The sequence below is a fragment of the Natator depressus genome, chromosome 9, assembly GCF_965152275.1.
Source record: "Natator depressus isolate rNatDep1 chromosome 9, rNatDep2.hap1, whole genome shotgun sequence".
NCBI classification, from domain to species: domain Eukaryota; kingdom Metazoa; phylum Chordata; order Testudines; family Cheloniidae; genus Natator; species Natator depressus.
The window spans coordinates 96,324,186-96,602,464 of NC_134242.1; the positions used below are offsets into that span (position 1 = coordinate 96,324,186).

The 278,279-nt window shown below is 43.1% G+C and overlaps 6 protein-coding genes and 1 long non-coding RNA gene across 10 annotated transcripts; 2 read left to right on the plus strand and 5 right to left on the minus strand.

The window, feature by feature from the left end:
• Positions 1-8,298: 8,298 nt before the first annotated feature.
• CD40LG (CD40 ligand) lies at positions 8,299-60,763 on the minus strand. The gene is given in 8 exon segments (XM_074962704.1): positions 8,299-10,660; positions 16,190-16,255; positions 18,213-18,258; positions 21,859-21,996; positions 51,406-51,639; positions 56,391-56,543; positions 56,545-56,717; positions 59,817-60,763. Coding segments are annotated over 8 exon segments (1,563 nt in total). The 5' UTR covers positions 60,199-60,763; the 3' UTR covers positions 8,299-10,289.
• LOC141993254 (uncharacterized) lies at positions 16,214-19,219 on the plus strand. Its single transcript, XR_012640806.1, has 3 exons — positions 16,214-16,270; positions 17,852-17,970; positions 19,039-19,219. It is a non-coding gene; the product is annotated as an uncharacterized LOC141993254 (long non-coding RNA).
• A 25,658-nt stretch (positions 60,764-86,421) lies between the features above and the next one.
• VGLL1 (vestigial like family member 1) lies at positions 86,422-97,378 on the minus strand. The gene is made up of 5 exons (XM_074962709.1): positions 96,910-97,378; positions 92,698-92,927; positions 91,525-91,941; positions 87,748-87,807; positions 86,422-86,646 (listed from the first exon to the last, which is right to left on the minus strand). Exons 2-5 carry the CDS (start codon positions 92,906-92,908, stop codon positions 86,606-86,608), a joined length of 729 nt encoding a protein of 242 aa, XP_074818810.1. The 5' UTR covers positions 92,909-92,927; positions 96,910-97,378; the 3' UTR covers positions 86,422-86,605.
• Positions 97,379-97,898: 520 nt separating this feature from the next.
• HTATSF1 (HIV-1 Tat specific factor 1) lies at positions 97,899-120,335 on the minus strand. The gene is made up of 9 exons (XM_074962708.1): positions 120,068-120,335; positions 116,534-116,732; positions 116,141-116,188; positions 114,333-114,487; positions 112,954-113,117; positions 111,085-111,184; positions 104,234-104,323; positions 103,469-103,606; positions 97,899-102,971 (listed from the first exon to the last, which is right to left on the minus strand). The coding sequence occupies exons 1-9, from the start codon at positions 120,236-120,238 to the stop codon at positions 102,690-102,692; spliced, it is 1,347 nt and encodes a 448-aa protein (XP_074818809.1). The 5' UTR covers positions 120,239-120,335; the 3' UTR covers positions 97,899-102,689.
• Positions 120,336-120,436: 101 nt separating this feature from the next.
• LOC141993257 (uncharacterized) lies at positions 120,437-141,140 on the plus strand. 4 transcript variants are annotated; one of them, XM_074962711.1, is made up of 5 exons: positions 120,437-120,482; positions 121,551-121,732; positions 139,422-139,603; positions 139,692-139,751; positions 140,735-141,140. In XM_074962711.1, the coding sequence occupies exons 2-5, from the start codon at positions 121,721-121,723 to the stop codon at positions 141,117-141,119; spliced, it is 639 nt and encodes a 212-aa protein (XP_074818812.1). In that variant the 5' UTR covers positions 120,437-120,482; positions 121,551-121,720; the 3' UTR covers positions 141,120-141,140. The 4 variants fall into 4 exon arrangements, 3 of the variants coding, with proteins under 3 accessions (XP_074818812.1, XP_074818811.1, XP_074818813.1); XR_012640807.1 differs by lacking the exon at positions 120,437-120,482 and having other exon boundaries at positions 121,258-121,732; positions 139,692-139,907; XM_074962710.1 differs by lacking the exon at positions 120,437-120,482 and having other exon boundaries at positions 121,258-121,732.
• BRS3 (bombesin receptor subtype 3) lies at positions 131,101-137,240 on the minus strand. Its single transcript, XM_074963201.1, has 3 exons — positions 136,600-137,240; positions 133,385-133,736; positions 131,101-132,724 (listed from the first exon to the last, which is right to left on the minus strand). Exons 1-3 carry the CDS (start codon positions 137,031-137,033, stop codon positions 132,329-132,331), a joined length of 1,182 nt encoding a protein of 393 aa, XP_074819302.1. The 5' UTR covers positions 137,034-137,240; the 3' UTR covers positions 131,101-132,328.
• Positions 141,141-147,239: 6,099 nt separating the features above from the next.
• On the minus strand, positions 147,240-218,370 carry ADGRG4 (adhesion G protein-coupled receptor G4). Its single transcript, XM_074963203.1, has 10 exons — positions 217,806-218,370; positions 202,452-202,523; positions 200,959-201,549; positions 196,518-196,612; positions 195,625-195,689; positions 194,012-194,057; positions 192,510-192,535; positions 189,964-190,112; positions 163,909-164,010; positions 147,240-147,561 (listed from the first exon to the last, which is right to left on the minus strand). The coding sequence occupies exons 1-10, from the start codon at positions 218,020-218,022 to the stop codon at positions 147,500-147,502; spliced, it is 1,425 nt and encodes a 474-aa protein (XP_074819304.1). The 5' UTR covers positions 218,023-218,370; the 3' UTR covers positions 147,240-147,499.
• Between the last annotated feature and the right edge of the window lie 59,909 nt (positions 218,371-278,279).

The following is a 278,279-nucleotide window of genomic DNA, read 5'->3' on the forward strand; positions in this document are numbered from 1 at the left end:
ACACTGCAGCTATACTAGGTATCCATCCGCTTCCGCAGGTAGCACATGGTCTGCTGGGTTCCAGCCTCTCCCTCCCCCCCATCCCCAAGGTCCACCTCTCGCGCTGGTATTTCTGCAAAGTTATGCTTGCAGTGGATTTGAGGGCACAGCTTCTTGATATTCACACAGTTTCCTGCCTGGGTGTGGTGCTTACTCTTCCTTTTTCCTCTGAAGGGACAATCTGCCTAATTCCTGTCAAATTCCTACTAGGAAGCCCTGCAACTAGACACAGGGGGCCTGAGTCTCCATTGCTGGTCACCCTAATCATAAACCACAGAGTAAGGGGCATCTTTCCCCCTCTTCAACATCCAGACTCCCCCCAGCAGTTGTGCCATGCCCATCTGGGTCACTCAGGCAAGTAAAGGGTTCTGTCACCCTGAAGGCATGATACCAGCTCTCTTACGCGCCTGAGTCTTCTTTACTCCCAATGGAGTCCTGGCCCACAGCAGTTTCTGGGCCACAGCATCTTTGAGCTGTGCCTGTTTCCTTCACTTAGACCGGTAAAGGTTTCCGTCACCCCCTTAAGGTGTGAAACCAGATCTCTTTCCACGCGGAGTCTGCCCTGTTCCCAGCAGAGTCCAGAGCTTTACTAGCTGTACCAGTGACTCACTGACCCCAGCACACCACTGAGAGCAGGGAAGACCACTGGGAGTGGTGAGACTCTGGCACAGCTGGGAAAGCTGTGAGCCAGCACGCCACTGAGAGCAGGGAAACTGAGGCATAGCTGGATGGGGCTGTGGGCCAAAACTGCTGCGTCAGCACTCATTGCATTTCTGAGCAGTAGGTCCCAGATTGTGTGGCTTGGTGACACTGGACAAGTAACTAGGTGAGAAAATTGCTTTAGACAAAGCTTTGAAGCATGTCATATTTTTGATTTATTTGTAACCATTTTCTGTTTCTATCATCTCTGCTTGGTATCACGTAAATCTCTGTTCTTTATTACTAAACTTATTCTTGTTTTATTGTAAATTAATCTCAGTGCTGTGATATTCCAGTGAGGTGCCCATCCTCAGCTGAGCCAGCAGGCTGCTGCTGTGTGTTCTGTTTCTTTGGAGACTTGGTTATTTCGGAGAGTGGCCAGTGAGAGGGGCTGGATGGAGGAATGCTCTTCCAGCGGGTTTGGGAGCTGGGGGAACCCAGGGTTACCTACAAGGCAAAGTTTGGACTGGCAGAGTCCCGAGGAGTTGGTTTGGCTGGCCAGCAGTCTGGGAGCTATCACATAGTGTAGCAAATCACTCTCTTGATGAGGCAGAAAAGTGACAATGTGACTTACACCTCAGGACTCCCTGAGAAAGTGTCTCACACAATAACAGCAGGAAGGGACACGCATTTATTCTTTGATAATGCACGTGGAGTTTGATCTGACGTCAGCAGAAAGACTCCCATTGACTTCAACAGCCTTTGGGTCAGACCCATGAAATGGAGCTGTACTGAACAATGTTAGGGGGCTGTAAACCACTCTTTCCTTCAGTGACTAGAGTTATACTAGTATAATGCCGACAGACCCCGGTCAGCAGCAGGCGGGATCGAACCAGGGACCTCTGGAGCTTAGAGCATGAGCCTCTACAGCATGAGCTAAAAGCCAACTGTCTGTTAGCTAAGGCTGTAGAGCAGACTCATTTTCTCTCTCTCTCTCTAAGTGGTCTCGGTGCCACTAGATGGGACAGAACGCCACACCCAGAAGGTGTGTGGGTTACACTAGCACGAGCGTTTGTTTTAAGGCGAGGAGAAACACATCAGCCTAGTTGGGGAGGCAAATATTTGAGGCTTGGCTGTGAGGTGCATTGGAAGGGATACTTGGTGCTTAGGCTGGACTGTGTTCAGAACTGCGCCGTGTGAACACAGCTGAGCGCAGGGCAACACTGGTGTTTCCCGGCAACTTTTGAGGTTTTGATATTTGTTTTCGTTCTGCTTTGTAACAAACACGCCCTTTCGAAAGCCTGCGTGAAAATGGGCCTGTGTCAAAATGGTCATTTTCAGCTGGAAACCTGAGCATTTTGGGAGGCAAAGGGGGCCACCATTCCCTCCATTCAAGTTCAAGTCTCTGCACTCCCTGATTCAGAGCTGAGTATTTTGTCCCCAGATCACTACAGAGTATGAGGGAGAGTGTCTGTCTGTCTCTCTTCCCACTCTTCCCTAAGCAGCTTGGATCATAAGGCTAGATGTCTGGGACCCAACTGTCCCCTCAGCTGCATATGCACAAATCTCAGGAAGTTACTAGGAGAATCTAACCCTTCTAAATGCCTGGTCTTTTGAGACCATCTCCTGTCTGATGCCTCACAATGGTTTAATGTGGTTGTCAAGTCTGACTGAAATGTTATCATCTTGTTCCCAAGGCAGGGGAAGAAGTGTGACCACAAAAAACCAAACTGCAGCAGGATGGGAATTCCCTTCCCCTCCCCCAGGTCATGCTCACTGAGCCTGGTTGCTTGTTGCCCTGAATCTTGTGCTGCCACTGACACCAGAGCAAAATGGGTGTAAAGCTACCATTCTTTCCCTGCACTCAGCACTGACAAGGCCTCAGCTGGAGGACTATGGGCAGTGCACTTCAGGGAAGATGTGGACAAATTGGGGAAAGTCGAGAAGAGATCAGCAAAAATGATTGAAGGTTTAGAAAACATGATCTATGAGGAGAGAGAGAAAAAACTGGGTTTGTTAGTTTGGAGAAGAGAAGACTGAGGGGAGACATAGTCTTCAAGTATGAAAAGGTTGTTATAAAGAGGAGGGTGATAAATTATTCAACTTAACCATCGAGGACAGGACATACTGGGCTTAGGGAAGCAAGGAAGATTTAGATGAGATATTTAGGAAAAACTTCCTGTCAGAGCGGTTAAGCACTGTAATAAATTGCCGAGGGAGGTTGTGGAATCTCCGTCAGTGGAGATTTTAATGAGCAGATTAGACAAACACCCGTTAGGAATGGTCTAGATAATACTCAGTCCTGCCATGAGTGCAAGGGACTAGACTAGATAACCTCTCGAGGTCCCTTCCAGTCCTACATTTCCTTGATTCTGCTTTGGTAGAGTTTTACACCTACTTTGCACTGCTGTCAATGACTGCACAAGATGTACGACAATGGAAACTCAGGCCCCCTGTGTCTGGTTGCAGGGCTTCCTAGTAGGAATTTGACAGGAATTAGGCAGATTGTCCTTTCAGAGGAAAAAGGAAGAGTAAGCACCACACCCAGGCAGGAAACCATGTGAATATCAAGAAACTGTGCCCTCAAAACCACTGCAACTATAACCTTGCAGAAATACCAGCCCGAGAGGTAGACCTTGGGGTAGAAGGAGGGAGAGGCTGGAACCGAGCAGACCATGTGCTACTTGCGGGAGCGGATGGATACCTAGTACAGCTGCAGTGTTTTTCTGAGAATGGATATTGCATCATGTGCATACAAGCTGCCACAGTTCCCTAGGATACAAAGAACCTGTCGAAAGAGCAAGGCACTGAAGAAGAGTCCATAGTCCAAGGCAGGAGACTGGCACCATGAAGAATCCTAGAGGCAGAGTGTAGGGAAAGGGGTAGAAAGATCCAGTGCAAAGAGAGCAGAGACCCATTTGGAGTCCCCCACCCCAAATGCACAAAGCTGCCACGGTCTGAGCAAAGTGGCCCTGGAGCCATGTTCATATGGCTGTCTCAGACATGGACAAAATTGAAGAGAGTCTGAGGAGCAAAGAATCTCTTACAATCCATGTAGCCCATCTTCCTGAAGTCACTGCTGTCTAAGTCTGCATTAACTTCAGGGGCATTTGCCTGGTCAGTGGAGCTGGTTGGAAAAGTGTTCGTCAAAACCTTTTTTGCAACCAAAACAGCTTTCTGATTAAACAGACATTTTCACAAGAAAACATCTATTTTTATCTGTGTTTTAGGTGGTTACAAAAACAAAAAATTTTTGGTCTTCAGCAACCAAAGACCAAGTTTTTCAACAAAATAAAATAAAAATGAAAAAATCAGTGAAAAATACATTTTCCAACCAGTGCTACTATTTCCCTTCTTTCCCACGGGTCCTTGCATGCTGTCCACAGGTTTGGCTGCATGACTGTCTTCCATCTGTGCTCACCATTCCCTGGCCACCCAGAACAGACCATGGAACATAAAACCGTTCCATACCCAATTCACAAATATTAAGGAGACATCACAGTGGTACACTTCACTACTCCTGATGCAATTATCTGGCTTAGTCTTCTGAATGTAAAATTATAGTTTACATCAGCCTTATGAAGAAGTCAGAACTCTGCTCCTTATTCAAGGCCTGTTTACAATATGGAGATCCTGCACACAGGTCGTTGCCATTAGCAGTAAGGGACGTGGCAGGCAGACCAACTTATAGGACAGATCTTTGCTGAGCATACACAGAGGCCAGAGTTACATGCTAAGGGGCCTGTGCTAGCCAGCAGCCTGGCCCAGATCATGTTGCTGAGTCTTATGAAGGAAAAAAAAGTGGCACTGCCTTTCAAAACGAGTCCACCCCATTTCAGAGGAAGGGGAGTGGGGATGTGGGGGGAGGGATACAAATTCCATATTTTTAGTAGTTCTAGTTTTGCTGCATACAACATTGTTACACATTAAAAATATTAAAATAATACATTTGTGTGTACTTACGTTATTTAAAAAGGACATCCTTGCTCTCTCCATCCTCCACGGTCTCTGTTGCCTCAGTGTGGTATATGCCTGTGTTGAACCGTTGAAGCATATCCCGGTTTGGGACAAAAAAATGGAACATAGGCTGTGTCAAGTGGACAGTCCAGAAAGTTCACAAACTTGGGTGTGTTTTCTTAAATGAATGGGAGTGGGGATAGGAGGATTCTAAAATTCAAATGAAGTGCATATACCTTGATGCCAGTCAATCACTGAAACCACTGCTAGAACCGTTCTCAAACTACAACTCTGTGTGGACGTCACCTGTTACAAAAAAGCCCCAAATAAGGAGCGATTTGGTGTCACTTTGCACCAAATCGCTCCTGAAGCCAGACCCTCCCTCTCCAGTTCCACGCCTCATACTACAGCTCTGTCACTACAGCCATGGTGCATTGTGGGTGGGCATCCCAGAGTCCTCCACCTCCTTCCCAAACCCACCCTCATCCCCGGCTGACGGGAGTGGCGCAGTGTGGGATTGCAGCGGGAGGGCTGCCGGCATGGGGGTCAGCGTGCCCCTGCCCGACCCCCGCCACCTTCTCAGCCACAGGGCCTTGGCCTGGGCATGAGCCATTCTGGCCATGAAGGGAGGCGCTCTGGCCTTTTGGGGAATTTGAGCCCTCTGATTGGATGCCCAGCCTGCTTGCCCGCCTCTTGGGGCAGAATAGCCAATCAGAGCTGCTGCAGGCTGAGCTCGCTGCTGCGCTCTCTCTCTCTCCTCAGCAACCTCAGCCTCTCTCAGGAGGGGGCGGGGGTGCAAAGAGCCCAGCCACTTAGGGTGGCCCCCACCCCATCCTGTGGGCAGTGGGGACAGGATGGTTCCTCTGCCCCCCCCACCCCCCCAGCATCGCCTGGGAAGGGGCACTGGGGGGGTGACAGCCCATGGAGCCCCCCTCCCCCCCTTCTAGACTGGAAGGGGGAGGGGACCCCACTGCAACCCCTAGGCCTGGGAGAGGGGTGTGAAGAACCCAGGAGGAGCAGAGGTGAAGCTGGGGGGCTGAACTTGGGGATGGGGACAGAACTAAGGGGGGGCTGAACTGCGGGATGGCTAAGGTGGCTGAACTGAAGCAGATTAAGGGGGCTGAACTGAGGGGGGGGTCTGAACAGACAGGGCTGAGGAGTCTGAACTGAGGGGAGTTGTGGGGGGGGCTGACCTGAGCGATGCAGGGGGATGAACTGAGGGGTGCAGGGGGCTGGACTGAGTGGGAGGCTGAACTGGGGGTTTGAGGCAGCTGACCTGAGGGACGCCGGGGTTCTGAATTGAGCAGGGAGCTGATCAGATGGGGTTGAGGGGGCTGAATGGAGGTGCTGGGCACTGAGGGTGGCTGAACTGTGGGGGGCTAAGGTGGCCGAATTGAGGGGGTGCTGAACTGAGGGGGGGCAAAGGGCGCTGACCGGAGGGGCACGGGGAGCTGAACTGAGTGGGGATTGAATAGAGGGGGCTGAACTGAGGTGCTGGGAACTGAGGGTGGCTGAATGGATATGGGTAGGAGGACTGGAGGGCTGAACTGAAGGTTTGAGGGGTGGGGGCTGAACTATTGGGGTGGGAGCCAGGTGGCAGAATTATTTGGTAGGCAGGGGACAGGAAGATGTGGGGGTAAGAGCTTCTGCAGTAGGGACCAGAATCACCTTACCCAATAAATTTGGGAGCGTGGACAATACTGATTGTCAGCCACACACGCACACTGGGGATGGGCCAGGGGAGATCAAAAATCAAAAGACAGACCAAAAAAGCACAGTATAATCGTATTTTAAAAAGAAAAACTCATGATTTTTTTTATCTGTGGAGGTTGGCAATACAGTACTGATGCCTGTGTGTCCACGTTGCTGCTGTGCCGATATAGCTCCGCCATTAGGGATTTGCACAACTCTGAATAGGGGAATAACTACACTGAAAAACTTGAAGGATATTTTGGTGGTAGTCAGACATGAGTTTGGATGCATGTGTGCCACCACCGAAAAAGGATGAATTCTACTGGTGCAATTCTTGTGTCTATTGTATTCTACTCTATATAGCCTCTTCTACCACACTTATCTCCATGGTATCTGAGCACCTTCAGTAGTGCATAAGCACAGTGACTAACATCTGTCACGTGTTATGTGTTCTCTCATCCTCTCCCCAGGGGCGAATTGTGTGTGCAGTGGAATGTTTTGTTTTGGTAGGGTTGTTTGTTTGGTTTTTAATACACATTACTCTGTCAAAGAAATGCATCTTAAATTTGGAGCAAAAGGTAGTGAGATTTGTAATGGTCCTTCGTTCCTGTGTGTTACAATAGCTAGCTGCTTAATGGGGCCGTTGTGGTATGATGAGTATGATTATGTATAGGGTAACGGCTAGGAATGTAGAGAACTCTACTTTCAGTAAGTGCTTGAGGAGAGAGTGCATTGTATGTGGAGGAAGGATTAAAGCCTGAATGATGCTCTCTCTGTTTTTATGCTTGAACACAGAACATTGGGGGAGTTTGTTCCATAGTCTCCGACCAGCCCCCAGGAAAGCTCTGTGTCCCACACAGAAGAGCCTTACCCTTATTGCAGAGAGTTCCATCGTGTCTGAGCAGTGCAAGTGTCGACCACTGTCTTCATCCCAGGTCTTTAGGCTCTTTTAGATGTCTTGGGGCCAGGCCAGGGAGTTCCTTGATCACAGTGCTTTCACCTCTCGTAGGTGAGATGGCAGTATCTCATGGTCACGGCATTGACTGCTGCAGAGACCTGGTGAAAGCCCCTGCTTCAGGGACAGAAGCCTTGATAAGTTCACTGTTTCCCAGCTGTAGCTGATCTTCTGCCCTGAGATATCTGCTGTCCATTCCCTCTGACTCCATTAGCAGGGTTTGATTTCTATGTCAATGTGAAATGATTTTAAAAACTCCATAAGTTTCTATTATGCTAAATATCCCATATTGTTTCTTATTTTAATATTGGTTGTTGAAAATGCGACATCTGTATGTATTACATGCTGCAGCCACCTCTTCCCCCCATCACAGGATTCACCACTGCTGCATTGCAGGAATGGAAATGCAAAGAGTTGCATTTACAGAACAATCTGTGAGAAATAACTATCAAATGGTTCTACCGATCCTTGTTCTTTAACTGGCTGATAATGGCTGGCAACCAACTAGGGTACATATATTTGCATACTATGTAGTTATTGCACAGAGTCAGTATGCAAATAAGATTCCCTAAATCAGTCAGTGTGAAGAGAATTGTATGTAACTGCACTCTGATTGGCTGAGATAATTTCACTTTTCCACTTCCATCTGATGAAGAGTAACTTTTGCAGGAGGAGGAAGTTACACAAAAAAAAAAAAAAGAGGTGGGAGGAAACTCATACAGATACACAGGAAATACGTGCATGAAACAAGCACTGGAATATTGTGTATGGCAACAGAGAAAAAGTCAAAATCCCTGTCAAACTGCAAGAGTATATATAATGTTGAGTGTCATGACTTCAGTTAGGAAAGCATATATAGTATCCGTGCTCAGATGATACAGTGCTGGGCAACAGTATAGAACTCCACACTAGACCCCAAATCAGAGTGGCAAACTCTGGCATTATATTTTTTAAAAATGCAATCACATTAAAAACTGTATAAAATGAAATTTTATTTGTTAATTTATAAAGGGTATGTTATTTGTAACACTACAGTATGCAGAATTCTACACAACTGTTGTAGCAAGACTGCAAATTAGCTCAGCGCTGTGATGTATAAGCAACACAGCACTTCCGGTTTAGCACTTCAGAACTCAACATTCAATACTGCGGATCCAACATTACTGCACAAACATAACAACAGTCATGTTTATTCCTTGCACACTTTCTATTTTTCAATGCAACTTCGAGTTGTTCCCTCCCTTTGTCCATGAATATAATACAGCTTTAATTAAATAAATAATTTTTACACAATGCATCAAACAAAAACATTTCACTGACTCCATTCTCTAATAAAGTTATGCCACCAACACTACATATTAAATTATAATAAAATTAGACTGGCAGTTTCTGAGCATGCCTCCCATTGACATCCGTGGGTGCAGCATCAGACCTTAAATCCACAGTCACTGGTGTTGGTGTGTTCTGTGTGTAAAGATTACTGCTTTCCATCCCAGAGGTGGCTGCATATTGAAGATGGGGCAAGTGACCATGGTATGCTATATGGGCCAATCTTGCAATCTTTAGTCAGGCAAAAATCCTATGTCCCAATCCTGCAACCCTTACACAAGCAATCTTATTTACTTCAACAGAGCTACTCCCATGAGTGAGCACCACTTGAGTGAGTAAGAGTTCCAGGATCAGGACCCTGAAAAGTCTCTTGGTATTTGGGATCTTTGGGTGCAAGGTGCTATGTAACTGTCTTAATTTATTATGGCCCGGATCACCCTCTCAAACAGTCCATGGGAGGAATGTCTGGGGAGAAAAATCTCAGCAAGGACATCCCCATACTACCCATTGATCCCACATGGAAAAGGCTCTGGGGCCTATCCATAGAGGTCCAGTCCCTCTGCACCAGCTATGGCCCCAGTGACCGCAGTGGAGCCACTCTACCAGGAGCTACCCTGGCTGTGGTAGCCCCAAGGTGCCCAGGGGAGGCTCTACACAATAGATAATACAGCTTGGAGGTATATCATGGGACTGGACAGGGGATCCTGCCTGGTCCAGTCTTCTGCCTTCCCATTCCTTCCCATAGTGTGCAATAAGGGCCCATGGAGGAGGGGTGTCCGGGGGGCCTGGACAGAAGGGGTAGTGGTACGGGGAGGGTGGCTGAGGCTCCCTTCCACGTGGGTGTGGGTTGTTCCATGAGCAGTGTCCCCTTCATTCACAAATCTATACAGGACAGTCTAGGCCTGTGCATGAAATTCACCCTGGGGCAGAGGACTATTTACGGCTCACTGAAGCCCTGTTCTGAGGACATGAGTGGCTCATGGACCTTGTGCAGGCCCTTCTTCTCTGGAGTGAATTTCACCTAGTGTGAACAAGCCTCAGCAAATATCACATGATTATAAAAGGTACAAGGCTCTGCTGATTGTATATTGTACATATACAGAGATGAAAAGAAGGGAGACTTCAGGTGAAATATAGAATTTAAATGGTAAATATGTATCATTGGCAGTTACTGCTTAAGGATGGCAATTTGCTGATTGCTTTTTTCCTAGAGAAGATGTTTCTAAACCCTTAAAGTTTTTCCACTGTTACTTTATAAGCAGATTGAAAAAGAGGTACATATAATCTATCTGACTGGAGTCCCCTGAGAGATAGGTAATGTTGTTTGGAAAGAAACACTCATATTATGTTCTACTAAATAAGCATATCCACCCGGTCAGACAAGTGATAGCACACAGGGCATGGAAGGCTTAAATACATATGATACAGATGTGTGTACAGACATTCTGCAATGAGAAAAGGTGAGAACAAAGTGCACACAGTAACAGCTCCAAACTTTGTTCTGTTTCTGTTCTAAGGGCTCATTCCACCCCTGTTAATAAATAACACAATATACAGAACTAGATACAAGAAAACTAAAGATGCAGAGGAACATAAATATTGGAAACCAGAAGTCACTTTGTTCAACAAAGTTGGGATTGGGCCTCCTGCAGCTCTCTTCTTCAAGGCAGGTCACTTCTCAATAGAGTTTAAACATACCAAAGTATGTGTTTCCATGATCATAGTTCACTTGAGTCGAATCTGTCACGTTAACAAACACCACGTCACCTTTCCGGAGTTCAAACACTCCTCCCAGGTGAGTGGATTGGAGGGCACAGTAAACACTGGATGAGCTGTGTGTATCCTGTCCCTTTAATAAGAGCCGATCAAATTCCGATGGTAGGTTCAAATAAATAAACACCGTAAATGGCGCCCCAGGAGTTTGCTTGGTGCAGAAGCTGACCTGGGAGTAGATGTAGTACAGCCCTTCTTTTTCCACCTTCAATTTCCCTCCTTTGTAGGATATCAGGTTGCTCATAGGGGCATACCCCGTTTTCTGCCACTGTAAAACTGTGGAGGGAAAAACATCGCTTTTGAGTTGAATGAGTCAGAAATCACATTAGGAGAAAAAAAATACCAGTAGAACGTTTCATGTGAATGACAGGTTTCAGAGTAGCAGCCGTGTTAGTCTGTATTCGCCAAAAGAAAAGGAGTACTTGTGGCACCTTAGAGATTAACCAATTTATTTGAGCATAAGCTTTCGTGAGCTACAGCTCACTTCATCGAGCTGCAGCTCACGAAAGCTTATGCTCAAATAAATTGGTTAGTCTCTAAGGTGCCACTAGTACGCCTTTTCTTCATGTGAATGGAATCAGTCTGACCCCGAGTCTCTCTTGTCTCTTTAGACTGTAAGCTCATTGTGGTAAAAACTGTCTCTCTCGAAGTGTATCTATACCATGTAGCAAGATAACTGCTCCCCAGCACAGCTTCCCAGTCTCCATCCTGCTCCTGCCCAGATGCTCCTCCTCTGGGGCTGTGAGCACTGCCCACAGCACAGCACAGCCTCCCTCTTGCTGGGCTCCCTCTCCCTGCTCTGGGAGAAAGGGGCTCTTTGTTCTTCATGGCAAGTAGTTGTATCGGTTGACATCATGTACAAGTTGACCAACGCTGATGGGAATTATTAGAGCTGGATTGGGAGCTCAAGGTGGATATTCTATCCCTCCCCTCTGTACTCTGATGGGATCCCAGCACTAGAGTGGCCACAGATTTGCCCTGCTGTCTTATTTATACACAGGAAGGAAGTTGGGTTTTTTTGGTTCTTAACCCACACTGTCTCCTCTGATTGACCTGGTGTGTGGCTTAGCATTTGGCCTTCTTTATGCAGCAGAGAAGTAGTCATGGTTATAATACATTTTGCTACAAATAATAGACACAAAGAGCCAGATTCTCAGCTGGTGTAAATGGTCATAGCTCCATTGAATTCAATGCAGCCTTCAGATGCTCGGGCATTGCCTTTGAGAGGAGCTGACTCATAGCCATGAAGAGTCCCTCTGAAATGTATGATGGTTTTTGTATTATCAGGTGTGTTCAACACCCAGGTGCTGACATTCGTTTCTGACCTGTACACTGTCCTTAGGTTCCTCCTTCCATCGCCCTCTTCCAGCTACTGAAGAGGGTGGGAATCAGGTGAGAAAGTATAAAAATAACCTTGCTACAGGTTTCATTCTACAGTTGTAGCAGGCGCCTCCAAGCCTAGCAACTTACATACCATAAACTTTCTCGTGGCAAAACACAAATCTCCCCCAACAGCATCGGCAGCACTGTCTGCTGCATGCCAGGATGGGCTCTTGTTTGTGCACCGGCTGCCACAGTTGGTGGGGGTGAGTGGAGATGTCAAGGACATTTGCGGAGTACGTCCTTACTCAGGTAAAATGCCCGTTAGAGTCAAAGAGAGCTGGGTCAAAGAGCACAGGAGGGGCCTTTTCTTGGCTGACGTGTACATCCACCTTGAGCACTGTCAAATAGCGAAACTAAAATAACTAAAAACCCTCTCTAATGTAGAACATGAAATATGCCAGGCAATTAGAGTCCGCCTACACCGCCTGCAGCAGCAAGTCTCAGGGCCCCAGGCTACAGACTTGATCTCGCGCTACAGCGCTCAAAACAGCTGCGTAGATGTTGTGGCTTAAGCTCTGAAGCCCACCCTTCTCCCTGGGCTGCCAAGCCCGAGCTCCAGCTTGAACCCTTTGGATACGTCTGCCCAGCAGCTAGACACTTGTGGCTGGCCCGTGCCAGCCAAGAGGCTTGCAGGGCTTGGGCTGCAGGGCTGTTTCATTGCTGTGAAGATTTCTGGGCTCGGGCTGGAGCCCGGGCTCTGGGACCCTGTAAGGTAGGAGGATCCTAGGGATCAGGCTCCAGCCCAAGCCCGGAAGTCTACACAGCAATGAAACAGCCCAAGCCCCACGAGCCCAAGTCGGCTGGCACAGGCCACAGTCTAGCTGCTGTGTAGACATACCTTTAGAGGGCTTTTTTTCTCTGTGGGCCTGATCCTGTGCCCATTGAAGTCAATTACCAAGTTCCCATTGACTTCTCTAATGCAAAATCAAGTCCTATTGAAGTTTACTGAGCAAATATTCATTTTCAACCTTACATTAAAAAAAAAAGTCTTGATTTTTTTTTCCTAATAGGAAAAAAAGAGTGAGAATCAGGTAAGGAAGTACAAAATAAATAACTAAGGTTTTTGGAAGTTTGCTAGACCTGATGGAGTTCTGAGAGTGGCACTACAGCACAGAGCAGAATTTAAACACCCACAGGCTAATCTGGATTTAGGACACAAAGATAATCCCATTGAAGGTTCTGTCTGTTCCAGAGCAAGCTATGTGTTGAGTGACCTACTGTAGTCCAGTAAAGAGAAGAGAATGAACTCCAGCCTCGGATATTAATATGAAAATAATATCCAGTATCAGTGTTTCTAATTACCTCACAAAGAACCCAACCCTGGAGAAACTGAAATACCATTCACTGCAATGGGAGCAGGATGGGTATCTTGACCTTTAATAGGACGTTCTCTTAGTGAAGGAATAATCCAGCATGAGGTCTATACATGTGCACGTTACTGTCTTGTTTTCTTTTTCCCCAATGGCTGAGTCTAGGCACTGAGTTCCAGCCAAACTAGTTCATTTCTGAGTGTTTGTTAGTTTGCATTATAATATCAATAGGATTGCAGGGAATTTTTTTGTGATTTTTATTTAGTACATAGGTTTCCCCAAGGTTATGCGTTGAGCTATAAAGTGGAATAAAGTCTGTGTGAGTTGTAGCGTCAGAGATGGAAAGAGCTATTGCTGTTTACTGGTAGTTACTCCGGAGTCAATTGAAATGTGCTTAGGTTTAGAGATTCTGACCAGATTATAGGTCTGATCTTGCAGACTCTTACTCATACACCTTTGCTCTTGCAGGCTGTCTCCTGGGCCAGGACTACTCTAGAAAATTTACCTAGTGCTGACAATTAGTGCAGCCGAGCCAGTGATGAAAATGGTATAACTGCAAGTGTAGACAGGCCCACAACCTATTCAGCACAGTTTCAGGAAACTGTTCTAGATAAATGTAATTGAGATGGTATAGAACATGGCTCCGTGGTGTCTATACGTTCATTATAGTGACTAAGGGTATGTCTACGCTGCAATTACACACCCATGGCTGTCCTGTGCCAGCTCTCTCACGCTCCTCGGGCTCTGGCTAAGGGGCTGTTTAATTGCAATAGAGAGGTTTGGGCTCAGGCTACAGCCCGAATTCTGGGACCCTCCCACCTTGCAGGGTCCTAGAGCCTGGCTCCAGCCTGAGCCCAAACGCCTACAGTGCAATTAAACAGCCGCATAGCCTGAGCCCCATGAGCCTGAGTCCGCTAGCACAGGCCAGTCATGAGTTTTTAATTGCAATGTAGAGATACCCTTTAAAGCCAGTGACCATCAGCGCCTTATCTAATGAGTGCTCTCCCTGTTGATATCAAAGGTGGGAAATTTTAGGGGAAATGTGGAGACAGCCTTGAGAAGAGTGAGATGCTTTGCATGCGTAAAGACAACACTCATGACTAAGGGTTTGCAGTACTAGGCCTTATTTTGCTCTTACAGTTTAGCATGGGCTATTTCAGATTCTGCATATGATGAACATTACTCTTCACTTAATCTAGCCCTAACCTTCTCCACTCACAGCTGAGCCTGACAGTCCCTGGTATGATGGGATTTCTTCATTTAGCAGTTTTTCTTGTAAAAATGACCACCAGAAATAACGTTCTGAAAAGCACACACATACACTACACCCACATAGACCACACAAACACTCTCTCTGCTAAAGGCACGCAATTCCCCAGTCCTTCAAAGTGCATGACATGCCTACAAAATCAAATGTATTTTAGCCAGGTTTCAGCAGGAGGGTGGTCCATTTGAAAACAATGACATTATTTCCTTTTCTTAAAGACCATCTATTATTTATTTCTAGGAAACCTGATATTAAAAAAACAGAAAACAACCAATAATGAAGCAAAAGGAAACATATTCATTGCGAGGTTTAGTTTATGTTGTCACCAAACTCCTATGCTGGAATTATTGTCTTCTAACTCACTGTAGCCTTTCAGTTACACTTCACATAAGACCAAACTGAGCCCACCTTATTCAAGTGCATTGTCACAGTGGAGTCCAGTGGGCAGATGCACACGAGTAAGGCAAGCAGGAGTTAGCCTACATGAAATATCATCAGACTCAAGAATAATACTCTACATAGTTACCGCTGAGTTTGATTCCCTGAAGTGTAAAACCCCATATAGGAAAATGTGTGCCCAGTGGTTAGAGCAGAGGACTGGGACTTAAGAGATCTGAGCACTATTCCTGGCTCTGCCACTGGCCTGCTGGGTGACTTTGAGCAAGTCACATCACCTCTCTGTGCCTCAGTTTCTCCATCTGTAAAATGCGGATATGCTACTCCCCTCCTTTATGAAGTGCTTTGAGCTCTATAGAAAAAGCATTACAGAAACGCTAGATATTATCATAGAATGATAGAAATGGAGGGCTGGAAGGGACCTCAAGAAGTCTTCTAGTCTAGTCCCCTGTGCTGAGGCACACTAAGTAAACCTAGACCATCCCTGACAGGTGTTTGTCCAACCTGACAGGGATTCCACAACATTCCTTGGAAGCCTATTCTGGAATTTAACTAGCTTTATAATTAGAAAGTTTTTCCTAGTGTCTGACCGAACTCTCCCTTGCTGCAGATTAAGTCCATTACTTATTATCCTACTGTCAGTGGACACGGCAGAACAATCGATCACAGTCCTCTTTAGAACAGCCCTTAACATATTGGAAGACTGTTCTCAGGTCCCCCTCAGTCTTCTTTTCTAAAGGCTAAACATGCCCCGTCTTTTTAACCTTTCCTCCTAGGTTAAGCTACCTAAACCTTTTATCATTTTTGTTTCTCTCCTCTGGACTCTCTGCAGTTTATCCACATCTTTCCAAAAGCATGGCACTCAAAAATTGGACACAGTATTTCAACTGAATAGAATGGGACAATTACCTGCCACATCTTACACACAACACTCCTGTTAATACACCCAGAATATTAGCCTTTTTCACAACTGCATCACATTGTTGACTCATATTCAAGTTGTGACCCACAGTAACTCCCAGATCCTGTTCAGGATTTGGGTACTACAACTGCCCGGCCAGTTATTCCCCATTTTGTAGTTGTGCATTTAATTTGTCCTTCCTAAGAGAAGTACTTGCACTTGTCTTTATTGAATTTCATCTTGTTGATTTCAGACCAATTCTCTAATTTGTCAAGATTATTTTGAATTCTAATCCTGTCCTCCAAAGTGCTTGCAACTCTGTCATTGAAAATTTTATATGCATACCCTCCACTCCATTATTCAAGTCATTAATGAAAATATTGAATAGTACCAGACCCAGGACTGACTCCTGGGGGACTCCACTAGATATGCCCTCCTAATTATTATAATAATTATTATGATTATTTCACCACTTATAAATCCCACTTTCCTCTCCTTCTCCATCCCTCCAATTTGTGAATAGGGTCTGGCAAAGCTGAGTTCCTTACCTGATACTTTCTTGGTGCTGTTCTTGAACCCCGTTAGGTGAGCTGAAATTGGTTGCTGCCTGTCATCTGCAATCAAACAAGGTCAGTGATTTATTCATGTGTTTATCCTTATTCATTATCTTAGGCAGTACAGCGACTGCCCTGGACGCACCTCCGCGCTGTGTAATAATATTAAAGTACACAAGAGCCAGAATCATCAGGACTGATTTTAAAAAGCCTCACCCCTCACAGAAAACTTCCCTGTCTAATAGAGATAATGGCCCCGATCTTGCAATGAGGCCTATGGAAGCAGCCCCCCGTGCCCATGCTGAGACCAGTAGGACCAGGGCCTACAGTAATATTCAGTCAAAAGTCTGATCGAACATAACGTGTACAAATTCCCATGTGTATGAATGCGAATTCGAGCTCTGATGGGCACAGCAAAGTGGGGACTTCCAGCTCAGAGTGCCCTGCTGCTGACCTTGAAAGGGTGTGTTCCAGGCACTGACAGCAGAGACATCTCAGGTTCAAATGAGGTGACAGACAGAGCTTTAAATAACCAACTCCCAGACCCTGGAGGGCTGGCTGGCACGCTGAATTACCGATAGGTTGCTGGTGGGGCACACAGTGTAAAGGTGTTATGCACTCACAGAAACCAACCTCACCCAGACGGTGGGATGCTGTGAACTGCAGCGACTAACCACTTCAATAAGCCTTACCCTAACACTCTCTGCTTGGGGTGAGCAGGGAATGTCTTCACTGCAGAGTTAGCCCAGGCTCTGATGCACACAAAAACCCTTTCACCCAAGTTTGATGGTGCTTTCATCCCGGATTAGCTGGGCTGGCTGGAGGTGATAGTTAGAGCCTGGGTTCCACTTTCACTCGGGCTGGTAGTCTGTCCACTTTCCAGAGAGGACACAGGCTAAATCACTGAATGCTGATAGTCCACCATTGCCTTGCCCTAATTCCCCATGTGCCTAGAAGGACAGACAAATCCTCCCACAATTTACTGGGAAAGAATTATAGAGTGGCTCAATTTACTGCAGTGCCAAGCATTATGGGATGTGTCTCCAGAAGTCCTAGTGACACACATGGGTGAGTGTAGCATCAGTGAGGATGCAGTAATACAGGCATAGGTTTGCCATGTGGCCGCTCACATGTGAGCTAGCCTAACTTGTATGCTCAGACTCAGGTGCTAATCACCTGGGCTAACTCTGCAGTGAAGACATTCCCTTACAGGAGCCCAGTCAAGATATGACAGATGCACCAACGGGAGTGCATCAGGCAAGACTATAAAATGCACACCACCAATAAGTATTTACATGCATGCCACCTTGACACGCCTTCTGAATACGTTGTGTTTCAATCCTCCCTTTGGTTGCGGGTATAGAGCCCCACTGACTTCAAAAGGGCTTTAACTCGCTGGCTCTAATTAGCAGCAGGAACTCATTAATTTGTCTGGTACAAACACTGGCCTCACAGAGATGATGGACATACAATACATAGTAAATAGTTGGTAAAATATTTTCTGCCTATGTAAACTAAAGGATTAGCAGCATTGGGGCGCTGGCAGAACAGTGCTTTGTTACTGGTTTAGCAGATTTAGCAATTTAGCACTTTTTGGTAGCTTTCCTGGCAAGCACTTTCTATTCTTCTGACATCTTATCCTTCTCACATTCCTAGAGATGTTCTTCTGCCTCATGCTATCATGATATAATAGCACTGAAAGACCCAGATGCTGAGCAAAGGACGCCTCAAATCTTGTTCCAAAATGACACCGTAAAGCTCAAGGATTGCCATAGGTATTAAGATACTGACTCTAGACCTTCTGAAACATCATAAGGAACCAAACCTGCTGCATGGGAGTGTTGCCATTGACTTCACTGGGAGCAAAATCAGGCTCCAAGCACAGTGCAGGCCATCCCCAGATTTTTTATGTTATCGATGGTGTTTTCAATGATGCAAAGAACATTGTCTCTTGACAGACCTACTTTCCACTTTATTTCATTTAGTAAAAGTTTTCCCAGAATATCAAGAAATGTACCTTTTTGCATTTCAAATTTTGCACCATCCTTGCTGAGTTCTGCATCCTAAAACCAGAGCATTATAAAAGGTTATTCAGAGATTTGAAATCACATTTAATTAGTGTTCCAAACACAGCACATCTCATCCTACAATGTATGTGTGATAACCAAAGGTATCAGTATAGTACCCTTGGAGTTATCTGTGACCATATAATGATATTCACAGTAAAAGCGCACCAGCATAACTGAGAACAGAGTTTGACCCATAATATTTTAGATTTACATGAAACTTATCATCCTAAAGGATTGCAGGGCCATACGAAAGGAAATGCAGCCAATTCGGGGAGCTAGAGGGTAGGACAGCTACCAATGGGTGTAGAGCACACTGAAAAATAGTGGCAGGGTTGGGGAACCACACCTTTACTCGTATGTAAATATCCATACAGAGCAAAACAGTTTGACCCTAAAGGTTCACCTGTATTAAACTGCATGATATTCCTTTTGTCTGACAGGAGGATCAAGGGCTGCTTGCATTTCAAATCAGATGCTTAGAACACTAAGGCATCCCCCACCTACCAGCCTCATTATACAGTAAAAATTCCATGACTGGAAAAAGATTGGAGAATAGATCACCCAGTTTTTGTTCTTCTGGCAAACCACCCTGACTTTGCATTAGCAGAATCAATGCTAGTACATAAACAAAGCGTAGCACTTGGGGGGACAATACAGTGCCCCTCCTACACAGATACTCTACAAGTGACATTGGTTATTACTGTTTGGCAAGGTTTGAATAAAATAAATTGACAGCTCATCATCATTGAGCATAGTCTTCTCTGTTCTCTCTAGTGCCTGAACTACCTGATCAGTATTTCTGATGTGTGGAGAGAAAATAAATATTTGAGAAAGCAGAAAGGAAAAGGCCAGTAAGTTCCCATATTTATCACCTGTGTTGTGAGATCTTTTCTTCCCTGCAGTGCAGCCCATTGGAATTCATTTTTATGGTAAGCAATATTTTTCATTGCTTTGGTGCAGCAGATATTTAAGACCTACTACAGACCTAATTTATTTCTGTTCCCCAGCACTGGATTCAAAAGGTGTTAGTGAGGTTACAATTTGGCCCTGAGAGCTCTATTGACTCTCGATTCTGGGATATCTATCACCAGAACTTGTGAAAACAGCTCTGCTGGGGTCACGTGCAGCAGAGTTTTTACTTTCCATTTGTAGCTCACGGTTTAAAGGGCCTTTTATTTTAGGTTTTATTATCATGAAAATGCTGTGACAGGAAAGGTGTATTTGAAAACACTTAGAAGAATGACTGTACAGGGCAATTCAAAAAGTGTGAGGCTTTCCTACAAGGCTATAGCACAGCGCTGCAATGCTGGACTCCTCCAGCTCAGACACACTACAGGGTATTCAGAACTGATGAGGCTGGTCAGTTTCAGGCATGATTTGCTTTATCAACTAGAGCCTGATCGAAAACGTTCGGAAGGACTCCCATTTGACTTTGATGGGCTTTAGTTTAGGCCCCTGATGTGCATGCCACCAGAATCCACTTAACACAGGTAGGAAATTATTATATCTACTGAACAGAATAAACACTGCTAATTAATTATTTCAAGAGCTAGGCAGATTGAGGGCACCATCCCCTAATCTGACACCAATTCAGAGTTCATTAGCTGGTTCCCTTCACCTATTCCATTCACTAGGATATGCCAGAAGGAACTTACTGACTATACCAAATGGTTCCTAGTTAGTGCCTCGTGAATGAGCTCATAGTTAAGTACCTGAATTTAAAAAAAACCGTGATGATAATATGTCCCTGTAGCTGACATCAAATATCTGGAGCACTGTGCTAGCTTAGATGTATGCGTGGAATTCTCATTAACATTAATGGCACTGCACTTCCATGTGCAAACCAAGGACTGTGTAACATCAAGCGTCTATGCCGGAGCAGAATTAAGCCTCAGATATGCTATGCACACTGTTCTCATACATCTCGAATAACCTGCTGTTTTGCTTCTTCATGAATAGCAGACTTTTTTCTAGCTGCCAAACTGTATGTGCTGCACCTCAGCCCCAGTAATGAAAATGAGCACAGTGTCTGGGCTCAGTTCTCAAGCGCTTTGCAAATTGTGTAGTCATTGACACCTTTGCAATGTGGGTGTAAAAACACAACCAAATCTCACACTGGTGGCAGCATTTTACACCCACCTTCCAAAGGTGTTAATAAGGTGCAAGACAGTTGAGAATCAGGCCTTCTGTGTACTGTTTAGCGCACAGGGTCAGATCCTACCAGCAGCCCACAAATGGAGCTCCCTGTCCAGTTCTGCATGAAAGCTGGCATCAGAGCAATGTTAATAAATCATAGAATCATAGGACTGGAATGGACCTCGAGAGATCATCTAGTCCAGTCCCTGCACTCATGGCAGGACTAAATATTATCTAGACCATTCCTAACAGGTGTTTGTTTAACTTGCTCTTAAAAACCTCCAATGAGGGAGATTCCACAAACTCCCTAGGCAATCTATTCCAGTGCTTAACACCCTGACAGTTAAGAAGTTTTTCCTAATGTCCAACCTAAACCGCCCTTGCTGCAATTTAAGCCCATTGCTTCTTGTCCAATCCTCAGAAGTTAAGGAGAACAATTTTTCTCAGATACAATCTGAGATCAACTTGTAGGGCGTCAGCTCCATCACTCCCACTAAGCCGATGAGAGTTAGGGTGTCAAAGTCCTGAGTGTTGTACTGCGAACACAACCTCTTTTGTACACTTTTGTAGCTACTGTCTTGTTTGTTAAATAATGGGTGCAATTGTTGTTACATAATGTAACTCATTTTAATGTAAAAAAGAGCAAATATTGTGAAGGGCTTAGAGTGACCCAGTATTTTGTCATCTATATTTTTGCCGTCTATATTTGTCATGCTTGGTGCATTGTAAATATTGTTATGTATAATGTTACTCCTGTGTAATAATTATGATGTGTTAAGTGCCACTGGTATACCATGCACCAGGGGTGCTGGAACTAGGAGTGCAGGGAGTGCGGCACCACGCCCTGGCTTGAAGTGCTTTCCATCATAGATAGGGTTTACAGTTTTGTTCAATGGCTTTCAGCTTCCCCTCTATAAACATTGTTCCAGCGGCACGGCCATGCACTATATTTAACATGGAGGAGACATGATCCGAGCCCTCTGGAGCTCACACTCTAAACAGACGCAGTAACTGAACTCCAATATAAATGAGCCTTTCCTATACCTTTGTCTTCAGTACATGATAAATAATTAAATATCATTTTATCCCATGACTGTTAAAAGTTTCATTCAATGCAAATGATCCTCAAACTTTCTAAGACAAACATTCCATTGTCAACTGGGGCAGATTGTGTGAGTAAAATTACCTACAGGTGTTTGTGTTTGTACAATCAGGCTCTATAATATTTGTTTTAGTGGGCCAGATTCTGATCACACTTACGTTATAATAATTCCATTTACTTCAATGGAGTTATTCTGAATTTAACTCCAGTTAAAATGGGATTAGAATCTGGCCCAATATGTGGAAGTGTACAAATATTGCTTTTTAAATACAGTTTTGCAATATTGCCTGTGTGTGCATACATATGTGGCATTGCAAATCTTTATCAGCATCTTTATTTATTTAACAGCATCTTACCTTGACGAGCAGATCCTGGAATCTGTTTATGATCTCCTTACAGTCCAATAACGATGAGCCCGCACCTTCTGGTTTCCGACATTTTTGTATTCTTCTGAGGAACAAATAATCTTCATGTAAGCTCAACTCCTGTTCCAACTGTCAGTGAGATAATAGAGAGGGTAAACAGAATGCTAGAGGCCACGTGACAAAAGAACATAAGCTCACTGTGTTCTGAAACAATGTCTCATGAAACAGTAGATCCCTACACCATACCATACCTCAAGGGCCCAATCCTGAAGTCCATACTCAAGCAAAGTTCCCACTAACTTCAATGGGAATTTTGTCCAAGTAACGGCTGTAGGATTGGGCCCCACATCAGATTTCGGCATAAAATAAATAACAGCAATTGAAACTTGCTCTCAGATCTTTTGTATTAATTTTAGGGCTGTCAATTAATCGCAGTTAACTCACGCAATTAACTCAAAAAAATTAATCACAATTAAAAAAATGAATCACGATTAATTGCACTTATAACAATAGAATACCAATTGAAATTTATTAAATATTTTTGGATGTTCTTCTACATTTTCAATATTGATTTCAATTACAACACAGAATACAAAGTGCACAGTGCTCACTTTATATTATTATTTTTTATTACAAATATATGCACTATAAAAACGATAAACAAAAGAAATAGTATTTTTCAGTTCACCTCATACAAGTACTGAAGTGCGATCTCTTTGCCGTGAAAGTGTAACTTACAAATGCAGATTTTTTTTTTTTTTGGTTACATAACTGCATGCAAAAACAAAATAGTGTAAAACTTTAGAGTCTACAAGTCCACTCAGTCCTACTTCTTATTCTGCCAATTGCTAAGACAAATAAGTTTGTTTACATTTGTAGGAGATACTGCTGCCTGCTTCTTATTTACAATGTCACCTGAAAGTGAGAAGAGGCGTTCGCATGGCACTTTTGTAGCCGGCGTTGCAAGGTATTTACATGCCAGATATGCTAAACATTCGTATGCCCTTTCATACTTTGGCCACCATTCCAGAGGACATGCTTCCATGATGATGATGCTTGTTAAAAAAAATGTGTTAATTAAATTTGTGACTGAACTCCTTGGGGGGAGAATTGTATGCCTCCTGCTCTGTTTTACCCAGATTCTACATATATTTCATATAGCAGTCTCAGATGATGACCCAGCACATGTTCATTTTAAGAACACTTTCATTGCAGATTTGACAAAATGCAAAGAAGGTACCGATGTGAGATTTCTAAAAATAGCTACAGCACTCAACCCAAGGCTTAAGAATCTGAAGTGCAGTCCAAAATCTGAGAGGGATGAGGTGTGGAGCATGCTTTTAGAAGTCTTAAAAGAGCAACTCTCTCATGCAGAAACTACAGAACCCAAACCACCAATAAAGAAAATCAACCTTCTGCTGGTGGCATCTGCCTAAGATGATGAAAATGAACATGTGTCAGTCCTCACTGCTTTGGATCATTACATTAAGCAGAACCCATCATCAGCACGGAAGCATGTCCTCTGGAATGGTGGTTGAAGCATGAAGGGACATATGACTCTTTAGTGCATCTGGCGCTTAAATATCTTGCAATGCCAGCTCCCACAGTGCCATGCAAATGCCTGTTCTCACTTTCAGGTGACATTGTAAACAAGAAGCAAACAGCATTATCTCCTGCAAATTGTAACCAATCTTGTTTGTCTGAGTGATTGACTGACCAAGAAGTAGGACTGAGTGGACTTGTAGACTCTAAAGTTTTACATTGTTTTATTTTTGAATGCAGTTTTTTTTACATAATTCTACGTTTGTAAGTTCAACTTTCATGATAAAGAGATTGCACTACAGTACTTATATGAGGTGAATTGAAAAATAATTTTTTTTTGTTTTTTACAGTGCAAATATTTGTAATAAAATATAAACATAAAGTGAGCACTGTACACTTTGTATTCTGCGTTGTAATTGAAATTAATATATTTGAAAATGTAGTAAACATCCACAAATATTTAAAATAAATGGTATTCTATTGTTGTTTAACAGCGCAATTAATCACGATTAATTTTTTTAATCGCTTGACGTCCCTAATTAATTTACATGTTTCCCCTTTTCAAAAGGCAGAAGGTGAGACTTCATCAGTTGCTATAGGTATCTATGTGTGAATCTTGATGAAGAGCTTGATTCTGCCGCCCTTATTCCTGTGGAGTAGAACCTTGAATTGGTAAGAAGTCCCACTGAAATCATTGAGGCTGTATTGGGATGGAAGAACACAGACTCCGTGCCGATACACATTCCAGTGATTGGAACAGACTTCTGCATGGTCTGTGCTAGTGGATCCAAATGCAGGGTCAGACTCTCAGGACCTACTCATCGTGAGGAAAGGTGACGGATTCAGACTGTTTCTATGGTGTACAACTGCATTTCATCTTCTCTTAGACCAAAACAGTCCATTTCATAACTCGGAGAAGAAGTATTTTGTTGCAATAATTAGTAATTACATTGATTCAGACAAACGTAAGATAAGCATAGCATGGTCTAGCGGCAGTTTGAATAAGAGCAAACTTGAAAACAGTTTTGAAATTTTGAATTCTTTAAAAAATATTGTTAGAAGCATGAAGCAGAATAATTTGGATTATGCTTATTTTAAAAAACTCCACTCTCCTTAAGTGCAACTTACTATAAAATTATCACAGGCAAATATTTAAAAAGCTTCTGAAACCTCTTCCTTAGCTAGGTATCACTGTAAAGCTCAATACTGCTGAATCTAAAATAGTATCACAAAATAAAAGATTTCACCTTACTCCCAACAAAGAGCATAGAATAATTGTGAAACTGTTCAAACCAACCAAACAATATTTTCATTCTACTGTCACTGTATTTAATCTGATAAAATAAGCAGCTTGATTTGATATAATCTACACTGCCCTTTGCTACACTATTATCATTTTGTTAATTAAAGGGGAAAACTCTTTATGACAATGTATCTTTTATTAAGTGGAAAATTAAGGCATAAACAAGAATGTTTACACGATAAATGCTGCTTCTATGTAAGTACAACTATTTGCATTATTCTGCCTCATTTTTCACTGTTGTTAATCAATTTTCTTCGTGCTAAATGTAAATCATTGTTAGAACCAGTCCATTTAACATGATCATATTTCTAACCTTACCTTATCCAGCTTCATGTGAAGATATAAGCAAAAAAGTACAGTCCCAATAGTCTGTGCTATAATAAATACAATAAGAAAACACATAAAAATTTTCATGGTGTTAGGTGAGCTGGTACTGATAGGTCGAGGCGTAGTTGGGCTATAAGGTTCGTTCATTCTGTGTTCAAGTGGCTGTGGCCTCCCCTTCAAAAGCACGGTGCAGAAGCAGCATGAGAACTGCCTCGCTAGCACACTTCTCAAGATAGTTAAAGGACAGGTAGTTGTGACAGCCCACACTTCCTGGAAAAAACCCTTCGTAGTGGGTAGGTTTGTTCATTACCATCTCCCACAACAAAAAGTGACTTGAACTTTCTTCTTTCATTCACTTCCATACTTTTTCCTATTGTTCTATCAGAAGTCAGTTGAATGTTCTTATTCCATGTATTCATACTTGCCTCGCAACGCTCCAGAAAATAACTGTATTTTTTTCCTACTGAGGACAAACATTTCATGGCTGATGGCTTCAAAGAAATGAGGAAAACAAATCCACAAGCAAAGCTGCTGAATTTCAATGTGGAGAGTAAAAGATTGGGAAATAGTCAAAACCAACACACACAAAAAGTCTTACTTTAATTTTTGTTTGTCTCAGTGAGGAAGGATGGTTTTGTAATGAAGGACCTAGACAGGACTCAGGAGATGTGAGTTCAGTTCCTGGCTTTATCACAGTCTCCCCTTTGTGACCATGGACAAGTTGCCTAATCTCTCTATGCCTGACCTCACCATATGTGAAAAGGGGGGGTAATAATACTTCTTGTGTCTGTTTTGATGGTCTCTTACCATGTGTTTGTACGGCACCTGGCACAATGGACTGCCAGTCTTGGTTGGGGCCTTTATGCACTATCATAGCCATAGTCTTGGGTACTACATTTTCTAGTATCTATTTGCTTTTATAGCCAAGTTTTCAATGAATCTTCTGACTTTATGGGATGGCAGAGCTGGCCTTAGGGAAAATGGCATCCTGGACGAACTTGTATTTTGGTGCCCCAACCCCCCTCTGGCTGCCTGTGCTCCTCACCCATCCCCCCATTGCCCCTAGCATCCCCACACCTCCCATCGCTCCAGGGCCCAGCTGCCTCCCCTCCCCATTGCCCCAAGCTCACTTCTGCTGCCTCAAACCCCATGCCTACCCTGCTGCTTGCCTCTTGACTATGGCACCTTCCTGACCACAGCACCCTGGGCGGTCGCCCACATCACCCACCCATAACGTCTGCCCTACGTGACAGAATGTCCACCTCACTTGGCCTGAGGGGGGTAAATTAGGCCATTTAAGCCATAGGCTGCACCTGGAGTAAAGCCAGGGTGTATTAAGGCCTAATTGCTGATGACGTCCAGCTGGTGGAGGACCTGGGCCGGGTTTATAAAGACAGGAAGTTGGCAGCAGGAAGGAGCTGTGGGGGGAAGTAGTCTGTAGTCACTCCCTGGGAGAAGGGAGGTGTGTTTGGGGGCTATGGTGCCAACTGGCCTGTGGTTACTCCCTGGGAGGAGGGAGTTTGGGCCGATAAACCTAGAGCAGAGGGGAGCCAGAAGGTACAGCTGGGAAGTAGGAAGGCATCCAGGGGAAGAGCAACATGGTCTGGGAGTGTGTAGGCCACCTTTGCTAGAGAATGGGTCCCTGGACTGGAACCCAGAGTACAGGGTGGGCCTGGGTTCCCCTACCAGCCACTGGAGGAGTGGCACAGTCAGGGCAGTGAAGGGAAGACTGCCATTTTTATAGGGAGGGACTTTGATACCCAGAAGGGATGGACTATAGTGACCTGGTTGGAGGGCTGAGTCACAAAGGAGTACCCTGAGTTCCACAGAAAGAGAGACCATGGGGCGAGGAACTCACAGAAGTGGGCATCAGATCTGGAACTAGCTAATCCCCAGAGCAATCAGTAGGAGGTGCTCCAGTGGTGAGTGGACCCCATGACACTTGCACAATTAGGTGACAATCCTGCTCACATTGAAGTCAGTGGAAGTTTAATAACTGAATTCAATAAGACCAGGTCTTTAAAGAGAGACAGTACATTGGAAATCTGGTCCCAAATATTCAGTAATCCGAGGGCCAAATCCTGGAGTCCTTGCGCAGGCAAAACTCTCCAGGCTTTTCACTGGGAACGCCAAGAAAGTTGGGGGAAGAGGGGTAGTCCCCCCACCTAGATATGGAGAAGCTATCCACAAGCATCACCTTTTTACTCCAACTGTCTTGGGATCAAAGCAACCAAAGCTCATGAGCGCTAACAGTTGCGGGAGTGGGATCAGCACTAATCGTAAATAACAAGCCCCTCTATTCATAGAGAGGAAAGTTGGTCTCATGGTTAATGCACTGGCCTGGAATGGAGGAAATCTGCATTCATTTCTTGGCTCTGTCACAGACTCCTTGTGTGACGCTGGACACGTAGTTCCAAATGTCACTTCATTTCTCTGGGCCTCACTTCCCCAGCTGTAACAAGGAGATGGTATCTCTTCATTTGTCTGTCTCGTCTGTTTAGACTGGAAGCTCTTCAAGGCAGAGACTGACTCCTAGTATGTGTTTGTACAGTGTACAACTCCAGAAGGTTTTGGGCTGAGTTGGACCCTCTCAGCACTGCTGTAACAAAATCATGGTAATCTGTGGGCTCCTAAACCATTAGCAATTAGTGGGAGGGAGTGCTTGGATTTGTGTGGAGCTGAAAGTGGATCACACCATCGCAGAGAGCCAGATCTGCAGTTCCTGTAATGTGGGATTAGCTGTTTGCAATGTAAATCAGAGGGTTAGGTCTCTTGTTCAGACAGTGATCAAACCATCATATAAAGTTGCTAAATGTAACAATCTTATCTGATGTGCACATGGTAATTAAAGAGCCAGATCCTGCGGGAGTTTGAGTGCCAGCTGTGAAGTGCTGAGTGCTGCTCCACTCGCATTGACTGCATTTGGAGTTGAGGATGCTCAGTGCCTTGCACGGGTGCTCAGCACCTTGCAGAATTGAGCTTGCAGCTTGCTGCAGCTATACACCCACTCTCCAGCATCCTGTCCTGTGTGGTTGGGGAGCTGTTTGCTGCAACTGCAAATGCAAATGCTGATAAGCACAAGCACCAGTGCCACCAACTCAGTTTGACCTTGGGCAGGTCACTGAACCTCTCTGTGCCTAAATTTAGGATCAGTAAAATGGATGCCCTAATACTGCCTCAGATTTATCTAATATGAATGTAATAGAATAGTAGAGGAAGGCTCGCCAGCCTTATGGTTAAGACACTAGCTCTGGACTTGGGAGGTCTGCATTCAGTTCCTAGCTCCTCCACAGATTCCCTGCATGACCTCAGGCAAGTTCCTTATCTCGGGGTTCCCCGTTGGTAAAATGAGGATTATTATCCTTCTCTATTTAGATCGTAAGATCTTCAGGGCCGGGACTGTCTCTTACTATACATACACATACAGCTCCGGGCAAAACAGTGCTCTGATCTTAGCTTGGGCCTCTCAGCACCACCATAATACAAAGAACAAAAACCCTTGCTGCAGTGAACTGTTCCAGGTCAAGTTTCTTCTGCACACCTGGAATCTGATTTAAACATCGCCTTTGCTTTTCTATATGACAAAAGTTCCCCAAACCAGTTAGCCAAACCACAACCCCTTCTTCATTCAAAAGCCTCTTGAATCACCCCATCCTCTGCCAAGGCCAAAGGAAGTGAGCTTATAATTTAAAAGAAGCAAACAAAGAGAGCACCCTCCTTCCCAAGTTACCCCACCTCTGGGTTTCCCAGTATATCTTGTCTTTGGGCTGTCTTTCTTTTGGACAGCCAGTTCTTCGGGGATGGGACTATTACTATTTTTGCATATTATACATGGCTAAGCCCACTGTATGAACCAAACATTAAAACAGTATTATTATTTATTATTATTATTATATGTATTATGGTAGCAACAGAGAGCCTGACACTTAGCCATTGAAGTCAGTGGAAAGATTCCCATTGCCTTCAGTGCGTTTTGGCTCATAGGTCCCAACTGAGTTCAAGGCCCCATTTTGCTAGCCATTGTACACACACATTGAGAGTGGCTGGAGACTACCATTTTGTTCCTGTTAAACTCAAGTTGACTAAGACCTTTGCAAATGCTAAACTAGACACTCAGCAAAGATTTGTGCTAGGACACAAATGTTTGTGCCTATGCTAGACACGTGCTGAGAGACAGTTGCTGCCCCAAAGAGTTTACAATCTAAACAGACAACACAGGCAGAAAGCAGGTGCAGTGGGGCTATCTCCATTTTACAGATGGGGAATTGGGCTCACAGAGATTAAGTGACTTGCTCACACAGAGACTCGGTGGCAGAGCCTGGAATCAAATGCAAGTCCCTGAGTCCCAGCCCAGTGTCTTTACTACAAGGGCATCCTTCCTCTTTAAGCACATGTGATAATAACTCAATTTTCCTGACTTCTTCAAAGTTTCTTCTGAATTTAAGACTAGTTTTCAAAGGAACTGTTTAAATGAGGGAAAAAAGTGCTACATTAAGTCATTACCTAATACTTTCCCCGAATCCTTCAGTGTCAATAATGTGTGAAACCACAGCGAAACATTTTATAAAGAACAGCAGCTGAGGTTTTGCACAGATATTCCTAAACCCTGGCTATCACCTGCAGATGAAACTCATTCAAATAATCTTTTGGATAAGTACCAGCAGCTATTTCACCGAAATGAGCACAGCCTTTGAATAACACCGGAAACTCTTAAAGCCCTTTACATGCACCCTGCAGGGAGGAGATGGTACTTTCTAGAACTTAGCTCAAAAGGCCCAGGTTTTCAAAAGTGGGTTAGGGTGGCCTCCATTTTTGGGTGCCCATCATGAAACCCTTAAAGGAGCCTGACTTACAAAGGTGGGTACTCAGCACTTTCTGAAACCAGGCCCCTTTCTGTTGTTGCAAGTTGAGTACCCAAAATCACAGTCACTTTTGAAAGTCTTGGCATAAAGTCACTTGAACAATGAATCTACGGGAGAATAGTACATCTGGGGTTCTGGCAGCAATTATCAATGCCCCTCTTGAGAGAGGGAAGATTGACAACTTCTCTTAAGGAAGTCTGTCCTCTGCTTACTTGAAATTGGCAGTCTGGCCAATCACCATCCTGTATCTCATCTGAAAATCTGGTGGCAAAGCAACTCTCAGTGTCTGGCAGCCTCAGGTCTCTAACTGTTGTGGGGGTGAGTACCAACCGGGGTGTGGCACTGAGACTGCTCTGGCTGAGTGAGTAGGTGATGCTAGCAGTAGATCTGCTGGCTGTCTTTGACACCCTTGACCATGAGATGGCGGTGACTCTTTTGTGGACTTCGGTGGGGCTGGGCAAAGCTGCTCTTGGGAGGCTCCATCCTTTTCTGACTGAGCATTCTCAATAGGTGGTTTGCTCCTCCAACCTGAGGGAGCTCTCCTGGGAGTCTCCAGAAGGCTCCATCTTGTCACTCCTCTTGATCAATGTGCGTATATGGGGATGCTGGGAAGGCTAGGGAGGAGAAGGAGGTTGCAGTGGTTTTAGTATGCTGTTAGCACCCGGTCTTCTAGTTCCATCCCACGGGGCCCTGCCAAAGTGTTCAGTTGCCCAGCCCAACGTTTGATGAGATCAGGGCAGTGGAGGGTATGAGGAGGTACACCCTGTCCCCACAGGGCCCTCAAGGAGGCAGAAGCCCATGCTGCACGCCTCCCCACCATGCTTGGGGGAAGCAGTCATCCAGCAGTATGGAAGACTGGGTGGATGTAACAGAAGGGCCCTGTGGCCCTGTGGGTGGCTTAACTGTCTGAGGGCAGTTGGGAGCCCAAAAAGGCCCCAGTGGAGGATGCCAAGGGCAGGGGAGTGTTTAGTTGTGTAGGATTCCCCATGGGAACTGAAATCTGTCAAGCTTGAACCCATCAATGTAGACCTGCAGGGCTTGGGATGGTTTCATGCCCAAGCCCTTTGAACAGAATCCCAGGCCCCAGCTCACAAACCCCCTCCTGAACCAAACCAGGCTGGGTTCTCTCACAGCCAGATCACCGCCCGCTGTGTGACAGGATGGGAAAATGTGATCCATCGCTTGGATGCCGAGTGACCTACTTAGGGTATTTCCACTGATCAGCAAATTATCACAGCTATGGTTAGAGCATTCAGCTTTGTTTACTAAGAAAATATCCGGTAGCCTCCCCTGATGTTCTGACACATACCGTAGTGTTGCTGCAACGCACCATTGAGTATGCTGATGAAAGGTGTGATTTTGCATTCTCACTAGTAGTTTGCGTCTGGCTAGCTGATATATATCACTTGCCCCCCTGTTGCTTTACAGTGTCCTGCACTTAATGAACATGCCACAGTGCAACATGCTAATAGCAATACAGTGAAAGGGAGGATTTTATTTTGCGTCTCAAAGGCAATTTGGTGCAATGCTGTGGGAGATACAAGGAGTAGAATCTTTAAGAGGATGTAAATTCAGGTATGTCGCACAGGGGTAAGGAGGGCACTAATATTTTAGCTTCCCAGTTGTAACTTTTTTATAGCACATCTCTCTTATTGACACATGAATTTGAAGGCTCTAGGTTTAATATATATTTAGAAAACCAGCTATCAGCCCCAAGTTTCAAGATGGTCTTTGCAAACAGGGAAAAATATAGCCAGAAAACAGCAAAATGCTGTCAGCCTAAAGAGAAATGCTATGTTTGACTCTCTCTAAGTTTCGAAATAGAAAGTTATATCTAGTCCACATGAGCACAGAAAGGACACGCAGGAGTGATTGTGAAAAGGTCTGAAGCTCACAGCCCTGTATTTAAAAAAAAAAGTATAATTATCATGATCCCGTACAAACCAAGTACTGCACTTGCAAATTGTCATTTGAACATGGAAATACATAATTTGTGCATGTAGATATAAGAATGTGTAACAACCTTCAGCACGTTTGAAAGCTGTGCCTTCAGTGCTGCAGCAGAGACCTCCACCACTTGACCTAAAGAAGTAACTCTGCTAGCTCGCAGCAGTGAAAGGTTTTTCTCCTCTAGGGAACGAAGCACACACTCTGCCAGTATGGTGCATATGCAGCCCAGTCTGCGGTGCTATATTTTGGTCCCGGTGCTGGCTCCACATTTTAAAGCAGCCAGGCTGAGTTCTGGAGAAACACTCCATCAGTCATCAAATGGAGTTGCAGAGAGCACCTACAAAGAACCACACAGTGATATGCTGACACAGCAGCATCAGAACACTGTGCCCCAATCGCTCTGAGGCTTTTTGCAACTACATTTCCCATAATCTTGTCTTCTTCCCTGCCCCTCTTCTCCTCTTCTGACTGCTGCGAGGAGGAAGGTGTCTCTGTTCCTCTTTTCTTTCAACCCTTCTTACTCTGCACCCCGTCTGTCTGTAGGGATAGCGACTGCAGTCTGTTTATTCAGTGCTGCTTCCAGGGGCTCAAGTCACAGGGAGCGTGAGGAAGGCCCCCAGATGGTGGCTTGTTCTCTAACCAAGGCCAGGCACAGAAAAGTGGCTTAGGCCACACACTTGGTTTTGATGAGAGCAGAAGGCGGGCCTCCAAAGGCTCAGCACGTGCCTTTGGTGCTGCTGGCTGAGCTTCTTGATTATAAGACTAAACCCACCATCTCTTCACCAGGAGGGCACCTTTGACTTTCACCAGCTCAAAAGTGATGCTGCATCCCACTGCATCTGCTGTGACACAAATAGCATCAGAAACTGCTCACTGAGGCAGCTGTGCCTACCACTCCCTGCTTCCTAAAAATAGACCCTGGAAAAGCTCCACGCTGTGGCATTAGCCTTGCCAAAGCCTTGCTGTCTGAGTCACAGGGGAAGAACCCGTCAGGCAGAGGCGCCCCACGAGCTCCCCAAGCAGTGCGTGGCCAGGCTTAGCACATGCCGAAAGCAGCTTTCACCAATACAATTTTCAGAGGCTTGCGCGCATCAAAGCTGAACTGAAATGTGCAAGTGGGGCTCTGCCCTTTTATCTTGTGACAGAAAAGAGTAGGTGTGTGGAAGAGCAAAAGCTGCGGGAGGCCCCCAGCCCTTCTAAGTGCCAACACCATCTTCCTACAGGGTGGGTGGGGAGGGTCCCAGCATTACGCTGGCACTCCTACTCCTAGGCCTTTCCTGAAATAGATACGTGACAGGGTTCTTTATCTCTGCCGTGTTAACCAGCAAAACAAAAACACACGGAGGACTGAAGGAAGACACAAGCTGAGCAAGCAACTGCAACAACCTGCCAGAGACTAGGTTTGCCCCTTCTCCAGAGTTAGCGGGTCATTCACAATGTACTTAGAGCTGTTTTATGTTGTGACCCCATCACCTGTACCTGGGATTGTCCACACACTGGAAATAACATTCAAAATGCAGGGGCTGCTTAACCCCTGCCTTGTGCCCTGTGTAGTGATTTACACCTGCTGCAAAGTAGGTGTAAAATGCTACCAGGTCAGAATTTTCCACTTATTGACATGGTGGGAGCATTTTACACCCACTTTGCACTGGGTTTTCACAAGTGTAAGTGATAACACAAGGTGCAGGGCAGTGCAGGATCAGGCCCAAAGAATTTTGGAAAGGCTCCTTTGCTTACACGGTGGGTGAGACACAAAACCAATAAGGGCCCCATCTTGCAAGGTGCTGAGCATCCCCCAACTTCTACTGCCTTCAAATGTCAAGACCAAAAACAGGAGCACTCAGTGTGATTGCAACTCCTGCAGATTCAATGGGAATCTGTGCAGACGTCTGAACTGGGACCAGTCCTATTCAACATATTCATAAACGATCTGGACAAAGGGGTACACAATGAGGTGGCAAAATTTTCAGATGATACAAAACTACTCAAGATAGTTAAGTCCCAAGCAGACTGGGAAGAGCTACAAAAGGATCTCACAGAACTGGGTGACTGGGCAACAAAATGGCAGATGAAATTGCATTTATCAACATTAAAAGTAGTGCACATTGGAAAACATAGTCCTAACTATATATCTACAATAATGGGGTCTAAATTAGCTGTTGCCACTCAAGAAAGAGATCTTGGAGTCATTGTGGATAGTTCTCTGAAAACATCCACTCAGTGTGTAGCGGCAGTCAAAAAAGTGAACAGAATGTTGGGAATCATTAAGAAAGGGATAGCTAATAAGACAGAAAATATCATATTGCCTCTATATAAATCCATGGTACGCCCACATCTTGAATACTGCCTGCAGATGTGGTTGTCCCATCTCAAAAAGGATATATTGAAATTGGAAGAGGTTCAGAAAAGGGCAACAAAAATGATTAGGGGTATGGAACAGCTTCCGTCTGAGGAGAGATTAATAAGACTGGGACTTTTCAACTTGGAAGAGAGACAACTAAGTGGAGGATATGATAGAGGTCTATAAAATCATGACTGGTGTGGAGAAAGTAAATAAGGAAGTGTTATTTACTCCTTCTCATAACACAAGAACTAGGGGTCACCAAATGAAATCAATAGGCAGTAGGTTTAAAACAAACAAAAGGAAGTATTTTTTCACACAATGCACAGTCAACCTGTGAAACTCCTTGCCAGAGGATGTTGTGAAGGCCAAGACTATAACAGGGTTCAAAAAAGAACTATATAAGTTCATGGAGGATAGGTCCGTCAATGGCTATTAGCCAGGATGGGCAGGGATGGTGTCCCTAGCCTCTGTTTGTCAGAAGCTGGGAATTGGGTGACAGGGGATGGATCACTTGATGATTACCTGTTCTGTTCATTCCCTCTGAAGCACTTGGCATTGGCCACTGTTGGAAGACAGGATACTGGGCTAGATGGACCTTTGGTCTGACCCCGTATAGCCGTTCTTATGTTCTTAAATTTGACATGTTGAGTACTCCCCATTAAGCTCAACATGTGCTTAAATGCTTTGCTGGAATAGGTCTCAGCGTTTGATCCATTTCCGGCCACCCCCACTAAATATCCCCCACTAGGTTAATAAATGCTAGCTTTGCTCTGGAAACCATTGCAGAAATATTAATAATTAATTTTCTTCTTTTTAACATGAGGACAAACCCTAGGGTGGGTCAGCGAGAGCATGAGATTAAAGCCTGAGATTCTGCTGCTTGAGCTCAAGTACTCACCTGTGTTAGCCAAGGCCATAATATGCTCATCAACCCCTATGGGTGGCCCAACCATGACTAACTGGGGACAGAGCCACACTGGGTGGGTGTGGGTTACATAAACAGCTGGCACATGTTAAGGAGGAAGGCTGACTTTGGGGTTAAGACATGACACTAACACTCAGGAGTTTTAGGGTCAGTTCCCTGTGCTGGCCCAGACTCCCTGTGTTCTCCTCCATCTGTAATATGGGGATAATATTTCCTTTGTGTAGCTCATCAATTTAGAGTGTGAACTCTTCACAGCAGGGACTGTCCCTTATTGTGTGCAAGTACCTCACCTAATATCACAGGTGAGGTAGGTACTGCTGTAATATTAAATAATGGTAGGGGAGGAAGGATGGTGCAGTGCTTAAGATGGCAGCCTTGAACTCAGAAGACCTGCATTTAATTCCCTGCTCCACCGTAGACAGAGACCTCTACAGTAAGCAAGTCACACAGGCCCTGATCCTCAGTGATATTTAGATGCCATAGATTTCAAGTGGAAGTGAGGCACCTAAATGCCTTTTGAGGATCTGGGTCTTAGTCTCTCATTGCCTCTGTTCCCCATCTGTACAATGGGGCTGATAGCACTTCCATGCCACAGAGGGGGTTGTGAGGATGAATACATTAAAGATTGGGAGGTTCTCAGATACTTGGGGGTTGGAGGCCAGGTAAGCACATACAGCAGATAGAGTAATAAGAACTGGGAAGGGCAATAAAAAGGTCTGTGCAGTGATTTGTTTGCCAGTGGAAAGGCTGCCACAGAGGGCAGGACTGCACCCCTGAACAGGACCAGCACAGCACTCAGTCTGAGAGAACTGGTTAACTATGGAGTCTGGAACGGGAGGGGGACTGCACAGAGCAAGGACACACAGGAATCCGAGTCCATGCAACAGGCTGCTCCTAGAAAGCTGTTTCCATCTGAAGGCTATTCTGGCATCTCTGTGATATGAGTTGGCAGTTTCACTCCACTTTCTAGTGGACAGATTTCCATATAATGAAAATTACCCCCACCATTAGCCACGCTTCAGCAGAGTGGCTAAGGACCAGATGGGCCCTTCATACCAGAACATCCCTCGGATGCTAGATGGCTCATCCAGGTCTGGGTCCAGGTGTGCCGGCTGAGGAGGGGATGTTGTTTTGTGACGAGAGAACTCCACGCAATGATCGCTCCAGCACCTTTTCACTTATTATTACTAATATTTAAAATGTGCATGATTGTAGCATCTAGAGGCCCCAGCGGAGATCAAGACCCCCTTCCAGGCACTGGGCGTTCACACAAAAGAGGCAGTCTCTGCTTCCAATCTAAACAGACAAGGTAAAAAAAAGCATGGCAATGCTATTGTCCCCATTGTACTGAGGGGAGCTGAGGCACAGAGATTGTGTCTTCCACAGGAGTCTGTAGCTGAGTCAGGAACAGGTCTCCTGTGTCCCATCGCACACCTAAGGGTACGTCTACTACACTGTGATAAAAAAACCAGCTGCACCAAGTCTCAGAGCCTGAGTCAGCTGGCTCAGGCTTGCAGGCCTCAGGCTGCGGGGCTATAACATTGCAGTGTAGCTGTTCAGCCTCGAGCTGGAACCCGGGCTCTGAGTCTGTCCCCCCCACACGGGGTCTCAGATCCCAGCCCGAGTCCCAGTGTCAACACTGCCGTTTTATAGCCCTGCAGCCCGATACCCATGAACCCAAGTCAGCTGACCTGGGCCAGCCATGGCCGGGCCGTAGGTCTTTGATTGCAGTGTAGCCATGCCCTTTGTCACAAGGCCACCATTCATCTACTTTCCCAGGCTTTTTAATCATTTCAAAACTCCTTGTGAAGAGGTTGGGTGACTTTGCATTGAGGGCTGCTCAGGCAAGGGGTGGTGCATGGGCAGCCTTTCTTCCTGGATCTTGGCCTCTGCTCACATTCACATACAATAATATTTCCATGAACATGAGATATTCCTGAGCTAAAAAACGGAGCTCGGCCCACTAGAAAAGGCAGGCAATCAAGGGTCAGTGCAACGCAGCCCCACAGGCTGAATCTAATAGACCCTGGTCATAAAGATGACGGAAAACCTTCCTGCCCAAATTAGCTTCTCCATAAAAGCCTCACCACCTGTCTGTGACTTAACATGAGGATTAGTACGGGGCAGATGGGATCATTGCACTAAAATGGCAATTTGCATGCTGCTGAAATCCCCAGAGTGCTCCATTTAGTACCTCAAGCCAAACAGAGAACACAGCCCAAGCATGATCAGAGCCAGAGCTAATGCTCTGGTATCACAGGACCACTTGCAAGACAAGGCTGGGGCACAACAAATACGACTGATACCATAATAATAGCCCACAACACTGCAGTGTTAGTACTGTAAGCTGTAGTGTTGTGGCCACTAGTGTAAGCGTTCCTTTATAAGGAGCTGAAGCTCTGAACGCTGCTGGCACTTCTATTGCCAGAACGTAATGCCTGCATGCTCTTCCCAGCTCAGCTGGTTTGCCACAGGCTCTCCTGCAGTTCCAACCTTCATCCCCTCCCACCACCAGCCCTTGGAATGGCAGCCTTCTCAGCCAAAGCCAGACACTAGCCTGAGATTGCAGTAGCCCTTCATTATCCTTTGCCTCCAGAAAGTGACTCTGCTAGCAGAGATCCCTTGTAAAGATGCTGGACTGCAAATGTTAAATTGCAAGCAGCATGTCAGATGCCAGCTCAGCTCTGCCACCTACTGACTCATCATGCACCCATCCATCCGTCTCACACTTAGCCACACACTGCTTGGTCAGGAAAGTGGTTGGTGAAAAGAAATTAACAGTGCAGCAAATGTGATGCACCAAGTGATGCTGGGCAAAAACTCTAAAGTGGGACGCACAAGCAAACTCATTTTCCAAAGGCTGTGTAAAGATGACACTTGGAAGTACACTAGAAAAAGAGTGCTGGCCTCAAGCTAGTTTTAAAACTGCAAAACAAGGTTTCAGAGTAGCAGCCGTGTTAGTCTGCAAAGCAAGGGGCTCTGTTAAGAGGCGAATAAAATACAGCTGCATTAACATGCATGCTGCTGCAGGCAAAATCAGTTTCTACCACTCAGTCTCGAGGTTAAGTGATGCTTCAAGCAGATCTCAAAGTCTGGGCCTGCACCTGCCCTCACTGACGTCCATGAGAGTTTCCAGTGCTCTGTACTTATGAGGATTTGCCCTTTGGAGCTGTGTGAGGCCCAGTCCTGTGAGGGTAAATATAATGGGAGTTGAGGATTGCTTAGCATACCACAAGATGAGGCACAATGCACATGTCCCTGGGATGTTGTGGTGGTCTCCCAAGAAAAACATTTTCAAGATCATTCTTTTTGAGACAGGGTTTGCAGGGATTCCACCATTTCCCCTGTTTAACTTCCCCTCTGCCATCTTCACAGGCCTCTTGAGGCAACCACTGGCCTCTCATATTAGTATATAGAGCCCTTCGGCCCCTGACTGTGCCATTCCAAAGGCTGGTGGTGGGAGGGGATAAAGGTTGGAAAGGGAACTGCAGAAGAGCAGCACCGGGCACTCCCCTCCCCAGAAGGAGCTAAGAGGCCTGTGATCCCTCCTCGCACCAACAAGTGAGAACCTTGGCTGCCTCCCATAAGCCTGCTGATTTATCTGGACAGACTGCAGCACTGTCCCTTGGGGAAGGAAACTCAGCCAGGTTCAATATCTGTCAACCACATTCTAGCTAGGTTGACTAAAGTATTCTTCCGTCAACCTAGCTGCATCTACACTGGGGGTTAGGTCAGCATAGTTACAGTGCTCAGGGGTGTGAATCTAATGTAGATCTGAATTTATGTAGATCTAAATTTTAAGTTTAGACCAGGCCTCAGTCTGCAGAGGGCCTGGAACAATAGCTTTGAGTGGTGTGAACTGCTCCAGTCAGCTCAGCGAAGGGTTAACTCAGGGGCCCCAGGAGAATAATTTAAATGCAGCTTATTAGCTATTTAATTGCTCTTGGAGGAAAGAAGCTGGAGGGTCACAGATCTGCACAATTGTCTGCTGTGAGTGTCATCTCCCTGGGAGCAAGCTGGGCAAGACTGTGTCCAGCCCATACATGGGTGTAAATGCAGCAAGGCAGAGAGTGCAGGGGGGAGCTCTCCTCTCCGCACAACAGTGTGGGACTTGGTCACAATGGCAGTCCTGGGCGCCAAAGAATTCAGAAGGCTACTTCCCTTGTCCGAAGGAGACAGGGAGAGGGCAGGGCTATGCCTCTGCTCTACACTGACTAGTGGAACTGGACATGGGCTTGATCCAAAGCTCTTGAAATCATTGGGCTATTGACTTCATGGGGTTATGTATCAGGCTTCGTGTTCAGGGTGGAGCTGACACAGCATCCTCTCCAAGGATGGTACAGCAACCACATACCCCCACAGTTCTCTTTGCTTAAGAACCGGTGTGGCCCCAACAGCACCTGCTTGCAGGATAAATAATGTTGCAAAGCAAATGAACACCTTGCCCCAGTGGCAGCATGCTCTTTAGCTGGTGAGAAGGCCTTCAACCATGTGGAGCTGGGGAAGTATCTATTCTACACTTTGGAGGCAGCCCTGCCTCCTCTGAAGCCAATGGGAGTAGTGAGCAGTGTATTGGCTCAGACCTGGCCCAGAGTTTATTAAATAGATTTCAATGGGATTATCATTTAACACATTGGCAAGAGTTTTAGCGGATGGGATTTTGTCACACCCCTCTGGTTTACACAGAGGAATTGGCAAAGACAGGCCCTTGAATCCACATCCTTTTACACTGGCACTAAAACCTTTATTAGGCATATTCAGAGGTGACACAAACCCCAGCTCCCACAGATTCCAGTGTGCCACCACTCCTCCCATGTACAGTTACTGTGAGGGGAGCTCTACAGCATAGAAAACCAATGGCAGTGGCTGAAGTTCTCCCTATCATGTGAAGCAAATATAAGTCTTAGTCTATAAATAATAAAATACAAAGGAGAAGATAAGGTTACAACTGGATTTACTTTTATTAATATTAAAAAATCAACCAGCATTTGCAGCATTGGAAATAAAAGAGAGAGAAAAAAGCTCTCAGTCCTTGTGCTATAAAAACCAGCCTGCCACTGCAGGGAGGACGACGTCTCCAGAATTAAGTATCCATCACTAGATCCATTCCACACCTCCAACATTCAAAAGCAAAAGGGCATACGTGTCGAAGAAAGGAACAGGCTGGAGACATTTGGAATTACATGAAGTTGTTATAATGACTTTGATACTACAAATATGAGAAAAATATGTGTTTCCTAACTCAAAACATGTTTGATGAACTCTGTGTAATAAACATACTATATACATCCACACTCAGTTATATACACAGGGATTCCTTTTCCCAGTTCTTTTTTCCCCCTCTTCTTCTTTACGTGTGCACACTGTAAAAATCCAAGAGTTTCTAAACTTAGGGGTGGTTTTTTATTCTGGTCTTTCTTTGACACACTACATTAATGAGGTGGTAAATGTCATAGCTGGCTCCTCCAAATTCCAACCCTGAATGTAGCAAAGGATTTGGTGAGGACTTCTAGAGAAGAGAACTGCATGTCCACATGCTGCCACCAGAATAACCCTTATTCCATTTAAATCCTCAGAGCAAGGGTTTGCCTCTCTGATTTCTCTACAGATGTAACTGATAGGTACTAGGGCAGTCATGTTACTGGTTCAGTATCTCAGCATGCTGCTGTTTATATATCTATCAACACTAGTCAGCAGGTGAGGGGCTTTAAGAGACACATCTATTCCTTATTCTAACCAAGAACTGGCCAAAGAGATGGGTTTATGGATCCAGATGAGAGTGAGAAGAGGGTCCAAACTCAAGGCCTAAAATGTATACGGTGGTTGGGATCTGACTTGGAAGCAAAGCAATGCAGGATCAGGCTCTCAGGACCTCATGCTTAATTCCTTGCTCCTGCACAATTCTCAGTAGAATTTTGCCAGAAGAAGGAAGTCAAGTTTGGTCTAACCTATTTCCCCTCTTATTTCCAGCCATCTCTACCAGCTGGCACATTACTGGAGGGCTGGGGAGGGGATGGGGAATATCATCTGCCAGTGGGTGAATTTCAGCCCTATTATATGAAGCAAATATATAAGGCTTAAACAAAGACTCCACCCCTTCCCCATCTATTTGCTGCCAGGGAATGGATGAAAAAGCCAAAACACAAGCACTGAGTTCCTCAGGGTACCCAGATCTGCTGTGCAAGCAGCCTCCTAACAACCAGGCATGGGGATGAAGATGTCGTTCTCTCCCATGCAGCTGGATTAGGTCAACCTCTAGTCCTTGGATTCTTTCTGAGGAGATGAGCATGTCACCTACATTCTCACATTTTGTGCTGATCTAAAATATGACTGACTTACTGTAGTCAATGGGAATTTTGCCTGAGTCAGGACTGCAGGATCAGACCCTACACTAACATCTGGTGGGAGTTCCTTTACCGCCAGTAACAAGGGAAGATTCTGCTAACAGACAGGAAGTATATTTACTGATCTAATGGGTGCTGAAACAGTACAGTTTAAAAGCAGAGGACACGACAAGGAGGCTAAAGACATGGTAGCAGCCCTATCTGCACTAGTCTCTTTATGCATAGGCTGTACCACAAATGCAGTATTTTATTAAGGTCTGAAACCTCCTTAACAACACCCAGCTCCACCTGGGTCAAAATTACAAAGGTGAAAGGAATGACCCTTTGAATATATCTATCTATCAGTAATTTTCTTCTTTTTTTTCCTGACTGGCCTAAAATTTCTGGGAGGGGTAGAGAAGAGTGTGTTGCCAGGAAAGAGGTCTGACCCACAGCATTTAGAGTTTTGAGTCCATTAATTTAAAATGAGTGTTAAAAAAGCATCAAAAGATGCCCAGAAGGCCCAGAGCACAATGCTAAACTATTTACATAACACATCCACACCACGATGCATGTTTCGTATGTGGAATTTAGTATTGGATGCAATGGGACACTGCCATCAGGAATAAGATTGCCATACTCTTTTCTCAGAACCTGTCTGTGGAGAGCAGCAACAAGACTGCATTTTCTTTGAGTGCTTTCAGTCCCAAAGCTAACCTGACAGCCCTCCATGGGCCAAGAATTTCTTGTTTCATTAGTACTAAATCATGAGAGATATGGCACAAGCGTTAATTGCAGCAGCTGGCTCAGGGAAAAGCCATGAGCATCCTGCTTTTAGCAACTGCAGTGCCTATGCACTGTCCTGAGGGGTAAGACATCATATCCCTCGCAGGGCTTGGTGTGCTAGGGTCAGTCTGGGTTATAGCAGGGTTAGGAGCCACACTGGGAATAGGAATAGGACAATGCTGGCTGTGTGTTTGTTACAAGGCAAGATAGCTCAGGCAGACAAAGTGGTGGGGCACCCACTGCTGTGTCTTGATGTACAGTCTAGCTGGCTGGAGGCGTGACTGCCCATCCTTGGTGCTGGGGACAGATGGCTGGTGTTCTGGGGTACCAGGCTTGACCCCTGTTCTATAGGGAGGGAAAGTAGAGTGGGATGGGTGGAGAGGACCATAGGTGCTAACAGAGGGCAGGAGGTGAGCAGTCCAGCTGGATGAACTCTCCTTCATCTAGGCAAGATTGCACCTTATTCACAAACAGGAATGGGGGAGACAGAAGGACAATGTTACACTTGGAGTGGGGAAATCTTTTACTGGAATAGTGAGCGTCTGGGACTTTATATAGCCTTTGCAGTTCTAACAGCAGCCTTGATATCAACTGGAACAGACCCTCTACAGTAGCTCACACACACAACTGGAGGGGGAACAATAGTGGGACAGTCATTTATTTAGCACTTCTCCCAAACAAAACTAAATGGGAAGGAAACAATGGCAATTTTAAGCTTATGTGGAATAAAGAGTGAAACTTTTCTGCTGATGTTCACCCTACTCCTGAGTTGGAACATCCTTTACTGCACCCACCTCCAAAAACATACAGGACCAGGTTTGACTGGAGGGCAGTGCAAGCAGCCTTGGCATTTAGCGAGTGTCTACATTGGCAAGCCTTTGCTCATATTTCCCCACCACAGTGACTGCCGGTTCAGCTCCAGCCATTGCAGCCCTAATACAGACTCCAGGTGGCCACAGATCTACAGGACACAATGCTTTAAATGCCAGAAGCTGCACTGTCTTCTCCAGCACTCTCACAGTTGCTACCACCTGTGGAATTGTGCAGCTGGGAGCAATGGAAGGAAATGCTAGCAGAAAACTCTAGCCTAGAGAGCCAGAGATGGTTAGCTCCTTAGGCCAGGTACTGTCCTGTATGTTCAGGGGCCAAGCACACCATTGGCATTTTGACAATTAAGCTGTGCAAAATAATGCCAGACAAACCATTCTTTACTGTTTCCTAGATTCTAAGACCAGAAGAGATCAGAGTAGCTTATCATAACACAGGCAATATCAGGCAGACTTCAGATCAGCATATTTCTTGACTGGCAAAGGAGGATAAAAATATTAAACCAACAAAACAGCATCTGATAGCTTTTGAAGCTCGATGGTTCAATTAAGCAACTGGTGTAGTGGAGTCACAGTCATTTTGCTTAAAAACAATTTGCATTTCTGCATTGACACTAAGAATTGTGACTTAAGGGGCTGATAAGTCAGTGCTCATGCAGCTCCCCATGTTAGGATTTCAAGCCTTGGGGTCTAGCATTTTTGTACGTGTTCGTGAACAAAATGCTGCTAGGTGAACAGAGACCAAAACACTAAGAAATAAAGACAGAAAGGGAGGTTAGGAGCCTGTTTCTCGCTCTGTCACTAGGTAGCGTAGATAACACAGGTATTTCTCTCAGTTCACCATGCTGCAGTGTTACTGGCCCAGAAGAGGTATTTCCAGGAAAGATGATTTCAGTGCTAGTGAATCAGCACTTCTGATGGCAATAAGAGGTCATCTACCATTCCAGAAATGATATAGAAGAAACCATTACAGAGCAACCATTACTTCAGAATTAAGAGGGTCACAAACTTTTGTTGACGTTTCTAGGTAAAAATGTTTCTTTGCCAGTAATGTTTGTATTACTGGCAAAGCTGAAATCTATTCCAGTAGCTTGCATACATGTGGTATTCTTAAATGTGTAAGATTTAGGGCATACATGCTGAAGTGTGAAAGGCTGCTAGCCGACAATCTCCAAGCGTGATCTGTATTGCATCTTATTCTTCTTGGCAGACATAAACCTAATATCGTTGTGTAGTGAGAGTCCTATGGGCCTTGGTGATGTCTTCTATGTTCGTCCTACTGTTCATTTCTATTGGGAATTGGGACATTCTTTCATTGCTGGGCCAACACAGAGGTTGAATGGAAGGCTGTAAAAGCAGCTTTTTGATCTAGACTTTGTAATGAACCACAAGAGTCTTTTGGTTTTTTGAAGAGCGTTGAGTGTTATTTTTGCTTTGCCTTTCATCCACCGGCGTTTGAGACAGGGGAATCTCTGTTACCCGGCCAGCTGTCTCAAAGTTTTGGCTCTCTTTTGAATTTAGAATGTTTTTAGTACACTGAGGGAACAGTCCACATTTTACTAAAGTGATTAAACACCTGTAGAACTAAAGAAGAAAAAAAACTGAAAAACTGAAATTTAGGAGAGTGTACACTAAAAACATAGTCTCGAGCAGCCCCTTAAGGATCACATCACACAAACTTGAGAGAGGAAGAATAAACTTTATATTATTACTAGCTCCCTGCACTTCATCCTGTGCATAATAAACTTTATATTATTACTAGCTCCCTGCACTTCATCCTGTGCATAATAAATCTGAGGAACTGGCCAAGAAGCCTGTTAATGTAACCCACTTGTCAGTGTGTGTTACAGGTCCCACTCCATGCACTACTGTGACACAACTGTGTTACAGCCCCCACTTACATAACCTATCTTTTTAACTCAAGATGTAGAGCCCCATGATTTTAGCTCTGGGAATCCCCAGTTTAATCCCTACTGTCAGCCAATATGAGGGCCATCCCCTTTTTAAACACAGCTTTGCTACCCAAATGAGCTGACAAAATGTGGACTGTTTCAAAAGCAACACCCTCCAGGGTTCAGGAAGTGGTGGGGTAATGAAGCTTAGCTGGCTATAAAAGGGAAGGAAGAGTCTCTGTGCAGGAGCAATACGCCACTACACACAATGGAAAACCAAATGCAGACCCCAACACAATCCCTACCTCCCTGCTAGAATTTTTCAACTTTGCTCATAGATATACAGCTTTAAGGATGGATTTCCCTTTATTTTGATTGATCTTCTGTTCAAACTTCACTATCAAGCTATAGCTCAGTTCCACATGAAGTACAAGGAGAGAATATAGGTTGCTTGTTTTTAGGATCTACTCCCTTCAAGAGGAACTCTTCATAAACATAGGACTGAACAGATCCTAATGCATCCCATTCACTAGGCTTCTGACTCTGATGCAAGGGTTGAAGATCCCCTTTCAAAAGAACCTCACCCCTCTTTTAACAGCAATCTCCATGGTCTAGGAAATGCGGCGGGCTTTGGTTGAAGTATTACGTATTTGACACAGATAGAGATGACAGCAACAAGAACGGACCATTTGCTAAAGAAAAAGAAACCCACATACAAAACCACCCAAACCGAACTAAAACCAAAGAGGCCAGTTTACATTAGTATTTAACAAGTGGGGGGATAGTCACTCTGGGAGAGGAAAGAGCTTAAACTGGATATGATCATTGTGCTGACCTGCAAAAATCCTCCACAAAGCAGCTGATTGTCCTCAACATGATGACAGTGGAAGTCAGGAGTAAATGGAACGAATGCATTGTAGTAAATGGAACGAAATAGTGTACGCAAGAGGAGAATCAGCCCAAACCACGTTCAGTTTTGCCCTCTTACTCCCAGCTTCCTTCTCCCCGCCACGTTGCAATAGGTGATGAATTGAACTGTGACAAGTCTCAGTTTATTTCTGGTTACTCTGATGTAGCGGGTGGCAGCTGACAGCCGGATGCCAGGTACAGAACTCTAAAGCAGTAGGGCAAGCAAGACTGCCATGCAGACAGACAGCACCTGTCATCACCAAATGAGCCTCTGTCCATTCTGTTCTGAACCTCCCTTGGTTATTAGCACTGAGAGGAAAGAAAGGGACTGGATTTTGGCAGGTGGCAAGTAAAGCAGCGTAGTCTAATTTGTGACCCTTATTATGAGGTATAATAATGTGTTGGGAATAAAGCTACACTTAGCCGGGTTGGCAAACACTCCGCACACAGATGCACTTTCCTGGGGCGCTAGCAGGTATCGGGGTACAGATGGGATTTTTCCAATATTTCCTAGAAATGGTTTTAAAAATATTTTAAAGCACTAAGACCCAAAGGAAACATCCCTGCTAGTGCCTTGGAGAACCATACAGAAGAACAGTAGTGGCTCTAAACCAACCCTCAGGGCCAGATCTGAACATTGGGGTGTTCAATATCCAAACCTTCATCAATCATTCCTGGGTTCAATCCTGGTTGGGGGAGGGGAGGAGTAAGGAAAGGTAGCTCCAAGCCACCTTTAAGCCTCCGCAGATTCTCGGTCCAGTTTAACTTGCGAGCAGTCTGAGGATTATGTTTAAAGATTCTTAGAGCTGTCAATAGATGGCAATGTAACTTGCTAAATGCATCCTGAAAGCACTCCCATGTATGTGCTACTCAAACAAGGAGAGAGATGAGAGCTTTCAGGGCATTTAAAGGCCCGTCCCTGTTGACTATAGGCTAGATTATGACTTGAGGCACCACCCTAGGAGTAGCACTTCCAGGAATTGTGATCTGTGCGGGCCAGACTCCCCTGCTCCTTGACTAACTTCACTGCTAGGCAACCAACGAACCCAGCTGCCCTGCCTTGGAACTGACAGAGTAGTGACAGCACCTGATTGATTGCTGGTTTAGCAGCCCTGATATCAGCCTGGCTCCCACAACAGCTCAATTGCTGCTCAAGGTGTTTGGTGCTTGTAGCTGTGCTTGCCCTGCTTCCTGTCCTCGCTCCTGCTGTGTTCCAGCCCTGCTCCAGCCTGCTACCTGTGCCTGCTCTTGCTTTGCTCCCCTCTGGCTGACTTTGATCCTTGGCTCTGCCTCTAGCCTATGACTCAGGCTTGCCCTCTGGCATTTGGCTTGTCACTGTGGTACTGTCCATCAGCTTGTTCCTGAACTTTGACCACCCTGGGCCCAGCTGTCGCTGGTAGGCTGAGCTCTCATTTCAGCCACTATGTCTAACCACCAATGGCCTGGTTGGCTATCGTCTCAATTCTTCTTTGCTCCCAGGAGGTAGCAACTGACTCTTGGCTTCTACCAACAGGAAATTCCTGCCCCTGTGGACTCGCTCAGCTGATTGGAGAGGGCAGAGACAAATCTTTGCCTGTGTCTACCCCTTCCTGCCATTGTCTCTGGGAAGGGGAGCTAGCAAGAGTGCAGCCCCACTTCCTCCTGTGCATTGGACCCAGTGTCTGGGCAGCGAGTGTGGGGATAAAGGGGCGTACGTACTCTCTCCCACTCCAGTGCATGGTCACAGTCTAGCCTTATAAGTTCAAACAGAGCACATCACATTGATCAACAAGAGACTGTAATCCTGACCCACTGCAGTCAATGGGGGATGTCTGTGTTCAGGATACTAGTCGGGAAGTAAGAGTAAATACACCTGTGTTAGCCCTCTTATGTCTGGGACTCCCATACAAGTACCTTTGAATCTGCAGTTATCGACTAATTTACAGGCAGAGTTCAGTTTTTTGGCTGAATCACTGCAGTGCCTAGAGCAGAAACAAGGTCCAAATCATTAACAAACAGGAGTGGGAGCCAGGACATTTGCGGGGTCTCTTACTGTCTGTGACACAGTCTTCTCACATCACCTTGGGTAAGTTACTTGACCTCAACTTCCTAATCTGTAACACAGGGATAATTCTGCTGTTCACTGAAGCAGATAACTATGCATTGCACTACTGAGTCTCAGTGCTTTGACACAGGATCTCCCAGTAGCGTAGGGACTCAGACTGATTTTCTGCAGTGCTCAAATCTCCCTAACTAAAACAAGATATGAAATGTGTGTGGTCATGTGGAATGGAACGATTCCTAGATGGCAGCCATGGGTAAGTGTGGAAGGACTTTGTGGGATTCCTAAACCACCAGGGTCCTTCTCCTTCACCAGCCAGGACGTGGGAATTGACAGAATGCTAGCATGGATGGGGGAGAGGTTTGAAGGTTTGGGCCTGGACCGTGTGTGTGTGTGTTTTTTTTCTAAACATAGCAGGGAGAAATCATCAATAGAACTTAAAATGCATTCACAACACAGCACTCTCCCATTGAAAATTATTATGAATCATAAAGGCAGCCAATTACATGCTCCTCTTCATCTAGTGCCAAGCAAGTTTATTCTTCTGAGCACCTGTTTCTGCTGGAAACAAAAATGCTGCTGTTAGAAAAGTTTTTAATTATAAAAACATTGGCCTAGATTTTGTTTCGGGCAAGAGCCGCCAGTGAGTTCACCCTTATGGGTAAACATTTACTGTACTGGCCAAATGTTAAACCACAGTCCTTAATAATAATGCAGGAATTGTGACCCACAGCTTCTTTTTAGATTGTGAGAAACTATCTGTTCCCAAACTCCTGGCTGTTGAAATGTTTCAGGTCAAACAGAGCAGCTCCTTTTTCACCGTTCCCCACAATATTCAAACTGAAAACATATATGCTTCTCTTCATCACCACAGCAAAGACGGGCAGGTCACAAGTGGGGAGTAAAATTCTGAGGTCTTCTCCACAAGCAGAGTGACCTGAGAACCCTTAGGCCCTGTCTAGACTAATATGAGACCCTGGGAGCCACCTCCAGCTGCCCAGGACCAGCTAACACTCTTCAAAATCTATCATCCCTGTCCACACAAGCATTCAAACCATGGTCTTTTTAAGTGCAGCTCATTTCTCCAGTGTAGGCAGGGCCTTGCTATTCAGCCAAGGGAAATAGAACCTCATCACTAACACTGAATTTAGGCTACAAGTCGGGATGCCAGCTCAGAATTTGGTTGACCCTTGATCAGAACATTGTTAATGTAATCAAAGAAGGTGCCTAAAGAAAGCCCTGTATGAAAGAGAACATGCATGTAAGGACAAGAAGAGCTAGGGCTGGAAACGTCACCATTACAGAGAAGCACAAGTTACAACTCTATCACCGCCAACTTTTATCACTTTCAGTGTAACTGAACATTTGGCGAAAAACTCATGGCTTTCAATATTCTCATGGAATCGCTCCCTTCTACCTCTCCCTCTTGGTATTCCCCTATAGCACATTACATTCATCCCCATTTAGCCACCCCTCTATTCCCTTCTCTGTGATTCTTCCATTCTTTTCTTTCCTCAGATCACTGAGACACTTCCTCTCATGAAACTAGACTTGAATCTTCCTGTTGGTTTTAGCCTCTAATTTACTCTGGACAATACTCAATAGAGTGCATTCTTCCATCCCTACTCACTATAACTAGGCTGTCAATATATATCCAGGTAGGAACACTGGGAGCTCAAGGGAAAATAATGCAAATTACCTTTCCTTAGCTGCTAAGCTCTTCAGGCATGGACTGGCCTTTCCTAAAAGTTTTGACAGCGCCTAGCACATTGTGGGCACTGCTGCAATAAATAGTAAAATTGCTGTGCACTGCTGGAAGCGTTACTGTGTGTGCACGCTAGCATGTTCTATGTCTGTGAGACTAACTTGCCAGTAAATGAAATGATACCAAAAGGAGCTTCTGGACATTTCCTCCTGTCTAGTTTCCAAGACTAATGTTGCCTTTGTGTGTAAAAAGAAAAGGAGTACTTGTGGCACCTTAGAGACTAACCAATTTATTTGAGCATGAGCTTTCTATTTAAGTAAAGCTGTGGTGCTGATCAGAAGAGTGGAGTCAGCTTATCATTCCCCCACTCAGTTACGTGCTGTGTTATCACTTTTAAGTTCCGGTGTTTTAAGTCTTTCTTCTGCTTGCTGTTTGTGCAACATTTTCCTTTTTCTGCTCATCTGAGTCACTCCATCCAGCTCCATAGACAATCAGCTCTATTTATATCTTTGCAACACCAATTTTTAGCATGATGGAGGCTATATGCAATTCATCATCACTCCTCAGGATCATGCCATTGCTGGGAAGGATTTGTCTGGACAAAGAAAGAGCCTGAGAATGATGCTGCAAGCAATGACAACCTCTCAGCATTCACCGTGCACTGCTTATCTCTGCAGCCCTTTGCCCTGCTTTAATTTGTGCATAGTCTATTCAGAATGAATGTAGGACCATATCCTGTAGTACATTTAGGCAGGTTTTTACTGATCTGCCAGAAACTACTTGCCCTGAAAGTGGCTCAGATGACCACCAGAGGTCTGCCCCAACAAAGGGATTATCTTTGAACTGAGTAGAGAGCCACTGTAGCAGGTCCTACAACATTCCCCTTCCCTGGCTGGGTCTCCCCACATGTCCTTGTAATCCCCAGATGGCATACTGGCCTCTTGGGGTCATTGGCAGTCAATGTATGTTCAGCCAGCTTTCAGGCTGCTCTCGCTTGTGCCTGAACACTAGCCAACTGCTGAGAAGCCAAAGGATCAGGAAACCAGAAATGTGGTTTATCGCCTCCGTTGCAATTCACAACTTCTAACTTGCGGGGTAACTGTGAATCAGGATTAGGGAGCTATAGATAAAGGGGAAATGGGAGGGACCATTCTATGGATCCTCTCCAAAAAAAACTTAAAATGAGGCCAGAAAGCTACTCCCCATCTGTAGTGGGAGAGCAAGTCAGCAACACAAGGACATTAGTAGACTTCTCTTGGGTTACTTTTATTGACAAAAACTATTTTTTTTAACACCAGAGTGCAGTTCAATAAGAAAATACATTTGCTGTGTGTGATGCAGGACAAAGCATATTAATTACAGATTGTTAATGCGTAACTGCGCTGCATGCATCACCAGAGAAGGGTGATGTCACAAATAGGGGACAAAGGGACTCCAGAACAAGTCAAGACCTCAATTATGTCTTATGAAATAGAGCACGCATAGAATGGGCAGTGGCAGTGCAAGCTACCTCATAGTGACCCCACTACTGTGCCCTACTTCCTAATGATCACCTCCAGAGGAATGAAAAGACAGACTACATGCCAACTCGGCTAAACCTTTGTCATTTTACCTGAAACTCGTTGTGAGGCTGGGTGTTCCAACAGTCCATTAGAAAGGGACTGAGACACCCCAGCTCATTTCAGACAGGTCTCCATACAAAATTGTTACATATATTTTAACAATAGCACTTACTGATCACAAATCTAATATGAAGGAGCAATTGTGTTTTAGAGTAAATACAAACAAAGTGAAATTCTTACCTGTTTGTTCAAGAGCACACAGAGAACAGGATTAACAAATGTGCTAGTTTTTGCCAAAATGGATGGGATAATGCTTACTGTTGGAGTGATTATTCCTGGCTTGCCAAATGTTGCAATCAAAGATACTATCCCATATGGCATCCAACAGAGGAAGTAGCAGGTAACCATGGATACCACCATAAAAAGTATGTGGCGTTCCCTCTTCTGAACTGTTGTCATATTACACCTAGAAACCTGCTAAAATAAAGTACTGTTTTACGAAACTCAGGAGTGGGGGTTATTTCCGTCCTAAATTCAACAAGTTGATAGAAGATGAAGGATTATGTGACACATGCCAAGGGTTTTGTCACGTAACTATCCTGATGTATGCAATGGCACAGCTATTCTTTCACTAATATTCCTACTCATATGGGCAACATGCAATCTTTTATATAAAAGAAGTCCGTTTATCTGTGCCATTTTTCCTTATCGCAGGGTGTAACAAGCTGCGAACACACACATCCAAACTTAGCACAGAACACATGTAAACAGTGACCTCTACTGGAATAGGATGAGCCTGTTTTGATGAAACAATTTTGCTCTAAATACCTGAACTATCTCTTTGGCTAAATTGATAGGGAACCTGCTTTGGCAGTACAGGTTATAAGTGCAAATCCTATTAGGGTTATATATGGATGGATAAGGGCCAAATTTAGATATCATTTATTACAGGTGTATTTCCACATCTCTCTAGGCCCTATCCTGAAAAAACATACTCATTGAATTAGTCCCTTTGGCTTCAAAGGAACTGTTCACATCAGCATGGGTTTGCAAGACTGGGTCCATTGACTTCAATAGAGCTACATGATTTATACCAGCTGAAGATCTGCCCATTGTGTTTGTTTAGTGTTTCCTTTTAATTCCAACTCTGTATGAGATCAATAATGGCAGGACCCTTCCATCCAAATGGGATGTTGTGCGACCATCAAGGCCCTGACTTACAAAACAGCACGGGTGGGAGCTGGAAATGTTTCTATGTTAATGCCTAATGGGAGCTTTTCCACACGCAGCAGCCAGAGCCTCTTTGTGAAGTAGACAGTACGCCAAAATGTGTTGGAGCTAAAAGCTTATTCCATTTTCCCCCTTCAGGTAGGCTTATTAAGATGCTAGTTTTGAAAGGGACTAATCAGATCTGAAGGATTATTAAAGCATAGATTTAGCTTAGTGGATCTGGCTTGGATAGCTGCCCACTGCCCTTGTGTAATTGTCAAATGCACAGTTTTCCTCTTTTTCTACACTTAGGTCAACCTTCCACTTTGCTTAAACAATGTAGATCTGCTGATTCCAGCTTGCAGATGGACAGAGCAGCTGTCAACTAGATTATGGTATCGGTTTGGAAATGTATTGCTAACTAGGCAGCTAGGTACACCATTTTATTGCACATTAATATATAAACCAATAGCTCACACTTACATAGTGCTTTACATTTCCAAAGCAGTGGGCAAATATCATTTAATCCCCACACATCCTTATGATGTGGGCAAGAAAGTACAATAGGGTGAGGAGGTCAAAGGCACAAGTGGCACTTAGGCAACTAGTTCTCACTGAAAGTCAGTGGAACGCAGACACCCCAGTACTATTTGTGACTTGAAATGTCTACCCCATTATCCCCACTCGAGAGATGGGTGAACACAGAATGGTTAAGATTTGACCAAGGTACATTTCAGAGCTGGGATTAGGCCTTGGCAGCTCTTGGAGCCTCCTCCTGAACTCAAACAGACTGCACTGCCTCCCTGATGCCATCATGTGAATTATAGAAAACTGAGTTGTGATTGGCTGAGCCAGTCCAATGAGAGTAGTTAATGAACATCACTAGAGTACAGTTTAGAACTGTTAAATAGGTGACCTCATCACACGGATGAACAAAAATATAGTTTATTATGCCCAGCACATTCAAAAACAAATAAAAAGAAATATCACAAATAAGCATTCTTATAGCCCATTTTTTGTCCTTAGCATCACATACACCATCAATTTTTAGACAGCACTTCCCAGTGGAGTCTCCCACCCCACTGCTGTTCCTCCACATCAGCCTATATATACACTTCATCTTCAGTGAATTAAACGTGAATAAAATAAAAGGCAGGTTAGCCTAGAGGATTTCTGTGAATTTGTGTTCTCTTTTTGAGTGTTCTGCTAGGAATGTGTGAACTAGAACTAATCTCTAGTTCTTTGCACATTTTAAAAGCCGGGGGGAATGATTTCTTACATAACTGTCTGCCACTAGAACTCAAAGCAATACCACAATTCAAGATGCTAAAAATACCTCCCTGATTCATTCATAAAATGACACCAGAGGTAAGTGTCTTCAAGAAAGAGACCAGGATTCTATATATGTAGCGAGACACTTTGTCCAGGTTGCATAATCCTTTAGGGTGTATTTTCCAATATTACTGAAGAGTTCTTGTGTTTCTCACAAGCCAGTTTAACACCTTGATAAATGTAGTAATAACAAATCCCTGAAGCATTAATAAAGTCAGCCTAGCAGCTCTTGGTCATGACTAAAACAGAGGAACCAAAATACATATATTTGTGAATAGACTGATTATCTAACATCATTTCTAAACTGCTGTGTATCTGACTTGTCCTATGTTAGGTCCTAGTCCAATTCACCTGGAAGTCAATGCAGACACATGTCCCGCACTGAGGATATGTCTTTACAGAGTCAGCTTTGGTTTAAATGCCAGGAGGAGCTACATGAGGCAGCGTGTCATATGCAAGTGACAACTTTTGAAATAAGAGGTTGACAGACACATCTGATTTTAAAAAATGCATTCTTCTTATTGTAGCACTCTGGCAACATGTTTTATACCGAGCTCTTCAGTGTAGCCCTGATTGTAGCCCTTGCCCAGATCCTCTTTTTAGCAAACAAAAAATGTTGGTCCAGGGAAGTAAATACTGTCAGTCAAACCAGCAACTGGATGTAGATCCAAAGCTAAGGCTGTCAGTCTATGCATGTAGGTGCTACACTACATGGCAAATAGTTATAATACTCCTGTTACAATGGTATCTGTGCACCGACGATGTTATGCATAGTACAATAACTAGCAACACTAGGGCCTGATCCAAAAGAAACTTGTCCCATGGACTTCAGTGAGTTTTAAATCAGGCTTCATATGAGATAAACATAGTTTATCATCCTGAACTCTGTATCATCTGGCATTTGTTGGCCTATGTTATAAACATAGATTTGTGTGTGTACATTTCCTTCCTTAAAGGAAGTTTAAATAAATTGCTGTGTCAAAGTGTTTGGGAGTTGCCATGTTAGACAGACTTGTTAATTACAGATGATGTAATCTACACTAGGATTAGGGGCCCAGGTCTGTGTTGTCTTACACCCTATGCAACTCTATTCAAATCAGTGAAGAATTTAGCTCATTGACTTTTTAAAGATGCAGATAACTGAGTACGCTCTTTTGGAGCCATTACATCATAGAAATATAGGGCTGGAAAAGACATCAAGAGGCCATCAAGTCCAGCCCCCTATGCTGTGGCAGGATCAAGTATTGTGTAAGTTCTTAGAGACAAAAAGACATTAAAGTCCCTTATTGACATATGTGCTTGTATGTACATACAGCACTAACAAAATATTAACTATGCAAACACGTAACAGCACTTGGCTTTTACACAGTGCTCTCATCTGTAGATCTCAAAGAACTTTACCAAGGATCAGTATTGCCAATCCCAAGCCTTCAAAAATCATAAATCAGGCTTCCCAAAAATCATGAGATTGTTAAAAATATAATATTTGGGATTCTTTTTATTTGTCTTCTGGTTTTTGAGCCATTATGGTTCAAGTTTTCAAGATATTCTCTGAAACCATGAGAGGTAGAAACCTACTTTTAAAAAAATGAAAGCTGAGATTCTCATGTAATAACATGACTCCATGAGCTGAGGCTTTAAGCAAGCCACCAAATATTGCAAGATTGCAGTTTTATCATGAGAGTTGGCAACACTGAATTCCCATTTTAAAGATGGGGGAAACAAAAGAGTCAAATGCAGTAAAATACAGCTGGATATAACAATATCGGTCCCAAGCTGCTCCTGGAGGCACCACTTTCTCCTGATCACTTTTTGCTGTGCACTCTTCAAGGCAGGGACCGTGTCTCTCCACTAACTTTGGAAAGCCCCTAGTACATATAGCTTGCACTAGTGAACACAGTCATTCAAAGCTTTGTGAAAATAAAATCCCTACTTTCTACACTGCACATCTGCTCACCCAATTACAGCTACTTATGACCAGAACCTTGAATTGTCCAAAGCATGTCATAGTAGATTGTTGCACACGAAGTAACACTGCTTGATGTGCAGCAATGCAGTGCACTAGGTCCTGTGAACAGCAAAGTACCAGAGCCGCCCAGAGAATACAGGAGCACCTGGATACTGCAGCAAGAAATGCGTTGACTAATAATAATAATAGTCATTATCCTCACTTTCCATAATCTGGTAGATATTTGTTTCATTCTATACAGTCTTTATTGCTAGCTCTCCAACCTCTGCTCCAGAGATATCCCCGGCCAGTTAAGCTGGATTTACAGCTGTGTTGAGTCTAGGAGCAGATAGAGAATCTAGACCAATAGCTGCAAACCACAACTAAAGTAGATTGAAACTGACTCAGACCATGAGCTCTTTGGCGCAGGGATCACCTTTCTATTACATTTATTTACATAAAGGGGCATGCCATTCTCTGATGGAGCCTCCCACAACTACCACAATAAGTTCAGCATTTGGCATCAGTCAGTGTCAAAACACCCATTGACTTCAGTGGGAGCAGGATCATAGCTCCCCACATATTGCTTTATGGCAGATTTCATTCCTGATAGGCAGACATGGATATCAAGTGTCCTGCAACAGGAAGAACTCTAAGAATATCCCCATTCAGTAAAGAGAAAAGAAGAATGCAGTTACAACCACCCTATGTTAGAGAAGCTAGAAAAGACACTTACCGTTTTGATTGCTCTCATTATTTTCCCGTAACAATAGATCATTGTCAGAAGAGGCAATATAAGGCAGAAGATAAAGAGGCATATGATGTAAGAGATATTGTTAGGAGACCTGGAGTGCCATGCTACTGAGCAGGTGGTGCCTGGGCCTTCGGGGACCGTAGCTGCTCCAACCAAACAAAGGAGGCAAAGTCCAAAACAAGGAGTAGAACCAAGAGCCTGCAATAAAGAGACAGGATTTCTGGTAGCTGGACACGTTCACTTTCATGCACCTCCTGAGCACTGTGCGTTCGTACGAGAGGGTGGAAAGGGAAATCAGAGAGACAATTCCTGCAAGGAAAGAGATGGGCATGGTGTTAGTGAGTCAGAAAGATGAAGGGGGTTATTCCCATGGAGCCAAGTCCTGCAGTCCTTACTCAGTCATGACTCCCACTGCAGGCACATGTCAACTCTTGCTGACTCTGGCCCTGCAGGATTCACCCCATGAGTCCGTCAGAGCTGCTGCTCAGTATAGGCACAGTTGGCTTTGCCGAATTCTCCCACTGGGAGAGAAACAAGCACGCAGGGTAGGGATAGATGGAAAGTGCAAAGTCTCTGAACATGCAGCCAGTTGAACCCCTTGGGCCCGATCCTAATGCCCTTCCTCTCATGAGTACTCCCTTCTTACTGAAGGGAACAGCTACAGGATCAGGCATTTGAAATGATCCTGCAATAAATGTGAGATTTTTAATTTCAAACAAATATCCTGCTGCAACTGCAAAAAAAAAAAATCCCCATCAGGATGGCAGCATTAAAATACATCTGGATATAACAATATCGGTCCCAAGCTGCTCCTGGCAGCACCACTTTCTTCTGATCACTTGTTTATTTCTGTTGACAGACCAAGGGGCTGATCCTGCCTCCACAGAGGTCAGTGTGAAACTCCCACTGACTATAGACCAGTGGTTCTCAAACTGCGGGTTGGGACCCCAAAGTGGGTCACTGGCTTAGACTCGCTGGGGTCCGGAGCCAGAGTCAAAGCCAAAGCCCAAGCCCAAGCCCGAGGGCTTCAGCCCTGGGCGGCAGAGCTAAGGTTTCAGGCCCCCTGCCTGGAGCTGAAGCCCTTGGGCTTTGGCCCCCCAGCCTGGGGCAGTGGGGCTTTGGCTTTGCCCTGTCCACACCCAGCGTGGTGGGGCATGGACGGGCCCAAGCTTCAGTCCCCGCTCCTGGGGTCCTGTAGTAATTTTCGTTGTCAGAAGGAGGTCATGGTGCAATGAAGTTTGAGAACCCCTGCTGTAGACCATCATCCCATGCTCACTAGGCTTGTTCTCTGCATTGTTCCCATGTGTTTGTTTTAGCTATAAAATCCCAAATCTGCATAATTCATAGCTACATTAGTGGTCACAGTTATTATATTTTATCTATATGAGGAAATTGACCCAAATAGCTATTGCAGATAGCTCCCCATGTGGATACTCTATTCCACAATAGTCATTTTATTCCAGAATAACTGCTTTGCTTTGGAAGCATGCTAATTTTTCTGAAATAAAGTGATTTATTCCATAATATAGTATCCCCCTGGGGAGCTACCACAAAACAGCCATTCTGGTCTATCTCCTCATGTAAACAAACCCTAAGTAAAGGGGGAAACCCTGCTAGTTTTGTTACCACTAGGTGGTAGCTGTTAGCAAATGCTGCCACTTTAAATGCAGACCTCAGTAATAGAGCTGGGTGGAGAAAAGCAATTCAGTTTCACAGAGGATTTTGATATTTGGTAGGTGTCAGAGAAGCACTCTTCCAGCAGCTGGAGTGAATGTGAAGTACCAGGGAATTAGGTCAAAGGTGTTTGAGTCTGGGTGAAGCGAGAAGGGTAAATGCGTGATTGCCTGGAGGAAGGGGGGCTGGGGTGCACAGGAGTGTGAGAGCTATGTGCTGGTCTCCCCTGTACGCACTGATGCAATACAAATAAATATCAATAATAGTAAGTGTGATTGGCCTGTGAGCCAGTGATAACAGTAAATTACAGGCAGGAGAATCTGGTGCCTGCTTAGCCCTTCAGTTGTGCCCATAATCCATACTGACATCAACTGACAGGCTGAATAGGCTCCGGTTGTACACATTTAGTCAAGGCGGCCCTAAAACTCCATGGTCACCTAAAACTCAGAACGTCTATAGATGATGTGTCTAGCAAAGCGTTGCCAGGATAAGGGGGGGATACATGGTAGAATTTTTTGTTAAAGCAAAGAGCATTCTTCCTGCTTGTTTTAAGTTCAAAAGACGCAGGTCTTCAGAGTTCCCAGAAACAACTCATCTTTGAGCAAGACCAGGCATATGCAGTTTCATCCCATAAGGAACTCTACTGGGCAAATATCAGAAGGATAGCCGTGTTAGTCTGCATCCACACAAACAACGAGGAGTCCGGTGGCACCTTAAAGACTAACAAATTTATTTGGACATAAACTTTCGTGGGTAAAAAACCTGAAGAAGTGGCTTTTTTACCCACAAAAGATTATGCTCAAATAAATCTGTTAGTCTTTAAGGTGCCACCAGACTCCTCGTTGTTTCTACTGGACAAGTGACAAATGAGAAGAAAGAGGGAGAGGGTTAGGATGATGGAGGTAGGGTTTGACACCTCTGCCACTGAACAATGCTCCCTTTGTGGAGAAGTGCACAGAACTATGGTCCAACATGCAAGGATTTAAAAGGAACCATTTAGACAATGATGGCTTACTAAAATCCATAGCAACCAGACTCTCCTTTGGAAACCAACACACAGGGCACACTCAGCAACACCTGCCTTTGACTTCACCTTCTCCATCCCCAAACCACAGACAACCAAGGCAGTTTGTTCTCTGTTATTAATAAGACACTCCACCAAACACTAGAGCCAACACTTCCACAGTTAGGTGCCTACAGTTAGTCCCCTATACTCATATTTAAAAGAGGCTTGATTTGTAGAGATGCTGAGCACCTACAGACTGTCCTGAAATTCACAGGAGTTGTGCATGCTGGGCATCTCTGAACGATCAGCCCCAACTTTTATATAGGTGCCTAGTTATGGATTTAGGAGCCCAAATGTAGACACTCCTGTTTGAAAATCTTGGCCTAGAAGACAGAATAAACCAGCAGGAGGGCCTAATTGTCTTGTCCTAACAGGTCTTTGGGGCCAGGTTTTCCCGTGGGTGGAGGCACGCACCGCTTTCTCTGCCAGTCTGTATCCTTCTGCTTCCACTCGGGAGGTGGCTGCATGCACGGTGGGGATCCTTACCCCAAGGAACCCGGGGCCTCTGTCCCTGTCAGCACCACACGGCCAGCGCCCTAGAAGAGGAACTAGAAGAGGCCTAGCGACTCGGCCCCGGGAACTGCCGTGCGGCGCCCCTTGCCCCTGGGGGCTGCGGCGGGGCTGTTTCCTCCCCTAGGTGCCAGCGGGAGCTGGGCAGCCGCACCTACCGAAGAGGGCGTTGGCGAAGCCGTACCACTTGCAGCCGGCACAGGCGAGGAGCCGGCGGCCCCGCACGCTGGCGGCCAGGCGGAAGGGGGTCCCGGAGATGCAGACCAGCAGCTCGCTGAGGCTGATGTTCAGCAGGATCAGGTGAATGGGGGTCCGGAGGGACTCGAAGATCAGCAGGACCAGCAGGACCAGCAGGTGGTTCAGGCAGCCCCGCACCAGGATGATGCCCAGAGACACGGCCACCGCGCTGTGCCCCGTGCGCCTCAGGCCCCCAGCCGCCCAGGCCCGCAGCGGCCCCTCCTTCCAGCTCAGGTTGCCGGAACCCCCAGCCCAGCTGTGGTTAGTGCGGTTGAAGCTCCGCTCCGCCAGGACCAGGCTCATGCCCGTGGCGCTGCCTGCTCCCCCCTGCGCCCTCCTCCCTTGCGCGGGGGTCTGCTACAGCTGCGCCCTTCGTCGCTGCGCCAAGGAAGACTGCAGCCCGCCACCCTGCCCCCTCTAGCCTGCAAGGCAGTCTGGTACTGCTGCAGCCTGCGCGCTTCTGCCCAGCGCTGGGCATCTGACACCGCTGCGCCCTTCTCCCTTAGCAGACGACGCGCTTCGCCAGGCCCTTTTCTGCCCTAGGCCCCCGAAAGGTTCTCCCGGCCACGCGCCTCCTCCAGCTCCTGGTCGGGGGACTGGACTTCTGCACCTTGCGCTCCTCTCCGCTATCGCCTGCAGGGCCGAGATAGCTGAGCCCTTCCTTCTGCTCCCAACCCCCGGGAACGGGGAGGTGGGTGTCCAAAACCTCTGCGCACTTCTCCCCTGCGCCCAAGGGAAGAAGGGGCTGCCCGGCTGCGCCCTGCGCGCTTCTGCCTAGCACCCGGCTGAGATAGCAGGAGACTCAGCCCGGAGCTCGCGGGGCTGCCCGGCGGCGGCTGGAAGCGGTGGCTGGAGCTGTCTCGGAGAGTCCTAGGCGCTGGCTGCTTTATATCTTAGCGGGTGCCCTCTGCTGCCAAGATGCACCATGGAAGCAGGCGGAGAAACTCCTCGGCGCGGGAAGGGAGCCCCCGCCCCCGGCCAGGGGAAGGCGCAGAGCCCCGGCCCCCTGGGCACCCTGCCCTCGGAGAACTCCCCTGTCTCGCGGCAGGGACCTGCCTGGCTGCCCTGGCGTAGCAGCGGATCTGGAGGGATTTCTCCCACCTCCCTGCGCGCAAGCGTCCATCACTTCGGACCCTGAGCTCAGGTGGCCCTCGGTCTCCGCTCTTCCCGGGCTCAAACGTCGGCAACGCAGAAGAGCGATGAAAGGAGCCGCAAACACCGGAGCAATCCTGCCTCCTCCGACACATGCGGGCACCAGGCTGCGCGGCCAGGTCCTGGTATGAAGCGAGTGGAGCTTGGCGGATTTGGGGTTCTTTGGAATCTCTCCCCCGAGCAGGCAGGCAGGCGATCCGTGGGGCTTGAGGCCCTAGGAAGAAGTTTCCCTGCCAGAGGGAAAGAGCTTAGTAACTTTACACACACTGAGCCCAGGGCGCTACTCGTGTGTGCAAGGTTATTACATTGTTTGCACGATCGGGGTCTTAACTAGTAACTTGAGCAGATCGGAGCACGAAATAAACCAGCGCATTTTTGGTGAAATGTAAATTGTAATATATTCTGGGGTTTCCCTTAGCCTAGGGGTCAGGAAAGTGAACTCAGGGGAAGGTGCCACGTGGGAGTTCTTTGCCCTTCACATGTTGGGTTTACATTGGGGTCAGCACTGCCTGGCCAGAAAGGTACTTCTCTCTATCCTGCAGGATATTGTATCTGAGGCCATCAGAGCGGTGAGGGAGTAGAGAAAAGGGAAACTGGGTCTGTCTGATTCTCCTCTCCATTACTCTGGTGTAAATCAGGGGTGATGCCATCCCAGCCAACGAAGTTATCCCAGGGTAAAACCAGTTTGAGAGCAGAATCAAGGCCAGTATTTTTGCATTTGCTTGATTCAGAATTAGGAGCCAAACTTTGCTACACTGGGTTAGCTCTCGTGAAGTCAAGCAGAGTTATGCTGTATTTTTACTGGCTTTATTGAGAGCAAAACTTCATTGTAGACTGGGAAAGAAAGACAGCATTAGAGATCAACCGGGGGCTGAGGTCAGCAGAGTGCTGCTGGGGGAGACAAAGAGAATACGTTTTTTTGAACTGTGACTTTCAAAAGTTCTTGCCCATTTTTTCCTATACTGGAACTGGGCATAATATAGACTAGGACACAATATGATTTAGGATTGCAAGTGAGGGTGTGCGGAATGATTTTTTGTGAGGAATGACAGATTCTTCTTTTTGGGCAGACAATGAATAGTGAAAAGGGATTTAAAGTTTTCAAGTTTAATAATCGTCTGAAAGTTCTGGCTAACTTGAATACATCAGCCCTTAGATGTATTATGAGTAAATCAATGGGATTTTTTCCTGTTGATTTTCTAATAGGAGTTGGATCAGGTTCTTCGTAAGGTGCATGCTAGTAAGGGAAAGGCAAACAGACTGTCTACTGGCACAAAGACTGTATCTGATGCTAAATTCCTTTTGCACCCAAAACTCCCATTAATGTGAGAACTTTTGAGTGTACAAGGAATGCAGGATCAAACTCTGTGTTTGCAGCCCAAACACTGAGGTATGATGGTACTGTACGAAAATCTAGTATCTGATTATGCAGTCAGTTAAGTTGACTAGAAAGTGAAAAAACAGTGAAAATGACTAATCTATTTTCCGTGTCCTAGCTGAGAGCAAAAAATAAACAATGAACAGTGAAAAGGGATTTAAAGTTTTCAAGTTTAATAATCATCTGAAAGGTGTGATTTGGAACATAATACATGTTAAACTTGACTGTGTCACTTTAACTATCTGCAGTGATGAAATAAGTTCAGATGTTTCAAGCTACAGCTTGGGCAGTGATCCTGCTCGAGCCCTGGGCATGTCATTGTCTGCACCTGTGAGGAATTCTGTGCAGGACTGGCATCTAAAAATGTACTAACATTCATACAGCTGATGATAGGAACCCTAAAAATACCCTAATGTTCTAGAGTCTTTGATCCTGAAGCCCCTACTAACACTGAAATGAATATACCTTGGTGATACCTGTAGTGTTTTACAATGTGTAATTGTCTCATTGGACGTGTGCTTGTAATTGATATTGTTGTTCACTCCAGTGAATCAGTCCCACAGGTGTAAAGTTGCAGGATTGGGTCCAGTAAGGTGATTCTACATCTCCATCTCTCCCTCAGTTCCCTCATTTGTAAAGGGGGAGTACTAATGCCCCTCATAGAGGTGTTGCAAAGTTTAATTAGCTCACTGTAAAGCACTGCGAAAATAAGTGCTTGCTATTATTACCACCTGCCACGAGTTTTAATTGTATTACCACTAAACAGAATGTGCCTCTATTAGCTATTTCACTGGTGTGGTCCACTGCCTGCCTGATGATCTGGGAAAACTAAGAGCCACTGGAAGAGAAGAAAACACACACATACACCACAGATCCCTAAAATAAATAAGCTGTCTTGATTTTCTGAAAGAGCATCCCTTCCAAAAGATAGGTCATGTTCCTAAGGCAGCAGCTGGAGCTAGTCCTGTGTCTCTCAAGAGTGACAAGAGCCAGACTGGTTTTATGATGATTAAATGAAGCCAGATTGATTTTATGAGGTTGCATGTCAGGGCTCATGTCAGTTTCTTAGAATGATCACACACTGAATTCAGTTCTTGGAAAGTCTGCCTGCTTTAAGGTTGTAAGCACTTATAAACATGCCCCCACTCACATAGAGCCAGGCCACTGTTTCACTTCAGCCCGGGGAGTGGCGCATTGCCACTTTGAGCATAAGCTTTTGTGAGCTACAACTCACTTCATTGGATGCATGCTGTGGAAAATACAGAAGATGTTGTTATACACACAGACCGTTGAAAAATGGGTGTTTATCACTAAAAGGTTTTCTCTCCCCCCACCCCACTCTCCTGCTGGTAATAGCTTATCTAAAGTGATCACTCTCCTTACAATGTGTATGATGGAAATGGCCCACCTTGATTATCACTACAAAAGGTTCTCTCTCCCGCCCCGCCCTGCCTCGCTGGTAATACCTCACCTTTCTTGATCACTCTTGTTACAGTCTGTATGGTAACACCCATTGTTTCATGTTCTCTGTGTATATGAAATCTCCCCACTATATTTTCCACTGTATGCATCCAATGAAGTGAGCTGTAGCTCACGAAAGCTTATGCTCAGATAAATTGGTTAGTCTCTAAGGTGCCACAAGTCCTCCTTTTCTTTTTGAGAAGGCTATGCTTTCCCTCATCATTAAAATGATGATCACTGTCTGGGAGCTGACCTCTGGGCGATGTCTGATGGGTATACTTTTGAAAGCAGTGTTTGATCATTTAGCGATTCTTACTGTAACCCAATTGTACCTGCTACTTCAAAAGCAAAGAAGATCTTCACCTGCTGCTTGGTACTTTTCTCTGGAGAACATCTTGCTGTGTTACACCTGTGCAGATCTTGGCTGCAGGTGCTTTAATTACAAAACGTAATGATATAAAAAACAGATGAGAAGAGTAGGAGGAAAAAAGAATGAGATACATGTGTTTAGACAGAGCTGATTTAGATACTAATCACTTCAATAGAGCTATTACCAATTTGGCAGGGGAGAAAGGACAAAAAAAGCTCATGAGTGATGGTGGAGAAAGGCTGGCCTTGTGCATAAGGTATGTGGCTGGGAGTGAAGAGATTTCCTTCCTGGTTCTGTTACAGACTTTCTGGGTTACTTGCAAGTCACTTCATTGCTGTAGCCCAACATTGTCAGGACAGGACGGTCTGGGAGAGAAACTGCAAGTATAGCGTTGTGGAGATTCCCTTACATTGCTCTGTCAGAGAGGGAGAAGGTGACCTTCTGCAAGAAAGTCACTCCCAAACCTGGCCAATCCCCACCATCTACAAAACACCAATGTCAGCTCTTGTTCTTATTCCATGGGACCTAGTGCAGTCTTCCTGCTCTCAACTAGGCCAGTAATCTGCCCCTGTTCAGAGACCTGGCATTCAATTTTGATGTTGCTGTCCGTGTTTTGTTTTCCACCCTGGTGTTCAGGTTAGTAAATTTAGCAGAGAGTTTTTTTTTTGGTGTTTGTCACTTTCTGCTGTGGAAACCATTCCATCTGTATCTTCTTTGGAGTTACTTGGCTCCTGTGATGCTTGGACAGAGAACTCCTCCAGCTGAGGGTTGGTAGGTGCAGCTGCCTTGTGGTGTCCCTCAGTTTGAAGAAGATCCAATGATGTGAGTGTAAACACCACATTCCACATCTTTGGGGGTTCTGATGGTCTATTTGCTTTCTATTGTTCAGGGTAAAACCTTACGTTGCAGAAGCAGGAGCTCCTGATTCACTCTTGCACTCAGCTCCCTGCTCCAGCCCTGTCCCTGCACTTCAAATTTGAACTGACTTTGTAATCAGTCATTGGTGGCAATGATTGTAAACATAGTTTGTGTCTACGCGCAACCCCATATGTTTAAAAACCATGAGATTGGCTTAAACATTACATGATTTTAAATAATACATCTTAGGTTAGGATGATTTGCCTTCTGGTTTTTATACCTTCTAGAGTTCACCTGTTCAAGCTTTTCTCCCTATCTATGAAGGAGAATAAAGCTTTTTTTAAAATAAAAGCAGAGATTTTTTTCCCCCCCATAATAACTTACGCTCTTAAGGGCAGGGATTTTTTTTTTTTTTTTTTTTGTTCTGTGTTTGGGCAGTGCCTAGCACAATGGGGTCCTGGCCAATGACCAGGGCTCCTTGGTGTTACTGCAATACAAATAATTAATAATAATCTAATTCCAAGAGCTGGGGCTTTGAGGAAAAACTATCATATATCTGGAGCCCTTTGATCAAATCAGGAAAGTGGTGATCTAGGTGTTGATCCTGCCATGAACTGTGCTCACATGGCATCAAGCGGTCAGCTGCAGGTTCAAGGCTTTATTAATAACCATAGCCTCAAATCACAGGTCACCCCCTCACATGGCTAGGTGGCTCAGGGGCAGGTGGAGACATTTAAACTACTTCTAACTTTGTTTTCAAAACTGGCTAGAGTTCAAGCTGATGGTGGTGTCTATTTAGCCTCAGCTTTTGGGTTACTTTATTTTGGACTGCAGTTATGGAGATCTAACAGCAGAGGCCCCACAACCTGTTGTTAGGGACAGGGGGATATGAATGGGGTGGAGAAGACTGTATCTGTGATATTTTGCTTAGATGTTACCTGTCTGTTGGTCTGTCTTTGAGACTATACGCAAGGGCTGTGCAGTGTGGTGCAAAGCCCACACTGGTACTGAGAGAGTTAACAGGTGCCTGAGTGCTCAGTCAACCCACCTGCTGGCACTTTGGCACTAAGCAAGTTGGTTAGCAGGTCCACCTGGAAAGCTCAATTAGCGGAGACCCAGGAAAGCTCAGTGTGCGTGCGCTGTGGCTGGGGTGGTAGAAGTCAGGAGACTTAGGAAAAGCCTGAGACAGCAGAATGCGCTCTTATAGGGCATGACTCTAGGGAGGCAATCCTGGAGTGCTGGTGTTCGGGTGAGGAGTAGAATACTGGGGAGGACTAGCATTCAAGACTGGGAGGGATGGAAGTAGTTTGTAGTTATGCTGTTGGTTTGGGGTTTGTTGGAGAACTCTAGGAAGGAATCCTGTGACCCACAGCCCTGAAGGAAAGGTGAAACCTGAGGCTTCAAGGAGCCTGAGATAAACCCTCGTACTCTGTGATCCCGGGGAGGGGCTGTGTGAAAGACCTACAGACAGGCTGAGGTAAGAAGAGGATGCAGGGGGCCTGAATAGCCAGACCTTGCATGTTTATTACAGGGGTGCTGGGCTGAAACCCAGAGAAGACAGAGGGCCTGGGTTCCACTACTAGCCACTGGAAAAGGTGATGTGAAGACCCTGGACAGCCTGAGACCTGGTTGGAGGGCTGAGTCATGAGAGGAAGCAGACCACTGCTGGGCTGGAGTGACTGCCAGCAGGGGGAGCTAGATGAAGATGTTATGTTATGCCCAGCTATGAGGGGGTGAATCAGCGGTGAGTCCACTCCTTTACAGGCTGATTCTGTGTTTGGAAGGTGTCTATCCTATGCATTGTATTGTGGGTGTTACTGCAGTTCAGATCATCAGCTCTTGAGTGACAAATGGAAAACACATTTTTGTTCAAGAAAATAGCTTTTTCACTAAACCAAATTAATCTCTGGAGTAACTGCACTGGCTTCAAACTAGCATTACATTATTGTGTTAAGGAATTAGTCACACTTTGTCTGTGATTTCTGCTCTGCCTTCACAAGCAATAGGAAGAAGGCCCTTTCTTAGAAAGGGAGAACATGCTGTACTTAGGCTAAGAAGCTGAAGTGCGTTCTTTATATCTAATCTGGGTAAGCGGAGCCATTAAACTTAACCTTAGATTATAGTTAAGTCTTAAAACTCAAATGAGTCTGACTCCTGGGTGCTGTACCAAACAAAAAACTTGCTGGCTACTTTGTGCTTTTCCTACAAACAATTTCTTTTCAATATGCATAGGAATCCTGCATAGATGGTACATGTGTTGCATTTTTTACCCTTAAAATCCATAAGCTAGTGTCCAGTTTTGTATTTTGGGCTACCAAATGCTCATTTTATTGCGGGAAACAGAACAAATTCTGTATAATGTGCATGTAATCTTGATCCTGATTGATCCCTTATTTGGGCAAACCCAAACAGAAAGAGAACAAACGCATGGTAGAGGTTAGTCACCTTACTTAAAGCACTACTTGGAAAGTGTTCCAATTCTTCAGTGAAGAGAGTGGTATAAGAACCTGCGTAGACCAAAATCGATTTCAACTGATTGCAAAGACTGGCCCTATATGTCATTTACTCAGAAATAAATTGCTTTATATTAATACAGTGCTGATATCAAATGAGGCTCAAAATACTAAAAACCTATGGGGGGAAAAAATGCAATCCTCTACTGAATTGTTGTTTTAAAATACCTTTCATAGTTCAGAAGTGAAGTTGGGACATACAGCCCTCTGCATAATTACAATCAGCAATAATTGTTGAGACCTTAGGGAGGAATAAGACTCTTTTGATGCTAATGCTTTTTGAAAACATGGCAGTAATCCAGTGTCAATAAAACAGTGCCTGGTAAGTGGAACTACTACAATGTCATGATACATCTGAAATATCATGGGATTTTTTTTTTGGTAGTAGCACTAAAGCCAAGAGACCTTAATTAAAATCTCTTTACGCATTTAAAAAAAAAGTTGAAAGGTCCAGAGAGGGACTAACTCTAATTGTCTACAGTAATTGTTTTTAATTTGCATTTATATTTTTCAATGAAGCAATTTGAATATGTATACAGCTGGACCGGCGAAGTATCGGCACAGTGTGCTTTACTTTGGATAGGTTGTATTTGTGAGAAGAGACCAATGTGTTGTTGATCCCTCCGTTATTCAGAGTTAAACCTACCCCATCTTACTATTCTGTCCTTGGTATGCAGCTGAGGTTTGTCTCTCATTTGAGCTATTATAGTTAGGCAGGTCTAGAATATCCATATCCTGCCCTCCCCACTTGACAACAATCAAACAGTAAGTTGGCTTGACTAGTTTACTATGTGTTTGATAAAACATTTATGCACTACTTGACAAAAACAGGCCCCCAGATACCAATGCCGCAGTCAGATCCAGGCAGGTTTGGGGGTCTGGTCACATGGCACTAGTTGTAGAATGAAGGCCCTAGGTAAGGCCCTACCAATTTCACAGATGTAAAAATCACATCATGGACAGTGAAATAAGCCCTTCCCTGTGAAATCTGATCTCCCACTGCTACCAGGGGGCTCCTAGCTCCACTGGGCTGGGGAGGGACAGGACTTGTCCATCTCCTGCACAGCTGCTCTTGGGGGGAGGAGCTCAGACCCACCTCCGGGAACCTCCTGTGGCTGCAGGAAGCTTCATGGTTGCTGTCTTCAGAGTCCAGCAACACCCCCGCCTCCACAGTCCTGTGTTTCATGGGGTCTCCCACAGTTACACCACCATAAAATTTCAGATTTAAACATCTGAAAGCATGAAATTTACTTTTTTTTTCCAAATCCTACGGTTGTGAAATTGACCATAATGAACTGTGAATTTGGTAGGGCCCTAGCCATAGGGCTTTAGAGCAGGATAGAGGTACCCTCTCATTATATCAAGGGGCAATCCAGTTCAAAGGCCTCTGCAAATATTTGGCAAAACTACCTGTCATCTGGCCAGATACTAGTGACAGGTGGTCATATAGGTACCCGGTTACACAGATGGAAACTATGATGTACTGAAAATGCAGATAGGCTTGAGTAGCTTGGCTTAGTCTGATCCCAATATCCCCTTAACTCAGAAATAACCATTCATAAGATTTTTCTCTCATGCACTCACCTTTCTTAGCTGTGAGTTTTCAAACACAACTCCCCATTGCAGCACTTTAGACATTTAGTACATCCAGCTTCCCTCCAACAATTCAATTTTTCCATTTGGCAGTGTGGCTTACTGCTATTTTGAGCTCAGTGTATGTAGTTTACAATATATAACCTGCATTAAGATTTCCAGTGTGGAATGATCATGCCCGTGGGGGAAAGGAGGGATTAAGTGGTGATATGTCCCCAGTGCCACCCACTTCTAACAAAATGAGACTGGATTTAAGGCACAAGTGCTAGAGTGGCACAGCTGGAGTGTAGACTCTGCTAAACTGTATTTACTGTTCAACCACTAGGTGGTGCCATATATTACCTATTCAACTTAATCTAACAACTGCCATTCCTGGAGACACACAGTGGAGGAACTATTGCTTATTGGGCCAACTTCTCTTGGTGAGAAGCTTTTGAGTCACCCAGAGCTCTTCTTAAGCTCTCCCCCCACAGAAGTTGGTCCCATAACCACTATTACCTCTCCCACCTTGTCTTTCTAATGTCCTGGGACCGACATGGCTGCAGCAACACTGCATACACCAGCCATTCCAAGCAGTACGTTAAAGGATCTCCTGGCAGACACGGCTCCGGTGTATCTGTCTGACACAGAGGCTCTGTTGGCAGTCCATATCTGGTACAAGAGCTTGACCTGCAATCTACTGTGTATAAGGTGTACATGGCTCTTAGTACAGTGACAGAATTAGCTTTTCCATAGTTGTTGTAAATCCACCTGCTTGAGAGTTGGTAGCTAATCAATAGATTTCTTCCCTCAAGCAGCTGTATCTACAGTGGTGTTTGGCTCAACCTATATCGCACAGGATGTGAAATTTTTCATAGCCCTGAGCTATGTAATTAGGTTGACCTAAGTTTAGGTATAGACCCATCCCGGGGAATGAAATAGTTAACAATGCTAACATTTCAAATTACCCCCTACTCAATGAGGGTGTGTCTGCACTAAGGTCTACGGGACCTAGGATTGTGGATGTGATGTTTCCAAGCCCTCACTTGAGCATCCACACGGCAATGTAAACCTGGGTCTCTCAGCCATGCTAGTGCATCCATGCTGCACTACACAGACCTGACTCAAGTCTGCTGCTTGACCTGTGTCCCTGCTGCAAAATGACAGGGCTGGGACCTGAGTCACAGAGGGATGTGAGCTCTGACCCTTCCCTTAGCAGTGTCCTAGGACCCATGTCCTGAGCATTTGCTGATGTGAGTCAGCCTGATTTGTGTGTGGACAGAAGGGAGATTTTGGCTCAAACCTGAGTCAGAGCCCAGGCTTATGCAATGTAGGCATCTGGTAGGCCCTCAGTGAAATGAACAGGGCCATTTACACCTTTCAGAGTGATTTTTTTTTTTTTTTTCCTCTCTGCAGACTCTGAGATGTCCCTGCATCCGTTTATACTCGGGTCACACATTTGAGGTTTTCTTCACAACTATGAGAGCTAGACACTTATCTGATTCTCCATTAAAAACCTCTTTATAGAAGTGGTGGTATGTGGTACTGGTTATTTCCAAGGCCTGATCGTCTTCCTCAGTGGGACTTCCTGCAAAGTAAAGTACTACCTCACTCTGAAGGATAGTAGAATCTGCAGATTGCATGTATCCAATAGCTGGCTTTGTAAAGAGCCTGGGCCATTGTAAATTTCTACTTAAAATAGCTGTGTGGATGAGTTGTCATTTACAGATGGATATAAAGGATATTCAAATTACTGGTGCATAAAAATGGGATATTTATAAAAATGGGGCTGTTCCTTTTTAAAACATTTAATTTTGTTAAACAGAGGAGCATTATAGGAATAACTTCACTTGTTTCCTAGCTGATTTTTTTTTAGTTAGGCCAAGCCTACTGCCTGGCTTAAACAATCCCTCTTTACAAAGTATTTCCTTTTTTAGCTAAAAGTTGTCTGTTCTTCGTGGGTTGCATGTTCAACCCTGACAACTAATCGGAGTTGTCAAGGTTTCTTCCCCACTCTGAACGCTAGGGTACAGATGTGGGGACCCGCATGAAAACCCCCTAAGCTTATTTTTACCAGCTTAGGTTAAAACTTCCCCAAGGTACAAACTATTTTACCTTTTGCCCTTGGACTTTCACTGCCACCACCAAACGTCTAACAGGGATATATTGGGAAAGAGCCCGTTTGGAAATGTCTTCCCCCCCCAAAATCCTCCCAAATCTTACACCCCTTTCCTGGGGAAGGTTTGATAAAAATCCTCACCAATTTGCATAGGTGAACACAGACGCAAACCCTTGGATCTTAAGAACAATGAAAAAAGCAATCAGATTCTTAAATTTTAATAGAAGTAAAAGTAAAAAGAATCACCTCTGTAAAATCAGGATGGTAAATACCTTACAGGGTAATCAGATTCAAAACCTAGAGAATCCCTCTAGGCAAAACCTTAAGTTACAAAAAGACACAAACAGGAGTCTACATTCCATTCAGCACAGCTTAATTTTCTCAGCCATTTAAAGGAATCGGAATCTAACGCATATCTAGCTAGATTACTTACTAAGTTCTAAGACTCCATTCCTGTTCTGTCCCTGGCAAAAGCATCACCCAGACAGAGAGGCTTTGTTTTTGCCTCCCCCCGGCTTTTGAAAGTACCTTGTCTCATCATTGGTCATCTTGGTCAGGTGCCAGCGAGGTTATCCTAGCTTCTTAACCCTTTACAGGTGAAAGGGTTTTTCCTCTGGCCAGGAGGGATTTTAAAGGTGTTTACCCTTCCCTTTATGTTTATGACAGGAGTAGTAATCAGCATTTTAAATCTGATTCCCATTAACCTTTCCCTTATTTGAGTGTGGGGTATGTGCCTCTTTAACAGGTTACATAAAGTTATTTAAAATCTATGGTAAATCCACAGCTTCCTTTTTAGTTAACTTTCTTTAATTAAAAAAAAAAAGCAGGCATTCTTGGGGGGGGGAGGGGTTAATCTTAGAAATAATAATACTCAGCAATAATATACCACTTATTCTCAAAGCACTGTGCAGTCATTTATGGCATTGATTATGGGTTTGCACTGGTGGTGTAGCTATGTTGAGCCTAGAATATTCAAGACAAGGTGGGTGAGATCTTTTATAGGACCAAATTCTATTGGTGCTTTAAAAGCTTCTCTCTTTCACCAACAGAAGTTAGTACAATAAAATAAATGACCTCACCCACCATGTGTCATTTATTATGGATAACTTTGACCGTTATACTCTGAAAAGTGACTAAACTTTTAGTCAGGAGTGTCCATCTTTATTGACTCTGATGCTAAAGCAGATTTGAGCTGTCTATGCTACACAGCCTCTGTTGGTATAGGTAAATCACCATAATGCCCTGGCATAGATGCAGTCTACACTGACAGAAGGAGATTTTCTACCAGTGAAGAAATACCACCACCAGAATGATGTTGTTCATGCCGACAAAAGCACTTCTCTGTCAGCATGGCTGCAAGGACTCTGGGGCTGTTGTCAGCATAGTGGTGTTAGTCAGGACTGTTAAAACCACACTCCTGACTGAGATAACTATGCCAATATAAGCTTTAAGTGTAGACCAAGCCTTGAGTGGCTTGTGTAAATGATGAATTTCTAAACAGCCAGCCTCATAAGCTCAGCCTAGGGTCCTATAGCTAAGGTGATGAGCTAATAAAAAAAAAAATCTCATACCTATAAATAGGGTGCAATCTAAGGTGTACATCTCAAGATAAAGTTTGTGCTCTTGGAGCCTAGCTAACAATTCCATTGGTAATGGATGGGCAGGACTAGGATCCAGCTGGGTCTTACCCTCACCCGTAGCTGAGTCAACTCCTCAATCTCAATAGGAGAGAAAAGCAGTAACGCCTATCTGTTACTAGGCGCTAACTTGTCCCTGACCTGCATAGGGGTGTAAGAGGGAACAAACCTTACTCCAAGCCGTATCACATGCCATGTATGTTAGAGCAGCACAGTGAAATAAGAGGTGCTGGGAACTAATGCAGGCAAAACTGTTTGGTAAATGAGTGCAACTTGACTTCGCTGGAACCACCTGCTGGGCACTCAGGCTAAGGCCTTGTCTGCACAGGGAAGCTATTGAGAAATAAGGGTGTGAGAGTTTTTAAGGAGTAGCAGCTGTCCTGCACTAACTCCCCGTGTGGACATTTCTTTTCACACTGTGCTTTACTGTAATCCACTCTGGAAGTGGATTAAGCCAAACTGGATGAAGGCAGGCAGTGTACAATGAATGTCCATGTGGGGAGTTTGTGTGCAATAGCTAATCTGGACTATCAAACCCTTAGTGTTTCCAAAGTACCAAATGACTTTGGGTGCCCAGCTTGAGATACTTTATCAAAGGGGCCTGGTTCTAGACTTTCTTTGGTCCAGTGGTTAGAACACTAGTCTTTGACTTGGGAGATGGGGGGCTGGGGAGGGGTCCATTCACCATCCGCAAAAGCAGAATGATAGGACTCCTGTACCTCACAGGGGGTTAAGCTAAAGATTGAGGCACTCAGATGCCATGATAGGGTGAGAAACATAAGTACTTGGATGGATGGACCTAGAATTCGCAAAAAGAAAAGGAGTACTTGTGGTACCTTAGAGACTAACAAATTTATTTGAGCATAAGCTTTCGTGAGCTACAGCTCACTTCATCGGATGCATTTGTGAATTTGTGGCAAAGTACACTGTATCTGAACTCACAAGCACCCTGTTTGTTCCTCTTAAAATTGCATTATTTTTGTTGGCTTCAGCGCAATAGGAACATGTCAACAAAGCAGATGCATATTGGTTTTAGCAAAACTGTGATCAAAAGCGCTCACTCTCTCTTTGCTAGGTTTCTGTGCCATCTAGTGGTGCCTCTAGACATCACTGATCTGAAAGTTATTTGTTGCTCCTGCTGCTTCTGATCTGTTTGCCTCCGTTTTACACTGCTGTTCCTCCATTGCTTTCAGTGGAACTACTCCTGATTTACACTGGTGGAAGAGCAGAATTAGGCCGTGTCTTACTGCGTGAGTGAATTAGCAGTATAACAGGCTATAATTCTGTGAGCACTCACTTTGTCAAGTGTGTTCCACAGCATAAGAGGCTTTGAGCCAAAATTAAAACAAATGCTAGTCTATACGAAAGAAACGATTGAAACGTAAATTTCAGCATGGGACTAACTGTGCCCTAACTTTAAAAAATAGGCAGTATGTGGTAATAAGAGGCAATAAATTTGCCAGTACAGCCCACTGTCAAAGTTGGTTGCTCTTTGCTGTAATGGGACACATTTACCCAATAGCATATTCCCCTCCCCCTTAAGCTTTCAGCTTGTTTTGCTAGTAATGAGAATCTCTATCTGCAACTACTGCAGGAGACTATTTTTAACACTGTTAACAAGTGATTAGAAGACAGGGTGGAGTATCAAATGAGTTTCCAGCCACCCATGAAAATTATCACATCACAACAGCAGAGGTTGGAACATAGTCATCTCACCCATGAAGGAGTCAGAAGTCTGCCTGCCTGTCTACAAATATAAACAAGCAAAAGAGAATTTCAGACTTTTTGGTAATATAGTCTTTTAATTTGATCATTTGGCAAGAGTGCATTGTAGCTTCTTATAAGCAATCACCAGGATTACATATGAAACAAGTGTGATTAATTAACATAACTCTTCAACTTGATGCCTTCTAATAGAGCTGGCAGAGCAGATAGCTTTGCCACAGTGTGTAAGGACTTGTCTGGAATACTTTGTCATGAGCCTTTGGACTTGTTATAAATTCTTGCATTTATAAATATGGAGAGCTTTCATCTGATCTTCACTGATCCTCATCATGTAGAGTTTGTAAATTGATAAACACAAATACTCAGCAAACTGGTATTTTAGATCCCTACGCTCAGTCTTTGGGGAAAGAAGGGAACTTGTAGTGATTTCCTTTCTGGGATAGTTTACAGGAGCCTGAAAACCTAACAATGTGGATTGCAGTGTAATTGTATCTGTATTGGTCCCAGGATATTAGAAAGACAAGGTGGCTGAGGTAATATCTCTCATTGGACTAACTTCTGTGGTGAGAGAGACAAGCTTTTGAGCCACACAAAGTTCTTCAGCTCTGGGAAAGGTACTTGGTCTCATAGCTAAATGCAAGGTGAAACAGAATGTTAACCACCAGGAGTTAACATCTGATGAAGTGAGCTGTAGCTCACAAAAGCTTATGCTCAAATAAATGTGTTTGTATGCGCAAAAAGAAAAGGAGTACTTGTGGCACCTTAGAGACCAACACAGCTGCTACTCTGACACCAGGAGTTAACACATGTTGCAATGCAAGAGACCATTCAAGATAAAGTAGGCAGCTAACATCTCTGCAGTCATAAGACAAAGGCAGGTTACAAATTGTTGTAATGAGCCATTGATCCAGTGTCATTACTAAGTCAATGATTTTTAGTGTCTATCAAAGTTATGAATTAAGCTCCTAGGATCACCTTTGGAAGGTTTCTTTGAGGACAAGGTCAGATATGGAGTGATTTCTCTTGTAAAAAGTGTTTGCCCATGGGTGATATGGTAATTTTGTCTTATCACTTTTCTGTGAGTGGTTCATGCGGGAGCATAATGATTCTCATTTCTTCTACATAGTTTTGGGGCATTTGGTGCACTGGATGAGGTACATCACATATGATAGGCATGTGTAGGACCCATGGATCTTGAAAGGTGTGTTGCAGGGTAGAAAGGTGTATTGATCATCATAGCCATGGAGATATGTCTGCAGGTTTTGCATCTGTTATGGCAAGGTCTAGTGCAGTGGTCACCAACTGGTCGATCCTAGAGGATCTCCCAGTCGATCGCGATCTCCAGTGGTGCAGTGTGGCTGCTGCTAAGGCAGACTCCCTGCCTATCCCAGCTCCACATCACTCCCAGAAGCAGCCAGCATGGCCCTGGAGATGGGGGGGGGGGTGTCCGGCTGCAGGTGTCTCCCTCTGCATGCTGCTCCTGCCTGCAAGCACCACCCCCACAGCTCCCATTACCCAGGAGAGCTGCAGGATTGGTGCTTCCAGAGAAGGGCAGTGTGCAGAGCCACGTGCTCCCCACCCAGGGCCTGCAGGAGCATGTTGTCCCCTCCTGCACCCCAAACTCCCTCCTGCACCCCCAGCCCTGATCTCCTCCCAGAGTCAGCACCCTCTGTCCCCTCCTGCACCCCAAACTCCCTCCTGCACCCCCAGCCCTGATCTCCTCCCAGAGTCAGCACCCTCTACCCCCTCCTGCACCCCAACACTGTGCCCAGTCTGGAGCCCCCTCCTGCACCCAAACTCCCTCCTAGATGTTGCACCCCTCACCCCAACCCCCTGCTCCAGGCTCAGCCCAGAGCCCCCTCTACACTGCAAAGCCCTTGGCCCCAGCCCAGAGTCCACACTCCCTCCCAAACCCCAACCCCCTGCCCCAGCCTGGTGAAAATGAGTGAGGGTGGGGGAGAGCAAGCAATGGGGGGGGGGGATTGAGTGAGTGAGGCGGGGATTTGGGGAAGGAGCAGGGCTTTGGGGAAGGGGTGGGGTAGATCCTGGGTTGCCCTTGGATTCAAAAAGTGATCTGGGGCTAAAAAGGTTGGAGACCACTGGTCTCGTGCCTCTTTGAATTGGTGGGCCCTGGTCTGTGGGGAGCTTGTTTCTGATGGTGCTTGGAGAGGTTGGGAGTTGTTTGAAGGCCAAAAGTGGAGATTCATGAAAGAAATCTTTCAGGATATGATCCCCATTGATTATGAATTGTAATTATAAAGGGCAGGTCTTGACTACAAAATTATGTCGACGTTATGTCAACGTATTGTCACAGCATCGGTTTTACATGACCACACTATGCTCCTTCTGTTGGCAGTGCACATCCTCCCCCTCTCCCAGGAGAACTTTCACTGATTTATCTGTCAGTGTGGGGGGTGGACCGACAGCCAGAGCCCCACTGCGAGGGGCTGACAGTCTGATGTAAGCAACACAGTGTCCACCTAACTACATTGACCTAAGCGCTATGCCTCTCATGGTGGTGGAGTTAAGACGGTGTAATGGGCAACTTACATTAGCAGGAGCAACATTGTAGTGTAGATGCTTACAAACTCTGTAGTGTAGACCAGACTTTAATGATACCTCATGTGGAGTGGTATGTGACAACCACCTTGTCTTTCTAACAATATGGCATGTCTTCCATAATGCTTTGCTGACTGGGTCAGTGTTTTTGTGCATATTCTGACTTGGAAAAGTCACTTCCCCAGTAAATGGGAGGTTGCTACTGAGATTGTGCTGATCAAGATGTTACCTGTGACTTTAATGCCTGAGAGCATTTCCATTTCTGACCCTTCTTCCCCTTCTCACTCCCACCGAACAGTTTCTGCAGAGGAAATAGAGAGGTTGCACTAGTATTTAAGAAAATCAGAAGTCATTGATTGATGTCCATTATTAGATAGGAGTGGACATGTCTCAGTACTCATCACCATAGTGATTAATCATTTGGAGCTGAAACTTCACAGAAATGTGAGATGCACCAGATGGTAGTTACAGAATGTAATATAATATTTTGCCAAGTTTTTGTTAGGAAGAGAATATGTAGTGCATGGGAATGAAGACATCCTCTCCAGAGGGAATAGTACTTCAGCATAATCAGAAATACAATTGTGGCTGGAAAGTCCAAAGCAGCAGCAAAAAATGCGCTCAACCACCGAGATTGTTGGAATGCAGAGATGTTGTAGCCATGTGGGTCCCAGGATATTAGAGAGGCAAGGTGTGGGAGGTAATATCCTTTATTGGACCAACTTCTGTCGGTTTGTCAGACTACAAGGGTGTTCAATGGGCCACTTCACTTTGAATGGTTCCCATACTCTGTGGTAACTACTTATGCTAAGCCATCTGTTTAACCTTGTATTTAGCTGACACTGAGTACCTTTCCCAGACCTGGGGAAGTGCTCTGTGTAACTCAAAAGCTTCTTTCACAAACAGAAGATGGTCCAATAAACAATAGTGTCTCACCCATCTTGTGCCTCTAACATTGTTTAGAGGAAAAGTAAAACTAGCCATGCTACCCCCAGCTAACATGGGGGCAAATCTGGAGGAGTATTGACCACTCCCTGCTGGCCAAAGGAAGAAATTCCTCCTCCTAGAGCAATGGTCACTTACTGGTAGATCACTGAGACTGAGATCCACTCTCACAGGCTCCGTGATCGGCCAGTCAATCATGATACGGTTGCTAACCCTTTTGCAGCCAAACGGGGAGTGGCATGGGGACAGGGCACACAAGGAAGCCTGCCTTAGCCCCGCTGTGCCGCTGCCACCTCAGGTAAGCGGCGCCCAGCTGGAGCCTGCACCCCTACCTGCACCGAAACCCCCTCCCAGAACCCATACCCTGCACCCCAACCCACTGCCTGAGCCCCCTCCTGGAGCCAGCACCCCATCCTACACCCCAACCTCCTGCTCCAGCCCTGAGCTCGCTCCCAGAGACTGCACCCTGGGCCCCCTCCTACACATCTGCCCCAGGCTCAGCCTGGAGCCCCTCCCACACTCCAAACCCTCAGCCCTAGTCCAGACCCCACACCCCAACACCCTGTCTCAGCCCAGTGAAAGTGAGTGAGGGTGAGGGAAAGCGAGCAATGGAGGGAGGGGGGGTGGAGTGAGTGGTGTGGGGCTTCAGAGAAGGGGCGGGCCAAGGTTGTGGCCCTGGGGGAAGGGGTGGGCAGGGCAAGAGGGTTTGTGTGATTACTGTTTCTACATTTTCTTTGAGGTAGATCCTGGGTTGCACTTAAATTCAAAAGGTGATCTTGTGCTTAAAAAGGTTGGAGATCACTGTCCTAGAGGAACCAGTCCTGACCCATTACTGATATAAATACAGGTGCTCAGAGTTCTTGTACATACAAGTAAAGATAAAATCCCAGTTTCCTGGAAATTTGCTTTCTGCTTAAATCCCTCTGTGTTTTCACATAGCTATTGGTACTCTCTTCACTTCCCTTTCTAAATCCATCTAATGTAGCTGTGCACTGCTCAGTAGTATGTTTAAAATATCCTTACTGAGTGGAATGTTGAGGGTATATAATATGGGGGGTGTGCGTGTGTGTGTGTGTATAATAGAGGGGGTGTATGCCTCATGTCATCCCAGTAAAAGGTATACACCTTAAAAGTCATTTTGGTGACAAATAAAAAGCTGGACAGTGGCAAAATAACCCTTTTTATATTTCTACAATTTTCAATCTTGACATTCAATTTTATAATCTCATATCTTCAGTGTTTTAAAGGAAAATCATTTCAACTATTCCTTTCAAAAAAGGATGATATTACACTTGCAATTTCAAAGCTGTAACTTCATCTAAGTTACTACCAGAAGCTATCCAGTTTGATGCAGGAATTACTGGATAGAATTTCATGGCCTGTTAGACAGGAAGTCAGAGTAGCTTATTATAGCCTTAAAACATGCCATGAGTCTTTTCATTCAATGTGAGCTGGAATGGCCAGAGTAGCAATATCAAAGAAGAAACTTACTGGAAAGCTATGCCTAATGCTGGATCAGGAGAAGAAAAACCGTTCTGACTAAATATGAAGTGTTAATTTTCAGTGTTTTGTCTTTGCACAGCAGTGGCACTGGTATAGCAAATCAGGTAAGCTGGTGTAGCTTTTGTGTATAGATTCTTATAGGTTTAAAACTGGTCGCTGATCTTTAGCTCAGACCTGTAAACTTATCAGTGCAAGCTAATCAGCTGCAACCCAGGACTAAACAGTGAACAAGTGTGTGTGTTACACTCAACTAAATCAATATATAATAACACTTTTAGCCTTGGTCTACACTAGGACTTTAGGTCGAATTTAGCAGCATTAAATCAATTTAACCCTGCACCCGTCCACACGACACAGCCCTTTTTTTCGACTTAAAGGGCTCTTAAAATCGATTTCCTTTCTCCACCCCGGACAAGGGGATTAGCGCTGAAATCGGCCTTGCCGGGTCAAATTTGGGGTACTGTGGACACAATTAGATGGTATTGGCCTCTGGGAGCTATCCCAGAGTGCTCCATTGTGACCGCTCTGGACAGCACTCTCAACCCAGATGCACTGGCCAGGTAGACAGGAAAAGGGCTGCGAACTTTTGAATTTCAATTTCCTGTTTGGCCAGCGTGGCAAGCTGCAAGTGAGTGCAGAGCTCATCAGCAGAGGTGACCATGATGGAGTCCCAGAATCTCAAAAGAGCTCCAGCACGGACCGAACAAGAGGTACGGGATCTGATCGCTGTATGGGGAGAGGAATCCGTGCTATCAGAACTCTGTTGCTGTTTTCGAAATGCCAAAACATTTGTCAAAATCTCCCAGGGCATGAAGGACAGAGGCCATAACAGGGACCCGAAGTAGTGCTGCATGAAACTTAAGGAGCTGAGGCAAGCCTACCAGAAAACCAGAGAGGCAAACGGCCGCTCCGGGTCAGAGCCCAAAACATGCCGCTTCTATGATGAGCTGCATGCCATTTTAGGGGATTCATCCACCACTTCCCCAGCCATGTTTGACTCCTTCAATGGAGAGGGAGGCAACACAGAAGCAGGTTTTGGGGACAAGGAAGATGATGATAGCTCACAGCAAGCAAGCAGAGAAACCAGTTTTCCCGACAGCCAGGAACTGTTTCTCACCCTGGACCTGGAGCCAGTACCCCCCGAACGCACCCAAGGCTGCCTCCCAGACCTGCCAGGTGGAGAAGGGACCTCTGGTGAGTGTACCTTTTAAAATACTATACATGGTTTAAAAGCAAGCATGTTTAATGATTAATTTGCCCTGGCATTCATGGCTCTTCTGGATGTACTCCCAAAGCCTTTGCAAAAGGTTTCTGGGGAGGGCAGCCTTATTCCATCCACCACGGTAGAACACTTTACCACTCCAGGCCAGTAGCACATACTCAGGAATCATTATAGAATAAAGCATTGCAGTGTATGTTTGCTGGCGTTCAAACAACATCCGTTCTTTATCTCTCTGTGTTATCCTCAAGAGAGCGATATCATTCATGGTCACCTGGTTGAAATAGGGTGCTTTTCTGAAGGGGACACTCAGAGGTGCCCATTCCTGCTGGGCTGTTTGCCTGTAGTTGAACAGAAATGTTCCCCCCTGTTAGCCACGCGCTGGGGGGAGGCAAAATGTGACTTTGGAACGAAAGCACATGTGCTGTGTATGTAATGTTAACAGCAAGGTTTACCCTGAAAGAGTGTACTCATTGTTCTATAAAATGTCTTTTTAAATACCACTGTCCTTTTTTTTTCCTCCACCAGCTGCATGTGTTTCAAGGATCACAGGATCTTCTCCTTCCCAGAGGCTAGCGAAGATTAGAAGACGAAAAAAGCACACTCGTGATGAAATGTTCTCTGAGCTCATGCTGTCCTCCCACACTGTCAGAGCACAGACAAATGCGTGGAGGCAGACAATGTCAGAGTGCAGGAAAGTGCAAAATGACCGGGAGGAGAGGTGGAGGGCTGAAGAGAGGGCTGAAGCTGAAAGGTGGCGGCAGCATGATGAGAGGAGGCAGGATTCAATGCTGAGGCTGCTGGAGGATCAAACTAATATGCTCCAGCATATGGTTGAGCTGCAGGAAAGGCAGTTGGAGCACAGACCGCTGCTACAGCCCCTGTGTAACCAACCGCCCTCCTCCCCAAGTTCCATAGCCTCCTCACCCAGATGCCCAAGAACATGGTGGGGGGGGGGCATCCAGCCACTCCACCCCAGAGGATTGCCCAAGCAACAGAAATCTGGCTTTCAATAAGTTTTAAAGTGCTGTGTGGCCTTGTCCTTCCTTCCTCCACCACCCCTACTGGTGCTTCTGTCCTCCACCACCCCTCCTGGGATACCTTGGTAGTTATCCCCCTATTTGTGTGATGAATAAATAAAGAATGCATGAATGTGAAGCAACAATGACTTTATTGCCTCTGCAAGCGGTGATCGAAGGGAGGAGGGGAGGGTGGTTAGCTTACAGGGAAGTAGAGTGAACCTGGGGGAGGGGGGGGGGTTCATCAAGGAGAAACAAACAGAACTTTCACACCATAGCCTGGCCAGTCATGAAACTGGCTTTCTAAGCTTCTCTGATGAGCACCGCACCCTCCTGTGCTCTTCTAACCACCCTGGTGTCTGGCTGTGCGTAACCAGCGGCCAGGCGATTTGCCTCAACCTCCCACCCCGCTATAAAAGTCTCCCCCTTACTCTCACAGATATTGTGGAGCACACAGCAAGCAGTAATAACAGTGGGAATATTGGTTTTGCTGAGGTCTAACCGAGTCAGTAAACTGCACCAGCATGCTTTTAAACGTCCAAATGCACATTCTACCACCATTCTGCACTTGCTCAGCCTGTAGTTGAGCAGCTCCTGACAACTGTCCAGGCTGCCTGTGTACGGCTTCATGAGCCATGGCATTAAGGGGTAGGCTGGGTCCCCAAGGATAACTATAGGCATTTCAACATCCCCAACAGTTTTCTGATCTGGAAAGTAAGTCCGTTGCTGCAGCTGTTGAAACAGACCAGAGTTCCTGAAGATGCAAGGGTCATGTACCTTTCCTGGCCATCCCACGTTGATGTTGTGATCCACCAGTGCTTGCAGCACCACTGAAAAGTACCCCTTTCAGTTTATGTACTCGCCGGCTTGGTGCTCCGGTGCCAAGAGGGATATGGGTTCCGTCTATGGCCCCACCACAGTTAGGGAATCCTATTGCAGCAAAGCCATCCACTAGGACCTGCGCATTTCCCAGACTCACTACCCTTGATATTAGCAGCTCAGTGATAGCATTGGCTACTTGCATCACAGCAGCCCCCACAGTCGATTTGCCCGCTCCAAACTGATTCCCGACTGACCAGTAGCTGTCTGGCGTTGCAAGCTTCCACAGGGCTATTGCCACTCGCTTCTCAACTGTGAGGGCTGCTCTCCTCTTGGTATTCTTGCGCTTCAGGGCAGGGGAAAGCAAGTCACAAAGTTCCATGAAAGTGCCCTTACGCATGTGAAAGTTTTGCAGCCACTGGGAATCATCCCAGACCCGCAACACTATGCGGTCCCACCATTCTGTGCTTGTTTCCTGGGCCCGGAATCGGTGTTCCACGCCATGAACCTGCCCAACTGACACCATGATGTGCACATTGCAGGGGCCCGTACTTTGTGAGAAGTCTGTGTCCATGTCCTCATCACTCTCGTCACCATACTGATGTCACCTACTCACCTGGTTTTGCTTTGCCAGGTTCTGGTGCCGCATATACTGCTGGATAATGCGTGTGGTGTTTAATGTGCTCCTAATTGCCAAAGTGATCTGAGCGGGCTCCGTGCTTGCCATGGTATGGTGTCTGCACAGAAAAAAGGTGCGGAATGATTGTCTGCCGTTGCTCTGACGGAGGGAGGAGCAACTGATGACATGGCTTACAGGGTTGGCTTACAGGGAATTAAAATCAATAAAGGGGGTGGCTTTGTGAGAAACAGAATGGCCCCCTCAAGGATAGAACTCGAAACATCAAGGATAGAACTCAAAACTGGGTTTAGCAGGCTGTTGATTTCACAGAGGGAGAGAGGAGAAAATGAATACAAAACAAATCTGGTCCATTTCTTGTTTTGATCCACTTCATCTATCTTTATACATCTTGCTGGCAGCAGACTGTGCAGTATGACCGCTAGCCATCGTCATCTCCTGGGTGCTGGGCAGAAGACAGTGCAGTATGACTGCTGGCCATCATCTTCTCCTGGCTGCAGATTAAAAGACAGCGCACTGCCGGTAGGACTGAATCACCATGAGACAAAACTTAAAAGGGAAATGACTTGGCTAAATCACTCCCATGTTTGCCCAGGTGCCCCGACCTCAGCAAGGTCGGTTAAAAGAGCACCCTGGACTACGTCGACGACGGCTACCAGTCATACTGCACTGTCTGCTGTCAAAAGGCAATAAACTGTTGCTGTGTAGCAATGCAGTACCACGTCTGCCAGCACCCAGGAGACATACGGTGAGCTGAGCGGGCTCCATGCTTGCCGTGGTATGGCGTCTGCACAGGTAACTCAAGAAAAAAGGCATAAAACAATTGTCTGCCATTGCTTTCACAGAGGGAGGGAGGGAGGGAGGGAAGGGGGGGGCCTGACGATATGTACCCAGAACCACCCGCACCAATGTTTTAGCCCCATCAGGCACTGGGATTTCTACCCAGAATTCAAATGGGTGGCAGAGACTGCAGGAACTGTGGGATAGCTACCCACAGTGCAACGCTCTGGAAGTCGATGGTTGCCTCGGTACTGTGGACACACTCCGCTGACTACGTGCACTTAGAGCATTTGTGTGGGGACACACACAATTGACTGTATAAAAATGCTTTCTACAAAACAGACTTCTATAAATTTGACCTAATTTCATAGTGTAGACATACCCTTAGTTAAATAGGTATGACTGTGTGTAGACCAGGCCTTAAAGACCTTGGCCCAGATTGTCATAGAGTGTAAATGGAGTTAGGCATATTTATACTAGCTGAGGATCTGACCTATCAGTTGCAAACTCTAGATTTCCAAGTGTAAAACTTCCTTATAGGTTATGTAGACATGGCACATGAAAGAAGTATCCCTCTGGTGTATTAAATGGGTTATCTTTCAATGCAGAGAATAGATGTGGGAGAAGGGGTGGGGGGAAATGCCCAAAATTTATAAGCTAAGAAGCCCCTCAGTCTCAGTTAAGCTGCTGAATGGTAAATCATTAACTATAGTGGGCCAGAGCAAAGGACCTCCCTATTCCTGCTACTGAGTAGTTGCTCACAAATAGCCCCATTGAAGCAAATAGGAATTATTGATGAGGAGAACCACTCACCAATGGGAGTGTTCAAGGAGCCTTGTGTATTGGGTCATGTCTCTTTGCCAACCTAACTTTTGAATCCTTTAATCCCTTGTCCTCTGATCTTATTCAGCTCAAGATAGTTACCTTTTGAATGAGAGAAATTAGTGGTGTGACTCTAATTAGGAAAATACACACATTAGAAGATACTCAGGATCTTTACTTTCTGAATACTTTCAGAGGACAGTAGAAAGCACTACCCGTTGCCCTACATTAGTGAGGGTAGAAAGAGCTCCTGCACAGTATTTCTGCCATAAGATACTGCAGTAGTTACACATATGAACTTGAACACTGCTCCAGTGAGATTTTTCCATGCAGTAATTGCAGCAGATGTGTATGTCTTCGGGGCAGGCAGCACAGGAGAGTGGGAGGGGGAGAATTAATGGACAGGACATGCTTGTGAAAAGAGTCAGAGGATTTCCATGTGCTGCCACCTGCCCAGCAATAATTAATTACTTAAGTTGCTTTAAAATTAAACCACATAAAGTGCTGGAGGATACAAGTCAATATCAACAAGAAGACTAGGCCAATGACTTAATAGGCCCTCCCCAGCTCTAACTTCTACTGCTGTGGAACACTTTCATCTTGCCCAATAAAGACCCAAATTTCCTACCAGATCCGCTAATGCTACTTCACTGAAGCCCAAAGGAGCTGCACATGTTTTTAAGGTTGAAGTTTTTAAGGTCAGGCTTGACAAAGCCCTGGCTGGGATGATTTAATCGGGGATCAGTCCTGCTTTGAGCAGGGGGTTGGACTAGATGACCTCCTGAGGTCCCTTCCAACCCTGATATTCTATGATTCTATGTATATCCAAGGAGCGAATTGGTCCCTAAGGGACATATATAGTCTCAGAAATGACCCATCCTTGCTGATGGGGGGGAGGGAGGTACAGTGAGGGCAGCTGGCTTCAGCAGTGTTGCTGAGCATGCTCAGTAACAACTAAGCAGTAAATCTGGGGGGGGAGGGGCATGTGACCCTACATAACCCACTGACCCTGCATTGCCTTGAGTCTCCAATGGATGCCAATGGGAATTGAAAGTATGAATCCAAGTATTGGATCCCTAATTTTTCCAAATCTCTGAAGACAAAGGGGGGAATGGGAAGAAATGAACTTAGTTATGTTGACTTGTTTCTTATTTTCAGTCCCCTTGTAAGCAGACTCACTTCAGCTATTTTAAACAAGTTCAAATCCAGCTGCCAAGTCAGGGAACTTGCCAGTATGAGGACATGAAAGCTTGTGGCATTGAATGCATCCCTCCATAATGGCAATAGATGGTTATTCTTTCCAAATGATGGTAAACAAATGGGTGTAGGGGGATTTTAAAGTGCTAGGAGTCCTTAGAAGGCCCAAGGGGAACTCTTCTCTAGTCAAATATATTTCATTTATACAAGGCAAAATACTATGGTAGAATCACATAGGCTGGAAGTTATTTACTTAGATGTAAATCACTCTCATTTACAAAATAGCATATTAGCATGTTTAGACATGCAACTGGCTGGTGAAAAAACACAGAAGAGCTGTGGTCTATTTCCTCCTGATTCACAGCTGCAAATTATAAAAGTTCATGGAAAGAACTCTCCAGGCATAAAGCAGAAACGTCCATTGGCTAAAAGTATAAGTCTCGTCTTCTATCGTGAGACTGGACACCTGAAAAATACAGCAATATAAAAGCAGTCAGTGTCTAGTACAGCATGAACATACATGAATCCTTAAAATGTTTTAAAGAAATTTTATTTTTTGGCACCTGGCGGTCATTTCATTGGGACTCTTTTAGTTCCGAGATAAATCACATCACTGAAAGTATAAAGAAGCCACGTGACCAGAACAACCTCCCAAATGTGGGACAAAGAGCTAAGGTGAGACACAGGCAATAATAATGGAAGCCTGAAGGATCTGGGGATTATTGCTCTGCTAGCACTGTCATTGTCTGTCATCGCTGCTGTAGGGTGGGTGTTTCTAATACCTCTGCTAAAAACATGAGCTAGCACTAGAGTTGTGTAGGATGAAAGTAAATCTGCCCAAGAGGTAGACAGTTGAGAAACACAGATATGAGGTGTCCCGACTAGCATAGCAAACCACCATCTCCGCAAAGAAACATGACTATTCTTAGAAGCATGTAACACCTAGAACTATACCTTGTTGAAGATTACAGGAGCTCATTCTAAGTTCATTTACAGTGGTGTAACTCCATTGACTTCGGTGGAATTGCACTTGATTTCAGGGGTGCTGGAACAATTTGTATAGTGGGGGGTGCTGAGAGCCCTTGAAACAAACTGTAAACCCTGGATATGATAGAAACTTCTTCAAGCCAGGGGGTGTGGTAGCACCCCTAGTTCTAGCACCTATGCTCAACTTATACCAGGGTAAGAGAGATCAGAATCAGGCCCAGTGTCTCATCTTTTGTATCTTTCTGAGAGTATGAAATGTGGTCAACACACTAGATGAACACTTACAGGTAATTAGCAGGGAACACTATTATAGAAACTCGGTTGGAGGGGAGGGGAGACTTGCCAATAAACAGAGATGTAAAAGGCCCCATCATTTACATGTTCTCCCCATGCCTTCTCCTCCCCGCCCCCATGAATGTAACTGTAGCAGAGCATTGTGTATTCATTTAAAAAAAAATAATTCTAAAACAAAGTCCAAAACCAAGAAAGGAAATGAAGCTTTAACTTTGTGAGAAGTCAAGACAAATATATTTTTGAGTCAAGATTTATTCATGCAAGAACTGCTGGTTCCATTACCTACCTGAACTGGCAAGGCTGATGCTGGGGTTTCCTGGGCTTTGATAGGAGCTGGCTTTCCTTTCTTAATTTTAAGGGGAAAAAATGTCATAAGCTGGAGTGGCACAACACAACACACAGGCAGTAGTGCTTACATGAAACATTGTGCTTTTGCAACCCAGCTTTTGCACAGGTGTTGCAGGACCATTGCATGGCATTATGTGCTTTTATAAATGTAAACATTAGCAGTTCTAGAAAAACATCCCTAGTGCATTGAGAAGTATCCTCTCTCAGTTAGAGCCAAGAACTAGAAGTAAGAATTCTTGTGGTCTGATTATAGACTGCCAGGGGAGGAGCTGCACACATCCCAGAGCTGTAATGACTCACTGTGTGAACTTGAGCAAGTAACTTCATTTTTCTGTGCTGTAGATTGCCCATCTGCACAGTGGTGTACTTCACAGGGCTGTTAGAAGCTTTTCAAACATATTAAAGCCTTGTGAGATCGTCAAAGGGAAGACAGTAGTTGGAAAATGGCAACCTTTTCCCCCCGCCCCAACAGTTTTTCCCTGACCTTTTGATTTTTAAAGTTTCAACCAGCTCTGGTGTTAGCAGTATTGCTTCTCTGTCCTGGTCCTATGCTTTCTCACCCAGACTTCATGAAATGCTTCCTGTTAGCGCAAGAGTGAGTTCCATAGGTTTTAATACCCAGACCCACACTGCCAGGCCTTAATTAGAATCCTGTAGGTCCAGAGCACATCTTTAATGTAGTAAGAACATCACTTTGTATTTGCAAATATTAACAATGGCAAACATTACACCCTGCAAGGAGAAATCTGGGAAAGACACGTGCAATGTAAACACAAAGCTAAATCCATCTATTAATGGACCTAAAGCAAAAAATCTCAGTTGCAAAAACCCACACTGCGTGTTCCATCTGCGGTCTGAGGACAAAGACTCTCCGCAGTCTGACTTGAGAATCTCATTTCTCCTTTCCAGCTCCACTAACGTTAGCAATGCTGGAACCCTTAGCAGAGCTGGGATGGCAGCCTGTCCAGGCAAATGGGAGGCGGAGTGGTCACCTGTTTATATTCATGGCTGGGTATTTTTAAAAACACCTTCTACTCTAAATTGCTATGTTGATGTATCATTGCCCCTTCCAGCTATGGACATTCAGCTGTCCGGCCCATACTAGATGTGCTACATGTTCCACAGTGTCTCTTTTAAGGAGTTTTAAAAACCATTTTCTTGTGAAATTAATGGGGAGAAAGGGCCAGGTTGACAGCCCTGGCTAGAGGAGTCCTGTATTAACCCAGAGAACAGGGATGGCATAGGTAGCAGCAGTGCCAGCATCCCCATCAGTGTGTCCAACCTAGCCTGGAGGGACATTAAGGGGAGAACTTTAGTGTCCATGTCTGTTCAGTCCTAGGTGGGACAGACTAATAATGGTGCCAATTAGTCCCAACTGCAGTGGCTGATTTTGCGACGTGGGCGCCAGGGAAATGGACTAAACTCATCTCTCATGGGTCCCTGAATGGTGTAAATTTTAGTCACTAAGCTCCTTAGGGCAGGGATCATCTTTTTGTTCAGTGACTGGTGCCTATCTGAATGTGATCACCTATGGTTGCAACCATGTTACAAATAACTATCTACCAGATTTCTCTGTTGGCTGAGTTTGTCTGAAGCTGTTCTGTCATACGTCTCTGGCCCCCATCACCATAGCATTGGAGTGCCTCAGTGTCTTTCATGTATTTATCCTCATGTCCGCTCTGGGAGCGTAGCAGTGCTATCAACCCCATTTTACAGATAGGGACAGAGAGACTAAGTGACTTGTCCAAGGTGTCACAGGAAGGCTGTGGCAGAGCAGGGACTTGAACCCAGGTCTTCTAAATCCTAGTCTTAACCCCTGGACTACCTTAACCCCTTTCAGAAAGGAACGGTTATAGCCATAGTGTGAATTACACCCTGTCTATAGAGTGTACTGAACATCATGTTAAATATTTATTCAGTAGTGTTTGAAGTGAATATTAGTGCCATTTCCTGGGTCTGGCTGGGAGACAAGCATGGCTCAAGAACCAGCCTTTTACCCCAACTGTTGTTGTAACAAGCAGAAACTGGGGAAGGGAAAAAAGTTAGGCACATGGACATTTTTTTAATGGGTGCTGTATAAGCATTAATTATACCCCATATACAGTAACTGAAATCACAAGTGTCAGATTGCTCAAATAATATCTAAACATTCCACTCCATTTATAGCCAGACTCTGAGCACCCAGCACACACCCAGCTGTTTGTTACCCACTTTGAGGTCTACTGGTGAAAAGTGGTATGTAAGAGGTAGGGGCGCACAATCATTTGTGTGTGTTCTGAATATATTATAGCTTACTTATATATTTGGTATCTCCTCAACATAACAGAGGGGAAAGAGCTGTGCAAGAAACTTTCGAGGAAACAATTATGGTGCTACACTATGCAGCCAATACACAATTCCCAAGTACTACAGTACATATAATTGATGCTCCGTTAAAAATACTTCCAGCCACGGGCTTTGAATTGTTAACTTATGACCTTGTCTCTTGTATCATTTTAGCTTGCTATAAAAGGGACATTATTGGGGTGTGATATTGATTAATGTGTATTGCTTATTGTGCTAAACACATGTGGTTTCTATGTAAAGGGTCAACTGAATACGTATCTCTCTCTTGCAAATCAAGTCAGTCCTGTAATAAGAGAGAAATTTTGTGAGAGAAACTTCTGTATAGCCCGCTTTTTTGAAAGAAGCTGTGAAAATCAATAAGTAAGTATGTGATTATTAATAGACAAATGTGAAAGGTTTATAGTTTCGTTATTTGATCAGGCTACAGAATGAACTGGATTAAAAAGAAGCTAGACCAGGGGTGGGCAAACGACCGCCCATGGGCTGGATCCGGCCTCTCAGGGCTTTGGATCTGGCCTGTGGGACTGCCCCCTGTGGTGCCACAGGCCCCGCACCAGCACCACATCCCTGGGACCCCGGGTGGAGGGGGGCAGAGGGCTCCGTGCATTGCCCTTGCCTCCAGGTACTGGGATAGCTCAGTGGTTTGGGCATTGGCCTGCTAAACCCAGGGTTGTGACTTCAATCCTTGAGGGGGCCATTTAGGGATCTGGGGAGTTGGGGAATGGTCCTGCTTTGAGCAGGGGGTTGGACTAGATGACCTCCTGAGGTCCCTTCCAACCCTGATATTCTATAATTCTACTGCCCCCCGCAGCTCCCATTGGCCGCGGTTCCCCGTTCCCAGCCAACGGGAGCTTCGGGGGTGGTACCTGCAGGCATGGCAAGGGCAGTGCATGGAGCCCTGTGCCCCCTCTCCCCCAGGGGCCGCACAGGGACGTGGTGCCAGCTGCTTCCTGGAGCAGCACAGCTTGGGGCCAAGGCAGGCATGCAGGGAGCCTGCCCTGGTCCTGGTGTGAGCCGCTTTAGGTAAGTGGCGCCAGGCCGCAGCCAAACCCCTCCTGCATCCCGCCCCCCAACTCCCTGCCCTGAGCCCCCTGCCGCATCCTGCACCCCTTCTGAGCCCCCTCATACACCCCACAGCCCTCCTCTGCCCCAATCCCTTGCCCTGAGCCCGTTCCTGCACACCACACCCCAACCCCCTGCCCCGGCCCTGCATACAATTTCCCCACCCAGACGTGGCCCTTGGCCCAAAAAGTTTGCCCACCCCTGAGCTAGACTGAATGAGTCTGCTTTTACCACCTTCAGGTACAGATTTTTATTTTTCATTTACAAGGGCAAATCACAGTAAAAGGAATAGTAAATATTTTCTTACCTCCCCCGGGAGTTAAACTTTGACTCATATTTTGTAACCTAGCTGATCCAGTAATACAGGCTGAGCTAGAGCTTTGCTTCACGGTAGATTCCTGGCTAGATGCTGGGCACCTTTCCTGTTGCAGAAAATCAAGAAGAGAACCATATTTCCCGTCAGACATTGGTCCCTGCACCATAGGAGGGTCAGGCAAGGAGCGAGGATATCCTGAATCAGTAAGACTTGGATTAGCTATCGAAGGGAAGTGCCACAAATCTGCAGGCTGAATAGGAGGATTCCGCAGAACTGATGCCTGATGGTGATCTGTAGCAGCAGCCAACAAATTCAGATCAGAATTTGATAGGTTTGTAGCAGGAGATGATTGATATGACTTGGTCCAATGAGAAGAGAAATTCCACTGATGGGGAGACATGTGGCTATCTAGTTTTAAAGAAAAGTGTTTGAAGCGTTATTGAAGTCTTTATTTACTTTTCCAAGACAAATTCCAACGGACTTTTATGGGAATTCTACCTAAGTAAGGGCTGCAAAATTTCATCCAGATTACATAAAAGGAAACTTACAATAATTGGCTTATTTACTACAATATTAGTTTTAAAAAACAAATCTACACTAGAATAGACTAACATAGAAAGTCACGACCACCTCTAACTGTGAATATGAAACATCTCAGGCATTTTTCCTGAGGGGTGGGTGGCATCGGGTTCCTCAATGTCTGAAATTTGTCGTCTTAAATCCTGCAGCAGCCCTGATTAACTACCTTCCCTAACTGCCCACCTTCTGGGGAAGAATAGCCAATCAGAGGAGGTTTCCCTGCAGACAGGGCTGAAATTTGGGTGGAGGGCTGGAGCTTCTTGTGTCATGGCAAGACAAACGCTCTCCAGTTTAATTTAAAAAATATAAAATGATGTAATACATTGGAGACTTTCTTCATAAGGTAGGGCCCTGATCCTGCACTTGGGCCCATGCAGAGATTTACTGGGGATCCACACAGGTGGGCCCAATGGCTTACCCGTGAAATCCTAGGTACAAGATCAGGGCTTTGAAAGAATGATTTCACTCTTGATCAGAATTAAATGTGATAATTTGGTCCTCTGTGTCTAAATGTCCCAGCATAGCTCTCTAGTGAGTTAAACAGCAGCATTGCACTGAAAAACACACTCATAGAAAACTGCTTACCATTCTTCAGGATAACATCCTCACTCTTGTGCTTTGTGCTCAGATCTTGTGGGTTCTTGGCATTGCTTAATGCTCTAGAAAAGTGTTCATCTATCACACTGTTAAGGTCCCCTTGAAAGTAAGTAAATACAACACTCTGAGACCCCCATTCTGTTTTCACAGGCTGTTTGCTTTTACTCAGTGTTGGAGAGTTTTTCCTTTCTGCTTCCATCTTCAGTAACTAGCCGTGCCTATGAACAAAAACAAGGACTTCTGAACCAGGATTGTATTGCCAATGTTGGGTTTGATTGTCTTCCCGCTGAAGCTAGTAGGACTTGAAGGACCGCTTTCAGTAGAAGCAGGGTCAGATCCTGTATCTGGGCTCCTGTTTGCTACACTCACCCTTTTCCCACCAATTTGCACAAGGACCTACAAACCCTGTGTGTATAGTTGCTAGCTCAGATTTGATGGGTGCACATGGATATCTGTACAGGGATTAAAAGAGCTTAATGATGCCAACTGGCCAGGTTGGTCCTTGCAGTAAGTTTTTTTATAATCCATAGGTGCAAAGGCTGGTATGGGGATGGATAAATTTATCTCTGCTACATAGTTTCTATGCATGTGATCAATGGCTGGAGCTCCCAAATAAGGCAGAAAGAAAGGGTGAGGTGGGAGGGAACCAGTGACATGAGCCATTCACTCACTCAGCAGTCCTCTTTTGGAAGGCACTGTGCCTAGACTCCATGTGTCCTGCACAGTATTATCCAAGTCACAAAAAGGGAGCCTGATGGTCCATTGGCATCAGCTCTAGGAAGGAATGGTGTCCATCTAGCCAAGCTGGCAAAAATAGTATTAAGATGGTCTTAGCCAGCAACCACTGTGCCTGTCTCTCAGGCACTCTATGCTGTCTCACAGTGGTGCCACAGAACCATTACAGAAGCTACTTGACTGTTACCCTTAATGTTGTTAAATTAATATTTATCCTGAGGATCAAAGAGTGCACTTGAGGGATCCTCAACACACTCCAATGTTTGTTTAAAATAGCACTTTCAAGCTTATGTAGTAAAAATATTGCTGGCACACAAGCAAATAGATGGATACAAGGTAATAGCTATGCCATACTAGCATCAGAAGTATTTGCAGAAGCCCTAGATTTATGACCACGTGTGTCTATATTCTCTGAACAGCTGCAAGTTAAATTTGTTTGCTTGGCACACTCTACTCATTTTCTATCATTTAAAATCAGTGCTGGCAAGTGCCTGCTTGGCATCAGTTATTGTTCCCCAGTACCTCTGGACAGACTGTCGTACAGGAGCTATTCTTTGTCACCTCTGCAGGAGATGGCATGGTCTAGTGTTTAGCATGGGAACCTGGAAATTAGAACTATGGGGGTCCCCTTATTGTCTCTTGCAGGCACACAATTCCCACAGAAGTCAATGGAAGTGGCATGGATGCAATAAGTGAGCTCAAAAGTTCTGTGCTATCTGGAACTTCAGCCCTGACTATGCCAAATTCAGAAATGTCAGACTTTAAAAAAACAAACCCCACCAACCTCATACAATTTGGTGGCCAAATTGTGAGACTTCATTTTTTTTGTCTTAATTCCTGTACCAGTCCTGACTGGCTACTCTTGCCCAGAAGGTGGGCAGGTATGGAAGGCAACTAATCGGAAGAGGTTTTCCCTCCAGGCAGGGCTGAAGCTTCTCATAGTCACGGCAAGACAATTTCTATTCCCAGCTGAAATCACAAGGGTTGGCAATACTGACTTACTGTGTGACCTTCAAGCAAGTCGCTTCACTTATTCCATTAATAAAATGGGAGATCACCTTCTCCTAGCTCACAGAGAAGGTCAGAAAATGGAATTTCTGTTCCCCAGGAAATTCAGACATGCTGAAATTTATTTTCCTCCAAAATCAGGACAAAGCCAAATCTTGAAATATTCCACAAAAATTCTAAAATGACCTTGTCAAAACACTTTAGCCAACAAGGTTGAAACTTTTTAAACTTCATTTTATAAAGTTAATTTTTTAAAGTCAAAATGAAATGTCTAAATTAAATACTCCACTTTGAATTTTTCCCTCAAATGTTGTCAAAGTTAACACATTCTCACAAAACACCTTGAGTCTGATGAACAGCATTGTGCAATGGAAGTGGTGTTGAATTTTTTGACCAACTCTGCTCTGAGGTATTACAGTTGATTCACTAATGTCTGGGAAATGCTTTGAGATCCTTTAAGGAACAGATCTCAAAGAATGGCTCTGGCTCCATTGTCTTGCTACCATCAACATAAGAATGTTATCTCAGAGAGGGAAAGGAAAACCCTACACTATGTTCTCTTATGACACTTACTTCAGTGGAGCTTAGAAACGTAGTTCCTTACACGTTCATATTAGACTATCAAGTGACAAACCAAACACAAACTGATGATGCTATATTTATTTCATTTGGGGGAGGAAACAAGCCTTGGCCCAGCTCAGATATTCCAAATCAGGGAATTCCCAAAGACTTTCAAATCCTGACTCAGGATTAAATTACATCTTGCCACGCACAAATGAATGCCCCTATCTATATAAGCTTTTCCCTATTAGAGGAAGGCTATTTTAACTATTTATAAATTGCCATATGAGAAATCCTTTGATTACCATATAGTGGAAATTCCAAGGCACTGATAGGAGTATATTTATTCATACTAGGCAAACTGAGACCAGCATTTCCCTCATTTTAAAAAAAATCTTTTGCTGGATAGGTGTAAGCACTGATTAAATTTGTCATCGGTTTCAGTGTGTATCATTAGCAAAGGGACTGTATTTTGGAAAGTGATACTGAAGAGACTTGGAGGCTGGTGGATAACCAACTCAACTTGAGCTCCCAGTATGGTGCTGCAGTTAAGAAAGCTAAGATCTAGGGATGCATAACCAGAGGAATATCAAGTGGCAGTAGAGAGATGGTATTACCTCTCTATACAGCATAGGTGCAATCTTTGATGGAATAGGTTTCAGAGTAACAGCCGTGTTAGTCTGTATTCGCAAAAAGAAAAGGAGGACTTGTGGCACCTTAGAGACTAACCAATTTATTTGAGCATAAGCTTTCGTGAGCTACAGCTCACTTCATCGGATGCATACTGTGGAAACTGCAGAAGACATTATATACACAGAGACCTTGAAACAATACCTCCTCCCACCCCACTCTCCTGCTGGTAATAGCTTATCTAAAGTGATCACTCTCCTTACAATGTGTATGATAATCAAGTTGGGAAATGGCTTTTTCATACCATGCTCATACCCATGGTATCTGAGCACCTAAAACCATGACTTTTTTTGAAGCCAACTTATGGCAACAGAATCATGGCCGATATCATTTCTATCTCTATCTACCCATCCCCTAGAACGAACTGTTTGGACAAGATTTGGGTGATAGGGAGCTTGACAGTACAAGATTTGGGAGCACTGTACAGTATGTTAACCACCCCAACCTTAACTTCCCACTCCTCCATCTCTGGCAGGAAGACTGCAAAGAGGTAGCATACATTGCTTTCAGGGCAAATGATCACAGAGCTGGAAGCCACTAGTTTGCTTACCTACCACAAACAACTGTCAAAATGTGTTTAAGAGGAATGTATTGGTTCAGTGTGGAAGAGTACAAACGGTAGGATTTAAGATTTTTTTTTTTTTTAAAAAAAACACTCTTATTGAAATACAAGAACAGACTTATTGCCTTAAAATGGGTCCTCAAAGAGAGTCTCCCCCAACTATGGTGAGACTTGGTGCAGGTAAGAACATAAAAAATTCCATACTGGGGTCAGACCAAAGGTCCATCTAGCCCAGTATCCTGTCTTCTGACAGTGGCCAGTGGAGGTGCCCCAGAGGGAATGAACAGGTAATCATGAAGTGATCCATCCCGTCATCCATTCCCACCTTCTGGTTGTATAAAGTTCATTTACTCTAGGAGAGCAAAGGTGTGTAGCTAGCAAGTCCCTATGAACCCGAATGGTCAGAGTTGCTGCAGATGACAAAGTTCTGCGCTGGTTCTCAAACAGACAGCGTCTCACAGAGCAACTTTGTCCTCTGTTCCCTGCTGCCCAGAGATTCAGAACTGCCTGGAAAAAAATTCTCCTTTTTCTCACTGTTTTTCCAAGCAGCATGCAAACAGTTCAGTGAAAAAGCCTCACCCTTTACCAAATAAATGTGGAGAAGATAATGTAAGAGGACTGATACCATGACAGGATTCTCTTACCTTATTTTACTGCCTTCAATTGATCCACACTGGGAGACTATCAACACTCTGAACAGTCATGCTGTGGCATTCAGTGAAGTCTGTGATCCTTTCCCAGCATGGACATGTGCACTTTGCAGCAGAATGCAGGGAGTGTGCATGAACTCCCTCGCTGTGACTGAACTAGGCGTTTCCTTCAACCTTGTTACTAAGAATGCATGAAATGCACTCCAACAAGTCAACCGGGTTAGGAGGTTTCAGGAATGAGGAAAATAGGCTTTTAAAAATAGGATTTTGTTCACAATGTGTACACAATCAAGGAGACAATATCTGCATTGAAGAACAGTTCCTAGTAAAAAGAAACGTGGCAAAGAACCACTGGGTACATGACCAGGGTCAAAAATGTTACCTTCCTACAAAAGGTCAGACATACTTGAAGTCATTTACATAGATTGTATTCAACACTGAAGAGGAAAGGTTGCTTAGGTGCCACCCCCAGATGCCCTATTTTCCATTTTCCCTTTCTCCTACCCGACCTTACATCCCTCTGTTTTCTGGTCCTACTGAAGTGATGGCTATAGCCATGTATGTGGGGACAACAAAAAGCATCTGTTCAACAGAATACAATAGTTAAGTTGCTTGCTTAACTTTCTCTGTCCTAAACACTTTCTACCCTGTCATCTTGATGCGAGTTATCCAGCAGAAACTGCAATATGACAGGGTGGAATGAAGTTTGGCTTCAGTCTGGCCATCCATCTTCAGAATCTTTTATAGTACTGAGAGAAAAAATACATAGTATTGTAAAGTAACCTTACCAGAGATACAAAGTCTGGCTCTAAAATATCAGTATATATGTACACATGCATTAAAATTACTGTGCAACCACAAGTTATAAATATTCATTCATGCTGTCTTATCAACAAAATCTTACATAACAAATTGAATTAGAAATTAGCCTAAATATATTCTTTCAAACACTGATCAGAGAAGCAAAGACTGGCTTGTTTATAAGTTTGTTTATTAAAAAGGTAGTATAAAACACAACCCCTTTAAGAAACAAAAAAAAATTCAAGACAAATCAAGAGCTTCTTCGATTCTGTCACAGGGCTAGAAATTATAAGTATGAAGGAATATTTAAAAAATTTACGTTTCAGAGTGAGAGAATTTTAAATGGCAAATTCAATTTAGCTTTAAGGGAAAGCCAATTAGAACAACTCAGTTAATTTATTGAAAGACAATCTTACAATATTACTACAGTAGTATTACATTGTGGGTCAGTGCAAAAAATGTAACACTAGCCATGAAAGCCATTTTGTATTTCTATAACTACATTTGATAGCACTTTCAGAATACCTTAATACCAAAAACTTCAAGCCCTGCACAATCCAGCACACTCACACATCAATTTAACATGACTTCCTTAATATACAAAATTTAATTTATTTGTCATACTACAGCATATTTTCTCAATTTCAGAAAAAAATAAAACTGATGTTGAGTCTAATGAAAAATCTAAAGCAGCGTGATGTCTTAGAAGGAATTTAGTCTGGTTGTAATATAGAGTTTAAGATGTGGATACTCATTCACTGTAGAATTCAAATGTCAGTGTAGTTTTATGAAGCACCTAATACCTGTACACTTTAGTGAATTGGGATTAAATATTCAAAAAAATTAAATAGTTTAGCCTTGTGAATGAAATCTGGGACAAGTTTTTAGGTCAAAATGCACTGCATTTAATACATTAATGATTTTAAGCAAATTGCAATCCCTGAACAAAATAAAACGTATATTAAGGATTGAAATTCAGTTAAGAGTTGAGTATATCCAGCTGTATTTTAAAAGTGAAAGTCAGCGGGAGCAACAAACATTTTGATGCAAAATGAAACTAAACTATCCCTACACCTCCTCTCTTCAGACATGTACATGCAAATGTGAAAAACACTTAAATCTGCTCCTTTGGGGCTTCCCCCCCCCTTTCCAGTCTAATCTTTGCATTGTACTTACCGGTAATTGGTTTAGTACAGTATTACCACCTCTTATGCACATAAGCATCTATGAATCATTATACTATTATTCAATTATTAAATGACAGATCAGTATAATTTGGCCCTTCAATACAAAATAAGGAATAGGTTAGAACTTGGCAATATTATCTACACTTTATATAAGTGAAAACTATTTAATATTTCACCCCTTTGTATTTAAATTATTTTAAATACACTCAGTGCTTTACCACTATCTAAATCTACGAGCAGGATCTTCAGAAAGCAGCTCTTTGAATTAGAGCTACATTGATTACTGGCAAATCATTTCAATTTGCTGCTAGACCAGAAACAGTTGGCCTTTTCATAAGACACTATAATATTTTTTAAAAAAAGGGGGGATAACTTCTTGAAATGTTCACTTCTGACAAGACCTGTTTTCTCCGCTAACTGTAACAACTTCATAAAGGTATTCAGGCAGAAACAGCACAAATCAGATTAGGAAAACAGCTTTCAAAAGCTAAGGTTTAAGGCAGGGTCTGAAAGAAAGCAGTATATTGACAGCACTTTGGAATGAAACATAAGGAAAACTAGAAACCCATATTGAATCCTGATCTTGCCATCTTTACTGAATTGAGGGGGATCATGGACTCAATCCTATAAAACTGTACTCACAAGTGTAGTCTTCTTCAGTGGGACTGGTTATGTGAGAGTTTTGTGAGTCTCAGGCCATGTGACAAGACTCAGGTTTTCTGCTACTTTTGGATTGTAACCATGTAACAAACTATTTTGGGGGTAGATATTGTATTTTAGAAGTTTATTACTACATACTCACTTGGCATAAAAACATTTACTAGAGGTCAAAAAAAATCATTGAACAATAATACATTTACAGGTTCTGCTTGTCTGCAGATCAGAGTTAAGAATTCGACAGTATCCACTAACTTATTGTACTAAAATATTAGATTCATGATCATGTGGTTCAAATTCATTTTTGTGATCACATGATTCTCTATAATCATATGGCAAACTATAATTTCCCGTATAAGCTAATGAATTATGAAAACTTTCATAATTACTGTATATAATAAAAAGGAAAAGTACTCTAACTTAAAACCACTATTTACATAAACACCCCACTGGAAACGGTCATGTGTCTCACTATTTGTTTTCTATACATTATCACCATTCTTGTATAGTTCATGAATAAGCTGCTAGCTTTAAAAAAATATTTTCCCTACTTTCCTGTCCAAGTATAAAAGGTAGGTGAAGAGAGGTATACCAACTTCAATATAATGTCTCAATTTAGACTGTTTGGCTAGAAGCGGAAACAAATGGTTCAGAATTTCAGGCAGTCATGAAAACAATTTATATTCTTAGAAATTATTTCAAAACGCCAGTAAAGTTGTTTTGTTTTTTAGTTTTTGTTGGTGCTGTTTCCAGTCTGAAATAAGGAGAATTTAAAAAACTTACCCCCTCATTAAATAAATTTCAGTAGCTGGGCAGGACAATCAAATTTTAAATCAACTGAGGGGGAAGTTAATGTACATACACCAATTCCTTAGTTTTACATGGGTTTTTAAGCATACTGTTAAATAGTCAATGCCAAATTATCTGATTTGACAGTAACTGATAAGGCATAGTACTGTAAAACATTCATTTCTCAAGCGTTCTCTACAGCAATTTCGATTCCCTTTTTAATTGCTACGTTGAATTGCCCAGAATATTTTTTATAATTAATTAGGCCCTCTAGAAAGCTAACAGCATGCTAGCTTGACAGATCCAAAGCCTAGAGTTTGGGAGCTAGAACAGAGAAGCACTGAAAACAATGCCCATGGTATTAAGCTGCATGTTACACACAGAAGCTTTAAGCATTCACATGTTTGTGGTCATGACAATGGTTAAGTACATACTGTACCAGCGGAAACATTTTAGGTTTAGAACTATATGGGCTAGAAGTAATTTGAATTTGACACTATGCATAATTATATGCTAACCAATATAGAATCCCTAAACAAATCAGAAGCACTTATTTTGCTAAGGTTTATAATTCATGATGTGCTCAAAGATGGGAAAAGAATCTACTGGGATAGTGAGAATTAAATGGTTTCCTCTCAATGGCATAATCAACTTTTAAAAATCCGCAAAGGGTATTTTATTTAAAAATTAAAAAATTGTCACACTAGTTTATAATAAATTAAAGTATCCATCAATTTAATACAATCAGGGGTTACAAGTCTGATAATAACTACTATTCTCTTATCTAGGTTGCTCATAAGGAAATAAGATGTAACCACAACGGCAAGTATTAATTTATACAAACTTATTGCCATAACCTACATAAACACACTGATTATCAAAAAAAACTTTACTACAGTGTAATTGTCCAGACAAATTCAAAAAATCAAAGATAAGTACAGTATAAATTAAAGACAACCAAGGTCTTCTATCAAAATTGAGTGCTTCAAATGGGAAACATGAGCACTAACACCCATAATCTCTCACAACCCACTCTACTTTTTTCAAATAATCCAGAGCCAGTTCCAAATATTAACAGATATGCTCAGGATCTAGGGCCAACATTTTAAACAGGGTGCCTAAAGTAACGTTCAAAAGTGCTCAGCATCCAAGCTGATCCATTGAAATCACTTTTGAACTTCAGACCACTTTACACATCTAATTAAGGCGGCTAACTTCAGGCATTGTTTTGAAATTCTTTGCCTAATTGAACAAAAATGTTTGTCAATTTAATGGCTAGGAAAACAGGAAAACAAGAAAATATAAAAGGGCAACTAATTTTTGAAAAACATGTTCCCTGATATTCATACACTGTGTGACAACCTTGGGATTAAAGGTTAAAATCTTTTAAATTTTATGAAGTCTTTGGGGGAAGAGGCCCCTCAGGCTGTGAACTAAACCAAAAGCATCTATCTCAAAAAGAATATGGTACATATTGACTCCACACCCTACCAAAGACTGAAAAAGCACTTCTTAGATTTAAGGCAAAAGAACCCCCAAAGCCACATGTTCAATGTATAATCTTTACATGCTTTCAGCACATGGAAATACTCATTCTACCATCCGAATTTAAACTGAAGATTAGGTCAGTTTTATTTACATAGTGTTCCAGTGTTGAAGTGCTTACAGGTCTAATCTCCTCAAAATACTCACAACTGGTTTACATCAATGGAAGATTCAAGAAGGAGACGACACCCCTCTATACTGAACATTCTGATTTTAAAATATCTTCTCACGTATCTGTGGCTCAGTGTAGGCTATGGCAAGAATTTTCAGTTTTGTAGACTGAACGACAATTTCATGCTCCATGATCTGCTATTTAAAATGCCTAATATGGCAACGCATGTACAGGGTGAATGTATTGGGCCTTACTGCAACAACTGTTCTGTAAAACTGTCAAAAGGAAGATACCAAGTTCCAAAAGTGTAAGGAACTAAAGCAAACATTAATATTGATTTTAATATCTTTGTATATTACTAAAATGTTTTAGATTCTGTGTAATTGTTCAAACTCTGGAGTTCACATACACTTCACATTTATATAATTTAAACACTGACAAGCAAATATATGACATAAGAAGCCTGGTCAGTTCTGCTGTGCTCTTGAACAGCAGCCAATTAATATGAACTTTTTTTAGATCTTCATTAACTACTGCTTTTAATGAAAATTTCAAAGCACAAGCTGATGACATCAAATATGCATATAAACACATGAACACTGTCTGTAGTCACCCTGAAGCACAGGATAAGAGAAATCCAAACATCACCCTAAAAAGCATGCTTTCATAAAATATTAGAGATGTTATGTATCTGTTTCATCATCACTGCCTGCAAGGCTGCTGTCTGTTGATGGAGTGCCATCTTCATTAATGCCTTCACCATTATTCTCTCTCTTATGAGCTTCGTCATTCACATCACCTTTAGATGTGCCATTATCTTTTGAAGGCTGATCTTCAGGCAGTTTCACACCACTAGCTGCAGAATTTGAAGCAGCTGCAATTTTCTGCTTTTCTGCATCAGACTCTCCTAAAAATGACCCCCACAGCTTGAGCCTTTCCTCTCTTTCTCTTGAGGTCTCCTCCACCTGTGTATAAATAAACCTTAATTAGGCTGGAATTCTTGAAGCAATTTTTTCACTTGGTATAAAAAAAAATTAGTAGTTTACACTTGGTAAAACTATGCCACAGCTACTTTATTATAATCAACATTGACTGCATTAACACCATGAGGTTTCACTTGGGTCAGGGCCCATTGTGCTAATTGTTAACGATCTGTTTGTACAGCAAGGAATAACTGAACAGTTTACCTTCAGTGTACAATTAAGATAATTGGGGCCTTTGAAAATTGGATTAATACAATTTTTAATAGAACAAAAAATAGGCCTGGTAGGACCCCAAATAATTGGCATCTGTGGGTAAGCCAGGCTTAATATTTGTCCTTTTGAAAAGAACATTTAAATTCCTGATTTTACTTAAATTTTAAATTTTGTTTCCTCTATTTTTAAAATTAAATAGATTAACAGTTAAAGAATTTTTAGAAATTACAATTTGGTAAAAAAACCACCCCAAAATTAAGGATTACCTGATAATCTGTTGTACCATCCCATGTTTCAGCACTTAGCTGACGACCACCAAACCACCTTCCATTGAGAGCTTGTATGCACAGATCAGCTTCCTCTGGCTCTTTAAATGAAACAGAGGCCACACCATCTGGGTGTCGCTGTAAGAAAAAGACAAAACCCTATCATTTAAATCTCTAAAACAGGAATTAAATTTTGTTCCAAAGATCTTTACTCTGCCCTTGTAAGAGATCAGGTACAGTTTTGTATGCAGACATATGCACAAGCCCGTTCATGTGCATATACCTTTGAAATACATATCCTTCCATTCTTTTCAGATTTTGAAGCAGCATGATCTTTAGTACTTCACAATTAGGGTTTTCAGCTTTAGGTTTTAAACAAAGCTACTTCAAATCTTTTTGTATAAAGTCCAGTGTTAAAAAAAAAAAGCTGAATTTAGCTACTTGCAATTTCGTGGGTGCATGCTTTTCAACTTCTAATGCATATGTCCCCAAATCTGTTTGAGAAGCTGAATATTGCATCTAGACATAGGGGGAGCTAGAATATGCAGATGTGCAGTTTTTAACTTCACCTTTGTTAAAATGGAAAAAAATTCTGAATTAAGTTCTAGCACTGAAAATTTGAAAAATGAAATTAAGATTGCATGAAAAACAAATTTCAGAGAACCAGAAATCTTATTCATAATTTAAGGAGCATGAACATCATGTATATTTGATTTGAAAAGGTTACAGTAATTATGACCATGCAACATAATAGAAAATACCTACATCAAATAAGAGAACCTTCTTTACTTCTCCAAACTTTTCACATTCTGTCCGTAGGTCTTCCCTGATCTCATTCAGTACTAAAGGATCTTCCTGTATAGAAATACATAAATATATGGATTTGTTTAAAAAAAAAACAACAACTGAAAATTCCCATAAATGTGTGTAAACTGCAAACTGGAATTCACACGCTAAGGTCCTACAGTTTACAGGATAATAGTAGCCATGTATTATACAGGAAAACCACTAGTACTTTCCCTTATATAGTATGTTGCAAAATAATGACAATCCAAAATATTAAGAAATAAGCATGAAGCTTTGTTCCAAACAAATAGGAAAACAGTTTAAGTACTAGCAGAAGTCTACCTCTAGGAATCAAATACTGCATTCTTTTCCAGACACCACCTCCCCAGAAAGCTTTATGAAATAGAGGAAGTTCAGAGAACAAAAGTGACCAGGGAGGAGCTGAAGGTTTAATGTGACCAGACATATTGATTTTTGAGATTATTTTGGTTTTGAAGAGCCAGTCTACAAGTCTCTGGTTTTATTGAAATTGGGATGACATCTCAATCAAAAGGATTTCTGACTGTCCTTTTCCATTCCCAGTGTACTACGGTATGTGCTTTAAAAATGTCAGGTCCTGCCTCTCAGTTACTGCTCAGCTGAGACTAAATGTGTGGTGGAAGCATAAATCTACAGGCACTTAGAAGAAACCCTCTGAGGAATGAACAAGATTTAGTATTGTGAAATGGGATAATAGCTTGGAATAAAGGCAAATTTAGTATTGGTATCAGGGAAACTTCTTGATTGAAATAGGACACAATAAAAGCCTCACTGATTGGAACATCTAAAGCTACTTAAAAATACATTTCTAGAAATTTTCTAGAAAATAGTGAAGTTATTCAATAAACTACTCATCAGGCAGCCTCCTATTCTTAAGAGACCATGTCAAACTATCCCCAAAGGCAGAGTACACATCCTATTGTGGCCACACTCCAGCAATATGAAGAATACGTATTACCTTCCTAACGCATAGTGCAATGTCTCTGCATATGCCCAAAACTATCAGAAAGACAAGGTGGGTGAGGTAATATCTTCTATTGGATCAACTTCTACTGGCAAGAGAGACAAGCTTGTGAGCTTACACAGACCTACAGCCTGGGGCCAATACAGCTACAACACCAGCGCAAACAAAGCTACACCAGCCACTATGAACTATACTGCTAAACAGATCACATGGCAAACTCAGACCTAATTTGTGCACTTGCAGCATTCCTTTCATATTATTTCTCAAATTTTGGACTGCTTTTCTCCAAATTAAATTGCACTTTCTAATTTTCTGTTCTTTCCTACACTCAGGGTTTTCTACTAGTATTTGCAACATCTCCTACTTTAGTATCATTTTTGAGTTTCACTAATATTGTTCACTCCCTCTTCCAAATCAAGATGTTTAATTAGATTACATTTGCCACCAATCCCTTTGGCATTCCATTAGATCTTTCCATCAAGATGCACTGCTGTTTGGTCTTTCAGGCCTTGTCTTCACAGCTAAGAAGCTGAGATTTTTACCACAGGTAACTTGCAAATGTTAGTTCTCAGCGATGCCCATGCACTTTAGTTTTACTGCAAGGTAAACTAGGGGAGGTCAACATGAAGCAGTGGTGGAGTACTGACCTTACCTAGTTTACCACAAATGTTAGTTACTGAGAGGCTAAAAAAAAGCACCACTTAACAGTGAAGACAGGGCCTCAGCCAGTTCTGAACCCACATGATGGTTTTTCAACCAAGCCATTTTGAATTAAGAGTATAAGAATCTACCAAAGTTTACTAAAATGCAAACATTAAATCTCCCTATTTCCCTTATCCACTGAATCAAGTAAAATTATGTTTTAGAACTTAATATCCTCAGTATTTTAAGGGATTCATGCTAGCTGCCAAATCAACGTTATTGGTGTGTGTTCTTTTGGGCAACTTATTTTTTGCAGGTGTAATTTTCTTTATTTTACTGGGGAAAAGGGAAAACCCACTTTCCTTCTGCCTCCCATTCAATTGCCAATGGCAACCAAAAAAACTGCATGCTGTTAAGATTACACCAACTGAGAGTTAAGACTGCTTTCAGTCCAATGCCACAGTTTAGTTTTAATTATTTTTTTATCTCAAACTACTAGAGGAAATGTAATACCACTACAGTATTTATGGAATGGGTTCTCCATGGTACACAGAGATAGTTTTGGAATTTGGTATGTAAACAAATTTAATTTTGAATCCTAAACTAAAATTAGTCTAGTTCTGTGAGATTTTTAAAATACAGGTCTCAAATACAGGTCCTAAATACATCCTCATTAAAGGGATATAAAGTACTGTAGTAGTGGACAAAATGTATTTTGAAAGCTGGAGCACATACCTCTAGCTTTTCAGAATTCACTGAAAAAATAGCCAAATTTTTTATTTGGCATTTCAGGAGACAATTTCTGAATTAAAATATTCTCACCTTTCTCCAGTGTTCCTACAGCATTTGTTTTAGCAGAGCAATTACTACTATTAGACTAATCCTGCCTAAGCCTGAAGGTTGAGAGAATTTATCAGAGGGTATAAATTTGTGTGTTTTCATACCACAAATTCACAGATAGCATAGCTTGTGGAAAAGAAATAAAGTGAAGAAAATGGACAAAAGTTATTTCTCATGAATGTGGGGTTGAACTTTTCTACATGCTAGTTGTCAGCAAAAGGCAGCTTTTGTCAAGAAAACAGTGGAGGGGTACACGCTACAATGCTCCTCCTGCTGACAAAACTCTCCTGCTTTGCCAACAAAACCAAACCACCTCAAGAAGAGGCGCAGGGCTTTTTGCAGCAAAGTTAGATTGACAAAACATCAGTGCAGACACTGCGTTCATTATGTTGCCTCTAGGATGTATCCCACCGTGCCCACTGTGACTGCTCTGCTTGCTGTTTTGAACTCTGGTGCCCTGCATCCAGCTGCACAGGCATGTGCCCTTCCCCTTTCAAAACTCCAGAAAGTTCTGAAACTGCTCAGCGTGGAGAGCTCACACAGCTACTGCTCAGCTAAGCAGGCCAGCTCCTGGCAGCAAACACACTGTCTGGACTACAGGGGAGGGAATGGATCTCCTCGGTCTGTGGGAAGAGGAGACTGTGGGAGTACTCTGAGGGAATCACAGAATCAAAACATTCATGTGGAATCCTGCTCGCCCCAGCACTAGGACCACAGCAGCAGGCAGGCAGGGCAAGCTGCTGCTTGGGGCGGGACACACTGCTGTGCAGGGCCAGGGAGGGAGGCAGGGGCTGATGTCGGGGAGTCCCATGTCCCCTGCTGGTGTACAGGTCTTCAGTGAGCTGGGGTGAGGGGAACACCAGCTGACTGTACACCAGCTTCTGCCTCAGGACTGGTTGCTTCCATCTGTTGTCTGAACTTAAAGAAATGGTGCAGACACACTCATGTCTCCCCCTTCCCCCCCCCCAGTTCACCAGCTGAAAAGCAGCTGGCAATCTAGTAGGATGCCGATTGAGAAACCATCATGTAACACTGTGCCTGCCCCATGAGGCATTGCAAACCCTCCCCAAAGCACCCTGCGGCCAGTTGCACAGTGGGATAGTTACCCACACTGCACTGCTGTGTGTCAATGCAAGAGCTGCAAGTGTGGATGCACTCCACCGACACAAGGAGCATAGTGTGGACATACTATGGCGGTGGCGGTACCTCAGCGTAACTTGAGTCGACAAAACTCTAGCGTAGACAAGGCCTAAGTTATTTGTGGTCAGTTTGATCCCGCAAGATGCTGAGCATTCTGGCCCAGTCCATCTAAGAACTTAATGACATACTCAACTTTAAGCATATGAGTAGGATCATTGACTCTAATGGACCACTCATGCTTAAATTTAAGCATGTGCTTAAGTGTTTTGATGGATCAGGTCACAATGCACCACATGTTGCAGGACTGAACTTTTAGCAACGTCAGCAACTCACTGTCCAGATTTTTTTTTTTTTTTAATACAAAGAATGGACCTGAAGTTATTTTTAAATATATTTGTCCCAGTTTATAGAGCAAGAGCACTTTAGTGAAACTTTGCAATTTATATAAATGAATATTTGAGATGAGACTGCCACATAGCTTAGCGATACAAAATAACTTAAGATAGTTAAGACCCAGGCAGACTGGGAAGAGCTACAAAAGGATCTCTCAAAACTGGGTGACTGGGCAACAAAATGGCAGATGAAATTGCATTTACCAACATTAAAAGTAATGCACATTGGAAAGCATAATCCCAACTATACATATAAAATGATGGGGTCTAAATTAGTTGTTACCACTCAAGAAAGCGAACTTGGAGTCATTGTGGATAATTCTCTGAAAACATCCACTCAAAGTGCAGCGGCAGTCAAAAAAGTGAAAAGAATGCTGGGAATAATTAAGAAAGGGATAGATAATAGGACAGAAAATATCATATTGCCTCTATATAAATCCATGGTACGCCCGCATCTTGAATACTGGGACTTTTCAGCTTGGAAAAGTGTCAGCTAAGGGGAGATATGATTGAGGTCTATAAAATCATGACTGGTGTAGAGAATGCAGATAAGGAAGTGTTGTTTACTACTTCTCATAACACAAGAACTAGGGGTCACCAAATGAAATTAATAGGCAGCAGGTTTAAAAAAACAAACAGCAAGTATTTCTTCACACAACACACAGTCAACCTGTGGAACTCCTTGCCAGAGGATGTTGTGAAGGCCAAGACCATAACAGGGTTTAAAAAAAGAACTAGATAAATTCATGGAGGATCGGTCCAATCGATGACTATTAGCCAAAATGGGCAGGAATGGTGTCCCTAGCCTCTGTTTGCCAGAAGCTGGGAATGAGTAACAGGGAATGGATCACTTGATGATTACCTATTCTGTTCATTCCCTCTGTGGCACCTGGCACTGGCCACTGTCAGAAGACCGGATACTGGGCTAGATGGATCTCTGGTCTGACACAGTAGGGCCATTCTTATGTATGTTGTTATGAACCCCATATAATCAATTAAAACACAATCAACTTCAGCTATGTCTGCAGGTTGAGGTAATAGCTTTGAGCATGCCCATACATACTTCATGTTTTTAAACAGAATGCTACATTTATAAATTCAGTTTAATTAGAAGATTTAAATTATGATCTTTAGAGAGCTGAGTTGGAAGTTCTATGAAAAGTGACACGGTCAACTGAAATGTGGCTTTTTTGGGAATGTAGCTGTGTACTTTAAAATAGAGTTCTGATTTTTCTCCATCCCCTACATTTCCCTTTTCCTAGCACCTGACATTCACTATTCTTTCCTCTACCTTCTCCATGAGATGCAGATTTTTGAGAACTCACGACTGCATAGAATAGGTTAGCGATGAAATTCAAATTTTTAAAGTTTAAACTTCAACATTTTAAGATTAAACAATTTTTGCTATTTCGCAGAAAAATACAATTTGCGCTTCTTCAACGAAGGAGTCCCAACAAATGGAGAACTACAGACCTGGGATTTCTTAAACATGATAGGTTGTCATGGTATTCACAATGAAGTGTAATGATACTAGGTTAAGCTGACAGTGAGAAACAGGTTGTACTCTACTGACTCCTTGCTGACTTTTTCAAATCTTTTGTCCAAGATATGTATCAGAATTTTAAAGCTTGCAAGTCTTCATTGTTAGTTTTAATAAACCCCCAGCACAGGGGCCACCACTATAGAATACAGCAGCTGGGCCACTGTGAAGTGCAGAAGTAGGTGGTGATTAACAGTGAATTTCCTCCCTTTTGTAGGTTTAATTTTGACTTATTTTACACAAATCAAAGTAAACAAAATGGCAACAGGCAAAAACAATTAACTAAACTGTTTTTGAGTAATATAATTTGCTCTGAAAATGTACATTGACACTGACCTCCTTTGTAAAGTGCTTTAAGATTTATTGATAAAAAGCACTGTAAGAGCAAGATATTATTCCAGTTACAATAAACGTCATGATTCCATTATAATGAGCTAATCAAAAATCCCTTAACTGTTGGGGAGGAGGAATAAACTACGGGAGCTCAGCTAGTGTGTCAGTGCTTAGTGAAAATAAGCAGAGTCATCCATATTCTCCACGGTCATTAAAATAAATAAGTTCCATAGGAATAGTATTTTCAGATAGTCTCAGCTGAAGTATGAAAAGTCAGATAAAGCTGAAGCACCATTTCAATCCTGGCAACTGTATGATTCTGTTCTCCTCTCCCACTGCATTCCAATATGGCTGCTTCCTAAATTTCCCCCTAGCTGCCTGGGAGCCCAACACAGAACAGTCTCTGTTCTCATTTGCTGGTGACACAACCACCTCCAGCAACCAGGGGCAACAATTGCAGGGCAAGAGCAGCCCTGGGATGGAGCATGCTCAGCGCAAATGGTAGCTTCAGAGTATCTGCTACCAAAATAACAAGTTTCTATTGAGCATGTGCAAAGTATAATTTTTCAGATTTTAACTTGGCCATATTTGGGTCAATTTCCATAGGGATGGCAAATGGCATCTATGACAGCAGTGTGACACACACACACAGCCAAATTTTAAGCCCCTGCTCCAAACCATGGAGGCATTAGAGCTTCTCAAGGAAGAAGTTTTGTTTTTTTGTTTTTTGTTTTTTTTTAAAAACATGGGCAAGGCAATATTTTTCCCTAGCTTTGTTCTTGGAAGTAGATGAACCACGTTAGCTGAAGATTTTTGCCTGAACAGTTAACATCTGTCAATGTTATAAGCAACTGAAAACAGGGTCTTATAATGGTAAATGATGGGCAATGTTGACTATTGCCAGCACTACCAGCTTCACCTAGTATTTAGTTCTTCCTACCTCAAAATCCTTTGGGTGGAACATGTTCCTGATGATAACAACACGCTCATGTCGCTTTCGAGCTGTGGCATCTTTCTTCTCAGGCCTCCAATCCAATTGTCTAATGAAATCAAGCAATAGTAAGAAGACATTGTTGCACCTTTCTTCAGTTTCTACAAGTATTTGTTGAAAAAAAATCATTAATTTGACATACAGATTTCAGTAGTGATAGCTATTTTGGTTCTAAAGAATTATTTAAATCTTCTACAAAGTGGAATGGAAAGGTGATCAGTAAGTTAATCACTGTTCCTCTTACAAAGCAGCTTCAAATACCATAAACATGCACAAGAATGTTATGTAGACAAGCCAAATTTAACTTCAGGGGTCAGTGTAGTCTACTGAACATCCAGCTTTAAAGTACAACAAACATCTAAAGATTCCCAAAAAGGTCTCTGAAAATTGTTCTGACATGATTTTATTTGTATTCTCTTATAAGCTCACATGGTCTTACAGTAAACATTTACTGCTTGCATTTCAAGGTCTTCATGTTCTTTATAGTACATTATCTCATAAAAATATAGTGCCATAATGCACACCCTTTGCCACACCCTGAATTTTGTTGCTAATTTATCTGTTCTGTGAATTCTCATTTTGACTATGGTTGGGGCTTGTAGGAATTGTACCTACTGTACTATTCTTTAGCTGAAACTGGGCTTGATTCCATTAACATTTATGATCTCAATCTTAGAGAAAAGTCTGATTTAGTAAAATTGCTTATTCCTGCTGCTTCTGGTGAAGCATTCTCTGATTTCTATGAAGGTCACTCTGCAAGTTGATTAAGGAACACAAGCCATTTAAAAGTCAGCGTATGAAAGTATTAACTTTTTTTTTTTTTTAAAGTAATACCTAAGATCAGAGGTGAAAATACATTGTTTTCTTTGTGCACTTGACAGAACCTCCTTCATAGTTTCACTATTTCCCATACCTAGTCAGTTTCTCCTAGGGACAGAGAAACATTGTAAAAATAATAAATGGGCATGGAACCCCAGAGGCAGGTATAATAATTGAAATCTAGTCAACTTTTAAAAAACAATGTTAAGTAGTTTCAAGTTAACCTCTTCCTTTTAATTATAATAAAATTAGCATCACTATTTATTCCTTGAAGAAAAACAGCAGTCCAGGGAATTTTAAAATGCTTTGCATTGGAATGTGCAGTATTTCAAAATCAAATTTTATATGGAATTTTCTTGCTTCCAACAGTAAGAATTTGCTTGATTCTTTAAGATCACATGTAATTCACCTCTACATAAGAAAAATTTTAAATAAAAACATTTGAATGCTAAAGGCAGATGTCTGTGTACAAACAGGCAAAAATAGAAAGCAGTGTACTTGTTCATATACTAATTGGAACTTCATGCTAACTGCTCTAGAATTTTTGTAAGTGTAATGCAATTATTAAATTTAACTAACTGTAACATGCAGAAAGCTAAACAGTGCTGTCTCCTTATAGGAGCAATGTTAATCACAAGAGATAAAAGTGACTCTGCAGGGTTCTGCAGATTCACTAACTTAGGAAGAGAAACTTCCATCACATTTAAAAAAAAAAACCAAAAAAACATACCAACAATTCCCGCCTCTCAGCTGTAACATTCCATTCAGAAGAAAGTAATGGAAGTCTTTGGATCTCTATGGACTCCAACCAAACATGACAATCCAAGGGACTTTCAAGATGTCAGCATTTAACTCATATTCCTCACCCCACCCCAATGAAATAACTCTAAACCTAATCTTTGATCTTTAATTATTGGTATAACATTGAATAAATGAATACAAAAAACTGTTTTAGCTAAGACATTTAGAAAAAACATTTTACTGAAAAAAGTTACAAACTTTTGTTGTTGAGACAGCCTCTTCTTGTAGTCTTTGCATTTCTTCTTCTTTTTGCTTGCATCATACTCCCCCTTTAGTTGAAACTTTGCTACTTCAACATGCAATTTGTAGCCTCTAATCTCATCCTCATCCAGAAGTCTTAATGCAAGCTCAACTGATTCTCGCTATTTGAAGATAAATCAAATTATAGTAAGCCTTAAAACAAGCATAATCAATGAGAAGGTTTTGATTAAAAAAATTAAAAATGAGTTCCTCTACGCCCAAACAAAGCTTGAACCTGTTTACAAAAATTAATGTTAAAAAGGGGCTACTTTTAGTATTGCTCGACTCTGGCCCAAAAACACATTTTCACCAGTGTACTTAACAGACTCACTCACCCACCCCCAACTGCACTTCACCAAGCCACCACTTCTCTTCATTCCAATCATTTCTAAAAAAAGAACTATGACAGTTCTAGTAAGCTACTATAATTATAGGGAAGAATTAAAAAAGATTAAGATAAAATTTTCAAAAGGACCTAAGTCCCACTTTCAAAAGTGACAGACTCAGGAGCTTAAGCCTTCTTGAAAGTCAATTGGAAAGATCCTCATAGTTTTTCTGAATCTTATTAACTATTTGTATTTTCAGAATGCAGGCTGCAAAATACTGACTGAGGTATTTAACTATCATGACAATACTATGGCCATAATGTTGTGATGCAGCTTTTCTGAATTCTGCCCCTGTATTAATTATTTAATATTTGTAGCATGTAGGGTCCCACTGTGGAAGACACTGTACAAACGTAACAAAAGATGGTCTCTAACCCAAAGAGCTCCCAGAAGCTTGCAATTAAGTAAAGTGAGTGAAAACAGGTGCATACAATGGACTGTGGGAGCACAAGGTAAAGATTGTGAATACCACTATAATCAGTTTTCAGAGTAACAGCCGTGTTAGTCTGTATTCGTAAAAAGAAAAAAGAAAAGGAGTACTTGTGGCACCTTAGAGACTAACCAGTTTATTTGAGCATGAGCTTTCGTGAGCTACAGCTCACTTCATCGGATGCATAATCAGTGGTCATCGTAAGGCATCAGAATGCCCATTCAGAGCGCCCTATCAGCAACATCTAATAAAAACCAACAGTGGTTGGTAAGCGTCAGGAAAAGTTGCATGCAGTGTTGTAGCCATGCTGGTCCCAGGATATTAGAGAGACAAGATGAGTGAGGTAATATCTTTTATTGGACCAACTTCTGTTGGTGAAAGACGACAAGCTTTTGAGCTACAGAGAGCTCTCCTCGTCAGAGAAAAGTTGCAGCCTTTCATATTTGACAATAAAGAACTACTTTGTCATGAAGCAGAGCCAACAAAAAAAAAAGTAATATTACACTGAGTACACCACTGACCTTGAGATAACAACAGAGGCCATCTCCTTTAAGATTTCCTTGCTTGTCTTTATAAAGTTTAATTTTATGTTCTTCTGTCTGAGGATCTCGCATAATGATACCACACTTTGACATAACCTGTATAAACTCATCCTTTGTAATGTCTGGAGGCAAACCTGCAAAGTAAATTCAACCATATAAATCTAGAATGTATTTATATAGTGAATTCCAAATCCAGTTTTTTCAGCACCACTAAGCCCATTTTAAAAAGGAAACAAGAATGAATCAGTTATTAAATGAAAAATGTGTCAGTGCAATGTTATGGGTGAGATTTTACATGCATAAAAATTTATTTTTGTTAACTAATTTAGTTTTGAGCATGTTTTATTTCCCGTTAATTGAATGTCTGATAATCTTTCTGCTTTTTAAGCAAGTGAATTGTGGAAATGTGATGGTTTCTATGGTAACCATTAACTTCTGAGTTTTCTGATCTGTGGATGTAAAGTCTGTGTTGCATTAAGTGTTTTTGGACTTAAGTTTCCTTCATATCCCAAAACAATGACATAGCAAACACATTAACCTATGTGCAAATAAATATATTAACCAATGCACAGTTTTTCATGGTGCACACGTTTAGGTATCTTCCCTTTAACTGGGACAGAAAGTTAAGACACTGCAGAGCCAGTACAATTGTCATTCTTACCATTTTTTCCTAATTTAGTACAACATGCCTTCATTTAAGACTTTGCACATACTGAAGTTTAAAATTTTTAAACAAATGAGTTATTTGAGCAGAAGAAAAACAGCATTTGAAATATTTTTAAATTATGAAGAATTCCTGAGTTAGCCAAGCCTAGAGAAAGGAGAGTTCTTAAGATATGCTGCTTCAGGTGCATGTTTTTCTTGTGCTCATGTAACTCAAAAAACAGCCAGTTGTATTACCTTTTCAAACAAATTCATCTTTGGGCTAAGAACAAACATGAGAAGGCGCAAAAGATTTAACATTCGTGAAGCTACATTATACTGCTGTAAAATTGTCTTCCCTTCCCCTATTTATTCTGTTTTTTGCCTCCATTTACTATATCTTGACCTAGTCTAGACGGGGGGGGGGGGGGGGGGGGGCGGGGTTCCCAACCTTTTTCTTTCTGAAGCCCCCGCCCCCCCAATAATGCTATAAAAACTCCACAGCCCAGCTGTGCCACAATAACTTTTTCTGTACATAAAAGCCAGGGCCAGTGTTAGGGGTCAGCAAGCAGGGCAACTGCCTGGGGCCCCTTGCCACAGGAGCCCTCGCGAAGCCACACTGCTCAGGCTTTGGCTTCAGCCCCAGGTGGCAGGGCCAGGGCCCCAGGCTTTAGCCCCATGCAGTGGGACTTCGGCTTTCTGCTGAGGACCCCAGTGAGTCTAATGCTAACCCTAACTGGCAGGCCCCCTGGTCTAGACCAATGATTCATGAGTTGTGTTAATGTACCACTGCAATCTATGGAGCACTTGCTGGTGGCTCTTGGAGTACTTGCTGGCCACACTGGGCTCTCTCCCCCTGTTTCAGCCAGCTAAATTGTATTTAAACAGGTAGATTTATTCAACACTTTCCTAGTACTACTTTTCCATCTCAGCAACTGCTGTAGTTGTCACAGGGATGTTATACAATCACAAATGTGAGCGTAAGTAGGCTGTGCAATTATGAAGGTGTGAAGAGGGAGCCAATCAATGAGACAATGTCCTAAAATGTGATCCACACTATTAAGTGCTCTGGAGCAGATTATTTATATAAATTGCCTAACACACCTTTGGCACTATATTAAAAAAAAAAAAAAGTGATGACTTACCCGTCACATACACATTTGTGTTTTTGTCTTCTTCAACATGAAACCATCCTAAGAACAGAATCATAATTGTATAAGTTGTGCTAAACCCCTAGAAATAGAACAGGATTTTAACATTAAGCTCTCATTTATCTGTTTCACTAACTAAATTTCCAAGAAGCTTCCACTTCACCCTAGGGAACTCAGAACACTATTAGTAGCTTGATTATATTTCACATTAGAAATATAGGTTTTTATAACCTAATAAGTGCTATGCAATTTCAGAAGTGTTTCAAGAATTTTCAGAACAGATGCCTGAGCATCTCTACTGTGCATAATACTAATGCACAATTACATTTGCTCATTTTTTCTTAAATATTGTATATTTTCCAGTTTATGCAAAATGAAGACCCTTACCTGCATCGAGTTTTCTTTTTTCTCCTTTTTGTTTAGAATCTGTTTGTTGGGGTGCTTTTTTATTTGCCGACTGCTGTGCTCCTGCTGTCCTAGAATCCACAGCTGGCTTACTTTCAGTCTTTGAAGCAGAGGAACTGTCTAAACTATCTGTAGGGAAGCCATAGTTAGCATGATATGTTGCCAGGAAGTCTTCAGTCACCTAGAAAAGAAATGTTAAATATTAATCTATAATAGAGTTCAAAGATAAACCCCAGTAAATTACAAGTTTACTGGTGGTGAATTTCTGAAGATAACTACTAAAACAGTAATCCAGATGTCTTCACTTACAGAGGAAAATATAAACGCTCAAATGGACACTGCAGTTGAAAACTTAGAAATGCCAGGTATTAGTAAAGCCATACTGAGAAGTCGGCACACACTACTCAGGAACTTTTTTTCTATATTGCAGACAAACAAACAATTCATTAGTGCCCCCCTTTCCAAGGTAAAACTTTTAATACTTTCGCTTACTGAGTTAGATTTGTCTGAGGCAGAAAGAAACCCAAAATGGAATACTAAGAACAGAACTCAATTGCTCTCAAACATGAGCAAGGAGAAGAAGTGACATTGACAGGCAGCCAAAAACCAAAACACTGATTATTAAATTGACTGCAACTTGTGGGCCTGTCTTCTTGAAAAAAGGTTTGCAGAGAAGATTGACTGGTGTTAATATAGTGTAAATCTTAGTATAGGCAATACACACTAATACATGATTAAGTCAAAGATCATATATCTTTGGCTCAGAGTATTACCTGAACATGTTAGCTGTTTCCCTCCCAACCAAACCTCCCTGTGGAGGGAGAGTGTATGAGCAGTGTCTAAATCGGTCTTTCACCCCAAAAATATACTATATTAGATTAGATGCAAAATTTACAATACCTTATTTGTTGTTAGATACGTTTTACTACTAAGGTTTTTACAAACTATTTGCAGTACTGTATAGTTGTAACAGGACAAGAAAATATACTAGTTGAAGTTTAGTTTGACATTTTAGTATCACAAAATGGTTACAACCTCTTATTGTTTAAACCAACTTTTCCACTGCCAATATGGTCAAGTTTTCAGACAACCTTTTCAAAGATGAAAACTCAGCGTTGTAAGAAAAGGTTAGGTTTTCCTGAACTAACTCATATACTAAGGGTTTAATCTGTGTTCAAAAATTCCAGAGTGAGATAGTAGGGATTCTGAATAACTCCATGCTTGCATGATAACTGGTAACTAATTAAATCACTACAGCCTCCTTGAACTTTTATATAGATTATTTGGGTCTCAACATAAATGTTTTGTTTGGAAACTCATACCTTAACAAGTACATACCCATGGCAAAGAAAGAGATGCAGAATTGTCAATGACAGTCATCTCTCTCCAACACAGAATTAAACTTAATATAAAGCTTTTGGAGTTTAGTGATTTGCCAAATTATTGCAGAACCATATAACACTAAATTCCAGTGTTTATAAATCCCTAGTATATCGCGATGTAAGTGTAAGAGTTTGGTTACGCAATAGAAAGTCTGTCCATCTCAAAAGGCCCAGGCCTAATTTAGGAGGGATGCATTGACCTTTGAAGAATCTTACATTATGAACGACGAGTCCGGTGGCACCTTAAAGACTAACAGATTTAATTGGGCATAAGATTTCATGGGTAAAAATCCCACTTCTACCCCCTTACACTATAATAATCCGCACTATATTTGGCTCCAGCCAATCCAAACAGCTCATTACTTTCACGGGAGCTGAATTTTATTTTAAAGGGTTTTTTAAAATTGTTTTGAATTTTTTCAGTGAATAGTTAATAGTTTTGTTTATCAAATAACTTAATAAATCAGTGAATCAATACATCTAACTAGTTGTCCTGCAGCAGCATTATTTTTAGATTTGAGTGGGAAGAAAAATGTTCCAACAAAATGAATTTAAAATTACTTCCGACTACATTTCCAACTTTGTTTTATTTCTTGAAACTAGACTGGTTGCTAGTGCAAAACAATTTTTGTTAAAGGGGTTATTAATAAAAATCCCTCAATGGAATATTAATATATTGGTATTCCATTTACCCAAGGCCAGCTGAGACCTATTATTCCAAACCAGGAAGATAAAGGGAAAACAACTGTTGCTGGGACTGATCTTCTGGAATATTAAGCAGACAACTTTATTATAATACCAGCCATGAACATAATAGCAGCTACTGTACTTTTTAAAAATGAATTTTTATAACTGTGAACGGTTTTTAATGCTTTGATTGGAACCTAAGCCCTCTCTCCCCTGCACAGGAGAGTGTAAACTCTCTCACAATTGCTGACCAATGGCCCTCAATCCTGTTCTGTAAAAAGAAAAGGAATACTTGTGGCACCTTAGAGACTAACAAATTTATTAGAGCATAATGCATAATGCTCTAATAAATCTGTTAGTCTCTAAGGTGCCACAAGTACTCCTTTTCTTTTTACGGATACAGACTAAGACGGCTGCTACTCTGAATCCTGTTCTGGTGGAACAAACTTTAAGAGATCATTATTTCAATGCACATTTAGTCATCAGGTTCATTTAAGGGGAAGCACAAACCATGAGCAAAAGAAACTGGAAGAAATACTTATGGCTTAAGAAATCAAAAAACTTAAAATGATTAGGTATGATCCACACACACACAAAATGGGAAAGCATACAGACTCCAGACATGGACCTACAGTTACATCATGGCTAAGGAGAAAGCCCCATATGCAGTGCTCTATAAAAGGGTGTGAACTGGCTTGCAAATTACTGACCCACCATACAATTCTCTTTCCCTAATGTCTGCATCTGTACAGCAGCAGAAATTCTGATGGAGTGTGAACTGAGCCAGTCACCTGAGCCACTATCATAACTGGGTTGCCCAGGGATTAACAACTCCTGCATTTAATTAGCTCTTAATGCTATCTTCCTACCCCTCTTTGGGAAGACTTATCCCACAGTATGTAATAAAAATGTATTCCTCCAGGAATTTCTGAAGCTTGTAAAAACACTGCTGCAGATGCCAAGACAAAAATCTTCTGCAAAGGCAGACTTGAAGGAAGCCCTGAGAACTATCAGAGCCTTCCCCCCGCCCCCCCTTTTAGTTATCACCCAGAGACCAAAGCACCCTGTGTGTTATACAAGAAAGTACCGCGAGAAAGAGAAACCCGGGACACAGTACTGCGGGGACACCTAGAGGCGAGGGAAGACCGTAAATTACACATGAGTTTGCAATAAGATGCAGCAGCTACAGAAGGCCAAGGCTCTCTTGTGCTGCAAAGGCATCAGCCCCCTCCGCCGTGACACGCCAGCCTCTCTGGGGCTCTGGCGCGCCTGCCGCTGGACTCGGTGTCGCGCTCGGCCCCGAGCCCCGCACCAGCCAACGGGAAAGGCTCCAACAAACCGAGGGGAACCTGAAGCGGCCGCGGCCCTCACGCCCCCAGCCCGGGCGCCCCGCCCCCGGGGAGGCCCTGGCCAGTGCGAGCCGCCGCCGCCCCCCGGCCCGCCTCACCTTAGGGAACCAGGCCTTCTTGTCTCGGTCCCACTCGTAAGCCGTCCCATCCGCCGGGTCCACGTAGGTGAAGGGGTCGGGCTCGCCCTCTCCGCTGCGGCGGGCCTCGTACAGCTGCTGGAGCCGCAGCTGCTGGTAGAACTCCTCGTTCCCATCCGAGCCGCCGCTCATCGTACACGGCGGGCGCGGCGCCGCCTCAGCGGGCCCGGGGAACGCGCCTCCCCCCGCAGCTCCGGCGCCTCGCGAGCAACGCGCCCCTGCCTCCCCTCAGGGAGGCAGCCGCTACCCCCCGAGTCCTGTTTATTTGCCGCCCGGCCCGGGTCTCAGTGCGCAAGAGCGGAAGTGACTTCTCTGCCGCCCGCCGGCCCCACCCCGGAAGGGAAGGGAGGGGAGAAACCATTCTGAGCGAGTGTAGGTGGGCATGGGTGGAAGGAATGGTCGTGCTCAACGGAGCCAACGGGCAAGGGCTGGGCCAGCACGTGGTCAGCTGCGGGCCAATGGGAGGCACGGAGAGAGCGATAGGCCCCTTCCTGGGAGCAGGCAGCCCGTGGCTTCTTTTCCCGCCTGGGGCGTGGCCTAGTGCAGTACTTCCTGAAGGGCGGGGCCTGGGAAGGTTCTAGATGGGTCCCAGACCAGTTCAGGGCGGGATTAACTGGTTCCTAGCCTAGGCAAACATACGTTTCCTGGGGGGGGAGAGCTCACCTCACAGCAGTGCCCCGTTCCCCACCACCCCCCTAGGCCTGACCCAGTGCAGGACGTTGTGGTGCTGCTTGGGTCATGAGGGGGTGCGGCCAGGCCGAACCCCAGCAGCAGGGTGACCTGCACTGGACAGCGAGGCAGGGAGCCGGGCCCAGCCCTGCGGGACAGGCTGCCGCTGCGGGGCGAATGTGGGGGGAAAGAGCTCTCCAGCCCCCTCGCTTCCCAGGGCTTCGCTGTCGGGCGGGAGCAGGGCAGAGAAGTGCAAATGTGTAATGGTGGGGCGTGAAAGAAGGCAAAGTGCAGCTGGTGGGTTGCCTTAGTAAAAGATGGGGGAACCACTGACCTGGTGTCCTGCTCCATTCAGCTTTGGGAAAGGGACCCTGGTACCTGCTCAGGGCAGGCAAGCCCTTCCTCTCCCCCTCGCCACAGTCTGTCCTGGTCCTCTTTGTTCTGCGTGGGGTCTACTCACTAGAGTCTGCCCTGCCACAGGGTCTTTCAGCACAGGCCATCTCCTTTGCCACTCTCGGGCCCCATTGCTGCAGTTTATGTCCTAATTCCTTGTGGGCCATCATTTTAGCCTGGCTCTGCTGTCACATATGGCCCCCTCAGGCATGCCAAGTGGTGATATCCTGGTGTTCTTGAGATGCCATCATGCTGCTACCATTGCTCTTGTGCCATGATGCTAACTGTTTATCTTGTCCGCTGTGCACTTTGGCAGCATGACTTGCAAAGTTTTTCTGAATGATAGCAGCAGCACACTGCCATGTTAGTGATTCCTCCGCAGGAATCTCTCCACTCATGCAGTAGAAGCACATGCTGATGGGCAGTAGACTTGTGCAGCTGGTTTAGCTCAAAGGATGCCCAGTAGTCCCATCAAAATCAAGACTGGCCTTCACATGTCTCTCATTCACACCTGCCTGATGTTCATTTCAAAGGATAGTGGAGGCCATCTCAATGCTCACTAAGGTAAGAAATACAGTTTCATATTTTATCTTATCAGTCTACATTTATACTCTCAATATGGAAATGTGTTTTGTGTATGCTGTCACATTTATGCAGAAAATGTCAATGCATCCTGATTAGTTCATCAGTATATATGGTAGGCAGCATCAGCAAAAGATTAAAAACTTATTCAGGAACACAATGAACATTGGCAGTGGAAGTTGAATTTAAGTTCCTACAACTTGGTACAAGAAGATGCTTCCTATTTGCTTTATAGTGTGCCTAAGTTGTGGATCTTGTGCCTAGTGTTGATTTCTCTCAGATATTTCAAGTTCCATTTCATTTACTTTCATTGGAATTGAGCAGCTCACGTTCCAGACACGCCTTTATAAATTTGCTCTTTAGTGTTTCAGTGTATCATTAAGAACATAAGAATGGCCATACTTGGTCAGACCAGTGGTTCATCTTGCCCAGTATCCTGCCTTCCGACAATGACCAGTGCCAGGTGCTTCAGAAGGAATGAACAGAACAGGGCAATTATTGATTGATCCATCCCTGGTTGTCCAGTCCCAGCTTCTGGCACTCAGAGGTTTAGGGATACCCAGAGCATGGAGTTGCGTTTCTGACCATTTTGGCTAATAGCCACTGATGGATGTAATAGCCATTGATCATTCATTCAAGAATATCAAAATAAACTAGAATTGAACAATAATTCCTACTTCTGCTGTTGCACTGTTTTTCTGCGAGCAGGCAGCCATCTTCCATTGGATAGAAAGCCCATTTTCATAATGTTTTTATTGGCAGGACTAAACAAAAAAAGATAAGACTATACACTGGTATTGCTTCAAAATGTTGTGTTGCCTCAGATGTTGGCGCAGAGGACATGACCAAATGTCCCCTCTTCCAGAAGTGTCCCCTGCTGAAACTTCTAAAATACTTTTACTGTCTCCCAAATATCTGCTTTTTAGAAATCAAAGAATAGTATAAGTTATTCGTATTTACAACTTCTAGAGAATGTATTTTGGCTTACTATTCAAAAAGCTATACTGGTGCTGTGCAAATTACTAAATTTGTACTCTGAATTTTAAATTGTTTTTTAATGGGTGAAGATTGCTTTCTTAATGACAGTACCAGAGACTGACTCAAGTGGGAAATTAGTTAATTCTTCATCTGTGTCTATTGTATTTTAATTCCATTTGTCATGTTCTCAGTGCATTTGTGGAGAAGATGGGGATGCTGTATCAGTATTATTATAATTATTGTTGTAAAGTAATAGTCATCTACTTAGTTGGTTAATAAAGCACAACATTTAATGATAAAGTTCTTAATGCACCACAGACATACTATGCATGAGTGTGCTTGTTATGAAGTAAAGCTGTTATGAACTTATAGCCACCAAAAAAACCCATCCTTTGTGGGGTTTGAAGAACTGACTGCTACCACACACTCTTCTGGAGTTGTTGATTTTTGGTAAGCTTATTAGCATGTGGGTACATTCTTTTGTTGTTTTTAATGTGTTTTTTTTTTCTGTAATGCTTTCAACCTTGAAAATAAATGTGCTTACTTAGAAAAAGCTGTGTGGTAACTTCTAATTGAGGGCAATTATGCTGTTTATTGCCTCTGAAGAGAGAGCAAAGCACAGACGCTAGTGTGTTTAGGCAGTCTGACTTGCTGGCAATAACACAGGGAAGTGTGCAGCCCTCGATCAGAAGGGAAAGAGACATAGGTCTCCACCCAAGAGAGATGACGGCTGGGAGCCAGAAGTCTAAAAATGGGTGTCGTTGCTGGACCATGGAGGGGGAATGCAGGTGCAGTTGCCCTAAACTGTGACCAAATCATCTAGTGATTTTTCAGAAGGTGATCGGGAGACTCTTTGTGTTGCAAGTATGTTTATTTGCAAAAGAATATGACTAGAAAACATTGTTTTTATGTGCATTATAAAGAAAGCATATTCTGTTGACTTTTGTTACATTAATTTTGGCTTAGGACTACAAAATTGAAGTATTTATATAACTTATTTTAACTCTTCTTCTAAATAAAAACATAGTTGAACAAATCCTTACGGCTTGGCAACTGTTGATTGCTGCAGTTGCAAAACAAACTTTTTACCCTATAATGGGAAGGGTATGCAGTCTAGAAGCTTTTTGGAAATCAATATTCTAGGAGCAAATATATCTTTACTGTCATATACACTGGAATGGTAGTAAAATCAGAGTAAAGCTCTGAGGAGAGACAGAGATCAGTTAATTTGCCAGTCAACAGACTGTCATATAAGATTGCTACAGCTATAAATATAGACTTTCAGTAATCCCTGGCTGGTATACAAAGAACATCCAATGTGTAGTTAGTGACATCTTTCAAGAATTTTCTTTTGGCAGAGCTATGATGATAGTGGTCCAAAGACTGTTTTACAATCAGTTACAAACTGACAGCTAGAGAGGCATTTGAGTTACTTTTGTTTCAAAGCTCGCAAAATTAACATCAATTTTTTCATTAACCTAAATTTTATTTTCATATCTTTCAATAAAAGCATCAGCACACATGCCAGGAAAAGCTGTTTCCATGAAGTGTTGTTTTAATCCAGGAAGCTCAGCACAGCCTAAATTAGAGTGTTGAAGGAAGAACTACAATGATCCAGTTAAGGGAATTTGACATCTGCTGATCCAGATTCTGACTTCAGTTAAAATGGTGAAAATGAAGAGTAACTGAGATCAGATTATTGTAAGCATTTACAAAAACTGATTCTGATCTTTGTTTGGAGGCAGAGGGGAAACAACATCAATACAAAGTAATGTCTCTGAATGGTGTGAAGAGAATACAGCTTACATTTTATACTGCTTTGGTTGTTTTGTCAGATCTGTGTGTAACAGAGTTTCCCATATCAGTACCTTTGGCAAATACAGTAAGTATTTAACTCATATTTATGGAGGACTGGATGACTTGGGAAGTGGTAATGGGTTAATAGAGCTTTCCACCTCAGGGCAGAGTAGGAGACCATCCCAAATCATTAAGAGTCTGATTCTCAGAAGTGCTGAGCAATATACATTGCCGGTGCTCAGCATTTCTTAAAGTCAGGCAGTACATGTCCAAAAGTTACCATCATGTGCCTGTTGGATGGCCTGTTCAGTAGTGTCAGTTCAGTTTCCAGTCGATAAATGTCCACATCAGAGTACCACCCCACATCTTACATTAATTAGCACCACTGTTGTCAATTTCAGTATAGAGACCAAGCATTAAATAAGTGTGGAAAATAAACTATCCTCTCACACATAAACATGATTCCTCCAGGTTGAGGCTTAGGCCTGCTGGCAGGGCAGTGTGAGGAATGCTTGCCCTGCTCTCTCTGATGTAATCGGTCAATGAATAATTAAAGGACTTCAGTCTCTAGACCTAACAGTACATTTTTTATGAGCATTAAATGTGAAATTTTAAATTCCTCTTCATTTATGACTGGGAACAAACTTCTATTCATTTATTTTATTAGTTTATCTTGCACTCCTTCTGGCTGGCCAGCACAGGCTTCCTAGCTGTTTTTAATTGGACAAAACAAAGAGCATATTTTCTGCTGAAATTGCAACCTGCCAACATACAGGAGGTATACGTAAGAAACATATACATGTTTGTCCCCATTTTTAATCATATATGACTATTCTGTTTTAAAAAATTAAATACAGCCTAGCATTGACCACCTGACTGATATGTATTACAGTATTTTGCTGTTAGGATTACAACATTGTATGATGTGTAGCATGCTTTTCAAGGAAATGAAAGCCAAAACACAACTGGTTTTTCAGCTGTCACATGCTGCGTCAGAAAATTGTGATGTTCCTTTTTGTATTTCGTCTGATTAATTTCCATGCAGTTGTCTGTTCTCAGATATATTCTAAAAGAGTTGAATAAAATGAAACAATTTGTAATTTATTAGTAATTACTTATTGAATGCAGGACATTATCTGTATCATATATGTTACAGCTGTAAAACATCCACTGGCTTACCATATGTGGTAATAATGTCCAGTGATGATAAACTGCAGAACCATGTGATAAATTGGCTGACAGTGTAAGCAGCCCAATCTGTCTCAACTGAGATTACTACTACCATCTCCAACCGCACAGCAAATTCAAAGAGATACCACTTAAAAATGTTTTTTTCTTTCCCCAAATATGGATTTCCCCTGTCCTGGCCTAAGATACAGAACACACAGTATTAAGTTTTAGAGCAATGATGGGATTAAAATCCAATATCTTGAATCATCAAGGATAGTTTACAATGGAACACAGTACTTTTGCTAGCTCATGAGATAGCAGATTGCAAATTGCTACATTATTACATATAGAAAAGCTATTTTAGAGGTTTCAGAAATCTGTTATAAATACATTTTCCTTCTCATAGACTGCTGTTGGATTTATTATACTAATGGTGTTTCATTTTACAAGCAGAAACATATTAGAATAGTATCAATAAATTGTTTTTAAAACTCTCTAAAATAATTTCTCTTTAAAATCTGTGCTATTAAACAATATGCATGAGAATATATTGTGATATAAGGTTTGATTTTTGGATGACCTATACAATTGATTCGTAAGTACTTCAGCCATCCCAGACTCATTCAGATAAAACTTTTACAAAACACCACACATACACATTCAAGTATACATACACATACGTGTGTTAAATGTGAAATATATAGTATAATACATTGATTAGTTTATTTACCTAAAGCTCCCCAGAAGAGATCAGATGTCTTTGTGTGCTAACTTTTGCATTTCAATCTCCTGGTTAGCTGGCAGCAGCCAAAGGTGCAGTGAAGAGAGAGGAGATTTTTATGTTTTGTTGAAGGGAGTTTCAGAGAGTCACATATCTTACAACGTTTGCATCAATGCTTTGCATCAATGTGTGATGAGGTGTGTCATCTCAAACCAGCATCATGAGGCAAATACTACAAAACAATGTTAAGATGTTGCACCATGATTATTTGGTGGCTGGCTGTGACTCCATTCATTGATAAAAGGGGGTTCCCAGCTCTTCAGAGTTGAATATTAGTGCTCTGAATGTGACAGTTAGTAAAAATACAGTGTGAAATTCTGGCTCCAGTGAAGTGAATGGGAATTTTGTCATTTACTTCAATGGGGCCACAGGATTTCACCCTTTAGTAATCAGACAGAGAATTCAGAATATATTTTAAAGGAAAATGCCTTTGGGCAAATCTAAATGGCCATTCTTGAGTTTGCAGAGAGGTTACGCTTGGTTGTGCCTTACACTAGGGCTGATCTTGTAGTCCTTATGCACATAAGATTCCAATTACATTCAATGGCAGTCTAAGTTGCATAAAAATGACAGGATCAGCCCAGTATGTTAAAAATTCAGGCCAATACTGTCCATATTCACAAAGAAAATGACTTCCATGAAATAGTTTACCTTTTTGCTGAATAGAACATCTGCTGCAGAGCCAAAAATCATCCATTGCATCGAGCCTGTATTCTTTTGAATAAGTACCACTGATTGAAATGTACAAACACTTTAGCTGTGTGCAACTTTAGTTTATTCTTTAGTTGTAATATGCTTAGCAGAAATACATTACTGTCAGCAGGCAGCCCATGTTAAACTACTTACAGTAAAATAAGACTCTTTTCTGAGAAGCGTAAAAGAAAAAGAATTAAAAATTGGTGATTTTTATGAAATAACTTTACCATTTCTATTTGCCAGAGATTCAGCTTCTTACAATATATGCATGCTTTGATATGATTTGGTTTGCTTTTCTGATTGAAAGGTGATTTCAGTCCTAAGCCAGTATCTTACATTATGATAAGCACAAATTGAAATACTGATAATATTCATGTTAGCAACAATTCTTTTAACAATGTCTACACTTTTACTCATTCAAGCTGGTAATTTTTACAACACCTAAAAAGCAGTAATATTGTAATGACTGTCATTTTAAAAAACTTTTTGGTTTAAACATATAAATATATTTTTAAAATATTATGTCAAAATTACTAAATAATGCAAATGCAACAAGCAAGTTCCACAAAACTGAAAGTCAGGATTTGGAGCCAAGGGTCATTTAACTAAGGAACCCCTTGATAAGTGAAGAGACACTGGAATTATTTTACTGGAGGATAGAATGTTTTAAGTTCAGCTGAATAATACTTTTCAGCCTGAAGAAATCCTTTGGCCCTGATTTAGCAAAGCATCTAAGCACTTTCTTAAATCCTAATAAGTCCTATGCTGAATTGGGGCCTTTATAGTTAACGAGGCTATTAAATGTGCACAAAATGTGCCCAAGCAAAATAAAACATCATTAGATTAAATTATATGTTACATACATGCAAAAGAAAGCAACCTGGGGATATATCTCATTCATAAAATAATATATGGTGCCATCCTGCAAGCCTTCATGTTACATTAGTAGCACTTACTCAAGTAAGGCTTTGCAAGATTGAGCCCCTAGCTTTCAATTATTTTTTGTTTTTACATATTTTGCATATTCTCTATCTCAATATGAATTTGCATTATAAATCCAGACTCCATCATGTTACAGTTCTTTTCTAAATCACATTCAGTGCTGGTGTAAGTGGGCATCACAACCTTAATTTGAGTAGATTTAGATCCGCATTACCCAGGGCTGAATTTCACTCATAATCTGTTTTCTAGAAAGAAACATTAAGAAAAGATTGCCAAGGAAGCCTTAACCCCTTTTCCCTATGTCTAATGTTGGTAGCCTAGAGAGATATTATTATGGATTGTTAGGTGGATAGACCGAATAGTAACATCAGATTGTTCAGATAAAGTAAATGTTAACCAATACATTGTATCAGAGTGATGTATCATGAGAGTGCAAATATAACTATTGTTGAAAAAAGGTAGAATGATAAAACCATATAGTGTGTTACATGATGGTGTCAAGAATCTGGGCCTGCAGCAGAGCCAGTCTCTGGGCAACCTAATGAGTGCAGCTGGCCTGTAGTAGACTGCCTGATTATTGGGAAGAGTCCACAGACCAGCTCTTAAGCCCAGCGATTTGGCGGCTGCTCAGAGCATTTGCCCATCGCTATGATAGCACGTGCCTCAGACCCAGTCCTGCTCCTGCCTTGCCTCCAGGTAACCTGGTTCTGACATTTGGCACCAATTTCTGACTTTGGCTTTGACCTTTGGCTCTGGCATCTGGCCTCAGCCTATGGTTCTTACCCTGGCTATTGACTCCTGCTCTAACCATTAGGCCTAACTCCTGCTTCAAGCACTATGCACAACTGCCTACATCCCATTCACTGACAGATGGAATGGTTAGGTCCTGTCATGGCCTGCAATATAGTTGGTTCCTAATTGTCAAATGTACAATGTACAGCGGAAACATACATTTATAAAAGCATACAATAGCAACAAGTTACCTCATTTAGAACAATAGATACAGAAGGCAAAAAAAAAAAAAGAGGAGTACTTGTGGCACCTTAGAGACTAACAAATTTATTTGAGCGTAAGCTTTCGTGAGCTAAAGCTCACTTCATCGGATGCATGCAAGTATCCTTTTCTTTTTGCGGATACAGACTAACACGGCGACTACTCTGAAAGAAGGCAAAAAGTAACCAATGTAAAACAAGAAAAATAGTGAATCTTAGAAGCTGACATTTCTAGGGGCTGTTATGAGGAATACCCAAAGATTACATACTTTAAAGTTTAGCCGTCAGCAGAGAAAGTGTCTAAAATTTGGAAACACATGGCAGATTCACTTTCCAGAGGCCCTTCAGAAATGGGGGTATGAAAGTATGGAATTTAAACGCAAACTCTAAGTGAGGAAAGAATGCTTTCTTTTGTTTAAAGTTCCCCATGTTCAACTCCATGAAGCTAAAAGTTTGTTCATATTTGTGTGGTTTATTTATCAATTGTAGGCCTATCCCATAGCCCTATTAGAGGCAAAGGGAAGGGAGGCATCTAAATGCTGTTCAAGGTACATGGGGCCTGATTCTTTGCTCCAGCCAAGCTGTGCTTGGCGCAGGACTAGCGAGGGAGGGTAAACATGACTTGAAGGCACTTTTATGTTCCCCTTATTCAGTGTTCCATTTTGCTACATACCAGTCACTATTGCTAGGGGCACTACAAGTAATTGCCGCTCAAACGTGTTGCATCTTCAACAGTTAATTTCCCTTCTAATTAGGAAATAAAATATAGGACTTCTCCACCCTGCCCATACCAAATTTTGTCAAACTAACACCTACACTATAGTCTCTCTTCTATAAGTTCCTCCCCAGCTTCTTTATTCAGATGGAAATTCTGTTTCCTCAGTTTGGACAATGGAAGGTCCATTGGGATTTCCTGACTCATCTCCTGTAAAGCAAAATTCTAGTTCAGGTCTCAGAAGTTTCATAAAATGTCTGTCTTCCAGGACTTTTGTAACTCTCGGAGCCAGGAAGGCTGGCTTTCCAGCATTCCCTGACAGGGAAGCTGACCCATGCCAAAGTCATATTGAACTTTTCAGTGCTATACAGTCTGCTTGTCTACAGCCATTATTGTCTGGCATGTATGTCTCTCATCTAGAAGGTCAACTGACTTGACAGCAAGGGGACCTTCCATTATGAAAGAAACTTATTCTAATAACCTGGAAAACAAAAATCTAACACTTACTATAAAGCAGTGGTATTCAAATTGTGGGTCGAGACCCAGTACTGGGTCATGGAATGTAAGGCACTGGGTCACAGTGGCTCTGGTCAGCACCGCCGACCGGGCCATTGAAAGTCTCGTCGGTGGTGCTGCCTGGCTAAGGCAGGCAAGTCCCTACCTGTTCTGACACCGTGCTGTGCCCCGGAAGCGGCCAGCAGCAGGTCCGGCTCCTAGGCCCAGGGGGCCATAGGGCTCCATGCGCTGTCCCCACCCCAAGCACCAGCTCCACACTCCCATTGGCCGGTTCCTGGCCAATGGGAGCTGGTGGGGGGCAGTGCCTATGGGCGAGAGCCACACGGAGCTGCTTGCGTGCCTCCGCCTAGGAGCCGGACCTGCTGCTGGCCCGTTCCGCAGCACAGCACGGCCGCAGTGCCAGGACAGACAGGAAGCCTGCCTTAGAATCCCCGCTGTGTCGCTGACCGGGAGCCACCCAAGGTAAGCCTGCCCCCCAACCCTGTGCCCCAATCCCCTGCCCCAGCCCTGAGCTCCCCCCAAACCTGGACCCCCTTCCTGCACCCAAACCTGTCATCCCTGGCCCCACCCCAGAGCCTGCACTCCCAGCCAAGAGCCCTGACCTCCTCCCGCACCGCAACCCTCTGCCCCAGCCCTGAGCCCCTCCCGCACCCTAAACCCCTCATCCCCAGCTCCGTTGAGTCGGGCATCAACAATTTTCTTCAACTGGGTTGCCAGAAAAAAAGTTTGAAAACCACTGCTATAAAGTAAATTAACTTCCAGCACTTATTCTAGCTCTTTCTGACTATTGAGTTGATAGGGTAGATTGATTTTTCCTCCCTTGATCAATATAATGCTAAATAATAACACTTAGTCCTTTTATAGGACTTTTTTATCTATAGATCTCAAAGTACTTTGCAAAGGTGGGTAAGTATGATTATCCCCATTTAACAGATGTGAGTGCCTGCTGCTCCCACTGACTTAATTAGGAGCGTAGAAGCTCAGACCTCTTAAAATCAGGCCATACAGTAAGCAACTTTCCAGAGTCACACAGCAAGTGAGTGGCAGACTATGGAATAGGATCTAAAGCTTCTGATTCTCAGGGCTTGTTTACACTTACAGTGCTGCAGCTGTGCCACTGTAGCACGGTAGTGACAGTGCTACCTATGCCGATGGGAGAGTTTCTGCAGTTAGCATAGGTACTCAGCCTCCCTGAGAGGCCGTAGCTATGTCAACAGGAGAAGCCCTCATGCTGACATAGCACTGTCTATACTTGGAGCTAGGTTGGTATAACTGCGTCACTTAGGGGGGTGGATTTTCCACTCCCCTGAGCAACGCAGTTATACTGACATTCGTTTGTAGTGTAGACCACGGCTTAGTGCTGTCTCAGCATCGTGCTACAACTTTCAGCATAGTTTAATTTCAGTTTATGAAAAATGATAACCTCCCCCTAAACTTTCACTCCAAAGTTTTGAGCATTAATATTTGGTGCAAGGAAAGTGACAAAATAAGAAACCGCTCTGGTTTGTCATTCTGTGGAGAGCTGCTTCCATTTTAAAAAACATCAAAGACAACATAAGTACTCAACAAAGGGCAGCGCTCATTGTCACTACTCTGTGGCCAAGAGTATAACAGCAATTCTAATTCTCTGAACACAGAGCCAGTACAAAAATAGTCCTGCAGCTCAAGTGAGTTTAACTTTGTTTAACTGAGCTTAACTTTGTCAGCTTGGTGCAGAAACCTCAGGCATATGGAAAGGATGCATAGCATTCCCGGGGAATAAGCACTATCCTCTTGACTGAGCTTACATCAGTTGTGTTTCTTCTTTTCCCCACACATACTGTTGTGATTTCTCCATTATATAATTGAAGATGTTAAGACGTCCTGCTGAAGATGCTTTCACAGACTGTATAAAGGATGCATTCTTTTGTTTACTTGCAGCTCCTAGCAGGTCCTGGTGCACTAGAATCTTGGGAAATGCATGATGTTGGTTCTTCTCCATGATCGAAGAACTAAACGCTCTCCTCTTCTTTTGTGACACTATAATCTGTTAGCAAAGTAACACTGATTTCTGAGCCATTTGTGCTGCCTGTGGCTGACAAAGCTCTGGTAGGTGTGTTGCTGGGAGGCCGTGTAGGAAGCCTTGCCTTGCAACACAAGATTTGCTTTTTAAAATGTTGCCGGAAACTTTTACTCAGCCAATAAAGAGCAAAGGGATTGACACAGGAATTGCTGAAGGCCAAAGCCCGGGAGAAAATAGTGACTATAAGATGAAAGGTAGAGGCATCTACAGAAGAGTGGTAGGTGAAAGATCGATACAAATAGAGAATGTGGTTAGGCAGCCAGCAGAGGGCAAACAAACCAACTAGCACCAGCACTGTTTTTGCCACTCTCTTTCGGGATTCAATCTAGGAAAAAATAATTGCATATCTAGTATTAATAATACATATTTATGTATTATGCTACTCTCTGGAGGGCTCTGAGACCCTTAATAAAAATCAGTCTACATACGATAAGTATTGAAAGGCAGCATGGAAACAAAGCAGAAACTAAAGCATTTTCATTTGCACCCATACATTTTTGTGGCTTTGGACAGGGTGTTTTCACTTGGGAGCATCTGACTATGAAACTCCCTCTCCCACCCTTTGGTCTGATAGAACCCACTGAGGCCTCATCTAGACAAGGATTTAAGGATGTGATGTTAACACGTTAGCTAATGCATTCTAATGCAGACTCCGTCCCTCAGTGTTTAGAATTTAGTGAAAGGTGTCATAGCTCCTAAATGCAGTGTGGCCCTAATTCAGCAAAGCATAATCCATCGCTATTCAGCAAAGCATTTAAGCACATACTTAAAATTAAATCAATAGTATTTAAGCACATGCTTAAATGCCTTGCTGAATCAGGGCTATTGCTGCCTGTGTATACAGGCTGCACTTTACCTAGGCTTGTTACTTGTCTATTGTGTATACTGTATATGTAAAACGTTCGCACTCAAATTAAATTAAGATTTCAGCCAGTAAGCTTAGACTTCTATAAGCTGGGCACCCTAGTTTGTGATCCTTCCTTACCTGTTTACGGGCATGACCATGTTCTTCAGCTGGCATGTTGAATGTACTTTTGTACAATGTTTTGGCAATAAGAAAATAATAGACAGAAATGACAGCTAGTGGTATAATATAGAACACCAAAAAGCAAACTAGAGAGTGAGCTTCTTGCAGTATCTTCTCAGATACAGGATAAGGGGCACATGCTTCAAAAGATACATTTTTTTCAGGATTGCTGAATGAATATAAATCCGAAAATACAGCTTCTGGGATTGCTAATATCATGGAGACAATCCAAACACAGCCAGCTTTACAGCAGGTCTTCAGAACTGCATCTGATGTTTGCAGTTCCAAGGGCTTAACAATAGCTCTGTACCTAGAAACACAACCAACATCATAGTGTTAGAAAAAATGCAGTAACATCAGTCTTGAGCACCAATAATTTAAATTTGTGGGGACAACTTCATGCCTGATATATCTCCACTGAGGTTGACATAATTGTCTTGGGAGTTTAAAGGGGTGAATTTGGTCCATTTTCGTTTTTAAAATGCTAGATATATACATAATTATGCATTTGTTCTTCTGTGTTTTGAAGTGATGCTAGTCTCTCCATAAGGAAGGAAGAAGCTCAAGGATGAACTTTAAGCATGTACTTATATCCTATTGACTTTAATTGTCTTGAAACTTTCCTCTCCCAGAATGATCATACAGTATCTCCAAAATAGACTGGTCTGCAAACTCCAAATTCAGTTTGCTTTGTAAATTATGCTGAGGAGAGGTGCCATCTAGTGTTTGGAGGGGTTTTGTGTGAAAGTTAATATTTGGGGGGACTGGGGGTGGAGTTGTATATTCTGTATTATGGGTGCACAAGGGGAGGTAAATGAGGAATTTACAAAGATATGTAATATGAAGTGTGTGGAGTTGCATATGCCCCACATTAAAGGTAAGCATGAAAGGGTTTAAAGTTTTGTTGAGGTAGACATAGCAACAAAAGGCAGAGGAAGGCACCTGAAGGGAAGATGAAGTGCTCCTTCCAGTCTAGTTCAGCCTAGGAGAAGGACCAAGAAGCTCTCAGACTTGGAATGAGGGGAGAACTGGAAAATGACCATTTTGCTACTCCAGATGGGCTAGTCTGCTCGCAAGGGGCTTTATAAGTTCAGGGATGTTTATTTTCCTGCCATTTTCAAGCCATTCCTTGGTTGCTGCTGGTTTGTTCATGTTTTTGGACCAGGCAAAAGAAAACTTTGGTACTGATTCCTTATGCAAAACAATCTGTGCAGAAGTGCATAGAACTTAAAATGATAGGATATAGTGTAATATCTGGTTTCAGAGTAGCAGCCGTGTTAGTCTGTATTCGCAAAAAGAAAAGGAGTACTTGTGGCACCTTAGAGACTAACCAATTTATTTGAACATAAGCTTTCGTGAGCTACAGCTCACTTCATCGGATGCATTCAGTGGAAAATCAGTGTAATATCTGTTTCCCACTGTGTTCCTGTGATCACACGCCAGGTCACACTCATACAGGACAGTTTACACATGTATACAGAGCAAGATTTAAAATAATATATAGACACTTATAAACTGACCTGCTATTGATTCCTGGCTGTACTGCTGTAACAAGTGGGCCGAGCCAAATGTGGGGGGGAATGTGTGGACCTGGGTAAACGTGTGGGGACAGGAGAATGTGGAGAGGGGACATAGAGAGGAAGGCAAGAGACCAGGGAGGGAGGGACTGGGCATAGGGAACTGGGGAGCGGATGGAACCACTCCCTGCTCTCAGAATGGATGAGCCCTGGGTTAGACAGATTGGGGAGATCCATGGAAGAGGGCACGAGACGGCCATGAAAGAGAATACAGTGAAACAGGGCACAGATCAGTATGGAGGGAAGGCAGAGCCTTCAGTGGAGTTGTACCAATTTACACCAAGTGAGGATCTGACCCTCTGTTTCTCCTCTGGGCAAAATTAGACACACTACTGCAGACTAGAACATTAGTAATAACCTTTTACTGACCCCAGGCCCTCATAGCCAATCAGAACACAGTAGCTCATGGTGTTATAATTAACACATGTTCTGAATTTTCAGAGTAATTTTAACCGTATAATTACTGGATTAAAATATTGTTCTAGGCAATTATATGATGGCAACCAGTAAGAATTGAATTCAGAAGCAATTGCCCATTGTCCTAATACCGACTTGGAGTGATTTTTTTTTCATTCTATATGCCTGACCTAGTTGCTATTAACTAGTTTTTCTAGTTACTGGTATTTGAAAACATTTTCCTTCCTTTAACATTGAGAGTTCATTTTGACTGTTTGTAGTCTTTGATAATTCATACTCATTACACTTCTGCCTTCTATTTGTTGTTATTCAGCCATAAATGAAGCAGATTATAAATGCTTCTTGGTGAAAATGGATTATTCTGAATCACTTGTGAAGTCCGTCAGATGGAAACACTTATGTGCTCTAATAATAATGTATTCAGATTAGTCTGAGTTTAATTTGAGGTCCTATGAAGTAAAACGTCACTGAAAAAGCTGCAGTAACTAGAAGTACAATAGCAATTAAAATATTGAAATAGTGCTATCTTGCATCTCAATCATAGTGAGCACTTGCCATGCTTAAAATTATTATTGTATTGCAATAGCCTTCACATTTTAAAGAGTCTTAAAAGTAATTTGAACTAACAATTTTGTTTATATTTTACCTCTAAGTGGCAGTCAATTTAGTTAGAGTTTTAAGGCCTGATCCAAAGCCCGTTGAAGTGAATGGAAGGATTCCCATTGTCCTTAGTCATTTTCACATGAGGATGTGTTGTTCATCCTCATTGACTACTTCTGTACACCACTAGGTAGCACCAATATACAAACTATCTTTTCCCTGCTGTAAGCCTTTTATCTTTCTTGATTCAGTAGAGGGAAAAATGTCTTTCTTACATCACTTAAAACTAATAAAAGGTCAGATTTATTTTTTAAAATTATTTTAAAATTCACTTCATTAAAAAGAATTCTTTTACACTTTCAGAGAATATTGATCTCTTAACTTAAACAAATTGGAGTTGATTTTTACTGATTACTGGAAAAAATCATCTAGCTTTTAATGGGAACATTTAACATCATATTTATCTATCCAAGGACTAAGTATTACAAATTAATGCAAAGTGATAGCTTCTTCCCTTTTTATTCATTTCTGTCTTAATGCACAAGTACTTCCTGACAAACCAAATTGCTACAGACCTACCTGTCAGCACTGAGAACAGTTAAAGTGAACACTGATACTCCAACTGAAGTTAGCTGGATAAAAGATAACAGCTTGCAGCCAATTCTTCCAAAGAGCCACGTATCCACAATATAGCGTGTTGCATCTACTGGCACACAGGTTAACAAAAGAAGCAGGTCTCCAAAAGCCAAGCTGGTTATGAAAATGTTTGGAACCGTCTGCATTGATTTAATCTTGAAAAAGACTTTGATGAGTATAGCATTTCCGAGGACACCCACTGAAATGATTACAGCATATGTAACATAAATTGTGCACAGTATTTCTAATCCTGGAAAGGAGTCTTCAGTCCATCCTTGATCTACAATATCGTTGTCAGTGATAGATCTCAGTTGTTCTGTAATATTGACCGATGCGTGTGAAGTCTGATTAGCTGAATGCCAGTGTGCTAGAGACATCTCTTTAAATGTGTCTTCTATTCAGGCTGAGTTGAAATTGATGAGAAATGTTTAATTCTCAACCTGTAGCATGTCGGCAAGAAAGACCATTTAAAAGGTATAGAATTATGTTTGAAATTAAGATTCCTTAGTGCGTTAACTAATTTCTTTCACCACTTGAAAGTCCCAAAGTATGATTGTGATAATGCACCCAGATCCAGTACTGAACTGTGTGGGAGGTGGAGAATTCTTTGATTGGCTTTTCAGCCACTGAAGGTGGGGAGGGAGGAGGAAAAGAGAGGAAAATGGGTTCTTAAAGGTATGTTCTGCAGTCATTTTTTTTTCTCATTGAGGTACTTGTGAATAGATGCTTTTTTATTATTATTAAAACAGCTATTTTTGCATATTACCTAGTAAATATTCCTTAAGGCTTTGTTAAAATATTTCACAAAAGAAATGTACCCTGTACTACTTATATAGGAAACCTTTCCAATTTTCAAAAGATTATAGGTAAGTGTAAAGTCTGCTAATCAACATAGTGCTCCGCAGCATGTTAATATTGGATAAAAATATATTGAAACACAGATAATGAACATCTGTAGGAAAAGATATAGAGTTATGAAGCTGTGTTGATTTTTACTATTGTTTAGATCAGTGCCCTACAGAAATGTGGACAAATTCAGGTATAGCACAGTAATCCAGTGGGCTGCCAAGAGACAATTTAGGGCAGCAAACTATGGCTCCATTGCTGCTAATGCTTATACACGTGCTTAATTTTACTGACCTGAGCAATCCCATTGACTTCATTAGAATGACTCATGCTTAAAGTTAAGCAGATATATAAGGGGTTGCAGAATTGAGGTCTGTTATTTTGTGATCACCCATATACCTGTCAGATATGACTGGTAGGACTGATAACACAGATTTTTAGCCAGATAGTTATGGAAAATGTTTTGATTCCCTATACAGGAGGAGTCTGTATCTCCAAATATTAGTAACTAATTTCTTTAATTATTTTTAATTCACTGGTTAACAAATACAATCTACAAACTGTTGAGCATGTAGATGGTAGAACTGATAACACAGATCATTTGATAGAACAGTAACTTATTAGCTTTCTTTATGTTACACTACTTCAAAGTTATTGGTGCTATGGTTCTTAGTATCCCGGATTAGGCAATTAACAGTCAAATTTTATTTATGGACCAAATTCTGCTCTGAGATGACCCCACTGACTTGCATCCCCAAGATATTGGGAATTGGACCCACTGGGTCAAATATACCCTTAATATAAGCAGGCAAAACTCTCTTTTTCCTCAGCTTGGGAAAGGGAGGGATGATTAAGGGCAAAGATCTGTATCTGGAGTTTTTTTCTCCACATTCCCTTATTTAGCTGTTAGACAATAGGACATTTTCCTTCATTCACAGCCTTACAGCATCCATATTTTGAATCACTGTCTATTTCTCTCCACTAATCTATATACAATATGAATTTTTGATAGAGGGGATTTGCTGGATCTCAGTACAAAATCCAATTATCATAAATTGAGCTTGTTCCATGTAAAGTAATAAAAAAAATCAGATCCTAAAACCATACAGGAAACTCCTGATTTTTCTGTGTGAGAGCCAAAATATCTGCACTCACCACTATGCCATATTTGACATTCAAAGATCAGAGGGGCATGCAGAATATACACAGGTTGAGTCTGTATAGAAAAACAGGTCCTGGATACATAAAAAGTATGTAAGTCAAAAATTCAAATTAGGACCCTTTATTGGGTTCTTTTTAGTAAATAAGTTCTTATCACAATCATCCCTCATGAGTCCCATTGTATGGGTACAGTGTGTAGGCTGCTCACAAATTTAGGTGCCATTGAAGATGGCCTGATTATATTGTCCACCCACACCGGCATAGTTGTGCACATTATGCTTAATATGGAGTGCTGCAACTGTAGCACATTGTGACAGCTTAATGTCACATAGTTATGTAAAATGTTTAGATTCCCTGTAAAGGAGGAGTATGTATCTCCAAACACTAGGAACTAATTGCTTTCATTATTTTTATTCACTGGGGGACAAATACAATCCACAAACTGTTGAACATATCATAGAATAGCACAGAGAATGAAACCAGATGTGTGTACCTAAAACTGGGATTTAGCTGAGATAAACTTGTAATTCACATTGGGATTATATTCAAGATTGGCCCATGATGCAGCGTTAAGATATAAATCCAGACGTGAACTTCCCCAAAATCTCATGATATTCAGACCCACTAGAGAGATTGGAGCAGACAAAATAAAATCTGAGGCCTGGTCTACAGTACGCGGTTATTTTGGAATTAGCCGAGTTAATTCGAAATAAAACTGATTCCGTCCAGATGACCAAACCGTTTTTTTCGATTTAAAGGGCTCTTTAATCCAATTTCTGTACTCCACCTCGGCAAGTGGAGTAGCGCTAAAATCGAGATCGAAGTTCCGGGTTACAGGTACTGTGGACGCAATTCGATGTTATTGGCCTCCGGGAGCTATCCCAGAATGCTCCCTTGTGACCGCTCTGGACAACACTCTCAACTCTGATCCACTAGCCAGGTAGGCAGTAAAAGTCCCGGCAATTTTTGAATTTCATTTCCTGTTTGGTGACCATCAGCACAGTCTACCATCACAGGTGACCATGCAGCGTCCACCGTCACAAGAGTCCCGGATTCGCAGACAAACTCCAGCATGGTCTGAACAGGAGGTACTGGATCTCATCGCATGTTGGGGAGACGAATCTGTTATGGCAGAACTACATTCCAAAAAAAGAAACGCAAATACATACGCTAAAGTCTCCAGGGCCATGACATAAAGAGGCTACTCCAGGGACACAGTGTCGTACAAAAATCAAGGAGCTCAGGCAAGCATACAAAAAAGCCAGGGAGGCAAACGGGTGCTCTGGGTCACAGCCCCATACATGCCACTTCTACCATGAGCTGCATGCATTTATGGGGGGTGACGCCACCACTACCCCACCACTGTCCGTAGACACCTACAAGGGGGGAGTTGCACGGAGCAAGGAGGATGAGTTATTGGAGGACGAAGAGGAGGAGGACAGTGCACAGGCAGCAAGTGGGGAATCCGTTTCCCCCCCTAGCCAGGAACTAGTCTTAACGCTGGAGCCAACAGCCTCCCCACACTCCCAAGGTGGGCTCCCGGACCATGACCCTGGAGAAGGCACTTCTGATGAGTGAGAGCTTGATCAGAGCCATGCGGTGGGGGGAAACCCAGCTGTGCTGGGCTGTTCGTTTTTAGTTTAAAGGGCTCATCCCTGCTCAGAGCCTCATTGGAGCCACGTGGTGGGTGCGGGGGGTGGGGGGTGATGTATGAAGCGATCATCCCAGAGAGCCTGCAGGCCCTCCTTTTATATGGCAAACCCACCAGGCATTGCTTACTATGGGAAAGGGGAACTGGCAGTTTGAAAGCATTGAAATGAATGTGGAAGAAGCAGAACCCCGCGTGCCTCTAGAGCTTACCATGCCTGCCTGCAAGTTTAATTCTGTTGCCCAGCTGTGTGTGATGGCTTACTCACACCAGAGTGGCAGGCACTTCAGTATAAGAGGCAAAATGCGACCTTGTACAGAAATAACGTGTACTGTGTACTATGAATTGCCTGTTTCACTGAGAAAGAGTGTCCCCTTTGTTCTCTAAAATGTATCCTTTTCTCCCTTTTTCTCCTCCTGATAGGGCCCAGCTGAATGTGTGGAGGCAAACAATTGCGGAGTCCTGTAAAGCGTTAAATGAACACGAAGAGAGGAGGGACGTGTGCGATGAGAGCAGGCAGGATGCTATGATCAAGCTCATGGGGGAGCGAACTGACATGCGCCGCTGTATGGTGGATCTAATGCGGGAAAGGCAGCAAGACCACAGACTGCTGCTGCAGCCCCTGTATAACTGCCCTCCCTCCTTCCCAAGTTCCATAGCCTTGTCACCCAAGAACACGGGGCAGAGGGAGGCTACAGGGACCCACACACTCAACCCCAGAGGACTGCACAAGCAGCAGAAAGCTGGCATATCCAAAATTTTAATTTGGTTTCTGGACTTGTCCTTCTCTTCTCCTCCACCCCCCTAAGCCAATTCCCGCCGCACTCCCCCCCGGTCTACCTTCTGATTTCTCTCAATGTGTTGTGCAACAAATAATAAAGGTTTTTAAACAATTGTGACGTTATTTCCTTTCATATATATACGGGGCAAGTAACTTCAAGAGAAACAGACACAACTGTCACACCGTATCCTGGCCAGTCATGAAACTGGCTTTCAAAGCTTCTCTGATGCGCAGCGTGCCCTGCTGTGCTCTTCTAATCGCCCTGTTGTCTGGCTGTGCGAAATTGACCACCAGGCGAGTTGCCTCAACCTCCCACCCCACCATAAATGTCTCCCCCTTACTCTCACAGATCTTGTGAAGCATACAACAAGCAGCAATTACAATTGGAATATTGGTTGTGCTGAGATCTAACCGAGTCAGTAAACTGCGCCAGCGCGCTTTCAAATGTCCAAAAGCACATGCTACCACCATTCTGCAATTGCGCAGCCTATAGTTGAACTGCTCCTTACTACTCTCCAAGGTGCCTGTGTATGGCTTCATGAGCCCTGGCATTAAGGGGTAGGCTGGGTCCCAGAGGATAACTATAGGCATTTCAACATCCCCAACAGTAATTTTCTGGTCTGGGAAGTAAGTCCCTTGCTGCAGCTGTTCAAACAGACCAGAGTTCCTGAAGATGCACCCAAAAACACCCACGAGAATGTTTTTGCCCCATCATGCACTGGGAGCTTAACCCAATATTCCAGTGGGCGGCGGGGACTGCGGGAACTGTGGGATAGCTTCCCACAGTGCACCACTCCTACATTCGATGCTAGCCTCGGTACTATGGACGCACCCCGCCGAATTCAAGCGCTTTAGTGGGGACACACAAGACCGAATGTATAAAATCGCTTCCAAAAATTCGAATAGAATAATTTCGAAATAATTTTGTACTGTAGACGTACCCTAAGGCCCAGATTTTCCTCTGCAGTTTGACCACTCGGCATCACATTATTGGAGGATGTTGAACCTAAGCAGATGGAGGTGACCCTGGGAAGATCACTTCAGCGTAAGGGATCCTCTGGTGGCATGGAGACTCCTAAACTACCACCTCTTCCAGCAGCTAGCATAGGGGGCATGTTCAGTGAAAAGGAGGTATATGATGGGTTTCCCTGCACTCTGGCAGTCCTCAGCTGCCATATTGACCCCTTGGGACTGCTAACAGCTGGCACAAATTAAAGCAATGCCGGAAGAGGGAGCACAAGGAGGGTATAAAGACCTCTTTTCACACACTCCCAAATTGTACTGTGTGCTCCTCAGCCAAAGCCAAGGATCTGGACTCTGGATCTGAATCCAGCTGTCACAATTTGGTGAGGGGGGAGTGGTTCTGATGCAGAGTTTTGGATCAGGGCAATTCCATAATATTTACAATTTAAAAGCCGATGTTACCTGGGAATATGGGGACACATTTTGCTTGCTCTTATTTATCTCTAATGTATGGTAGTTGCATAATACAGCTTTCCACCCCAGTTTACATGAGTATGCCAAATTCGAGCAGTAGTTTTTCTGCCTAGGTCTGCTCTTTCTATACACAGTTTAGATATTTACCAGCTTCGTACATCCTCAGTGAGAGCTGTCAAGGAGAGGCTTGCCTGCCCCTCACTCCTTGGGGCTGGGGCCCGACTTTGGCCCCTTGGCCCTGGGGACCAAAGAGCACTGGGATGCTGCATATGAAAGTGAACTACAGATTTTTCAGGAGAGTGGAGATGCTGGGGAAGTTTGGTTTGGAGAAGAAAGCATGATTCGTTTAATCAGATGGATGGAAAAACAAAAGATCCCTCTGGACAGCTCTGTGCTTGACATTGGAACTGGAAATGGTGTTTTACTTGTTGAATTGGCAAAATGTGGTTATACTAATCTCACTGGAATTGATTACTCTCCTTCTGCAATACAACTGATTGTTCCCAGGGAGGATTGGAAGCTGTTTGCATTTCTGATGGAGGTATTGTTTGAATTGGAAAGGGTCCTGGCTGCAGATTTACAAGGCATCCAGGCACTGATTTATAGAGCAGAGAATATTTTCACAGCCAAAGTTCTAGTAGATGGAAATTTCACTTTGAAAAAACTAAACTCCCCTGGATTTTAGGGAATCCAGCAAAATATGTGAAAAGCCACAAAATGTGCAGAGTGTTCATGATTATGGATCTCTACCAATCAGACCTCATATGGTAGATATTCAGCTTCAAGGAGAATAGTTTGTTTTCCAGTCTGAATTTAAGCAAAACAGATTTTAAAAAATTAAAGGAGATTCCGATGGATTTCCTTTGTGAAAATCCAAATGGGAAAAGGAAGAGGGGAATGACATCGTTACCCTAAACAGTAAGCAGCAAGAGCAGGGTATTTTTAAACTGTATCCTGAGGTGTTAAGAGAAAATCCCTTTGGGTAATTCTGACTTTCATTCTTAAAGTATAGTATTTTACAGAAAATGAATGTTCCTTTTAAACTCACCTGCTCCAAGATCATAGAAATAAACCACTTCAGAGTGCTTCATTTAATTGTTTCTCTGAATGAAAATGTTCTGTTTTAATGCAGAATGCATGCTGTCTTTTAAGTAATTTCTATGAACTGTGCAGTAATACCCACTTAGGAAAAATACCTACCGGAGCCATTTGCACTGTAGCAAACCAAGCATGAAGAGAACAATCAAGGTCATAATTCCTATTAAAGGACTAACTTGTCTAATGTGTAATTATTCTGTGCAGTATATTTGTATTTTATTTTTATCATTTTATTGGACAGGCAGGGTTGATTGTTGTTTATCTGAAATACATGAAAAAGATTCACAACTAAACTGGCAGGTATAGAGAATTTTTAGACAGGGAAATGCCATTTGGTGTAACCACTCTGTGCTCTTTAGGATTATTTTAACTCAGCTTGCTAGGTAGTAATTGTATTGTCTGTGCCTAGAAATACTTAGCTGTGTCTTAGGTCTTGTCTCCGCTACACAGTTTTGTTGACAAAAGTCAGGTTTCGTCGACAAAACAGTGATGGTGTACACACTGCAATGCTCCTTCTGCCAACAAAATAAACCCACCTCGACAAGATGCATAGAGCTTTTTGTGGCAAATTTATATCGACAAAGTGTTAGTGTAGACCCCGTGCTTGGTTACGTCGCTCAGATGGCCTCCAGGAGGTGTCCCACAATGCCCATCCTGACTGCTCTTGTCAGCAGTTCAGACTCTGCTGTCCTGCACCCATGTACACAGACATTCGCCCCTCCTCTTTTAAAGGCCCGGGAATTTTTGAAATTCCACTTCCTGTTTGCTCTGTGTTGAACGTTCATGTCGCATCTTCCCAGCTGACCCTGGCACACAGCAAACTCTCTCCGGCTTGGAGCACACCTGAGTTGTTGGATCTGCTGGTATTGTGGGGAGAGGAGGCTGCGCAGTCCCAGCTCCAGCCATAGGAACTTTGATATCTATGTCAGACTTCTTCCGGCTTGTTGGAAAAGGGCTACGAACAGGTCATGCATCAGTGACATGCGAAGAAAAAGGAGCTGAGGCAGGCATACCAGAAGGCAAGGGAGGCAAACCTTCACTCTGGTGCTGTGCCAGAGACCTGCCACTTCAATAAGGAGCTAGATGCCATCCTTGGTGGCAACCCCATCTCCACCACCAAGAGCCCCATGGTGGTGGAGATGGGGTTGATCCCAGGATTGCAGTAACTTTTTTCACAGCCATATCACATTGGCAGCTCATAGTCATCCTGTGATCAGCCAGTACACCCAAGTCTTTCTTCTCCTCTGTTGCTTCCAACTAAGTCCCCAGCTTATAGCAAAAATTCTTGTTGTTAGTCCCTAAGTGCATGACCATGCACTTTGCACTATTAAATTTCATCCCATTTCTATTACTCCAGTTTTCAAGGTTATCTAGACCCTCTTTTATGATATTCTGGTCCACCTAAGTATTGGCAATACCTCTCAATTTTGTGTCATTCGCACAGATCTGGATCAGCACAAAATTACAACACTGCCAAGCCAGCTTAAGTACACAGAGCAGGGCACTAGGAGAGATGGCGCCAAGACTCCGCCAATTCCTCACCTGTTCCCACCCACCTTCCTCAAAGGAGACTGAATGGGCGTCCAGCATCTGCTTACTCCTCAGCATTCAGGCCCAAGTTCCATGTAGCTCACACTGTAGTGTATGGGTGTTCTCACTCCTCTGCATGGGCATGTAGTCCAAGTCACATTCTAGCCCAACGTATTTAAGGCATATTAACAACCTGTGCAATAGACACATGCATTACTGCATGATTGTTAAATCCTTACATATTGTGTAAATTATCCTTTGATATCCACTGAAGATTCAATAATGTTTACAGTTAGATGTCTGGGATATTCCTAGATGTTCAGTCTCTCTTTAGATATTAGAAGACTGTTATTTGCTAAATGAAAGGCAAATCATTAAGGGAAACCTACTTGCAGGTTAAAAATCAAAATACTGTATAGGATAATTATCTGTTGCATAATATAGTTCAATCTTAATATACAATACTGAATGCTTTTAAGCATCAGAGAGTATTTAGCATATAATAGAAAGCTCCTGGATTCAAATTAAATGCATAATTAAAGCTTTAAAGATGCCCACAAGAATTACTCCAAATGAGTTATTTCATTTTCAGAGCATTCATCTGCTAACAGAAATTAAGAGATTTCTTATTCTCATTTTCCTCTCTGCAGAGAAGTGACACCAAAGAAATCCCTTTAATAAACCAATATGAAAACAGATTCTGACCATTCGTATATTGAAACTAGGATTCAGGGATTCTTAGAAGCTGTCAAGAAGACTGGGAGGATGTGATGTATCAGTGGTGGAGAACAGTAGGAGTTTCAAGCTAATGACTGGTAAATGCCTTTCACCACCTGTCAAATATCACAAAGAAAATTAAATTCCACCAGCTCCTCTACTAGACACTCTGGGTTTACATCTTCTAGCAAGTTTGGAAGCCATTCTCTCAGGCTTTAACCAATAAACTATCATTCTTGGTGCTGCATCACTAAGCAATGATTCTGACAGCTCATCAGAGCTGGCCTTCCAACCTACCTCTTGAAACACAGAAGTAGTGGGATGGTGTTATTTCTACCTCTAGAGACGCTGATAAACCTTTTACTATTTGAAAGTAGAATTGTGTTTACTTCCAAATCTAAAGGCTCATTTCTGATCTGATGTTACTGTGAGGTCTTGTATCTCACTCGCAAAAAGTCTGCTCAGGCCCATATGCCCTTTTTACAACACATGTGATTTAGAATGGAGCTCTAAGCACTGGATACTGTAACATTTCCAAAACTAATTAAATGTATTTCTCTCATAAAAAGGTTGCCTTGAATAATTACTAGTGACCAGATGCTGCTCAGAATCATGCAGTGCCAAGAAAATGATTGCTAGAGCTTCCTTAACACTGGTCACCCATTTTGATGGCTCAGAATATGTTTTGTGCCCTATTGATGGAGACTATGAACACTCGAGAGAGATAGGCCAATAGTAAAACTAGAAATGATTAAAATGAAAGGTGTGAAGACAGTTTTGCATCCTTTTATTTTTCAGTGGTGAGTAGCATCAGATTGACAGTCCTAGAAACAGAATTCTTTTGTTATCCTGAACTGCAAAGACAATCAGGAAGATTAATAATTGTTTCACAGCACCCCAAGAGATGAGAAATATTGTTATCCACATTTGAAAGAGGAGCAAACACAGTCTCAGAGCAGTTAAGTGATTCTGCCAAGATCACACAGAAAGACAGAGATGGAGCTGAGAATAGAACCCAGAACTCTGACTGCCAGTCCTGTGCTATAACTATGCTCTGTCTCTGACAAAAGCATTTACTCTCCATGTACATTCAATCTCTGGCCTCTCCGATTATGTTGCCTAAACAAGTGCCAGTTTGTGGTAATTGTGAGGAGTTTTTCTGTGAGTTTGTTTTTATTAAATACCAATTACCAACACACACAAAAGGCTAGGTGGGAAGGGAGATAAGAATGCAGGGCAGTGTAGGCTCTCATAGTTGCGGGTAAGTCCAGCTATCATTTTGGAAGCTGTCCGAAGGGGTGGAGTGAATGGGGTACTGAGACATTCTGGGAAGTTGCAAGGAATGTGTGGGAGGAATTTGGGGAGGGCCTGGAAAGCAGTTGTGTATCAACTGCAGGGGGAACGAGCATGCATATTTTCTGCCTGAAGCATAATTAGAGACTTCCAACGTCTCTGCTTGCTCTTCCATCACTTTTATCATCTGCTCCAGGCCCTGCTCCTCACTCTCATTTCTGTTCTATTTTAAATTTTCCATTCAGTGTCTCTCTCCACTCCCTGCATTCTCTTTTTTCAGCCTCTGAGGAGTGCTGCACCTCTCAGAACATGTCCTTCTTGCTCCACCTTGGTCACTTCCTTATCTGGCGGAGGCTCTCTGCTGTTGTGTAGGGGGTTCCCCTGAAGGTCACATCTGCAGAAGCATAAGAAACAATAAATAGAAGCATGATTGTTAATTCACGCACAGCATAGAATTGTTATAGTAAACACACTTTTTTCATATGAATCACTTTCTCACTGTCCCTTGGCAAGCACACATCTCAGCAAACACGGTCAAGATGGGGCAGAGGATCTAAGTGATTTCTTAAGGGGATCACTGCAGGTGACTAGCAACAATGTTGTAAATTCTGCCACTATTTTCCACAGGCTGGGGTCACTGAAGCCAATATCTCAATCCTGAGGGTAAGCAAGGATACAAGGGTGTAACTCCCTGCACGCATGTGGCTTCTGACCCAGTCCCTATGCTGCCCTTTGGGGGGAGGGATAGCTCAGTGGTTTGAGCATTGGCCTGCTAAACCCAGGCTTGTGAGTTCAATCCTTGAGGGGGCCATTTAGGGATCTGGGGCAAAAATTGGGGATTGGTCCTGCTTTGAGCAGGGGGTTGGACTAGATGACCTCCTGAGGTCCCTTCCAACCCTGATATTCTATGATTCTATGATTCTCACCTGTTTCCTGCACAAGTGATTGCCGATTGGCATGGGAAAGTTTCCTACAATGGGGGAAGAAACAAAGCAGCTCTGCGAAGGAACCTTCGGCCGAGGATTGGTGAGTACCTCCAGGAAAGTTTCATAGAGACCTCTCTGGAGGATTCCCTTGAAATCTCAGTGTGCATTAACACACTCTTCCACTGCACTGCTTAGCTGCACAAGGGAACGTGGAGCACATGCAAACACAGGTAGTCTTGTACATTTCTATCGCTTCACCCACTTCTAGAATATAAAGAGCAAAGAACAGCTCTACCTCATATAACCAAGCAGAATCAACTCAAAAAGATCACTTACCAGGGCTCTCCTCTCCTGCATCATGCATGCCAGAGATGGACTGCTGGGACTGGCTAGACCTCTCCGGAGTGGAAAAGAGGTCCTGACTCACCGCACCACCAGACAAACCTGCCGTGTGCTCCACATCATCCTCCAACTTGACCCACTAGTCCACAACTTCGTCCTTGGGGTTGTGTCCACTGTTCCCAACCCCGCCAAAATATCCATGGGGCTCCATATCTCCAGTGGAGATAGAGAAGTATTAGTACCATTATACAAGGTACTGGTGAGACCTCATCTGGCATAATATATGCAATTCTGGTCTCCCATGTTTAAGAAAGATGAATTCAAACTGGAGCAGGTGCAGAGAAGGGCTACTAGGAAGATCAGAGGAATGGAAAACCTATCTTACTAGAGGAGATTCAAAGAGCTTGGCTTGTTTAGCCTAACCAAATGGAGGCTGAGGGAAGATATGATTGCGCTCTATAAATACATCAGGGTATATATACAAGGGAGGGAAAGGAGTTATTTAAGTTAAGCACCAGTGTTGACACAGGAACAAATGGATATAAACTGGCCATCAACAAGTTTAGGCTTGAAATTAGATGATGGTTTCTAACCATCAGAGGAGTGAAGTCCTGGAACAGCCTTCTGAGGGGAGCAGTGGGGGCAAAAAACCTAACTGGCTTCAAGACTGAGCTTGATAAGTTTATGGAGAGGATGGTATGATGAGACTGCCTACAATGCCTACATGTAGCCGACCTGTGACTACTAGTAGCAAATATCCCCAATGGCTAATGATGAGACACTAGCTACGGAGGGCTGTGAGTTACTATAGAGAATTATTTCCTGGTGTCTGCCTGTTGGGTCCTGCTGAAATGCTCAGGGTCCAACTGATCGCCATATTCGCGTTTGGGAAGGAATTTTTCCCTAAGTCAGATTGGCAGAGACCATGAGGGTTTTTTGCCTTCCTCTGCAGCATGGGTCATGGGTCACTTACAGGTTTGAACTAGTGTAAATGGTGGATTCTCTATAACTTGAAGTCTTTAAACTATGATTTGAGGACTTCATTAACTCTGCCAGAGGTTAGAGTCTATTACAGGAGTGAGTGGGTGAGATTCTGTGGCCTCCAGTGTGCTGGAGGACAGACTATATGATCATGATGGACTCTTCTGGGCCTAAACTCTATCAGCAACAAATTACTACATCTAACTTGCCCAAACCAAGAGAGAAGAGAGGGAACTTTGTTTCCCAGATGTATCTCTGAGACACTATGCCTCCCAGGACTACTGCTGCTTACCCATCACCCCCTTGTTCAGTGTTGGGTCTAAAGGCATAGTCTAGCCTGGTGTTAATAACCCGCTGTGATTTGACATAAAATCTTGATGCATTTTAAAAAAATCCTTATGTGAGCCAGTTTAAAGCAGAACATGTTTTTCTGGTGTATGTACCAGCTGTAAACAAGCAATTTAAGGATAACTAAGAACAATTCAGAAATCAAAAGAGCTTCAGATGAGCATATCCCAAGAGTGAACACATTCAGCAGATGCAACTAAAAACCCAGTGTGGAAAATAATTTGTTTTTGTAACAAACCTCGAGCCTTCATTTTAGATGCTAAACCGGAACTGCAGCATCAGAAGCTATTCCAGTCACTAAAAATGATTAAGGTGTGAATCATGAGAGCATAACAATTTTTAATTACATTTGTCTTTGTGCGTCTCCTATTCCTGTGAATAATATTACTGCACAATTCTATGACAGAATGTCAGTGGAGATATGCTAAAGGAGAGCAAATGTAATGAGGCCTGTGCAGAAGATATTATTCAAGCCCAAAGAAAATTATACATCTTCACTCTTTCTGAAAACCTAAACAATGCTGCATTTGAAACATAAATGATACACTGTTTAGCTGGAAAAGCCATTAGACACATGATGGAAAACGGAAGCAAGCTAACCATCTTCCTAGAACAAATGGTGCTGTGCTTTTTGCATAAGCAAGTTGATGTATTTTTAAGTTTACTTCCAGATTTTGCTCTTCAAAATGAAAAAAAATAGACTACTGAGGACTAAAATATCCGCATCGCCTGCAGTATGCTTGTTGACCTTCCCACTATTATACCGCTAACATGAGGAAGATAGATGGCTCCTGCCCTCCTTACTCAGGCAGGACTCCCAGTTATTTCTGACCTTGCTGAGTAGCAGTCAACACTCCAGCATCGTTGCTTCTTACTGCTTGCCCAGTTTCTAATCTAGCTCTTTTATCCCTCTCCTTGTGGTCATTTATTTCCTTTGAGTTCCTTGTAAGACTCCTTATCAAAAGTTTTTAGAAAATCAATTATGCCCCATTAGGTCACCTTTCTATTAACTCATTGTAAGTAATGTAGCAGGTTGGAAAGAGAGAGCGTTTTCCTTTAGGCTCAGATAGCCTGGCTTCTTTATCAGGATATACTTATCCAGTTAGGATCATCCTTGCACTGCTCCTCCAGCCATTGGAGAAGTGAAGAGTACAATACATATAGCTGCATATATTAAAATTTGGATTCACTTTCTCTTTCACTAATCCCACCTTTATCAAAATAAATTATTTTTTGAACCACCAGTCCTCAAAAAAATCTATACAGTCTTTGTTTCTTCATGACCAGATTACAAACCATTCTAGGCACTAACTGAATACACACACAATTCAGCGAAGAGATTTGGAAAACAGAGTGTAAACAACATATTGGGCCAGATTCTCAGGACCAGCTGTGGGAAGGGGCAAAGTTAGCTTTAAGTAACTTTTGCATTGCCCCAGTCCTGGAGCATCCATGTGCCAGCCAAATCCCTAGCACACGTTAGAATATTCTTTTGGCTACCCTATCTCGTGCAAGCTGCCAACAGCCACTAGGATCATTATAGGTTTCAGAGTAACAGCCGTGTTAGTCTGTATTCGCAAAAAGAAAAGGAGTACTTGTGGCACCTTAGAGACTAACCAATTTATTTGAGCATAAGCTTTCGTGAGCTACAGGAGAGTGGGGTGGGAGGAGGTATTTTTTCATGCTTTTTGTGTGTATATAATAAGATCTTCTATACTTTCCACAGTATGCATCCGATGAAGTGAGCTGTAGCTCACGAAAGCTTATGCTCAAATAAGTTGGTTAGTCTCTAAGGTGCCACAAGTACTCCTTTTCTTTTTAGGATCATTATAGTAGCTGAAATCAGCTTAGACAGCCCAATCACATCCCCTTTCCTTTGCATGGGCTGCAGGGCGGATGTGGCACAGGATCTGCTATAGTGATTTTGTGCCACTCAAAATTTCTCTTCTCTAAAATGTCAGGGTGCACGGTCTGTGGCTGCATTGTGTCACTAGAGTGATAGAAAGGAGGCCCACTGTGCTGGAGAGTTGGGGCCATTATGACTCATTGACTTATTTTACTTTACTGTAATTCATTTTTAATGCTATGATTTAGTGAACATGTATATAAAAGAGATTCAACATCAGAAAAATAAGGGGACAATGAGGGCTGAAACCACAGAAGCTAAGGAAGAAAGTCTGGTACCCCTGCTCTGTGCCCCTTATGCTATGTAAAAGGGCTGGAGTGCTGTAAACGTGACCCTAAAAGCTCTGGTTCTTGCTGTTAGTGTATTCCCCCAGTGCAGACACTGTAAAGACAACCATAAGGCTGCCTCCTGAGGACCCATAAGGTGTGCTGGTGGGGCTGAGGGTTAGGGGCATCAAATATGGGGTTGGAGGCTGCAGCATGCAATGCAACCCTGTGGAGATTCCAGGCATCCCTGTAACCCATCAGACAACCCGGGGAGGCTGCCATAACTTGTATAAAACCCCAGGACTCTGTGTCCTCTCCAGCCTGCAGCATAGCCCAGAGCTGGGAGGTGCTGCACTTCATTTTGCTGTGGTATTCAGTCTGCAGAAAGCAGGCATGCTTAAATATTTCACCATAAGCAGTATTAAAAGGATACTTAGCAGTAGATGTGAAACATAGAGATAATATTCACAGCACTGTTGAAAATAAAATAGGTAGCCTTGGGCTTACTCATGCAGTGGAAGACAATGCAAGCATATCTCTGACAGTTATATTGCTTCTCATATTAGGTTCCTTCCCCATTAACAGCATTTCAAGATACAGAAGGGTAATTACTAGGTGGGGCTTTTTGTTTGTTTGCTTGCTTTCATATGCTAACCTTTTCCCCCATAAAACCATGCACCTGAAGGTTATCTATCTAATTTCAAGAAGGCTTGCTGTTGCTACTGTTCATTGAAATATTCATCTTCCCCACTAATTGCTGTGTGGGAGTTATTCACTGAATAAAAGAAGCTTTTATATTTCCTATTTCATATACAGACTCTAAAACATCATTCCATTATATTACTTCACTTCTTCATCTCTGGTAAAGGTTAGTCTTCTACTGTTTAAGAGAGCAATTATCAAACATCGTAAGTTTGATAATGAGCTGGAACGATATGGAGGAAGGCATTCAAAAGTGCAGCTATTATTCAGTTTGGCATGCATGCCACTGATTTAACCATATCATGCTGAAAAATCCTTGAGTAAAAGAGCAAGGCTATATCTACCATTCCTCTGGATGGTTTCTTTATTTGGAGTAATATTTTTTACCATAACATCAAAATCCATTCCTCAGACAAACAGCCTGGTGACTGTGGGCCTGAGCCAGCCCCCACTGGAAAGACTCCTGTTTACTTCTAGGGGAGCTGAATTAGGCCATGAACAACACAAGGAAGTTGACTGATGTATCAGGAAGTACTTGCCAAGCAATATTATTCCAGCCATTGGTGCTGACATTCTATGATCTTCTTAAATAAAAGATGGCATTCAGCCCCTAGTGAATTCAAAGCAAAATGTTTCTCCAGAGAGAAGATTTGGCAGCTCTAGAAATGGTAGAAATTAAAATAGTTTATTTTTTACAGTTGTCATAAATATAAAGGGAAGGGTAAACCCCTTTAAAATCCCTCCTGGCCAGAGGAAATCTCCTCTCACCTGTAAAGGGTTAAGAAGCTAAAGGTAACCTCGCTGGCACCTGACCAAAATGACCAATGAGGAGACAAGATACTTTCAAAAGCTGGGAGGAGGGAGAGAAACAAAGGGTATGTGGGTCTGTCTATATTTTGTCTTTGCCGGGGATAGACCAGGAATGAAGCCTTAGAACTTTTAGTAAGTAATCTAGCTAGGTACGTGTTAGATTATGATTTCTTTAAATGGCTGAGAAAAGAATTGTGCTGAATAGAATAACTATTTCTGTCTGTGTATCTTTTTTGTAACTTAAGGTTTTTGCCTAGAGGGGTTCTCTATGTTTTGAATCTAATTACCCTGTAAGGTATCTACCATCCTGACTTTACAGGGGGGATTTTTTTTAATTTCTATTTACTTCTATTTCTATTAAAAGTCTTTTTGTAAGAAAACTGAATGCTTTTTCATTGTTCTCAGATCCAAGGGTTTGGGTCTGTGGTCACCTATGCAAATTGGTGAGGCTTTTTATCCAACATTTCCCTGGAAAGGGGGGGTGCAAGTGTTGGGAGGATTGTTCATTGTTCTTAAGATCCAAGGGTCTGGGTCTGTAGTCACCTAGGCATATTGGTGAGGCGTTTTACCAAACCTTGTCCAGGAAGTGGGGTGCAAGGTTTTGGGAAGTATTTTGGGGGGAAAGACGTGTCCAAACAGCTCTTCCCCAGTAACCAGTATTTGTTTGGTGGTGGTAGCGGCCAATCCAAGGACAAAAGGGTGGAATATTTTGTACCTTGGGGAAGTTTTGACCTAAGCTGGTAAAGATAAGCTTAGGAGGTTTTTCATGCAGGTCCCCACATCTGTACCCTAGAGTTCAGAGTGGGGGAGGAACCTTGACAACAGTAAAAAAACAAAACTCATTTATCACTCAAGCCCATGCCATGTACTTGGATGTTCATTATACAGTAGATGACTAGTAGGGATGGGCAAACTTAGTGTTGCGTGATTTCAAATTTCACGTGAACATGTTGGAGAACATTTTCAAACATGGGTGTCTCGAGTGGGTCCTTACAATCTGTATTTAGATTCGTAAATCAAAGGCTCCTGATTTCCTGAAGCAAGGAACACTCAAAGCTCTCAGAAAGGACACTGATGTAGGAGCATAAATACTGACTTAAATGCTCAACACTAGACACCCATCTTTAAAAACATTGGCCAAGTGGCTCAAAAGTTTGGCTGCAAACTGAATATTGTTGTGTACATGTTCCTTGTAGGAAAGATTGAAAAAAAAATTTCTGTCAAACTCATTGGGTGAAAAATGGAACAGAGGGCAGGCAAAATAGAACACAAAAAGAGAGGATGGTGAAAAGAACATTCCCAATGAAAAATATATATGATATGGTATATAGAGCCCACTTTCTAGTCTCAGCCTTACTTTTAGGGGTGTTCTACAGTCCCTAAAAGTTAGCATAGGCTTCCCTTTAAATAGAGAAACTTTTTAAAGAAGGGTTTAAATGTATAGAGATAGGTGCTATGTAGTATATTGCTTACACTTTGAAGCAAAACAATAGTTTGCTGAGCCCATAAAACTTGAAGCTTGGTCTGTGTTACAAAGTTAGTTTGACATAAGTTGCCTTGTGTTGACCTATTTGCTCATGTGTATACATTCAGATTTGTCTCTGTCTGACGTAAGTGCCCTGTACTTGTACTCATGGAAACGGGCCGAAATTTTATTGTGTCATGTAACTGAAAATTCCCTCCCCATTCCCTCTCCCAGGCCTCCTGCTCATGGGAGGCCACACTCACCATGGCTGGGATTGGAGAGCAGTGCTGTGCAGGCACTCCAAAGTAGAAGTGTCAATAAACGTGTCGTATTTTAAACTTTTATATGGATAAGGGAAAGGCATTCTGAAACTTATCTTTTGCTTTTCATTGTGACTGTAAATATTATGATACATTTTTCTGTTTTATCTGTGGCTGTTGCCGTTGTGGTCTTGAGAGGTACTCCCTCCACACCCACAGAACACCTGACACTGATGTTGAGAAAGAACAGAACTAGGGAGGATAAGTTCAGTGAGATCTTGCATTGGAACAGGGGGCCTGGAGGGTGAATATGGCAGACAGCATGGAGGAGGAAAGAGCAGGCTGGAGCAAATCCCAGCAGGAAAAGGAGAGGGAGCTGCACCAGGTTATAATGAGGCTTCTCAGGCAGAAAACACAAATGCTGCAGATTCTTTTTGACCTACAGGTCCAACAATCATAGACTCACTTCTCTTTGAAATCCATGAAGAACTCCATTTTAGCACCTCCCTACACCCCTCTCTCAACATTCCATGTGGCATCAGGGGTTACATCCCTAAACCCCTACCTCTTCACACCAGAGGACAGTAAGGACAGCATCTCATACACCTACAGTGGCTCTCATAGGGTATGCAAGGCCAAAATGGACTGAAATGGAGAGGAAAGTTTTCTACCTTTCCCATTTTAAAGTTCTGTTAATTTATTTTAGAAGTTTGTGTTTTAATTGCACGTTCTTCTTTTACACTGTTTTTGGTACACAATACATGTCTATTTTGGGGAAATTAATTTATCTTTATTACTTCACTGTGCCTAGTGCTACTCAAAGCACCTACTCCTTGTAATTGTACAGGACCACAGAATTCATAGGTTCAGTGAAAAACACAGTGTAATAATTATAATGTACAGCAAGCACCACAGAATTCATAGGTGCATTAAAAGATAGTGTGGTATTCTTACATGTACACCAAGCACTCCACTGTTCCTAACCACCCTCAAAACTGCAGGGCCAGGCAGAGCACACTCTACCATACCACATTACTGTGGCTGCTGGTTAAGGTGCTTCTCTAGGCCACCCTCAGCCGCATAATGTCCACTGTGTCTGGCTGTTCAAACTCACCAAACAGCTGATCCACCTTCACCCCGGCAGAAACTTTTCTACCTTTGTCTCACAGATATTATGCAGGACACAGCAGGCAGCTGTAACTATTGGGATATTTTTTTCTCTGAGATCCAGTCTTGTGAGTAAACAATGCCAGTATCCCTACAACCTACCAAAAGCACGTTCAGCTTTCATTCTGCACCTGCGGAGCCAGTAGTTGAATCTTTTCTTGATTCTGTCAAGGTTGCTGGTGTACAGTTTCATGAGTAAGGGGTAAGCTGGGTCCAGCCAGAATCACTACTCGCATTTCACCATTGCCAATAGTAATCCATCGTTCAGGAAAGAATGTCCCTGCTTGCAAGCTTCTGCACAGTACTGTGGTCTTAAAGATGCGAGTGTCATACACCTTCCCTTAACAGCCCACGTGATATCAGTGAAGCGTCTCCCATGATCCACTATCACTGGCATAACCATATCAAAATAGCCCTTTCTGTTGATGTACGCTACAGCAACGTGGACTGGTGCCAAAATAGGGATGTGCGTGCAGAAACCCCATAGCTCCAAGTCCATCCATGGACATTGCCAAGACATTCCTGCATAAGGAAATGATTAATGGCCCTGCACACTTGCATGGCAACAGCCCTCACTGAATTTTCCAATTCCAAAATGATTTTCCACTGACCGGCAGCAAACTGGCATTGCAAGCTTCCAGAGTGCAATTGCCACTTGCGTCTCAGTTGTCAGTGCAGCTCTCATTTTGGTGTCCCTGTGCTGGAGAGCTGGGACAAACTTGGCAGAGAGATCCATGAATTTGGTTTTTTGTAGCTGAAAGTTCTTCAGCTCAGTGTTCCAAACCTACATTACAATGTAATCTCACCAGTCAGTATTTTTTTCTCGGGCCCAGAAGCAGCCCTCCACTATCTTCAGCTGTTCCATGAATGCCACCAACAACATTGAATTGGATTTGGCTGTCCCCCTCAGCAATCCATCCTTGAAGAAACTGTCATGTCCCCCATTGTTGTGGTACTTCCTGCAGCTTTGCAAATATCAGAGGATTGTTCATCCTATGTTTGCAACGTTAATGACAATAGTGCAGAGCTCTGCAGCCTCCATGCTTCTGTCAGAGATGGTGGATAGCAAAAAGTGCCACGAGTTTGTGGTATTTTTTAAAAAGATGACACACAAGTATAGGCTATGGATTGCATTATGGGATGAGAAATTTGCATGATGGAACTTGACCCCTTGCTCCTAGTCACCCCTGCACAACTCACTTCTGTCTCACAATATATTGTGAAAATTTCCCAAAAGATGGTGTACGAGGTGGTAGCAAGTGGCACATTGGATTACCTATGCATGGTGCACTGCACTGTGCATCAGCACAAACACTCCTGGTGAATATGTGCAGCACCGATGCAAGCAGCCAGCCATGCATGCGCATGAGCAATATACTAACTGCAGCGGCTTTACACTGATGTAACTTACATCGACCAAAGTGTATAGAGTAGACATAGCCTCACAATCCATAAAGTTTGCCACTCCCTAAAAATGAGACATTTTTACACATCCAGAGTTATTGTTTCATGTTTTTCTGACTGGGAAACTCCAAGCCTGTTTTTTACCAGTTCTGCATTTTATTAATTGTAAGTTAAGTGTAGCTTTTGGATCTGAACATGGTTTGATAAGCTGATGCTAATTAACAATTAAATCAGACAGTTACAAAAATAATTAATGGATCTTTGTATCACATATGTCATCATTCAGCAGCATGCCATTATCAAGTCAAGACTTAACATCAGGGGCCTGATACTGCAACCACCACATACACGAGGGCCAAATTCTCCCCACATGGGCAGCAATGCAACTCCACTGAAGCCAGAAGGGTTGCATGAGCAGGACTTTAGCCCTATAACAATCTTCAGAATGCTTATTTTACAATTAAATAAATACTTGGATAAACATTTATTTGTACAGGCCACAAAATAGGACAGTCTTCAGCTAAGCAGAAAAAAAACAGGTTGGGTATCACTGCACAAACTTAGTTTTCTGCGTACTGTGCAGTTATATATCCACAGGTGATATTCTTCTTGCCCAGGATGTTTTCCCTGTTAAGCAGACAGAGTTACAGAGCCCAGGGTGTATTGCATCTCAGCTAGGCAAAATGAATGAAGGATCGTTTTCAGTAAGCATGGTTTGATTCCCTTGTTTACATGTTTAGAAATACAGATTTCTATGTAATGCTCTCATTACAACAAATCTTTCCAAATAAGAGGGAGAACAGAATATCACTATGCTTTAACTTCCTTGGGAGAGAAAGAAAGTAGGCCTGTTTCAAAAATGATGAACGATTTTGCATGCCAAGCTTCAGACTCCTTTTTCGGAGTGTGAGTGCTCAGCACTTTCTGAAAATCAGACCCCTTTAAGGTGTAACTCTCCTGCTGGGATTCTTTTGGGGGTGAAGATGCCCCTTATTGGCATAGAGCTGGCAAAGCTGACTCCTGTGCAACCCCCAGATATGTAACATGTTGGGAATGGAAGGGGGCAAACCCAGAGTAGAATGCACTTCAGCAACTCCTTGAGGACTCTTGTCAGATGGCATAAATTAGAGTAGCCCCCATCTGTACTTAGCGGTAAGTCTGAGCAGAGAATCAGGTAGCCAGAGCCAGCTCCTTGGTAACCTTCCATTTCTGCTGTGCCTAGCAGAAGCTGGCTGTTACAGAAACCCTAGCCTGAAGTCTGGGTCTGACATAGACATGGTAGCAAATTTTTTTCTATTTCTACAGCTTGGGCTTTGACTACCACAGGTCATAGGCGCCGACTTCTGCTGGCACCGGTGGGTGCTTGACCCCCCTCTGGCCCCGCCCAACTCTGCCCCTGCCATGCCCCCATTCCAACCCCTTCCCCAAAGTCCCTGCCCCAACTCCGCCCCCTCCCTGCCCCTATTCCAACCCCTTCCCCAAATCCCCACCCTGGCCCCGCCTCCTCCCCTGAGCGCGCCACGTTCCTGCTCCTCCCCCCTCCCTCCCAGAGCTTGTTACGACATGAAACAGCTGTTTTGTGGCATCAAACACTGGGAGGAGAAGTGGGGACGTAATGTGCTCAGGGGAGGAGGTGGAGGTGAGGTGTGGTGGGGTGGGGAGCTTGGCTGCTGGTGGGTGCAATTATTCCCTGTGGGTGCTCCAGTCTTGGAGCACCCATGGAGTCGGCACCTATGCCACAGGTATTGGTTTGTTACATTCTGAATTTATAAAAATCAGTGCACTTTACTTTCCTTTTACCTGCTCTCAAGTCCATATCCAAAGAAGTCTCCGGTAAGGAGTCTGAACCATTGGAAGTTGAGCTTGTTGCATTAGACTTCAGAGACTTGGTTGATTTCAAAGAATGCAATGATAGTTTATGCTCCAAATTCCTTGGTCTATATCCAACAGATGTTTCTGCCCTGCTCCAATCTGAAATTATAGAGTGGTGAGTTTGGGAATAAAAGGACATATAAGAGGTAATATTTTGGGTGCAGTTAGTTAGGTCACTATATCATGAGATGCAGCTGATTACTCCATGGCACTCTGAGTGGTTTCCTGAGGTAGCAGCGTTTGGAAATAGGTACTGTGTAATACACTCACAACTACACTAGACAGGAATCAATCTCTGTACATTGGGGAAATGTTTCCAGTACTATATAACATATATACTAATTCTCCTGAGTGGGTCTCTGGTGGAGACATATATTACAGTTTGGTCATTCTGGACTGGAGCTTTGTTGGCATTTATTGCAGATGGAAATGATCTTGCTTTGATAAACCAGATTTTGAAGTGTAAGCAACTCAAAAGATGTAATTGTCCCATTGCTTTCTTGTGTTCTTCTAGGTTTATTTCATTAGAAGCTCCTCCATAGACTGTCTCTTTGGTGAATTATTTGCATAACTATAAAATAAAAGTCCCTCTCTGTGTTCTTTTTAATCACTATTTATAATATACTGTGATGCATGTGAGAACATTTGCAACACACTTTCCTCTTCTGCCTTTATTCCTGTCGGTGTGTTAGCCCTCCTGTTGTAAATCTGCAAATATGTCTATTGCATCTGTCTATGTTCTGAGTGTTAATATATAATCACACACCCAAGGCTACATTGTGTCTAGCCAAACCAAAAAAAAAAAAAAGAAAAAAAAGACACAGTGACATTAATCTTTAGAAAGGGAGGTTTCAGTAAAATGAGAAATAAAATTTCATAGATTGAAAGATCAGAAGGAACCATTGTGATCATCTAGTCTGACCTCCTGTATAACAGGCCAGAGAACTTTCCCAAAATACTTCCTGGAGCAGATCCTTTTAGAAAAAACAGCCAATTTTGATTTCAAAATTGTCTGTGATGAAGAATCCATAATGACATTTGGTAAATTGTTCCAATGGTTAATTACTCTCTCACTGTTAAAAAATTCTGCTTTATATCAAATCTGAATTTTCTAGTGTCAACTTCCAGCCACTGGATCGTGTTATACCTTACTCTGCTAAATTGAAAAGCCCATTTTTAAATACTTGTTCCCCACGTTGGTACTTACAGACTAATCAAGCCACCTCTTAACCTTCTATTTTTTAAACTAAATAGATTGAACTCCTTGAGTCTATCATTATAAGGCACATTTTCTAATCCTTAAATCAATAATTTAAGCATCGGATTTAATTCAAACTACTGATATGCCTTACAAGGTTCTAAATTAACTGTATCAACTCTGGTATGTTGTCATTGTGGACAGATCAATGAAATCCTCTGCTCAATGAGCAGCTCTAGTCAGAAAAGCTAACAAGATGGTAGGATGCATAAGGAATGAGACCTAGAACAATATGCAGAATATTATATATACATCAGTGGTGCAGCCTTATCTGGATATACTGGCTATACTGTCCTATACTGTCACTCTATCTCAAAAAGGATATTGCAGAACTGGTGAGGGTTCAGAGAAGGGTAATGAGAATGATTAAGGGCCTGGGAAAAAATCTCATGTGATGTGATATTGAAAAGATGGAGATAGTTTACCTAATGAAATGAATAAGAGGGGGCATGATAAAAGTTTATAAAATACTGAGTGCTCTAGGGAAGGGAGATTGGGAGCTTCCCTTCTCCGCGACTCATAGTACAAGAACAAAGATACAGTTAGTGCAATTAAAAGGTGGGAAATTCAAACCAGTAAAAGGAAATACTTTTTTTCACAAAATGTGCTTAAACTGTGGAACTCATTGCCATATGAAGTCACTGAGGCTAAGAACTTAACAGGTTTCAGAATGGAATTGGACATTTATAGGGATAACAAAAATACCCAGAGTTATCATAATTAATGACAAAGAGTTTGGAAGGATATTAAACTTTGTTTCAGGGCTCATGCCAATCTCCAACTATTAGAGACCAGGATGAGACTTAGGGCAGGGAAAGCACATCTGCCCTCGGTGGAGTTCTTGCACCTTCCTCTGAAGCATCTGGTGCTGGTGACAGAATATTGGACTAGATGGACCTTGGTTCTAATCCATGCTGGCAATTCTTATATTAGCTCTAACATGCCTGTGCAAGAGGTGATGGATACAAGGAGCCTCTGCCTCCCCATAAAAGGAACTAAATACAATTGTTGTCTTTCCTAGCTAGCCATTCCAAAGATGATGGGATGGATGGAAAGGAGGTAAGGTCATAGCCTCCCACTCTCTATAACCAGCCAGTCGGGTTGGCCAGATGTTCAGGAGAGAACATGCTTGTAATGGGGTACCCACAGCACCCCTCTGGATTTGGCCCCTTGGCCCCTCTCTTCCATGAATCAGGGACACTTCAGACTGGTGCAATACCCATGTTCTTTATTCATGATCAGTTTCCCACCACCAATTTCCAACTATATACAGGCTTTACAACTGCTTGGCCTACCATAGACTTGGCCCGCAACAGACTAGGAGGTTCCTATTCCCTCTGAGCCTGACCTCCTGCTCTTAGTCTCCACACTCACACACACACTTCCTCTCACTTCCTTCCAGCCTTAGAGCGCCTGCTAATGAGGCTGGCAGGTGTGGTCAGTTACTAGGCAAACATAGGGCGATTCACCCAGCCCCAATCCATTCTCCCTGATTGGGGCTGGAATGGCAGGAGCTGATTAAGGGCTTCTCCAGCAGGACCCTGCCACAGTGCTACACACATTTTAGAGGTGGTGCATTTCCCCTGTGATCCCTTGGGGTGGTGGAGAGCTGCACCACCCCCAACACAGGCCTGCACCTTAAAAGCACAATCTGATGCATAGTATATGGATTACATACAGTATTATTTTATTATATATTATACACACACATTAATATTTATATGGCAGTGCATGGACTGCTCTTTCTTGAGCTGTCAAATCAGAAGAGCTACTGAAGTAACCAGGGGTTCCAAACTCTATTAATTTTATACCAAATTTTTTAACAGCTTGTGTCGGGGTGGACTAGGCCCAGAGGCCCCCTGCTGGAGGCCTCCGGGTCTCACCACACCCCGTCCCAGAGAGAAGCAGAAGAGAAGTCCTCCAAGCGGCTTAGAGTGGCTGCAGGAGTGGCCAGGAGGGCCATGTAAAAAGGAGCAGCAGCGACAGAATCAGTCAGTTACTGCCTGGAGCTGGAAGAGAGAGGATGGGATTCCTGGCTGGCTGAAAGAGCAGTAGTACCACAGACAGTTCAGTCTGGGCAGGGTCCAGGAGAACTAAGAAGGAGCTCCTGGTTGGCTGCTGGAATGGAGCCCAGAGAGGGCTGCAGGAAAACAGTGCCCCTGGAAGAGGTTTGTTCTGTTCCACTTACAGACAGTGTGTGTGACTTCTCTGGAAGGCTGAGACACTTGAAGACCTGCCAAAGAAACCATCGACTAACGGGAGAACTTGCGAGAGATGGGTACCAGCCCATTATCACAAACCGAGAAACTGCAAGCACACGCACTTGACCAGGGGGGCACTTGTGAGAGGTGGGTGCTGACCCCATTACACAGTCTCTAAAATTATGCCCAAGATTTTTGCATGCTCAGAATTTCAGATTTGTATAAGCAAACTGTATTTGCTGTAATGATTGGAATTCTGTATAAAAATACCATCTGTACATGCAATAAACTATTGCAGCTGCAGTTTTAGAGGTGAGGCTGAAGCTGTTTTGAAAATCTGTCCTGTATCTATATGCTGTTACCCCCTTACCACATTGGACCTTGATTAATAGATTCAATAGCTAATCTATGAAGAATTCATGGAGGAACGTTAAGACCTAACACTTTTCCACTGTAGTGGGGGAACTGTGGAAAACCTGTACATTGGGACACCCTACCTTTCTGGTGTAGAATGGATGTGACATCAGTGGTAGGTCTTGTAAGGGGTGGATTTGTAAAGCATTTTGAGAACCTTGGATGGCAAGTGCCACAGAAGTGCAGTATATAAAGACGGCAACACTAAGCACTTCCATATTCAAGTCAATTCAGATATTTTAGGAAAAAAGTTATTAGATAAAAATATACTGCAATTGATTATTCACTGTAACTTACTCAATCTTAAATGCCAGAATAGGAGCAGTACTTTTGTGACACAAAAGCATTTCCATTTTAATTCTTATGCCATTAATAGCTTAAAAATGAATCAAGCAAAACAATAAACTTAAGTGTCTTACCAGAATAATTATTGAGCCGAAACCTCCCCCAGCAAAAGTGCACTCGGCACTGCTTCCTCACCGTCTCTTTCATTAGGCAATGATATACAAAGATAAAGAGCCCTAAAGGAAGAAGGAAGACAAAATCAGTATTTTTCATATTGATTCCCTAGCCTCCTGCCTCATTTCTGAAGCTTTCATGCTCTCTTCAATCACAGACATACCATACAGCTCAGTATTTGGCTGGTGGGTCTTACCTACATGTTCAAGGCCTAACTGATCTCCATATTTGGGGTCAGGAAGGAATTTTTCCCCAAGTCAGACTGGCAGAGACCCTCTGCAGCATGAGGCACTTGCTAGTTTGAACTAGAGTAAATGGTGGATTCTCTGTAACTTGAAGTTTTTAAATCAAGATTTGAGGACTTAATAAGTCAGCCAGAGGTTATGGGCCTATTGCAGAAGTGGATGTGTGAGGTTCTCTGGCCTGCAATTTGCAGGAGGTCAGACTAGATGATCATGATGGTCCCTTCTGGCCTTAAAGTCTGAGTGTCTGAGAGAGGCAGATCCACAGCCTATTTTATATTAGCACAGAACTCTGAGGGCTATTCCTCTCTTCCTTAATGCACATGAGTTAACAGATGACTAAAAGAGTCCTCTACAGATTTGATATTAGGGCAGACATTCTTGGCAGTCTGCTAGTCACTGCAAAATCCAAGCATGCATTTCTATGCCCAGATGAAATGGATTGTGTCTGTGTCCCTGAAAAGGGCATAGATTGGGACCTGTATTTCAAAGGCATTACCGCAAGTCCTTACATACTAGTATTGAATTGTGACAGTGATATACTGTATAAAGTTCAGGATATCATCTCACTTACTCAAAAGGATTTTTATTAAACTATCCAAACTTCCAAATGATACAAACAAAGCTACTTAACCACCCCAATTTGGGTAGGTAAGATGACATTTTGGATGTATTTATATATCACACCCATAAACTGATAGAAATACATCATATTGCTATCAGCATCTCATACAGAAGTTACCTTGCAGTGTGTTACAAATGGTGAAGACATACAAGAAAAAAATCCTTGCTGATCCCCAGGCAAAAAAGGCAAAGCCCCAGGTTAAGCCGAGTAAGAAAGTCAGGCTGACCATGCTTCGCAGATCATGGAGAAAGTCCTGCTTCCAGTTCTTGGATTTTATTTGCTGCTTTGATTTCATGATATGAATTTGAAGAAGAACATTGATGATCATCACTATGTTAATCAGAAATATTATGCAGAAATAGGCCACAACGGAGGTGTAAAAGACAATATCATCTTGAATCCAGCAACTACAGGAAAGGGGAAGAACATAGAAAGCTGAAAATAACTAATTAGGGAGCTATTCTGTTATCAATACAGCACATGGATGGGCATTGGTTAGAATTTCCTCAGATGATGTTTCAGTAGCAGATTCCTGCTTCCCCCCTTGCTCCAGTGTGGTAGTAATAGTGCCTCTGATACATAATTCCTTCCCTGTTTTGCTCATGAGATGCCATAGCTGTGTTCTGCCCCCTGGGCAGTCAGATTGTAAATGCACAATCTATTATTACTGGCATAGTACCATCTTAGATAGAGCATGGCAAAAAGCAAGTTGGAGTATTCCTGATGTAAACATTATTTCAGAAGAAAGGATAAAGGAGTAGCTTAATCTCACTGGAAAAGAAGAAAGGTTGATGTGATCTAACTGAAGAATTCAAGATTACGAGAGGTTTGATAAGGACAAAGGAGATACAGGAATGAGAAGTTCAAAAACCCTGGGGAATTAACATAAGCATGTGGAACACTGGACCAAATTATTTTTATAGAGACTCCACTGAACGCATGGAATAGGTTCGTCTTGATTTACAGTCAGCCTTCCAAGGGGACAAGTGGGGACAAAAAACCTAATTGGCTTCAAGACTGATCTTGATAAGTTTTTATAGAGGAGATGGTATGATGAGACTGCCTACATGCCATTGCAGGCAATCTGCGACTGCTAGTAGCAAAGATCCCTAATGGCAGGTGATGGGACACTAGATGGGGAGGACTCTGACTTACTACAGAGAATTCTTTCCCAAGTGTCTGGCTGTTGGGTCATGCCAACATACTCAAATCCAACTGATCGCCATATTTTGGGTTGGGAAGGAATTTTCCTCTGGGTCAGATTGGCAGAGATCATGGGGTTATTTTGCCTTCCTCTGCAGCATGGGGCAAGGGTCATTTCCCGATTTCAACTAGTGTAAATGGTGGATTGTCTGTAACTTGAAGTCTTTAAATCATGCTTTGAGGACTTAGGTAATTCAGCCAAAAGTTGCGTCCTCTGTTACAGGAATGGGTGGGTGAGGTTCTGTGGCCTCAGCGTGCAATGTGCAGGAGGTCAGACTACATGATCATGATGGTTTTTTCTGACCTTAAGAGTCTATGAGATTATGTTAATGTGTTCAAGAAGCAAAGAGATTCTCCAAAAAGAAAGAGGAATTGACACTCAAAGTGGCAAAGTAAAGAGAAGGAGATTAGCATGAACTAGAAGAAATAATAGGAGACAAGATGTTGGGCCAATTCCTTCAAATATACTTACAAAAAAATGAATGAGTTCTGGTTTTTAGAAAATGATCCATTGCCATAAAAGTCTATATTTATAATGAGGAGAGTAACAACTACAACAGCTGGTATTCCTAATAGCATGGGAGAAAAGAGAGATTTTAAACAAAAAACAAAAAAAGGAAATCTGGAAGTGGGAGACATCTAGTCTCCTGGATGTGACAGTCCATGATTAATAATTACAGCAGTGATACAGATGTGTAGGTCAAGGTCTCGTCTCAGTAACACACCTGAAGGCTCTGCTGAAATCATGTGCATCAGAGCAGAATTGTCTATTTATGTAAACTGCAGATGAGTAGACATAAAATATCTTCATTTGCAAAATGTTGAAGTTCTCAAACATCTCCAGAAGGGATCCACTCTGCTAAAATAATAGCTCAAACAGAACCCCTACTAATTATTAGAAAAAGCGTAGAATGGCAAAAGACAAATTGGTAGTAGCACTCTGTGTTACAATCTAATGAGGTTGACATTTTTCAAATAGTACTTGTTCACAAATCTTCAGTGCCACTCCTTTCCTGTTTACCATGTTCCTTTCAGCTCCTGTTTTTGTTTGCCAGAATGATTGTTACAGACATCACCACTGTTAAGAGCTGTGCCTAAACAGAGTTCTTGTAAGGCTAATAATCAGCATAGTTGTGTGCAAAATCTAATGACAAAGATGGTGATGTACGTGTGGAATTTAAAAATAGTCACTGAGTTTAGCAACTATCCAGGCAACTCAACAGAACTATAATCATTGCGTCAAATTCTGCCCTTTTTTAATGCAAACCTGCTTGTTAGCCCCTTTTTGCCAGTCTTCCCTGCTAATGGATAGATGATGCCATTGGTGCCCTGTTGTTTGGAGGGAGAGTTGATGGGGCCATGCTACTGCTGGAGTCCCCCAAAAATATTCTGAGTGGAGCCAGAGTTCACTCAGAGGGCTCCCTGGAAGTGCATGTTGGAGTGGCAGCTACAGGACACTGTCCTTAGAGATGGAGGGTGTGATCCCCCTCTACCTGGCCACAGAATGGAGACAGGCCATGGTTCTTCCCACATGGTACCTTCATTCAGGCAGCTGGTATGCACAGGATCACTAGGACCCCTCATTGTGAGTGATCCCTGTGCAGGGGCACGAGAGGTTGGGAAAGAAGCTCATTAAGTCCCCTCTGTCTTTGCATATCCATGGAGGGGGCCAATAACAGTCTTGCTCCAGCAGAGCAGGGCTGGGTGATGCTGACCCATGAAGCCTTTGAGTATAGATACTCCTTGCAGGCACAGTACAGATCCACATGCCCGTATTCCTGTGCAGAAGAGGAGCAGCAAGGACTATCTGCTACACTCCCATGTCCAGGAGTAGCTGTCAGCAGGACCTGTCTGGGCCAAGGAATCCTACTTGTAGTGGTGCAGTGCATTTTCATGTGAGGAATGCCTACAGTAGAGCAGCATACCAAGCACAGATATCAAGAGAGAGAAGCTGCTTACTTATCCCACCCAGCAATGCAGAATTTCAGTATGTAGTTTGGCATGTATATTCTGAAGACTTTGAGAGCAAAGTGCATGTGAACCGATTCCAGGCCCATCCATGTGAAGGCTACAAGCAGGAAGTAATGAAGGAACACAGCCACTGTGATACACAAGCCATGGTTGTTAAATGATGACAGCCAGGGATTGACCAGGAATAACAGGTTTAGCATCAGCAGTGCAGTGCAGAGATTTACCAGGATTTTTGAAGGATAATCTCTGCGAAGCTTGCTAAAATAAAAGTGAAAAGAAATGAGAGTTTCCGATATTGTCATTGTGCAGTTTGCACTTGTTGCCAATTAATGAAAGGTTATCACATTTGTTCTCTAGCAGGAGGTAATAAAAATGTGTATTCAGTAGCCTAAGTGACTTAAAACTAAGCTTCATAAAAACTTGTTTTTAATTAAAAACACTCCCCTAGTATCCAACATCAGGGCACACCCTACACACTAACTTCTTAAATAACAGACAGAATTCAATTCCCTGCTGGTTCCGTGCTGCAAAGGCTAGGAGTAGATATTATCCATGTTCGGAGGAGCATTCTAGAATTGGCATGACAGCAGTGAGTGGAAAAGACAAAACTTCATTGTCTTACAGCCATAGCTCATGTTTTACTTAATACAGTATTATTTGTATTATGACAGCACCTAAAGACCCCTCCTGATATTAGAGCCACATTGCACTGGACACTATAGAAACACAGAGTAAAAGACATGCCTTGCCTCAAAGAATTTATAATCTAAACACAAGACAGACAAAGAATAGGAGAAGGAATGTATAAATATCTCTATTGTACAGATGGGGAACTAAGCCACAGAGAAATTTAGTGACTTGCCCTGAGCTCCCTATTGTGTCCAGGTCTCCTGAGTCCTATTCCAGTGTCTTAAACACAACACTATCCTTCCTCTTTGCAAATTTAAATTAAAATTTAATTTAAATTAAATAATGAAAATAAAAAATCTTTCTATGGGGAAAGAAAATGAACCCATTTAGGTGATTATGAGGCGTTACCACCTCTTACTATCCATCAAATATTAAGTATATCCTGCATTGCATGCTACTTTATTCCTTATAACTGTGAGCAGGTAAGACATTAAGACCAGATTTTCAGGTGTGTCTGTACATTAAAGTGCCCACAAAAATGCATGCTCTGTTGTTGTGATTATGCACACCAAAAAGAATATTTGCAAATGCTAAGCAAAGGATAGTTGTTTAGATGCTTAAATGAGTACCTCTATGCACAAAACCACCTAGTTTGCAAGTAGTTATAGTAACTACAACTGCATGTGCACTTTTCTGGTAATTTGGCCCATAGTGTCTAGTCCAGAAGTGTCAGCTCACCTTTTGTTTGTACATCAAGGAGACTAAAACAGCAAAAACACAGGGAAGAGAAAAATCCATACATGGGAAAGGAACTCCTTAAAACTGAAAGGATTGCAGACAAACAGACTTTTAACTTAGAAAGGCAAATAAAAAATAATGAAAAAGCAAGAAGAAATGGAGGTCTAAAATCTACAATGCTACTATACAATTATGAGCTTCTCTTCAATCTAAATTAATTCTTGTGGCTTTCTACATGTGGAAAGAGCCTGGAATAACTATTGCTGAAGAGCTATTCTGCACTAGCTCTCTAGTTTTAGTGGGGAATAGCTATTATGCTTTAAAGTTACACAGAAGCTATTTCACAGTAACTTCCCTGTAAGTCCTCATGTAGACAAACACTTCTTAGTTCTCCATAACTTTGCTTCATCATCATTCAGTTGGTATATTAGTTCATCAAAATACACAAAACATGTAATGAGTATTTCTATTCCACCCCATTGAATATTTTTTCAGCACTCTAAGACACATCAATGGCAGATTTCAGAGTAACAGCCGTGTTAGTCTGTATTCGTAAAAAGAAAAGGAGTACTTGTGGCACCTTAGAGACTAACCAATTTATTTGAGCATAAGCTTTCGTGAGCTACAGCTCACTTCATCGGATGCATACTGTGGAAAGTGTAGAAGATCTTTTTATATACACACAAAGCATGAAAAAATACCTCCTCCCACCCAACTCTCCTGCTGGTAATAGCTTATCTAAAGTGATCACTCTCCTTACAATGTGTATGATAATCAAGGTGGGCCATTTCCAGCACAAATCCAGGGTTTAACAAGAACTTCGGGGGAGGGGGGGTAGGAAAAAACAAGGGGAAATAGGTTACCTTGCATAATGACTTAGCCACTCCCAGTCTCTATTCAAGCCTAAGTTAATTGTATCAAATTTGCAAATGAATTCCAATTCAACAGTTTCTCGCTGGAGTCTGGATTTGAAGTTTTTTTGTTGTAATATCACAACTTTCATGTCTGTAATCGCGTGACCAGAGAGATTGAAGTGTTCTCCGACTGGTTTATGAATGTTATAATTCTTGACATCCGATTTGTGTCCATTTAATCTTTTACGTAGAGACTGTCCAGTTTGACCAATGTACATGGCAGAGGGGCATTACTGGCACATGATGGCATATATCACATTGGTGGATGTGCAGGTGTACGAGCCTCTGATAATGTGGCTGATGTTATTAGGTCCTGTGATGGTGTCCCCTGAATAGATATGTGGGCACAGTTGGCAACGGGCTTTGTTGCAAGGATAGGTTCCTGGGTTAGTGGTTCTGTTGTGTGGTATGTGGTTGCTGGTGAGTATTTGCTTCAGGTTGGGGGGCTGTCTGTAGGCAGGGACTGGCCTGTCTCCCAAGATTTGTGAGAGTGTTGGGTCATCCTTCAGGATAGGTTGTAGATCCTTAATAATGCGTTGGAGGGGTTTTAGTTGGGGGCTGAAGGTGACGGCTAGTGGCGTTCTGTTATTTTCTTTGTTAGGCCTGTCCTGTAGTAGGAGACTTCTGGGAACTCTTCTGGCTCTATCAATCTGTTTCTTCACTTCCGCAGGTGGGTATTGTAGTTGTAAAAATGCTTGATAGAGCTCTTGTAGGTGTTTGTCTCTGTCTGAGGGGTTGGAGCAAATGCGGTTGTATCGCAGAGCTTGGCTGTGGACGATGGATCGTGTGGTGTGGTCAGGGTGAAAGCTGGAGGCATGTAGGTAGGAATAGCGGTCAGTAGGTTTCCCGTATAGGGTGGTGTTTATGTGACCATCGTTTATTAGCACTGTAGTGTCCAGGAAGTAGATCTCTTGTGTGGACTGGACCAGGCTGAGGTTGATGGTGGGATGGAAATTGTTGAAATGAAATTGTTGAAATCATGGTGGAATTCCGTGAAATGGGCCTCACTCCCATAGATTCCTTCCCAATGACGTTCATGACATGAATCTTGTTGCCTGCCATAACCTGCTGCTATATGCTTTATATGTGATTTTTGAACCAAGCAAGAGTAATTTGTTTCCTTTTGTACTGAGAATTGTAGACATCATGCAGTCAAAACAGTTCCTACAGTGTATATAATCAGAATGGCAATGGAGAATAGTGAGTTTACAGTTTGGTTCAGTCTGACTTGTTTTATTTAGAAATAGGACAAGCTGCATGAAATCTACAACATCCAAATTTCCTTCTTATAGAAGTAACATTTTTACTACCAGAGAGGGCTCTTGCATCTATATTTGAGGAGAGTAATGATGACCTCTAGGGACCAGTTAGTTTAATCACAGGTGTGTATTTGTGTTTATATTGCACATACCAAAGGGAAATGGACCACGTGTTTCCCCCAGGCAGGTTCTCCTATGGCAGGGTGAGGAAATTCTGCTAGTGTCTGCTACATAGTTTATTCAGAATTCCCCAATTGCTTTGCTTTTTGTTGCAAACATTTTCAGTCCTTCATTTGTACACTGTCTGTTTTGATAAAGGTTTTTGGACCAGGAACTTTGTTAAAGTACTTAACACACTTTTGGTGTTATGTAAATAATAGATGATAATGCTGGTACATTTTTAGATTAAGAGAGTTTAATTAGTGACACTTTCAGGGAAACTGAACAACATTAGTTGCTGTTGGCAGGTAACTAACATTACCATACAACCCAATACAACAGCTAATGCAGTAATATTCATTAGGGAGAATTGTAAAGATGCAATGAAAGCTAAGAGGCAATGACAATTGCTGTAAAATGAATTTGTACTGAGTGTGCAGTTGGACTTCAGTTTCTTTTTTAGCTTAAAACTTACTTTTATTTGCTTTCTTTATTAGTATGACTTCCAGCAAAATACAATTTGCTCTCTAAAAGCTAATTTGGAACTAAGAGGTATCCCACAAGTCCAGTGATGACTTGGTGTAGTGCCGTCAGTGTCTTCTGGAGATGATTCATGGAGTACTTACCAGCAACACCCCAAAATGGGTAAGATGGTTACAATAACAGATTGTGTAATTCATATCTCTGTGTTTCACTTCACACCCTGATGTATTCCAACCACCAAGTCCATCTGTACAATACAGAAAGGAATTTTTAACCAGTTAGTCATATCCAGTAATTTATAGCTCTGAAAAATGAAAGAGGTGTGATTATGAGCTCAAGGTAGTACAGATAGCAGGGTCAGCTAACAGCTCACATGGGTGAGATTTCACACAAGAACACGTTTTGAATTACTGTCAGAGATTAGAATCTCTAAACTTGTACAGATGAAACTTGGGGAATGAAGAAATATTTCTAGTACTATATATTTATATATATAGAGAGAGAGAGGTTGGCTAGATTACATCTAAGGAGGTGGGGACATGGTAAATATTTGAAAGGTGGGGAGGAACAGTTTAGGTCAGGGGAGTCAAACATTCTGCTTGGAGACCAGATCTCTCCTGGTGTGACTTATTTATAACCTATTTATGTGGCTGGTATCACATATTCAGATTCTGCAGAATCTGAACTCTCAGTTAAAAGAAGAAAAAATTTCTAGCATTGGTGAGTGCACAGAAAACGTTCCAAACGTGAGCTGATTGTAAATTAGTACACTGTTGTCTTCCTGAATCTGCAGAAAGTGTGGGCCAAATTCCATGCTCAGCTACACTAGAATGACACCATTAACTTAATGGAGTAACTCTGAGAAGAATGTTAATCTTTCATTGCAAAACCATGATATGTAAAGCTTGAATCATGTATTTTAGGGGGAAAGAAGTGATCTCCCAGGAACTCCCAATCTCCCCTTTATTTCCCCCACCCCCCACCCCCTTCAAAGGCTCTATTTTGGACCAGCCTACCCTTCCAGATAGTGATGAATGGCTAAAGGGGCTCACTGGAGACTGACATAAAGCAACCCCTCCCCCTTCTGAAGTGTTTTGGAGCTCTTTTAGTATTGTTTGTAATCCAACGTTATATCTACACTAGCACTTTTGTTGGTAAACTTTTGTTGGTCGGGGTGTGAAAAAAACCCACCCCCTGACTGACAAAATATTCACTGACAAAAGGGCCGGTGTGAACAATGGAGGGAGAGCACCTACAGCTACTCGTTGGGAGGAGAGCTCTCTCCTGCCGGCATAGCCAGCTACATAAGAGACCTTACAGTGGCACAGGTCCGTAGTGTTGACATACCTAGGGTGACCAGATAGCAACTGTGAAAAAACGGGACGGGGGTGGGGGGGTAAAAGGTGCTTATATAAGAAAGTCCCCAAAAATGGGACTGTCCCTTTAAAAATGGGACAGCTGGTCACCCTAGACATAGTCTAACTCTAATTTTTTGTTAAATCCATCCTACACACTCAATAGATTTAAGAGCATTGACAGTGATTTTCTGCCATTTCTAACCAGGAGATCAGCTAGCCCTTCCTGTGAGCATTTCATTGTTTTGGGGAGGGAAGTACTTTTGTTACTGGGAACTGTTTTATCTTACCAGAAAGTGTTAGTTATTCTGCTAGTCCACATCAAAAGCAGAACACAAATGAGATGGGCCAACCCCAATTCCTGGATCCTGTCACCCATGAATTCTGAGAACTTTGAGATTTGAATCCTGATCCAAATTCAGTGACTGGCCCCTTTATTTATAATGGGCCAAACCAAAACCTTGGATCCAGACACTCCTACAAATTCAGAATCCCAATCCAAATTTGAGCCCACCCCAGCTCTGATTCTCCACTGACCCTAGTACTATACCTGTGTAGCTACGCTGCAGTCAACGGAGTTACTCCTGATTTGCACCAGTGTAAACGAGTGCAGAATTAGCCCCAACATGCATACTCAGCAACCTTCAGGTAGCATTTTCAATAAGGATAACTTGTCCAACCCCATTCCTGTTAATGAGCTAGAGATATGAACAGCACCTCCTTATGCTAACCATACGCCACTGAATTAGTCCTGTTCAGTTGCATGTCCAGGTGAAGATGATTATAATAATACTGTGTGTGTCTAAAGCACTTTCTAGCCGAATATCTTATTGCTCCTTAACAACCATTAATAAATACTGTCTCACAACACCACTGTGAGGGAGGAAATTGTTATCTCCATTTTACAAGTGGATGAGTGTCAGAATCAGGAACAGAAAACCCAGGTCTGTTGGTCTTATGCATTTATAATGCAGTGATTACTATCATATCTATATCCTGACTCCCAATCTTGTGCCTAGCCTGCCCATAGGGGGTTTATTATTCATATCTGCTAATCATACCTACTTATTGAACAGTTGAAACTTAAATTAATCAAATCAATGTTACTCTTAAGTTTTAGATTTACTTTTACTCTGCTTTTAGCTTAGTTTTACTCTTCACCATTTGTGTTGATGCCTCATTACAAGTACTGCTAGATGACCATCCCTCAGAAATAACACTGACTATATTGGTTGTCATAGAATGGCTGGCCCCTTGAGGGAAGATGGAACCCAGCCCATCTGTGACAAGCATAACCTGCCTCCCCAGGTGCAGAAAATTGGTAACTGATAAAGGAGAGGATTGGATAAAAAGAGTCCAGAAAAGGCAGATGCCTGTCACAGTCCCTAGGGAAGGGAGTTACTGAAAGAAGCTGCTGGGGAAAAGAAGTCTATGAGCCACAGTCCCAGGAAGAAGGACTGTGACATCCTAGATTTGAGTGGTGAGTTATGGATTGGGGAGGCCTCGAACATAAAGCCACAGTCCCAGGAAGGTGGACTGTGCAACCCTCACCCTGAGGGGTGAGCAGAAATGAATGTTTTTGGATGCTAAATTATACTGAATAAGTTAGACCCTAGAAGAGGAGGAGCTATTGTTTCAAAGAGCTTGGCTGTGACTGAATTATTCTTGGGGCACTCAGAGAAACTGAGGCAGGGTGCCTGTGGGCCACCCCAGGCCATGAGGGGGAGACTTGGGATGGCATGTGCACACTGGTGTAGACTTCAGTAAGAAGCACCTATCCTGGATGCAATTGACCTGAACTACAGACATCAGTGTTTGTAACGGCACATTAGGTAGCCAAGGGCATCATCAGGATGGTGATGGCTAAAATATGGCAACCTTGTAAATAGTACTTAATGTCCTTTGTAAAGTCCCAAAACACACAGTGCACTGTAGCATTGTTCTGAAAGAAAGGAAAATGAGTGCTGTGACATTGCTGTACATTCCCTTTAATGTTTGCTCTTTAACTCTGACTGTATGAGAAGTGATCAATCCTAATTTGTTTTCCACTCTGAGGGGCAAAAACTGGGTTTGGCAAAGACTTCTGCAGAGGTTGTTTGGTTCAACAACAGCTACATGGCCAGTTGGAGTACAAGCTTCCACCATGTTGCCCTGTCAATGTGTCTCAAGTCTGACCTAAGTAGCCCATCTAGAAATAAAAGTGGAGTTCAGTCTGTTCTCATTCACACGTGGGTCTCTGCTGAGACCATAAGCAAGGTTCCCAAATGTGCTGGTGGTTTTTGGGATGTGCACTCCTGTCCACTGAGAGCTGGACTTAAGAATACCAGCAATCTCACATGTGCCATCAAAAAGCTCTCAGGTGGTAACAACTTTTACTGCCTACCTGGGCTAGATTAGAAGGGGCATCCTAGAGATCAGTGGTTTTCCCATTACCAGTTTCCTAGATCATCCCAACCTCCCATCAATATGTTTATCTTATTCCATAAGAGTTGGGCTATGTCTACACTATGGACCTTACAGCGGCACAACAGGACCTGGACCAGTAGACCAGCTTGGTCACACACTTGCTGTGAAACCTTTTAGGCAAGTCACCTAGCTATTCTGTGTCTCAGCTTCCCATCTGTCAAGTGAGGAGGATGATACCCACCCACACTTGGGAAGTCCATGGAGAGGTATGAATGGAAAGCGCAATATAAGTATTACATAATATTACCAAAGCTTTGTGCAGGAGGAGGGGGTGAATTTCACCCTAAATGTTAATATGCAGTATTTCTAGGTAGTGCCTGAAGGCTGTAAGAAGAAACAAAGTGCTTTCCTCTGCCTTTCTGCCCTTATAATACTCCAAAAAGTTGTTTCTGATTAATATGATCTGCAATAAAAAGCAGGCTCCTCTCTGAAACTCTGTGTGTTTTCATGTACTCTTTGTAACAAAAGGACACAACTAAATTTTAGCCAAGGGCCTACTGATTGAAAAGTGCAATGAGTATACTGTGGGCCACTTCTGCAGATCAAGTCATATTTCTGCATGCCAGCACCCAGACTGGGTGTAGCATTTTTGTGTTTATGTTGCTGTCTCTTTGCACTATCTAAGTGCTGAATTATAGTTTCTTAATCTTAATAGGCCGGGGGGGAGGAATCAACTTGTGTTGGTTTCCCTGAGATCAAGGGAAAAGAGTGAATGCCCCTTACTGCCAGCTAGAGATTTGGTAAGGGAATGCATGCTTAGGTAACTTGTGTGAATTAGACAGACCGCCTGAAATCCATTTGAACTGTTCATCTTGCTGTTGCCCTGCAGCATGCAAAGATTAGTTCAGTAGGAGGAATGTTTCAAGTGGACAACAAGACAGGAAATCCTCTTTTAAGGATGAACAGAGATTAAATTGAATTTAATTGAAGAGGCTTGTGATTAAATAAAAATGCTATACCTTATTTGGTTTTATATGCTGTAGAAAAATATTCACTGGCTCACTGAGGTTGTGATTGATACATTTTCAGTGCTGGCACTCACAACCTCGGTGTTCAACACTTCATTCCTGTGACTGCTATCCTGTAATGGAAATGTACAGAAAATAAGAGTTCGGGTTATTCAGGCTACTAGGATTCCAACTGTTTGCTGTCTGATTTGTTTGAAAATTGTGTTTATTAAAATCAATGAGAGGACACCTGGGAATACCTGATTTAATTCAGATTCCCGCTATTTATTTAGGAAATGTAGTTAGTGGGAAATTCAGAGACAAACTCTCTTCTAATTAGCTAAAGTGAAACGTAGCTGCAACCATATTGACTGGACCAGAAGAGTTTCACACCCATTTCCCTACAACAAGGCAGTCTGTGGCATATCACTTAAAATGTTAAGCATGAAGCCCAAAAGATTGAGAACCCTTCAAGGCAGAGACAATGCCTTCTTGTATGTGCAGAGGCAACACTTTGTACACTGAGTGCTACCATAATATAAATTGAAATAATATCAAGGCTTTTCTAGTGTGCCCATCTTTATAGTATCTGGAGTGCAACAAAACTCCAAAAAGCAGCAGAACTGTCTGCAAGACTGCCTATCATTGTTGCTGTTATTTTTAATGATAATTTGACAGGTATTATGCATGTTCTGTAAGAAACAGTAAATTATACTGAAGGAGAGAGATTAGGTTGTGTTCTGATTATTTTTTGTGAAATAAAAGAGTTGGGATAACGCCAAATAGGCAAGATGAAAATTACTCATATCTCTGTAGACAACGATCAGAGAAGCCTAGAAACACAGAAGGCCAGTTTGGCCATCCAGTATGCTCCCCACAGATGCAAGGTTGTACCTTACCCCACATTTATTATTGCATGGTCCACTCTAGTTTTAATTGTGCCCAGCAATGCAGCTTTCTCTAGCTAATAGATAACTCTGCCAGGATCCTTTCCCTGCACAGTTTAGGAGAAGCAGTTTATCTAAATACTATTAGGCTAGTGTTCGCTAATGACAATATTTAGCGCAAAGAGCGAAGTTGTTCCAAAAAAATTAAACTGAATCTTTGAATGATATTCTGGATCTAAAGATTGGCTCCCCAAGTAGCTCCTCAGCGATCTTGGCAAAAACACAGCAGCCCAGGCCTTTTTGAAAGGTTCTTCACGTATATGAATCTGTATGAAAGAGATAAAATGCTCAGAGATATGTCTGCCTCAGGCCTAATACACAGTTATATCCCTAGGCACTAGCTTCTGGGGGGGGGGGGGAATGTTTTATTCAGTCTGGAAAAAAGTGTCCCTGCAATCAAAAATAAAGGTGAACGGCTGTTTCCTTTCTGTACCCCACCCAATAGTGGGATTGGGTCAATAACAGACATAGGATGGGAATGTTTTACAAATACAGGGCCATCATGATGGGGTATTTAAACCTCCCATTGGTTATCCCGGATTAACAGAATCCTGAGCCCAATTAGGCTGCTGGCTGGCACCTGGAGGGGTGATAGGCCTAATTGATCAAACCCAGCTGGGTCTTCATAAAGGAAGGAACATAGGGCAGTAGGACAAGGGTGAGACCCAGGAGACAGGTAGCTGGCTGTCTTGTGGGCTAAAGGCTGAAAGAAACAAGAAGCTAGAACTGGAGGGTCCAAAGCTAGAAGGGAGGCTGGGGGTAGTGAAACCTTGGGCCAGACATAAGTTTTCCTGAAAGCAGTGATGCCAAAGGTTGTTTGGACTGAAATATGAGGGGCAATAGAGAAGAGCTCTGTAGTTATTCCATGGGCACGAGAAAATGGCATTTTGTGGAAGATGTGGGAGTGGGTCAAGCTCCTGGGGTTGACCCTTACACAAGGGCAGGAGCTAGACCTCTTGGGAGCAACCTTGGAAGGTGTTGCTTGTTACAAAGAGCCCAGGAAGGGGCTGGGGGAAAAGCCTGAGGAAAGACACTTGGTGGGAAGGAGTCCAGAGAGGCAACAGCAGGAAGTCTGATGAAACAGACTTTGGTTGTTTGTCCAAGGTCCCTGGACTGTAACCCAGTGTAGAGCGTGGGCCTGTGTTCCCCTGCCACTTACTGGGAAGGTGGTGTGAAGCCTCTCAATGGAAGGAGGATAAGGATAATTCAGAGTCCAGAGAGAGGGTTGTAAGGACCAATGGGTCCACTTGACACAAGGTCCTGGAATTATTTGTTGGACTTACTTTGTTACCCTGAAACGTTTGGAATGAAAACATGACCTGGCTGAGTTGTGAGAGGAGGTGGAACACCACAGGTCTGGAGTGACCACCAGCAGTGGGTGGTAAAGATGGAGATTCTGCTGTGCCAAGAGGGGGGCATGCCTGTGGTGAGTGAACACTTCAACAACCATATACTCTTAACTATGCAGGAGCAGGGAGCACAAATGCAGCAGTTCCAGGCAAAATAGGTCACCAGTGCTATGCAGGAACATGTGCCTCAAGATCAGTCTGTCACTCTGTAAAATGATGGGTGGTTTCACCAGCCAGGAAGGAACTCCAAGCATTAGTTCTGATAAGACCTCTTCATTGGGGGCTTGTTTTATTATCCACAAAACAAAAGCAAGCTAACTGAGAATCACTCAGCATTAATCATCAGAAGTGTTCCCTGCTCCAGCCAGCCATGGAAGTATACACCCTTCTCCTTGGTTTCGCTTCCTCTTATACTCTGCACCAAACAGCTGTGACCAGCTGGGAGCCTCTTAACTCTTTACAGGCTGTAATAGCACTTTTACCTTGTCACGTACTTCTTTACAGGCAGTTAATGATCTCAAAGGGTTTACGGTTTGAGTACATATAAGGCTTATCTGAACTATCCTCTTTGCTCCACTTTTCTAACACAATTTCTGGCATTTCTGGTTCTGTCTCTGACTGTAAGTGCAGTAACTTCTCCAGGCACTTCAGAACCTCAAATTTTGTGAGTATGATTCTACAAAGAGTGAAGATTCTGATGCACACAAGGTTTTAGGGTGGGGCAGTTAGTGCTTGAGATCTAAAGATGAAAAGTGCTATACAGTACAAGAGTTAGGCACTGTTTGTTATTTTTCCCCAGGCCAATTTGCCCATCACTGTCATGGACTGGAAACAAAACACAAAGGAGGGAAAAATTATTTTTTTAAGAGCTAGTTAAAAAATTAGGCGGGACAATGGGAGGTGTTTGGATGTGAATATGGATTCAGTTTAGGCTGTAGTTTAGGGCTCATGTAGAGCCAGGGCTGGTTTTGTGTTTGGATTCATTGGTATTGAAATTTTGAAAGGCATTTTTGTGGTAGGTTTTTTGTCTTCCTACTGCCCCCCAAAAGGACCCAAATGCCATGATCAACTGATTAAATAAGATTCCTACAACTCTGAACTGTGGAAATATTGTTCTTGTAGTGGTTCTGACCTATCTCGACTGGAACCATTAAACACAACTCTCCCAGTATGGAATCCATCTGAGGACAAAAGCCAAAGGGCAGACTTAGAATTTGAACTGAAAAGGGATCAGATTTGATATTCAGGTGTAATAGATAGAGTAGATAAAACTGAACTATTTCTCTAGTCATTACATCATATTAAGGAAAAGAGGTTTTGAGGGGGATGATGGAGAGAATGGGATTGTGGCAAGAACTCTAAACCAGTACTTTCTTTGGTCAATTCACAGAAATATGGGCTAGAGCCTCAGTATGTGTTGATTTAAATAATTAAGCCAAATTACTAGTTGAGGATTGGTGTCTGATTGCAGGTAGGTTTATTCATGTCTCTTCATTCCATCATGCAAGATCATGAGCTAAAGCTTTCATCTCACCGTGGGATCAATGCCTTTCTCATAGGAGGTAGCACCAAAGGCTGCTCCTTGGAAACCACTGGGATCTGGACGTATCACAGCCAAAGCCAGTACAGCCAATACTATTGATTCATTTCTCCCAGTATAAGGCATCTTGAAACCTATCTCTTCAGTAGTCCTTAAGATTCTTTATAAAGTATAACAAGAAAAAGACATCTTGAAATGTTTCTATTACCATGATATTTCTGATTATCAGAAGTATTGACTAAACACTCTGTTCTGTCCCCTGGATGACTGTGTGGCAGGCATGAACGTTCAATGGAACGTTTCCATTCAGGCAAAATTCCCATTGAAATCCAGTGGTAGCTTTGCCTGAATAAGGATTGTAGGCTCAGACCTACTATCCACAGCATCACCCTATTACAGCATTGTATTGGCAATCTTTATGGTTATTAAAGAAAATAAAGCCAACTCCGTTTCTCATTTGGAAGACCTGAGGCCAAAGTACATGCCATTTATCTTCCTAGCCTTGGTAGAGATTTGTCAACCAGTAGGAGGCTGTAGAGTGGGAAAATGTATGCTAAGACTGCAATGGTTGTGGATGGAAACCTTCATAAGACTTCTTGATCTGGCCCTGATTTCCAAGTTGCCATTGGGAGAGAACCTGCTTGATGTATACTTTGTCAGGACAAGTGAATGAGGATCCACAATAGGATTCCTTCAGATTATAGACTGCCCAGAGCTGTGAAGCCTTTGAACTTCACCAAAACATCTCAAGCCAAGATTTCAGTCCAGGGCCATCTCTGGGTTACAGGGTGACTTGGTCAGTCTTAAAGTTTTGTTCCCCATGTAGGTACTTATAATGAGCGCTTCAATCTAGCAGACAAAGGCATAATGAGATCCAATGTCTGGAAGTTGAAGCTACACAAATTCTGCTTAGAAATAAGGTTGGGTTGTTGTTTGTTTTTTTTTTAAAAAAAACCATTAGGGTAACTAATCTTTGGAAAAGAAATGCTCAAAGCTACTTCGAATAGGACTTCCCTGAATTAATTCCTGTGGCCTGTTATATAGGAGGTCAAACTAGATTGTCACAATGGTCCCACCTGGCTTTATAATCTGTATTTGTTAACATAATACAGATTCTTATAGATCCACTTAGAAGCAGGTGCTTCTGAGGATTTATCACAATAATCCTCTCCTTAAAGCCAGAAGGATCAATGTGTCCCTGCTATAGACTCCCTGTGTTCTTTAAATAACACGGTTGTAACTTCTTAAATTCTTCAAAACTCAAATAGTTCTGAAATAACAGATTGGGGGGAGGGAGGTTCTGCCCCTAGAGAACTTCTAAATTATTATCTCTGCTTGGTAGTGTGGTGGCACCTAGACTCCCCAGTCAGGATCAGGGCCCCAGGGAATACCTGTAACAGACAACGGTCCCTGCCCCGACAAGCTCACACTCTACCAAGGAGTTCAGTACAAAGTTTTCACCAGGATTTCTTTTTCTTTTTTTGTAATTGAGAAACACATTTTTAAAAAGCGGGGGTTGTTCTGTACTGCCAGCAGGCATACCGCCCACACTGCAGCGAGAGACTCTCTTGTGAGAGCATATTGCCAAGAGGCTCATAATGACACTGAGAAGTGTCATCTGGCATATTATTTAAACTATTTTTGGCATATTTTTTGCCTGTTTAGAAAGACCACACACACACTTGCCCAGCTCTTTGCAGTAGGCAATTTTATACACTTCCTCCAAGAGACAGACATATGGACTGACTTTAAATTGAAAGCTTCATTTTGCTTGGAAACTCTTTCAAAAATGTTGATGAAAGCAAAACATCATGTGAAACTGAGAAACTTGCAAACTATGGCAGTCTGCAAAGTCAGAGCTGGAGAGAGAACTTTTTAAGTAACTGTATCTAGTGCTGATGACTGACATGATCATTTACCAGCCCTGGCAAGGGGCACTTTCAATTGACACAGGCAAACACTTCCAAAATAAGTGTCTGAAGTTAGGTTTCCTCCAGCCCCACATTTCAGGTCTCAGTTAAGAAAAGTGATTTTTTTTCAAAAGTACTGAGCAACGTGGACTTCAGTGGGAGCTGCTGCCTGCCCAGCACTCTTGAAAATCCCACCACTTAATTTAGGAGCCTAAATACAGAGTTGGGAACCTAACATAAGGCACTTATGTATGAAAATCTTTGTCACAATAATATAGTAGAGATGGCAGGAGTGGTTCTCTTTGCCCCCAAGTGGGAGAGTGTCCATCTGTCTGTCTCTCTCTGCCCCCAATCAGTAGTTATACACAGTGGAACAGCTTCAACTGCAGAGACTGAAGGATACCCACATCTGAGTATCCCACAGTTCAAGGGTTAGAGTACCCTCCTGGGAGGTGTCTGTTCAAATCCTTTCAGCCCCTTAGGCAGAGGGGGGAATTGAACCTGGGTGTCCCACCTCCCAGGGGAGTATGCCAACCACTAGGCTAAAAGGCATAAAGTGGTCAGCAACCACATCACTGCCTCCTCTGGCCAGATCTTGAATGGTAGGTGGCTCTGAGCACACCTACTGGATTGGGCCTACCAGGAAAAATAGATGCACCTCCATCTGTCTTCCCCTAGGTTATGGCTCTCACTGGGGCTTAGGCAGGAGATGTGTCTGGACACCTAGAATGCAGGGCACATGACCAGAGGCAGAAACATAGGCATTTGGGGAACTCTTACAGCAAATATCTAGGCACTAAGTAAGTTAATTGGCAGCTGCGCAGGGGGGTTGTAGATCACAGTGGTGCCTACAATAGGACTTAAGTGCCTAACAAATTTATTTGAGCATAAGCTTTCATGAGCTACAGCACTTCATCAGCATCACGAAAGCTTATGCTCAAATAAATTTGTTAGTCTCTAAGGTGCCACAAGTACTCTTCTTTTTGCAGATACAGACTAACATGGCTGCTACTCTGAAACCCATTGTTTAAAGAAGCTATTCCTTAGTGATTTCTTTAACTTCTGTACAAGTGATTTACTAGATACTTTACTTACCTATTGGTCACTGTTTGCAAGCCCTGTGTATTCTTTTCTTTCCACAAAATAGAGTTCAGTATTTTTAACGTAGTCACAGCAAGTGGCCTGCTTATCTCATCACACTTTGAAATAGCAGAGACTTTGTTTACAATAACCTCAGTTTCTACCTTATCCAATGCTGCAAAGTTTATCATCAGATTTAAAAGGTGTTCTGCAACATCCTCTGCATTTTCTGGAATAGATTAAAAAACATAGAGGTGACTTAATGTTTTGCAATATAGCAGAGCTGAAATGCTTATCTGGTGTTAAGAGATGCTCAGCTTGTTAAACTGATTCGGTAGCTGAAAAGACTGTTATAGATGGTGTAAATGTGCATTGATCTGGCCCCAGGTCCATAACACACACTTTTTTCACAATTATAGTTAAAAGATGCAATCACTAGATGTGCTCCAGAAACTGTTAATTTATGTAGTAATCCTAGTGCAAATAAAGTAGTTTCACTCTCAGTCCATTGTTACTAGAGTGCAAGCAGCTCTAACTTCAGATACACTTGCGAACTAAACTGCGTGCATGTTGGCCAGCACATAAACCTCAAGCTATCTGTGCTTTGTTTCTTATTGCATTTGATCCTTTCTAACTGCATTTGTATTGATTAACACTGGAAAATCCTGATTACTAGTCCAGTGCTAAAACTCACTTCTGCCATCTTTCATCTTTTTCATTAGTGTCTTATGGAACCTGTTCTTCATTTAGATCAATGCCACTCATTTAATGCTTAAGGTGAAAGATCAAACACACTTCTCCTGAGTTTTTTAGCTCTGTGCAGTGGAAAACTATATCCCCTGGGTTTTGTGCTCTCTTCCCTTTTCTCCCCCCCACCTCCTCTTATTTAAGCCCTATGGAAAATGCTACTCTGGCAGGTCCTGTACACACAGATCTTACCTACCTCCCCACAAAAAGATATTGGTGCATGGGAGAAGTACGCAAGGGGCTGAAGGGCACAGAACCCCCCACCCCAGCCAGTGGACCTGACACAAGGCCGCTCCTCCACAACTGCTCTTCCAGTCACAGGAACAGGCTTCCTCAATAGAACAGGAGCCACCACCACTTGTGTCAAGGTTCCTCCCCCATCCTGAACTCTAGGGTACAGATGTGGGGACCTGCATGAAAGACTCCCTAAGCTTATTCTTACCAGCTTAGGTTAAAAGCTGCCACCACCGAAGTGTTATACAAAGAACAGGGGAAGCGCCCACTTGGAAACGTCTCCCCCACCCAAAATATCCCCCCAAGCACTGCACCCCCTTTCCTGGGGAAGGCTTGATAAAAATCCTCACCAGTTTGCATAGGTGAACACAGACGCAAACCCTTGGATCTTAAGAACAATGAAAAAAGCAATCAGATTCTTAAAAAGAATTTTAATAGAAGAAAAAGTAAAAAGAATCACCTCTGTAAAATCAGGATGGTAAATACCTTACAGGGTAATCAGATTCAAAACATAGAGAATCCCTCTAGGCAAAACCTTAAGTTACAAAAAGACACAAACAGGAATCTACATTCCATTCAGCACAGCTTAATTTTCTCAGCCATTTAAAGGAATCAGAATCTAACGCATATCTAGCTAGATTACTTACTAAGTTCTAAGATTCCATTCCTGTTCTGTCCCTGGCAAAAGCATCACCCAGACAGAGAGAGAGAGGCTTTGTTTTTCCCTCCCCCCAGCTTTTGAAAGTATCTTGTCTCCTCATTGGTCATTTTGGTCGGGTGCCAGCGAGGTTATCTTAGCTTCTTAACCCTTTACAGGTGAAAGGGTTTTTCCTCTGGCCAGGAGGGATTTAAAGGTGTTTACCGTTCCCTTTATATTTATGACAACTTGGTTTGTAGCCATTTTGTGTGTAATCATGAACCCACTGGCTATGCTCCCAACCCCTACCCCTGTGCTGATCAATGGGGAGCTGGTATGGAGCCCTCCTCTGCTCCATTCAAAGTTGCTTAGTCCCTGTCCCCCTATGCCCCAGGGTAACATGGTGCCCAGCTATGATGGTTTACTGAGCTGGAGGCCTTCGAGGCCCATATGAAGCTAGGTTGAGTTCACGCTTTATGAATGACATACAGGATGAGTCTGCCTGTACCATGGAGACTTTGAACCTTGGGAGCTGAGGTTTGTTCTTCTCTCATTAATGCACATAGTGCTTCCAGCCTAGTGTGAAATTAGTGCTTTTAAAAAGAGAAATAAATCAGGTGTCAACAAGCTCACTCCTTTAGCGCAAAGTCTGCAAATCTCAGGTTGTATTTCTAGGAGAGAGAAATGCAGTTCTTCTTCAAGTGATTGTTCATGTCCATTCCAAGCAGGTGTGTGCGCGCCGCATGCATGCCAGCCGGAAGATTTTTCCCCAAGCAGCGTCCGTAGGGTCGGGCTGGGTGCCCAATATCGGGCTCCACTGACACCACCCCCCAATCCCTTCAGTTCCTTCTTACCGCCCGTGACAGCTAGCTGGAACTTTGCTCGCTCTTGCAGCAAGCGCCTTAGCAGTGTCTTTGCTCTTAGTGTAAATAGTTTTTCTCTATAGTTGTACTTATCACATAGTTAGCATTGTTTGGTAGATAGTTAGTTTCCCCTCCAGGGGTATGCCTGGGTCTCCGGGGTTTAAACTCTGAGTGTCCTGTGGCAAGTTTATGCCCAAGTGTGATCCTCACTCGTCCTGCCTGCGGTGCCTTGGTGAGACTCACCAAAAGGACAAGTGCTGCATTTGCAAGGGTTTCCGCCCAAGAACCCTTAAGGACAGAGAGCAGAGACTGAAACTCCTGCTCATGGAGGCGGCTCTGAGACCGCAATCCAACACAGGACCCAACGACCCGGCACTGAGCACGTCCTCTTCGGTGCGCACTGCTCCGGCGCCAACGGTGTGCGAAATGGGCCAGACTAAGGACTCAAAAGCCCACCGGCACCGCCACTATTCAGGACATAGGGCGTCGGCATCAGTTTGGCACCGTTCTCCATCTCTGGTGCCGGTAAAGAAGAGGCCGGCGAGGGACCAGTCACCCCCCTCCCCGAAGCCTTAGGGGCTGGTGCCGTCTGCAAGTGGCTCGGCACAGACTGCGTCCACCTCGCTTCCACCCAGGGTCTCGTCGACTCCTGCCCCAGCTGGGGTCCAGTCGGGTCTGAACCCTCCTCAGTCCCCGGACCATCTGGTGGACATACAACCACCATCAACGCCAGAGGCATTTGAGGTGGCAACGGACCTGATGCGCCTCCCGGTGCCATCCTCCCCTCAAGGGAGGGAGGAATCTCGGGCGACCGCACGGCCCCTGTTTCACTCCAGGGGCAAGCCAACCATGATGGCTCGTCAGTCTCCATCTCCGGCACCGCCCACACAGACGCAGGAAGCGCGCCGCTCCCCGGAGTCGAGTCGTAGTTCACTGGCAACCCAGGGGACTGCTCCTCCGTGGTCGTCTTATTCGGAGACCTCGGAGTCAGAGGTAGACTCGGCTCGATCTAGCAGATCGCACAGCAGACAATCCCAGTCCCGGCGCAGTCACCAACCATACCCAGCACCATGGCAACAACAGTGGCAACCACCTGCTTAATGGCCCTTCTGCACACCTTGGGCATACCATCAGAGCCAGGGTCAAGTCCATGGTCCGCGCTCCAGAACGGTGTCTGTGTCCTCTGCATCATTTGTGCCACAGTCAGCGCCGGCACCACCGATGACGGCACCGCCCTCGACCAGAGTGGCCCTGCCAACTCACATGGTTTCGGCACCGAAGCCTCAGCCAACCCTGGCACCGGCTCCCCAACTGACAGCACCGGTGGAAGCCTCAGCTCCGTCCCTACTGACCTCGACAGTCTTGGTCCCACCGGTTTTACCTGTCCCGGCACCGACTGCGATGCAGAATTCTTCATTGGTGCCGGTTCCACAGACCGAGTACTCTGTGCCAAGGGACCCCGGGGCGGGGGGGCTGAAGGCAGTGAAGTGGGTCCACCTCCGGTTCTTCTATTCCTCGTCTTCACGCAACGAAGTGGTCGCGGGGACTTCAACGGCTCCAGCTTTGGAGGTAAAAGGGAGTCTTCACTGGCTTCCAGCTTAACTAGGACCCATTAAAAATCTGGATATTTTCTCGCTGGAACAAAGCTATAATGTTTGCCTCTCCTGTTGTCTTGATATAAGAAAGTTCTGCCTAAATTCTCGTTTGCCTTCTGTTTCCCCTGAGACTTTTTTTTTTCAGGGCAGGTGCTGGGTTAAAAATATAAGAACGGCAATACTGGGTCAGACCAAAGGTCCATCTAGCCCAGTATCCTGTCTTCCGACAATGGCCAATGCCAGGTGCCCCTGAAGGAATGAACAGAACAGGTAATCAAGTGATCTTGGATGCCCATTCCCAGCTTCTGGCAAACACAGGCACCATCCCTGCCCTTCCTGTTTAATAGCCATTAATGGAACTATCCTCCATGAATTTATCTAGTTCAGGGTTTGTGTGTGTGTGTGTTTTAACCCTGTTAGTCTTTGCCTTCACAACATCCTCTGGCAAAGAATTCCACAGGTTGACTGTGCATTGTGTGAAGAAATATTTCCTTTTGTGTTTTTTTTAAACCTGCTGCTTATTAATTTCATTTGGTGACCCCTAGTTCTTGTTTATGAGAGAGTAAATAACACTTCCTTATTTACTTCCCCTTTCAATGTGCCCTCTGCCATGTGGAGGGTGAGGTTACCACAGGAATCAATAATAGGGTTACTTTGCTCATTACTTTTCCCTTACCTGACCCATAACTTTTTACCAAAGTAGGTGGGTGTTCATTACCTAATCAGTGCCTTTTCCATAAGGACTGCTTTCCCTGTAACTCCTCTTGTGTATTAGTCTTGTTTATGAATGGTGTCAAATGTGTGTTTTTTAAATACAGTACATTATGTTCCTTGCTTATCTCTTGCCTACTTCTGTATTTTTTTTTAAAGGTTGACAGGGAGTACATCCAAGTCAATAAAACAAATCAAATAAATGTGGGCCTGTTATACTACCCATGGACATCAATAGAGAGCCATGGTCTGTCACTGGCTTCAATGGCTTTGGATCATGTCTCTGGGGATCAAATATTTTCTGCTTTAAACTTATCTGTAGATAAGTTTGGCAATCATCATAAAAACTGTGACCTAGAACATGTATGCAGGAGGTGATTTATAAAGAGGGCAGTTATAGCTGCCAATGAGTGAATTCATTTATTTTTATAAGCTTCCTTAAGATTCATGGTGTAATAGCCGGCAAAGAGGTACAGGTAAATTTATCACAAAGAATCAGTGTCTTGCTCAAGGTCACCCAGATAGTAACAGTCAGGGATCCTGGTTCCCAGTGCTGTGCTATCACCGTTTCTCTTTTCTTTAAAAAAAACAAAAACAAAAAAACCCCCACTACATTAGATATGGTCATTCAGTCACTATACAACAAGAGTTAAGCACATCATGGAGAACTCAAATGAAATCCACAAACCAGGATTTTTAATATTGAATCATGTTGTGGTACAACCTCCAGTTCTTTCCACCTCTAAACAGTGTATTTTCATGAGATGCAAAATGGAACTGGGGAGACAGGGAACCTTCTCTTAGTGATGCTAAGGGCTTTGCCTTCTGTGGTGTGTTTTGGGACTTGATTTTTTGCATCAGCACTAGCTCCAGCAATCAGGAGATTTGTTTCTAGCAAAGGATCTGAGCTGCCATGCTTGGAGCCATACCACATATGCACTTTTCCTGCATTTCGGAAATGTCCAGACCCAGGACTCTAGTTTAGGTCTCTCTCCACTTGTCCAGAAGTAGAGTGCATAGTAAAATATAACAGGCCAAATTCAGACACAGGGTAAGCAGGTGACTTAAGTGATGTCGAAGCCACGTATACCTCACTTTCTGTAAGTAACCATTGGAACAGATTACTAAGGGCTGTGAATGATAATTTTTCCATCCCCTGGAGTCTTTACATCAAGCCTGGATATCTTTGAGAAAAATCTTCTAGTTAAGCTGTAAGTTATTGGTCTTGATGCAAGAATCATTAGGTAAAATTCTATGGCCTGATTCATGCATGACGTCAAGTTTGATCATAAGTCGCTTCTGTCCTTGGAATCTGACTCTATACCAACTTTGAGTTTGGGCCAACCTTCGTGAAACTCATGTTTTTTAAGTCTGGCAACAAATATTAGAACTTAATATATAAAATATTACCAATTGCACTGACAATCACATCTTCAGGTTCCACGGATACAGACAAGGGCCCCGCTTCATACTTCGCCTGCAACTGTTGTTTTATTATAATAATCAAGTATTCTTGTGACTGAGTGGATGTGGCTTTTATGATGGCTTTGAAGGCATAGCTACAAATAGAACACACAAACAATGATACATTTGTACCATCAGGCTATCCTGTAACAATCATTAACACAACATTATATTGAATTGCATAATTTCATTGCCTACTGTGTTTACAATGCTACAGTAATGACCAGATACTGATACTATTACTTTATGCTGAGTAGTACCTTACCATTGAAACAAGGGCCTGATTCTGGAGTGAGGTACTCCTTGTGGCATGAGAATCTGGCCCCAAATTTCAGTTTCTTGTGAAACTGAGCCTGAGTCTCTAACTTTATCGTACACTCTTCTTTGCTACATCCCAACCAGGCAATGTTTGAGCAGTTGTTCAGAACATGGAATAAGCTAACCATGTAATTACTCTAAAGTCTAACTGTAAGCAGAATCCATAGAACCTTACATTGTCAGCCTTCAGAGTGGGGCATTCCCCGTGGCGTTGAAATGATCTGTATGGGGGGGTGCCAAAAGCCATTGAACAAAACTGTAAAGCCTGGATATGATGTGTGCTGCCAGGGTATGCTGCTTCACCCCAGGCATTCCCAATTTCCCTGGCACCTAGAGCTAGACCAGAATTTAGCTCTGAGGCTGGGCATAGGACCAGCCGTCAAAGCACTGCCCAGAATTCTCTGCCTCCAAGCAGCACATGTAGCTGGTTCCATTGCTCCCTTTAGAGTGTTGGTTTCCAAGTTTTTCTCCTCAAAACAGCTAAACTCAATAAATAAATCAATACCATTCTTGTGGCTTTCTGAGGATAGTTTACAGGACAGCACCTCTCCTTCCCTCACCCCTCAGAAAGGGCAGACAGAGTGGCTGCAGGACCCAGCTCCCAGTCAGTGTGTGGAAGAGGTCCATGCTGAGAGAATCAAATAGCCCATACTGAAACCTGGCTACTGGGTGCTGAGTGGGTGGGACCTATCCTGAGACAGTTGAGCAGATCCTTCACTGAGACCAGGCCAGTGACAGTACCCACCACCCCATCTCCATGGTTTGCAGAACAAGCAGGAAAATTTTGCTGGAGCTTCCTGAATCTCCAAGAAAGACAGGGGTGGGATCTTGTAGCAACCTGGAAGAAGCAATTCCTGCTCTGAGCCAGCCCACTGGAGAGGTCTATGCTAAGATGGCTGAGAAAGCTGCAAACCAACCTTCTCTCTCACAAGCTCTCTTACTTGCAAGGCCTCAGCTGCCACAAAGGGTGCCAGCTCTTGTGACCTCTTTCTCCCAATGAGCCATTTAGCTGCAGTGGCTCTGGGTCACCAACTTGTGTGCTCAGTCCCCACTCAGCCCTGACCTTACAGCAGGGACCATGGCTGAAGTGTTTCAGATGCTTTTCCTCTTCCAGTGTCTGGGTCCCACAAGCAAGAATTAGCTACTCTTTTCCCGAAGACTGTCCTTTCAATTTCCTGCTAATGTGCTCTCCCCCTCAGAGGGCCCTCTCCCTTTCCCTCAGGGGTTGGCCCAGGGGCTGGTGAAGGGTATTGCTCACTGCCTCATCTTAAAGGGGCAACATAAAGTCTTAACCTCTCCTGAGAGCATCTCCCCTCCTAATCCTCTACAGAGAAGGAGAAATTTCTAAAGCTGGGGGTTTGAGTGAGGAACCTCAGGCCCTCAACTAAGCTTTCCAGAATTAAGTACAGATGGGGTGTGACATCACAGGTGCTCATGTTTTTAGAAAATTAAACACCGAAGTAACCATCTTCCATTCCCCCCAAAAAACCCACAAACCAAAGAGTTTTTGTGTGTGTTTCCCTCAAAAGTTCAAGAGTTGTATAATTCTTCCTCCACTGGTTTGTGTATGTTTCAAATGGAGTGAGCATTCCCCAGCAAGACCTACTTGTCTCTAAGGCCTTCGTTACTCTGCCAAAGTTAAGCCTCCTGTGGCCTCTTCAGCAGAGGGCCTAGTCATACCATGTGAGGGAGTATTGCCACCAAACATGCTGAGTGGAGAATAAGAGCATTACTCAGACCAAACCTGGCTATTACAGCCTCGGCTGGGAGAGTATTGACTGCAGTCTCTTCTTGTGCAGGCCCAGTAGTGTACAAAGCATGATGCAGCATTGAAACATCTCTTGAGCAATCACTCCTTGTTTTTTCTACACAGGGAGCAGAACTATTCTCAGTATGTCAGGGGATTCTTTGGGGTGTGGCTTAAGGATCGTTTCTTGTATAGGTTCCACTGTAGAGTATGTTAAGTATCCTCATCATTCTGAAATGTCTTGCTCTACTTTGTTACAAAAGTAATATCATTTTAAGGAACTTAACCCCCTATAATTAGTAAGTACCTTGATCATCCTATTATTGAATCAGCACCAATATACTGTGTAAAAGTGAAGGAGGGAATTGATTTCATTATGTGCTTAAATCTAAATTCTACCAACACAATTTGTAAACACATATCCTACCTTTGTGAATTCTGCTTTTCCTCCAGCTTCAGTTCACAAAATACAGAACAAAACAAGAATAAGGTTAGAATAATGCAACTGGCTTTAATGTAACTATAATGGTTTTCAATGAAAGTGAACAGTAGCTACTAACACGCTCAATGCTTTAAATGTCCATATTTGACTATTCATGTACAGTACAAGTTTGCGTTTTGCAGTAGTTTTAATGATGCATTATATTAAGATTACAGTAAAAATAAGGTATGGCAGCTAGTTGCTGCTGATGTGAGGATGCAAACAGGGACAGAAGACTGGCTCAGCTATGGATCGGAGTCAGAGTAGGAATGGCACCTTGCAACCAGCCAGAAAGAGAGAGGAGGAAAAGGGGCTTTTGAAAAACAACACACTGTGGATAAAAGCTCATGCCTGCTCCAACTAGAACTGTTACTGTTTAGAGTCATGGTCACAAGTCACATGGTTTTGTTTGTGTGCGCACACAAACCACAGCCATATCCTCAGGTCAAGCCCTCCCACTCTGCCTACTCCTCTTCGCACCAGTGCATTCTGGGAAAATCTGAGCAGCCATCCGATAGGACTTCAGCAGAGGGAAGACATGCTGGATAGCAGCACCAACAACTCATGGGCCAATGCACTCTGGGATGTCTTACTGCAAAGATAGGTGGAAGGACTGGACCCAAGCGTGGGTAGGAGTCCTATCAATGCAGCAGGAAAAACAGTTTGTTGAACCAGATGCAGGAGGACAGTGCTGTGCCAGCCTAAGCCCCTGCTGGAGCAAAATACTGTTGTTGTCATGGTTACTAACAACAAAATAACAATGTGTGAGGTAAAAAAAAGAGTACTTGTGGCACCTTAGAGACTAACCAATTTATTTGAGCATAAGCTTTCGTGAGCTACAGCTCACTTCACAGTATGCATCCGATGAAGTGAGCTGTAGCTCACGAAAGCTTATGCTCAAATAAATTGGTTAGTCTCTAAGGTGCCACAATGTACTCCTTTTCTTTTTGCGAATACAGACTAACACGGCTGTTACTCTGGAACGTGTGAGGTGCAAGCACATGCTGTGTTCACTAACAAGTCCCAAATTTAGCTTGCTTGTCTCACTTCTAACTCCCTCCATGGGCACTTGAACCCCTGGCCTTGATATGGAAATCAGGCAGGGATACCAAGAGTGTAAAATCACACTGCAGCCTGCCGGGCTTTCCCCAGGAGGCTAGCAGGTATTTTGAAATTCATTTCTGAGATAATTTTTGGTGAGAAATCAATCTTACCCTATGAACTGTCAGCCTCACTGGCTGAGCAAAATGGTTGGAGCTGATCTTTAGAGGTTCTACCATCCCTATGCAGAGTAGTCACACTACATTTTAATGTACAGTGTCTGTGTTTCTACCTTTCAGAATGCAACTAAAATATAGTATAAGCAAAAGGTAAGAGGCAAAATGATTTTTTGGTTATCCTAGGAGAAGAACTCAACACAGGTAGAGTTTGTGTCTTATAATATGTACATCGGCTCTCCTCTGGACACTTCCTCCTGGAGAATTATTCCCGTATCTAAAAAAGATCAGAATAAGTGTTTTCTTAGCATATAGATTAGATATAGATATTTTAAAAAATCTCCTAAAGAAATTGTCCCATAGCTGATAATGAGCCTGACCTTGGGCCACTGAAGTCAATGGGAACTTCACCATTGACTTCCTTGGCACAAAATCAGCCCCATTCTATCTTCAGGAATATTTCATACTGTAACAAATCTGTGGTCCACCATGAATAATCACTGTCACCACACTGCTCCTAGTTGCCTCTCAGACTTCAGGGTTACATCAGCAATAGACTTCACATGGTCCTGCCCTTACAACTGGAGTTGTTAAGAACCTATTAATAGCATAGGGCTCATGGCATGATTCAGAAGTTGCACACTTGAGCCAGTTCCTTACAATAGTGTCCTCCCAAGTCCCAAACCAATTTTAAGTCCTGTACTGTTGTTCGTTCTAGCCATGTCACTTTTCCTATCAGTGTCTTGCTTTTTAGGGCTAATTAGCTCAGGAGGAAAGACGACTAAGGGTACAATATAAGCTGCCAGTACCATGTTTCTCATCCTATAGTCTAGAAGCCCTTCACTCCCACTTTAAAAATTTTTAACCCCTTAATTCCTAAGAGCCATTTAACTAATGCATCTTGCATATGGTTACAGCAGATCCAGTAGTTGTCATTTTTAATCCCCCTTTCCCTGTCTCTATTTCACAGTTTCTGTTTTTCCCCTTAAGATTTTCAGAATCTGACATGCTTCATGTAAACCGTGCAATGTTTTATTTTATTGTTGCCATCCACAACCTCCATCATTCAAGTGATGAGGGAGGAGAAAGTAAAAAGTCAAAATGTGCATAATGGTAAAACTATATATCAAAGTCTGTACAAGTGACACTTCCATCAATCTAGCAAATGCTAAGCAACCCCACTTCTCTCACCTGCCTACAGATTAAATATAAACATACATGGGTTTGGCTCTAAAGATCAATGTGGGAGTTTGATGCAGAAATATTATGTTTTTAGTAGAGTTTTGAGCCTGTAAATCCTGCAGCAGACTTCAGGCACTCAGACCTATATCCTCAAAAGTATTTGGTGCCTAACTTCCATTTATTTCAATGGGAGTTAGGACTATATATCTTTCGTGGTCTGGGCCTCAAATACTGCAGTGATGAGCCCTATAAGTACCTAGTTAGATACATTAGATTTGGCCTATGGTGGGTGATCTGTGAACTCACACTCTGGTTCTGAATTTTCATAGGTCAAAATCCTGACCAACCTCACTTACATCCATACAACCCCAGATGCAATGAACACTTTCACCATCTTAAACCAGAACTTGTTCCTGTGACTCCAGTTACATGGGTGCAAATGAGTTCACAGTTTGGCTCAAAATGTTCTTTCTGCCTGCCTTGTGCAGGACACAGGTGAAGTATGTCCAAAATACAAAGTTTGGAGTCTCCTAAAGGTCACGGTTGGATCCCATTATGCAGAAAGGTCATTTGTGAAATGTCAGTAGGGTCTTGATTACAAACTCTCCCAAAGTTTAAGTTAGGTTGTGGAGTAAATAAACACACTATGGTCAAGTACTTACATGCCTGCAGTTTTTACACAATAATTTGTCACAACAAATTCACCTTCAGAAAATCTGGCATTAAACTGTAAAAGAAACAAGTTTCTCATTAAAAAGAAAAGGAGGACTTGTGGCACCTTAGAGACTAACAAATTTATTTGAGCATAAGCTTTCGTGAGCTACAGCTCACTTCATCGGTCAATATTTTAACTAGAGGTGCTTGTAAATTCATAGTTCCAATGTTTTTAAAAAATGGGTAAACATTTTTGCAAAAATGTTAGCAATAATGTCAAAATTCATCCTGTTTTTGACCTACTCTAATTCTAACCTCTGAACATTCTTCACAGAGAGATCAGATATAGCTTGAGCAGTCAGTCCTCATCCTCAAAGGAAACCTGCACAATGCTTTCAAAAGATGAGCCTGGGAGCTTAAATTCGTAACTTTGCCAGACACTACAGATCGTGGACTGAACTGAAACACTAGGTTTATGTCTTATTACAATAATCTGTGACCCACTAACCCTCTCTTTTTGTCCTATGACTGCAGAAGTGTTGACAGGCCACTCTACCTTGAATGGTCCCTTACAATATTTACTTATGCTAAATAATCTGCTCTACCTTCCATTTAGTAGTGATGCTAGGACTACCTTTCCCAGACCTGAAGAAGAGCTCTAGATAGCACAAAAGCTTGTCCCTCTCACTACCAGAAGTTGGTCCAATTAAAGATATTACCTCTCCCACTGTGTTTCTTTATGACAAGTCTGTCAGATAACATGGTTATGAAACTCCATAATGTTGTTTCTTTTGTTAACTGAACAATTCTCTGTGCTTTGCCCTGGAAGTTCATATTGTTCTTTCAGATGCCCTTGTCTCCTGATACTTATCCACAATTTAATGGGGGGGAATCTACTTACCCAGTTTTTAGCAAAGTTGTTTGCATCATCATAATCAGGAGTACTCTGAGTTTTGTAGAAGACAGAAAACTTCATTTTGATGTCAGAGAAGGTAACTGTAGTAATGGGAAATAAGAGCTGTATTTTGTAGTTGGCATAAAAATATGTTAGTATCTTTGTCTCCTCCCATCTGTGTCTGTCTGTCAACTGTTGGGCACTCCTGGAGTCAACAGGAGTTGGGTACCTAACTCCCCCTATGACTCAGAGCCTGATCCTGCAATGAGCTCGAGTGGTCAGTCTCCTGTGGGTGCATAGATCCCCACTGACTTCATAGAATCATAGACTTTAAGGTCAGAAGGGACCATTATGATCATCTAGTCTGACCTCCTGCACAACGCAGGCTACAGAATGTCACCCACCAATTCCTTCACTGAGGCTGTGCAGGGGTCTGCCCAGAAACCGCTCATTGTAGGATCTGGGCCTTTAACTATAAGCTCTTTGAAGCAGGGCTTGTAATTTTACTCCATGTTTGTACTGCATCTGCCACACTTGATCCCTAAGAGGAGCCCCTGGCTATTACTGAAATACAAATAATAAATGGTAATATATGTAGTCTGGTCTATACACCTTGACAGAGAAGGGTGGCCCGTTCCATGAGGCAACCTACAAGTACACTGAGAGAACCTGCTTCAATACAGAAATAAAACCCCCCTCTGACCGCCCACCCCTAAATTGTCACCTACATCCCAAGGTGGAACTGATGCAGAGGATCATCAACCTACAACCCATACTCCATGGGACCACATCCTGAAAGAAATCTTTCCTAAACCCCCACTTCTGACCTTCAAACACACATCCTCCCCCCAAACCTTTCCAAGCTCATCATTAGAAGCAAATTCCCCACAAACCAGGAGATACCAACTCAAAGCAACACCAGACCCTGCCAGAACAATAGCTGCAAAACCTGTAGACATAATTCCACTGCTATGCTGATCAGCAGCCCACACACCACACCTTTTAAGATCCATGGGCGCTACACATGCCTAGCAAAGCATGTGGTGTACAACAGAACCTCTGAGATATAAACACCTCAGAAATGGAGGGTGTTCATAACTCTGAAAAGTTTATCTCTGAACTAAACGTTATGGTTGTTCTTTCAAAAGTTTACAGCTGAACATAGACTTAATACAGCTTTTTAAACTTCACTATGTTAGGGGGCTTATTCCTTCACCCACTCACTTCCCTGGTCCTTCTCGCATGAACAGAGAGCAACAATACCCAAAGTCCAAAGGTGCAAACAATTCAATGTTTATTGGGGTGAACTTCCAGTTTCCTTCCTTAGTGTCCCCCTTCCCAGCTCTGACACCACAGAGCCTTACACCTGTGTCCCTGTTCCCATTCCTGCCCTTAGCCAAACAGGATTCCAGTTTCCCCACTCCCATTCCCTGTTCCCATCTCCCCCTTCAACAAAACATGATTCCAATTTCCTTACACCCATTCCCTGTTCCCATCTCCACCCCCTTTTAGCAAAACATGATTCCAATTTCCTTACCCCCATTCCCTGTTCCCATTTCCCCCACCCACTCACTTCCTCATTGACTACAGATTATATAGTAAAACTTGACTTCTGCTTTGCTATACCTTAACCAATCATGTTCCTGAAATTTAACTAACCAATCCTAACATAGTGTAACATGATTATGTACCCAATTATATCCCACTACCTTAATTAGTTTACACCCAGCAAAATTAATTATACAGCAGACAGAAACAATCACAGAACCAGACAGAGATTATACAGACAAACAACAGCAAAGTGCGAACTATAATGACAAAACAATACAGAAGTGAGGATTTCACATTCCAACTATTGATAAGTGAGTTCTTGCCAGACAGGATGCTATCAAACTAAGTTTCCTTTTACATTTTCTAGGCACTTCCCTTTCTCTGGAGGTGACAGGCACTATCAGGACAGGATTGTATTCCTAACAGCCCAATAGCACCTTATTTCAATGTGACTAGTTTGGAATGTGAGGATGTGACCGTTCGCTTCCCAGCTTATGGCTGCCTCTGTTGCTTAGCCAAAGGCCTTAGCCTAAGAACAGGGCCTCAGACTGTCACAGTAAGAAAAGGCCCTTACACCGGCAGACAGTGATTTTGATTCTCTTTTGTACCTCTATAACTAGCCAAGTGATAAGAATACACCTAAATTCTTAGAGTATAGGCCTTTACAGACAGGCCTGAATATCTATATCGTAACACACTACACAGAAGAAAAATGCTACTTTTAACAATGTTAATTTAAATGAAACAAACACAAAGTTTCCTTACCTTGTCAAACCTTTGGAAAAAAAAACAAAAAACAACTTTCCCCATATTTTTTTAGTAGTTTGCGTTTAACACAGTAGTGTACTGTATTTGGTTTTGGGGTTTTTGTCTGGCTGCTGCTGCCTGCTTGTATACTTCCAGTTCCAAATGAGGTTGTGTCCGTTCATACCTCAGGTGTTCGTAACTCTGAGGTTCTAACTTCTATTGTATCTCTTCCAGCACACTAAATGCCCCAATAACTGTCTTGTTTCAGCCACATCACTACCCTCTTGAATGAACTCACAGAGGAAAAAAATAAGACAAACACTGTCACCTGTGGGTGAACACCTTTTACAAAATGACTCATAGACATTAAGACCAGAAGGGACCATCACTATCTACATTGCAGGCCACAGAGTCTCACCCACCCACTCCTGTAACAGACTCCCTAACCTCTGGCTGAGTTACTAAAGTCCTCAAATCATGATTTAAAGACTTCATGTTACAGAGAACCCACCATTTACACCAAACCTGCAAGTGACCTATGCGCAGAAGACGTTGAAACCCCCCACAGAGTCTCCACCAATCTGACCTGGGGAAAAATCCCTTCCCGACCCCAAATATGGCAATCACTTAGACCCTGAGCATGCGGCAAGACCCACCAGCCAGACCCATGGGAAAGAATTCTCTGCAGTAACTCAGCCATCCCCATCTAGTGTTTGAGCTGCTGGTCCTCATCCTCAAAGGAAATCTGCACAACACCTTCAAAAGACAAGCAGGGGAGCTTACATTCATAACTCTGCTAGACACTTAAAATCATGGACCGAATAGATACTAGATTGGTGTAATGAACCACAAACCTATAACCAATTTACCCTACCCACAGCTTTTTCCCCCCCTTTCTCCCCTATGACTGGAGAGGTGTTAACGGGCCACTTCACATTGAATGGTCCCTTGAAATATGTGTTTACATATGCTAAACAATCTGTTCCATCTTGAATTTAGCTGTGACACCTATGGCCTGGCCAGGTCAGCTGACTTGGGCTCAGGGGGTTCAGGCAGCGGGGCTAAAAACTGCTGTGTAGACATTCGGGCTCACGCTGGAGCCCGAGATCTGAGACTTTCAACCCTGGCAGGGTCCCACAGCTCAGGCATCAGCCCGAGCCCAAAAGTCTACACAACAGTTTTTTAGCCCTGGAGCCCAAGTCCCATGAGCCTGAGTCAGCTGACGGGGCCAACCATGGGTTTTTTAATCCCTGTGTAGACATGCCTTCTGAGTACCTTTTCCAGGCCTGAAAGAGCTCTGTGTAGTTCGAAAGCTTGTCTCTCTGACCAACAGAAGTTGGTTCAATAAAAGATTATTACCTCACTTAGCTTCTCTCTCTAATAAAAAATAATAGTACTTTTCATTTAGATTTACATTGTAGGGAAGATGTACAATAAGAGACATAAAAAAGCCTTTACAGATGATAGATTGCTCTGCTTTTGTGACCGTTGGAAGATACGTAATTTACCTTTTCACTTCTATATATTTGATCTTAAAGGCACAATCTAGCTCTTAGATATATAGCAGCTGTGAGGGTTTCTGCCTACTTTACATCAGGGAGCTGCTTAAATTGCTTTTCTAAGAAAAATAGTTAATCTCAATAAATTAGGCATACTATATGTAGTCAAAATGTATAGATGTATTTGGCAGGGATTAACAGCCAGATAATCATATGGAGACAACTGCAGCTGTATTTGTTTAGTCAACAATGAACTGCAGCTGGAAGCATCACTTCTACCTGAGTTAAACAGGTAGCTAGGCAGCTAACGACTAACAAACCCAAACAATCATGACTTGCTAATTTGTGCCCACAATGAATCTGCAGGGACAGCAATGTGAGAGCCTGCAAAAAAGAGAAACTCAAACAGGTTGTCATGTTTCCATTCATTTTAAGAAAGATATTGTATACTATGGATTAAATGTGATGCTCTTAGCTGGCTAAACAGTGCCTAAGAACTATCAGAGTTCTCATTTCATTTCCTTGCTACTAGGGCTGGATCATTAGAAGGGGTATTTCTCTTCATGGTTTAATGTAGAAGCTTAGACTAAATCTGGCATTCTGTATAGTCCACTACTCTTTACCCACAGAAAATTATGCAAATTCCATACCTTTTTTATCTGATTTTACTGTAGTGGACAGATCAGGTGTAGCTACAGATGTGGACTCGGAGGGTTTGGATATGGTTTTGGTATCTGTAGATAAGGTTGTCACTGTTGATCTGGAAACAGGCAAAATACTAGCGGGTTTAGTGGTAGATGTAGTTACAATAGGTTGTGATGTAGCCTCACCAGGTTTGGAGGTACGAACAGTCTCGTTAGGTTTGGGTGAAGCAGTGGTCCCAGCAGATATCAATTGGTGGGTAGGCCCGGGCACAGTAACTGAGGTACTGGGCGTTGATGTTATGGAAGAGGATGTGGGTGAAGCTGTGGTCCCAGCAGATATCAATGGATGCGTAGTCCCGGGCACGGTAACTGTGGTACTGGGCATTGATGTTATGGAAGAAGATGTGAGTTTATGTGTGGTCCCATCAGGGTTAACCGTTGATGTGGTCTTGGGTGCTTGAGGTATTGAAGCAGTAGTAGAGGATTCAGCTCTTGTCATCTCTGTTGGCTCAGGGACAGGTATGGTTGTATAATGTACAGTAGTATATCCAGGAACAGTTATGGTCATATCTTCAGTTGTTGCATCTCCAGTGGAAGCTATGAAAGCAAAACATTTTGAAATGCATCTTAATCCAAATATAATAACCTTCAAATACAGACACATTTTGGCTGCTACCAGGAGTCCTCCATTTTAGGCTTGATCTTGTGAGGTGCTGGGCATCTTCAACCCCAGCTGAAATCAACTCCTGGAGCTGACCAGCACCTTGCAGGATCAGCCCATTTGTACTAAAAAATCTTGTTAGGGAAAAATAACTTGGAGAAAACCAACTCATGTCATTACAGGTGAATAATTAACACCTAGGAATTACTTTTTAAGGCCAACATGAATTGAAGATTTCAGGGTAACTTTTCATATATACCAATATGTTGTAACCAAACACGGATTGCATAACGTACATGTAATGGCACTATGGAATATCAGACTAATTTGCTTAAGTTTTCTATCATAAGCTGTGTCCTCCTTGCTCTTCTGGGGCCTGGTTCAGTACTGTGCTGATCCAGTTCTATGCTTGTGTCACTCCACTGATTTAAATAGAATGAGACTGGCATAAAATTAGAGTAATCCAGTGCTTAAGCAGACTTCTGACCTCAGAAGACAGAGGGACCAATGGAGCTACACTGACTTACAGCAGCTGAGGATTTGGCACTGTGTGTTAAACAGGGTCTCTCTTTCTGCTGAGCTTGTGTAATATTTATTGATATTAGATATATGGCCCAACTTTACCACTGTTTCACTCTAATTTCACAACAGTGAACATATCAGGGCCATCTTTCACTTTGCATTACACGCTATCTAGAATCACACGTATTTTTACATGAAACAATAATAAATGGACATTTTTAAAAGTCTGTGTTTCTATGGATGTAACGTGAATCAGGTACTTATCAGTGATGATCACTTTAATATTTACAGCCCTTGCTTCAAGAAAGGCACATACTTGGAGTGCTACCATTAGTAGATGTGGGTGGAGATAATGGAGTAGCAGCTGTTGACGATGCTTCCTCTGAGCCTGTTGAGAAGATAAATAAAAGATGTAAAAATCGATAGAGGCAAAATGAATATGCAAGAGAAAAGCTACTGTAAAAGAGACTAAACTTCAGCAATGACCAGTACAACAGAGGACTGTTCTTATTACAGGGACTTCTGCAGAACCCACACACCAAGGAACATACTTGTGCTCAGGTGGTGCAGGATAATAAGCAGATACGGACTTCCTTTGAAGTGAACCAGAAGATTTGTTGTTACAAGGAGGAGGGAGAAGAATTGTTGTTCTTAACCTCTGAGGATACGACAAGAAGTAATGGGCTTAAATTGCAGCAAAGGAGGTTCAGGTTGGACATTAGGAAAAATTTCCTAACTGTCAGGGTGGTTAAGCACTGGAATAAATTGCCTATTGAGGTTGTGGAATCTCCATCATTGGAGATTTTTAAGAGCAGGTTAGACAAACACCTATCAGGAATGGTCTAGATAATACTTAGTCCTTCCATGAGTGCAGGGGACTTGACTAGATGACCTCTCAAGGTCCCTTCCAGTCCTATGATTTACTGACCCAAAAGGAGACTGTTGACAGAAACAAATCCAAAGTCAGTATTTATCTTAAAGAACAATAAAACTTGATCATTATAACATGTTCTTAGTATAAATTATCACGTACATTATGAGTTTCTCCCTCCATTCTGGCCACTAAGCTGTTAAGTGTTTTCTTTTAAACCTATATTCCTATGAGGAGATGAAATAAGAGATCCAGAAATAAATATATATTTACACTTCACCTCTGATATCCCGTTCTAACCCGAGGTAGGGAGGCATTTTACAGAAATGTCAGGCTGGAAGGGATCTTGAAAGATCATCAAGTCCAGTCCCTGTGCTGAGGTAGGACCAAGTAAACCGAGACCATTCCTGATGGGCATTTGTCAATCTCTTCTTTAAAACCTCCAGTGATGGGATTCCACAACCTCTCTTGGAAGCCTATTCCAGAGCTTAACTACCCTAATAGTAAGACATTTTTCCTAATATCTAACCTAAATCTCCCTTGCTGCAGATGAAGCCCATTACTTGTCCTACTTTCAGTGGACATGGGGAACAATTGATCACCAGCCTCTTCATAACAGCCCTTGAGATACTTATAGACTGTTCTCAGGTTCCCCTCAGCCTTCTTTTCTCCTGGGCTCATTGGGGAGGTCTCCAAACCCTACACATCCCAGGATATCCAGAGGAAGGAATGCCTTTGGAGTGTGTCTGTCTGTCCATGGTGCTGCCCATTCACCCCTTCCTCTTGACAAAGACTCCTTTAGGAGTTATGCTGACATTGGTTCCCATTCCTGGGTGTGACTGGGAGTGAGAAGCAGCATTAAGCCCGACATGGATATCTGACAGAATACCTGCTGGAGAGATGCTGCTTCCCACCCCCACAGCAACGGAAGCCTAATCCTATGGAGACAAGTATCAGGGGGTAGCCGTGTTAGTCTGTATCCACAAAAACAACGAGTCCGGTGGCACCTTAAAGACTAACAGATTTCTTTGAGCATAAGCTTTCGTGGGTAAAAACCCCACTTCTTCAGATGCATGGAGTGAAAATTACGGATGCAGACATAAATATACTGACACATGAAGAGAAGGGAGTTACCTCACAAGTGGAGAACCAGTGTTAACAGGGCCAATTCGATCAGGGTGGATGTAGTCCACTCCAAATAATAGATGAGGAGGTGTCAATTCCAGGAGAGGCAAAGCTGCTTTTGTAATAAGCCAGCCACTCCCAGTCCCTATTCAGGCCCAAATTAATGGTGTTAAATTTGCAAATGAATTTTAGTTCTGCTCTTTCTCTTTGAAGTCTGTTTCTGAAGGTTTTTTTGTTCAAGTATAGCTACTTTCAAATCTGTTATAGAATGTCCAGGAAGATTGAAGTGTTCTCCTACTGGCTTTTGTATGTTACTATTCCTGATGTCCGATTTGTGTCCATTTATTCTTTTAAGTAGGGACTGTCCAGTTTGGCCAGTGTACATGGCAGAGGGCATTGCTGGCAGATGATGGCATATATAACATTAACAGACGTGCAATCCTATGGAGTGGCTGTAGAAGGGCTTCTGGGACTTCTCAGGGAGCAGGGTGTTATACAGCACAGATAATTCTCTCTTCTGTAACCCCCTCCCCCTCTGCCCAGTTTGGTGAAAGGTAGCATGGAGCCGTTCATCAGGAAAATGCTAGAGAAGTTTGGAGAATATTGCATTCCAGTTAGAATGCAGACTGAAATCTGTGTTTGCTTCTCACTTGGCTAAACTGAAATGTTAGCTTCCAGGAGGAAACTTTTCTGAATACAAAGAGGTAACTGGCTAACATGCAGTAGAGAATGTGAAATGCATGGCCTCTGAATGTTTAATGATAACATGTCATAAAGGATTCCCATCATATACGCTTGGGCAGCTTTCCTGTTATTTTCCAAATGGAGAGAGCTGAGAATTAGTCAGCTAATTATCCTTAAAATGACTCACCTTGTCAAACCAGATAGGTCTTTATATTTCATATGCAACCTGCCTCATCGTCAGCCAGACAAGAGCAAAATGGATGATACAAACTCATATGGTCAACAGAAAACAGCAATGAACTGAATCACTGTAGATGCATTGCATGGTGGTATTGATTATTAAAAAAAAAAAATAGCACACTCATAACACTTTGCCTTCCTGGTGCAATTGCGCGGCTCTGCTTGAACTTTCTGATGCCTCTTTCCACCCAGAGGAAATTCAGAGACTGGCATTCTTGCCCTGAGTAAGAGTAATGTGGGGTATGTCTACACTGCAATAAAACATTCACAGCTGAGCTGCAGGGCTATAAACTGGAGTATTGACGTTCAGACTTGGGCTGGAGCCCGTGAGTACTGAATTTGATGCATGTTGATTGAATGGCTCTGCTTCAGTAATTGTTTCTTCCCTAGAGCTGGTATTTTGTGAAATCTTATAAACTCACTCCCGCCCCCTCCCCCCATTTTCTCTAAGGCATTGGCCATGCACTCTGTGTAGAGTCAAAATTCATCTCTTCCTGAGGTCTGACTTTATTAACAAATAAAATGAACAATAAGGGCTGGTCAACACTGGGAACTTACATCGGTACCACACCCCAGAGAGACGTATCAATGCTGACCTAATCCTCAGTGTAGACAGTGCTAGGTCAATGGAAGAACTCTTTCAGCAACCTAGCTACCACCTCTCGGGAAAGCGGATTATCTACGCCAATGGGAGAAGCTCTCCTGTTGGCGTAGGTTGTGTCTACACTGGAGCACTCTGGCTGTGCCGCGGTAGTATTTTAAGTGTAGACAGACCCCCCCAGGGAGGTGGATTAACTTCAGTGACAGGAAAATCCCTCCCATCGCTGTAGTGAGTGTCTCCACTGAAGTTGTGCTGCTATAGCATTGTAAGATAGACATAGTCTACAGACAACATGAAGTCCAGACTCCAGTTTTCTCCCCTAGAGTTCCATGCTCCAAGCTGTTAAGCCATTTCTTGGGTCCTCGCTGCCTCAGACTCAAAATCCCTCTTTCAGGAATCCTATTCTGGGGTCTCCTTTCTCCTTTTTCATATCCTCCAGCCTTGATAGCACTAGAAGGTGTTACAGGCCAGCTTCAAGAGTCAGTCCATTAACCCCTTCCTGCTCTTGTCCAGTGTAAGGTCCACTCCTCTTGGGTGTGTGTCCATGTTTTCAGTGCAATTCCAAGAATTGCTGCAAGTGGGAAACAGTACTTTTAGGAATGAGATATCTGTAATAACAGTGGAGCCACTTCACTCAGAATTGGCAAAGAACTGGGTCTCCTTATTCCAGTCCACCAGACAGAGTGGTGGATGGTTGGAAAGACATAATGGTGTACAGGCCACTCCAGAGCAAGTATTACAGCATAGTCCAGCAGTCAGTTCACACCCTTGTTTGTGGCATTGTCAGATGCCAGGGGAGTCAGCTGTCCTTTTGTAGAATATTGCTCTTGTAACCCAACCCCTAACCAAGAGACTGACTTCTTGTTGCTGCTCCCAATCTGTACTAGGATGCAATAAAAAAACCAGACACCTTTTCACACAGTACTTGATGGATCATGATAATGTGGTATAGTGAAGCATATGCTTTGGGGGTTGCTTTTGTTTATTCAGACCTCTTGCTCCAGAGGGGCCACTGAACTTCTGGAAGGAAAAGGTCTCATTTGCTCTACCTCCATTTTCTCCCTTCCTCTAGACTCCAAGGTACTTTCTTCCAGCAGACTGCAGTAGGACCGTAACTTGAGCTGACCAAATAATTATTTGCTGCTCCGCTATTTGGAACAAATTGTCATGTCCTCACTCCTCAGTCTCAAATCAACCAACTACAAGACAAACCCAAACCCAGAAGCTCGGTATACAGGCCTTCAACCAGAGGGCATGGTTAACCCTTTCCATAAATGCTGTTTAACACACACAGTATATGGACGAGAAGAAGCCAGAAAAATAACACAAGTAGAGGAACCCTAAAGGAAAGTGCTGTGCTTTTTTTCTCTACAGTGAAAAGGCAAAACAAGGCAGTGGAAAACACATCCCCCAGTACCACAGGGGAATGTGAAATCTAGATGTTGTTAGCTATATTGTAGTCCTAAAATAAACCTGAGCTCTCTGAAATCCACATCTCACTAATTCAAACCTCTATCTCTGGTTTCATGTTGACTGCAGTAATGGAAGAAAAATTTTGTCTAACTATATGTCTCCCTTATAATCCTGTGGCCTATAAAATATACACAGGATGAGTCAAATGGTTCCTGCCAGAGACATTATTCAACACAGTAACTCCAGGAGGTACATACAATAAGAATGACATCTCATAGGAAAAGCTTTTTGCTCTACAAAACAGAATCCACATTCACCAAGGATTTTCTTTTTAATATTTCAGAGATTTGTGAGTCTGGGTCCATGCTCTAAACAGCAGCTGGCAAACTGAAGAGCCTTACATTGAGATTTCACAAGGGGGTTCCCATAGCTTCCCCCCCCCCCCCCGCCCCTTAACTTATGCTCCAAGTCCATGGGAGCTTGGCTTAATACTCTCAGAGGGCCTGACACAGCAATGAATCATGGAATAAACAAAAGATGGATCCTGCATGAGTGGTGCAGGTTCAAGCCCTAGGAGGGCCATATCAAGTCATCCACCCAAAGCAAGGAGGATGATTCTGTCTATAGAGGTGCAACCATGTGCATAAAGTGGCAGAGGGAACCAGGAGTGAAAATGCATGAGTCCTGCAGTCATATCTATAGGCTAATAAGGTGAGGAGGACTAGACCCCCATCGTCTGCCCCCAGTAACTGTACCTGTGCCTGTCAGGGCAAGGAGGACAACGTTCTCTCTGAGAGAGAAGGAACAGAAGAAGGTAAGCTGGGTGCAAACAAACTATGCATTTTAATACGCCTAAATGTATGTGTCTAGGAACAAAGAATTTAGGCCATACTTACACAACTGGGGATTCTATCCTGGGAAGCACTGACCAAAAAAAAAATTGGGGTCATGGTGGATAATCAGCTGAACATGAGCTCCAATGGGATGCTGTGGCCAAAAAGACAAATACGATCGTTGGGTGCATAAAGTGGGAACATTATGTAGCAGTAAAGGGGTTATTTTACCTCTGTATTTGGCACTGATACAACCACTACTGAATATTGTGTCCAATTCTGGTGCCCAGAATTCAAGAAGGATGTTGTTAAATTGGAGAGGATTCAAAGAGCCATGAGAATGATTAAAGGATTAGCAAACATGCCTTATAGTGATAGACTCAAGGAGCTCAATCTGTTTAGCTTAACAAAGAGAAGGTTAAGGGGTGACTTACAGGGGGAACAAATATTTAATAATGGGCTCTTCGAGAAGAGAAAGTTATAACAAGATCCAGTGGTTGGAGGTTGAAGCTAGACAAAGCACACTGGAAATAAGGTGTAATTTTATAACAGAGAGTAATCAACCATTAGAACAATTTACCAAGGGTCATGGTGAATTCTCCATCACTGACCATTTTTAAATCAAGACTCTATGTTTTTCTAAAAGATCTGCTCTTGGAAGTATTTTGGGGTAGTTCTATGGCCTGTGTTATACAGGAGACTAGATCAGCACAATGGTCCCTTCTGGCTTTGGAATCTATTAATAAGGTATCGTGATCTTGGTCTCACTTAGCCTTAATCCACTCCCGCTTATTACAGTGATCTAGGGAAAGTAATGAGAAACCATAAAAGTGAAATGTCACCTTACCAGGCCCTCTTCTTAGAATAAATTTTTATTTTTTCATTTTAGTTCTTTCCCCAACTTGTTTGTAGAAATACAAAAGTGCTGTTTGAATAAGATTTATCAAGCACTAAACTAAATTGATTGTGCTTTGCATAAAGTCTAGGTTTTAATTTGTCTTTATAGCTGTGACATATGCTGCTGATTCTTCTCCAAATAATGGAAGTTTATGACCAGAACTTAATTGCTGTAGATTACATTCGGGTTTCCAGTGTTAATGGTGTCATGTTTCAAACAGTGTTGCCTTGGGGCTATGTACAAGGTCAACGGGGGTCAGGTATAATGATCCAGCAAAGTCTGGGGGTGGGGACTAAAGATACATAAATTGCTAAACAAAAATCAAACCCACTCTAATTAGAGACGTATCTCATGATGCATTTTTCATTTAAATAGTGACAAATCAAGTATAATTACGATATAACATATTCAAATCCCTCTCCCTCATTATCACCTGAAAAAGAAAATCTGTGTTTATCATACATGTCAGCGATCGTTACTGTTTCACAGATGTAGGGCTAGACACCTGCATCCCATAACATCACTTGTTTTGATTAACCTGCGCAAAATTCTGCTCATAAAATGAGGGTTGAGGAGAGATGACAGATGTGATCTGCAGCTAGAAAAATACCATACTACTGAAATTATAATATCCAAATCATGGAGTTTGAATTTAGTGCTTTAGCAAATGGCATTCTCTTTGGCATTCTCCAAAACATGCATAATTCCAATAAAAGAGCTGTACAAATTAGACCAGCAAATAAGTGAGCATGTGAACTGTAATATCCAGTATGCTTTATGTATCACAGTCCATGGTCATTACCATGAGATTCTTTTAAATTAATATTAAAGGCTCTGCTCTTGCTCTGATTGAAATCAGTGAGAGTTTTTCCATTGACTTGGTAACAGAATCAGGACCCACGTTTTTAATTGTGAAAGATTAACTGAGTTTTGGAAAGTGAGGTCCTCTGTCATTATCAGTGGGGCTGGTACTATTGCTTGTTATTAAGATTGTTAGGCACTTGTTTTCCGTTGCTTATAACTTTGCCAGACTTTAACTGTTTGGGCTGACTTTTTCCATGCTGGGTATCTGCCTCAGGCTGACTTTTCTTTATTTTTGGAAAATTTCAGCCAGAATGGTTCAGCTGTTTCCAAGAATAAGGTTAGAGAAAAATGTTGTTTGGCCCATGTTTTTTTTTTAAAAAATCTGGTAACCTCTTCTTTTCCCTGACAGAAAGGCCATCCCCGTGCTTTAGAGCAGGGACTTGAAATTTAGCAGCAGGATCACCCTGGTGTCAGGAATGTGCATTTTGCCCTCCCTGTGAAACTGCAGACAAATTTTAACCAAGTTATAAACCTTGGGAAAATTGTAGTTCATCCATTTTCAGTAGAGATTTTAGCAGCTAAGTTCCCCCATGATTTTGTTCACTTTGGGCATGCTCAAGCCTGGGGATGAGCAGGACCTTCCCTCCAGTTGCAGCTCTGGGCTGCTGTAGGCAATGTTTGGTCTGGGTACCTGAATTGAGAGTATTGAGACTCTCTCTCCTCAGTATCCCACCCCCAAGCTGGGTCCAGGCAACATGGAGGAGGAGCTGCCTGAGTTAAATGGAGTGGGGACAAAAGATAGACCAAAAAGGGCGGGTGGGTGGAAACTGGGACTGGCGGCTGGTAGGGGGGAGAGGAGAACTGGCACTGGAAGTTGGGGTAGGGGAAGACTGGGACTGGCTGGTCAAGGGACTGGGATGGGGAGTCTGCAAGGGTGAGACCAGCATCTACTGGGCAAGGAGACTGGGACTGGGATGAGAGGCCTGAAAAGTGGAGGCTGGGACCGAGTGCATGAGGAGAGTGGGACTAGATCAAGGAGTCAAGGGTAGGGAAGAGAGAGGATTGAGTCAGGGACAGGTTGGAGGGGACAGGGCAGAAGAGTCTGTGTCCACTAGAGGACCCTTCCCCCCTGAGTCTGAAATGGAACCCAAGATTCCCGAGTGTCACCCATTCATCTGCTGTCAGCAACTATCTGTGAAACCCACTAGCAAAGAGTCCCCAACCACCTTTAGTGCTGGTCCACACAGAGGATGACAATCTGCTATTGGTTATTGTGGTAGTTCAAGTGGCAGGCCTGTGTGCTAGATCTTAAGGTTTCAGCTTACTGATGAACCATGTTAGGTACCAGTATAATGCCACATGATGGGATTTCTGTTTTTCTCAGTTCACTTTTTTAAAAACCTAGATTTTGTGTGCAATTTCCTATGTTAAAAGAACATATTAAGGTTGCAAAGTCAGGTCTTCAAAAGTTAGGAAATTCCAGAATTATGGTTTCTTCTTCAACCTTAATTTGCCCCTGGTGCATATGTCCTGCATATCGTATTGGAAGGGGCTACTTCCAGGAGTGGGGCAACCATGTCAGAGAATTGGAACTGGCTAAAATAGTGGAGTCAGTCCTGCAAACAGTTCTTTTAAAACTCACAGTAAGGCCACTTAAGATGGTGGTCCCTTGTCCCCAATATTCAAATAGCTGCAGTAGACGAGTCCCAGGCGGAGGAGTTATGATCTAGTGAAGCATGGGATAAGGAGCTGAGGTTCCAGGATTCTTTTCCTTGCTCTGTCAGTGACTCATTGTGTGACTGTGAATAAGTCAGCTGGGCTAGGATTTTTAAAGGGGCTTAAGGGAGACAGGCACTGACTCCAATTGACTATCAATAGAGTTAACCACCTACCTCCCTTAGGACCTTTGAAAATCCCAGCTTTCCTCTCTGTGCGTCAGCTGCCCCATCTGTAAAATAGTGCTAAAGATACTCACCACCTTCTAAATAATTAACATCTGTAAAGTGCTGAGAGCTCTTTGGGTGAAAGACATGCGAAGGGCAAAGTAACATTCTTACTGACCATCATAAGGCAAAACCTGAGTAAATTAAGTGAAGAGTATTTCTGTGATGTCTGTCTCACTCAATATAGAGTAAAGGTACTTCCTTAGGACTCACGCCTGCTTTACTCATGTGAGTTAATTTCATTGACTTTCCCCAGAAAGGCTTTGTGTGACAGGACCACTAGTTTTTCAGTATTCAAGCAGAATATTCAGAACAGCTAGTTACACAGTTCCCCTGTAAAACTCCATGTTTGCTATCTAGTTTTATGTTTAACTGAACACGGTAAACTGAAGTGATGTCCTGCTATCAAACACCTGTAAATGGGAACAAATTGCAGTGCAGTCACTAGTAATCAGTTTTTTCAGAGCATAAATTCTATAGTATATGCACAAGCAAAACTCCCATTCAAGGACTGTCACTTGCATTTAAATAGCACTGTGACATGGCATTTCATTACATAGCATCTACTAAGCACAGTTATTTCTGACTTCTGCCCTCTAAAATCCAGTGATACCAATGCTACAAACATTCTCACAGAGCCTCTGTGCTTTAGTCCACTATAAACAATGCATAAAAATTAGTGCTCATTGAAACCTTGTAATTCTGACAAATGGCACATAAATCGCAACACATATATTTGTAACACCCATTGCTATCCCAAGTGAGCCTTTTTGTTTATTTGTTTCTATTTAGTGTACAAGAGATTGCTCAGAAATTTCAGTTGTTAAAGTAGTAATAAAAAGCAAAGGAAGAAATATATAGGGTATGCAAATGTTCCTATAAAATATATCCAAGATTTGACACAAGACTCTCAAACATAATTAAACTTTACAGCCCTCCTGTAAGTAGGTTTACAAAACTATAGTCTTAGTCTTTGAGCAAAACAGGATTCCATAGCCTTTATTCTAACTGGTTTCAGAGTAACAGCCGTGTTAGTCTGTATTCGCAAAAAGAAAAGGAGTACTTGTGGCACCTTAGAGACTCAGCAATTTATTTGAGCATAAGCTTTCGTGAGCTACAGCTCACTTCATCGGATGCATACTGTGGAAAGCGTAGAAGATCTTTTTATACACACAAAGCATGAAAAAATACCTCCCCCCACCCCACTCTCCTGCTGGTAATAGCTTATCTAAAGTGATCACTCTCCTTACAATGTGTATGATAATCAAGTTGGGCCATTTCCAGCACAAATCCAGGTTTTCTCACCCCCCCCACCACCCACAAACCCACTCTCCTGTTGGTAATAGCTTATCTAAAGTGATCACTATCCTTACAATGTGTATGATAATCAAGGTGGGCCATTTCCAGCACAAATGGACATGTACATTGGTCAAACTGGACAGTCTCTACGTAAAAGAATAAATGGACACAAATCAGATGTCAAGAATTATAACATTCATAAACCAGTCGGAGAACACTTCAATCTCTCTGGTCACGCAATTACAGACATGAAAGTTGCGATATTACAACAAAAAAACTTCAAAACCAGACTCCAGCGAGAGACTGTTGAATTGGAATTCATTTGCAAATTGGATACAGTTAACTTAGGCTTGAATAGAGACTGGGAGTAGCTAAGTCATTATGCAAGGTAACCTATTTCCCCTTGTTTTTTCCTACCCCCCCCCCCCCACCCAGACGTTCTTGTTAAACCCTGGATTTGTGCTGGAAATGGCCCACCTTGATTATCATACACATTGTAAGGAGAGTGATCACTTTAGATAAGTGATTACCAGCAGGAGAGTGGGGTGGGGGGAGGTATTTTTTCATGCTTTGTGTGTATAAAAAGATCTTCTACGCTTTCCACAGTATGCATCCGATGAAGTGAGCTGTAGCTCACGAAAGCTTATGCTCAAATAAATTGGTTAGTCTCTAAGGTGCCACAAGTACTCCTTTTCTTTTTATTCTAACTGAACATCTACCCAGTTTTCTGAACTTCCTAACATTACAGGTGGGGCTTGTAGCACTGCCCATCATAAAACTCTGGTTTCAGTTGCTTATAACTTTGCCAGACTTTAAATGTTTGATCTGAAATCTTCCACACCAGGTGTCTGCCTCTGGCTGAATTTTATTAGAAAATTTCAGCCAAAAACAGTTCTGCCATTTCTAAGAAGAAGGCTGGAGAAAAGTACCATGTTTTACCCATGTTGGAAAATTCTGACGACCTGTTCTTGGAATAAATCTAGCACCCCCATACTTTAGAGCAGGGGCTTGAAATTAGGTAGGGGAGTCACCCTGGTATCAGGAATGTGCCTTTTCCCCTCCTTGTGAAAATCTGCCCAAATATGGCCAAGTTATAAACCTTTGAAAAATCACAGTTTGCAGATGCTTAGCGGAAACTTAGATTTTTGCCGCTAAATCCCCTGAACATTTTGTCCTCTGTGAGCATGCTCCATCCCCTCACAGCTCGTAGTGCTGAACAGATGACACATGCACTGATTCCCACAGAGTGCTGAACATGCTCCAGCCCAGAACTAGGGAAACTCAGAATAACTTTCCCTGTAGTTGCTGCTGCCAGCTGCTATGGGACAAGTGGGGCCAGATACCAGAACTGAGCCCCTTTCTCTCGTGCTCTCAATGACCGTGCAGCTGTCACCCAGGCAGAGTAGAGGAGGGCTGGACAAAGAGACTGGGACTAGGTGTGGGGGGGGGGGGGGGGGCGGGGGGTTGAAGAGAGAGATTTGATAAGGAGCTAGGTATGTGGGAGGGAGAGAACTGGGACTGGCTAGGCAGAGACTGGGGCAAGGAGCCAAAGAGAGGATGGGGGGAGATTGAGATTGGATGAAGAGCCAGGGAGGGAGACTGGGAATGATAGTCAGTGGGGGGAAGGTGGGGGAGGGAGAGACAAATTAGTCAAGGAGCCAGGAGGGGGCAACTGGGACTGGCTGAGAAGGGAGCCTGGGACTGGATGTGGCATTGGGGGAGAAAGTAGGAGCCAGGGAGGAGATTTGGATTTGGACAGTGAGCCCAGAGTGGGAAACTAGGATTGGCTGGGCAATGCAACTGGTACTGGGATGAGAAGCCTGAGGACTGGGACAAGAACAGCCTGGAGGAGATGGGGCAGAAGGGGTCAAGCTTGGGGGAAATGGGAAGAAAAGTCTGTGCCCGCTACAGAACACTTCCCGCCAGAGTCTGGAATGAAACTCACCATTTCTCAGTTGCTAGCAGATATCCAGGTATCCCACTGGCAAAGTGTGTATCTCATCTCCCTCTAGTGCTGGTCCACATAGAGGATGACAACCTACTACTGCTATAAGTTACTCTGTTAGTTCAAGTGACAGGTCTGTGTGGTGGATCTAGAGGTTCCAGCCCTGCTGATGACTTGTGGGTGTCAGGATGATGCCACATGATGGAATTTCTGTTTATGATTTTTCAGTTTGCTTTTTTTTAAAAAAACCTGGAAAATATACCCTCCCTCCAAATCAAACTGTTAAAACAACATTAATAAAGATGCAGAGTCAAGCATTCAAAAGTTAGGAAATGCTAAGATTAAAGTTGCCTTAATTTGGCTCCCTTGTGCCTGAGCATTATGGTAGAGTCTTATAAGAAGATCACATACTATTTTTCCCATAGGACCCCTGCCTCACTGAGTGCACAGGACGGACTTGCTCTGGGGTGAATCAGGGTTGTGTAGTAAAGGAGGCTGTTGTCTATAGACATCCTGCTTCATTTGTTGCAGAAGCTGGAAGGTGTGTAGTGAAGGAGGCAGAGGACTGGTGGAAGAGAGGATGTTCTCAATGTTAATGCAGTTGAATGTTGCCCTGGAGAAGTGGAGTCCATCCCTGCCTCTCTGCAGGGATGGCCTCCTTGCCCAGAGTTCTTATGTGATGCTGGGAAAGTCACTTAAACCAAACCTGTCACAGAGGGTTCTTAATTGTGTGTTCCTCATTTTTGGGGTGCCATCTTGATATCCTGGGGTCTGATTTGCAGAAGGGCTGAGCACTCTCAGCTGCCACTGAAGTCAGATTATTAGCTCTCTTCCAGTCTTCTGGAACTTCCCCAGTTCTTCAAGGCTTACTAAAAATCAACTTTTATGGTCCAGTGAGTTCCTACACCAGCTCTTTTAAAACTGCTGGATGTAAGTTATCTGGACCTGATGATTTAAAAATGTCTGACTTTAGTAGCTTCTGTTTAATGTCCTCCTGAGATACTAGTGGAATGGAAAGAATGTCTCATCACCATATGACATTATCATCTTTTTTTCCATAAATACGGAACAGAAATAAGTACAGTTCTGCCTTTTCTGTATTATTATTGATAATTCTACCATTTCCACCAGTAATGGATCAATACCATTTTAGGATGCTTTTTTCCCCTGATATATTTAAAAAATCTCTTCTTTTCCTTAACTCTGCTGACCATAGATTTCTCCTTGTGTCCCTCTGCTTTCCTTATCAGTTTTTTACAATCTCTAATTTCTGATTTATATTCATTACTACCAACTTCCTCTTTCTTCCATTTGTCTTTATAGCTGCCTTCACTTCCCCTCTACACCAGTATGATTTTTTTAACTGGTAACATCTTCCTCGGTTGTGGATTTTTCAGCATTTAATTAGGTGTTCTTAAAAGACTGCCAATTATCTTTCACATTTTTCTGATTAAATTATTCCTTCCAGCTGACTTGGCTCAATTGTTTTCAGCTTTGTGAATTGGCTGTCTTAAAACACCAAGAACACGTATTACCAGTCTGGACTTTATTCTGCTTGCACATTATAAGTGTGATCAAGTATGATCACTTGTACTTTAGCAAACATTAATTTTAGTTCTCTGATCAGTTCCTCTATCTGCTAGGACCAGGATGGCTGCAACACTTTTTGAGTTAGGAAATTGTCATCTATAATGTTTAGAAATTTAAAAGATGTTTTCGTACTGGCAGCATGAGACCCTCCAGTATGTCACTCAAATTGAAGGCCCCCATGATCATTTAAATGAGTTATAACCATTTGTTTTAACATTCCAATTATGATGTTGCCTTCCCATCTGGTTAGAAGAAAGCATTTTAAAATAGCTCGAGGAATTGTAATATGTAGGTGCCAACAAGACAATATAAATCAATAGTCTGCAATACTGTATAGATTGGGTCTAGTCCCCACTCCTCACCCCTCCCCTTTTGCTAACACACACATTCCTAGTATATAGCATTTATCACGGGCTAAAAGGGAAAGTGTTTTGGGGTGCCCCATGTCATGTGGGAGCATGTCACTGGACCTGTTAGGACATGATAGGTCACCTTCACTGCTGGCTAACTCTGTTCAAGTCAAAGGGGTTAAGTTGCCCGGGAATTTGTCAGTCACTTTTGACTGTATCATTACAAGGGCTCAGATCCTGAGCTGTGGCCTAGAGGTACTCAGCGCAACTCAGACAGCAAAGATCCAGAAGTGTCTTTGAACCCCTTTTACCTCCCTCAGTGCTGGGCCAGCTGTATGCCAGGTCAATCCCTCAGCACAATTTACAGCAGACTGAGGGGTTGCTCTAAGTTGTGCCAGCTGCTTATACCAGCTGTTATACCAGCTAGGAAAAGTCAGGGTGCAGGAAGAGCCTGGCTACACCAATTTTCCCCCATCCACACCCCTTAGGCCACCCTCAGGGAGGGAGGTTGGTATAGGAGCCTCTACAGCAGCTCTGTGCCACTGGAGGATGCTTGTACGCTGGGGTGATCCTCCTGCGGCCAGTTATGCCAGCACTCAAGTTGCTCTGCACCAGCAGCAGTTTGGTGTTGATGGGCCCTAATGGAGGTCAGAATCTGGCCCAGGTTGTTTCTGTGGTTTGGTCTGGTTTTCTGAACCTGGATAGCCATGAAACTTAGCATCTGTACGTTACATAGGAGTTGTTATTTGTAAATGCAAGTGAAAAAGCCAACAATGTTTGTCTAGTGGTCATGCTAGGTCCAACGTTAAGCTCTGAAGGAATTACAATTTATAGTGTAACTAAATTCAGTTATTTTCAAAGTGTCTCTGTACAGCACTTTAACATTCTTGGCCTCAGACAGTGTAACAGGTGGAAGCTGTGAAGCTTGTAGATTTTACTTTTCTTTGTCATTATATATCGCTGTGCAATGGCAAAATGTCATTTCCAGGAGATTTCTATATTTCATGCTACATATGCCTTGTTTTTATCACTACCTATATCCTCAGGGAGAAAAAATGATTGCTCACTACTCACCGCAGCGTAGATGAAGGTCAGTGGTTGGAACTATGTTGTCAAAGTGCCAATAATCCTCCCTCCAGCTGATGATATTTCCTGGGGAACACTTCTTTAACTCACTCAGCTCTCTTATTCTGTCCCACAGTTGAAAGTAGTACAAGCTGCCAGTGAAGCTGCTCCTGCCCCGAATGATGTAGCCATTCTGCACCAAGCTCCCGTCGGGTTCCAGGCACATGGTTCCGTTAATCACTTTATCAGACAATAGGTTGCCATTGTGGTAGACTTGCAGCAGTCTCTTATTACCATCCCATAGGCAGCACACACTGTGCCATATAAAAAGAGTTAAAGCAAGCTCAATGTCTATCTTTGTGCCAAAAAGATACAGCCTTAGATGTTTGTTTTCACTGCTGAGTCCGAGCTCGAGACCATTTATGTCAGTGGAGTTGCTGTAGTTTGTATGGTATGAAAATGCAGTCCAAGAACTGACATTTGTGGTTCTGTTTAGATCAATGAACACAGTGAATTGGCATAGTGGGGGATGCTGTTGTTGGCCAAGGATACATACTTATCATTCCTTCCAAATAAATCCAGTTTTTTTCCTTTCAGGAAATTTGTTTCTGTAAAAATGTGGGAGGGGGGTGTGAAAAAGAAGAAGAAGAAATCTCACTTTTCAGAGAGAAAACTGCAACATGACCTCATTCAGGTACTTTTCTATTAGGATAATTGCTGCATGTAAATGGATTGTGCACATCCCATGACAGCCGTTTTCCAAATCACTCTCTTTAGCAATATCACAAGATGATCAAAAAATTAAAGGGTTATTCTATTTCTGGCTCCTTCTCTCTTTGAAATGCAGAGCTGAGGCCTCCTACACCACTGACAAAGAGAGCCTAAGTGGGTCTGATTAAACAAAGAAAAGCCAGGGATTTCAAGTCTGTTAAATTGAAATGGGCACAAAATTCAGCTCTGGATTTCAGATGCCCCAACACTGAGTGCAGGTATTTGGATCCGAGGTCTTGCTTCAGCCCACTCTGAATATAGGAGCTATTGGCAGAATTTGGATCTGGGTTTGGAATTCAGCTCACACACAAATTTCAGTGAGACCCCATGGGTGCATGTTAGGGCAGAATTTGGCCACATGGGCCTCATTCTCTGTTCTGCACTGGCCCTTTTGCCCTGCCAAGCCAGTTATGTACTATAGGAGGTCCCCCGCTACCCAGTGGGAACGAATGGCTGGCCACGTCCTCATCGCTCCCAGTCCCTTTGCACCATCAGAGAGGTGCAAAGGAGCCATAGCAGAATGGAGAACTGAGGGTCATAGGCGCTGACTCTGTGGGTGCTCTGGGGCTGGAGCACCCACAGGGAAAAATTAGTGGGTGCTATGCACCCACTGGCAGCCAAGCTCCTCCTCCTCCTCCTCCTCCTCCCCTGAGCACACCGCGTCCCCGCTCCTCCACCTACCTCTCAGCGTTTCCTGCCTGGCTGCCGCCAAACAGCTGTTTGGTGGCATGCTGGGAGGCAGTGGGAAGAGGCGGGGCCAGGGCGGGGATTTGGGGAAGGAGTTGGAATAGGGGTAGGGAGGGGGCAGAGTTGGGGCGGGGACTTTGGGGAAGGGCCACATGGAAGGGGTGGAGTGGGGGCAGGGGTCGAGCACCTAGGGGAAAGCAGGTAAGTCGGTGCCTATGCTGAGGGTCTTATATCCTTGACTTCTATGGGCACATTCATGCAAGTGACAATAACAGGATTGGGCCCTTTGGGAGTATTCAGAAAAGTTGGGATAGTTTTCTTCTTAATTTTTTTTTTTACACTTGTTAGCTCTTGCTGCCCTTATCTCCTTAGCCCTAGTGTTGCAGTATTGTCAGCATGTCTGTAACAATCCACCTGCCCAACCCTGGGTCAGAAAGTTCCTGATTTTGCAACCTTTAATTAGACTGAGTAGCAAACAAATAGTCCCACTGGAATCATCACCTTGCCATAACCTTTCCCAAATGTGTATAAATTAAAATCCCCAGTCCTACACAAATTAGGAAAGCCTGTAATGTTTGCTGCAGTTCAGTCATAGGTGCAAGCCTGGGTACTTCCCTTCCAGCTGTTTGCATCAGAGAAGCCCTGGCTGCCAGCACAATGCAGAGAACCTCTCTTCAGCTATGCTAGAAACAAGAGGCACTCGTACCCTGCCATGGCTTCCTAGAGCTACACTCCCAAAGATGAAGTCATTACTCAGTGTGGGTGCTTGCTGCTGCTAGCTGTTCCCAGCACCTGACTGTAGTCATTAAATATTATGAAGTTGGTTAGGAAGAAGGGTCGGAATATTTTGTTGCTTCTTTTGTCTTTATGATCTGTTTAGAACCTAAATAAGCGCTAATGGAAAAAGAACACATCAGCTGCAATCCAGCAATAAAACTCTGTTTCCCTTCCAAAAGCCCAGAGTTAAGGTGGCTGCTGCCATCAGAGAATTAAGTTAAGCTGCAAAACTGAACTCTTTATTCTATACAAAGCCCCACAGAACATAGAACACCAGTACATGACATTTATTCATATAGAAGCATCCAGTTTTCTGTCCTCACCTGAGAGACGCCATGAGCCAAATTCTCTACTGGTGTAAATAATCACTGCTCCATTTGGCCCATTAACACCAGCAGATAATTTGGACCCTTGTATGTAGCAAAGCATAGGGACAATGAGGCCTATTTAGATCCGAAGTATAAGTCAGACCGTCTGTGGAGTGATGATTTACAGGTTTGCCTTACTATCGTCCTAACATGTTTACATGTTATTTATTTATTCCTCTTAGGAGAGAACTGCTATGGGGGCTGAAGCCTTTACTACCATATCTCAATGCTTTTTCCAATCCCTTTCTCTAATGACATCATTTACACCAAACCCTGATTGCTAGCCATGCACAGCAAGCATTGTAAATCCCCTGAGTCAAACCAGACCTGTAAATCTCAAGTGATTGTTTGTACTTTGAATAAAGGTTACACACGTCATGAACTTGTGAAACCAGGAGACACTTCCCCAATTCTGCTACATATGCTTCAAATCAGAAGCACTGATTGAATTATGGTCTAACTCTCTGTGGCCAATTAAAACTGAAGCGTTGCTTTTCTACCAAAGCCTCTTTCTCCCACGGTGTCAATAAAGTATTACTGTGATACATAATCACAGCCTGGCCTGGTATCTAATGTGTGAGAGAGTCCCTGAATTCCAAAGCTCAGGTCATTGTACCAACCTCATGTTCTAGTATGCTGGTCCTGATCTCATTTACACCAGTGCAACTCTATTGGTTTAAATTGAGTTACTCCTCATCTACACCAGTCCAGATTAGAATCAGGCCTGTTGGCCTGCATGTGGTGTCACCATTAACACCTGTGAGTAAGGGTGTATGGGAGTTGAAATCAGAAAGGCAGCATTTTACACCCACTGGGCTGAGGTGTAAATGAGTAAATAAGGCTCAAGGCACAGGAAAATCTGGGCCCTTATATCTAAATTGGTTGGTTTACAACATAGAGCCCAACCCAGCAGTGGGAATCCCCATGAACATACTTCTGGGCATGAAGTCAGTGGACATTTCGCCTGTCAGGACTGCAGAATAAGGTCTATAATGGAGTCATAGAAGGGGACAGACAGAGGGAGATCATCATTTTCAGCCCAAGTAGAGTGGATTCAGTTCTCAAACAGCGCAAGAGAACACAGCACAGATCTTGGTCATCCTTTGCATAGTTATAAAAGGGCTCTGAATCCAGCTACCTGGAATTCCCCCAGTCTAGGGTAACCCCCAGGTGGCATTAGGTTGGCAGAACTCTTAGGCTTTAAGCTCAGAAGGAACCATCATGATAATCTAATCTGACCTCTGCATCCTTCCTTTGTGGGTGGCCAGGGCACTACTATGCTCCAGCAATCTCCAGATCATAGAGCAATCCCTTAGGAGCCACTGCAGCCAACCATAACTTACATCAGCCCTCAGGCTGCTCTAAACTGCATCAGGAGTTAATTTGACCTTTGGCCAGTTCTGAGACTGGGGCAGGAGTGTGAGTGAAGGTAGTGTAAATCCATCTCTTCCTTGCTGTGAAGAACACAGCTCCGCAGCAACTGAGGCTACATCTACACTACAGCACTTACAGTGGCACAGCTGCACTGCTTGTGGTGGAGACACTCTACGCCGGTGGGAGGAAGCTCTTCCTTAGGCTTAATAACTCCTGCCTCCACGAGAGGCAGCAGCTATATCCATGTGAGAAGCTCTTGCTTCATGGTGAGAAACAGCTTTGCAGCTGCAGTGTTTGCACAACATATGGCAGCAGAGGCTAGATCCTGCCCTAGGTGGAAGCAGCCAACATAGCAAATAAGAACCAGGACACTGGCAGATACATCCAGCTGGTACCAGGCAGGATCCCTGAGGGCAGGAAGTGCTGCTGAACTCAATTTCCTGCTCCTTACAGCAGGTGCAAAACATGCCTTGTCCAGCTGCTGACTAGCACTTGCTGTTGACTGCAGCATATGCCAGCAGCCAGCTGGGGCAGGGTGACCGGCCAATTACCTCTCTCCCCCTGGGTGCTAGTAGTAGAGGTTCTTCACACCCCCCTCCCAAGTCCTTGTGGACCAGCCAGGGGGCTTCAGCTCAGAGTCAAGGGTTTACAGATAAGAAATAACTATACCTGAGAGAAGGAAAAGACTGGCTGTGACAATCAGGCCATAAAGAAACTTGTCAGGAAAGTGGTGTACAGGACTCCACACAGGTGTCTTCATTTCTAGACATATTCTGAAAGAGATGGTAACACTTTATTCATTGCACTTTAGGAATTCAAAACCCTTTACACAGATGACTAAACAGTATAATCCTCATATCACAGATGGGAAAAGTGAGGCATAGACAGGTGAATGACTTGCTCAAGATCATGAAGAGAGTCAGTGGCAATCATAAAAAAAACAACCCAGGTGTCCTGACTTCCAGTCCCCTGTCCTAACCTCTAGACTTGCTGCCTTCTTATAAAGCAAGACATCCCAGTTAACTCATGACTAAAAAAAATCGCAGTTAACTCATGCGATTAACTAAAAAAAAATTAATCGCAATTAATTGCAGTTTTAATCGCACTGTTAAACAATAGAATACCAATTGAAATTTATTAAATATTTTGATGTTTTTCTACAGTTTCAAATATATTAATTTCAATTACAACAGAATACAAAGTGTACAGTTCTCACTTTATATTATTTTTATTACAAATATTTGCACTGTAAAAATGATAAACAAAAAATTAGTATTTTTCAATTCACCTCATACAAGTACTGTAGTGCAATCTCTTTGTTGTGAAACTGCAACTTACAAATGTAGATTTTTTTTGTTATGTAACTGCACTCAAAAACAAAACAATATAAACCTTCAGAGCCTACAAGTCCACTCGGTGCTACTTCTTGTTCAGCCAATCACTAAAACAAACAAGTTTGTTCACATTTACAGGAGACAATGCTGCCCTCTTCTTATTTACAGTGTCACCAGAAAGTGAGAACAGGCATTTGCATGGCACTTTTGTAGCCAGCATAGCATGGTATTTACTTGCCAGATATGCTAAACATTCGTATGCCCCTACATGCTTTGGCCACCATTCCAGAGGACATGCTTCCATGATGATGACACTCATTAAAAAAATGTGTTAATTAAATTTGTGACTGAACTCCTTGGGGGAGAATTGTATGTCCCCTGCTCTGTTTTACCTGCATTCTGCCATATATTACATATTATAGCAGTCTCGGATGATGACCCAGCACATGTTGTTCATTTTAAGAACGCTTTCGCTGCAGATTTCACAAAATGCAAAGAAGGTACCAATGTGAGATTTCTAAAGATAACTACAGCACTCGATCCAAGGTTTAATAATCTGAAGTGCCTTCTAAAATCTGAGAAGGACGAGGTGTGGAGCATGCTTTCAGAAGTCTTAAAAGAGCAACACTCCGATGTGGAAACTACAGAACCCGAACCACCAGAAAAGAAAATCAACCTTCTGCTGGTGGCATCTGACTGAGATAATGAAAATGAACATGCGTCAGTCCGCACTGCTTTGGATTGTTATTGAGCAGAACCTGTCATCAGCATGGATGCATGTCCCCTGGAATGGTGGTTGAAGCATGAAGGGACACATAAATCTTTAGTACATCTGGCACATAAATATCTTCCAACATTGGCTATAACAGTGCCACGCGAACGCCTGTTCTCACTTTCAGGTGACATTGTTTGTCTGAGCGATTGGCTGAACAAGAAATAGGACTGAGTGGACTTGCAGGCTCTAAAGTTTTACATTGTTTTATTTTTGAATGCAGTTATTTTTGTACATAATTCTACATTTGTAAGTTCAACTTTCATGATAAAGAGATTGCACTACAGTACTTGTGTTAGTTGAATTGAAAAATACTATTTCTTTTTTTTAAAGTGCATATACATGTAATCAAAAATAAATATAAAGTGATCGCTGTACACTTTGTATTCTGTGTTGTAAGTTAAATCAATATTTGAAAATGTAGAAAACATCCAAAAATATTTAAATAAATGGTATTCTATTATTGTTTAACAGTGCGATTAATCGCGATTAATTTTTTTAATCGCTTGACAGCCCTAGTTTTTATATTTTCAGTAACAACCTTGCTTGCTTCCAATTTAGACCATATTTTGGAGATTCTGTGATCCCCTAACACGACTGAAATTTAACTCTTGTTAGCAAAATTCGTGTTAACTGTGTAAGTCTAGGTTGGTATCTTCAAAGGAGCCTAAGAGATTTAGGTACCCAAATCCCATTGAATTTCAGTGCTCTCTAGGTTCATTTGAACCTCTTAGCCCTAATGTCTTAACTCAAGGACATAGATAACGCTGTGTATTAAAAATGGTTTGTGCCCAGGAGACAACTAGGATCAAGTTTAGAAGTTTCTTGTTCCTATTCAAATATATTTTTTTCATTTAGGTCAAAGTCCTGGACCTTGCAACATTTAAATATTATTAGCAAATAATTTGATACTAAAAAGATGTTACGTGTAGTCTGTTCCTTGTGTTGCATATACCCAAGACTCTTCAAAGCAGATGAAAAGTGAACTGGTAACCTCCATCCGTTTCCTAACAGACAGTTGTTATAACACATGAACACACTGCAGACGAAATTATTGGCTAACTCTATCAACATTACTGGATATATCACACAGATTCCTGGGAAGCCGGGACTAGAATGCTGCTCTTTCATCTTCCCAAAACGTCTCCGGGGCTAGATTCCCAAAGGGGACTTTGGCTGAGCATTGCAGCACCTAACTTTTAGTTACCCTTCTGCCAAATGGAATTCACAACCCTGAATTAGGGCACCCAGGCTCCCTATATACTGCATGAGGGTAGCTAGGAACTTTAAAAGGATTCACAGAAGCCCACATGCTGAGTGGGGAGCTGCCTAAGCTAGCCAACAGGAAATGCTGAGGAGAGGGGTGGGGGCCAAACCCCACTCCTCAAAGGGAATTAGAGGCCTGAGCCTTGGCGGGAGGGAGGTGCCTCTGTCCACCCAGGATTCACAGCTGTGAACCCTCTCTGGGAGTTAGGTGCACAAACCAGGTCAGTCCTTTCTCGAGAAAAACCAAGGAGGAAGAGACTGTGAAGATCATATCTCCCTTCTAGCCCAGTGGTTAGAGCACTCACCAAGCATGTGGGATACCATTCTGCCTGATGTGGAGCAGGGTCTTGACCCCAGGTCTCCCACCTTCCAAGTAAGTGGCCTCACCACTGGGCTGTGGGGTATTCTGAGGTGTGGCTCTCTGTCTCTCCTGTTGAAGTTATTCCCCTCTATACTACAAAATTAATTCACTAGGCCAGAGAGACAGAGAGCAAACAAGAACAATTGACTCTAGAGCACAGAGATTAGGGCACTCAGAGAGGATTTGGGAGATGCACTCCCTGCACCACCAACCTCTGTGTGTTGTGGAGGGCCCAATCCAGTTGATGTGCTCAGAAGCTGCCTTCGAGGGCATCAGCCAGATCAGGCCTTGCAGGCGAGATAGGTGGGGGAGAACCTACCTTGTGAATCCTGCTGTGAGTTAGAGGAGCTGAGCTGCTTGACAGTGTCAGGGCTGAGGTGACTGTGTGCATGCCCTCCACCAGAAATGTAGGCATCTAGAGGACGGTTCTGTGGAATTCAGGTACCTACAGGGTTAGGTGAGCTGAGCATTGGTTGAAACAAGTGGTGCCTTAATGTTGGATTTAGGTGACTAAGTCCACCTTATGAATCCATCTGCAGGCCTCCATCATGGCACTAAAGATCTTGCTTCGGTGCAAGTAGCAGATTCATTCTTCTCTAGTGTAGGAGACGCACACGGTACATTGCAACTTCTGAACCAGCACAACTGGCACTCGGGGGCTGATCAGGCCCTTTATGCAGTGATGTCGTTGGGCATCATGAACTTGCTTCTGCTCCTACTGAAGTCATTGGCAAAACTCTCACTGACGTCAGTGGAAGTTACAGCATGCTCAGCACTTTTGAAAATCAGACCAGATAATTACGTAAGTTACCTAAATGTGGATCTTTGAGCCTAACAACATAGGCCTCTACTTTTGCAAATCTCAGCTTCAGTGTCCCAGGCTGACAGCTGGGCAGCTCACAGGAGCATTACATTCATTCAAAAACGATTCTTTAAAGTACCATAATGTTTCCACCCAATGGGCTTGAATGGAGATAACATGTAAGGACAGTTACTGATATGCTTAAGTGTTTTTAGCATCAGGACCTGTGTCTATACTGTATTTGTAAACATCATGATTTGATTAGATTGAACAAATAATTCTTCACTACTGAGCTGCACAAACAATTTAAAGTGGGGTAGGGGAGCCATGTTAGGAACACCAGCTGAGGACTAGGCCCTACTTTTTTTTTTTTTTTAAATTTAAGAAGGAGAGGAAGAAAAGTCAATCTTTTAATTTAGCACAGAATATATGGGAAAGAACTAAGTCAAACAAAATCAGCTTTTCTCATTTTTAGGCCTTGAATGCACACAAACTTTCACCAGTTTAGTAAATCTGATGCCACTATTATTTTCGTTTAAAAGAGGCTTATAGTTCTGTTCAGCTTAAACCTGTTCTCAATAAATTTAAGCTAAACCAAAGCAAGCCTGATTTAAACTGAAATAAGTGGGTCTACAAGAGCTTCGCACCAGTTTGACTAAGTCAGTTTAAAATACCTTAGTTAAAGCTGTGCTATTCTGTGTCTAGAAAAGCCCCTAGCTGCTAGCTTTGTCTCTTGGAAGTTCAGGAAGGTGCTGAACACTCCTGTGAGTTGTCAGCATTTCCCACTTTCACTTCAGTGGGACTCAAGTGCGAGCTCTGCAGGATCGAGCCCGTAATTAACAATGTTGTATTTAACTTGTAAACTGTGGGGCCAGATCCTCAGCAAATGAAAATTGTCATAGCTCCAATAAAATCAGTGATTTCAAGGGAATGTGCAGATTTATGCCAGCTGAGGACATTGCCTTGCATTCTGTGCAAATAGTCATTACAATCTGAGCACTGTGAAAATGGAAATGGTCCCTCTATAGCCAGATTAACTAAACATAAATTTAGTTTAATAAAGCAACTGAGCTAATAATAGATATCTGCACAGTTACAGTGAAAAAAGCAGATTGCTGCACTTGTGAAACTAGTTTAAAAGATTTTATAAAATGTAGCAATTAGACAAAAATTGTTCAACTTTCTATTTAGTGTCTGACACAAGCAGTTGTTCTTATACATTTACTCCATTTATATATAAAAACTTTATAGCCATTACAAGATACTTTTCAAAAACTCACCTGGTAGGGAGGCAGCAAATGAAAATCAAGGTAGATTTTTGCCAAACGCCGCACACATGTCACCCTTTCAAACAACAAAGTGCATTATTGGCACAAAGAGGAAATCTGATGGGATGCTTTAAAGCTTTAAGTGGATCAGCTAGTGAATAGCAGACCATCTCCATTTTGAGTTCTCACCCCTTAGAGTTATTAAAAAATCTGCTGTAACAACAAACCTGTCTGCCTGCCTTCTCCTTTATTACCCTACCTGTGATTTGTTGACTCCTGCCATACCATTTCACTGACAAATCATTTTGTCCTTCTCTGCAGCCTATACGACATCACAGGCATATCCATGGGGGATAAAATTTGATATGCGTTGAAGAGCGAAGTCCAGAGTTTACAACATTGTCAAATGTCAAGTGGAATTGAAAAAGATGTGCTAAGGCATCTTCTGCTTGGTTCTGTTTAGAAAGTGACAGAGGTCTGAGTAGTGGCTTCAATTTCCCCAGAATGGTTCTCCACCCTCTTCTCTCTGTGCATTACTTCTTAGCAAAGATCCTCTCCTGGGCCCATCTGCCCTTCCAATACTTCATTCTCCCCACTACTTGGTTCTAAAACCATTTAATTCTGCCAGCTGCCAGGAAAGACTCTATGGATCAGAGGCTGACAGTCTCTCAAAAGAGTACCATCAGGTTATTTTACTCTCTCTCCATGGTATCTAGGTATCTGATACAGTATGAAGATTGACATAACATTTTAATTCAAGATGGACAGGTTCTTGCCATCCTAGAGCTTGGCATTTCTTTACCTCTTCCTCTCCACTTGGCATCTCCATCTTCCAACTGCTGTTATTGTTCGTGGGCTTTGGAGAAAAAGTGAGGTTTGAACAGAGCCCTGAAAGGAGTCTGGATGGAGCTCATTCGTGTCTCCTTCTGAGTGGATAGTATCCCGCCCAGAATGCCTTGCCTCTTGCTCCCGAACTTCACACTCTAGTTAGCTCCCATTGCTGGACCTGAGCAGGGAAGGAGCAGCCAGGCAGGTGAAGGGGACCCATTACTGGGTCCCCCATTCAGCAAGAGGCCTAAACAGGCCCCAGCTGCCTCCAGCTTCCATCCAATCCTCAGCCACGCTACCCATCTGCCTCTGTCTTTCCCCAGGCATCCCACCCTAGTTCCCACAAAGCCTCCTTCCTTAGGTACCCCCATTTCTTCCACAGACACCTCCCACAAGCCCCGCTGTCTCCAGCTTCTCCCTTGAGCTCTCCCCTGGACAGCTCCACAAACCTAACTACACCCAGTTCCCAGCTACTTTGGCTTCCCCCTGGATACCCTCACAAACCCATTGCCTCCCTGACTGCTGCCTTCCAACACCCCCTACTCTCCAGACCCCTTCAGGTCTCATCCACCTGCCACAGCTGCCAAGCCCTGTGCAGTGCCATGTCCTGCTCCCACCCCTGCTTGGGCAGGGTTGTTGACCTTATGTTGAAGTTTATGGCCATACAAATTTATGGATATGCAAATTATTTAAAACGCTATACTGCAGATATACAAAATATTTAATAAGCTAAATTGCCTATTTTGAAATAATTTGCATGAACTATCCCTCAAGGAGCTGCACAACACTTGGCAGCTGTGTTCAGGTACTCTCCAAATGTAGCCCTGCGCAAGGCTTTTAAAAGCCACCTACAGGTTGTACCAGTTAAGACTTTATGGCTACTTTGCATCCCTAGAGGAGCAAGTGTTTTTATTGTGATTTCTATGTACTGTTACACAAAGCACACAGAACAGCACACAGAACTTCCCTTTCTCCCCCTTACCATACCCCTCTATTTGTTTTTCTGGTGTTTAGTTCAGAGGTAGGTTTAATCACATTGACATTTTTACTGTGCTTTAAATAATGTTTTTTTTTAATTTACTAGAGGTGATTGAGAGAGCCTGGAGAACCATGCTGGGATAGGCTTTGTTAATATCAATTACCCGTCATTCTGACAAGTTACATAAGAGGTCTGGTGTAATAGCCAACAGCCCCAGGTCCTCGAGTGAAAAATCTCTTTGGGAAGATTAGAGAAAGACGTGACACAAAAAGCTAAAAAATCTCCATGTGAACTAAATGTAATGAAATGAAGCTTGTACAAAATGGGTCCACCACAAAGACCACGTTTGGCTGTTCAGACCCAAATAGAATGTTCAGTTGCACTATCCTTCTTAGGGTGTTTTTGCTCCTCTTTGGATATGCAAAGATTTTTGCCATGGAGGTTGCTATGGAGATTTTTTAAATCTTCCAAACTTCAGTGTACTGTAATTATGTCGAAAGCCTGTCTGCTGGGAGTCTGATTGTCAGAATGAGGAATGCGGGTGTCTGGTTCACTAGCATATCTTGCCACCAACCATTTTATTGAAATGAAAAGATTCATATGCCCCGAGCCTTAATAGCTGCTTTCTGTTTCTGTTAGACCTTTCAGCACAGAATGGCTGTCCTCCTTCCCAAATAACTCCATGAATCATTGTCTAAGTAAATGGGTGTGCCCTTTTCAGAATACCTCAACTCTGCATTATGCATCAGTTAATGGTGTTTGGAGAACATTCATTTCCCAGTTGGCCTGAGCTTCCTTTATACAGCTGGACATTTATATTTGATCCCCAAACTAAACTATGTGTAATTATGGGAGAGTTGCTATCACATTTATTCACTTTTGTTATTTAATTCTATCACAACTGATTGAATGTTAAAAGCATGGACGTGTACAAACAGCTTTCTTGTTAGAGTCTCCATATTTTCTAGAAGATAGATCTACTGTAGCTATATGTGTATCCCTGGACAAAATGCAAATATATATCTTTTAAGCCAAAAAAACTCAGGTTGTTGTTGTCAAGGTTCCTTCCCCACTCTGAACTCTAGGGTACAGATGTGGGGACCTGCATGAAAGACCCCCTAAGCTTATTCTTACCAGCTTAGGTTAAAAACTTCCCCAAGGTACAAGCTTTTAGGTACAAACAATATGCTGCCACCACCAAGTGTTTTAAACAAAGAACAGGGAAAGAGACCACTTGGAGACGTCTTCCCCCAAAATATCCCCCCCAAGCCCTACACCCCCTTTTCTGGGGAAGGCTTGATAATAATCCTCACCAATTGGTACAGGTGAACACAGACCCAAACCCTTGGATCTTAAGAACAATGAAAAATCAATCAGGTTCTTAAAAGAAGAATTTTAATTAAAGAAAAGATAAAAGAATCACCTCTGTAAAATCAGGATGGTAAATACCTTACAGGGTAATCAGATTCAAAACATAGAGAATCCCTCTAGGCAAAACCTTAAGTTACACAAAAACAGGAATACACATTCCCTCCAGCACATCTTATTTTACAAGCCACTAACAAAAGAAAAACTAACGCATTTTCTAGCTAGATTACTTACTAACTTTACAGGAGCTGTAAGGCTTGCATTCGTGATCTGTTCCCGGCAAAAGCATCACACAGACAGACCAAACCCTTTGTTTCCCCCCCTCCTCCAGATTTGAAAGACTCTTGTCCCCTCATTGGCCATTTTGAGTCCGGTGCCAGCGAGATTACCTTAGGTTCTTAACCCTTTACAGGTGAAAGGATTTTGCCTCTGGCCAGGAGGGATTTTATAGCACTGTATACAGAAAGGTGATTACCTTTTCCTTTATATTTATGACAGTTGTAGTTGGAAATATTGATATCACTAAATGTTTAGAAGTGAGGCATTAAGTTTCAACAATCTTTATTAACATTTGCCTTAATCTTTATTAATATTATTGTTTTATTTTATATTTATGGTACAGTAGCTCCAAGAGGCCTCATTGTGTATACGTTACACAGACACATACAAACAAAGACACCAGTCCTTCCCCAGAAAGCTTACTGAGCCTATATCCATAATCACCCTCCACTTCTAGACCAGAAGCTTGCTTATACCCACCTACAGTACATTTCCAATAAGAGTTAAAATCCCTCACTGTAGGCCTAATCCAATGCCCATTGCAATCAACAGAATGTCTCCCTTGACTTCAGTGGACTTTGGATCAGGCCTATCCCCTCCCACAATTATATACTGATCTGAGAACCACCATATAACAACCACTACCCCAAACCTCCTCCACTCTACATACTTGTTATGGGTCAGATATACTAACATCTTATTTTTTAACTTTGATAACTATATGCAAGAAACTTGAACCTTTCACAGCCCACTGTCCCACTATGGTCCAAGTGTACGGCAGAGGGTATAAAAATGGGCTTACAATGGAAACTCTTCACTCTTATACTCTATGTCCCATGGAACTTGCACGTTCTCCAGACTCTCTTCTGTTGCTTATAAATTCTACACCACGGCTCAAGCACTTTATAATGCTTGCACAAACATTTAAACAACTTCCAGAGACTCAGATTTGCATCTAATAACTCCAAAATGTTTCACCCTCCTTATTAATACATTAATTCTTATTAAGCACAAATGTGTAAAATAAACATAAAGTTTATAAACCACTCCAAGAGAAGTCTACAAACTCATCTCCTATGAACCCACCCCAGGGACTGTCTACATGCTTCCCAAGATACACAAACAAGGAAACCCAAGCAGACCCAGTGGTGCAAGTAGAAGTCACTTCTTGCTGGTACTGCACTCATGGGAGAGATACAAAGGGAGGCATGTGACCTCCCCACGTGACCCTCCATGTGACTCCTCCCCACCCCGCCCCTTGCTTAGGGCCCCAACGCTCTCCCCATCCCCTCCGATACCCCCCTTACCTGTCTAAAATTTTACAATTGCATCTGTTAAACAAATGCAGTTGTAAAATGATGCTTTGGGCCCCTGGTGCCACCTGTACTTCCAGGTGTCATTGAGAATCCAGCAGCACCCCAAATTGAAAACTTCTTAAATGAAAGCACCCCACTTTCTCTTAACACGCTATCATAAGTGCCTCCCTTATGTCCAAACTAAGCTTCTGCCAGCTTGCTTTTATCTAAGTATTGCTCTCCGCCAGGCACTAGAAAAGCAAAGATGCTGCACCATCTGGGTTTGACGGAAAAGAGGCATAGAACTGTGTGTGCCATGTACATCTTGATAGAACTACAGCCCAAATTGTTTTATTATTTTCCTCAGCATGACATACAGGAGGGGCAATCAAAATCAGCCTGGCAGAACATTCATGAGAACTCGCTCTGGACAAATAAGCAATTGATCAAAATCACATTCTCTGATCTCTTGGGTCAATGTACTGTTCCCATTGAAATCAAAAGGAGTTTTGCTATTGAGTTCAATGGGAACAGGCTTTGACATTTGGAGAGGAAAGAACAAAACCACTCAAGCAAGTGCTATGTTGCTTATACCACAGGTATCAAAGTCTGCTGACTAGTAAGAAAGTCAGCAGACATCTGATCTTTGTCCATTGCAAGGGAGAAATCAGCAATCAATGAGGCTAGAACAGTCTCTGTACCATATCCAACTCATAAGTCCATCTGCAAAGGATCAAGGAAATATGAAGGCTTCAGATTACCTTAAAGTCCTCAGTCCCTTGGTTAGAATGCTCCCATTAGTATATATTCAAAGTCCAGAGGCTGGAGCAGGAAAGAGGCCGGAGCAGGAAAGAGGCAAAATGGAGATGTTTCCAAGCCAGGGCCTTTTAGCTTCTGCCAAGTGCCAAGTAAAGGGAATTCTGTTCTCACTGTGAGAGATGGTGTTTGGAGTCACATGGGCAAGTTACATGTCCATCACCCCCACCCATATTCTAGTTAGACCATTCACAAAAAGTCCATTAAGTGTAGACAGACGTTTTCCAGGGTCCATTGTGAGCTAAGTGTTCCTTAATGGGCCATTCAACTTGACTTGTCCCTTCATGTGCTGGCTAAATACCTTGTGGGCATTACCACAGGAGCAAACATGTAGTAAACATAACTAATAGTCATAATTTCAGATACCAAGATGAATATACATGCATAGAAATAGCATAATCATAAGTACCAGCTATTTCACATACATGAGTATTCCCAAAAGAGATTCTGAAAAATCACACCACGTACCTGAGACCCTATGTTCCAGCACCATTCCCCACTAGAGTTTTGTTATCTGTTATGTAATAACAGAGATGGACCCAGTGACATGACTCTGTTTAGCCTAAAAGGGCAAGGTTAATTTTTAGCTGTTCAGGTGTGACTGCATCTTTAGTCAGTGAAGGCAGACTGGCTGGCACACATTCAGGCTAATGGGCTTCAGTGTTCCTTTGCAGTTAACTTTTTATTGTTCATAAACTTGGTAGGTGCTGAGGTGGTTTGAAGCATAACACAGGTTTTTAGGTTTGCAAATCTGTGGACCTCTGCCTCTTTGAGATTTTATGATTATTATTTATGTATTTTTTGCTGGTCATAATGTGAGAGGGTATCCTCTCTGCCCTCTGCTCACGAGTTATGTATGTGGCTTGTAGCACTCTTCTGAACACCAGTTGGAAGGAATTTTTTTTTTTCAGTAAGTGTGGGCTGATTCTTTTCTCTTAGAAGGCATGTCATTTTTTCAGGTACACGCTGATTAACACAGAAAACAATTGGGGCTGTTAAACTTTCTTCAAATTCCATAGAAAATTAAGTTCAACTATATTTTCCAGTACAGTGATGAAATGGGTGTTTGAATATACAAATATCAACATGCTTAGCTACTCACTTTCCCTCCAAATGTGTAGTATTTCAGTCTGTTAATATGGAATATGGGAGTTGGGTAAGGAGCCATTTCAGCATATCTATGACTTATTAAAAGACATATTTTAAGTAGAACTGTATCCTAAACTGCTGTATGGTATTGTACCCAAACACTGCACTTCAGTGGGAGATTCAACTTCCTTTATAGGAACAGAACAGCCCCTTGAAACTCGTACCACAAAATTGGTCTACAGTCATGCAAATAGTCCCATTGTCTTCAATCAATTTATTTGAGCATAAGCTTATGCTCAAATAAATTGGTTAGTCTCTAAGGTGCCACAAGTACTCCTTTTCTTTTTGCGAATACAGACTAACACGGCTGTTACCCTGAAACCTGTCATTGTCTTCAATGGGATTGATCAAATGATTAAGGGTTTACAGCAGGGGTCGGCAACCTATGGCATGCGTGCTAAAGACAGCACGCAAGCCAATTTTTAATGGCACGCTTCTGTCTGCTGGGGACCCCAGCAGACAGCAGCATGCCACTAAAAATCCTGCCCGGCCCAGCCTGCTCTTCTCCGCCCCCCGCCCACCACTCTCTCCTTGCAGGGCAGGCAAGCTTCCCGCTTCCTCCTACCTCTTCCCCCGGGGTGCTGGGTTCCTGCTCCTCCTTCTCTCCCTCCCTGCAGCCGATCAGCTGACGGCCCTTGATACAGTGGGGGAGAGGGAAAAGTGGAGCTGCAGCGCGCTCACGCTCTCTGCTCCGGGGACCTTGAGGAAGTGGGTGGAATCGGCATATCCCCTCCAGCCCCCTGCCGTGAGCCACTCAGGGCAGGGGGCTGGGAGCACCCCCACAACTCCAGCCCACACCCCCAGCCCTGACCCCTGCATCCCCCTCACACACCCTCAGCCCTCTGCCCGAACCCCGAACCCCCCTCACACACACCCAGCCCTCTGCCCTGACCCCTGCACCCCTCACACATCCTAGCCCTGTGCCCTGACCCCTGCACCCCCCCACAACCCCAGCCCTGACTCCGGGACCCCCCACAAATACCCAGCCCCCCCAGCCCTGACTCCTGCACCCTACTCACACACCCCCAACCCCCTGCCCTGACTCCTGCACCCCCCACACATACCCAGCCCCCCCACCCCGTGCCCTGACTCTTGCACCCCCCACATCCCCACCCCCACCCTGAGCACCAAATGGGAGCTGCCCAGGTAAGCGCTCCACACTCAAACCTCCTGCCCCAATCCTGAGCCCCCTCCCTCATTCTAGCTCCTGGCCAGACCCTGCACCCCAACCCCGAGCTTGCTCCTTCACCCCCAGCCCTGTACTCAGCGCACTCCCACCCTCATCTCAGTGCAGAGAGTGGAAAAGAATGGCTAGAACCAGGGAGAAGGTAGGTACCTACTCTATGTGGACAGGGCCGGGACCCCAGACCAGCAGCGGGGCTGAGCGGGGCCGGCAGCCGGGACCTTGGCTGGCAGGAGCCGGCGGATGGACCCCCAGACTGGCAGCAGGCTGAGCAGCAGCAGGCTGAGCCGCTCAGCCCACTGCTGGTCTGGGGTCCCAGCCGCCAGCCCCGCTCAGCCCGCTGCCGGTCTGGAGTTCTGGCAGCCAGCCCCTTGCCAGCCAGGGTCCTGGCTGCAGGCCCCGCTCAGCCCGCTGCTGGCCTAGGTGAATGGAACCCCAGGCCGGCAGCGGGCTGAGTGGGCCGGTGGTGTAAGATCAGCATTTTAATTTAATTTTAAATGAAGCTTCTTAAACATTTTGAAAACCTTGTTTACATACAATAGTTTAGTTTTATAATATATAGACTTATAGTGAGAGACCTTCTAAAAAATGTTAAAATGTATTATTGGCACGCAAAACCTTAAATTAAAGTGAATAAATGAAGACTCGGCACACCACTTCTAAAAGGTTGCTGACCCCTGGTTTACAGGATTAGTTTCCAAGTTTGTAAATTTTTCTGGATGGAACTGACAATGCCTGAGCTGTCAGATCAGAAGGAGCTTCATTTGAATAAAGGTGGGCAGATGTGTGATAAGTCTTAGCTCCGTTGCTAAGATTAGGAACATATTTTCAGCAAAGTTCTTGGCAGATTCCTGAGGCAGCTGGTTTAAGGCTGTCAGTGTCCAGCATTATAATCTTCACTTATAGTTCTCTCACCCACAAAGCTGGAAAATGAGGCAGTTGTTTTGCTGCTCCAGTTGTAGTTAACAAAATGCATGTTAGACTAGTTTGGCTGCAAAGAAGAATTATATGTACATTGTGGACAACACCTCATTCCTGTCAGGCTGCAGAACTGGGCTGACACCAGAATCCAAACATCCTCTGGTCAGTGCAAGCAGAGGCATTCCTCTAATGATTTGGACTTGATGCGATGCAGTATGAATGTCATGGATAATTCAGACCAGTGGGGAGAGACAGAATAGGGTGGCCAGACAGAAAATGTGAAAAATTGGGACGGGGGTGGGAGTAATGGGAGTCTATATAAGAAAAACACCCAAAAATCAGGACTGTCCCTATAAAAACAGGACATCTGGTCACCCTAATACAGAATCAAAAACATTTTTTAAACACCTTCCGTCTCCCCATCCCTCCTCTCCTGACCAATTTAATAGCATAATACATGTGCTAGCAAACTTAAACAAAGCCTTTGTTTAAGTTTGTTAGCACATATATTGTGCTGTTAAAGCCATATAAAGAATAAATGCCCTCCCTAGCTGCGTTCTGCTCCAGAGCACAGCCCCACTTTCGCCACCCCCCCACAGAGGGGAGGAGGGCTAGCCCCAAGTCTTTCCGGTACCCCGTACCTGCTAAAAATCTCTTGCCAGTACTGTGTACTGGAAGGTACCACCCTACTTGCACTACTGGGCAGATCTATCATATCTGGCCATATCTGAAGGAATATCAGGACTCATAGAAACCATCCTCAAACCACTCACCACACAAAGGGCCAGCTCCTCCAGGACACAACTGACTTCCACTACAAACTTTGCAATATTTACAACCTCCCTTAGAACATCATCCTCGTCACCGTGGATGTCACATCTCTGTATACCAACATCACTCACAATGACTGCATAGCTGCCTGCCTCAGATATTTACAAGACAATGGACAGCCCTCAGATATCCACCCCAAACACATTGCCAAACTCATCCATTTCATCCTCACCCGTAACAATTATACATTTAACAACAAACATTTTGTCCAAACAGCCATGGGTACTAGGATGGCTCCCCAATAAGCCAACATCTTCATGGGCCACCTTAAAGAAGAATTTCTGGGCAAATGGCACCAAAAAAACAATTATATACCTGATATACATCGAAGATATTTTCATCCTCTGGACAAGTGGCTTAAACTCCCTTATAGATTTCCACCACAACTTCAACAACCGCCATCTGTCCATTAAACTCCCCCTCTGAAACACTCCCACACTAGAATCAACTTCCTAGACATCACAATCAGCTTCAATAGTGGAACCCTACAGACAACCATATATCAGAAACCCAAAGATCACCACACCTACCTTCGCAGATCCAGTAACCACCCCAAACACACCAAGAAATCTGTATTTACAGCCAGATACTCGGATACCACAGAATATGCTCTGAGGAGACAGTCTGGGATACACACCTTAACACACTTTAAACCACCTTCACCAAACAAGGACACTCCACCAGACAAGTAGATTGCATCATGGAATGGGCCACCCAATTCCCCCGAGAGAACCTGCTTCAGTACAGAAACACGTCCCCTCTGACAGCACATCCTTAGTTGTCACCTACCACCCCACACTGGAACCCATGTGGGGTATCATCAAACAAATACAATCCATACTCAGTGGGGATCCCATCCTGAAAGAAATCTTTCCTGAACCCCCCACTTCTGGCCTTCAGCCCTCCCCTCCACAATCTCTCCATGCTCATCATCAGAAGCAAGCTCCACAAAGATAAGGACACACCAACTCAAAGCAGCACCAGACCCTGCCATAACAACAGATGCAAAACCTGCAGACATATCTCCATTGCTACAGCATCTGCTACAACACCCCCCACAAAACGCCTTTCAAGACCCATGGCTCCCACCCCAGAGGTGTGCGCGGGCCGGGGGGCCAGGGGAGCAGGGGCCAGCACAGAACTCCAGGGCCAGGGAGAGTGAGCTCTTCCAGCTGCAGGGGGCACAGAAAGTGCCCCTCGAAAAGCGGCCAAATTTTTATTCCTGTGCACGTCCCTGGCTCCCACACATGCCTATTACAACATGTGGCGTACCTCCTCCGGTGCACTAAATGGCCCAGTAATAATTATATGGGTGAAACTAGACTCTCAAATGAACTCACACAGGAAAATGATAAAAGACAAAAATAAACTATCACCTGTGGGTGAACTCTTTTCACAAAGTGATCACTCTATATCTGACCTATCAGTCTTCATCCTCAAAGGAAACCTGCACTACTCTTTAAAAAGATGAGCCAGGAAACTTAAATTCATTACTCTGCTAGATATCAAAACCCATGGATTTATGGTTTATTACAATAATCTGTAACTCACTAACCGCCTCTTTTTGTCCTATGACTTCAGAGGTGTTAATGAGCCATTCTCTCTTGAATGGTCCCTTACAATATGTGCTAACTACTTATGCTAAACACTGTATTCCACCTTGCATTTTGCTGTAATGCTGGGAGTTCCTTACCCAGATCTGACGAAGAGCTGTGTAATTTGAAAAAAGAAAAGGAGTACTAGTGGCACCTTAGAGACTAACCAATTTATTTGAGCATAAGCTTTCGTGAGCTACAGCTCACTTCATTGGATGCATTATGCTCAAATAAATTGGTTAGTCTCTAAGGTGCCACAAGTACTCCTTTTCTTTTTGCGAATACAGACTAACACGGCTGCTACTCTGAAATGTGTAAGTTGAAAGCTTGTCTCTCTTACCAACAGAAGTTGGTCCAACAAAGGACATTACCTCACTCACCTTGTCTCTCTAATATCCTGGGACCGACACAGCTACAACTACACTGCATACAAGTTTATAGAGCAAGATATTTGTATACATACTTTCACAAATAGAAAAGTTAGACATAAATGGCTTATCCCAATAACATCCATCTTTTCCCACAATTCTCATATGACTTAAAACTAAACTTCAGGCAGAAGATTAGAGAGGGAGGTTCAAAATATCATTTCTAATGGAAACTGTCCTACAAGTTCAAATGCTGATGTTACTACCATGTTTCTGTAATATTTGGAGAGCCAGTAATTACGGTAGAAGTAATAATTAAGGTAAATTGTGGTTTTGCACTGTGGAATGCCAATAATCTAAATAAAATGAGAAAAAGGGTAAAAAAAAATCTAAATATTCAAAAAAAGGCCATGCCAATCAAATGAGTGTCTGCCACATCTCCCTAAGAGAATATTTACAGAATTGAGAAAAGATTGACCTAATGCTGCTGTTGGTTTTGAATGTACTTTGAATATCTGCAGTCCGCTCACATCATTGGCTCATAATGAAGAGCAGAACAAAGCTCTCATGTAGGAGCAGAGCAATATTACAGAGACAGATTTAATAACCACTGCTACTCATGCCCCCAGAGGACCAATTCTGAGTTGTGTATTTCTTCTCTGATGTCACTAAGAAGATGGCAAAAATCTTAGCTCAAGTTTGCAGTGATTGAAGTCAAGGGGACTGCTCATGTGCTTAAAGATAAACATGTGCTTAAGCACCTTGCTGAATTAGGGCCCATATGCAGAACTAACAGGCTGGATGGAACTTCAGAGTGACCTCTGACCACTAACGTTCAGAGTGCTTAATGACTGCAAAAGAATAGATTACAAGTAACGTATTAGATCATAAAATGTAACCCATCTACTAAGCTATATTGTAAAAGATTAAATTAGTTTACTAAAAAAATAAAATAAAATAGGAGCAATGGGAAAAGATGAATGCTTTTATGAAGGAAAATTCCTTCAAAATTCTTGAAGCTATAAATAATAATATATCGTGCCACCATTTGGGAGCTGCTCCATACAAGATGTTAATGTCATAGATAGGTTTCAATTGTAAGACTGAAATTTTCACTCACCTTATAACTTTGGACAGAGAAAATCTTTTCACCATTTGTGGATCTTTGAACCAGAGTAGATTATTTTGGAAATTTTTAGGGAATCAACCAAATCATTTTATTGTTATAGCTCTTTAAGAATTATTCGCTTTGAAATGTGACAAAAAATTCAGATTTTTGGGGTCCCTTTCATGTTAATACAGCTTGATTTTAGCAGGTCACTCTATGCATACTAAAGGTCCAAGGAAAAATGAATGAATCCTCTAATTTGATTTAAAATATTATCAGTTATGGATAACCCAGATTATTATCCATGGCTGTCAGTTATTCCTGGGTGAAATTAACTGACATTGAAGGTTTCACATCAATATTATCAGTTATGGATAATCCTGATTATAGCGCATGGTTATCAGTTATTCTTGGGTGAGATTAACTGGCATTGAAGGTTTCACATCCCATTAACTGAAGTTTTCTATACCATCCACTCATACTGAACATTGTATACACCAACCGTGCTGATTTATGTTGATCATTTAAAATGATGGCATGGACAGCTGGCCTCATGTGGACCTAAAAAAGCATGTATGACCAGCTAAACCAGAGCCTTAAAATTCATTGTAGAGTTCAGAAGTGCCACAGCATGTATGTCTCTTCAGTTCCCCAAATTCCACATTCCGAGACCAATTGAAGCAGGGGAATCAAGAGAGCTAAGAACCCCATGAATGTACTAGACATATTAGATAGTCCATAAACAGCTGCAACTCTGAACTACAGGACTCATGTTAGATGGGCATGGGTGACCTCTGGTCCCAGGGTTAGGGGCTGAGCACTCTGCCTGCATAACACTTATTGTCCCTGCTTGTCCCAGGTGTAAATATCCAAGTTTTGAGCCTCAGTGCTGCATCCCTCTTGTGGTAGCATGTCCTATAGAGCTAGGAAGAAACAATGTCAGTCTAAAATTACAATATTTTCCAGTGTATTTGGTGTATATGTGGTGAAAGTGTCAAATGCTAGAAGTCTAAATACTAAGATGAGTGAACTTGAGTGCTTAGTATTAAATGAGGATATTGATATAATATGCATCACAGACACTGGGTGTAATGATGACAATCAATGGGACATGGTAATACCAGGGTACAAAATACAGAGGAATGACAAAGTAGGTCATGCTGGTAGGAGTGGCATTATATGAGAAAGAAAGCATAAGAGTCAAATATCGTAAAAATCTTAAATGAATCAAACTGTACCATAGAATCTCTGTGGCTAGAAATTCCATGCTTGAATAATAAGAGTATAGCAGTAGGAATATAGTACCAACCACCTGACCAGGATGGTGATTGTGACTGTGAAATGCTCAGGGAGATTAAAGAGAATACAAAAATAGAAAACTCAATAATCATGAAGGATTTCAACTATCCCCATACTGACTGGGTATATGCCACCTCAGGATGGGATGCTGAGATAAAGTTTCTAGACACCATTAATGACTGCTTCTTGGAGCAGCTAGTGCTGGAACCCACAACGGGAGAGGCATTTCTTGATTTAGTCCTAAATGGAACAAAGAATCTGGTCCAAGAGATTAATATAGCTGAACTGCTCAGTAATCGTGACCATAATATAATTAAATTTAACGTTTTTTTTGGGGGGGGGGATACCAAAGAAGCCCACCACGCTAGCATTTAAGTTCAGAAAGGGAAACTACATAAAAATGAGGAAACTAGTTAAATGGAAATTACAAGGAATAGTCACAAGAGTAAAATGACTCCAAGGTACATGGAAACTTTTTAAAAACACCATAACATAGGCTCAGATTAAATGTATATGCCAAATTTAAAAGCATAGTAAGAAGACAAAAAAAAAAATGCCACCGTGGCTAAACAACAGAGTAAAATAGGCGGTTAGAGGCAAAAAGATATCCTTTAAAAATTGGAAGTCAGATCCTAATGAGATAAATAGAAAGGAGCATAAACTCTGTCAAGATATGTGTAAATGTATAATTAGTCAGGACAAAAAAGCATTGGAAGAATAATTAGCAATGGACTCAGAAACTAACAACACATTTTTTTAAGTACATCAGAAACATGAAGCCCGCCAAACAATCAGTGGGGCGACTGGACGATCAAGGTGCTAAAGGAGCACTCAAAGATGACAAGGCCATTCCAGAGAATCTAAATGAATTCTTTGCATCGATTTTCACTGCAGAGGATGTGAGGGAAGTTCCCACACCTGAGCCATTCTTTTTAAGTGACAAATCTGAGGAACTGTCCCAGATTGACGTGTCAATAGAGAAAGTTTTGGATCAAACTGATAAATTAAACAGTAATAAGTCTCCAGGACCAGACGGTATTCACCCAAGAGGTCTGAAGGAATTCAAATATGAAATTGGAGAATTATTAAGTGTGGTATGTAACCTATCACTTAAATCAGCCTCTGTACCAGATGACTGGAGGATAGCTAATGTGGTGCCAATTTTTGAAAAAGACTCCAGAGGTGATCCTTGCAATTATAGGCCGATAAGACTAACTTCAGTACCAGGCAAATTGTTTGAAACTATAGTAAAGAACAGAATTATCAGACACGCAGATGAATATGATTTTTTGGGGAAGAGTCAACAGAGCTTTTGTAAAGGGAAATCATGCCTCAGCAATCTATTAGAATTCTTTGAGGGGGTCAACAAACGTGCACAAGAATGATCCAGTGGATATAGTATACTTGGACTTTCAGAAAGCCTTTGACAAGGTCCCACACCAAAAGCTCTTAAGCAAACTAAGCCGTCATGGGATAAAAGGGAAGGTCCTCTCATGTATCAGTAATTGGTTAAAAGACAGGAAGCAAAAGATAGGAATAAATGGTCAGTTTTCAGAATGGAGAGAGGTAAATAACATTGTCCCCTAGGGAGCTGTACTGGGACCAGTGCTGTTCACATATTCATAAATTATCTGGAAAAAGGGGTAAACCAGTGGTGGGCAATCTGTGGCCCGTCAGGGTAATCCACTAGCGGGCCACCAAACAGTTTGTTTACATTTGCACGGCTGCCCGCAGTTCCCAGTGGCTGCAGTTCGCCGTTTCCGGTCAATGGGAGCTGTGGAAAGCAGTGCGGGCCACAGGGACGTGCTGGCTGCCGCTTCCCGCAGCTCCCATTGACCGGGAATGGCAAACCGCGGCCACTGGGAGCTGCAGGCAGCCATGCAAATGTAAACAAACTGTCTGGTGGCCTGCCAGTGGATTACCCTGACGGGCCACAGGTTGCCTACCACTGGGGTAAACAGTGACATGGCAAAGTTTGCAAATGATATAAAATTACTCAAGATAGTTAAGTACAAAGCTGACTGCAAAGAGTTATAAAGGTATCTCACAAAACTGCACAACAAAATGGCAGATGAAATTGAGTGTTGATAAATGCAAAGGAATACATATAGGAAAACATAATCCCTACTATATATACAAAAGCATGGGATCTAAATGAGCTGTTACCACTCAAGGAAGAGATTTTGGAGTCATTGTGGATAGGTCTCTGAAAACATCCGCTCAAAGTGCAGCAGTCAAAAAAGCCAACAGAATGTTAGGAACCATTAGGAAAGGGATAGATAATAAGACAGTAAATATCATAATGCCCCTATGTAAATCCATGATACTCCAACACGTTGAATACAGCATGCAGTTCTGGTGGCCATATCTCAAAAAATATATATTAGAAATGGGAAAAGGGCAACAAAAACGATGAGGGGCATGGAACAGCTTCCAGATGAAGAGAGATTAAAAAGGCTGGGACTGTTCAGCTAAGAACAAAGACGACGAAGGGGGGATACGTTAGAAGTCTGTAAAATCATGACTGGTGGGGAGAAAGTGGATAAGGAAGTGTTATTTACCCCTTCACATAACACAAGACCCAGGGGTCATCCAATGAAATTAACAGGCAGCAAGTTTAAAAGAAACAAAAAGAAGTATTTCTTCACACAATGTACAGTCAACCTGTGGAACTCATTGCCATGGGATGTTGTGAAGACCAAAACTATAACTGGGTCCAAAAAAGAATTATATTAGTTCCTGGAGGATAGGTCCATGCTATTAGCTAAAATGGTCAGGAATGCAAGCCCATGCTCTGGGTGTCCCTAGCCTCTGTCTGTCAGATGCTAGGACTGGACAACAGAGGATGGATCACTTGATAATTGCCCTGTTCTGTTCATTCCCTTTGAAGCACCTGGCATTGGCCACTGTTGAAAAACAGGATACTGGACTAGATGGACCATTGGTCTGACCCAGTGTGCCCATTTGTATGTTCTTTCACCCCTCTGTGCTCAGCAAAATAATTCCAGCTTTCTTTTACATTTTCAGAGTAACACAGCTAAACTGTTTGGCAAAATTCCCTGAACATTGTCTTTTGTATCTCTCTTATTGCCATCATAGCACCATTGTATTGCTATCCTTCATGAAGATCTGATTCCTTCACCGGGAGAAACTTTATCCTCATTAGTTTAGCCACTTTGGAGCTTGCTGAAGGTCATACTATCACTTTAATCATTGGCTACTGCTATTTGAGCATCGGGCCCAGCATGCTGGTGCAACAATGTTCATAAAAGTCTTTTTTAGTCTTTTAGTTTGTTCTGCATTATTACAATTGTATCTGTTACAGAAAACTTCACTGTAGCAGGACAAACTATATGGGACAGATTCTTGGCACTACTCTGCTCCCTTTAGACCACATCTGTGGATCCCCATCAATCTATCTTATCTACTTATATGGCCTCACCTGCCAAAGTATCGGAGCACTTCAAAATCCTCTCCCCCACACCCAGTGAGATAGGGAAGGAATATCATCACCATATTACAGAAGGGGAACTGTGGCACAGAGAGACTAAGTGATTTGCTTTATTTACAGGAAATCTGTGGCAGAGCAGGGAATAGAACCTCCAGCTCCTCAGACTAGTGTCCTAACCACTGGACCATCCATTCTCTCTCGCAGTGTGGGGAGTCCCCAGCCGATATCAAGCCAGTGGAGCTGGTTCCTATGCCTTCCGTCACCACAGCCCTCCATTCAGGGGGAGGGGAGTAGCCAGAGTCCAATGCACTCCAGCAATCCACAGCTAGCATATGGTTTCTATGGGACCATACTCAGCTAGCGCAGATTAGAGCAAGCCCTCTGGCTACTCTAAACTTTGCAAGGGGCTAGGTCTGGGGAGAGAATCAGGGAGTCCTCTCTGCTGTGCCCAGCATAAACTGAATGCAGCAGAGAACCTAACCTTGTGTGATTCACTTAAGCAACAATGCTGCAAATTGAAATCACTTTCTGAGGCTTCATTATTGGGTAGAAAAAGAAGGGAGCTAAATGCGGCATTGATGGCTTTTACCTGGGAGGATAAAGATATAAGGAATATATCAGTCAGATTCTTGGAATTGCTGCTATTAAGTGTAAGCACATGCAAGAGGATGCAGTCCTATAAACATTAAAAGAGTTAGTGAAGTGTTATGAAAAACACTAACCACCTAGCAACAGTTTCTCCCATGATGAAGCTCTTGCTTAAAACAGCAATGCTCATAATACAAGATTCAGGTGCACAACGCGCTGTACTATGCAGTGCTCAGCACTCCCTGCCTTTCTATCACCTTTCTGCCCCTTCAGACCCTTGGTGCAACTTTGAGCAACCTTCAGAGCTGCTCTACATTGCATCAAGTTGTGAAGGCTCATAGGAGCTCTTATACCCATGGGGATTGCTGGAATGCAGCATGCTGTGGCCATGCCTTCACCCACTTCATTCTCAGCATTGACATAGGTAAAGATTTGTCCCCAGAGGTGAATGGCTATTCATTAATTCACCGCACCATCTAGCCCCCTTTGGCATTTCACATCTGAAAAATCCTCGGCTTTGAGCTTTCTTCTCGGTTGCCCTCAGAAGCCATTGGGCTTTTTCCCTTTTCATAGAATCATAGAATATCAGGGTTGGCAGGGACCTCAGGAGGTCATCTATCCAACCCCCTGCTCAAAGCAGGACCAATCCCCAATTAAATCATCCCAGCCAGGGCTTTGTCAAGCCTGACCATAAAAACTTCTAAGGAAGGAGATTCCACCACCTCCCTAGGTAACCCATTCCAGTGTTTCACCACCCTCCTAGTGAAAAAGTTTTTCCTAATATCCAACCTAAACCTCCCCCACTGCAACTTGAGACCATTACTCCTTGTTCTGTCATCAGCTATCACTGAGAACAGTCTAGAGCCATCCTCTTTGGAACCCCCTTTCAGGTAGTTGAAAGCAGCTATCAAATCCCCCCTCATTCTTCTCTTCCGCAGACTAAACAATCCCAGTTCCCTCAGCCTCTCCTCATAAGTCATATGTTCTAGTCCCCTAATCATTTTTGTTGCCCTCCACTGGACGTTTTCCAATTTTTCCACATCCTTCTTGTAGTGTGGGGCCCAAAACTGGACACAGTACTCCAGATGAGGCCTCACCAATGTCGAATAGAGGGGAACGATCACATCCCTCGATCTGCTGGCAATGCCCCTACTTATACATCCCAAAATGCCATTGGCCTTCTTGGCAACAACGGCACACTGTTGACTCATATCCAGCTTCTCGTCCACTGTAACCCCTAGGTCCTTTTCTGCAGAACTGCTGCCTAGCCATTTGGTCCCTAGTCTGTAGCGGTGCATGGGATTCTTCCGTCCTAAGTGCAGGACTCTGCACTAGTCCTTGTTGAACCTCATCAGATTTCTTTTGGCCCGATCCTCTAATTTGTCTAGGGACCTCTGTATCCTATCCCTACCCTCCAGCGTATCTACCTCTCCTCCCAGTGTAGTGTCATCTGCCCTCTCTGGCTGTGTTTCCATGTTCTAACAATTTCAGTGAAAGGTTCTTTCCAGCTACATTGTCTTTATTTACCTGCTTTATTTTAGAGACACATCTGCTGCATTCAAGGTGTGAAAAACATCATGACTTTCAACCTGATGATGACTATTACATACACTGAAGTCTAGCTGCTGAGACTGTATCTCAAAGTACAGAAACTACTAATGCCAGTGAGCTGTTAGATCTTAAAGATGGTGAAGGTTTAAATCCAAGTCCTTGGCTCCCCATTCTGGCTACTTTGCCCTGCTCAGATACATGGTGATGGGCACTGTGAATGGTATCGCATCTGGAAAGCTCACAGTACTGCTGTGTGGAGATTCCCCTGGCTTGGAGGAAGCTCTAAGTAGCGTAGAGCTAGATTGACTGGCCTTTTGTAGCCTCCAGTGTAGGAGGTATGTCAGGGATGGCCGGTGGGAAGGGGAGAGATTGTGGTTGGAGCGTCACTGCACTTCAGCAATCCACAGCTTGACAATGGCCCCTTGGGCATTCTGTAACTGATAGGAGGTAAAGCAACTCTGAAGCTGCTTTGACTTATGTCAGGGAGGCTGCATTGGCCTGAGCTTGGGCTCAGGATTGGGGACCATAACACCACCTTTGCCACCCCTGCCAGCAATTGGACCTTAGGATCAAGACTTTCAGGCTTAATTCCACCATCATCACCAGATTTCTTAAGGCAAATTAAGTGGAAAGGAGGCAAAAAGTTTCTACTGAACTGAAACATTTGATTGCTGGGACAGAAACAGCTACCTCCATTCAACACGCCTGACCTCCACTCCTTAGTTATAACCCTGGCAGTGGTACTAGTGACTGGCACTGACATGAATTATGAAGTCAATTTCATACCTGATTTTAGTAGGAGAGTCTCTCTGTGGTTTGCTGGAATCATCGATTCTGAATACAGTGTTGCCTTGGAAAGAACTTGATGTGATGAGACCTTGGAATGGACATTTACTGCCCTGGAAGCAAATAGATTAATCTTGGGTGAGATTTATATGTAATAGTGACAACAAGGAAAGAGAGGGAAAGCAGAGGTGGAGGTGGGAGAGATGGTGGTGAGCTGGGCGGAGAGGGTTATAAGTGAGTAATGAGAGTTAAGTGAAATACAGAAGTGTAATATCAAATTATCTGTTTAAAACTAGTTTTACATGTACAGTTGACTTATACAGTCACTGGCCAGGCCTTCAGTGATCCTTACTGGAGTTCAGGTGGATAAATATCTGCATTTAATAATGTCTGATATCTTTAAATTACTCAACATTGTGACTCTCCTTCCCACGTGTTTTAGAGCTGATGAAAGTTAGCAGCAAGTTGAATTCCTTTATTTGCCCACACAGCAGATACCACCTAAGGAACAGCAATAGTGCAAGCAGTCACTGCATCAACCCTCCAGTGAACTATGACTTTGATAGGAAGAGCAATCTCTGGGAGTGTAAAGGCAGGGGGGCCCATTCAGTTCTTGCTCTGTCTGCTGAGACTGCCATCCAAGGAGCCAGTTAGAGCTGGCTGTGATGATGGTTTTGTAACGTAGGTATTGACCAGAAAGGAGCAGAACTGACCAAAAAATTACTTTGGTGATAAATTTCAGAGTAGCAGCCGTGTTAGTCTGTATTCGCAAAAAGAAAAGGAGTACTAGTGGCACCTTAGAGACTAACCAATTTATTTGAGCATAAACTTTCGTGAGCTACAGCTCACTTCATTGGATGCATCCGATGAAGTGAGCTGTAGCTCACGAAAGCTTATGCTCAAACAAATTGGTTAGTCTCTAAGGTGCCACTAGTACTCCTTTTCTTTTTGGTGATAAACTCTGCCATTCACATCTGAACTGGGTCAAAGACAAGCCACTAGCCAGGGGACCTATTCTCCTATTGCCCATTCAACTAGCAGATGTTGGAATCCAACTGGCAGCTGCAGATTAGTTACGGCTGATTCACTGAGGCAGATGCTGATGATTGGGGATAAAACAGCCCTGACAGAGAGAACCAGGCTTTGGGGGAGGAGAGGAACCCCATGAGTCCTCTGACAGAGAGAACAAGGGTCTGGGAGACGAGAGGGACCCTGCGAACCCCTGACAGAAAGAACCAGGTTCTGGGAGAGGAGAGGGACCCTACAAGCCCCTGACAGAGAGAACTAAAGTCTGGGAGGAGAGAGGGACCCTTTGGAGTCGCCAAGTCTATAGGGAAGGCTCCTTTTGTAGGTATATGTAGTTTTATTTTGGAACTGCCTTTCTTAAATCCACAAGCTCCCAGATGGGTAACTTTTGGGCTCTCCAGTTGTGTAGTTTTTGTGTGGAGCTGGATGGAGCCTCCACCAGCTCACAACCCATAACTTATTACCATCCCTGGAGCCCTGGTTTTAGCAATATTTCTTTTCACTTTTCTGTATTTTTCATTAGACCACTTTCAGAATTATTACACTTCAAGAACCCTACTAAAGCTCTCTACCATGCAGTTCTCTGAAAACCAGCAGGCATCACATCACAAGAATCTTTTGCAGGATTGCTTTTTGACTGGTACTTGGGTATAAAAAAGGGGAGAAAAGCTGATTTAAAAAAAGAAATATTAACAAATATTTGTTGCTCAAAAAGCTATTAAACACTCTTTGCTTGATATGAACAGCCTATTGATTGAGGCCTAAGGCAGAATATCCATTCAATTCAGACAAATGGCAAATGATCTCATCACATTACAGCTTGTTTTTCTCAACAGTAAATAAAGCAGCTGGGAGATAAGGATGCAGACACTGAGATTCCCATGATTAGAGTTATTTTAGTCATTACAAACCTAAGAGGCATGGCTTCTTGATGAGAAAAGTGATTTGCAAATAAAATGAATAAATAAATGTCATTTATTCCAGAAATCTGTGCTGTATGGCCCACTAACTAGCCTGAGAGGGACATCTCACACTCCCATTAATCTGAGGCCCCCACACTGAAAGTCAGGGGAGCTACTCACAGTGAATAAAATTAGGCACATGCTTAAATCTTTATTAGATATAGGGCATTCAACACCCAACCCATGCCCACTACAATACACACCAACCTAAGGTGTGTCTCTATTGTAGCTGGAAGGTGTAATTTCCATAACTATGTCAACTCTGATCAAGCTCCTGTGCTAAGTATAGAAGTAAAAAGAAAAGGAGTACTTGTGGCACCTTAGAGACTCACCAATTTATTTGAGCATAAGCTTCCGTGAGCTACAGCTCACTTCATCGGATGCATAAAGTGGAAAGTACAGAAGTGTAGCTACAGTGGCACAAGCACTAGGATGGCTAGTCAACCCAAGTATGATCCTATCTGAGACCTAGGAATGTACTCCGGTGACTAGCCCCTCCCACTACTCATGGTGCTGCAGCTACACTTCTATTTTTAGCAAATTAACTCAATCAGAGCTGGCACAGGCATGAAATTACACTAGAAATTATACCTCCAGCTCCAGCGTAGACATACTTTAAGAGGGTCATTCTTTTTTGCTTTCTTTTCCCCCACAGTCAAGCTGGCCATCTGTGGTTACACTGTGATGCATAGTAATGCTTCATTTTATCACATCCCATCTCCCAAAGAAATCCTGTTGCAATATATAATTTGTGGCTGAAGCCAAGGACTGGGAGTTAGGACTACTAGACTCTGTTCTTGAGCACTGATTCACTTTGTGACATTGAATAAGTCACTTAGCCTCCATTTCTCCATCTGTGGGAGGCCTTATTAATTAATGTTTATAAAGCATATTGAGAGCCTTGGATTAAAGGTGCTAAAAGTGCAAAATACTAATAATGAATAATCCAGGAGGGGTTGAGAGAACTGAGCTTTTTGCATATAAAGTTCCTGAGATAAATAGCAAAGGGAAGAATATGGGATTAACTCCACAAAGGACTCCAGGATCTTCAACCCTCTTGAGGAAATCCAGGGCAAGGCTACAGTGCAGCTGGAGATGTGTGTCCCCGCTTGGGTAGACATACACATTCTAGCTGTGCTTGAGCTAGCGCCTAAAAATAGCAGTGTCTGGCGGTGGAAGCATAGGCAACGAGCTCGGGCTTGCTGCCCGGGTATGCACCGAGGGCGTCAGACTGGCCCGAGCTGCCATCTGCGCTGCTGCGGCCACACGGCCATTTTTACCGCACTAGTGTATTGATGCAACACAGATAACAGAGCAAGCACGTGTATGTCTGCCTACAGTGGGAATCAGGTCTCCCAGCTGCTGTGCAGTTATGCCCACAGATACGGCAAGGGCTCTGTTGTCTTTGCAGTTGTACTCTGCACACAGATTCCCTTCCAGAGGGTTTCCTGGACCTCTTGAAGAGCATTATGCTAAAGGCAGAGTAGAGACATCTCTCCATTGTATATTCATAAATGTATTTTGTAGGGATTTGTGTTAGGGATGGGATTGATGGGCACTAGCTTTAGACTTTGTTTAAATGGAGGAAATGTTCCAAAGCAGGGATGCAAGCAGCCTAGATAAGAGGCCTTGTATAAATCAGTATAGCTCCATTGAACTACTCTGATATACACCAGCTGGCCCAATTAACAAAGAGTATGCTGGCTACCACCTTCCACTCTGCGGTGTGGCACTAGGGGCATGCTTCAACGTGATCAGGAGGTGTAACTGCAGCTCCTGTAAATATATCCGAGCTAGCTTCGATCAGCTAGATCAAAGCTAGCTCAAGTAAAAATAGCGATGTAGCCGCAGCAGCATGAGTTGCAGCGCATCTTAGCTGCCTGAGAGTCCTGGGGTGTGGGGGAGGTATTGTACTTAGGAACCTAGCCCATGCCACTGCCACAGCTATGCTGCTACTGGCATAAGCGCAGGATCTCAAGGCCCTTACCAAGGGGTTTGAACCTCAGCTCCATCCACTGAGCGCTGCCATGAAGAGGCATTGAATGAGAGGTGGCCATGATGCTAGGGACCAGCCCAGTTAGGGCTTTTAGGAAAAAGTGGTGACTCTTCTTACTGTACAAGTGACTGAATTAAGTGCACTGTGAGGCAGACTTTAGATACAGCACTCCGGGGCCTGACACTTGTCCTTGAGACCAGAATATGCAGTACAAGGGTTTCCATCTTAACAAGATCCCCTTATCGGATGATGGCAGTATAGTTGTATAGCATTGTGTATATAAGCTACCAAAGCAGCAATTTGTTTATTCTTTTTAATATAACTGTGTCAAATATTAGTAATGGCTTTTTCTTACAATGCATTTATGTATGCAAAGAAAAATATTACTGAGTGGGGTTTCATTTTTATTTTATTCTGAAAGGATGCTAATCCTTGCATTGTTAGAGCTGGAGCTATCCATTATAACCTGGCACGAAACGTGCCAAGATAATAGTTACTGTCCAACCGCAGCATGGGAAAATGGGAAAATAGACCATAGCCTGGGGATGTTTATGTTTATGAATTATACACTAATCTTAAAAAGAAAAGGAGGACTTGTGGCACCTTAGAGACTAACAAATTTATTTAAGCATAAGCTTTCGTGAGCTACAGCTCACTTCATCGGATACATTCAGTGGAAAATACAGTGGGGAGATTTATATACACAGAGAACATGAAACAATGGGTATTACCATACACACCGTAACAAGAGTGATCAGGTAAGGTGAGCTATTACCAGCAGGAGAGCGGGGGCGGGGGGGCGGACCTTATGGGATGGAAATTGTTGAAACAAATCCGCACAGACACACCCCTGGAAACCCGACCAGAGGTATTCTATCTGCTACCCAAGATCCATAAACCTGGAAATCCTGGACGCCCCATCATCTCAGGCATTGGCACCCTCACAGCAGGATTTTCTGGCTATGTAGACCCCCTCCTCAGGCCCTACGCTACTAGCACTCCCAGCTACCTTTGAGACACCACTGACTTCCTAAGGAAACTAAGGAAAAAGTCCATCGGTGATCTTCCTGAAAACACCATCCTAGCCACTATGGATGTAGAACCCCTCTACACCAACATTCCACACAAAGATGGACTACAAGCCGTCAGGAACAGTATCCCTGATAATGTCTCGGCAAACCTGGTGGCTGAACTTTGTGACTTTGTCCTTACCCATAACTATTTCACATTTGGGGACAATGTACACTTTCAAATCAATGGCACTGCTATGGGTACCCGCATCACCCCACAGTATGCCAACATTTTTATGGCTGACTTAGAACAACGCTTCCTCAGCTCTCGTCCCCTAATGCCCCTACTCTACTTACGCTATATTGATGACATCTTCATCATCTGGACCCATGGAAAAGAAGCCCTTGAGGAATTCCACCATGATTTCAACAATTTCCATCCCACCATCAACCTCAGCCTGGACCAGTCCACACAAGAGATTCACTTCCTGGATGCTACGGTGCTAATAAGCGATGGTCACATAAACACCACCCTATACCGGAAGCCTACTGACCGCTATGCCTACCTACATGCCTCCAGCTTTCATCCAGATCACACCACACGATCCATTGTCTACAGCCAAGTTCTACGATACAACCGCATTTGCTCCAACCCCTCAGACAGAGACAAACACCTACAAGATCTCTATCAAGCATTCTTACAACTACAATACCCACCTGCTGAAGTGAAGAAACAGACTGATAGAGCCAGAAGAGTACCTACCACAGGACAGGCCCAACAAAGAAAATAACAGAACGCCACTAGCCATCACCTTCAGCCCCCAACTAAAACCTCTCCAACGCATCATCAAGGATCTACCATCTATCCTGAAGGACGACCCATTACTCTCACAGATCTTGGGAGACAGGCCAGTCCTTGCTTACAGACAGCCCCCCAACCTGAAGCAAATACTCACCAGCAACCACACACCACACAACAGAACCCATAACCCAGGAACCTATCCTTGCAGCAAAGCCCGTTGCCAACTGTGTCCACATATCTATTCAGGGGACACCATCATATGGCCTAATCACATCAGCCACACTATCAGAGGCTCGTTCACCTGCACATCTACCAATGTGATATATACCATCATGTGCCAGCAATGCCCCTCTGCCATGTACATTGGCCAAACTGGACAGTCTCTACGGAAAAGAATAAATGGACACAAATCAGACGTCAAGAATTATAACATTCAAAAACCAGTCAGAGAACACTTCAATCTCTCTGGTCACTCGATTGCAAACCTAAAAGTGGCAATTCTTCAACAAAAAAACTTCAGAAACAGACTCCAATGAGAGACTGCTGAATTGGAATTAATTTGCAAACTGGATACAATTAACTTAGGCTTGAATAAAGACTGGGAGTGAATGTGTCATTACACAAAGTAAAGCTATTTCCCCACGTTTATTCCCCTCCCCCTGCTGTTCCTCAGACGTGCTTCTCAACTGCTGGAAATGACCCACCTTGATTATCACTACAAAAGGCTTCCCCCCCCCCCCACCTGCTCTCCTGCTGGTAACAGCTCACCTTACCTGATCACTCTCCTTACAGTGTGTATGGTAACACCCATTGTTTCATGTTCTCTGTGTATATAAATCTCCCCACTGTATTTTCCACTGAATGCATCCAATGAAGTGAGCTGTAGCTCACGAAAGCTTATGCTCAAATAAATTTGTTAGTCTCTAAGGTGCCACAAGTCCTCCTTCTCTTTTTGCAGATACAGACTAACATGGCTGCAACTCCGAAACCTGACACTAATCTTAGTACCCACTGGGTGTCACTGTTACCCCACACAATTATAGCTGAAAGAACTTTTATTAAGTGCCCAGTAGGTGGTTTTTGCCAGGGAAGTGCTGAAATGGAAGAAAGAATAAAAGCCAAAGAAATAAACTGTTTATTAAAAAAATGAAAGCAAGTCAAGAAAAAAGAGGTTGTTAGGAAGTTAATTTTCATAGAATGAGGGGTGAATTCTGCTCTGGAGGCAAAGTCAGAGTCACTTCATCTGAGTTCCTCCAAGTTTACACCCGCATGAAATCAGAATCTGGCCACACGACTCTCTCACCACCCTATGAAACATAGTATTTGTCAAGTGACATGTACTAGAGACAGATCACATAACACAGCTCTCTCAGGTAGGTGTTACTGCTTAAGCCCAACACAAAGAAAAGGTCACTCAAGCGTAACTAGCAGTTCGTCATATGATTCATCAACAAAATGAGACTGTCTGCAACCCCGCTGTTATCTGTGTTGCATCAATACAATCCATCTCATCACCTGGACAGGATTTATTTCATTTTTAAGCTGTCCCTATCCCAGGCTCTAGGTGTAAGAACAGTAAAAATCAAACACAACATGTAAGAAGATAAACCAACAACAGTAGCCCTCTTGTCTTCCCAACCAATCAGGATCAACAATTTCTACCATCACTCCCCATAACTCACCAGCACCCTCTTGAAGAATAGCAGCAAATGTTGCTATAAACTGACCTACAATGTTAATTTTTAAAGCCATTTTCAGAATCATTGGTGCCAATAGGGCAGATTCATCAATTAATATAATCCCACAGAAATTACAAACCAGTGGAGTTACACCAGGGATTTGGCCCAATGTCTTTACTCTTAGTTTCTTCACTCTTTAAACCCCCACCCACTCACACGTTTGTGTAAAGACATAGGGGTAGGTTTAGTGTTTGTGAAAGTGATGGAGCAACAGCCCTCAAACAGAGAGAGTGCAGATACAGCATAGTAGTGTTCTAGCAGGGGTTAGGAGAGACAGGACTTCCACAATAAAAGGGGATCTTAGTTTAGACTGCTGAGACCTTGTCCTTCTCTTTGGTGCCATAATTCCAAAGCCTATATGTGATCGGGTGTACTAGGAATTTGCTACCCTTATCAGATGCACCATTGCCTTGGCACCCACCACCCTATGAAGATGCCTGCAGGGCTATCCCTAGGGGGGTGCAGGGTCCAGGACAGAAGTGACAGATTCGTCTCTTCTGGGAGCGACCGCGCTGGCCAACGCACTGGCCCACAGGGCCCTCCAAAGCACGGGACCCGGAGCGGTCACCCTCATTCACCCTACCCAAGGAACGGCTCTAGGTGCATGGCTAGGAGTTCAGGTCTCCAGGGGTTACCATCCCATGATCAGATGCAGAGAAAACCACTGAGAGTTGGTCCTTATGTATCCAGCAGGGCCAGGAGCAGACAGAGATCAGTCAGAGATCAGCAGGCCAGATATAAACGACTATCTGCTTTTAGGTTTCAGAGTAGCAGCCGTGTTAGGCTGTATCCGCAAAAAGAAAAGGAGTAATTGTGGCACGTTAGAGACGAACAAATTTATTTGCGCATAAGCTTTCGTGAGCTACAGTGGAATGCATTCATCGGAAAATACAGTGGGGAGATTTATATACACAGAGAACATGAAACAATGGGTGTTACCATACACACTGTAACAAGAGTGATCAGGTAAGGTGAGCTATTACCAGCAGGAGAGCGGGGGGGGTGGGGGGACCTTTTGTAGTGAAAATCAAGGTGGGCCATTTCCAGCAGTTGACAAGAGCGTGTGAGGAACAGTGTGTGTGTGGGGGGGGGGGGAATAAACATGGGGAAATAGTTTTACTTTGTGTAATGACACATCCACTCCCAGTCTTTATTCAAACCTAAGTTAATTGTATCCAGTTTGCAAATTAATTCCAATTCAGCAGTTTCTCACTGGAGTCTGTTTCTGAAGTTTTTTTGTTGAAGAATTGCCACTTTTAGGTTTGTAATCGAGTGACCAAAGAGATTGAAGTGTTCTCTGACTGGTTTTTGAATGTTATAACTCTTGACGTCTGATTTGTGTCCATTTATTCTTTTCCGTAGAGACTGTCCAGTTTGGCCAATGTACATGGCAGAGGGGCATTGCTGGCACATGATGGCATATATCACATTGGTAGATGTGCAGGTGAACGAGCCTCTGATAGTGTGGCTGATGTGATTAGGCCATATGATGGTGTCCCCTGAATAGATATGTGGACACAGTTGGCAACGGGCTTTGCTGCAAGGATAGGTTCCTGGGTTAGTGGTTCTGTTGTGTGGTGTGTGGTTGCTGGTGAGTATTTGCTTCAGGTTGGGGGGCTGTCTGTAAGCAAGGACTGGCCTGTCTCCCAAGATCTGTGAGAGTAATGGGTCGTCCTTCAGGATAGATGGTAGATCCTTGATGATGCGTTGGAGAGGTTTTAGTTGGGGGCTGAAGGTGAAGGGCTGAAGGCTGAAGGTGGCGTTCTGTTATTTTCTTTGTTGGGCCTGTCCTGTAGTAGGTGACTTCTGGGTACTCTTCTGGCTCTATCAATCTGTTTCTTCACTTCAGCAGGTGGGTATTGTAGTTGTAAGAATGCTTGATAGAGATCTTGTAGGTGTTTGTCTCTGTCTGAGGGGTTGGAGCAAATGCAGTTGTATCGTAGAACTTGGCTGTAGACAATGGATCGGGTGGTGTGGTCTGGATGAAAGCTGGAGGCATGTAGGTAGGCATAGCGGTCAGTAGGCTTCCAGTACAGGGTGGTGTTTATGTGACCATCGCTTATTAGCACCGTAGCGTCCAGGAAGTGGATCTCTTGTGTGGACTGGTCCAGGCTGAGGTTGATGGTGAGATGGAAATTGTTGAAATCATGGTGGAATTCCTCAAGGGCTTCTTTTCCATGGGTCCAGATGATGAAGATATCATCAAGGTAGCACAAGTAGAGTAGGGGCATTAGGGGACGAGAGCTGAAGAAGCGTTGTTCTAAGTCAGCCATAAAAATGTTGGCATACTGTGGGGTGATGCGGGTACCCATAGCAGTGCCATTGATTTGAAAGTATACTTTGTCCCCAAATGTGAAAAAGGCATGGGTGAGGACAAAGTCAAAAAGTTCAGCCACCAGGTTTGCCATGACATTATCAGGGATACTGTTCCTGATGGCTTGTAGTCCATCTTTGTGTGGAATGTTGGTGTAGAGGGGTTCTGCATCCATAGTGGCCAGGATGATGTTTTCAGGAAGATCACCGATGGATCATAGTTTCCTTAGGAAGTCAGTGGTGTCTCGAAGATAGCTGGGAGTGCTGGTAGCTTAGGGCCTAGGGAGGGAGTCTACATAGCCAGAAAATCCTGCTGTGAGGGTGCCAATGCCTGAGATGATGGGGCGTCCAGGATTTCCAGGTTTATGGATCTTGGGTAGCAGATAAAACCTGGTCAGGGTTCTAGGGGTGTGTCTGTGCGGATTTGTTCTTGTGCTTTTTCAGGGAGTTTCTTGAGCAGATTGTGTAGTTTCTTTTGGTAACCCTCAGTGGGATCAGAGGGTAATGGCTTGTAGAAAGTGGTGTTGGAGAGCTGCCTAGCAGCCTCTTGTTCATATTCCAACCTATTCATGGTGACGACAGCACCTTCTTTGTCAGCCTTTTTTATTATGATGTCAGAGTTGTTTCTGAGGCTCTGGATGGCATTGTGTTCTGCACGACTGAGGTTATGGGGCAAGTGATGCTGCTTTTCCACTATTTCAGACCTTGCACATCGGCGGAAGCACTCTATGTAGAAGTCCAGTCTGTTGTTTCGATCTTCAGGAGGAGTCCACCCAGAATCCTTCTTTTTGTAGTCTTGGTAGGAATGTCTCTAGGGGTTAGTATGCTGTTCAGAGGTGTGTTGGAAATATTCCTTGAGTCGGAGACATCAAAAATAGGATTCTAGGTCACAACAGAACTGTATCATGTTCATGGGGGTGGAGGGGCAGAAGGAGAGGCCCCGAGATAGGATACTATTTTCCACTACATGCATCCGATGAAGTGAGCTGTAGCTCACGAAAACTTATGCTCAAATAAATTTGTTCATCTCTAAGGTGCCACAAGTACTCCTTTTCTATCTGCTTTTACTATGGGCCCATTCTGGATTAAGCCAGGACAGGGAAGGTTTGCTGTCCCTGCCCTAATCCAAGGGACCTGGCCTAGTCAAGGTCTTAACCTTGGATCTCTACGAAGGACTGGTATTTAATGCCCAGGTGGCTATTTTGAGTTAAGATTTAATTTGTTTGCTGTTAACACTGGAAGGGGACTGGACTGAAAGCTGACTTGGGTGGAGGAGTAGGCCACAGAGGTGGCAGACCATTGTGGAACCAGGACACAAGGGGGTGCTAGAGAGGAAGATTCCCCACAATGTCCTGACCCCAGGGGGCACTCTGGTGGTGAGTGCGCACTATAACACTGTGGTTCTAGCATCACCACGTAGGATTCCCTAAATCCTGTCCGGATTTGTGGTCATGGACTGCACTGCTGACTGTACTAGTGATGTGTAAACTTCCTGCCACTTCTGCCAAAGTGCCTCCACTCCTGCCACCCAGGCCATGGTTTCCTCAAGTCGAGTTGCTGAATTAGGTTGAAGTGTGTTTTAGTTTTGTGATTTGCACTAATAGGGACCACAAACTATATTTGCACTAATGGCGGGATTTCTGCTGTGGCCAAGGTGTTGCTGGTCAAAAATAACAGATGCTCTCATGTTCTGACAGCAAACCAGATCTGGTATTAATCATTATGCCTACTGCTGTGTTAGACATTTCAAAATATATATTTATGAATAGAGCCAGCTAAGGGCCTGAAAAACAAACCATTAGGACAAGGCCACTTTCATTTCTCAGTTCTGCAGTATTCAGATTAACATCTGACTGTGGATCTGAGAAAGACAGCAGCATACAACTGTTGCAGCAACTCTCTCAGACTAATGGGAAGAATTTCTTCACTAGCTGTTGTTTCCAATTGGGAAATCAGGGCTGCTGACTAAACTATGTGAGCTATTCCGCTATGAAAGTACAGAGGACTGGATTACAAATAGACATTTGCCATACCCAAGATTTTTTCCAAAGTCTGAATTCAATCCATGTCAGCAGAAGAAGCCTTGCTGCTTTTTCATGTTTAAAACTAAGGCATATAAGGAGTGCCTTAAAGCTGTAGTAACATTTTAACTAGCCATAGACCAAATCAATTAAGCAAACTTATGAGAAAACCGACCAACAGGACCATATTCAGACCTTGTGTAAGTGGATACAATTCCTCTGTATCTGCTTACAGCTGATCAGAAATTATCCCATCACTCCTGCAGGCAGTCACCCTGGGTCAGGGTTAAAGATGATCTGCAAAGGAAAAAAAATGGTTTCATGACCTATTTGTTTGTTTGCTCTTGTTTGCTAACAGTCAGGAAAGGGGTTTGTCTTGTGGTGGCTTCTGACTTTTGCCCATGTCTGTGGCTGATCATTTTGTATCTGTACTAGCAATAGACAAACCTCAGAAGGTTCAGTGGTCTGGACACGCTTATCCCAAACACATCCTAATATCCTATCTGCTTTGGTCTGAAAATCAGATTTTAAATTTAATAAACAGGCTCTTTAACTCTTTTAACTCCTGTGTAAACAGACAACTTCCCTTACTTAGCGACTCACTGACTCATTTCCTTTCTTTTAACAGTCCCCGGAGTTTGCACTACATTACTTCCTCTTCACATTTTCTAAATGTCCTGATATTTTTCCTTTTTAACCAAGAGAGACAGTTAAAAATAGAATCTGGGTCTCAGTGTTTGTGTCCATAAAATCAATACCGCCACACTAAAGTCACTCTGAGGCCTTGTTTCTTAAAGGCATTCAGTTTTTCTGTTATATAAGTATAGTTTAAACTTGGGCCAAGATAAAGAAAGTAGATGTGCAGAGGCAGCTATCTGTAAACGTGCATGAAGTTTTGAATAGCTTGAGAACATCTTTAACATACTTGGGAGAACCATATGTTTTTGAAATATTTCTGAAATAATTCTGACATAGCAAACTATCTGAAACAATAAAGCAGGGCTTTGAGGAGTGGCTGGTTTTGGCAGGTTTTAATCTTTGCACCAAGAAAACATTGATTTTTCTATGCAATCTTTTTATGTGTATTGGTTTAGCTTTTTAATTAGTTATCTAAGATTGTTATTATGTACATAATGAATCAGGTGTTTACTAGTAGAGATATCTGCTTGAAAAAAAGGCATGTTAAGAATACCGGTTATTTGTATTATCACCATCAACTGTATCTTCATCCAAAGACCCCCGTTTGCATCAGTGCCTCATTGTGCTCGGTACTGTACACATAGTCTGTGCCCCAGAGAATTTACAATCAGAGATGAGTCCTGTAAATGGATTCGTGCATGACTTCTGAGCCAACGTGGATCCATGTCCAGGATCGGGGCTAAATCCTGATATGGAGAGCATAGTTCAAATCTGAGACTTTACTGCAAACCTGGGGAAAACGCCCTTTCAAAAGACATATGGCACAATTTACCAATAATGATATTTAAAGTCCAGCCTTTGTGCATGCAGAATCCCAACATTATTGTGACAGTGAGGTCATTAGTCTAATCTGAGACTTTAAAGATAAGGGAAATTATTTTTCCAGTGACATACCATGCAGCATGACCTTCAACTCTTACTATTCTAGATATAAATGGTCCTGAGCCAAAACTATATCCTAAAACTTCCAGGCTATGGAGGTGTTTGAAATCCAAATCCAGATCTGAATTTTGCAAAATGTACTTTATCTAGGGTGACAAGATAGCAAGTGTGAAAAATCAGGACAGGGGCTGGGGGTGCCTATATAAGCCCCAAATATAGGGACTGCCCCTATAAAATCAGAATATCTGGTCACCCTACCTTAATCTTTGCAATGGGCCAACCCATACCTCCCAGATTCTCACACTTCTAGTGTCTGGGATTTCAGAAACTGTATCTAAATCCAAATTTTGTACTTGAGCCTATTTCTAATTCTAGAAGTTCACATTTAACCACACAGTATCTGTAATTTATTTATTTCATGGGAGGAAATGTACTTGATTTAAAAGCATATACATTCTTTCTCTTTTAGTTAGCCAATATTTGGGGCCTTTCCAGCTGGTTTCTGTTAGGAGGAGAAACTGATGATAAGACCCAAGTATACTATTTGGTGCAATCCTATTTATTTACATAGCATGCACACAAAGTCCTGTTTCCCAGAACCCAGTAGGAACAAACAGGAGGCAGCTTCCTTGCTAACTATTTCCAAGCCTGCCTTTCTAGCCAGTCCTGTGCCCAAAAGAGCTCTGTCTCTCTGTTTTGTCTCAGGGCCACTCTTACAGCTGCTTCCCTTCCATTCCCTCTGGCTTTCTTTCTCCTGGTTTTCTGCCTCTGACACACATAGAGCTTGCCCTAAACCCCTAACCCCTGCATTTGCAGCTAGTGATTGGTAAACTTCTCAGAACACACAGCTAAACTCTGCTCAGGCTTTTCCAGGCAGCCCATTGCCTTGGGCTGTAGCCTCCTATTATTTCCCAGCTATCACTACATAAAGGGGCTTAATTGCTCTTTCCATTTAGCCTGAAAGAAAGGTCATTAACATTCCCATCAGCTTTAACAGGGTCTGTGATTGATGGCAGCCATTAACACCTCCAGCATAACAATATTCATAATTCAAGCTTTAACTTGTTCTACCAAAGCATGACAGAGATATATTCCAGACTGAAGAAACAACAAAGATTTCTTTTGTACTATATATTAAGACCAGACATCCCACATGCTGATGGATTGTATACTACTATAGTATGCAGTGCATTTTAATACGGGCTATACTGTGCCATACATTTTTAAGCAAAACTCGCCTTGAAACCAATGGTACCACCTAAAATCTGATGGCATGATATGGCCCTTTGTTTGCATTGAGCGGGAAAATAACTGCAGGTGACATTTGGAGGTCAGGCAAAACTAACAAATGGTACTGCTCTCAGGAGATAGGAGTCCCCAAAGCCCCTTGTGACCTCTGTTTTAGAAATGCAGTACTGTGGCTACCCACCTACTGTGGCTGTGAGGCTGCTCACAAGCATCTTATACCACCTGAAATATGATTGATATGCTTATCCACTGGAATTCAGACATTATTGGGGAGGCCAGTGAGCAGGAGGCAGTAGTACTGCCTTTAATTCTGCAGATGGCACCAATACTTAGCTCTGAGGGATATTTGTTCTTTTAAAACTGTTTATAATATCTAAAAATCAAACCATTTATGTCCTGTTCCAACAGCCCTAAGCATATCCTCATATGTCGACTAGCATAATTCACCATTAAGGCAAATGTAGCCTGTTCTGTTACCTTTAGGAAGGTAACAACCATCTATTCACAACCATAGTTAATATACTGCTGAGACACGATGATCTGTGTGACACTAGTGGATCTATTAAAACTTCTTCCATGAACTTCCTAGGAAAATCAATGACATTTTCAGTTGGATCCCACACTATGCACATTGAGTCATTCACAGATAATGGAACAAGAAAATGCACAACACAAATACCATTTGGCACAAAAATAAACAATGCCAAGCTTCGGATAACAAATCATCTAAAGGACTACCTGGAAATTAGCTTTGTTTTAAGTAAGCCATTTCTAGTGACAGCATGCTAGAAAAAGTGTCCAAAGGGAGTCTGCAGATAAGTATTTTGTATTTAAAAACTAAAACAATAACTAAGGCTATGGCTACACTATGCAGCTTTTAGCAACACAGCTGTGCCACTTCAGCTGGGCCACTAAAAGGCGCACAGTGTAGCTGCTGTTTGTCGGCAGGAAAGAGCTCTCCTGCCGACAAAAAAATTCCACCCGCAACGAGCGGCAGCAGCTTTGTCGGCAGGAGAACCAGTGCTTCTCGTTGGTAAACCTTTGTCGTTCAGGGGGGTGTTTTTTCACATCTCTGAATCACAAAAATTTTGCGGACGAAGTGCCAATGTAGACAAAGCGTCAAAGCCTTAAACTGTTGCTAGTGGAGGGGGAAATGAATCTGAATCTCATCCACCATACCAGCCACCACAGAAATCCATGCATCCCGCCAGCTCCTGCCACACATTGGAATACCTGACCTGCCTTTACTTTAGAAGAGATTCATATGCTATAGTTCATCAAACTGCCTCATCACTACCACCTTTCCCTCACTTCTCAGACACCATGGCCCCAGTCCATCATCACTGCAATCAATGGGAGAGGATCAGAGCCTCTATCCCTGGTCTTTCCCACTCCCCTCCCTAGTGAAGTAATGTTTAGATGATTATTTTCATGGGTAATTCCTGTTTCAAATGCACTCAGTTAAAAAAACACTTTTTTAACATCTGCACAGGAAAAAAAGCATTTCTGGCAGCAAGTCTCAGAGCCTAGGTCAACTGACTTGGGCTCGTACTATGGGGCTAAAAACAGCAGTGAAGATGTTCCTGCTTGGGTGGGAGCCAGGGCTCTGAACCCCTCCTGCTTCACTGGGCAAGGATGCTCCCCTTGGCGCTTACTCCTGCAACTGAACCAGTGCTCTGCCTCTGCTCCTGCCTTGAGGCTCTGCACTAACAACCTCTCCTTTCCATAAGTGATGGCTGTTGCAGCTTCTGGGCTCATCACAGGTGGGTTCTGAGGGCCAACATCTGAAAAAGTCTCATGGTGTAGGCTGCTTTGGAATGGTTTTTCCGTCCACGGTGAAGAGAATCTAAACCTCATACTGACATTAACAAAACAGGGAAACCATGGATACAGAGGAGGGCCAGGATCTCTTTTTAAATGTTGGAACGTTAGCATTGCATATTGGACATGTACATAGGGAGTATGGGCCACATAATAGCCAGAGAAGCCATATTATAAAAATCTAAGAACACTTTGCATTTGCGTAGCCCTGTGGCGCCAAAGCAGTTTACAAACATTAATGAACTGAGTCTTCCAATGTATGTGGGAGGCAGGAAAGTGTTGTTATTCTCCTTTTACATACGGGTACATTGAGGCACAGAGAGCTTAAGGGATTTGCCCAAGATGACTCTGAGAGTCAGTGATGGATCCAGAAGTAAAAGTCAAAAGTCCTGACCCCCAGTCAAACCACTTGACTCACTTCTGTACAACAGTCCCAAACATTCTCTCTAGGGAATAGTGGGTCCCCCTATCAATTAGCACCATGGTGTTAATTCTGCATGGTCCAAGAGAGGGTTTTCCGTTTTGGGGCGTGATCCATCCCACATTACTCTTACTCAATTTATTCCATCATATCCGTGAGTGTGTTACATTTCAGACTTCCTGAGCTGTTTCTTGATCCCAAGGCTAAAATATCTCCCATGCTCAGGTGCAAAGGGGGGGACGGCTTAGTGGACCAAGTCCAAAAAATGTTAAGATATTTTAATTTAGCAACACTTTTTATTCAACACACAAAGATAAATGTTTGGTATCTCCAGCATGTAGGTGAAGATCACAATAATAATAATGCCTAGCTGTTATCTAGGACTTGTCATCAGTAGATCTCAACACACTTTACAAGGGCAGGTAAGTATCATTATCTCCATCTAACAAACGGAGAAGCTGAGGCAAAGAGACTTTCCTAAGGTCATCCAACAGGCCAGCAGTAGAGACAGGAACAGAACCCATGTCTCTGGAGTCCCAGTCCATTGCCCTGTAATGAGAATCATGCCCAGCATTCATGCTTCAACATAAAGAAATAAAGCCCAAAGTGACACCACATAGTTTAAACAATAAGCAAATAATACCACAGTGATCAGTCTAAAGAGCCAGCCAATACCAGTACTGCCCAGTACTCTGAATACACAGTAATATTGTTCTGCATACTGATTCTGACCCAACTTAGCAAAGCACTATTCTGTTTACCACAGAAGATTCTCAAACCACTGTGGGCTTACCACTGCTGAGACTTGACCCAGGAACCCTCTGATCTGAAAGCAGAAGTTCTAGCAAATAAACTAAAGGACAAACTCCATTCACTGTCACTTGTAACAAAGGCTGGCCCTATCTGAGACCTGTCCTAATTGTAATAATACTGAAAGCCTCCACTTACTAGAAAACCAGACCATTACTGTGTCTACATGTGTAATGTACATCATCAGGACTACAGAACCACCTGGCAGGTGCTCAGAAATGTCACATATAATACAGCATTCAAAGTTCTTGGCTTTGTAAGTCAGAAACACCAAGACTGGTTCAATGAGAATGATCCTGAGATAGATTGGCTACTAGAGACCATACATGCCACACACAAGTCCTACATATGGACAAGAAATCAGAAATGAAGAAGGCCAAGTACCATCAGGCCAAACATGCACTACAAACCTGGTTAAGGCTAATGAAGAATCACTGGTGGGAACAGAAGGCTGCAGAACTGCAGGAAGCAGTCGACAAGCATGATATGAAGGCCTTCTGTGAAGGTCTCCATGCTGTATATGATCCAAAATCTAATGGTACAGTACCTGTCCTCACAGCAGATGGTAACTGGCTGCTCACAGACAACTGTGATATACTCTCTTGCTGTGCAGAGCACTTTGATAGTCTCCTGAACTGTCAATTCACTATGTTTGACGAAGCTATTGACTTATTCCCACAGTGTCCTGTCTGTAGGAGTTGTCCATGGACTCTTTTGTAGACGGTGTTACTAAAGCCATCAAACAGCTGTCCATGGGCAAGTCTCCAGGCCTCAACGGCATTCCATCTGAAGTGTATACATATGGAGGTGCCTACCTGGTCAGGGAACTCACCAGCCTTTTCAAGACTATATGGGAACAGGATACTGTTCTCCAGACTTATAACGATGCTTTTATAGTTCATCCATACAAAAGGAAGGGAAGCATATCTTGCTATGACAACCATCACAGAATTTCACTGCTGTCTATAGGGGGGAAGATCCTTGCATGGCTTGTCCTCAACAGGCTTGTCTCTCACCTAGTGGACTCAGAGTCACAGTATGGCTTTTGTGCTGGCCATGGCACCATGGACATGATTTTTGCAGATCGACAAATACAAGAGAAGGCTGGTGAACAGAACAAGGACCTGTACATAGTGTTTGTTGACCTGCAAAGGCCTATGGAAACCTCTTCATAAATGTTGTTGCCCAGAGAAGATGATTGCTGTCATCCACTCATTTCATAATGGCATGATGACTAGAGTGATGGAGTGCAGTGACTCATCACAAGCCTTCCCTGTCACCAACACCACCAAACAAGGATGTGTAATGGCTCCAGTCCTCTTTGCCATTGTCTTTTCAGCCATGCTTTTGTTCGCATTCCAAGACTTTGACAGAGGTGCGCACATCAGGTTTAGATTGAATAGAGGTATATTCAATCCACAGCAACTCAGGGCCCTCACCAAGGTAATCAAACAGGTATTAAGAGAACTCCTGTTTGCTAATGACTGTGCCCTCATTGCACACATGCTTGAGGACATTCAGCTTATCGTAGACCGCTTTGCCTAAGGCTCAAAATGCTTTGGTTTCACAGTCAGCCTGAAAAAGATGGAGGTCATGTACCAGACAGCACCAGACCATCAGCATCATGAGCACAATGATCGCATTGTCACAATTAACACTACACCCCTCAACTCGGTCAGGAAATTCTGCTACCTGGGTAGCATACTTTCCAGCAAGGCCATGTTGGATGATGAGATCATTCAGCGCTTGGCAGAGGTCAGCTTGGCATTTGGCAGGCTCATCCACGGGCTCTGGAGGGAGTGTGGAGTCTGCCTCAGAACCAAGATAAAAATCTACCACGCTGTTGTACTCACCTCACTCCTCTATGGCTGCGAGACATGGACGTTCTATCAATGCCACATCGAACAGCTGGAGATCTTCCACTTTCACTGCCTAAGATCCATCTGCAACATCAAGTGGCAGGACAGGATGCCCAACACGGAAGCTCTTGAGAAGTATCAAATCCATGGCATCAAGAATATGCTCATCAGGGCTCAGCTTTGCTGGGTCAGACATGCAGTCTGCATGGAGGTTTTCCGTATATCAAAAGTGGTATTCTAAAGCCAACTGAGCACGGGAACCTGCTCTGAGGGTTGACCCATCCTCAAGTACAAAGACACCTTGAAGAACAACCTCAAAGCATGCAAGATAGACATTAAAACCTGGGAACTCATTGCACAGGACAGACCCAGATGGTGAGGTCTGTGCCATGTGGCCATGTCCACTTTTAAGGAGTGGTGTGTGAGGTCTTTAAAGGAGAAGAGAGCACGTCGTAAGGCCAACGCCTCAAACCCTCCCCTCAATAACAATTACACTTGCAAGACATGCAACCGTATTTGCAAATACAGGATTGGACTCGCTTCCTATGTGAGAAGCCATAAAAACAAATAAACCCAGAACTAAAGTCAATACTAGCTAAACACTCATCCGTCAAAACAACAGACTTCATAAGTTCTTACTGCAACCATGTAAGCAAGATGCCTGTCTGCAAAGCATGTGGTTGGTTATGTCTGATGGTAAGTTAATTGTTTAGGATAGAATGATTAATTTATTATGCACACAAAAAGGTAGGTACTGTAATACTTTTAGCATATGCCAATGTGATGTGTGCCATCGTGTGCAGGCGATGCCCCTCTGCCATGTGCATTGGTCAGACTGGACCGTCTCTACGTAAAGGAATGGATGGGCACAAACCAGATGTCAAGAATTGTAGCATTCATGGACCAGTCGGGGAGCACTTCTGTCTCTCTCGTCATGCGATTACAGACATGAAAGTTGCGATATTACAACAGAAAAACTTCAAAACCGGACTCCAGCGAGAGACTGCTGAATTGGAGTTCATCTGCAAATTGGATACAGTTGACTTGGGCTTGAATGGAGACTGGGAGTGGTTGAGTCATTATGCAGGGTAACCTGTTTCCCCTTGTTTTTTCCTCCCTCCCTCACCCCCCCCACCTCTCCCCCGCTGTTCCTCAAACATTCTTGTTAAACCCTGGATTTGTGCTGGAGGTGGCCCACCTTGATTATCATACACATTGTAAGGAGAGTGATCACTTTAGATAAGCTATTACCAGCAGGAGAGTGGGGTGGGGGGAGAGAAAACCTTTTCAAGTGATAAACACCCATTTTTTCATGGTCTGTGTGTATAAAACATCTTCACTGCATTTTCCACTTTATGCATCCGATGAAGTGAGCTGTAGCTCACGAAAGCTTATGCTCAAATAAATTGGTTAGTCTCTAAGGTGCCACAAGTACTCCTTTTCTTTTTGCGAATACAGACTAACACGGCTGCTACTCTGAAACCTTTTAGCATCTGCATTATCTTTATTACTTTTATAGAAAGCTTTACGGCCTGCAGACAGTACTCACAAATATCTCCCGCAGGCAAACTACTCATGGCTGCAGTATTTTGTACATATTAGATGTTGATAATTGTATAATATTAATTGCAATTGGCTATTGTTTAGGGCTTTGTTTAAAAAAATAAATGTCACTGACAAATTCCCTTGTTCATAAATGAACTATGCATCTTCTCTGTGTGGTTGAAAGCCTAGTACAGGATTTGTGATTCTGTGCCAGCTTACAGATGTATTTGGAGAACATGTAGTGTTAGGGAAAAACATCCCTTTGATTACAAAGGGAACTGTGTGCATGCTCCCAAGTGAATATTACATTCTGCAGCCATTCAGTGGAGCAAAGAGCTGCCTGCTATTACAGTGAGAAGCTGCAGAGTATTTCCTTTAATGTTTTGACCTTGAAGACTACCCAAAATCATAGGCGTAATTTGACTTCTATATTTGGGGGGCAGCTCTTGTCAGGCCAACGGGGCCGTGCGTGGGGCGGCAAATTCTGCACCTGCCAGAGGCTTGCAGTTTGGGAGGGCAACGTCCCCTGATCCCCCAAACTATGCCCATGCCCAAAATTGAAATTTAAAAACAGATGTGAAATCAAAAGAATCATGGGACTTATGTGTATCGGAGAAAAAGAGAGCAAGATGTTTAGTAATACTCAAGAAGAAACACCTAGCCTTTCTCTTCCTACTCTGCACCACCATTCAAGGTTTAAAGAAAAGTGAAATCCAGGTTGATACCATACATGTATCAGATCGAGGTATGAATGAGACTCACTTATAGCAAATGCTAACAATTTCCCTGCAATGCAGTGCACAGTTAAAAGAGAAAATATCACTCTGTGATTCTGTAGCACTGAATTCTGAAAATAAGCCCAACAGGCAGGAAAATCAGCCACAAATCTACTGAAGCTTGTTTTTTTAAGGCTCTGCCACAATTTCAAGTCTAGTTGCCTATAATATCTTTAATAATTTAAGGAGCTGGTTGGACGGATAACACAGCCTTGTTCTCTTACAATACTCTTTCCTGAGCTATAGTGTTCTGAGGATTAGCTGAAGGGCCTGAATCTGAGTTTAAGTGCATCTGTTTAAAACAGGAGTAATTCCACTGTAAAACTGGTGCGTGTCAGATCAGAATCAGGCCCTATATTTATCATTCCTATGTGAATGTATGTGGGTGCAGGGAGCTGGAAGAAATATTTGACTGAAGTTGTAAAAGCTTTTAGATAATGCCTCTAAAGTATTTTTAATCTTTTGAACAAATAACAATGTATTGGGATTTAAATTCAGAAACAAGGGATCCATTTTCCACTGAAAGAAGGATAATTGTGTGGAACAGGCTAACAAAAGGAAGCTTCTTTAAGCAAAATGAACAAACACTGGAGTCATTTATCTACTTGCTGTCTTTTTATACTGGAACACAGGACCGTCACAGTATTTCAGTGTAAAATACTGGAGAGGGCTCCACTTTGTCCCTGCTGAGTTCATCTGCAGCATCCCCCTCCAATCTGCCTCAGCTGCTCAGGAGTAGAGGGCCTATTTCATGCGAGGACAAGGTAGGGTCTATGGGAGAGCAGCCTGTAAAATTAGGGTTTCTCAAAACCACATAAGAAGCCAGAAGGGAATTGCCAAAGCAGTGACCTCCAAGCCAAAACAGGAAGGAGGATTGTATGTTAAAGTAGCAACTGTAATGCTGAGGCCTTTGCTCTAAATATATTTCTTACAAATAGGACCTGCTTTATTTGCCAAGGTATTGTTTATAATTGGTATGAAATAAAATCAGTCATCTGAAAAATAGTAAAAAAACCCACAAAACAGCTAGGATATGTCCCAGTACATCCTGGCCAAGATTTATATTTCATCCCCAAACTCCATTTCTACTGAATCCAATGGGGCTGGGCTAATTGAATGGAGAAGATCAAATTCATCATGAAAGTAAGCAGATTGCAACTCCACGGAAAGTAATGGAGATGTACCCTGCTGACATTACTCGTTAATTTGTCCCATTCTAAGTATAATAGGTACCCATCTATGCTAGTACCATTCATTATGTACTAGTGCAACTATAATAGTGTTAAACTCACACTAACAACATTTTACAGTTCCGCTCAGTACTGTACATTCTAACCAGAAACATCATCATTGAACAGCCTTATCAACTGCCTCCTACAAAGAATTCATCTGCCCAGGCATCAGCTTGTAAGAAAAGGTAACCTCTACAGGTTTGCCTGGGCTTTGGCAAACCAAGAGAGGGAACAAGTTGCAAAGTTAAGGGAAGATCCCCCCAAATATCCTGATATTTATAGCAATGGGCTCATACCTGAGCAGCTCCACTGATCGCAACGGGAGTAATACAGCATGGAGAGAGAGTTGCTCAGGTAAGCAACTCCCAAAACATTTAGGAGAGTTGAAACAGGGATTAAAATAACTCCTGCCTTTGCAGAAATAGTTAGTATTCCTGTGAACAAGTTATTATGATGCTCATTGAAAAGAGAAATGCCTTTCTCTTTGGCTGGAGTCCACCTTCCTTTTTGGCATGGGAACTCCCAGACACAAGGCTTCACACTGAATATATTGAAATTGCACACAGAGAATGAAGATAATGCAACAAGGTTATTAAGCCCAGCACTGCCAAGAAGTCCGGGGAGAGCCAGGGGAAGCAGGTGGCTGTGTGAGGCAAAGAGCTTCCATGGATCTTGGTAATTAGGAATTGTTCCTGACAAGTCCATTTTTGGAGTCTCTGTCAGAGGTTTCCAAGCCACCCTCCTCAACAAACTCAGGAGGACACAGGTTCCAGCCACAGCTTCAGTTTCTGAACAGGGCTCAAACTCTGTGCCTTCTTCAGGGCCACCTACATCTGGCCATTAAGTTCTGTCTTTTTGCCACTTTTCCAATAGTAACAACAAGGCAGAGTTACATGGCTACCGGGAAATCTCCTTAACTGCACCCATGTGATTTGTAGATACAAAAGCGTGCATTTGTGCATGCAAACAGGCACTGATTTGCACAATTGCCTGTTCTTGTTCAAGTTAGGAGGCCCCTTTGGAACCTGGCCCTTAAAATGAAGCCATCTTTGAGTTATTCCCAGGAGGAAAAAACAATCTTTGATAGAAGAAACATTATTTTCATGCTCAGGTAACTGAAAAATTACTTTGCATTATCAAAATTCCCATAAAGTAATCGCTTCTGGACTGAGAACAAGCATTTTCAACCCATTAGGCAGATCTGAGGAAACTTATAAGCTAATGAAAATGGAGTCTTCAAATGCAAATGCCCTCTCAGTCAGAGCCATAGCATTGCTAGCATAACCCTATAGCTCTGCATAATGGTATCGTCTCATAATACCAGGTGAAGTAATATAACATTCATAAAATACAACTGCTAGAATATATTATCTCATCAGAACGTGATGATAACATTAAAATGTCTGGCGTTAAGGTTGATAAGATTACCATATCACAGTTTACATTGTCAAACTCTTATCACTCAATGCATCGACACACTATCACATAGAAATTATGGATAATTTAGCAATGATAAAAAAAATAGTAGAACTGCATTGCAGAGCAAACAGAAATGCCAGAATGAGCTTGACGATGGAAAGCAGGCATTCAAATGTAGTATTTCCAGAATCATTCAGGGTGATGAAATTTGCACCTTCAGACAATTAAGTCTCCTCACATTTATAGAATCATAGACTATAAGGGTTGGAAGGGACCTCAGGAGGTCATCTAGTCCAACCCTCTGCTCAAATGAATCATTTACCTGAGGAATGTACTGCTCCAAATCACAGGAACAGACATGGAGAGACATTTTTCAAAACTAGCCACCTAAACTACAAATCCCCCTACGACTCATGTCTTCTACGATTACTCATTGTAAACTCTTTGGGAAAGGAACATCTTTTTGTTCTGTGTATGTACAGTGCCTAGCACAAGGGATTCTGGTCCATGACTGGGATGCCTGGGCACTATGGAAATGCAAATAATAATAAATAATATTAAGAATTTGCAATCCAATATGAATAGAAATTTGCATGTGCCAAGGGGCACTTATACATGAAATTCCCAGTTTGCATGAACAGATGCTGACTTTACATATGAAGTTTAGGCAGCCAGTTTTGCAGATTTGGCCATGTCACCTCAACTACTGTTGTTTATTTAGCACCAACAATTTGCTTCGTGTACGAGATGCACGCTCAAAAACGCAATCATTGCCTCAAATTGCTTACAGTCTAAAAGAAAGATACACAAGAAGACAGTATACACTGGAAAAAGCACACATGAGGATACAGACTTTTGTCCCCCTTTTTGCCCCTCCCCCCTTATAATTAAAATATGGACATTGTGTAAGAATTAGGCTCTGAGGAGGAATATAAGGTGATGTCCTAGTTAATTGGAATTGGAATTCCGTGAATAACAGACAGTATGGGATAGGAGTGAAGTTGTTCGCATGTGGAAATGTATCCAACACTTGCAACTGTGGGTTTCATCTGATATTTTCCCTTTTTCATAAAAAATGGATTGTGGTACCTAAAAGTAAAATCAAGCTCTCAAACTGTGCCCACAATATTTCACATCTAAGTTTTTGTGTATGCAAAAATTCAGATCTGTATGTGCAAACTGGGTTTGATGTAATTCCCCAGTTTATATCCATACATCCAATTTGCACCTTAAAATCTGACATTTCTGTGTGCAAAAAATTAGATGTGAAAAATTGCAGCCACTTTTTAAAAGCCGGGATGCGCCCCAGATGTGTTAAGCCTATTGAATGGAGAATAGCATAAGATGCCATCTCATATGAAAACTTTCTGTGTGCCTCTCCCATGTTCCCTAATTTGCAAGAGTTTCTTACAGCAGAATTGTTCTTCCTGGGATATTTTCCTTGAAGACAAAAATGGATATAGTGACATTTTCTCCCTTTTATTACATAATGCCTTACAAGAATTTCCATCACGCAGAGGACAGTAGCATTTGGCCACTAGATAATACTTAGTCCTGCCATGAGTGCAGGGGACTGGACTAGATGACCTCTCGAGGTCCCTTCCAGTCCTATGATTCTATGATTTCAAATGCACAGTGAATATACACTATGAACATTCACTAGACATATGAAAAGCGCATCCTCACAATAGCATACTACTCAGAGGACTTGCAAAGACATGAAGACATTTAGATTAAATCACGTATATAGTCCCACCATTGTAGTTCCCCATTGTGATATTTTATAAAACTCTCATAGCAACATTTTGGAAATCTTCTACAATAGCTATGAGGAAAGGAAAGAAGGAAAAAATAGAAGAACCCCGAACAGGAAGTCAGGGTACTGGGGTTCTGTTTGTCACTATGCTGTTTTGTGGGTGACTTTGTCAAGTAGAGACTTGAATCTCTCTGTGAGTTTCCTCCTTTGTAGAAGATGAAGACAATGCACTTGCAATTGTTTATCTCACTGTGGTGTTGTGAGATTTACAGTAATTCCTTAATGTTTGTAAAGCACTTTCAGATCTTCAATTGCAAGCAATATATAAATTCAAAGTATTATTATTACGTATTCCAAACATCAAAATATCTTTGGGAATTCAGTAATCTTCTGTTCTCTCCCACTTTTAAATTGCCCATTTTATTTAAAAGAAAACAAATACTAGATGGCATTGTATAAAATCAAGAGGAAACCAGTGAGGCAAAGAAAACAAAAGAGTGTAATTTTACGTGCACAGACAATAAGAGAGGGGAAAGCAACAATAACAAAGAACAACACAAAGGCAACTCTGTACTCAGAATCCTCAGGCTAAGATGGAGCCTATCTGTAAAATAGTTCTAAGCATTCTATTTGCAGTCACCTCTGAAATGCTGCATTATTTAATTACTGCTTCCTCTCCACTCCTCCCATTTATGACCTAACCAGTAGCTCTCAGGCAGGCCAATCTCCCACTGGTTTCAAGCTTTGCTGATTTCGGAGGCAGATTTTCTACCAGAACTTCAGGATCTACTGTTTAGTGTGGGCACTGCTACAATACAGTCCTTATGCTCTTCCCAAGTAGTAACAACCCAGATGCAAGTTGTGCAGAAATTATGCCAGCAGAGAAATAAATATGCAAGGAAACAGCAAAACAACAAACAGGTGACAAAGAATCCTGACCTATTGTAGAATGGCAATATTATTAGGGGACTAAGCCAATTCTACTAAGCCAAGCTATTGAGGCCAGGTCTACAATACAGACCTGTATCGGTATAACTATGTCACTTTGGAGTGTGAAAAACACCCCTGAGCAACATAGATATACTGACCTAACCCCCCGTGTAGACAGTGCTATGTTGATGGGAGATCTTCTCCCGTCGATATAGCTACCGCTTCTCAGGGAGGTGAATTAACTACACAGATGGGAGAAGCTCTTCTGTTGGCATAGGAGCCTATTCACTTAAGTGCTAAAGCGGCACAGCTGCATCTGTGCAACTGTGCTGATGCAGCGTTTTAAGTGTAGACCTGCCCTGAGTAATATTCACCAGAATGGCTTCACTTCCTCACTCAATCCTAGTTCTTCAGTTGGAACGGTGTACAAACAGCAATGCTAAATATATGGGACAAGATTGTACAACCCTTACTCATGTTGGTGAGCACTTATTCACATGAGTAGTCTCACTGAGGTCAATGGAGCTATGGTACTAATTGTGAGAGTAAGGTGCCCACCAAAGTGAGTATGGGTTGCACAGTCAAATCCATGAGCAGACAACTCTTCTACTGAGTGCAGTGTCATTTTCAGATTATGAGATCTTCTGTTTAAAAAACATTGACCAGCTTGGTAGGATAGAGTTTTAATCCCAAAGCGATCAGTCACTTGTGGCTTCCCTATTTTGTTGGCCCATTATCCAATGGAAATAATGGAACTCATGAGCAGACACTGGCAGCAACACCATCCACCAGATCCATCCCCTCCTGCAAAATTACCTGACTGAGCAGCAACCCATAGTTTGATATTTGCTTCCAGCAGCTTTAGCCCATGTTCTTGCTTAGGGAACCCACAAGAACCATAAAGCTGTTATTAGGTAGTATGGTGGTGGTAGTATTCTATGCTGCCACAGGATCATGATTCAGTTCTCAGTCCCAGGCTCTCAGTCGCTGGATGGGCAGAGATCTGATGCCCAGCCTGACCTAGACTATTCTAAAAGACAGTAAAATGTTACGAATGAGCAGGGTCTGCCTGCCAGCATCTTTGACAGAGAAAGTGATGCTTTGCTTTTTCCACCTCATTCTGCTAGTAGGATTTATACTCTCAAGCTGGACTGGCAAATTTGGAGAACTCATACTAACCCACCTATGACATTTGTGCTCATTCCCCACTATATATTGTAAACTACTTCTGGGTATTTTAATGTTTCTAAATACTGAACACATCTGTGGCTGTTGATTTTTCAGTTCACAGAGTTACTTTCCAATCAGCCTACATTTCAGTAATGTAGAATGCTTGATCAAATCAGAGATACGTAAATTTTAGACCACTGGTCAATCAAGTCCAGTACCCTGTTTCTGGCAGTAAGAAATACCCAGTGCTTAACTAGGCCACAGGTACCCTAAGTGCCAACAGCTACAAATTCATACTAGCTCTTCCAGTTGGCTAAGTATTTTATAATCTTGAGCTAATTCTGCTCTTTGATATACCAGTGTAACTCTATTGAGTTTCTACAGCTTTACACCTATGCAAACTGAGTGAATTTGGCCCATTGTCTAAAAATTATCCTGTTTCATGTTTGCTTTCATTTAGTCTCATTGATGGAAAGGTAGATTTGTGGAAAACAAGTTTAATAGATTAATTGTCCAGAATACATGGATGTCTAGTTGTATAGATTATTGGCTTCTAAAATTGTGTGACATATTTATCACAATTAATAATTAGTATAATCCAATTGCCATAAATTATCATCTTTGATACAAATGCTTAAAAGAGTGGGTCACATGCAAGGACTTTATAATTTAAATAAACTCTTCATTAATGAAAAATTAAGTTTTAGACCTAATAGGGGTACATCTACAGCTCTTTGAATTTGTTAATGAAGCTATTCAAAACCTTGATGCTTGTCATGTACTGATGGCTGACATAGCTGATTTGCAAAAAGCTTTTGTTGTGGGTTGTTCCTTAGTATGGATAAACCTGTGTAACATTAGCAAAGGTTTTTAATAGGGTTTTTATTTTTTACTGTTTACTTCTTCATTTGACGTTAATTTCCCCCCTGTATTCTTAGGGAAGCAGAAACTAACCAACATGGCTGCCTATATTTAGACTTACAGTTCACTGATGCCATTGAATGGTGCATGAATTCTGCCTATGTGGGCCCTATAACCACAAGTGCCTATAGAGGGACTGAACCTGAGTGGTGATTTTACTGGGATGTGGGGGCACTAAGCACCTTTCAGGATCAGGCCCATAATAACACAACTGTTTTTTCAAAGTTAATATTCTTGTTTTATTCCTTATTGTTAAAGCCAATAAATACCTGTGTGCTATGGACTAGCCTTCTCCCCAAAGGCTCACCCCACCCTCCAGTGGAGCTCAGTGCTAGTGTATAACTTTGCCATGTGAAGTGGCGCCAGCTCTCATGATTTTATCACAAGCCTCCGGACAGCTGGTGTCTCTCCTAAAGCCCCAACTGCTGGAATCAAGAGATCGCATGGGGATCTCAGCTTTCATGAAAAAACGTTTATTATTTTTAGCCCATCTTGTGATGTAGGGCCCCCAGTGTCACGGTTTTGCCGTTACTACACGGTCCGCAGGGAGAATGGCACCTACTGTCCTCGCAGCTCAGGGGTTGCTCTGGAGGTGAACGTACAGCAAAGGGGAGCTAGAGGCCGAAGCGTTCCTGAAAGGATCCCTAACCGCGTGGCGGGAACGGCACCCGCCCTGCAGCTGGCGGGAAGCGGTCTCCTCTGGCTCGAGAGACGGGGGCAGGGCGGAAGGGGGGTGGGTGAAACGGCGAGGGGGCGAGGGCGAGCGAAGGGGGGTGAGGAAAGGGAGAGGAACGGGGAAGGGGCAGGATTAGGGGGCTACAGGAGAGACGGGAAGGATGGGGGAGGGGTGAGAGAGCGAAGGACGGAGAGGGGCTCTGAGGCGAGGAGGAGGGGCGGGAGCTGGGTGGGCGGGGCCGTAGCGAGAGCTCGGCGGGAGGGGGCTGCGGGGC

Coding starts and splice junctions, on each gene's coding strand:
- VGLL1 (XM_074962709.1), bottom strand. CDS start 92,908: ATGGAAGCAGAAAGGAAAAACTCTCCAACACTGAGTAAAAGCAAACAG. Junction 91,942..92,697: donor GGATGTTATCCTGAAGAATG/GTAAGCAGTTTT, acceptor CTTTAAAACTAG/ATAGCCACATGTCTCCCCAT. Junction 86,647..87,747: donor CATCAGCCTTGCCAGTTCAG/GTAGGTAATGGA, acceptor TGTATTTTTCAG/GTGTCCAGTCTCACGATAGA.
- HTATSF1 (XM_074962708.1), bottom strand. CDS start 120,238: ATGAGCGGCGGCTCGGATGGGAACGAGGAGTTCTACCAGCAGCTGCGG. Junction 111,185..112,953: donor AGGCTGTCTCAACAACAAAA/GTTTGTAACTTT, acceptor TGATTTCATTAG/ACAATTGGATTGGAGGCCTG. Junction 102,972..103,468: donor ATGGTACAACAGATTATCAG/GTAATCCTTAAT, acceptor ATTTATACACAG/GTGGAGGAGACCTCAAGAGA.
- LOC141993257 (XM_074962711.1), top strand. Junction 139,604..139,691: donor AACTCTGATCCACTAGCCAG/GTAGGCAGTAAA, acceptor GTGACCATGCAG/CGTCCACCGTCACAAGAGTC. Junction 139,752..140,734: donor CAGCATGGTCTGAACAGGAG/GTACTGGATCTC, acceptor TCCTCCTGATAG/GGCCCAGCTGAATGTGTGGA.
- BRS3 (XM_074963201.1), bottom strand. CDS start 137,033: ATGTCTCTAGCACACTGGCATTCAGCTAATCAGACTTCACACGCATCG. Junction 133,737..136,599: donor ACTGTTCTCAGTGCTGACAG/GTAGGTCTGTAG, acceptor TTGTGTTTCTAG/GTACAGAGCTATTGTTAAGC. Junction 132,725..133,384: donor ATGGTCATGCCCGTAAACAG/GTAAGGAAGGAT, acceptor ATTTTTTCCTAG/ATTGAATCCCGAAAGAGAGT.
- ADGRG4 (XM_074963203.1), bottom strand. CDS start 218,022: ATGTGCCTGGAACCCGACGGGAGCTTGGTGCAGAATGGCTACATCATT. Junction 195,690..196,517: donor ACAACTTTGCTAAAAACTGG/GTAAGTAGATTC, acceptor TTTCTTTTACAG/TTTAATGCCAGATTTTCTGA. Junction 192,536..194,011: donor GTGTCCAGAGGAGAGCCGAT/GTACATATTATA, acceptor TGTGAACTGAAG/CTGGAGGAAAAGCAGAATTC.